Source organism: Hemicordylus capensis, chromosome 3 (assembly GCF_027244095.1).
Source record: "Hemicordylus capensis ecotype Gifberg chromosome 3, rHemCap1.1.pri, whole genome shotgun sequence".
In the NCBI taxonomy this organism is placed as follows: Eukaryota; Metazoa; Chordata; class Lepidosauria; order Squamata; family Cordylidae; genus Hemicordylus; species Hemicordylus capensis.
The window spans coordinates 319,695,257-319,975,175 of NC_069659.1; the positions used below are offsets into that span (position 1 = coordinate 319,695,257).

Genomic DNA, 279,919 nt, shown 5'->3' on the forward strand with positions numbered 1-279,919 from the left:
TTTCCTGCACGAGTGGTCGAGAGGTATCTGCTTTCCCATCTCCCTTCTTATCCAACAAGGTAGTGAAAGGAGTGGGGTGGGCCCGTTGTCTGAATAAAAAGGCTTTTCTTTCTCTCCCCCTGCTCAGTTTCCTGATTCTTGGAGAAGGGGGTGAAAGGTCTGAATCTACCATGCTGATCTCAGCAGCACTTATAAATCGATGTTCTCAGCACTTAGCTGGCATCCTTGTATACACCGCAGCTTTATCTTGGCACGAGTAAGGGGTCCTGTTTAAAACACTATTACCATGGCACCCACTTGGGACTTTCTAACACACCGACATATCTCTCTCCCCTTTCACACACTCCAGCAAAACCCAAGAAACGTTTAGGGCATATAAGGAGAAGGAGTGTTAAATGAGACCCAGTGTGATGAAGTGGACACAAGGTGAGGTTTCAGCCCAGGAGACCTGGGTTCAAATCCCTGCTCAGCTGTAAAGCTTATTGGATTCACTGAGGTCATTCACACAATCAAAAAATGTGTTCTATCTGGGTTTGAGAGCTGTGTGTGCTCCCAATTTTTGGTTGTGTGGAAAACCTGGGTAGAAGTGACTGTGTGGAAGCAAGATTTTCCTATCTTGCTTGCACACAACTGAGAATTGGGAGCACACACAGCTCTCAAACCCAGCTACCACACAGTTTTTGATTATGTGAATGACTGTCTCTTAGCCTAACCTGCCTTATGGGGTTATTGTGAGGACAGAACCTTGCATGCTACACAGAAGAATTGGGTTTTGGGACTTCTAGGGATGTGGATGTTTAAAGTCCACATCCCTAGAAGTCCCAAAACTCAATTCTTCTTTTGTTTTAAATACATTTGTATTTCACCCTCCATTCAAGGAGATCTTGGCCCCGAAGAGCTCCTTTAAAGAAGAGTGAGGTCAAAATGTATTTTTAAAAGAACTGGGTAGGGGGACTTCTAAGGATGTGAATGTTTAAACCTCCATGCCTGCATAGCAGCGATTTGAACTATTCTCGATGGTTATATTTCAGAAGTGACTCAGTGGTGAAAGGACACTGTATCTTGCAGGAATATGACACCTTGTATTTCATCAAGACAGAAGACTGGGTTTAGGCTTACAGGTTTGAGATTCTCAGACTATGAAAAGGTGATGGAAGCTGAAGATAGTACCCTGTACTTTTAAGATATAGTGCACAGACCCTTCCTTCTTCATTTATTCGTCTTTGAAATCTTCCCTACAGTCCTGTTTGTGGATGTTGATTGACATTACACTTCTATTTGGTGAGCAACTATTATCTTAAGTGGAGCAGCAGGGAAATGCTTGACGCAAGCAGAAGGTTGCTGGTTTTAATCCCCACTGGCACTTTATCGGGCAGCAGCAATATAGGAAGATGCTGAAAGGCATCATCTCATACTGTGCGGGAGGAGGCAATGGTAAATCCCTCCTGTATTCTCCCAAAGAAAACCAAAGGAGTCGAAATTGACTTGACATGGCACACTTTACCTTTACCTTTATTGTCGAGGCACTCTAGTTTCTCTATTCCTCCTCTTCCTCTATCCTTTCACACACTCCTAAGACTACTATTCCTACTTATGTACTGCTTTTCAACAAAACAAAACAAAATGAATAATTGCAGTGGTTGTTCCCTGTCCCAAAAGACATGCAAGATAGACACCAGCAACAGCCACTGCAGGGATGCTGTGCTGAGGTTGAATAGGGCTAGTTACTCTTGTCCTGCTTAATATTATAGACACCACTCTGAGTCTGAAAGGTGCCTCTTTGCCTACTTAACACAGGTGCATACTATGTCATATGGTCCTGGTCTGAGTTATGTTACTGAAAATGAGTGCCAGGACTGAGTCCTGGCACAGTAATGATCACTTTATTTTTTAAAAAACAAACCAATTTAAAAAAACAAACACCCTAATGTAAAAGTATTCAATGATTCCCAGTGTTTCAGAACCACTCTATCTAAATATATATATTTTGAAACACTGGGAATCATTGAATACTTTTACATTAGGGGTTTTTTGGTTTTTTTTTTAAATGTTTGTTTGTTTTTAATAAAATGAGATATTTATTATATCAAGATATATTTGTATCTTAAAGGTGCAGGGTGTGATCTTCCCTAACCCTAACCTTTTAATAGTCTGAGAATCTCAAGCCTGCAAACCTGAACCCAGTCTTTAGAAATGTAAGAAGATGAGTATAAACTTGAATCCTGGAACAATAAAGACAAGTATGGAATAAAAAGAAAGCTGACTCCCATAAGATATGTAGGTATTTGGGTGCAAAAGGTCTGGAATAAAATAAGTGAATATAACTATAGACAATTATGGCTGGAGATAAAGAAGGGTTTGAAACATTGGCAGATTCTTCATATTTCCATGATGGGTAGGATAGCAACAATAAAAATGAATATCCTTCCTAGGATATTATTTTTGTTTGCAAATACGCCCCCGGTGTGTGAACAGTCTATTTTCAGAAATTGGCAGAAATGATTATGGCCTATATCTGGATGAATAAACCACCTAGGGTAAGTAAAACAATACTACACAAACAAGTTATTAGCGGAGGAGCAGGTTTACCGAACACAGGAATATACTATAAAGCAGCCCAATTACCTAATATATCTGACTGGTATTTTAAAAAGAAATTAATTAAAGCAGAGCAGGAAGAGAACAAGATCAGTTAAGAAATGCTTTGGTATCACAATAAGAAAAGATCAAGGCAATAATTACAAGGAACATATTGGAAATTTGTTAGTCATTAAGAAATTAAGCCCAGGATTGTCTTCTCTAACTTCTTTCTTTTATAATCCAGAAGCCCCAGATTTGGAAATGTTAAGGAATATATCAACTTGGGATAATTTAGATTTAGTTGAAATAAAAGATTGTTTGGAGAATGGAACTCCTATCTCATATGAACAAATAAGGAAGAAAATGGCAGGAGTTAAACCTTGTAGGCTTCAATTTCTTCAGTTACATAGTATTGCAACAAAACTGATACAGTGCTTTAGGCCTTTAAGACATATTACATAGGCAGAATGTGTAATAAAATTCCCCTTGCCAAAAGGTCAAGTAGGGGAACGGTACAGGTTGTTACAAGAGCTGCAGAAGCCTGGCAATTATGTTAAAAAATGGGATTTAGCGCTTGAGAAAGAGTTGGCCCAAGACCAATGAGAATGGCTTTGGGAAAATAACAAGTTGAGGAGTATATCATTGAGGGAGAGCTTCTTAAAGGTTCAGTTCCGTTGGTATTTTACTCCAGTTAGGCTAAACCATATTTATAATTTGAATCAAAGTCAATGCTGGAAGTGTAAGTTAGAAGGAGCAGATATATACCACATGATGTGGAAATGCCTAGTAATAAATGGTTTTTGGAGTGAGGTCCAACAGAAAAACGTAAAAAATAACTGGATATGCATTCTCAAAAGATCCAAGAATATTATTATTTGGTTATATAGAGAAAGAAATAATTGCAGTGGATTTGGAACTGATACTGACTTTACTAGCACTGGCCATAGTGTGTACAGCTGCAAAATAGAGATCGCATGGGGCCCCATTCATCTATAACTGGTTTGAGGAGGTCTGGCATACTGCCTTGATAAAATTAACATATTATTAAAAAGCACTGTAAGTTAGGGGTGAGCAATTCGGATTTTCGGTGTTTAAATTCAGATCCGAATCAAAACACCCCCAATTCGTTTTTAGGTCTGAATCTGACCCATCCGAATCACCCCAGATTAAATTCAGATCTGAATTAATCTGAATCTGAATCAATTCTGATCAAGAAAATGGGTCCCAGGGCCACAAGAGTGGGTGGGGTGGTAGTGCCTAATGGGTGGAGGCTACCAACCAAATTGCAGAGGGATTGGGCAAAGAGCTGATTTTTGGTGATTTGTTGAAGTTTACGCGTCTTTAAGGTTTTTCCCCATAAGGTATAATGGAGATGTATCGCTTCAAGTTGGGGAGGAAAGGTGTGGCCTAGATCAGTGTGGGGTTGGTGGTAGTGCCCAAGTGGGGGCAAGGAAGCTACCAGAATTTTTTCAAAGGATTTGGGCAGAGGGCTGATTTTTGGTGATTTGCTGAAGTTCATGCATATTTAAGGTTTCCTCCCATAAGGCATAATGGAGGTTTCAGCAGCCACATAACTGCACTTGGGGGGTGCTGGGGTGGCCCAGAGTGAGTGGTGGTGTAGTGCACATAGGGTGCCAACCACCCCCATGGTTTTCTAACTCATGGGGTACAGGGTTCTGTTGTTTCTGAGGTGTTCTGAGTGTAGATTCTTTTGTAGCAAATGAGAGTGGATTCATGGTTTGTATTGAAGATCCTATTTGCTACCAAAGAATCTACACTCAGAACAAGATTGCTGTGCTACTCGGGCCTGGTTTCGCTTAAGAGATCACTGGAGGTTTATGGTGTTTTGGTAATATTTGGTTTATTTACAAGCTGAACATTAGATAGAAATGAAATTGTGGAACATTCCTATAAGTTAGCAGCAGTCTGCAACAATTCCTGTGAATAAACCCTGCACCCAAAGATACTTCTATTTTCCTGCAGTTTATGCATTCCAGCTTCTCCAAAAACCCTCTCTCTTTGCCAATGATCCTCTTTCACTGACCAGTCCCATCTGAGCTGGGGAAAGATGAGGAGTCTCTCTTAATCACATCTTCTCTTTCCAGGGAAATCTCCCATTAAAGGTTAGCTCTTTTGTCAAATCCCAGATCCAGACTCTGTGATAAAACATAAGGAATATTCATAATATTCATATGAATATTCATAATACTCAAACCTAAGTCTTGTAAGAAAATGGTTTGGAAATCTAAGCAAAGAAGAAGCCAAGAGATGATAAGGCTGGCTGGAGTTCCTCACTTACTAGATGTGTAGCAGCTGCTGCAGATTATGCAGGATTGTGTGTGTATGAATTTGCTAAGAGGTACAGAAGATGGCGAGTTGAGGCTAGAATAGAAGTCCATGTTGACAAATTTATTTTCATAATATTTGTATACTGCCCCAAACTTCCATCTCTGGGTGGTTTACATCAACATTATTTCAGAACGGACAGCAAAAACGGAAAAGGACCATCCTTTTCAGACAAGATGGTGGAAACTGCATATGAACCTCTCCGGATGATCTCAATGAGCGATGGGGCTCATAGTGAAGATGTTCTCTTAAATACCCAGGACCCAAGCTGTTTCGGGCTTTATAGGTTACTAGTTAATTTTGGCCCGTTGAACAATGGGCCCTAGTAATGGCTCTCCTGTCCCCACGCTGCCATTCCCCCTCCCTCCCTCCCAGCTGACCCCCCCCCCATTAAGGGCCAAATTGGCCCAGCCACTTGCCCCCGCAGCTTCCGCCGCCGCCGACCAACCGCCCGCCCACCCAGCTGCCGATACCTCCTTGCCCCCGGAACACGTCCTCCGCTTGATCCGCTGCTCAATTAACAGAAGGAGAGAGGTGCTCGCATGCAGAGCTCCACTCTCTTTAAAGTCTCTTCCCGAACTGGCGCTTTGCGTCCTTGCCGCCCAAACCGCCAGTTCGGGAAGAGACTTTAAAGAGAGTGGAGCTCTGCATGCGAGCACCTCTCTCCTTCTGTTAATTGAGCAGCGGATCAAGCAGAGGACATGTTCCGGGGGCAAGGAGGTATCGGCAGCTGGGTGGGCGGGCGGTTGGTCGGCGGCGGAAGCTGCGGGGGCAAGTGGCTGGGCCGATTTGGCCCTTAATGGGGGGGGGGTCAGCTGGGAGGGAGGGTCGTTGGCGTCGGCTGTGGGTGCTTTTTTAAATATTTAAGTGGCCTCCACTACGCCCCCGTCTCTTTTGGCCGAGGCACCGGCTCCGCCGCTGCCTCGTTCAGTTTACCCCGGCGCCGGTTTTCCGGCTTCTTCGGGGCGGCCGCTTCTGGCCGCCCAAGATGGCTGCCGGGTACCGGCGAGCGTGTCTCCCTTGCCCTGTTCTGGGCCTGCGCTTCGCGCAGGCGCAGAACAGGGCAGGGAGGCACGGACACACGCTTGGTGTCCGTCCACGGACGGACACCAAGCGTTTTATTAGAGAGGATAACCAGCACCTTGTATTCTGCTCAGAATGGTAGCTGGTGTAGTTCTTTTAATATAGGATTTGTATGGTCTCTTTGAGATGACCCAGAGACCAACCTGGCTGCCACATTCTGTACCAACTGCAGTTTCCAGACTATGTATAAAGGCAGCCCCACATAGAGAGCTCATTGCAGTAGAACAAGTGTTTGCTGATATTCTTCAAACAATGAACTGGTCTCCCCACTTGAGTGTTCATAGGGGTGGGGGTCTAAGCAGTAATTTTTAAAGCATTTTTCCTCCCCATCCCACTCTCTATACTATAGTGAATCTAAGACCTCTGTGCCTACCCAGATGAAAAGGTGGAAAATCCACTGATAATTTATGAACATGAGACCTTTCACTCATTTTAATATGCCATTAAAATAATTGGACATTGTGCAAGGACGTTGTGCAAGAACTATATTCATATTCCAGAAATACATTCAGTTCTTGTCAAGCTTAATCTACTTCAACCAATTTGTATTAAAATCAAAATTGAGAAAACCCTAAAGACTGTTCACAAGCGAGTTTTGGATTGGCTTGTGTTGAATATAAGTTTTGTTAAACTTGAGGCTTGGATGAGGAAGGCCAAGAAGGCAACTGGGGGAATGGAGGTAGAGTATATGAAGGTAAGTTTCTCACAACCATAACAGAGGTGGGGAAGGTAGGGTTGAACCTACCTCCACCCCAAGATGATCAAGGAGCTCCTTTTCGGTTTGCCATTATATGCCTGCACTGCTCGCAGCAGGATGGAGCGCTGGAGGCCAGGAAAACGAGTCCCAGCCTCCAGCAATCCCATAGTGCACTGCACGACAAGCACAGTGCATTGGCAGATTCCCCCATGAGTTGAGCACTCTAGCCGCCCAACTCTGTGTTGGGAACAGAGCCCAAGCACACACACAATCCCAAACCTGGGGCTGAGGGCGTACTTGTGCTCACTACCCCAGTTAAGAGCCGAGGTGAAAAGTCGGGCTAGTGGGGGCAGAAGTGCTGGCATCAGAAGCAATCCTGGCACTCCACACGAGCAGCTTAACCCAGGCTGGGCTGCCCAAGTGGAATGTTTGTGTGAATAGCCTCAATACCTTATTCTGTAGTCAGCTATTGTCCATCTAGGCCAATGCTGGATGCTGTGACCAGCGATGCATTTCTCAAGCAGGGGTCCCCTTCCCAGTCCCGCAACCCAAAACCCTTTCACTGATGCTGAGGATGAATCTGTATCTTTTTGCATACAAAGCACATGCTCCATTCACCAAGTTATGCCCTCCACAACAAATGAATATCACAGCATTATTTGAAACTAGCTAATTGAATCTTTGGCTGCTATGCTGTAACATACCATTACACAATGAATTTATTTAATGTTTGTATATCACCCCCTACTGAAGTCTCTAGGCAGTTTACAGCATAAAACAAACCAAGAATTTAACCGTTAAAACATATACAAATCAGATCCATATCCATAAAAACATGTAGTGTGCAAATGTAATGTAGAACAAATACATAACATATTTATTTTATCCCACTATTATGCAGACCAATTAAAAACAAATATACTTTTTTAAATATTTGTTGTCGTTATTGGCTCTGAAGACTAATTCATATAAGGTATTTTCTTCTACATGAGAGTAGCTGTATCCACTTTGGCACACACTTGTATGAATAATGCCATGCAATCATGAGTTAAACCAGCAATAATTCACACTACTGCAGAGACCCTCTTGTACATTCTGTCTTAATGTTACATTATTCATCGAGACCAATCCAAGTCAGTTCATGTGCAGAAAGAAACATCTTACAAATGTTATGGGCCCAGGATATTTAAGAGAGCGCCTTCTTTGTCATGAAACCTGCCACCTTTTACAATCTTCTGGAGAAGTCTGATAATAGCAAGCAATAGCAATAGCACTTACATTTATATACCGCTCTATAATGGAGAGGTCTGCAGGACCAAGCCTTCTCTATGGCTGCTCCGGGACTTTGGAATATGCTCCTTGTTGAAGTAAGAGCATCTTTTTTGTTTACTTTTAAGACAACCTTCAAGACACACCTATTTTTGCAAGCTTTTAACTTAATTTTAAACTGCTTAATTTGTTCTTATTTTAAACAAATATTTATTTTCATTGTTGTTACTCTGCTTTATATTTTGTTTTAAATTTTGTATACCACTTAGAGATGTATATATCAGGCAGTATACAAATATAATAAATAAATAAGAAGCTGCTGTTATTTCCTTATACACAAACACCAATTAGTCATGACATGAAGCTTCCTTCGGTATCACTGAGTAGCAGCCTGCTCAAAAATAATTCTGTCATTGCAAGAAATCCTCCTGAAGATCAAAGACAGCTAAAATATTACTGTATGATTGCTTCTTTATTCATACAAGTCAGAAAAAGATGAGGAATAATAAACAACAGAGCTGCCTATTATGCAAAAGGCAGCTCTACATAAAAGTTAGAAAACCACACATAATCAACTTTTATTTATATCTGGTTGAATTACAGGACAATTATTCTAACTTGCATCAGGCAGTATAATATGGTTAGCACCCAAACAAATTCAGCCTGTAAACACTGCCTCAAGACGTTGGCACAGAAAAGTGTTCCAACTAATCCAGATGCATCATCATTTTGAAAACACAGTTTTCCATTTTTCCATACATTTACCAAGAAGACAACACTATTTGATATTTCGCACAATTCGCCTACAATGATTTGTTTTCATTTCCCCTAAAGCTTGCTCCAGTTGTTGAATCAGATGGTATAACGTAGCAGGGTCAGTTTGTAATATTTTGGTAGTTTGAGTTTCATTCTGGTTAAGGTGCAGCTTTAGAGTTATAGCTGGCTTAATTTGTTGTCTCAGACATCTGCTAGCAAGCTATTGGGTTAATTAAAAAGAAAGGTGGGAGAAAAGTAGTTAGCCAATAAAGAGAATCCTGTTTACAATTCACACCATTCACAATGCCACAATGTATTTACAGAAAGATATACATAAATGTACCTGTTTTTCTATTTTTAATTTATACAGTGTATGCTATTTATGATATCCAACCAATGGCTCTGGTTTGGGCAACAACTGTGTGGTGGGCAGGGGGTACAACAGAACTCATGGTCCTCATTGTTAGTATTGCCCTTATATTGTCCTAATTTCCAGGTACCTAGTGGTGCTTTAGGGGGTTGACCCATTATCCACATTCAGTGCTCCCTTGTAGTCCTATTCTAGCATGGGAGGAGTAGGATGAAACGGATAAACAGGTCTATGCCATTGGCTGGCAATTGCTAGCTTGTGACTAAATTCAACTTAAGGAAGGCTGCAAGATCATTGACTAAAAATGGATGCTGCCTCACTTGTTCTGGCGCATCAGCTCACTGTATGGCCAGCCATAGCTGGCAGAACTTCATCACTGTCACCATGTGTGGGTATTCAGCCGATTACAAAAAGTCAAGGAAGGAGATGAGGGAAGAAAAGAAGAAAGATTTATGAGAAATCACATTCCCATTCCTAGGGAAATTAAGGTCTACTACTGGGCTGTGCATACTGTATTCCTCCCCCCACCCCAGCATGTATGTTTATGAGGGGGAGGGTGTGCATGCACACACATCTGCATGTGTACATGGACTAATCTTAGTTCTTGACTCAAAAATTGTTTGCCAATTTAGTTGCTGGTTTTTTATTAGAGACTAGCCTGTATATTCAACTTTATTATTATTATTATTTTACATTTATATCCCACTCTTCCTCCAAGGAGCTTAGAGCGGTATACTATATACTTGGGTTTCTCCTCACAACAACCCTGTGAAGTAGGTTAGGCTGAGAGAGACGTGACTGGCCCAGAGTCACCCAGCAAGTCTCATGGCTGAATGGGGATTTGAACTCGGGTCTCCCCAGTCCTAGTCCAGCACTCTAACCACTACTCCACACTGGCTCTCTTTATTATTTATCACTTTATTAGGGATGTGCACCGATTTGCTTTGGCAACACCCCAAGGGCAGCGAGGAGTTCCCTTAAGAGTAGGCAGGCAGGTCGTACTGGGAGAAGCATCCCATAGTCATGGCAGGGTGGTTTAAAGGAGACAGCAGCATGGGCTGCCACTTCCACGGGGATGCTTTTCTGAGAACAGCGCCACAATGGGGCAGCATAGGCTTCCAGGAGGGGCAGTTATGACCTGCCTGCCTACTTTTAAAGGAACCCCTCACCCCACACCAAAACATTTTGGCTACAGGCAGCCGAATCATTTTGGGGCCTCCCCAAAGAGGCACTGAAATGATTCGGGCACATCCCTGAACTTTATGTATTTACATTTATTTATTTGATAAATGTGTATACCGCCCACTACTGAAGTCTCTAGGTATTTTACAGCATAAAACAAACCAAGAACTTAACTGTTAATACATAAAAACAGATTAAAATATCCATAAAAACACAAACTTCAATTCATCTTGTTAAAGGCAAGCTTATGTATTAATGAACATTTAAAAATAGAATTAAGCAACATTTTCAGCTAATTAAAATGCTTTTAGAAGGCTGTATTTAAATTACTAGTTTTTAGCCACAAATTACTATTTCAGAATAAAAGCTGTAATTATTTAGCAGGGGAAAGAGCAACTGGCCCTATCCATCCCCAGCACAGCATCCCTCCAGCGGCTGTTGCTGGTGTCTATCTTACGTTTCTTTTTCAGAATGTGAGCCCTTTGGGGACAGGGAACCATTTTATTTATTTATATCTTTGTAAACTGCTTTGGGAACTTTTGCTGAAAAGTAGTATAAAAATATTCTTTGTATTCGTATTAGTAATAGTGTCAATGCCTTTGTATATAAGGAGTCAGACAGCTATAGAACTGCCTGAGGTAGTACGGTACTAAGACAGAGATAGGAAATTAACATAAAGGTTATAAAGAATTCTCTTATTATGAAGCCACAATTTTGAGTATAGGGAAGCCTGAATTAATTGGCTATACTGTATGGACAAATCATTTGACAACTAACTTGCACAGAACATTTTCTAGTGCCCTTGTGTGAGTAGACATATGCAAAAAACCCCATAATTTTATAAAGTACATAAATGGTAATAGTAATACTGTTACTGCAATCACTTTGAAACTGTGGACTTTAACTTCTTGATAACCTGTGCTATGTTGTGACAGAACAAACCAACACAAACCAGTGCATATCTACTCAAGAAGAGCACCCTTACCTGTACATCTAGTCTCCACTCCAGACTGTGGTAACTAGGGAGTTTTGGTGCCAGTTCATTCAGAATACTCCTGATCTCCTTTCTGTTATCAAGGTACAGCTGGAGTAATATGGCATTCAGTTCTTCAGAGAACCCCAGTACAAGCACAGAGTCTTGGAAATCTCTCTCAGATATCTAGAAATTATCAGCAGAATAATTCTATTGCTGTTTCCTACCATGAAACACACTTCAAAGTGAAACATTAGCCCTATTCAAATGTTATGTACAGCACTTGTACAATCAGTGTTGAGTGTACACACAGATCTGTACATAAATACAGTTATTCATGCGTTACATTGAATGCAGGTATAAGTATACTTCTGATTTGTACCCCTTCATTTGAGGGGCCTGTAACCAGGCTCATTTTTCAGATGAACACAGCCAGGCAAACAGCCATTCACACAAACACATGTACGAGTGTGCAGACAACTGTACATTTGTACAACACATTGTCCAAATAAAGCTTTTAAGTTAGAATTTAAATACAGGATATCAATATTAAAAAGGCAAAAGTAAGTTCATACAAATAGATGAACATATGTCTACAAAGAGTGGCTTTCTGCAGCCTTCTGGATACTTGACCCTATAGACATTTAAATTGCTTAAATACCTTACTGCCCAATCCTCAAGCTTCTGTACCAGTGATGCCCACTGTAATGAACTGAGCTCGAACGGGTGAAGCACCTTCAGGACTGGAGTTTTAGATACCGCCTTTTACCCTATTCCCTATCACAACTTCATGACTAATCAAAAGTATCTTCTTGATTATATCACCCATGTACCTAGTTCCTAGCATGCTGGCCATACAGTAATAATAATAGAAGCAGGGTTGCCAACTGACTAAGAAAAAAATTAGCCTGGTCTCCAAAAGGACCAAAAGCAGATGAAGCTTTTCACAACATGGAGATATCCATTAACACCTGAAAATTAAACTGCTGTTAAAGCCACAGAATATGGGCTTCTGTGGAAAACCCACATGGTGGGAAAAGGTGGAAAACCCACATGGTGGCTGAACAAAACAAAGTAATACACAGCTAATTTTTCTGAGCTTTCATCCACAGAGACTACATGCTACAGAAAACTTTTTTTTAAATCCCAGAAAAAGCCATCTTGTGTGTTTGCCTGTATCATTAAATATGTATTTAGTATACTTACTAGCCTAATTTTCCTCTGACAATGCTCCCACAGCAGCCTACAGAAACATGATTTTCAATGATCAAAGCACTCTGTTACCCTTACCATGAGTTTTGAGCTCTCAGTGAGAAGATATGTTAATCCCTCTATTCCGTGCTGAACTGTCTCACTGCTAACATTAAGTTTTCCTGAAAAATGATAAAAAGACACATATCAAAAGATACAACTCAGGTTTGCTACAGAAAGAACTGACCCATTATAATATACAGGATGAGAACTCTCTAATGCAGGCCTGCTCAACTTTGCCCCACTCTCAGCTGTTTTTGGCCTACAACTCCCATAATCCCCAGCCAGTGTAGCCAGGGATTATGGGAGTTGTAGGCCAACATCTGCTGGAGGACTGAAGTTGAGTAGGCCTGCTCTAATGAAAACACGCTTAGTTTACAAACCTAAGTCCAAATGGTTGACATACAGAGCAAGGATGCACCAGGGCAGCAAGAAAACAGCCTAAATGAACTTCCCACTTCACTGCACTGGTGCAGTGGAGAAGTGGCAATTGTTGACCCCCTCTCTTTCCCCCAGAAGCCCTCTGTGCCACCTGAAAATGTGTCACAGAGTTGTGCAGCACTTGGGAACATATTTTTGAGTGGCACAGAAGGCTTCCTGTGGAGGGGGGGGGCATCAAAAATTGCCACTTCCTGCTGCACCCATACAGTTAGGTAGGAGGTTCTGCTAGCTGCTCTTTTGCTGCATTGGTGTATCCTTGCTCTGTACATCAGCTCCTATACTTTGCATAGGATTGCACTGTTAGTATATATTTAACTGGAAAGCAGAGGCAAAATGGAGTCTGAAGACACTGAGATGATTTAGGCCTCCACTTAAATATTCCACTTAAGTGCATGGAAAAGCTATTGGAGGAGATTATGGCCTTAATAGAAATGTTTGTTTCTTAGATTACAGCAATGGCATGTTTTATACTAGAGTTGCCAACTCTTCCTAATCTTTTCTTTTCAAGACAGCATCTTAAACACTTGTGGGGCTAGAATAGCTAAGTGCAGGCTAAACTATATGCTTAGAAAAGAAAGTGGCACAGTCTTCCTAGGAAGTTGATTCAGAATATAGCTTGGCAACAGCATGACTGAATAATGCCCCATGCTTGTGGAAAACTAGCAAGTCAGGCTCTAGCCTAGACTAATTTTCTTCATGAGGAAGTGGTTTTTACATAGGAAACATGCAAATGCTTTTACACACACACACTATTTTCTGATGCTGTGCAGTGCTAAGAGGACTATACCATCTGGTGTTGTTGTTTTTTAATTGTAGATTTGATTCCATGAAGGCAATGTGCAAACTGCTGTTCAAAGAGCACCAATGAAAAACTCAGTTTATTTCAATTGAGCTTGTACAGTGGCAGCAATCCAGCGACAACTGAGCTGGTAGTCACTTCCACTTTTTTTGTCAGCAAAAGCGGGTAAGATCTCGAGACACTTAAGCAGACTTTCACCCCTTATTCTTTATAAACATATTTATGGATCAGAATTGAAATCCACAGTTTTGTTTTGCCTTTGTGAAGCCCCCTTTGCTCCCTTGGTCTTCATCCATACAGCAAGAAACGACAAATAATAAGAAGAGGGCTTTAAAAAAAATAAAAGTTAGGAGATATGGGGAAGTAGAGACAAGCATTAACAGACAAAAAATGCTATTAGCTTTCCAAACTGACTTCTGTCCTTTCAGCACGTTCCTATCTGAGCCAAAGAAATGTGAAAAGTTTGTTTTGATGTTGCAAAACATACAGAGCACACCAAGTCCACACCAACATATCAATTCAGCCACCATATTCACTGTTCCACAAGAACAGTTCCATGTTCCACACCATCCACAAGGTTCTAAGAGAGTATTCCTGTTCATCTTACTTGCTGCTCCTTCATAGATTTTCGGATTCGTGCCTTTTCTTAAGAACTCCAGAGCAATACGACCAAATTCACTGACAACTGGAAAGGAACAAGAGGAATCATTTACAGACCCTAGTTACTACAGGTCACAGAAAACAGACTGGACTGTTCTAGAACAGTTCCTGGGAAGCACCAGCTGAGAAGGGCTGATCCTTCCTGCCCTGTTTGTGGGTTTTCTGGAGGTAGCTGGCTGCCTACAGGGTAAAACTAGATGTTGGACCCTTGGTCTGACCCAGCAAGATTCTTCTCACTTCCTTAATGTGACCTGAATCGTGATTGGAGAAGGCGGGGTAGCGGGGTATCAATAACCCTGCTGGTGGCCATATCACAGTATTCCTGGAGATACTTAACCCAGGCTGGTCAATAGGCTTGTTCCCTCCACACACACATACACGCACACATCCCCGAGGGCGCCTATATCTCTGGCAGAAATACCTTTTGAATGGAGGGAGGGGGCAATTTGGGAGGGAGCAATTTGGGAGGGAAAGTAGCACCTGTCGATTTTCTGCCTGACTTCCAGATATTAAGACCACAGCAGCTCTCAAGAAAGAAAAGGCATAATAGTTTAGATAGGCTGGCGGGGTTCCTTCCGAGAGAAGACAGCGGCATAGGATTGTGCTGCAAGGGTCTGGCAAGCTGGCGACAGCGAGACGCAGCAGCGTTTCAGACCCTTCTACGAAGCCTGCCTAGCCGATCTCAGGATGCGGGGGCGGGGAGCGGCTCCCTGGGGGAGGTTCGGGCTGAGGGGATGCGAGTGAGCTCCGGGGTGCAGGCCAGACCAGCAAGCGAGCCGCTCCTACCTGAGCTCTCCACCTGGGGAAGGAAGCCCAGGTGCTCCTTGTGCTCCTCCGACAGCACCAGCAGCATCTTCCTCGCTTAGCGCCCCCCGCCGACCAAACGCGACGCCTTGCCTCTTCGGTGCGCAGCCGCAGGGCTCTCGGCTCGGCCACGCTGCGTCACAGCGACAGCTGCTCGGCGGAGAAGCCGCAGCCGCCGCGTCGAAGGTTCCTAGGCGAATTCGTTCTTCCTCGGAGGACTCCGCCTCCTCTTTTACCATCGGAAGTCGGCTCCCCTTCGCGGATCCCGAGTTGCTGTTGTAGTAGCTTGTAAAAGATCCACAAGATCAGCTAGTACCTCACAGTAGCTGCGCCTCAGGCAAAACGGCTAACCTTTAGTGAGAAAGCGCTGGGCTTCTCACTCAAGCGCCACAGACTCGCTGAGAGAGGCCTTGGTCAAGTCAGTTCCTCCTAATTACCCTGGCTCATGTACAACATGGAAATATCATTATTTATTTATTCGATTTCTATACCGCCCTTCCAAAAATGGCTCAGGGCAGTTTAGACAGAGAAATAACAAATAAATAAGATGGCTCCCTGTCCCCAAAGGGCTCACAATCTAAAAAGAAATATAAGATAGACACCAGCAACAGTCACTGGCGGTACTATGTTGGGGGGTGGATAGGGCCATTAATGAGTGTCTCCTTAGTTGTTTGTACAGAGATGCGGAAATCATATGTGCCACGAGTGTAGGGCATAGCACAAAATCACGTAGCAATGTTGTTGTTAACAATATGTGCAAAATATATCCAGATTCATATGGAGGCCGTTCTCACGTGCACCCTAACCCAGGTTAGGGAAGCCCAGCCCGGGTTAGGCTGTGCATGAGAACCTCTGGGATCAGGCCTGATCCCGGTGGAGCAATGCCACCTAGCCCAGCTTTTAAACCCAGCTCTTAGCTCTGGGATCCTGTGTTCCCTCTGGGGCTACGTTCAGCCTCAGCGCTGACACAGAGACAGGTGCCTAGAGCACTGCATATATCATATGTGTGCTGCATTGTGGGATATCTGGAGGCCATTATCCTGGCCTCCAGAGCTCTGCACTGTGCCACACAGCACGAATCGGTCCACGCTCCCAGCAGTATATCCCTGCTCATCTGAGCAGAAAGTGAGTTCAATCAGCCTTCTGGCCCACCACCCGCCTGCCCAGTCATGTGAACAACCTAATGTTGTTTTACATCGAAGCACCATTGTCCTCTATAAGCACTCAAGCTCCTTATCAAAATATTCCCTTTACTAGATTTACGGGTGTTTTTAAAAAATGATGTATGACCCTACCTGACTTCCCATTTCTGCTTAACAGATTATGAGTCCTGCAATAATACCTCATCTAAAGGTAAAGTGTGTTGTTGAGTTGGTGTCGACTCCTGGCGACCGCAGAGCCCTGTGGTTTTTCTTTGGTAGAATACAGGAGGGGTTTACCATTGCCATCTCTCGCGCAGTATGAGATGATGTCTTTCAGCATCTTCTTATAACGTGGCTGCCCAAAATAGGTGTTTCTCATAGTCTGGGAAACATACCAGCAGAGATTCAAACTGACAACCTCATGCTTGCTAGTCAAGTCATTTCCCCGCTGCACCATTAGCTGGCTTACCTCATCTAAACTGCTCTGCAATTTGATTGGGGCACTGCAATGAGAGGGCCAAGATATTTCGTGGTAGTGTCAGATGCAGGGCCTGCATGAGGTTTCAGGGGTCCTCAGCAAATTGTTCTCCAAGGCCGCTTTGCTAGCTGGGTGAGTCCAAGAAAGTTACTCTGCTGCCACCATCACACAATGTCTGTGAGCACAGAGGTGATCTCAGGGATCAGCAGTGGGCCCTTGGCCCAGCCATGCCAATCCCTGATGTTGGCCTTTTTAAAAGGAAGAATCACCACTTGATCCAGGTGGCCCACCTAACAGTCCAGGGACAAGCTGCAGAGTTCAGGTCAGCTTTTAGAGCAGGCAGACAGAATTCCAGCAGGCAGGTACATGCAGATTGTCAGGTTCCCCAAAGCAGTAGTTTGCGACCTTCTGCATGTGAGGTGTGCTCTTCCACTGAGCTGCAGCCTCATCCCTGTGGAACCAAGCCTGAAGCAAAAATTATACAGGGCCAGCCAGATCCCTATTAGTTTCCAGATCACCCAGCCTGACTGGGCTGATGAATGGCAATATCCTCCCTGGCCATCCTCTGGGTGCTGCTGCATTGCAACTAATAATAACAACAGCAACAACTAGCCAACCTGCACAGAGCATCTGTGCGCTCTTTTGGGCCAGCTGTCCCCCCCATCCCTCCTCTCTCTTGCCTCCCATCCCTCCTGCCCCTTCCCCCTCTCTTTCCCCCTCCCCTCCCCCCTGCTCTACTCGCTTCCCCTCTTCCCCACAGGCTGCCCCAGCCCCACTTGCTTCCTTGCCCTCTCGCCGGCTCTCCTCCTCTCCTCTAGCCTGACTGTCCAGTCGCTGCCTTCTGCTTCCGGTGGCCAGGCCAGGCCACTGCCACCTCCTCACCTGGGACGGACCAGGCCGTCCTGCCGCTGCCGCCGCCTCCCAACGGCCAGCCAAGGCCACCGATGCCTCCTTTCCCCGGACGGCCTGGCCCACAGGTGCCTTCCAGCGCCCAGCCGAGGCCGCTGCTACCTCCTTACTCGGGACGGCCCACCGCTGCCTCCCAGCAGCAAGGTGAAGCCGCCTCCTCACCCGGGATGGCCTGGCGAGGCCGTCCCACCGCCACCTCCCCTGGCCGTTTTGCGGCCTGCTGCTGCACTGCTGCTGCCTCCATTTTTTTCTCTCCAAGTCTCACCCAAGGTCGGAGCTCTCGCAACCTGTCGCGAGAGTTCTGCCGTCAAATCCAGGAGGACACACATGACGGCTAAGCGAATTAAATATATAGATGATATAATATGATACCATAATTTATTCAATTTCTATACCGCCCTTCCAAAAATGGCTCAGGGCGGTTTACACAGAGAAATAACAAACAAATAAGATGGAACCCTGTCCCCAAAGGGCTCAAAATCTAAAAAGAAACGTAAGGCAGACACCAGCAGCCGTCACTGGAAGTACTTTGCTGGGGCCAGTTACTCTCCCCCTGCTAAATAAAGAGAATCACCACGTTAAAAAAGTGCCTCTTTGCCAAGTTAGCCAATAACTCCTCCTTTCTGAGGACTGCCTGGGTGGCTGGTGGAGGCCCTGGCTTGAGAGAGAGACCCCCCTCCCCCCGCTTCTTGGTGCATTACAGGTTCTACTCCACATGGAGGGTTTCCTCTTCATATATAACTAGCAAAATAACCACCAAACTGTAGGAAAGTGTAGACAAATGTGGCCATAAAGACAGCTGAGTGGGCAGGCAAATGCAAGCCACAACTTCAGTTCTAAGCTGACATTGCCTCAGGGCTTCTTTCCCTTTTGCAAACCAGGGCCACCAAGGGGAGGGATGCAGAAGAAACGAGTACTGCATCCCAGAGCCAGCAGGGCCCTGGCATGGGCACGGGCAGCACAGGAGGTAAGGACTGCAGCTCTATGCGTACTGTACATACTTTGAGTAATCCTATTGAAATTAATTGGATTTAACTCTTTTGTATGCATACATAGGATCAGGATGTGTCTCAGCCTCTCACATCATTCCGTATGGTGACAGGAGGGGAAGGAGAAATAGCTGGCACAGAACAATTGTAAACTAAACTCTTGCCAAGCAGCAGCTCCTGCCAGCAGGTGGGGTTGGGGGGTTGGGTGGGGGGCTCTATCCACATAATATACTGGACCCAGATTGGATCCAGACCATAAGGTTTTAACATCAAGGAGAAAAATGATTCTGGTATGTCATGGGCAAGGATTATAGCATGTGGTATAGTCCTTTCACACAGATAGTCTGATATGTGCTGCTTCAGATTGTTGTGCAATACCATTGAGTCTGCCTTTCACATGCTCAGTAGTCCTAGCGGGTTGGGAACGCAGGCATTTCACCGAACAGGTTGTTGGCGGTAAACAGGATGTTTACACAAACGTAATAAAAATTATATTTTTCCCTGAATGCAGATTCTATTCAGTTGTTCAAAACTCATTTCAGTTGCTTGGTAAACAAATGCAACACTCTGCTGTGGGATGAGTTGCAGCAAAGTGGGTTGAACATGGGGTTTAAAATGAAGCTCAACCCCTCCTTCCAAAGTGCTTGGAGTTTTATTCACACACTTCAGACAAATGGACAAAATATTAAGTACAGCTAGATTGGAACAAACTGAACAAAATTTAATTAGCTCTAATATAAACCAGACTAAAGAAGCTATTTGAGTGAATTGTAAAAACATGAATATTCTAATAAACCAACATTTTTTATTTACCAAAATGTATAACCTGCCTTTCTCAAAAGATAGTCCAAGATGACCAACACTATAAAAACTACAATATAAAAATACAAGGTTACAAGACTTTTGTACAGCAGCATTAAAGTCAAACCTTCATCCAGCTAATTAAAACAATATATCCACGCACACCCCAGAGTTCTTATATGAAGTTCTATGAAGGTCATAAATTAAGAAGAAAAGAAAATCTTAAGTAGAATATCCAAATAAATATACAATTAATAGGGGGAAAATAATCCAGATTAATAGCAAACACTTTCACAGACACTACCAATTATATTTTATAATCCATGGAGGATTTATGTATGTATTTTTATTTGACAATATTTGTACATCACATTATTTTTTACATAACATTTTTATCCCATACTTCCTCCAAGGAGCTCAGTCTCCCTGCTTTTCTCCTCACAACAACCCTATGAAGTAGTTTGGACTGAGAGAGAGGTGTATTTTTTATTCTTATTGCCCTCACAATGATGACACTTCTGATGTTTATAGCATAGCATGTGTGAGACTTCACCTGAGAACCTCTGGCTAAAGAGAGATTTTTGAATATAACAACAAGAATAGTTTGTTTACGTATTTATTTAAGGTATTTATATCCCACTCCTCCAGCATACTGCTGCTGGGGACCACTTACAATAATCTACAAAACAATATTTACAAGAAAGCAATAAAAGACAATAAAATGTTTGAAAACACAATACAACAACGATGTTTTTAAAACAGCAAGATAAAATGGCAAATAGATCAGATAAAATGAGATAAAACAGCAGTCTGGATGAAGTGATTAAAACTAGAAACTCTATTATGGTCAGTATTTAAAAGTTTCTTTTAAAAGGAAGGTTTTTAAGTCTTTTTTAAAGCTAATCAAAGAGGGAGACTGATGAAGCCCCTCTGGGAGGGCATTCCCAAAGCAGGGGGCCACTACTGAAAAAGACCTATGTAATTGGATGTAAATTTATCTCAAATTGCTTTAGAGTCCAAAATATTCAGTCATACTTTGTATATTACTTTTTGAAAGTGAATAACATACCTTTGTTAACAGTCTCTGAACATTATTTCAGTGGTGGCGGATAGGACAAGAAAATAAAGCATGGAAATCTCAGTGAATGCATTGCAATATCTAAATACATCTTTTCTTTTCAAGATGGGTTGTTTCCTGGAAATGCTCATTACAAATGGTCAAGTCAGTTCACGGGTTTGCATATGCTCTTTTTGGCTAGGGTTCTTGCGATGCCCAGTTGTTGAAGCCAAGGTTTTTCTTTAAATGCACTGCAGGAAAAGATTCCAAAAGGAGTTTGTTACTTTTTGTTATGATAAATTAAGCAGAGATTAAGTCCCTTAGGCCTACTCTTTAAGAGATAACACATCAAAAATCTGCAATGATAAAAGAAACTCAACTATGTAGTAATGTTGTAGTAATGAGTAAAGATTGTTGCTTTCTTTCAGTAGACCCTATCTAGATCTAAATAATTGCTTCAATAAATATGCATATTTCTTGATGCTTGGGAAAGTAGCATGCCGTCTCTTTATTGGGCAAAATACTAATTCTGAGCTACAGAGGAAACAAATTTGGCTACAAATGCAGTTTTTGTTTTTGTTACAGCGGATAGACAGTGGCCAAATTTCACCATTCCCCGCCCTTTGAAACATGTACATGCAACAACTAGCTTTGCTCCATGAATGCTCTTCCTAGTTGCCACTTTAAAATACCTTTTGTCTTTGACATTTACCAGAATAAACTGATCAACTGCTGCAACTATGCAATTCTGTAATTACATTGGTTCCCAGGCCATAGAAATTGCAATTGTCAGTTCATATATATTCAAACTCTTTATGGTGCAATGAAATTCTCTCCTGTTACTTCTTTAGTTGAAGTCTTAATTAGTTCCTCAGAGTGACCTGGATGGCGCTTCATATGGCTGGAAAAGTTTCATGTTCTGGTGCCAAAGCATAAATTATTACTGACCTTCAAACGGCCAGTTGTTGTTAGGGTCATTAGCAATGCTTGCCATTTTGACAGCATGTCAAAATATATGGCAGCTGTCCAGTCATGCTTCCAAGCAGGCAGAGAATGATTATTTATGTATTTATTTATTTATCATTAGATTTTTATACTGCCTTTCATTAAAATAATCTCAAGGTGATTTACAAAACATTGATTGATTGATTGATTGATTGATTGATTGATTTTATATACTGCCTTTCATTAAAATAATCACAAGTCAGTTCACATAGAAAAAATTAAAACAAGACTATAAAAACTACACAATTAAAATATGCTAAAATATAAAAACAGATCTAATTAAAAACAATATAAAATAATAATATAATAATAACAATATTATAGAAGATATTTTTCCTGATTTCCAATGATTTCTCACCACAGCCACTTATGCCTCATCCCACTCCGCCCTCAGGTGTGGTTCTGGCAGGCTTCAATGGGGAGGAAATGGCAAGAAAGCTTTGTTCTGCCCATGTGAAACTGGATGCAAGTAATGTGAGTCTCAGAATAGACTTTTCAGGGAGTTCAGGACCTGCAGTGAGTAGGAGACTACCTGGAGATGCCGGGATTGAACCCAGGACCTTCTGCATGCTAAGCAGATGCTCTTTCACTCAGCTATGGCCCCATTATTTTATTTCATAGGAACATAGGAAGCTGCCATATACTGAATCAGACCATAGGTCCATCTAGCTCAGTATTGTCTGGCAGCAGCTTCTCCAAGGTTGCAGGCAGGAGTCTCTCTCAGCGCTATTTTGGAGATGCCAGGGAGGAAACTTGAAACCTTCTGCTCTTCCCAGAGAAGATCCATCCCCTACGGGGAACATCAATCTTACAGTGCTCACACATGTAGTCTCTCATCTTCTTTAGATTTAATTCTCTAAGACATACCCATGGCTAATCCCTTGTGTGGCAGCTCTTGCGAGAGTTCGGAGAGCTACCAGATAACTACAGGTATGGGCAGGAGCGGGGGGGGGAGGGGAAATGGTGGTGGCCGTCGGGCAAAGAAAACTGTGATGGGACAGATTGCTCATTTGAGAAGTCCGACAGCCAGCCCACATGGATGACCAGCCCACGCTGGTTTGAGGATACAGTAGAGAGTTCCCAATCTATTATGGGGGCAAAACTCTTAACATTTCAGAGATGAAAAAATGCTGCTGTTAATTTGGAAATCCAGTATGAGACCATTTCTTTTTGAAAATCAATGCTGAGGCTGGCAATTCATATTCGAGAGAGAGAGCAGTTTATGAGACTACTGTTTATTGTAAGTTCAGGTGCAATGAACAAAGACTGTTTATTTTGGGGTGCAGAATGTGCAGGCCCTTTGGAGAACAGGGTGCATGCAGTATTACACATTGCACTCTTACACCACTCTGCAGTACTTCAGGGGTGCAATATAAGAGGGAAAGAAAGCCAAGTCATTGTCCCAACTACTTTATGGAGCGCAGTTGGGCTCTTTCTCAAATATAGTAACTTTGGAATGTGTGCAGTCAAAATTCCTGAGATCTGCACTAAATACCCCAAGACCTCTTGCCAATGCTGCCATCCATTTGGAGACTGGCTTATTAGGGTGGAGGCCAATGTTTGGATTACTATACTTTGCTACTGGCTTAAACTAATCTATCATCCAGTTGGCCTGGCTCCCCTAATTTTTCAGGATGATTTTGGCTCCAGGTAGGTCCAGTCTATTGAGGCTAAAATAGCTACTCTGGGCCTCTCTGTTACAATCTTGTCCAAATTGGGTTTTGATCAGGCAAGGCTGCTGGTTAAACAACGAGTTTTTTATTCTGAACAGCAAAATGACCTTGGGGAGGTCTCTAAATTTTATATCTCGGAGGAAAGAAGATACTTAGTTTCCGCAATGAATTATTTTACTTGGCTGAATTATTTTACTAGGCTGGAATTTCCAAGGTATAGGAAAGCTTTTACCTTGGTTCATTGCCACTGCTTACCCTCAGCAGTCCTAGAAGGGTGTTACAGAGGGATTCCACTTGCTGATAGACTTTGCCTTTGTGGGCTAGATCAGGTCAAAACTATCGAACATATGTTTTATTATTCTGCCTGTTCAATAAGGATATTCGTGAATCTTTCATCACACCTTTGTTATGTAAATTCCCTGGTCGGCAGGAGCAATTTTATTGTTCCTTGTTGCTTTCGGACTCAGAGTTTGTAATTACATCTAATGTTGCTAAATTCTGTGCTGCCGCCATAAATATACATCACCGGATGGTTAATAAGGAAATTTTATTGTTTTAATTTTTATTATTACTGTGTTTCCAATATTTAATTAATATTCCAATATATTCCAATATTCCAATATTTAATTACTATGTTTCCAAATTTTAATTAATTTTAATTTTAACTGTTTTAATTGTATATACTCTATTTACTGCTGTATAATTGTAATCTTTTTCTTTTGTTTTGGCTTGTGGTCGTAACATTACAGATTCTGAATTCTGATTCTGAATACAAGAGGGAGGGAAAGAATAATTGGCACTGCTATATTGGGCACTGTTTATGCATCCATGTGAGAACTGGTGCCTTAAGTCTGCCTTGTGGACAAGCCCTGCCTCCAATTTCAAACTTATTATTATTATTTTTTAGCTGCCTACTCATCGTTATGCAAATGCAGTGTCATGCTCAAAGATTGAGCCAGCGTGGTGTAGTGGTTAGAGTGCTGGACTAGGACCGGGGAGACCCGAGTTCAAATTCGCATTCAGCCATGAGACTAGCTGGGTGACTCTGGGCCAGTCACTTCTCTCTCAGCCTAACCTACTTCACAGGGTTGTTGTGAAGAGAAACACAAGTATGTAGTACACCGCTCTGGGCTCCTTGGAGGAACAGCGGGATATAAATATTAAGATAAAATAAAATTAAATAAATAAAAAATAAATATGCATCCTTATATAACTATCACCTCATGGGGGCAGTAGGTACTCATCAGTGACGATCTTCACATCTTCCAGCACCCATTTATAAAATTCCTTCCAAATGCAAATTATAACAGGGAAGCCTACAACTAATTCAGAAGACTCAATGATTGTATCTTTAGTTCTCTCATTCTTACACACACAAACAAACAAAATCGTGAAGAAAACAAAGAGACACTAAGGCTGTTCTCATGACCAGCAAGCGCTGGGCTGCCCCAGGCAGGGTTAGGCTGGTTGTGAGAAGTGGTGGGATCCTCGTGGATCCTTCTGCTCCACGCCTGCCTAACCCCCTTAATGAACCCAGCTTTTAGCTGAGGTCAAAGGTGCTCTCGCACCCTTAAGCCAGCTGCTGGGTGTCCTGTGATCCCTCGGCCCAAGGAGTCACAGAGATGGGGGCCTAAAGCACCCATCTGAGGCGGGGGGGGATCCCTAATGCAATGCGCGTGCCACAGGTTGCATTGAGGGTTGCCTGGAGGCCGGAACAACAAGTTCCGTCCCCGGATCCCTCCGCCCTTCTTTGTGCTTCATGGAGCTGCACAGAGCAGGGCTGGCCGTGTGGGCGTGCAGGAGGCACGCCGAAGAGGATCTGCTTGGTCATCTGGGGGGGAAGGTAATATGGAAAGCAGCCTTTTCTCTGCCTGCCCAGGGCAATCATGTGCATCGGCTCTATTTCTCCTGCATTTGTCTCCTAAGCAGCATCAGCATCAAGACTCTGGCAGAAATTATACAGTCTGGAAGCCACACACACACCCTTCTGCACTTTTGTATACCGACCAGCTTTGCTAGAATCCTGAGAATTTTAAAAAATTTCTAGACCTCATGCTAGCAGAACTAATGCTATGCTAAAAGCTGCTAACTGGTTGTAGGATTGGATGCAAGTCATAAGAAGGCCAGATTAATTCTAATTGTTTGTTGTTATTGTTTGTGTGCATGCACACAGTTAAGTAGTCCCTCCCCTCCCCAAACAGCTCCTGCTGAAAAAATAACTCAACCTCTCCACTGTTCTTTTTTCACTCAGAAAAACCAGATCAGATATTCAATGGGGGAGCTGCTGAGTAGGAAACTAGTAAAGTCTCCAGATCTGATCCAGAATCTCTCTCTCTCTCTCTCTCTCTCTCTCTCTCTCTCTCTCTCTCTCTCTCTCTCTCCTGACATCCAGACTAGTGTTCCACTGGAACAAAGAGAGAAATGCACACTTGAGAAGTTTGTGGAAGTGCGCAAAGTTGTGGTGGTCTAGGATGCTGCACAGCTGGTAGCACCACCAGAGCGCTTGGACAACAAAGGTCATTAAACAGGATGTGTCACATTTTTGCACAAGTGCAATATGGAACAGAAGTTCCCATATTTGCAGAACTACCTTGCACTTGTACTCTTGTGCTAGCACAACACTAGTCTGGAGGTCGGCCAGGCAGCAGGGCTTTAAAGAAATATATTAGTTTTATTATGAATACTACTAAAGCCTACAGATGGCAAGTACAATCTTGAAAGAGGAACTCTCCCTTTTATCTCACACAGCAGTAAATGTCTCTCCTAAGAGGATGCCTACTACAGCAGAAAGACATTTCATGCATGCAGAAAGTATCCTTCTTGCGTCAAAACTATCAGATCAACATCCACACAAGGAGGCTGTTCTCACAAGCAGCCAAACCCAGGCTTAGGCAGCCAACCCTGGGCCTGCGAAAATCACCGGGATCCACATGGATCCCAGCAGTGCCTTGGAGCCAAACCCTGCGCTGACGTCCAGCTCTTAGCTGAGATTAAGTGTGCAAACATAAGAACAGCCCTGCTTGATCAGATCCGAGGCCTATCTAGTCCAGCATCCTGTTTCACACAGTGGCCCACCAGATACCTATGGGGAGCCCACAGACGTACTCTTAAGCCAGTTGCTGAGGATCATGTGTCAGTATGAGCTGCTTGCAGCTCACGCTGACAGAGAGGGGCACCTAGAGCGCTTGTCACCCCGGGGAATCCCCAAGTGCACGCTCTGCACACAGTGTACTGTGGGATTCCTCCAAGTGATCCGCTCTGCACCATGGGGCTGATCAATTGGGAGCACACTTCACACTCCCACCAACCAAAAAACAATCATCTGGGGGGGGGGGGAAGACAAGATTTGTGGACAGGGGTGTAGCCGCCATTGTGCAAACGGGTTCAAAGAACCGGTGCTGCCAATGAAAAGGGCCACCAAAATCCCGTGACTCGGGCTCCAGAGGAGCCTAGAGCGAACTCTCCTCTCCTGCACCTGGGTTGCCAAGAGCCCAGGCAAACTCTCTGTTTGTTATTTCAGGCAGCACTGTCTGCCTGATAGGATGTTCTCCAGAGAGGGAGAGAAAGGGCAGCTAGCACTGCCTGAAATGACAAGCTGAGAGCTCACTTGGGCACTCAGCAGCCCAGGCCACGCCCCCTTTGTGCATGACGTCACTGCACAAAGTGACGCCTATCGGGCAGCCAGCACTGCCTGAAATAGATTTAAATTTATTACGGTCCATGACCAAGAAAACACTGCCTGAAATAACAGAGTTTGCTCGGGCTCTTGGCAGCCCAGGCAGGAGGGGGGAGTTCACTCTGGGTTCCTCTGGAGCCCGAGTCACGCCCACGTGTGCGTGATATCACACGCACAGGCGTAACTGGAGGGGGCCGCCAAGCGGGGCCAGATCCAGGTCACCGTTCAGCTGGCTCCGAGGCTGTTTGCAGAGGCTTCCTCTCACCTGCCCAGTTGGTTGTGTGTATGGCCCTAAGGAGGTCATTCACACAATAAAAAATTGTGTTCTACCTGGGTTTGGGAGCTGTGTATGCTCCAATTTTTGGTTGTGTTGGAAGCAAGGTAAGAGGAAAACTTGGGTAGCTTTTCCCCCTACTTTGCTTCCACACAGCCAAAAACTGGGGAGCGCACGCAGCTCCAAACCCTGGGTAGAATACCGTTTTTGATTGTGTGTATGACCTCAAGGAATTGCTTCCATTCCATTTCCCTGCTGCAGCTCTCTGTGTCCCCTGAAAAGCCACTCCTCAGCGCTGGGGAACTGTCAGGAATGGTGTGGAATGTGGGATGGAGAGGTTGAAATGGGAGAGAGGATTTCCTGCAAATCAGGCCAAAGCAGCTTCCATGAGATTTTGGGATTTTTTAGGGGGCTACGGTGGAGGAGAGAGGGTGGGAAAACTCCCTTGCTCAAGCTTCACTCAGTTTTTGCTAGTCTGCATCCTAGTCATTATTTTAATCCATATGCAAATATAATTGACCAGTGAACTAATAATGCAGTCTTTGTACTGTTTGCTTAGAAGTAAGTCTTACTGGATTCAGTGGGGCTTACTCCCAGGTAAACATGCATAGGTTTATGCTGTGAAACTCATATGCTTAATTTACTACAATTTAACTGAGCCATAGCTCTCCTGATATTTTTAATGTTTTGTAGTCCAGGGAATCATAAAACACATACAAGCAACCCTTGAATATTGTGGGAGTAACATTCCAGGAAGGTTCTGCAAACATTGAAATAATGATATTCAAATACTAGACCTAACCTGGAAAATGGAGATTCTTCTCAGCTGGTGCAGGCTGAGGAGCATGCAGGCTGCTCGTTTGTGTGTGTGTGTGTAAGTTTAAATATCCACTCTTGTGCTGCTTCTAAACTGATGCATGGGTGAGAGTGGATATTTTAACTTTCCAAGCAGCCTGCTTGCCACAGCACAGCTGGTGCATGGGCTGCTCCATACAACAATTTAGTTAGGGTAGTTAAAGGGTCTTTCCTAAGTGGAAAACACACAAATGACCACAACTACCCCTATGAAAACTAAACTGGTATGCAAGAAAGTTGCTGGCGAATTGGTGAAACTGCAGGAAATGAACCTGCAAAAGCAAAGAGCCTCCTTCACCTGTTTTTATAACCTATTTTAATACCTAATATTTTTCTGAACCAAAATCAGCCCCCCCCCCTCAAAGGCAACAAATGTTTTTTGGTGGAGGGGAATAATGCAACACAATAGGTGAAATTATGTTGGCTAAGAACACATTTCTGAGTGAGTTTAAAATGCAGAGAAGTGAACCATACCTGGCAATAGCTAAGCAATAGATTGCATTCTCCCTCGGTGTTCTTCCACTATGTTCTGAAAAAGACTCCAAAGAAGGGCTTAGCAGAAACTTTGCTTTGGGTATGGAATAATAATAACTTGGCTTGAGGACAGAAATAGGAGGCAGAGGAATACTTGTTAAATACATATTTTGATCCATATCTTCTTCATTGCTAAGGCACACATTCTTCCTTCTGGACTTCTTCTTTTGCTGAAGTCTGTCTGCATCCACACTCTTGTTTGCATCTCCAACTGGAGGTAATTTGAGATTTGTCACTTTGGAGGACCTTTTTGAAATTGTCTGCTGAAATGCTCCCTGTCCATGTTGGAACTGATTATTTAATGTTGGCCATTTGTAGCCTCCTCTGCCTGCATCTTTCACTGGGGCTGCATAAAAGCCTTTGGAAGTCATCTTTGGCTTTGTAAAACCATCCACAAGAATGACATCCCCAATTCGTGTTCTGAAGACTGCAGTCTGCTTGCGCCGCTTTTTTTTATGGATGTTATGTTGAACCTTCAGAAGCCACAGTTTTAACTTAATGTAGATTTTCATGGGAAGGGAAAAATTAGGGCAAGAAATCACTGACCACATCTTGGTAACTAAATACAGTACACAATCCTTATGTTTGTGCTTGATACATAACTGCAATGCTGTCTGGCCTGCAGAATTTCTACATTCAAGGCATAGGACACTGTAATTCACAAAAGCTTTCAAGGTCATGAGTTGACCAGCTTCTGCAGCTGCATGAACTGGACATTTGGTGACATCTGGATGGTTGTTTTCTTGACACCATTCACGATAGGGGTGTACACCCACCGCGTCAGTGGGCCTTGTACCCTGTTTCAGGAGCCATGCTGAAAGCTGAAGGTGTCCCAAAAAGGCTGCTATATAAAGAGCTACCCTCTTTTGATATCTGAAAGAGGAAAGGAATATGAAAAATAAATCAGCTCTGAAAAGAAGAAAAGGGTCCCTGGGAAAATTATAGTTCAAAACCAGCATGGTGTAGTGGTTAGAGTCCTGGACTAGGACCGGGGAGACCCGAGTTCAAATCCCCATTCAGCCATGGTACTAGCTGGGTGACTCTGGGCCAGTCACGTCTCTCTCAGCCTAATCTGCTTCACAGGGTTGTTGTGAGGAGAAACCCAAGTATATAGTATACCGCTCTAAGCTCCTTGGAGGAAGAGCGGGATATAAATGTAAAATAATAATAATAATAAAGTTGAATATACAGGCTAGTCTCTAATAAAAAAACAGCAACTAAATTGGCAAACAATTTTTGAGTCAAGAACTAAGATTAGTCCATGTACACATGCAGATGTGTGTGCATGCACACCCTCCCCCTCATAAACATACATGCTGGGGTGGGGGGAGGAATACAGTATGCACAGCCCAGAAGACCTTAGTTTCCCTAGGAATGGGAATGTGATTTCTCATAAATCTTTCTTCTTTTCTTCCCTCATCTCCTTCCTTGACTTTTTGTAATCGGCTGAATACCCACACATGGTGACAGTGATGAAGTTCTGCCAGCTATGGCTGGCCATACAGTGAGCTGATGAGCCAGAACAAGTGAGGCAGCATCCATTTTTAGTCAATGATCTTGCAGCCTTCCTTAAGTTGAATTTAGTCACAAGCTAGCAATTGCCAGCTTCTCTCTCAGCCTAACCTACTTCACAGGGTTGTTGGAAGGAGAAACCTAAGTACCGTATGTAGTACACCGCTCTGGGCTCCTTGGAGGAACAGCGGGATATAAATGTAAAATAATAATAATAATGATGATGATGATGATGTTTGCACTATGGCATAGCTCCATTTATCCAAATGGGCCTTTAGGCCATCCAAAACATATGGATAAGTAGAAGATCACATAAAGGAAAGCTGTTTTTTGCAGGTATGTGATGACATAGATACATGAAAGACAGATAATAGTTTGATATTTGGTTAGCTCAAGTTGCTCGCTTAGTGTGTGTTTTGGGTTAACCAATTCCTTGATCCAGGCCAGCTTTTGAATGGGGCTTTAGTTACTTGTATAGCTGCCTAATGGCGCAGCAGGGACCTGACTTTATTAGCAAGCCAGAGGTTGCCGGTTCTAATCCCCACAGGTACCTATATTGGGTAGCAGCGATATGGGAAGATGTTGAAAGGCATCATCTCATACTGCGCGGGAGATGGCAATGGTAAACCCCTTCTGTATTCTGCCAAAGACAACCACAGGGCTCTGTGGTCTCCAGGAGTCGACACTGACTCGACGGCCCACTTTCCCTTTCCCTTTAGTTACTTGTATTCCAGTCCTAGAGAAGAGGCCAACAAACAGTCAGTAGCAAGAGCACGGAAAAGCAGTTTGCAGTTGCCTCTCTGTACATAATATGTATTTCATTAAACTATTAATATTCCTGATTCCATTTCACTGCCTTGTCCTTGCATACCACAACTCTTTCCCTTGGATTCTACACTTAGTACATTCTGCAGAATTGAGAACCCAGGTTTTGTGAGATCCGGGGGTTTCATCCACTGACTAAGTCATAAAAATGAAGGGAGCCATAAGGCTAGGATTTTGCACTCCTAGCCATTCTGCCTGAAATAAGAATGAATTTGGCAATACCACTGTGTGACTTGCCACCATCAAGGATGACTATGCACATGAAAATGGGAAGCATGGGGAAACAACTCTTTGCCAATGCACTGGTGATTAACACAGGGTAAAAGGTTATAAAACATTATAGGCTGCACACATTTTTCTGGGTGAATGCCATGAAGTAAAATGGTAGCAATGCTGCACAAACTTCAGATTCACTCATTATGGATATGTGGCACCAGAAAGCAGTGTTAAATGTGTGCTGTAACCAAAGGGAGAATAAACTCATATTAATATCCAGTGACTCTTCAGTGGGCATATTTGGTTGTGTAAGATAATCACTTCTGACTATAATACCCACCAATTACTACACTGTAGATCAAACTCCACTAAGAATATGATAGGAAGAGAAAGACCAAGACCAAGAGGGTGTGTATTTAAAATCCATTGAACTGGGATATTACATTTGCTTGAGAAGCACTTTGCATAAAGATGTCAAACCCTTTTTATAATGTACATCTTTTGTAAGAGACATCTTTGGGACAGAAATATTTAATCTAGAAAGGGGAAATATAGTTTGAAAAATTAGATCTTGAGGTAGCATACTTAAGTACTGGCTCTTCTTTGGAGAGATAATGTTGGACCTTGGGCTTATTTCCAAAGAGACATCCGGTCAGGAATTCTTTCCATCCATCCCAAACATCCAGATGAAGTGTTGTGCCTGCCAGCAAAAAGTTCTGATCATTCAGCTCTAACTTTGTTATGCATATTATTCACACACTTCTGAACATACATTATCACAGGCAGACTAAAGATCTCTAGCAGAAAACAAAAAATGGTGTGTTTATCAGCTCTTTACAGGAGGTCATTTAGAATGTGCTGGTAGAGTCTATTTTATCACACTGACAGTGATCTCTTTGTGGGAAAATGTTTTCTGGAGTATCTGTACCTGATCGTGGTACACAGGTTTACTTGGAAGAAAATCCCATTGTGCTTAGCCATAATCTATTATCTTATTTTTCTCTCTGAGACTATCATGGCAACAATAGCCTATGCTAAATATTTTTTCTGTTGTGTTGTATCCTTTTGTTGGGGGTAGGCATACTTCAAAAGATTCACAGGTATTTAGATATAGTTTGCCTTTTCTAGAGCGAGTTTCTTCTGCAATGCAAATTGCATCAGGCTAATCTTTGAACATTTGCTGGATAGTCTGGATACATCCTTCAAAAAGGTAAGCTTCACTGCCTTATTACCAGTTGCGTGTGTTTTAACATGTTAAAAGAGTCAGTTATTTGCAAATGGCGTTTCCAGTTATGTCGAAATATGCTGCTATCCAACACAAAAGCCATTTTGTATTTTGGAATGTTTCCCTAAGGAAAAGCAATAACCACTTCTTAAATTCAGATAGTTCTAGAAAGTGTTGAAGGTCAACGTTATCACTGAGGAGTAGATAAAATAGGTAAACAGTCATATACCTAAATCTAACTGATAATCACTCAAGGTATTGCAGTCATACATCTCCCTGCCCTCTGGAGTCCTGAGACAATAAATACTGTTTGGGAAGCCACACTTCAGGGTTACCAGGGTTTTCAGCTGAGAAACCTTTGATGCAAGAAGATAAATCCTTCCCATGATCGGCATTTTTTCATGGGTGACAGCATTGTAAACATAGAGAATTGGCTTTTCTTCTTCCTGGAAATAAAATCCAACAATAAAATATATACTCCAACAGTAATATGCTTGAAAATTTGTGCTGTTGAGCAATGCAGAATTCTGGCTTTACATATGTGGGCACCTATTGTTTGGTCCATTTATGCAGTGGGCAACATGCAGACGAAGAATTGCATCAGCAGAATATTTCCACTTCAATCCGCCCTTCTCACAGGCAGCCCCCTATGCCTAGAGAACCTATGTCCATGAGAGTTGAAGGACTCTCAGGGACATGTTTTCAGTGGGCATGGGTGCGGGGGCTACAGAGGGAAGGGGAAATGGCTGAAAATCACCCCCACCAGCAGAAATGTTCTGCTTGCGCAAATCTTAATCTGGATGCTACCCAATATTCGTATTGACAAAACCTAGCAACGCTCTTCTAGTTAGATTTGATTTTTTTTAAAAAAGCTGTTCAGGTACAAACTAATGCACCACCTACTTTCTGTGTGGCTGCCATCTTGGATTGGGGTGCATGACATCATCACAAACCATGCTGTTCAGGTGTCCCTACATGGCACAACATCTGTACCAAATTTGGTGCAAATCGGGTGAGGGCATTGTGAAGTTTTAGGGGGCAACACACACACACACAGATGGTCACATGAACAGCAATGCAATCTCATAAAGCTACTTTCCATGCAGAAAGTAGGCTAAAAATGAGGGAAAACATGAGTTTTTGTAACATTATTAACTTACAGACATTTTGTAACATTATTAAACTTACATTTAACATTATTAAACTTTATTAAACTGTAACATTATTAAACATTTTGTAACATTATTAAACTCCCCCCCCCTCCACCCGCCAGACCACTCATACTCTCCTAAAATACAACCCTTAATTAGATACGTGACTCGTTTGGGGGTTAAATCTTCTTTTGGGATTAAATCGTCCTCTTTTTATTAAAAAGAAAGGCTTATGCTTTACAGTTACATATAAAAAGATGAATCAGTATATTACAATGGAAAAACCTAACAAATTGAGTTGCTAGGTTTTTTATGCTTGCTTTTCAGTTGTGATTAAGAAACTTAAATTGCACATTTAAGTGACTTTGATGGTACACATGCTTCCATAACCTTCCACACCCCTTCCTATCAGGATCTTATTCTTAGACCTCATGCTGCTCAGAGACCTGGTGCTATTTTTACAGTTACATCTGCTGGCCAGTGCTTGCATTCCATTCCTTTTAAATATATATATATATATATATACACACACACACTTTGTGGCAGCTGCTGATTCTTCTCAGAATGCAAGAACTGGCCAACAGGTGGCGCTATGAAAATCGCACAGCATCTCTGATCAGCGTGAGGCTATAGGAGAGAACTGAATGTCAATGGCTTGCAAGTGAGCTTATCAAATATTTTCCAGTTCCAACACTATCTTCCCCACTCCAGTTCAGTTGGGGCTGATGTCAGTTGTGGTCCATCATCAGCTGGAGAGTCTTAGTTCGGCCACTCCCCTACTTATGCTATAATAGATCTGTTAGCCTTTATGATGGCACAAGACCCTACCAAGATGGACACTGAAAGAGGATGCAGCTGCTGTTCCTTCAGGTTGATTTTTCCACCCATCACATCACCACCCTTCTTCACCTCTGTCTGATATGGGGCAAAATTAGCAGACTGATAGCCACAGAAGGTGCTGAGGGGGGAGAGTGAGCAAGGCCGGAGACCAGGGAAGGAAGTGGAGCAGTCTTGTTCTCTGCCCTGAGCAGTAGCACCAATGCTGAGGAGCAGGGAGCAGTTGAGCCAAAGGGGCCAGCCCTGAACCCAATCCTAGCCACAAGCTCTGACACCAGGCTGGAGACTGAGCCTGTCCCCTGGAAAACCCTAGAGCCAGAAACTATGGAACTGGCACTGCTTGAACCCTAGCCCTCCCAAGGAACTGGCCTCTTCCACACCAAAGCACTCATGAGCAGGGGTGTAGCATCCATTGGACAAGGGGGGCTGAATGTCCCTTGGCCTGGCCTGGTCAGTGGGCCCACAAGGGCCCCCGCTGGTGCCTGCCCCAACCCCATTGCCTGCTGCCGCCCTCAGCACCTCCATGCCTGCTGCTGTCCTGCCGCAGTCTCACAGCTCATACTGCCCATAATCTTCACTGCCGGGGTGAACAGGCCACCACCACTCTGGGCGGCTGCAGCAGCAGAGGTAGGCGGGCTTCTCCCCCCGCCCCCCCCCCACACACTCCTAGCCAGCCTGTGGCCAGGAGGGCATATGTGCCTGCACACTCCAATTATGGATCATGTTGCATGTCATGACGAAACGTGACACTACCCATAATCGGAGTGTGCAGTCGTGCAGGCCCAAGAGAAGCCGCACGCTGGCCAGGAGTGGGGGGGAGAAGCCCACCCACCACCACCACCACAGGGGTGGCCTGCTCCCCCTTGGTGGTGAAGATTATGGGCAGCATGAGTGGCGGGGCTGCGGTGGGCAGCGGCGGCATGGAGGACAGAGGCAGGATGAGCTGGTCTTGTGGTAGCAAGTGTGACTTGTCCCCATAGCTAAGCAGGATCTGCCCTGGTTGCATCTGAATGGGAGACTTGATGTGTGAGCACTGCGAGATATTCCCCTCAGGGGATGAAGCAGCTCTGGGAAGAGCAGAAGGTTTCAAGTTCCCTCCCTGGCTTCTCCAAGATAGGGCTGAGAGAGACTCCTGCCTGCAACCTTGGAGAACCGCTGTCAGTCTGTGAAGACAATACTGAGCTACATGGACCAATGGTCTGACTCAGTATATGGCAGCTTCCTATGTTCCTATGAGTAACCCCCCAAAAATCAAGGGGGCCATAGAGGGTATGTGGATTGGGTGGTGGGGCATGCATGCAAAGTGTGCATGCTGGTGGCTTCCCTCAGGATCTTTGTCCCTGGGCTGCTTGGCAGCTTGCTATGTGCCTGCTCATGAGCCCCCAGCAAGCCTGCACACCAGCACCAGCAGCAGGGCAGGGACTTTGACCGAGAGGAGGAGCAACACTGACTCAGGCAAGAGGGCTGTTCCTTTAGAGCAGGGATTCTCAGCGTTGGGTCCCCAGATGTTATAGGACTTCAACTCCCATAACCCCCAACCAAAGACCCCTGGGGCTGGGGATTATGGGAGTTGAAGTCAAATAACATCTGGGGACCCAACATTGAGAATCCCTGCTTTGGAGCGCTTGGCTCTCCAAGCAAGGAGGCAGAGCAGGGCTGCCCAGAGGATTTATGGGGCCCATCTAAAAGGAGTCCTGCATGTGAGTCCAAAGTTGCATACATGTATGTATGTATTTGTTTATTCCGGCCCAAGGCCAGCATAGCAGGCCATACATGAGAATTCTTGCACGGATGGTCCACATGTGAGAATTCTTACATGTAACTCCTCCTTGCCCAGTCTATCATGGTTGGGTTGGGCTCTACAGTTTGCAGTTCAGTGTCATCTTATATTCTGATAAACCATTCCCACTTTTATTTTAAAACGGACACTTTAAACAAAATACCCACAATTCTGCTGAGCAATGTGGGAGGGCTGAGACAGAGAGTAATGGTACACATAGGAGCTGAGGCGGGGAGGCCTTACTTTGTGGGGTCCCCTGTTTTATAGCTGCTTCCCTCATACACACAAGGAAGTCTTATGAAGATTTAACTAGAGGTTTATTCAGCAACAACTCCATTTTTCTCCTCCTTTCCCTCTGTTTTCCTTTCTGACTCTTCCCCCACATTCTCTACAGGATCCCCATTGGGACAAATATCCAAACAAGCAAACTGCACAAGATTACTGTAGAGAATACAACAGGGCCCAAGGCAGATTGCTCCCATTGCCCTGCATCACTCGGGGCAAACCAGAGGCAGAGCCTGAGATGGGTAATAGGAGCCTGAAAGTATTTAAGACCTGATTTCAGCTCTGGCCTGTGTTGCAGCTAGCTGCCCACCCACTTTCCAGGGTCCATTTTCCCAGGTTCTGGACTCTGGGACAAGACTCAGGGTTCTGGACTCTGCAAGCATCCTTTCTCGGTACTTCAGCTGCTTGCATATACTCCAGGTACAGGTCTGGCAACCAAATAAATAAGCTTGCTACTTGGGTTTTACAAACCTTTAATTCCATAATCTTTTATTTTTACGTAGCTTTCATTCCACAAATTCTGTTATCCTTTAAAAGATATATTAAAAGATATTTGATCCTTTAAAAGATATAGTAGATCTTTAAAAAATCTTTAGAAGCCCCTTACAAATAAATATGAACTTAAGAATTCATCCACATTGCCTTGACACCTTCCTACGATCATTGTCTGAAGGCTACCATGTCTTATTCTGATGCTTTTGATGACTGCTGAGCATTTCTAGCACAGGAACTATAATGTAGAGAATTGAACAGCATGCACAGAGAATTTCTGGGCTAATTAGGCAGCATGGTGATTTCAGTCATACTGTACCTTAACAACACATTTAATTGTGGAAGAAACGGATATCCCTACATCAGCAAGAATCCAGCTGTCCTTTAACACCGCTCCTGCATAGGTCAACTCTAAGTATCTCCTACCTTGTTTGTCTTCAGAGAGAGGAACATGAAAATAATCCTAAAGGGGGGAAAAAGATTTTAGAAAAACAATAAAAGCAACATGGACTAACACTTTGTCGGCATCAAATCAGTAACTACTAACCAAACACTGGCCTGGTTCATACGTAACAGGAAACTGGAGGTCCCTTCACCTCTGGTTCCCAAACCTGAACATACGAACCCAGGCAATAAAAGTTAAATTAAAAAATGGACCTGTGGTTTCCCTCCCCAAACTGTGTTTGTCACCTTCGGTTCTCTTAAAGTTTCATTGTCCCAGCCTCTGGTTTGCCCGTGCCAGTATTACATATGAGTGCTGGCACACAGTTTCACTGCTCTGAAACCAGAGTTAAGGGAGGAAGCTCCTCCCTTGCTCCAACTCCTATTGGCTGCGTGGGCTGTCCTTCAGGAAAGAAGGAAGCCTGCACAGCTAGCTCCCCCACCTCTCTGCAGTCTCGCTGACTGAGGAGAGACTGCTCTTCTGAAAGTATGAACACAGATGGGAGAGTGGTGGGAGGGGCATGGGACCGCGGGTCCATTGGACTCGGGATTCTGTGTTACGCATGACCCAGGCCATTGTGTTCAGAATGAATGGTTTTGAGACTGAATTGTCCCCTTTGCTAAGAAGGGCCTGTCCTGATTTGCATTTGAATGGGTGACTACATTTGAGCCCTGTCTACTGGAAGATATTCCCTTTAGGGAATGGGACTGTGGCTCAGTAGTAGAGTATCTGCTTTGCATGCAAAAGGTCCCAGGTTCAATCGTTGGCACCTCCAGATATGGCTGAGAGAGACTCCTGCTTGCAGCCTTGGAGTGCTGCTGCCAGTCAGTGAAGATGATACCAAGCTAGATGAACCAACGGACTGGCTCAGTATAAGGCAGCTTACTCTGTTCCTAAAATCCAGTATAGAATTAGAAACTATTACGTGAAATATGCTGGAAAGTGGTCCTTTTCTGTCTCAGTCATAGGAATATAAGAACATAGGAAGCTGCTATATACTGAGTCAGACCATAGGTCCATCTAGCTCAGTATTATCTACACAGACTGTCAGTGGCTTCTCCAAGGTTGCAGGCAGGAATCTCTCAGCCCTATCTTGGAGATGCTGCCAGGGAGGGAATCTTGAACCTTCTGCTCTTCGCAGAGCAGCTCCATCCCTTGACGGAAATATCTTACAGTGTTCACACTTCATTAGTCTCCCATTCACATGCAACCAGGGCAGACTCTGCTTAGCTAAGGGGAAAAGTCATGCTCGCTACCACAAGACCAGCTCTCCTCTCCTAGACCAGCATTCCTCTCCTGTCCTCCTCATGTTGGTATGTTCCTTTTATAGCTGCGTCCCTTGTACTCACAAGGAAATCTTATGTGGATTTAACTAAAGGTTTATTCAGCAACAACTCCATGTTCTCCTTCTCCTTTCCCATCCTTTTCCTTTTTGACTCCTCCTCCACACTCTCTACACAGAAACTCTTTTGGGTCAAAAGTCTAAACAGACTGCAAAAATTAACTAGATTGGATGCAACAGTTCCGAACTTATCTGTGATGGCCCCAGTTTATCTGTGATGGCATCCAACCTGTGGATGATTTCCCTCAAAAGGTTTCCCTGGCACCAGCTTTGTTTTCTTTTTGGTACCAGATGAAAACCCTTTTCTTTGATCTAGCCTTTTCATTCCTCTATTTTAACTGTCTTTTATGGTATACTGTATTTATTCTACCCAGCCTATTTTTGATATATTGTTGTTTATTGTTTCTGATTGTTATGTTGCATTGAGAGGTTTTAATCTGGAGTAGGATGCAAATATACGAAATATAAAATAAAATAAAATAAAATAAAATAAAATAAAATAGCTCAGCATCCTGGGGTAGTTCCCAGTTCCTGTTTATCATAGATCTGCAGACTTGGGTCTTAGTTTGAAATGTTGCCCTGTTTACTCCAGAGCATTTAACACATGGCAGACAGACTGAAAACACCTCTTTCTGTGGCCCCAGTTTTCGCTTCCTGGAATGATTGCTTGAAGTTCATTGTCAACTAAGGGCAAGGGACAAGGGACACACACACAGAGAAAGAGTGTTCTTTTACAGGGTTACTTTGCTGCACTTATTTGAAAGAGCCTGGGGCCCTGGTCCGTGGCCTCCAAGGTCTGGGGGGCCTCCATATGGCGGGGGGTCCTCCTACAGCCACCCTGTGCCTGCCTGCTGCACACAAAAAGCTAAGCTACGTGCTTTGGGGGGGCGGGGAAGCTGCCACGCGGCTGAGGGGTGGCTGCAGGGGGGGGAGCTCAGTGGGGTAGCTGAGTAGATGACCTCCTCCCTGCCGGTGGCGGCAAAGGGGGGAGCAACTGCTGGGCATGTCCTCTCTGCCCAGCGGTTGCTGTGAACTGTTGGGCATGCGTGCGCAGTTCAGAAAAAGATCGTCACAAGCCTGCGATGTCACAAACCTGCAATGTGGTCACGCCCCGCATCGCCACCACTGGGTGGGGGGAGGAGGAGGTCGACTACTCAGCTTCCCCCCTCCGCGGCCACCCCTCAGCCGTGTAGCAACTTTGTTTTCAAACAAAACCAAACAAAACAAAAACAGCATGTAAGTTAGTAGCTAGGGATGTGCATGGAACCATGCAGGGGAGGTTAGAAGGTGGCAGGGGTGCTGCTTTAAGAGTGGGAGAGAGTTCACTTACCCCTCCCACCGCTTTCCCCCCACCAGCGTCCGTTTTAGTCCAATTCCATCGGCGCAGCAGTATAACTCCCTGCCGCCCCATTGCCCCCATTGTCTGGATATGACTGGAAGTATCCAACGTGCCTGTGCGCACTGGTGCAGGGATGTGCTGGACGCAATGTACACATGCCCGCACCAGCGCATGGAGGTGCGTCAGATACTTCCGGACATGGGGCGGCAGGGAGGTACACTGCCGCCCCGATGGGATTTGACTAAAATGGATGCCGGTGGGGGGGGGGAAGCAGTGGGAGGAGTAAGTGCACCTTCCCCCCTCTTAAAGTTGGATACCACCCGCCGTCGAACCGGCGGAACTGCTGGTTCCGCGCACATCATAAGTACATAAGAACATCCCTGCTGGATCAGGCCCAAGGCCCATCTAGTCCAGCATCCTGTTTCACACAGTGGCCCACCAGATGCCGCTGGAAGCCACAGGCAGGAGTTGAATGCATGCCCTCTCTCCTGCTGTTACTCCCCTGCAACTGGAACTCAGAGTACTCAGAGTACCAGCAACTTGTACATCCCTATTAGCCGCAGCAGGGGGGCAGCCACCTGGCTGGAGGGCCTCATGGAAGGGCTGGTCAGTACAGGCACCCAAATTATCTAGGTGCACCGCTGCTTATTTCAGTGGATTTTGCTATGCTGAGCCATCTTGCGAATGATCCAACATGTGTTCATAATGTGATTCATCATGACCTGGTTTTCAAAGCTTTTTCAGGATATGGTGAACTGTGATGTAGGTTGAAGGTCAGTTTTGCACACAATATCACTGAAACATAAGAACAAAAGAACAGCCCTGCTGGATCAGGCCCAAGGTCCTTCCAGCATCCTGTTTCCCACAGTGACCCACCAAATGCCTCTGGGAAGCCCCACAGGCAAGAGGTGAAAGCATACCCTCTCTCCTGCTGTTGCTCCCTTGTAGCTGGTATTTCAGAGGCATCCTGCCTCTGAGGCTGGAAGTGGCCTATAGCTCAGACTAGTAGCCATTGATAAACCTGTTCTGCATGAATTTGTCTAAGCCCAGCCACTCAAAATTGTAAGCAGATGTGCTGGTCCATAAGAAAAAACAACTAAAAGCTACAGTCTAGTATTACTCGAATGCAGCCTTTGAAATGATTAGGTTGTTGTGTTGATGACATCATTAAGGGATTTGTGTGACTCAACAACAACAAATATTTATATACCACTTTTCAACAAAAGTTCCCAAAGCAATTTACATGGAGACACAATAAATAAATAAGATGGCTCCCTGTCCCCAAAGGGCTCACAATCTAAAAAGAAACATAAGACAGACATGAGCAACAGTCACTGGAAGTACTGTGCTGGGGATGGATAGGGCCAGTTACTCTCCCCCTGCTAAATAAAGAGAATCACCACGGTAAAAGGTGCCTCTTTGCCCAATTAGCAGGGGAGAGCCCATACATTTTGCTCTATTATGCTAAAGATCAGCCTAACAAAATAGGATTGGTATCGTCATAAATAGGGCTGTATCTATGGGGATCTCGGCCACTTCAAGGGTATTCCAGGCCTCCTCTCTGAATGTTTTATTATTTTATTTTATTAATTTAACATATTTCTATACTGCCCAAAACTGCATCTCTGGGTGGTTTAAGATTTTAAAAAACGTTCAGCTTGTATAAACAATAAGAATGCAGCTAGCCCTTTAATGTACAGGGATATCGATGAAATATTCAGGCCATAAAAAGTAAATCTGATCTTGGTTTTCAGGTTTCAGGCTAATTAGTGCAAAGGCACTGGGATAAGCACTTGTACACCTGGCATTTGGCTGACATCCAGACCAATGCTGTGCTTCTGTTATGGAGGAAGCGTGCTTTTCACTGCTCTCCTCTTCTTACTGAAGTCCGTTGTACCTCCCCAGAAGATGTCCCTGAGGATCGTGCTACCCTCAGGCATATTTTTAGGAGGCACAGAGGGCTTCAGGGGTGGGACGAAAATTTCTCTTCCCCTGTAGTACCAGCACAGCATTAGTCTGGATGTCTGCCATTGTGTTTCAAAAGTGCTTTAAAATGTAATTGTATTAAATTTTATAACAACCGAAATCACTTGAAACATATTGGACTATTTATATATAGATTTTTGCTGTTTCACATTACTTATGATGTCCTATGGTGCACTTTGACCCCCTCACGCTAACATTTCTGGTTATGGGTTTGGTAAAAAGGTAAAGTTGTGCCGTCGAGTCGGTGTCGACTCCTGGCGACCACAGAGCCATGTGGTTTTATTGGTAGAACACAGGAGGGGTTTGTAGTAGTATAAACAACCCTAAACACATCCAAATTTTCACCGAAGATAGCTTAGCTTAGAAAAAAGACAATTATGGGCAGACACTGCAGAGATTTAGAAAATTACATATAGTGTGGAGAAAATGGATGGAGAAAAGTTTCTCTCTTTCTCCCATAACACTAGAAATTCATGGTTATCTAATGAAGCAGATTTAGGGCAGACAAAAGAAAGTATTTCCACAACAGGCAGGAGGGGCTTTTCAGTGGTGGCAGCCAAATTGTGGAACACCCTCCCAAAATATGCATGCCTAATGCCTTCATTGCTGGTCTCTTTGGTGCCAAGCATAGTCCATCCTGTTCTCTCTGGCATTTTGTGGTATTAATTTAAATGATTTTACTGGCTTGGGTAGTAGTCTTGTGTACTTGTTATGTCTGCTGTGTTTTTATTGATGCATTATTAGTATCTGATACAATTAAAAGTTAACTTTGGTAGCCACCTTTAGATTATTTTGGATGGAATATACATCTCAGTAATTAATAAATAAATGATTAATTTATGGGATTTGCTGCCATGGGATGTAGTGATTGATGGTCACTAGCTTAGATTGCTTTAAAAGGAGATTAATTCATGAGGGAGAGGTTTATCTCTGGGCTATTAGCCATGATGCTATATGGAACTTCTACATATATAGGCAGTATACCTCTAGATACCAGTTCTGGGGGAGGTAACTGGAGGGTTATTGTCTGCATACCCTACTTGTGAGATCCTGAGAGCATCTGGCTGGCTGCTGTGAGAAAGAAAATGCAGGAGGTTGACCTTATCCAGCAGGGATCTTCTTATATTCTTAAGTTTAAACTTTCTTTTTTGCACACTGCAACCAAAGGAGACTATCTGAAGCTCACAAACAAGAATCCTCAGGACTATATGCACAATTTCTCCCACTCAGACAAAATTAAGTAGCCCTCCCTCATTAAAATATATGCAGTTTAAAACTACCTATTAAAGTGGTGTGAAAAAGGAATAAGGAGGCCCAGATTGCAATTAGGGGAAAGAAACCTGATTAGTTGGATTAAACCAATCTGGGGGCAACTCTAGCTTGAGTTAAGCTGATTGTATAAACTTTTAAACAAGAAGCTTAAAATGAAACACAGTGACAATGGCTGAACTGAAAAAGTGCTTCTTATTTTACAGAGAATCCAAGCATAGGTGCAAGGAAGCTTTTCCTTAGTGATCCCCCTTCATTCTGAAAGTTAATATTACCCGATGCAAATTTTCACATACCCTGAAAATGAAGGTGTTGAGAGAACCAAGAAAATTTGGCTAAACGCTTACCTTTATCATCAGCTTTATATCTTTCACTGTATGCTCTGATGAAATGTCAAAAGATTCACATAGTCCTTCAAAAGCTACAAAAATCCTCATTGTGAAAAATGTGAAAAATTTATTGGGCGTCTTCCCACTCTGTCAAACCACATGGCATACAAATCCTATATCCATATCTGAGGTCAAGAAAAACTGATCCAGTGGAGATGGTAAATATCCAACTGCAATGTGTACATGTATTTTCTTCAAAGCAACCAGAAAGAGTCCAGCTCTAGAAGGCAGCAGAGAGTCTGCGAAACAATGAGCTGAATTTATTTCCCAAGCTGAGTTGAATAGCAAGAATGTTCCCCTCTCCAAACCACAAGGCTAATTAAACTAGCAAACCACGTATTGATCAAGGCAAGTGTGAACAAGCTTTCAGCATGAACATGCATGTTCCAACCTATCATGCTCAACAGGCACTTATCAAACTACTAAATAAATGAGTATGAGTGTTTATTTTATTGCTTATGGCAGTCTTACTTTCTGTAAATAAATCTCATCTCAGCGTTCATGTTACCATAACAACTTTCTCAGCCTGTTAACACTGCTAGCCGCGTCAGTTTGGACTGAATGCCAGCATGGGACATTGCTTGTCAAGCAGTGAGCACAGTCATTGTCGGGGAAGCGTCCTGGTTGTCCAGACCTATGTCTCGTAACTCAGATCATTGGGGAGATGATGGCTCTGGATGACCAGTCTTTCCAGATTATGGAGAATGCTGGCTTCTGCTGGCTACTCCAGGTGCTTGCCCCGATTACCAGATCCAATCAAGGACCACCTTCGGTTGGAGGGTGGTCTCCTTCCTGTACCAGACATGCAGGGAACTCATGTCGGGGCTTCTGGAGGGGCAGCAGGTCCTGACACCAGTGTGCATTTCACAACTGACCAGTGGGCCCGCAACAGTGGGATGCATGCTGTTTTCCTGTCCTTCACTGCTCACTGGTGGGGGCCGGAGAGAAAGGAGACATCTGGTGCTGCTGCCACCATAGACAGCCCCTTCCATGCACAGGGGGCCATGCTGCTTGTGGAGGTGATGGACACTGACTGAGCTGGTGGGACATCGGCCGCCACACTGAGGAATGGCTAACCAGGAGGTTTTTCACACGTGGCTTTATGCCTCGGGGTATCTGAGGAGTGAATCTACTTCGCCGCTGCTTCGAGGCAGTTTGATTTGGGGAATTAGATGGACAGTTCATATAGCCATCGGCTCCCCCCTTCACTCCCTGTGATCTTTCTCTGTGTGTTCTCACTGATTGCTCTGGGTTTTTTCTCCATTTGTCACATGACTGGGCTGGGGGTGGGTGGTGTTTGGAGAAGCCGGTGGTGCTCCTGGAGTCTCTCTGGCCAGGCAGGCGAGGCGGGGGTGTTGGTGGGGGGTGATGGCGTGGACGGGGAGGGGGTTGCCTGGCAGGGAGGGCATGCCTGGGACCCCCAGCAGCGAGGGAGGGTGGCTGCAGTAGCTTCTCTGCTTCAACTTGGCACTCCCCTGCTGCTACTGAGGATGCATCCCTGTGCTTCTTGCTCGGTGCGGGGAGTCGATCCCCAGCATCCTCCTGGTTGGTGTGCCCCAGCCGTGATTTTCATCGCTGCTGCTGTTGCTGCTTCACAGCCCGTGATCTGACACAGCAGGTGGCCAGAAAAACCAAACAGGCACACACTATGGGTGAGAGCGAGGGAGGGAAGGCAGGCAGGCAGGTGAACAGGATGCAGGGAGGTCTTTACATCCTCGAGGTGATTTGCTCCAAAGGCATCCCCCCCACAAGGGTGAGCAGGGAAAGGGGCCACATGGCAGTGGCAGGGCTGGCTCTGCTCCCCACAGCAGACCAGAGATGCGGGCAGGCAACTTGCTGACCCTCCAAGTCAGGGGGAGGCTGTGCGGAGTATCAGCAGATATTCCAATCACATCAGAGACAGGGGATGAGGTGAGAGAGTTTGACAGCTGTTTAGGGAAGAACAGAGTCTCACTAATCTGCCAAAACACCTCCCCACCACCACTTGCAATTGCAAATCACTCAGAGCAGACCATGATGCGAATTACTGCCAATGGCCTATCTACACATCCCGCAGCATTTAAGAAAGCTTGGGTTTTCAAAGAAAAGCTGCCGCAAATAGAGGATCTTTTTTAACCCGGACATAATTTGAGCCAAACTAGAATGCACAGTAATTTTTAACACTAATTTGGGGGAAAGCAGAGTCTGTTGTGTACTGGTCCCTGATAGCTTGCAGGGACTTTGGGGTTAATCCAGCTGATATGTGGACTCACAGCCTCTATTCAGGAGGGGATGGAGGCTAAACCCCATGTGTGAAAAACCTCCTGGAAGCCAAACCTCAGGCAGGGCTTCATCGTCACCGACAGTGGCTCCAAAATGACCAAGGCAGTCCAGTAACTGCAGTGGTTGTCCATACGCTGTATAGCCCACACTCTGTACCGAGTGGTGTTGGACCCCCTTGACTCAAGGAGGCCAAGGTATCCAGGGAGCGGGGCACCTAGTGGTCTTGTTGTAAGCATGGCCGAGCTTGTGGAGAAGTGCTGCAAGATTGCAGCCTATTTCTACAGGACTGAGAAGGGCAGATGCAGCTGCTCTATGAGCGGAAGCATGAGTGTGACCTCCCTCAACACCTCATCCCTGGGGATGTCAAGAACTGGTGAAACTCCACCCTTCTCTTGCTCCAGTACCTGCTGGAGCAAGGCCAGTGGAATGACATCCAACAGCTTTTCTATTCCAAAAACCTCTAGCAATTGCAAACATGCTATAGAAATTAATAAAAACTGACTAGTCCTGTTTCAAATCAGAACCCCAACTCCGCAGGACAATCATATCTGGGGCAGCAGTCTGGCAGCAGAATTCTTGGGGGGGGGAGTGTATGTGCATGCAGGTATTTCCACCTGGGCTTCATCTTGATTCTTGGGGTTCCTCTCCGCCTGAACCAGAGAGCTTAGACGTCGTTCTACCAAGGACAAAAGCAATGATTAAGACTCCAAAAGCGTTTCTCCCTGTGGTTCTGTTTTATTTAGCAGGCAGGGGGATCGCACATCTGCCGGCCAGGAAGGGTGTCCCTCCCCGTTGCTTAACACAGTTAGAAGCAGCCACCCAGCCTTGCAGAGTCATCTCCAAAGCAGGAAGCAGAGTCACCACTATGGAAAGTGCCACATTGCCGGGGTGGAGGGGAAGCACAAGCAGGACACAGGTTCTGTTGGAGGGTGTCATTTACCTGTGATGGGTTTTATTATTAATGAGCAGAGCACTAAAGAAGCTACTAGCCACTCCAGTTACAAAGCAGAATGCAGAGTTTAGTTGTTGCAGGTATTTAGAGAAAACACATAGAGATTCTTGTAGAATCGAGATATTAAGTAGATTTATAGGTGAAGTACACCTTGGGTAGGAAAGACCTAATCCTTTCTAAAGGCTACATAATGAATAGGTAGGGGGAGAGAGAGATGTTTCCATCTGCTCTCCAAGAGGAGAGGAAGAGATTCTGACTGAGGAGTCAAGGAAAATCATAGAGCAGAGGTAATGCAGGGACAGGTAAGGAGACCCTCACTAGCTACCTCTACTGCCAATGGCCATAGGCAGATTATGGGAGAGGCAGTGGAGGTGGCTGCCTATGGCGGCAAATATCCCCCCAGTGGCATTTTAAAAAAGAAATATATACATTTTTTATGCATAGGAACATAGGAAGCTGCCATATACTGAGTCAGACCATTGGTCTATCTAGCTCAGTATTGCCTTCACAGACTGGCAGCGGCTTCTCCAAGGTTGCAGGCAGGAATCTCTCTCAGCCCTATCTCCAAGGAGCCAGGGAGGGAACTTGAATCTTTCTGCTCTTAGCAGCTCCATCCCCTGAGGGGAATATCTTGCAGTGCTCACACTTCTAGTCTCCCTTTCATATGCAACCAGAGTGGAACCTGCTTAGCTAAGGGGACAAGTCATGCTCGCTACCACAAGACCAGCTCTCCTCTCCTGCATATGTGTGTGTGTTTTCACTTGATGGCACGGCAGCAGTTGCCTGCCGTGTGGAATGCAAAGGGGCAATGCGTGGCAGAGAGAGCAGGCAGGTAACAGGGCAGCGATAGCCAATGAGGTGGAGAGGGCGGTGATAGGTTCTGCCCCAAGCCCACCTACCTCCCAACTGAGAGTGATCGCCCTGTCTTGGGCCTTTCTGCGCACGCACGGGCATGGGACAGATAGGAAGTGTGCTTCTGTACCTGCGTTCAACATAATATGTGAATGTCTGTACCTATGTACAGATCTGTACCTGTGTACACTGTACACTTGTTGTACTAGCGTTGAACCTTACAAGTGAATGGGCCTATTGTGAAATTGTTAGGGGGAAACCCACACACGTGTTGGAGTTCCAGTGTATTGACCTTTTGCACCAACTATACTAATGACCACTAGGGGGGCATTGCGAGTAGAGATAGTGAGTAAGGGTCTCCCTAGCTGTTCTACCTGTCTCTACTCAATGACCCCTGATATGACTCTTCAGGTATTTCCTGTGAGATTCAGAATCCTTTCCTTTCCTCTTAGAGAGCAGATGGAAACAAATCTCTCTCTCCCTACCTATTCATTATGTAGTTCTTTAGATTAAGGATTAGGTCTTTCCTATCCATAGTGTACTTCACCAATAAATATTTATTATTTTATATTATTTTACACAGTCAGACAGGTGTTATTGACTGGTTTGTTTTATCATCATTATCATTATTATTATTATTACATTTCTATCCCGCTCTTCCTCCAAGGAGCCCAGAGCGGTGTACTACATACTTGAGTTTCTCTTTCACAACAACCCTGTGAAGTAGGTTAGGTTGAGAGAGAAGTGACTGGCCCAGCGTCACCCAGCTAGTTTTATAGCTGAATGGGGATTTGAACCGGGTCTCCCCGGTCCTAGTCAAGCACTCTAACCACTACACCACACTGGCTAATTTAGCATTTAGTCCTTCAAGAATCTCCATGTGTCTTCTCTAAATAGCTGCAACAACTAAGCTCTGCATTCTACTCTGTAACTGGAGTGGGTAGGTTCTTTAGTGCTCTGCTAATTAACTGGGGGGGGGATTACAACCCCCAACAACATGGACACACACAGCAAGGTGATTCCCTAAGACTACTTTCCACGAGGAAAGTAGGTTAAAAAAATCAAACAAATTGCTGATCATAATTATTGGGTGAAATATATTCATCAGAAATGTTATGGTTTTATATGGTGCACATTCACAAGTATCCAGGCATGTCGAGTTTTGCAAACCTTTTGCTACTTTTTGTTTTCTTTTTGATCAATTTCACTTAAAAACAAATATCAAACATCTGGAGTGGAAACATGAATTTTAAGGTGCCACCTGCCTTTTCCTTAGTGAACAAGAACAGACACATTCAGGGCCAGATTACCATTAAGGCACAAAGAAGATGTTTCAGATTAAAGGGCTGCATTACAGAATCCATGTCTAGAACCACACCAACCGCTTAACTTCAACTGCATAATTATTCATCTCCAGCGTCAAGAATGGAAACTGCAATATTCATCAGTCGGCCAGGGTAGAGAAATGTGGTGATGCCATTTGAAAAAGAAGCTGCTGTAACCGTCACAGAATGCCCATGATGGTGTGTTCATTAGGACATGACTTGTCCGCAGCAGCCAATCCTAGACAGGTGGACGCTCCATCATGGGCATTCTAGAACTGTCTCTGCAGAAGCTCCTGACCTGTGCCTTTCAAGTAGCATCGGAATAACTGAAGAAGGCAGAAGCTGGAAGGTTGTGCACGTTCTATTTCTGTTTGTTAATCAACAATATCTATGTATACAGTATCTAGATATGGATAGAACAGACAGACCCCAGAGAGACATAATAGTGGGTTGAAGAGGGACAGTTGCAAGGAAGCACAAAGCCCAGGCCCTGGTGAACTCTCTAGAGAAGTTTGGATTTTTGAAGCAAACAGGTGACCGTCGGGAGTGGTGGTGGGGGGACACAAATTTGCATTAGGGGGAATATTTTAAAACAAAAGAGAAAAAGTTCCTGAGTTAAGTGGTCAGGGATGAAGAAAGATATCCCTGCAGCAAGGTAAAGGTAAAGTGTGCCATCAAGTCAGTTTCGACTCCTGGCGCCCACAGAGCCCTGTGGTTTTCTTTGGTAGAATACAGGAGGGTTCACCATTGCCTCCTCCCATGCAGTATGAGATGATGCCTTTCAGTACCTTCCTATATCACTGCTGCCTGATATAGGTGCTTCCCATAGTCTGGGAAACTTACCAGCAGGGATTCGAACCGGCAACCTTCTGCTTGTTAGTCAAGTCATTTCCCCGCTGCGCCATTAGGTATCCATGCGGCAAACTCAGTGGTAAAGCAGGAAGCTGAAAAGGGAGCTTGCAGCATACTTGATCATCGCAAACATGCACATTTGGTGCCAATGTGGATGCATTTTTGGTCCGTCTACCCACCCCACATGCTAAAAACATGAGCACATGTTAGAATGGGCCAGTTTAGTTTTATCTCTCTCCTTGGGCCATTCAGCAATGGGGCTTGATGGGGCAGCTCATTCATGGTTCATTGAACACCTTTCCGCTCTGTGAATAGAAAAATTCCAAGCAAAATTTCAAAACCATAAAGATTTCTTACACATGCAGAGCATAGGAGCAAATCAAAAACATTGCTTGTAGAGAATTATAACAGGCTTTATAGCCTGTTAGAAGCTCTTAACACAGTCTAAGCAAGCATTTCTGCATGATTTGTTCCATGAGTCCCCATCATTAAGAAGGGGATTGAACATAAAACATCTAATATCATAATGCTCTTATACAAATCTATGGTGTGGCCACATTTAGAGTACTGTGTACAGTTCTGGTCACTATACATCAAAAAGGACATTAGAGAACTGGAGAGGTGCAGAAGAGGGCAACCAAGATTATCAGGGGCCTGTTACTCTTGCCTGTTTTGGGACTATGCTGGACTATGGAAGCTCATACTGAACAGGAACAATGGACCAGAAATGGAACCAAATGAAGACAAATAAAGGGAAGATCTAACATTTTGCTATATACAATGAAAGACTGTAGCAGAGAAGCCATACTCAGGTTACACTTGCTTGAAATAATAAAGAGCATCTGAGCAAGAGAGAGACATAACTTGGTATCATTTTGCCAAGGAGTGCTTGAAGACACTGAATCTAACAAATCTTGGGGTTATAGGTCTTGGAACGTATGTGAGAAGAAGACTGGAAGACCCATTCAACCTTTGCCTTGTCAAGTTGGTACCTTATTTTATTTGTTTGTTTATTTGTTTATTTATTTATCTATTTAACAGACTTCTATACCGCCCAAAACTCACGTCCCACTTATCAACAACAACAAATATAATAAATAAGATGGCTCCTTGTCCCCAAAGGGTTCACAATCTAAAATGAAACATAAGATAAACACCAGCAACAGTCACTAGAGGTACTGTGCTGGGGGTGGATTGGGCCAGTTACTCTCCCCCTGCTAAATAAGGAGAATCACCACATTAAAAAGGTGCCTCTTTGCCCAGTTAGCAGGGTTAGGGTTAGGGATGAAGAAGAATTACAAGGCCTGATGGTAGCAGTTAATTGGGGGAGTAAACAAGCCCTGTCAAAAGTGGGGGACTGGATTTTTGATGGGATCCAGGTTGCCATGGTCAACACAGATTATTAGACTTCTGACAACTATGGAAATGGGGAGCCCAAAGAGCCAATGAGAATCTTGGGCTAAACAGATGAAAACCAATCAAGGGCCTAGGAAGACAAGGGTGACAAGTTTGATTTTTTGTGCTATATAAAAGGACATGTCAGCAAGAAAAGAGGGGGATTTTCTCCCTTTGTTCCCTTATATTTTACCTTTCCCTTCTTGCACATTTCTCCTTTGTTTTCTCTCCTCTTGAACCTTCCCTCTCTCTATCCAAGATGCTTTATCTCTCAGAAATTATTTTATTTTGTTTCCCTTCTCTTCTTCATAACAATCCTTCATCTATGCAATTTATATTCTGATAAACCCACCTATCCACTGAGTAGCTAATTCTTTGTTTAGTTTGTTTTGATTTCTTTTGGAGAAGTCTGAAAACACCTCAAGCTGCAAGAAGGGTAAATATAATGTTTCTTAGGGGTATATGTTAAAAGTTTTAGATTCATTTAGTATAGAAACAGGTTAGGAAACATTGGGGTGGACTCTATTATTCACAACATAACTCTTAATACATCATTCATTATTTACATCATCACTCTTAAACCGCCCTGAGCCATTTTTGGAAGCGTGGCATATAAATCAAATAGATAGATAGATAGATAGATGTAGCTTCAAATGCCACACATTTTATGCTTATTAGAATGTTATAGTTTGTTCATGCTTATATTTGGATGTATCTTTTGCTAAACATTTACCATTCTATATGCCTCAAGTCTTTGAATAAAAAAGTCGCATCACGGCTGGATTACTGTAACGTGCTCTACGCGGGGCTGCCCTTGAAGAATATCTGGAAACTGCAGCTAGTGCAAAATGCGGCAGCTAGGGTTTTATCTGGAGCTGCCTGGTGGGAGCACATCACACTCATTTTGAAAGAGCTGCACTGGCTGCCATTTTTTTCCGGGTCCAATTCAAGGTGCTGATTTTGACCTTTAAAGCCCTTAATGGTTTGGGCCCGGGTTACCTGAGGGACCGCCTGCTCCCAAGGGTTGCTGCCCGCTCAACGTGGTCATCTGAGGGGGCTTTGCTCCAGGTGCCGACAATGAGAGAGGCTCGGTTGTTGTGCACGCAGGACAGGGCCTTCTCTGTTGCTGCCCCCAGACTCTGGAATGCTCTCCCGGTGGCTATTTGCTCCTTGGTCTCCATCACAGCTTTTAGAAAGCATGTTAAATCATGGCTTTTTACCCAGGCTTTTATTTGATTGTCTCTGATGCTGCTCTTTGTACTCTGTATTGCTTTTATGCTTTTTAAAATTTTTAATCAGATTTGTTTTATATTTTTAGCTTAGGATTTTAATTGTGTCTTCTTTACAATCTTGTTTTTAAATTTTGCTGTAAACCGCCTTGGGATTGTTTTCATGAAAGGCTGTATATAAATTTAACAATAAATAAAATAAAATAAAATAAATCAATAAAACACCTACGGAATCAAAAAAGGACCAAATGTGCAGGGCCTAGAGCATCTTCCTTACGTGCTAAGGCTTCAACACCTGGGGCTTTTCATTTAGAAAACATATGACTGAGGGGTTACATGACAGAGTCTAGTATAAAATTATGCATGGTATAGCGAGAGTGGATAGAGACAAATTTTTCTCCCTCTTGTATGAAACTAGAACCCCTGTCCCCAAAGCCTTGGCGGATTCAGGCAGAGGGGGCGTCTGCCTACAGCGGCAAAATTTGAGGAGTTGCAACAGCTCCTCAGATTTTGCCATACCTCTTGGGGCGGCGGTAGCTGCGGGGAGGGGGGGGTGCGAGGGGAAATCCCCCCTTTGTTTCCAAATATCGCTGCTACTGCAGAGGGATGGGGCGTGGTATCAGTGGCTGGCTGCAGGGAGAGGGGCCAGGAGGGAAGAATCCCCCCGCCCGCTTTAACGTTTTAAAGTGCCAGGCGTGGCCACTGGCCCCAGCGGCAGCCGTAACATCCCGCACAGTTTTGTTGCCACTCCTCAGCTTGTGCTGCTGTAGGCAGACGCCTCCTCTGCCTCTGCCTTAATCCACCATTGCCAGCCCCAGCTTGACTGGATGGATCAGAAACAGTGATGTAGTCTTGGTACTGTTGCTCTGCACGTGCCCAGCAGCTGGCAGATAGCAAGGCTTTGACCGACACCATTCCAATCCGAGGAGGAGGCTCTTCACAATGCAGAGCACTTGGGGAGGGTGCTGCAGCTCTATAGTCCTGGAGGTAGCGGGGAGAGGACACAGATAATAAGAACAGCCCTGCTGGATCTAGCCCAGGGCCTCTCTAGTCCGGCATCCTGTTTCGCAGAGTGGCCCACCAGATGTCCCTAGGAAGCCCACAGGTAAGAGGTGAGGGCATGCCCTCTCTCCTGCTGTTGCTCCCCTGCAATTGGTATTCAGAGGCATTTTCAGAGGCATCTTGCCTCTGAGGCTGGAGGTGGCCCTTAGCCATCAGACTTGTAGCCACTGATAGCCCTATCCTCCGTGAACTGAATCCATGATCTGAATATGAGGAGGTTTAACTCGCTTGTGCAGCAGTAATTAAGTCATGCGGACACGGTGAGATGGCCAGCAGCAGAGCCAGAGTATAGCGAGGAGGATGGTGGCAGTGGAGAAGATGGGTTTCTTAGGAAGGGGAGAAGTAGCTGGGGCCTTGTGGACTGTTTCTGCCAGCAGAGGGCGATAAAGCAGATGAGAACCTTTCCCCCCTCTCATTTCCTTCAATGGATCATGATAAATCAAATCTGCTTATCGGTTTATCTGTGCGACTGACACAGCTGGAGTGAAGGTGCTGAGTAGTACTGAGCGGAGCTGCTCCAGGAAGAATTCTTCTTGGAAAGATGAAATGGGAGAGGAGGGTCTTGGACACCTGAACTGAAATGGGTAGGACCGGCCAGTTCTGGCCAGTAATTAATTCTCTTTTTGAGTTCTGACCTGTCATTAATTTGGAGTCCAGATCAATGGTGGAGAGGGCAGCCTTTGTGCACCAGAGATGTCATCAGCACACCAGACCCTAGAGGCCTTGGAGCAGGTTGTGGTTCACAGAGGATGGTCAGGCTGATGTGAAGGTGGGCTGGGTTCCTCCTGGCCTTTCACGGCCAGACAGAATTTGTGGGACATGCAGCTTCATACAAAAGGGCCCTGTAGAATATCACTGTAATTTTTGTAATAAGACCATGCCTACTGCCTCTCACAGAATGAGGAAGAGAGCTGTTCTTGTGGTAGCAAGCACGACTTGTCCCCTTAGCTAAGCAGGGTCAGCCCTGGTTGCATATGAAAGGGAGACTAGAAGTGTGAGCACTGTAAGATATTCCCCTCAGGGGATGGAGACGCTCTGGGAAGAGCTTAAGGTTCCAAGTTCCCTCCCTGGCTTCTTCAAGATAGGGCTGAGAGAGATTCTTGCCTGCAACCTTGGAGAAGCCACTGCCAGTCTGTGTAGACAATACTGAGCTAGATAGACCAATGGCCTGACTCAGTATATAGCAGCTTCCTATGTTCCTGAAAGCTGCCTTCTCTCAGACCACACACACACACACACACACACACACGCAGCCTCTAGCTGTAGTGGGAGAAATATTCTTGTTAGTCTGGGTGACTTATTAAAATCCTCTTTGAAGGTCTGAAATGAATAAAGTATAATGAGAAGAAGTGTGTGAAATGGCACCTTCTTTGCTCATAAAACGAAGTGTGTACGATGCAGTCCCAGCACACAGAAATATTGCCACACACACACATCTGCGGTATGCTTGTTCACTGCCTTGGGTACCCTCTGTAAATTAGTCTGGGCATTTGGCAGATAGACTGGATAGAAATGTTCTATCCTAGTGTTTCCAAGTTTTTTTAAAAAAAAAAAATTCTGCCCCCACCCACTCACTCACCCCTTCCTGCTGATTTGACACATTATTGTGTCAGATGGACGTGTGAACATATCTGAAGACTTTGCAATGTTAGTTTCCCTTCCCCCCCAAAACCCTTCCCATCCTACAATTTTGTTTGTCTTCACAATTATTGCATTTGTTCTGTCATGTTTGTTTGTTTGTTACCTTTATATACCGTCCCATCCAAACTACTCTGGGCAGTGCATAGCAACACAGATAAAACCTGTGAATCAATCCTTTTAAAACAATAATTACAAACAGTTTTAAAAGAGTATAAAACCATTAACAATTAAAACATTTAAAACAGTTTAAAAACCCTGGAAGGCCAGGACAAACAGATAGGTTTTAAGGGCTCTCCTGAAGGCCATTAATGAACTCAAGCGACAGGTTTTTAATGCTAAATCAAAAAAGGAATCTACTTCATTTCCATTAGCCATTGAGCAAAGTAATCCCTTGATGGCTGTGGAATACTGACATTCAGCATCTCAAGAAGATTCCATCCAGAATATATTTCAGAACACATTTCAACATGTGCAGGTGATGTTGATTATTTGCATGCACTGCAGAAGAGGGGTTACTGATATTTCTGTACTAGAAATTGGAATTGTAGAAAAGTTTGGCATTGCAAGCTGAACCTGATGTGACATGTTCCAATAGGAACAGAGTAATGTTTGGGTTTTTTTAATCTTCATGTTTCATATCCAATCCTCATTCCACGCAGTGGCAGTGGCACTTATCTTGCAGAAATTCCCAGAGACTTATATTCAAAATGAAAACGGGTTTTCACCACAGGATGGCCACGTTTACTCAGAAATGTGAACAGTGTGTGTAGAAGTTATCATTTTAAGATGGCACCAAATGTAGCAAAATATCACGTCCTTCCCAAGTAACCAATCTGAATAACATTTTAATTTATACTGTATGTTTATATCACTTTCTGGGTACTAAAAGATTCCGATAATTTCAACCCCTTACCCAGCTTAGCTTTCCTGGGTTGATTCTGTGATTTTGCCTAAAGACAATTGTCGGTTAAATCAACTGTCTCCCAGTTTCCAGAGGCAAAAACAAATACCCCATGAGATTTTAAAAAAGGTTTCATCAAGGGACTCCCTGGCCTGGAAGCTACACTGCTTGAATCTTTCAGCACTTTACACCATCTTGAAAAGAAATCTATTGCTCAAAGGCTTATTCTCTCTGAAGGATAAATTAATTGCAATAGAAACTAAAAGTATTGCATATTTTAGTGAGCAAAGAGTTAATTGCAAGGCAAATATACTGTATATCACTTTCTATAAGGGGATTACTTTTACAAACAAGCAATGAATGAAGAAAGGTGTGAATGAAATGGTTACTAGGATGAGGCTAGAATACAAATTACTGTGGTTATCTGGCCACCCTGTGGCAAAACATTTTTCATTTTGGATACACAGTAATCTGCTGGGAATTTTTGCAAGATATGCATCATGGACATGAATGGGGATTGCACCTGATGCATGAGGATACAAATTCTGATGTGCGAAATGTTCAGATTTGATGCAACAGGGCAAAATGAGACTTTCAATCGCTGAATGCCCCCTAAAAATAATCACCACACTCAGCTCTTTCACACGTGCTTTATATTTGCTCACCACCCTTATCTCATATTCTGGTACCATTTTACTAGTAGTAGTCCTACTCCTACTCCTCCTGCTCCTCCATATGACCTAGTCCCTCATTATGTAACCAGTGTAGTGATGCATTGGTACCATATGCCTAATTAAATCTGGGTATGCAATGACTTCATTGAGGGCACAAACCACTCCCATTGCCCTTATTCTTAATGGAGGACAAGTGGGAATATGTCCTCTTTGCCAAGGTGGTTTCACTGCCTGTCAACACAGCACGGCAATACAGGGAGTGTCAGCCCAGTGCACACACATTAAGAACAAGAGGAATTAGAGGTCTTTGGTTTCTTTGTTTGTTTGTTCGATTTATAGACCACCCTTCCTAAAGTTGCTCAGGGCAGTTTACATAAAAATAAAAAACACATAATGAAACAATTAACATTTAAAAAAAACATTTGAACCAGATTAAAATTAAGATTAAAACTCTAGATATCATTAAAAACCAGGCTAAAAAGTTGAGTCCTTAAGGCTTTCCTGAAGGCCTTCAGAAGATAATCCTTTCATATCTATGGGGAGTGCATTCCACAACCTAGGGGTGACAACGGAGAAGGTCCGATTCCAGGTTGCCACCAGATGAACTGGTGGCACCCAAAGACAGACCCCCTCCTGATTATCTTAATGGGCGGTGGGGATCTTGTAGAGAAAGGTACTCTCTCAGATAACCTGAACCTAAGCCATTCAGGGCTTTAAAGGTAATAACCAGCACTTTGTCCAGAAACATATTGGTGGCCAGTGCAACTGTTTAAGAACTGTTTAAGATACCCCAGAGACCAATCTGCCTGCCCCATTTTGAACTAACTGAAGTTTATGAACTACATACAAAGGCAGTCCTACATAGAGCACACTGCAGTAGTCCAACCCGGAAGTTACCAGCTGGTATACCACTGTTTTCAGGTCATTCTCCTCTAGAAATAGGTGGAGTTGTTGAATCAATTGCAGCTGGTAAAAAGCATTCCTGGCCACAGCCTCAGCATGGCACCTGGGTGAGGCCTGGGCCCAAGAGCACTCCCAAGCTACAATCCTGTTCTATCTAGGGGAGTATAACCTTATCCAGAACAGGAAGTTCTATCCCATCTTGCAGATTGCCACCACCAGCAATTAGCATCTCCATCTTGCTAGGATTCAGCTTCAGTTTATTATCCCTCATCCAGCCCATTACTGCCTGTAGGCAGGCATTTAAAGGGTGAACACCATTTCCTGATATTAATGACAAGGAGAAATAGATTTGGGTGTTATCCGCATATTGATAACACTAAGCACCAAATCTCCTGATGACCTCACCCAGCCGTTTCATGTAAGGCATTGGTGACAGAATGGAGCCCTGAGGGACACCATATAGTAGCTCCCGTTTAGAAGAGCAACTGTCACCAAGCACCACCATCTTAAACCTACATAGAAGCAGAACCACTGTAAAACAGTGCCTCCTATCCCCAAATCCTTCAGGCAATCCAGAAGGATACCATGGTTGATGGTATCAAAAGCTGCTGAGAGATCCAAAAGAACAAGCAGAGTCACACTCCCTCTGTCAATTCCTTGGAGAAGGTCATCTGTCAAGACAACCAAGGCCATCTCAACTCCATAGCCCACCCTAAAGTCAGTTTGAATTGGGTCTACATAATCAGTTTCCTCCAAGACCACTTGGAGCTGGTCAGCCACCACCCTCCCAATCATCTTACCCAACCACGGGAAGTTGGAGATTGGCCTGTAATTATCTATCCCCAGGGGGTCCAGAGAGGTCCTTCTTAAGAAGGGGTCTAACCACTGCCTCCTTCAAACAAGGTGACATCCTGCCCTCCCTCACTAAGTGGTTACTCTGTCACCATGTTGTGAATTCTTATTGGCTGCACAAAGGCAAGCTAAGCCCTATCACTGCCTTCATTCTGAATAGGGGGGAGAGAGAATGTGAGGTTATTCAATTGCTAAGGCAATGGAGTGGTGTTGCCTTTCTTCCCATTTGCCCCCATGTCTCCTTTCATGTCCCCTACAATTTGGTTTAAAAAGCCACTTTTTGAGAAACACATATTCACAAAAAACAAACAAACACAGCCCAGTTAAAAAGGGTACTAAAAGTGTGTGTGTGTGTGGGGGGGTGATACTAAGTGCTAAAAGTCATCAGGTATATGTATTTTGAACTATCATTTGAGTTTGTACCCTTTTGGTTAAAAAAAGAAAGAAAGAATAAAAACCTGTTCACCTGAAACTTTAAATATAGAACATTTGTGAACATTTCTGTAATCAGTCCTCACCCTGACAGCAAAGATCTTCACACATAAAACAGAGCAGATGTTAGCCAACAAACTGAGATACATTTGTGAGAGGGAAATAAAATTGTAGTTTATCCCCACCAGAGAGCACTGATGCTCTATTTTAACATCCAGGTATTTTCAGTATGTAATAGGGGTGTGCATAGACCATTTCCCATTGTTTGGTCTGAATTCGAACCTAACCAGAATCAAATTTGAACCAACTTGAACTGGTTCGAAGTGGTTCGCCCATAGGGAATAATGGGCACCTTGCAATAATTATTGGAATAATTGCAGCAAGTTGAAGATGCAGAATCAATCAGATTGCAGAGCAGACCAGAGCAGTGAGTGAAGCACAAGGCCAGACGTGGAGCTCACGGAAGTCATCAAAAATATGAGAAAAAGGAGAGAGAGGTTTGAATCTCTCTCCTTTTTGCTCCCCCACTGTCAATGGGGACAGAGTTGCCCTGACAACACTTGATTTTGAATGATAACAAGCCAACCAAGAAGAAAGAAGATTGCAAGCCAATCAGAAGGCAGTGGCAGAAAAACAATCAGCAAGGGGAAAACTACAAGATAACAGCCCTCCAAAATAGCACCCAGGGCTGCTCGCTGTAGCCACTCAAATCATCAAACTAGTTCACTCTGAACCAAGTTTGATTTGGGTTGATCTTGAACCGGCCCGTTTTCCTGAAGGGCAGTCTGCTTCATGACTGAGCAGCTCAAACTGGCCCGGTTCACAGTGGACCAGTTCACAACTGAGCTGTTCTGCATATCCTCAGTGTATAAGATCTTAAAATGCATATATATTTCATGGGAAGAACATAACACTTCAAAATACTGGTTGATATTCAAACTAAATTACTCCTATTGAAATTAAGTAGTTCTTTAGAGTGAGTAGTACTATTGAGTAACTTAACTTGGATGTCAGCCACGGTTAATAATTCTTACTTTTTTATTTTTACATTTTATATCCCGCTTTTCCACCAAGGAGCCCAGAGCGGTGTACTACATACTTAAGTTTCTCCTCCCAAGAACCCTGTGAAGTAGGTTAGGATGAGAGAGAAATGACTGGCCCAGAGTCACCCAGCAAGTATCATGGCTGAATGGGGATTTGAACTCGGGTCTCCCCGGTCCTAGTCCACGCTGGCTCTCGTATAATGACATGCATCCACTCAGTAACTTGGTGTATGTATGTGTGTGCACACTGTTGCCAGTTAGCTTGATTCTGGGGTAGCACAGAGAGCACCCCTCTATATTATTCTGGACTGTACTATGCTGTCTGAGGCTACAGGTTCGTAGTCCCCATTATGAACTTTTCACCCTGCCTAGGGCTAGCAAAGGTTCACAGCTGGTTGCTCACTACAAGCTAGAATGGAGTATCGTGCCATTGGAGAAACAGACCCTGTTTCAAAAAAGATAAACCACTCCGGGAAGAAATCCTGCCGCCTTCTCTTTCTGCATGCTTAAATAAAAACAATTCCCCCCTCAGACTGGCAGGACTGCCACAGCTTTGCTGAGAGCCTGCAGGGCTGACAGACACGTGGTAGCGCCAGACCACTGACCCATCACTGGTGGTGGTGGTGTGTATGAGTGTGCGTGCCAGAACTAAAAGGAGCACCAACATCAACTTTTCAAAAAATTAACTATTTACAATACTTACCTCCTAGTATGTGTGCTCCACCACAACCCCCAATTGGGCAGGGGCACCAGTTCATCAGCATCACGAGTGTTGCCAGTGGGGTGCATGCATGCGTGTCTGCACTAGTGGCAGACGGTGATAGCTGCTTTGGCCAGGGTGAGAGTGGGGGTGAGCTCTGAAGAGGTGTTGCAGGAAGGTGAGGGTGGCCATGGGTCACTCACTTACGCTCCACTTCCAGCTTGGAGTAGCCCAGCAGGAGGAGGTTCCCCTTGAGGAACACCGGTTGCTCCACTAAGCCTGAATCCAGGAGTGAGTGATGGGATGCCACCACATCCTTAGCCATGGAGAACATCCTTTCACTCTGAACACTGGTCGGAAGGCACAAGAGGAGGTGCCCGGTAACTGCTGCCAAGTCTGGCCAGACTTGGTGGCATGCTGCCCAGAACTGGACATGATTCATCTCTGGGTTTTCCTCCATTGGGTCCTGTAGGTATGGCAAAATTCTCTGCTGCTCAAGTTTTCCTCCTCCCTTGCTTCCACACAACCGAAAATTGGGAGCACACACAGCTCACAAACCTGGGTAGAACACAGTTTTTGATTGTGTGAAAGACCTCAATGGGTTATCCACAGTTCCAAACAGGAACCCTTCCCAGGCCTGCCCGGTGATGCTGGGACTTGAACCTCAGCATGCCAAGTATGGGCTCAGCCCCTCCACTTTGGATATAAAGTGATATACAGTCCTCTCATTTATCATCCCAATGACCAAGTGAGGAAATGGCTACTTATATTTTTTACAGATGGAGAATTTAAGATCAGCGATTACTGCTTGCCCCTTGACAACCAAAGTATTTTGCCTTTTCTGGGATTAAGTTGTAGATCCTGTAAATCCAAGCACAATACTCTGTTCAGTGGAGCACAATAGATGCTCTTTTCTTAGTAAAAACAAAATTCTCTCCAATATAGACTTTGCCTCCCATAGCTGAATCAGAAAATTCAACAACCATAGAGACATGCCTCTATTTATTCACATCTGTGTAGCAACCAAGTAATAACAGGACAAGCTTTTCCTTGGTGTCAGAGGAAGTACCACCTCCATGGGGATAAAAATTTAATTCATTGTCTAGAACAGGTATTCTCAGTGTTGGGTCCCCAGAAGTTAGTGGACTTCAACTCCCATAATCCCAAGCCCCAGTGGCCTTTGGTTGGGGATTATGGGAGTTGAAGTTCAATAACATCTGGGGACCCAAAGTTGAGAATCCCTGGTCTAGAAGGGTCAGTTTTTGGATTCTTTTTGCAATACCTAATGATGCAAAAATGGGAACTTTCACTGTGCCGAAACATATAATTGGCGCCCTTTGATACTGAATTGGACTGGCTCACAAATGTCTGTTTTTCATTTGATGACTGCAACGTCAAGTGACAAATCAAATGTGCCAGGGTGGTATCATGGTTTGAATTGTTGCAGATTGCTTCTGGTTAGATGACCTCTCGCACCCTAGTATTTAGATTAGCCATATATCAGGAAATTTGTTGTTTAAGGCTTCAGTTTGGAAATTAAATCACATCATGGATTTGTGCTCATGAGGGTATTGTAATGGAAATAATTAAAGATAAGAACTCAAGAGAAAAAGCTTCTACAAAACTACTAGTTTACTTATAGCTTCTAGTACCCCATATATAGGCACAAACAGACAAAGCTCAAGACATCAGAAGATAGCATTGATTACACAGGGCATTTCACAAGAGGCAGTTTCAAGGAGCATAGTTTAAAGAGCATTGTAAAAGTAAAGTTGTGCCCTCGACCCAGAGTCAACTCCTGGCGACCACAGAGCCCCCCACGCAGTGTGAGATGATGCCTTTCAGCACCTTCCTATATTGCTGCCGCCTGATATAGGTGTTTCTCATATTCTGGAAAACATGCCAGCAGGATTTGAACCAGCAACCTCTTGCTTGCTAGGCAAGCATTTACTCACAAATAGTAAAGTAAACAAGAGTCAAGTGAGGAAGTCTCTGAAGGCAACATGAATGTGGATTCGGATCTTTATCTATCTATCTATCTATTTATTCAATTTATATACTGCCCTTCCAAAACGGCTCAGGGCAGTTTACAACAGAATAAAAACAAGTAAAACCAGTTAACAATTAAAATCAAAACTATAAAAACAGAATAAAACCAATTAAACATTCAAACAGCTCAAAACACTGGAGAACCAGGGCAAACATTAAAACAATTAAAACTAATTAAAAAACCTGAAAGGCCAGGCCAAACAGATGGATTTTAAGGGCTCTCTTGAAGGTCACTAAGGATTTAAGATTATGAATTTCTGCTGAGAGTGCATTCCATCGCCTGGGAGCAGCTACAGAGAAGGCCCGCCTCTGAGTCGCCACCAAACGAACCAGTGGAAACTGGAGACAGACCTCCTCAGATGACCTTAACGTGCGGTGGGGATCATGTAAAAGAAGGTGCTTTCTAAGATATCTCGGGCCCAAGCCGTTCAGGGCTTTAAAGGTAATAACCAGCACTTTGTATTTTGCCCAGAAACATATCTTCTCTTTTTAATCCTCAAATTTCTCGTGAGCAAGCAAAAAATGCTAAGAAAATGGTTAACATTCCAGCTTTCCTAACAGACAACTTGTGGTTACGTAAACATTTTCTATTGCTACTCCAATATATAATCAATCATTTTAACTTCCTTCTCTAATTCTTATATTTGAGAAGCAAGAGCAAACTTAGATTAGCTAAAATTGATTAATTAACTTACAAAATCTGCGAACGTCCTGAAATAGAAGCCCGAAGTTTCAGGTGAAGAGGTGATAGGTTCATCAGTTTTCTAGGCTAGCACTGAATCAAATGAAATACGGGGAAATTGGGTGATTTTATTGCAATAACCATGACAGAATGTTACCATGACTACTGCAATGTGCTTTATGTGGGGCTGCCTTTGTACATAGTCTGGAAATTGCAGTTGATACAGAATGCAGCCGTTAGGTTGGTTGCTGGGTCATCTTGGGGAAAGCATATTACTCCTATACTCAAAGAGCTACACTGGCTCCCAATATATTTCTGGGCAAAATACAAGGTGCTGGTTATAACCTAGAAACCCCAAACCGTGTACCCCAACCCAGGGTATTTAAGAGAACGTCTTCTTCTCCATGAACCCCACCCCCCATTGCTGTGGATCCCTGATCTGGAGATGACTGTAAAAGATGTTGCATGACTCCATGCGCTCATTGAGATCACCTGGAGAGGTCCATCTGCAGTTGCCACTGGCTCGTCTGATGGCTAAACAGGGATGGGGCTTCTCTGTTGCTGCTCCAGGACTCTGGAATGCGCTCCCTGTTGAAATAAGAGAGCCTCCCCATCACTGACAACTTTTAAGAAGTCTTTAAAGACTTATTTTTTCACCCAAGCTTTTTAACTGGACTGTGGTTTAAAATTATTTTAAGGTTCTCATTTATAATCTGTTTTATGTTGTTGTTATTCGCCCAGAGATGGAAGTTTGGGGTGGTCTACAGATTAAATAAACAAGCAAGCAAACAAAGAAATACATAAATATCAGGAATAGGAAGACTTGGGTTCAAATCTCCATAAAGTTCACTGGCTGACCTTGGTCCAATCACTCAGCCTAACCTACTTCTCAGGGTTGTTGTGAGAATCAATAAGAGGAAGAACCACCACGCATGCTGCTCTGAGCTCCTTAAAGGTGTTTTTTTTTTTTTTTTTTAAAGCGATTGCCTGAATTAATTGCTGGGCTATCACTGATGTAACAGCATAGACAAAACATTCCTCTCTTGCGATATAAAGTGCTGGTTCTCACCTTTAAAACCCTTCAGGGCTTAGCAACTGCTTACCTTCAGGACCACCTCTCCTGGCCAGTCCTGTCCAGTCCTGTGAGATTTTTTAATTTTATTTATTTAACACATTTATATACCACCCAAAATGCAAGTCTCTGGGCGGTTTACAACACAACAATAAAAACAACAGCTAAAAAGATTAAAACATTACAACAATTAAAATTTAACACATAAAAACTATTAAAAACACAATTAAAACAGTATCTAATTAAAAGCCTGGGTGAACAAATGTGTCTTGACTGCCTTTTTAAAAGTTGGAAGAGATGAGGAGGCTCTTATTTAAGCAGGAAGCGTGTTCCAAAGCCTTGGGGCAGCAGTGGAGAAGTCCTGTCCCCAAGTAGCCACCAGACGAGCCGGTGGCAACTGCAGACAAACCTCTCCTGATTATCTCAATGGGCAGTATGGTTCATAGAGAAGAAGACGTTCTCTTAAATACCCAGGGCCCAAGCTGTTTAGGGCTTTATACAACCAAAACCTTATATTTTGCCCAGAAACTTATCGGCAACCAGTGTAGATCTTTTAAGATAGGAGTGATATCTTTCCGAGATGACCCAGAGACTATCATCTTTCCGAGATGACCAGGAGACCAACCTGGCTGCCGCATTCTGTACCAATTGTAGTTTCCAGACTACACACAAGGGCAGCCCCACATAGAGCTAATTGCAGTAATCCAGTATAGAGGTTACCAGCATATGTACCACTGTTCTGAGGTCATTTATCTCAAGAAATGGACGCAGCTGGCGTATCGGCCAAAGCTGATAGAAGGCACTTCTGGCCACTGCCTCAACCTGGGACACCAGGGAGGCTTGGATCCAGAAGCACCCCCAGACTGCATACCTGTTCCTTCCGGGGAAGTGTGACCCGACCCAGAACATGCAGATCAAACTCATCTCCTGAGTTTTGACCCCACACAATGAGTACCTCCGTCTTATCTGGATTCAGTCTCAGTTTGTCATCCCTCATTCAGCCCATCACTGCTTCCAGGCAGGCATTTAGGGAGTTTATGCCCTCTCCCGATGATGTTGACATGGAGAAGTAGATTTGGGTGTCATCAGCATACTGATAGCACCCTGCACCAAATCTCATGATGCTCTCCCAGCAGTTTCATGTAGATGTTAAACAACATCGAAGACAATACGGAGCCCTGAGGGACACCATACTGAAGATCAGTTTTTGAAGAAAAACAGTCCTCGAGGCACACCATCTGGAATGCCCGGGACGTAGGAGCGGAACCACTGCAAAGCAGTACCTCCCATTCCCAACCCCCTAAGACGCTCCGGAAGGAGACTATGGTTGATAGTATCAAAAGCCGCTGAGAGGTCCAAAAGCACCAACAGATTCACACCTCCTCTGTCAATTCCCAATTGGAGATCATCCATCAGGCCGACAAAGGCAGTCTCCACCACATAGCCCACCCGAAAGCCAGTTTGAAATGGGTCTAGATAATCAGTTTCCTCCAAGACTGTCGATCTGGGAGGCCACCACCCTCTCAATTACCTTGCCCAGCCACGGAAGGTTGGGAAAAGGCCTGTAGTTGCTCAACTCTGAGGGATGCAAGGTAGGCTTCTTCAGAAGTGGTCTAATAATTGCCTCCTTAAGACAAAGAGGCATCTTGCCTTCCCTCAGAGAAGCATTTATAATGTCTACCAGGCCTTCTACAAGAACCCCCATGCCAGATAGTATAAGCCATGCCAGGCAAGGGTCAAGAGAACAGGTGGTAGGATGGACCATTCCAATCAACTCGTCCACACCCTCAGGAGTCACAAACTGGAACTGATCCAACTTAACCACACAAGAGGAGACGCTGGACACCTCCACACGAGACACTGATGAAACTGTCAAGACGGAGTTTAAGTCAGACCGAATACAAGATTTCCCCCCACAAAGAATGCATAAACATGTCACAGCAAGTAATTGATGGTTCCAGATTCTGATTCAAGGGAGGACGGTGTCATGGCTCAGACTTCTGACTCAGAAGAGTCAGAGCAGAAACGGGAGGATTTGCCTGCTAGTGAGGACTCAGAGGCACAGCAACAGGATTTGGCAGGGAGACCAGACTCGAGCTGAGGATTCAGAACAGCTGCCAGACATGAATCCTGATGAGGAGAGGGCTGGGATTTCACCTGTCTTGAGAAGAAGTCTCAAGAGAAAATCTCAGTGGGAGTCACGCAGGTGCAGGAGATCACAAGAGAGGAAGCAGAAGTGCTGACTCAAGGAAGCCTGATTGGCTGCTGGTTCTCTTGAGCCATATATATTTAGCAGTCTGTTAATTGCTCAGATGCTGTTAGCAACTTTCGCTGACTGCAGACCATGTGCTATTTTGAATTCCCAACTTTTCCGAGTTCCAGTTTGCCCTTGTTTGTGCTTCCCTGTTTTGTTCCATTAATTCCTTGTTCTGGTGTCCTTTGTTCTTTCATTCCTTGCTCTGTGTTTTCTTTTCATTTATTACTCAGTTATTGTTAGAGGGGGGTACCTAGTTCAGTTCAGGGGACTTGATTCATTTACTATTTTCTTGTGAGCCTTTTGTTTTCCTTCGTGCAGCTTTGCTGCTACTTTCTGTTAACTCACAGGGGGAGTGCTGAAGGGGGTTGTAAATCTTGTTGGGTTAGCCGAGCTAACAGATTTATGACAGAGGGGCACATACTAGCCTTCTCAAAACCCTGAACAACTCAGCTGGAGGTGAACTTACAGATGCAATATGGGCAGAAAAGAATAGCTTCTTTGCCACACATATCTCCTGAGTATACATCTTCAAACGCGCTCTATGTTGCAGTCTGTTGGATTTGAGTTGAGTCTTTCTCCACTTGCGCTCCAGTTGTCTACCTCGCACTTCAGCCCCCGTAGTTCTTCTATATACCAAGGGGCCAATTTTGAAGTGAGTTGGAGAGGATGCTTAGGAGCAATCATGTCTACTGCCCCAGTGAATTTGCTGTTCCAGTTCACCAGGGCATCAACAGGATCTCCAGCAGTGCCAACACTAAACCCCTCCAAGGCTTCATGAAATCCTATTGGATCCAATAACCTTCTTGGGTGGATCATCCCAATAGGTCTATCACCCCTGCAAAGGTGGGAAGTGATTGTGAGTCCAACCTTAACCAGATGGTGGTCCGTCCCTGACAATGAGAAAATCACAGGAGTCCCCACCCACAGAATACCACCCTGATCACTGTGAAAGACCAAATCAAGCATGTGACCAGCAACGTGCATTGATCCTGAGACCACTTGGGATAGGCCCATAGTTGTCATGGCCGCTATGAACTCCTGAGCTGCCCTGGACAAATTGATCCTGAAATAAACATTCAAGTACCCCACCACCATAAACCTGGTTGTTGAGTGTGTCTTTCTGAGGCTGGCAACTAGGGATAGATTGGGGATTCTGTTGGTGTACCATCCACCCTGCTGAACACTCCCTAACTGAGCTGATGGAGCTGGTCTCAGAGTTGGTGTTGGAGTCACCCAGATTTTTAGTGCTGGGGGACTTCAATATTCATTGTGAGGCTGACTTGTCTGGTGTGCTCAGGAGTTCATAGCGGCCATGACAACTATGGTCCTATCCCAACTAGTTTTAGGACCAACTTGTGTTGCCAGTCACACACTCGATTTGGTCTTTTGTTTGGTTCAGGGGTGTGTTCCGTGGGTGGGGGATCCTGTGGTTTCCCCATTGTCACGTATGGACCACTACCTGGTTAAGGTTGGCTTCACAGCCACAGCCCAGTCATGCAAGGGTGGAGGACCTTTTAAGATGGTCTGCCCAAGATGCCTGCTGGATCCAGTAGGATTCCAAAAGGCCGTAGAGGGTTTTAATGTTGGTCCTGCCAGTGATTCTGTCGATGCCCTGGTAGGAACCTGGAATAGGGAACTCACCAGGGCAGTAGACATGATCGCTCCTAAGCGTCCCTTCCAACCTGCTTTAAAAGTGGCCCCTTGGTATACAGAAGAGTTGCAGGGTTTGAAGCAGCAAGGAAGGCAACTGGAGCTCAAGTGGAGGAGAACTCAGCTTGAAATTGATAGGATGCAGCATAGAGCCCATTTGAAGGTTTATGCGGAAGCGGTGCATGTGGCAAAATTCCAATTCTGGTCTGAGCGCATTGCGTTTGCAGATTCACGTTCAGCAGAGCTGTCCCGGGTTGTGAGGAGTTTGATTTAGGCTCCTTCCATTTTAAATTAGTCCCTGGAGACTTTGTTCTGCTGTGATGCTTTTAATGGGTTCCTTGTGAACAAAATCCCCTGTATTCGGGCCAATATGGACGCCACTATTTCTGCAGTTATTAAGGTGGTGTCCAGCAATCCCTCTTGCAATATTAGGTTGGATCAGTTTCAATATGTGATGCCTGATGATGTGGATAAGCTGCTTGGGGCGGTGCGGCCTGACACTTTTTCTCTGGATCCTTGCTGTTGCGGTCCAGGCCTGATTTATATACTAAATATGCTCATTAGCTAGCATACAAAATTAGGCCTGTCTCATAGTGTCACCAGGTGACCAAGTTCTTTTATATAGTGACCATGTAGGATCTGGACACAAGGAAGAAAGGAGATCAAACCAATCCTAAATGATTCAATGGGCTTTATTGAGTATAAAAGAATAACAACATCAATCTAACTGAGCAGAAAGCAGAACATTCTATCAATATAACTAACAGTATTTCAACCCTAGCCAACACCAATATTCACCCAGTGTTCCTAACTAACATATGTGTGTGTTTTAAATCTTCCTAGAGCCTAATACAATTCAGATATAGACAGAAAAAGGGCGGGGGGAGGTAAGGAAGGCTGAGGGCTGGCATGGTTTGAGGGGATCAGGAATTAGTAGAGGGACGAGGGGAAAGGAGAAGAAGGGGAAAGGATGGAGGGATCCAAGGCTTGTAGAGGCAGCATATTACCAGGATCAGAGGCTTGAGAGCGGTGGATCTTTCAGCTGAAGGAGCGAGGCTTCTGGCTGGAGACAGGAGCTTTTGGATCAAGCATGCAGTTTGCTCAGAGCACGGCTGAGAGTCAGAGCACCATGGCTGGGGAAGTCTTGACTTCTCACTGCGCAGTGGAAGTCACAGACAGTTCCTATCTATGGACAGAGTTCCTGCCTCTAGCCCCGCGGCTTGGGCAGCAAACTCTTGGATGACTCATGAGCAAGTCTTGCTTGAAGGCACAAGATTGCGTGTAGGCACAAGACTGCTAGTTCTCTGTCCAGTAAGCCTCACTCTTTATAGTTGTATTTTCCTTTGATCTCTCGTAGAGTCTATTCAAATCTCCTCATCTTTTCCTGGGTCCCCAAAAGGGCGACAATGCTGTTACCTTCTGGATAATGTCTTTTAATTATTCAGGATATTGGCCATTCCAGAGAGATCTGAATCTCATCTTCTGTAAACTGTGCGCTTGGGGCGGGGGGACATTGCCCAAAGCAAATCTGCATCTGAGCTGCAAATGGGCATCTTCTCTTGTCCCAGATTTGCTAGCCTCATCCCAAAAAAGCGTTAAAGTGTTAGTAAAGTAAGAATTAAAGTCTATAGGTGTTTTCTTTGTATGCATCTACCTATGTTGAATTTCTATAGAGAGCAATTGAGTCAATCATTGACAAGGATTAACATGGACTTCTTGCAACAGGAGAGGGGAGATCAGCCTCTGGCCTCTTCCACAGACATTATCTGATAGTGAGTCACATTTTAGCATTTGGATTGTTCTGGCCTGGCTTTTGTGCTTCCTTGAGTAAACATTTCACAATACAATGCTGGATTGCCTCTTCCCTCACAGACCAGTTGAGATCTGGGGTGTCAATTCACCCTGAGCCCAGGCATTAATTGAACTCTTAATATAAAATGAAATCAGACACAGGCCTGAATTCCATATACTTCTGGGCTGGTACCTCTGGGTCTAATATGTTGGGGTGCCCCTAACATTGCCTGACTTGGCTGCTTCTATCTAGCAGGGAAATTGTTGGAGATGACCTAGTTAATATTATTAACTCATCACTGAGGAAGGGTAGGATGCCTACTTGTTTGAAAGAGGCAATGATTAGACCTTCCCTAGAAGATTAAGATCCACCTTAAGTGGCACAGCGAGGAAATGCTTGACTAACAAGCAGAAGGTTGCCGGTTCGAATCCCCACTAGTATGTTTCCCAGACCATGGGAAATACCTATATCAATATAGGAAGATGCTGAAAGGCATCGATATAGGAAGATGCTGAAAGGCATCAGCTCATACTGCGCGGGAAGAGGCAATGGTAAACCCCTCCTGTATTCTACCAAAGAAAACCACAAGGCTCTGTGGACACCAGGAGTCAAAATCAATTTGATGGCACACTTTTACTTTAGAAGATTAAGAAGCCTTCCCTAGATCCCTCAGTGATGGATAGTTATAGGCTAGTCTCAAGTCTCCCATGGTTGGGCAAGGTGATTGAGAGAGTGGTGGCTAACCAGCTCCTGACAGTTTTGGAGGAAACTGATTATCTATATCCATTTCAAACTGGCTTTAGAGCGGGCTATGGGGTTGCGTCCGCCTTGGTTGGCCTGATGGATGGCCTTTACCAGGGAATTGACAGAGGGGGTGTGACTCTGTTGGTTCTTTTGGATCTCTCGGTGGCATTCGATACCATCAACCATGGTATCCTTCTGGATCACCTGAGGGAATTGGAAACAGGAGGCACTGCTTTGCAGTGGTTCTGCTCCTATCTCTCAGGCAGATTCCAGATGGTGGAGCTTGGTGACGGTTCCTCTTCAAAATGAGAGCTATTATATGGAGTTCCTCAGGGCTCAATTCTGTCACCAATACTTTTTAACATTTACATGAAACTGCTGGGTGAGGTCATCGGGAGATTTGGTGTAGGGTGTTATCATTATGCTGGTGACTCCCAAATCTATTTCTCCTTATCATCATCATCATCATCATCATCATCATCATCATCATGAAATGGCATTCACTCCATAAATGCATGCCTACTGGCAGTAATGGGCTGAATGAGGGATAACAAATTGAAGCTGAATCCCAACAAGATGGAGGTGCTCATTGTGGGGGATCTGAATTTGAGGGATGAGTTAGATCTTCCTGTGCAGGATGGGGTTACACTCCCCCAGAAGGAACAGGTATGCAGCTTGGGAGTGCTCTTGGATCCAGACCTCACCTTGGTATCTCAGGTGGAGGCTATGGCCAGGTGAGCTTTCTATCAACTTTGGCTGATTCGACAGCTGCATCCATTCCCTGAAGAGAATGATCTCAGAACAGTGGTGCATGAGCTGGTAACCTCCAGGCGCAACTATTGCAATGTGCTCTACATGAGGCTGCCTTTGTATGTAGTTTGGAAACTTCAGTTAGTTCAAAATGTGGCAACCAGACTGGTCTTTGGGGTAAACTGGAGAGACCCTATTATGCCTGTTTTAAAACAGTTGCACTAGCTGCCGATATGTTTCCGGGCAAAATAAAAGTGTTGGTTATTACCTTTAAAGCTTTGAACCACTTGGGTCCGGGCTACCTTAGAGAGCACCTTTTTCTATATGTTCCCCATCACACACTGAAATCATCTGGAGAGGTCCATCTCCAGTTACCACCAGTACGTCTGGTGGTGACTTGGAACTGGGCCTTTTCTGTAGCTGCTCCTGGCCTATGGAATGCAGTCTCGGCAGATAGCCACAGTTTAGGCTTGCTGTCAGCCTTTAAGAGAGCCCTAAAAACTTACTTGTTTGTTTGGGCCTTCCAAGGTTTTTAAATTGTTTTTTAAAGCATTTAAATTGGTTTTACATGGTTTTGAATTGTTCTTATATTGTTTTGAGCACTGTGTTTTAAATGGCGTGAGTTTTTGTGTCTTTTAAACTTGTACACTGCCCAGAGCCTTCAGATGGGGCAGTTTATAAATGTGATAAATATATAATAAATAATAAACAATAAACAATAAACATAATAATAATAATAATGATCCCTGGATTAATCCTATTCTTTGGACAATTCTAACTACTTTAAGAAAGGTCAGTTAGTTTCTCAATAACCTTTGCTAGAAAGTCTTTGGAAAATCTCTGACAAGAAGATTTTGTACATTTGGTGTTCTTACAAGTGGTAACCAATGTTTTATCTAACATCAACACTGAATTAACAGTCTCATAAGATGCTACTGGGCATATGTCTTTACGGCGTCTCTCTTTCTCTATTTTTGGTAGAAGCATAGGATTCTCAAAGAGTTAACAGTAATCTGTTGTTTCCTGTGAATAACAAGTTACATTAAAGCATAGGGAAGTTATACTACTTCCTGAGTTTCTCAAGAGTTTATTTTTAAAATACAGTTTATTTCTGTTTATTGAAATAGCTGATTGAACCTTCTAACCTTGAAATAATCAAGGGGCTTGGATAAATGAGAGTTCTATTTATTATGTAGCGGTAGCATTTTTTATCAGATCTCCTTGAAATTAGACACATTTATAGATCTCATCAAGTAGATCATGCATGCCAAGGTTTAAGTTATTAACTCAGCAACTGCCATATTTATAAGCAATATCATTTTGAGGCTTATAATGGCAGAACCTCCCCCCCTCCACATACTTGCCTTACATAGAGGAACCCTCCTGTGCCCCTTTAATACAGAGTTCCACTGACAAGGTGCTACAGGGGTGGAAGATCAACACAGTAAGTTTGGATAACTAAGTTATTTGCGTTTGGATAACTAAGTTAGATAATATTTGGATAATAAGGTTCAACTATGAGAATAAATGTCCCAGTTAAATGCTATCCAATCATTTCCAAATTCAATGGTAGTAAAATGTCTTTACAAAATTGCTCTATATGTAAAAAGGATCATGGCTGATTTATTTTTGCAATATGTTACATCATTCTCGTCTCTTTCCTCCTGAATATTTGCTCTCCAGCTTCACTCTTAACTGAACAGGTTTCCTCTCATCAGTATCTCTTTGGCTCCCACATTCTCCATCCCCGATTCAGCACTTCTCTGCATCCCTTCTTCATACCGACCATCTTATTTCCTCTTATCCTCTCTGCCTTCTCTCTTTCTGTTCTCCCTTAAGTATTTCCTCTTCACCGCACGTCGACCCCAGATCTTGATCTCACTTCCTCAGAGCTTTATTTCTAGATGCTTATTTATTGCCTCTGGAAACAGTTTCTGGAAGGTGCTGCGCTTAAGCTTTAACCTCCCGCAAGCTGCCCTCCCCTTTCGACCTGAAAACTCAGTTTCCATCCTAACTCTGGCTATGCTGACAGGCGGAGTGATGGTTCTGGGCTCGAATCCTTGATAGCAGGAGAGAGAACTCAACACTCTGCACATGCTGATTAATTGTATCATGTAAATACAATAAGGCTAATAAAATAAGATAAAAACAAGAACAACCCAGAGTTAAATGTATGGCAACAAAAAGAGGTTCCGGGGCTAAAGCCAGGCTACTCTCCAGCTAGACACTTCACCACCTTCCTTCTTTAAGTCCATCCATCCACCCTCCAGCATCTCTGAAGCAGTTGCCCCCATCTGGATCCCCTCTCTCTACCTCCCAGCAGCGCATCACGTGCCGGCAGCCTGCGCAACCAGCGTCCCACTTGCGAGTGACAGGCGGCGCGCTCCAATCCACGCCGCGCGCCTCACCCTCTCGACCTATGCGCCGGCTCGCCCGGGCACGGCGGGGCGGGATTCTCCGCAGCAACTTGGCTGGGTGGCTGACGGGCGGAGAGCGCCCTTCATTATGGACTCCGCCTGAAACAGGCTTCGGCCTCTCTGCGTCGGTCTCGGTCTTCACTTCAGGTAAGAAGCGGCGAGCGCTTCGGAGCTGGAGACCGGTCACAAGCTTTCCGCACCTCGGGACAGGACCACCCCCCCCACCGGCGCTGGTGTGGCTTTGGCTGGGGCGTGCCTTGCCTTGCCTGTAGCCAGCCTGGGCAAGTCAGTCAGCCCACCCGGATCAATTGCCTTGAACGGCATGACCTTGTCGCCTCGCTTGGATCAGCCCCCTCCGCACTGACCCGACGGGGTTCCCTTCCCATTGCAGTGTCGGCTGTGCACGTATGCACAGGGCGGGGGGGGCGGCGTCGCGGGTCAGGGTTTCCCCCTCGCCTCTGCAGAAGTTGAGCTGGCAACTTTTGCTCCACTTTCTCCTTGTTTTCATCTTCCTCTTTCCTTTCTTCACTCCCCTATCCCTCCCTTCCCTTTTTTTTTTTGTGTGTGTGTACGCAAGAAACCTGCAGTCAATCACGAGTCTTATGAGGAGTTTCTCGGTGCTGCCTTCAGCGCAGCAGAGCGTCGACGCACCAACGCGTAAGCCATTTCTGAGCTGTCTTCATCCGTGCGCGGATGTGTTAGATTTTATTATTGGGTGTATTTTGGTTGGTGTGTGTGTGTGTGTTTTTGGAGGGGAGGTGAAGCTGACGCGGTGATGCTGGCCGTGTTTGTGATGTCGTGAATGCCTCTGATGACATGACTTCTGTCTTCAGGCCTCCGTGGGACCGGCAGGCGCAGGGTATAATGCTCGCCCGGAAGATCGTATTAGATAGTAGCAAATAGGATTCACCGCTGCACGCGCGATGCTTAGTCGTGTGCACCGTGCTCGTGTTTTGGTCATGCGGAATCATGAGCGCGGCTGCTTCCTCCCCATCCTCCCTAGCCAGTCACCTGTAAAGTTCTGCCGTTTTCAGCACCTTGGGCAGGTATCGGAGTTCTTCCTCCCCTATGGCCTGATATCTGGTGCCAGTGAGACTGAGGGATGGGCGTGACAGAGCTGGTGCTAAATGAGGCCCGAGAACCGTAGAAAGTGCTCTCTGTGAGGCTGCCCTTGTTGACTTCCACGAAACTTCAAGCTAGCGCAAAAGGCCTGCATCCTGATGAGGCTGGGTGAGATAACTCCATTGCCCTGTTTACAGTGGTGCCCTGTTAGGTGTGGATCAAAGTGCTGGTTTTGACCTGTAATTCCTAAAAAGCTTGGGGCCCACACATCTAAGGGCCTTGTTCTCTCGTGGGTTTTTTTTTTTTTTTTTTTTTAGAATAACTGGAAATGCTCTCATGACAGTATTATTTATGTACAATGCTTGTATAGCAAGGGTATACAGAGAAATACCTTTTAGGTGACTGCTCCCTGGGAATCTGATCAAGTCTGAGAGTCTGTATGTCTTCTGAGAGTATTGCAAGATTTTTCTATTCAGCTCACTGGCTGGGTGTTAAACCAATGAATGGAGGAATTAAAATCTGGTTTTTAAGTTGCTTAGTGGGCCCTTCCCTCGAGATTTTAATGGAATGATTTGTCTCCTAGGCTTGTCACTCGCCCTAAACCTTTGAGATGAGGTGGGCTCTAAACTAGTATTCTGTTATTATCTTGTAGCTAAAGATAATTATTAAAGATAATAATAAAGATTATCTTGCTGATAAAGTAAAGTGTGCCGTCGAGTCAGTGTCTCCTGGCGACCACAGAGCCCTGTGGTTGTCTTTGGTAGAATACAGGAGGGGTTTACCATTGCCATCTCCCGGGCAGTATGCGATGATGCCGTTCAGCGTCTTCCTATATTGCTGCTGCCCGATATAGGTGTTTCCCATAGTCTGGGAAACATACCAGCTGGGATTCGAACTGGCAACCTCTGGCTTGGTAGTCAAGTCATTTCCCTGCTGTGCCATTAGGTGGCTTTTAGAGACACATAAATTGAGTGCACTCTGTATCTAAACCATTCCTGTTCTTTGCACTGTTATACTGTTAGTAATGTGCTGCATTTACAACAAAACATTGTATGTTGTGTCAATATTTTGTTGTAGCACATATGCCCTATTACGTTTTAAGGAGAAGAGCTGTCTTGGGGTAGCAAGCACTTTGCTAAGCAGGAGTTGCCTTGGTTGGCATTTGAATGGGAGACTACATATGAATGCTGTAAGATATTCCCTTTAGGGAGTGGGCCCATAGCTCAGTGGAAGAGTATTCTGCATGCAGAAGGTCTCATGTTTCCTCCCTGGCATCTTCAGTTAGGGCTGGGAGAGGCTCCTACCTGTAACCTTGGAGAGCTGCTGCCGGTCTGTGAAGACAATACTGGGCTAGATGAACCAATGGTCAGACTTGGTATAAGGCAGCTTCCTATGTTCCTTTGTTGAATCTTTATTTCATTTATTTATTTTATGTATTTATTCAATTTATATACCGCCCTTCCTAAAGTGGCTTAGGGTGGTTTACATTAAAATCAAAAACACATTTAAACCAGATTAAAATTAAAATTAGATATCATTAAAAGCCAGGCTAAAAAGATGGGTCTTTAAGGCTTTCCTGAAGGCCTCCAAGGAAGATAATGCTCTTATATCCATGGGGATCATGTTCCACAACCTAAGGGTGACAACTGAGAAGGCCTGATTCCAGGTAGCCATTGGATAAACTGGTGGCACCCGAAGACCTATATGCATGCAGATCTCTGTATACCTGAATGTGTTTTCGTGTGAATGATTGTACATGCATTCATTGACAGGGGAATTTTGCATTTCCTTCAGTTAATTCAGCAGTATGTCGCCCCACCCCCAGCTTATTGGGCAAGTCTAATGGCTTTACTTGTGATGCTATGCTGGCATTCCATTGTCTTAAATACAGGAATCCTACCACCTGACCACTGAAAACCTAATCTACAGCTGGTTTTTGTTTCTGTACCTTAGCAAATATTGTCTGTACGTAAGTTCTTTACAGCTGGAATGTGCTTCAGATATGCTGATTTTATCTTCCCTAAATGCCTAAAGTTATCAGTTGCTTCAGCTTGTTTTGGAAGTGGACCTTTATACCACCCATTTAGAATTGTTCACATTCCAAATAGCAGTGGCTGTGACAAAAACTGCTTCAGAGACAGAGAAAGCATTGAACTGTGCCTAAGAAACCACCTACAGAATGGAGTTGACTGCCTTCCTGAGGAAGTGGACAAACTGCTTAGGACTGTACGCCCTGCAACCTGTTCTCTTGACCCTTGCCCAGCTTGTCTTTTCTCATCTAATAATCGTATTATTGGAGAGGGTCTGGTTAATATTATAAATGCTTCTCTGATGGAGGGCAGGGTGTCTCCTTGTCTTAAGGAAGCTATTAGACCACTTTTGAAGAAAGCTGCATTGGCTCCCTTGGTGTTGGCTAATTGTGGTCTCTCAGCTCCAGGCAGTTTTGGATGATGCAGATTATCTAGACCCATTTCAAACTGGCTTTCATGTGGGTTGAGACTGCCTTGGTCAGCCTGATGGATGATCTCCAACTGCCTATCAACAGAGGGAGTGTGACTGTGGATCCTTTTGGATCACTCTGTGGTTTTCAGTGCCATTGACCATGGTATCTTTCTGGACTGCCTGAGGGAAGTGGAATTGGGTGGCACTGAGTTACAGTGGTTCTGCTCCTACTTCTCTGGTAGATACCAGATGGTGTTGCATGGAGACTGTTGCTCTGCAAAGCGAGAGCTGAAGTATGGAGTTCCACAAGGCTCCATACTGTCTCCAATGCTTTTTAACATCTACATAAAACTGCTGGGTGAGGTCATCTGGAGGTTTGGTATAGGGTGTTATCAATATGCTGATGACACCCAGATCTACTTCTCCATGTCGACCTCATCAGGAAATGGCATATCTTCCCTAAATGCCTGCCTGGAGGCAGTAATGGGCTGGATGAGGGATAACAAACAGAAGTTGAATCCAAATAAGACAGAGGTACTGACTGGGCGGGGGCAGGACCTGAGAGATGGTTTAGATCTGCCTGTTCTGGATAGGGTTACACTCCCCCTGAAAGATCAGGTGTGTAGCTTGAGAGTGCTCGTAGACCCAAAGCTTTCCCTGGTTTCTCAGGTTGAGGTGTTGGCCAGGAACGCATTTTATCATCTTTGGCTGATACATCAGCTATGTCCATTTCTAGAGGTGAATGACCTTAAAACAGTGGTACATATGCTGGTAACCTCCAGGCTTGACTACTGCAATGCACTCCACATGGGGCTGCCTTTGTACGTAGTCCAGAAACTACAATTGGTACAAAATGTGGCAGCCAGATTGGTCTCTGGGACAACATGAAGGGACCACATAATAACACTTTTGAAAGAACTGCACTGGCTGCCAATATGTTTCCAGGTGAAATACGCAGTGCTGGTTCTTAGCTATATAGTCCCTAACGTCTTGGGTCCAGGCTATTTAAGAGAGTGCCTCCTTTGTCATGAACCCTTCTGCCTGTTACAATCTTCTGGAGAGATCTAGTTATGGTTGCCACCAGCTTCTTTGGTGCCAACCCAGGTCTGTGCTTTCTCTGTGGCTGCCTCGGGGTTTGGAATATGCTCCCTGCTGAAATAAGAGCATCTCCTTTTCTCTTCAGGAAAACCCTCAAGACTTTCTTTCTTGCAAGCTTTTAATTAGAATTTTAATAGTTTTAATAATTTGTTTAAATAACTGTTTTATACTTCTGTTTTTATTGTTCCTCATATATTTTAATCTGTGAATTTAAAATATATTAATTTTTATATACTGCATAGAGATGTACATATCAGGCAGTATAAAAACATGATAAATAAATGATAGACAATAGGAAAAGAGTCAAATCTGGTTTTGAATGCTTCTTTATGTTAGGGATGATGAGCAACATAAGCCAGATCATGTGACACTTTTAAATGTTGTCTTTCTGTTCTATAAAAATAATTGCTTCTTTCTACATTTAGCAGTCTGACTTAAGAAACCAAGGATGTGCCATCTGATGGTTTTAAAATGTCATGGATTGTATCTTGATTCTAACATGTTGGGCCAATGTTAGTGGTTTCTCAGCATCCTTTCTGCTCTGAATAACAAATGTATGTAGCCCTTCACAATTACCTGGCATCCCTGTGGCCACTACAGGAGGCACTTAAATGGGAAAATATTGTTAAGATATTTTATGTATTTATTTGCATGTCCTAACCTAATCTTGCAGTCTACATATTTGATCTGCTCTAATTTCAGAAAAGGCTGGTCTGTGGGTATCATAGAGCCATCCAGCCTCCTATACGGGGTGCAAGTTTCAGAGTAACTGTGTACTTTGCTATACCTAAAACCCAAGTGCTCTAATTTCTATAGATAGTCTACCAAGCACAACTGACAATTTTTGGCTCACAGACCACTTCTCTGATAGACTGATAAACTTTATTATGACATCTTAATCTCTCTATTCTCTTCTCTGAACGTTTTTCTTGATAAGGAGCAGTCAACACACTCACACATAGTTTGTATCCATAACTGTTGAGGAGTCCACAGACCTCCTTCATAGTACAAGTAAACTGTTCAGTATCACTTCTTTTGTGACCTAAATCCTAAGCCCATCAGAGCAAAGCTTCAGTACTGTTGATTTTAGAGGTTCCGAATACTCTCTTTTCACAATACCCGGCATTTTACTTGGTTTGCCAGATTTTAACTGACTTGATATATTATTCAAATGCTTTTGCACAATATAGTTCATCTGTCTTTGAAAACAAGGTAAGATGGAACAGTGTGATGGAATGATACCCTTGATGCATTGCTGGAGCATTGACTCACCAAGGGGAAAACCTTGCCCAACCAGGATTTGATTCTCGTCTTAGGGGCTCATAGGCTTGTATAATGGGTCAGCAGCTTAGGAGAATTATTTACTGCAGGCCGAGAGGGGAGTTTCCCTCTGGAAAAGTGTTCTGTGGCAGGCAGTGAAGGTTAAGAAGGTAGAATCTGAGGAACAGACTGAAGGTCAATGTTTACTTGTTATCCCACCAGATACACAGAAAGAAGGGAAGGACTCTCAGTCAGGCCCATCCATTACCTAAAGAAGGCAACAACGAAGCTCTTTTTCATGTTTTCATGACAAGATCCAGGGATGTTTATAGGTGGAAATGGCGTGCTACTTGAGCTTGTGGGGTACCTGACTTTCTGATTTGGCAGATATAGTCTCTGGCTGGATCAAGTATGTTTACTTTCCTCATTGGATTAGCTACCATTATGAAGCAGAGAACTGGGCCATGTTTCCCAGGACCAGGGCTCAGAACTGATGGGGCACCATAGGACACTATGCTCTTGCAAGCAATCCACTTCATTCATTGTTATGTTACTGGTCCACCAGGCAGCCTAGCCTAAACTAGGCAGGTGTGGTTCAAGAGCAGGGTGCCACTTACCTGTATATAAGCTAAGGAAGTGACCTTGAATAGCAAGTGGATGGGGACTGTGACCTTAAATCGCAAGTGGGTTTGGATTATTCCTATGCAGGAGTATGTGAAGTCTTGAGTGAGTCTCTTCAGAAATATTGGCAGTTCTTGGCTCCTGAGCTATGAATCTCTATTTGGGAATTCCCAGGAACCTTGTGGACTCCTATTTCTCTGCATTTCACTCTAATGACTTGTGTTAACAATACTATTTAGTCCTTATATAGAACTCTTTGAGTGCTGAAAGCACTTCAGTGCATTATCTGTCTTTTAAGGTAGGTAACTGTTTTAAGTCCCATCTTGAATATGCCTGTCTAGTGAGTTCATGCCTGACGCAAGACTAACTGGAGACTTGCTGGCAACTCGTACTCTTAGCTACTGTGGCAGATCTCAGAGGCCTGCCCGGTCTGGCAGCACCAAAGGAGTACAGACATCCTTTGCCAACCACGGTTTTCTATCCTAACTGTGGTTTTGAGTATATACGAATGGGAAATTGTGACAGGCCTTGCCAACCACAACCTGTATATCCTCATTTGGCAAGGTATTTTTTAGTGATTTGGGGGCTTCAGCGATTTTGGGCGGGTGGGGGCGGGTTCAGAGGTTTGATCTGCTCATTCCTCTTGGCGACCCTTGCTGAACTTGCTATCTTTTGCCAATTTAAAATGCCTTTGAGTGATGGGGGGGGGTTCCCCCCAAAATGTCCAAAGGTTCAGTCTGCTCAATTGGCAGTATTACAGGATTTTTATTTGTGTGTGTGTGATTTCTAGCATTTTTGGGGGTATTTTTTGTATTCCCCCTGCCCTTTATTTCTAGGTCTTTTTGCAGCCATGGTTCCCCTAATCCCCTCCTTCCCATAGACTTTCATGCCTTGCCAACCATGAATTTGCCAACGGTGAGGTTTTGCCAGATTGGAGACCCTAGCAGTTGGCGAGGGATGAGCTGTACAGAGTATAGATCAGGGCTTCACAGTACCCAGGCAACAGCTTGCCACAATACCTGGAAATTTAAGCATGGCATCTGAGCCAGGCAATGGATTGATGCAGTCAAGAGGTGGAATGAATGAGCAAGCTAGGTATGTGCACAAGCTGGTTTGGTGCCTCCTTTTGGGAGTGCCAAAGTGGCTTGAGCACCAAGCCAGCTCGATGTGTGGGTGGGGTGGGAGCAATTCCCTTGAAAAGCAGGTAAGGAGCTTCTTACCTGCTCACCCCAGCCTGCTGCTTTTCTGCTGCGGATTCCTGCATTCAGAATGCCCACACGGGGCTGCAGCGCTGCTCCCTGCAGCCTCTGTGTGGTGTTGGCACACCCATGGCCGGCGTGCACATGTGATGGCCATTTGTGTGGTCAGCATGGTGTTGCTGACCACACAAATGGTTGGCGCATGTGCACACTGGCCATGTGCGTGCCAGTGCCGTGCGGAGGCTTCAGGGAACAGTGCTGCAGCTCCGTGCAGGCGTTTGGACCGCAGGCGGCGGGATAGCGGTGGGGTGGAGGCGAGCAGGTAAGGAGCTCCTTACCTGCTTTTTAAGGGGACTGCTCCCTGTCCCGCTGTAGGGTGCATGAACGGCTCATGCACATCCCTAGAGCAAGCTAGGCAGGGGCAAGGGCATTCTTCCTGTATGTCTTGGCCCATTGGTTGAGTGAGCCAGATGGACATGACCAGGAAGAGGAGTAGGCAATATCTGTTCTATAGCTTAACAGGCAGTAGAACCTAAGCACTGCCCAGTGCTATACTGCTTTATATTCAGCTCTATCTCTGCTGTAAGGATTGTTTGCTGCCTCACTTGCTAGGGAGCCAGGCTGTGGCTTCCAGTCGATTGTACTGTATCCACTATACAGTCCATTGCAGCCAGTGGCAAACTCAAGTTTGCTAGTGTCTAATTCAGGGTTGCACATGGCCTTCCAGGCACAGTGGCCCGTGGTCAGGGATGATGGGAGTTGTAGTCCAACATCTACAGGAGGGCCAAAGTTGTGCAGCCCTGGTTTAATGTGTGAAAATTATCCCCTGCTAACTTGGTAAAGAGGCACCTTTTACCGTGGTGATTCTCTCTATTTAGCAGGGGGAGAGTAACTGGCCCTATCCACCCCCAGCACAGTACCTCCAGTGACTGTTGCTGGTGTGTTTGATTTTAGATTGTGAGCCCTTTGGGGACAGGGATCCATCTTATTTATTTATTATTTCTCTGTGTAAACCGCCCTGAGCCATTTTTGGAAGGGTGGTATAAAAATCTAATAATAATAATTGCTAATAAATTCAGACATCCCAGGTCCTTGGGAAGGACTCGATGTCTGGATAAAACAAACCCATCAATGACACCTGTCTGACTGTGTAAATAATAATAATAGTATTCCCCCTAGTCTGGTAAGCGAATGGCACTAAGATATGGGTGCAGTTCTTTTGCTTTCTGTTTGAGAACTGCGGTAGAAATATCTGCCCTTTCACAGATGCTCAGCAGAATTTTTCATGCTAAAATTATTAAGCTGTTCGTCTGGTTAAGGTATGCTGTAGCCTATTCTTCCTAGTGCCTTGAGCGTGTCCTAACCTAATTTGCAGCCTGCATGCTTTGTCTGCTCCAGTTTCCAGTAAGGCCTGCCTTCTGACTGGGCATCACAGAGCTGCCTGGCCTCCTGTTATGGGGTGCAAGTGCAGTGGCTGTGCCCTTTGCTGTGCTTTCGGGAGAGGTGTGTTGAGAAGCAAACGATGTGAGAGTGTGAGAGAAGCTATGACACCCCTATATTATCAGGTAGGCAGGCATAGTTCCCATAGTTTTACAGACATTGTGCAGTGTTCCTTCCAGTGGAATGTGCAAGATGTTTTACTGAGATGTGGGAAAGAAAGGACAACACAAGGCCACATGTTCTCTCAGATGGACTGCCTGGCAAAGCAGACAGTAACGTTTTGGGATACCTAGACTCAAATAGTGAGGTCATTCACACAATCAAAAACTGTGTTCTACCCAGGTTTGGGAGCTGTTTGCGCTCCCAGTTTTTGGTTTTGTGGAAACCAGGTAGGAGTTGATCCTAGGTAGCTTTTCCTCCTACCTTGCTTCCACACAATCACTTCTACACAGATTTTCCTCTAACCTTGCTTCCACACAACCAAAAATTGGGAGCGCACACAGCTCCCAAACTCGGGTAGAACACAGTTTTCACTTGTCTTAATGACTTCACTTATTTATTTATATATTTTTGTATGCTACTCAATTGACTGAGGTCCGCGGAGCGGTTTACAAAAAGAAACATAGAAATTAAAACCAAATCTAAATCAAGAACACAAATCAAAAGCCGGTAACTCTAAAACAGTGCAACAGCCAGTAAGCCAATACAGAGTCATAGCTGTATCATATCTCTGGTATGGGTTCAGTAAATCACACTCTCCCAACGTTCAGTGATATGTGTAGCCCAGGAAAGGCCTATGTTGATTGTGGCTGGCTCAGTTATCGGTGGTTGCCATTGTGTCTTGCGGGGCAGTGATATGGCCACCATGATGGGGGAAGAGCTATGGTCCTCCAGAGGGAGGGACAACATGTTTTCTGATGCTCCTCTCCTTCCCCCAGAAAAGTTGAGCTGGTCAGTGCAGAGTTGGAGGGGGAAAGAAATTAAATGGAGCAGACATATGGAAGAGGGTGGGCAGTGAGTCTTATCAGTCTTCTGCTCACCCTCTTCCTGGTGATCCGATCCATGCTCTGCTAATCAAGTTAATGGTGGTTTCCTAAGAAATAAAAAAGGCCTATTCTACTGAATTGTGAAGATGGGATTTGAAAAGGACTGATATCCTCTGAGAGGTTTGTGGTTTTATGGCTTTTGTTTTTGTTAGAACTACCTGTTATCAATTGATGCCAAGATGCTTTCCCCTGACCCCCAAAACTGAAATTCTTGCATTTGATTACTAACTACTTTGATGTTCCAGAAAGACACACATACACTTTAAATAAATACCAAAAAATTACCACCCACACACCCATACTTTTTTCCACCTCATCTAGAGGCAGTTAAGATGAAGGTGGTCGTCTTGAGTTTTTCAGGAGTGTGGAGGCAAAAGTGAGGCAAACTTATCGGCACTGCTCCCAGTGATACTTCCCTTGGTGAGTGCCATTTCTTCTACAGGCAAGTCCCTTCACTAGAACACTATGTGTTGTAGTAGTAGTAATGTGAGGGGGCTTTTGGGTAAAGAGAGAGAGAGAGAAGTGGCTTCCAGAAGCTGTGCTGCCACCACCATGAAACAGGTGGTGGCAATTAAAAAGTTGAACCAAAGGGGGATTTGGGGGCAACCTTTTACTCCACCCCCATTTGCCAAGATTTTGACCTAAAAGCACAAACACAAACTTCCTTTTTGTTGTGCCAACTTTGATGAAAAAGATGCTCTTTACTAGCAAACTTCTTGTGTTTGAAACTGAAATCACTATGACGTTGGCTCTGTTCTGTTGAAATTGATCAGGCCGTCTTTTTCGTCTGCATCTTTCATACTAAATATGGGATTTTAACTCTTTGGTCTGTACGTGTTACAGTAAAATTGTGCAAGAGAATATTCTGTATTTCAGCTTTCCAAACGACTGAAGGTACTAAAAAGTACTTCTAAAATGAGCAGTAATCTTCTGTTACACTCTAGGTTAGGTCTCACTAGATCAGGCCTGCTCAACTTAGGCCCCCCAGCTGTTTTTGGACTACAACTCCCATAATTCTCAGCCACAGCAGCCAATAGCCAGGGATTATGGGAATTGTAGGCCAACATCTGCAGGAGGGCCGAAGTTGAGCAGGCCTGTGCTAGATGGTTGTGTTAGACTTAAAAGTGTAATAGTTACATCAGTCTCATCATGAAGATCTGGCAGTATTATTATTTATTCGATTTCTATTCCACCCTTCCAAAAATGGCTCAGGGCAGTTTACAGAGAAATAATTGCATTTTCTTCTTGTTCTTTGGTATTTGCTCCTTCTCCCCCTGCCCCCTGCTTGTGTGAGGGCACACTGGGATGTGGGAGAACATACACCTCCCAATCCTTGTTTTGGCCTCCACTGTGCTGCTGCTCGTGTGGGCCCACAATGCAGCGGAGGCTAAGACGGCCACCGCTCATCTGCAGGGGAAGGCAGGTGAGCTCTTGCCTTCCCTCCAGCCCTCCCGAGCGGCGGCTTGAGGTTGTGAGAACGACCTCAAAGAATGCTGAGGAGAGTGTGTGGTCATTTATAGCAGCTATTAACTTTGACAGTCACTTGACAGTCACTTCATATAGACATGTGTGTTTTGTGATCCAAGTGTATGTGACTTCAGTGTTCCCTTCTGCTCACATGCTTCTGCAAACGGGTTTCCTGAACTTCTTAGCATTTAGATAAACTTCATGTATAAAGTGGACTCATTAAGCTACTGACTTGTTTTGTGTTCAGTATTGTATACATGTACAGGGCAGGGGAGGGGAGCATCAAGCAACAGCCTTTCATTTTAGCATCCCCATACTTGGGAAATGACTCCAATGGCCAGTTTGGACATAACACCCAGTTGCAGTTAAACATACCCAAGGTCGGTGTTTCTGACCATCCGAATGTAGAATTTCTTCCCCACTGCGGTTCTGTTAATGTCTCAGAATCTCAGTTTGAAGTTGGTTAGGTTGCTGAAACTACAGGCCCACTGGCCCCATCATGTTCAGTTTCAGCACCTGCTGTAACCTGAGGTTTGTGCTGAAGCTCCTCCCTTTGACCATAGAGAAGGAGGCTCAGAGCAGCTCAGTATAGCTTCAGCTGCATCTCTCGCTGGCTGTTTCTCAGAGCGAATGCTCCACCTTCTGCTGCCTAGCAACCCATCACCTAACCCCTCCTTTTGCTTCATGGCAACAGGCATCCCACATTCCTAGATTTTCCTTATTTAAAGACACAGAACCAGAAAGCACCTGCATTGCAATTGTTTTTTGCTTTTTTTTTTTTTTTAAAAAGATAATCTTGTTCACTTAAGTGTGTGTTGTGTGGTTCTTAAACTGTAAGTGGGGAATGAAAAGTGGAGCTTGTGTGCTGCCAGATTGGGGGAAACAAGGGATGTGGATTGTGTGATGGCAGGGTGGTGATCCTTGGTGGGCATAGACAAACTCTGGGTGTGTTGGGGGATGGTGGGCAAAGCCTGGGGGTGGAGTGGCTGCAGGACTGAGGGAGGGCTGGAAGTGGGCAGTCTCTTACCCGTGACTCACCGCTCTTGAGGCAGACAGCTCTCTGCACCAGGCCAGGCAGCCCAGCTAGCTGAGGCCAACCAAGGCATTGCGGCATAGTTATATTTAAGGGGGATTCTGATTTAGAGGTGTTCAGTCATCATCCCACAGTTGGAAGTGATGTGGTGTAGGACTGGATTTCCTCCACCCCTGGAACGAAGGCATATAAAGTCATGGTTCCCTGCCCCCCTCACTTTGTAAACCCCATTTTCGGTTTCCAGCTTTGTATGCAGGGGAAGCAGTTTCAACCTTGGATCTAAGCTGTGTGATGCTTGAAGCCGTGTGATGCTTGGGAGGAAAGACTTAATTTGTCCTTGCCCTGCTAAAGAAGCCGCTGGATGACAAGAAGCCATGAGCGTGTCCCCACTTGCGTCATAGCCAATGGTTGCTGGGCAAGTGATGCGCTGATGCCATATCCTCAGTCTAGCAATGCAAGCAGCTCTGTGAGTGGTGTGATTGAGCCTGGGCAGATTAGGAAGAACCAACTCTAGCAGCAAACGGAGGTAACGAAACTTCAGTTACTGGATCGTTTGTGGTGTGATTCTCTGCTTCGGTGGCTAACCTCAGGTACACCTACCTGCAGTTTGGTGCTATGTCCTAATTGGCCCTAAGGTCTAGAAAACTAACTTGAAGTAGAAGGGCAGGTAAGAGGGTTTGATGGTGTCTTTTTGTCGGATTAGAATATGCATTAGGTTTTGTCTCTGTTCCAGAGGAAACTGAGCTCTGAAAGTACTTTTGGCTTGACAGTTGTCTGTCAAAGTGAGAAAGAGTGTCCTGCTTCAAATGACTAAATGGCTATAGTACTGCATCCTCTGGATGTTAACAGCTGCCTCAGGGTGACAGGTAAAGTTTAAGGGAGGATGGAAAGCAACAAGGAAGGAGAATTTTAAGGTGGGCTAATCAGACTTAAGCCCAGCTCTGCCCAGTTCAAGGTTCCTCTTATGGTCATGATGGTAGTTGGATTGGTTGATTTGGTGTCCACTGACACCAAGGGATGTATAGTAGAACAAGAGATTATTCAGATCAGCAAGCACATGTGGATAGACATTGGATTAACACTGCTGTAGTTGCAACCAGAGCTAGTCTACACAGCCTCCTGCCTTGAGGTATTGTTGTTCTTACAGTGTGATCTATGGTTATTTAAGAAGAACCCCAAGTGGCAAATTCATCCTCTGAGATTATTATTATTATTATTATTATTATTAATAAAAAAAATATACCGCCCTTCCAAAAGGCTCAGGAGATGGAGAAGGCTTTCTACAAGAAGCATTGATGTACTGCTATAGCTAAAGATGATGACTTCAAACATGACTTCAGTGGTTCTTCTCCGCATCCACCCCCGCCCTTTGGGACTCTGCTGCCACATTTACCAATCTGGATCAGGACCGTGCCATGGAGAGGGGTGGGGGTTAACTCTCTCCCCTTTGCAACAAAGCTTTTAAAAGCCAAACAGTATGTTTAAAGGTTACTTCTGATTTGGCCCTCACTTTGGCTGACACATACTGGGAGGGAAGCTGGTCTTGTAGCAAGCAGGGTCTGCCCTAGTTTGCATTTGAATGGGGGACTACATGTGAGTACTGTAAGATATTTCCCTTAGGAGATGGGGCCACTCATGGAAGAGCACCTGCATGCAGAAGGTCCCAATTTCTCTCCCTGACATCTCCAAGATGTGGCTGAGATACTCTTGCTTGCAACCTTGGAGAAGCCGCTGCCAGCCTGTGTAGACTAGGCCTGCTCAACTTAGGCCCCCGAGCTGTGTTTGGACAACAGTTTCCATAATTATTGTATGGAAATTACAATGTTATTGTAAACTGCCCAGAGATGAAAGTTTGGGGCGGTATACAAATTTGATAGATAGATAGATAAAATTAATTCCCAGCCACAATGGCCAATAGCCAGGGATTATGGGAGTTGTAGGCCAACATTTGCAGGAGGGCCAAAGTTGAGCAGCCCTGGTGTAGACAATACTGAGACAATACTGAGCTAGATGGGCCAATGGTCTGACTCGGTATAAGGCAGCTTCCTATATTCCTATGTAGCATCACACAGACATTTTAACACAGAATTCATACAGTTGTGCAAGAACACTTTTGTGCAAATGCCTAAAAACACAGTCATACAATGGTATGGCCATTATTTGCAATGGCCATACTATTGCACAACTCTGTGTATGCAGTTCTAGGCATATGTGCAAGAATGCTCTTGCACAACTGCATGCATTCTGTGTTAAAATGCCTGTTGGGTGCTGCGCACTACATCAGCATGTAAGTACAAATTCTTGACAGGTTGGAAGAACAAATCCCTCACTTTCAAGACCGAGGGCTCTATCAATTTGGAGACACTGACCTTTTCAAAACTTGTTACTGGGGTGTGCGGAGGAGAGGCTGAAATGGACACGTTAAGGTGCTTGGAATGCTAGGAGTCTTGCTTTTGTGTAAATGTTTCTGCAGTTCTAACATACAACTTCTTTTATGGAAGAATGCCTCTTACTGTTTAAACATGTGTAAGAAATTATAGCTATTGATTGTACATTAAAATCCAGGATGGAGGCCCCTTAAACATCCCAGCTGTTCACAGTCCCCTAACCATGTGGATAGCTGGAGAGTAGTGATGAGGCATCTGCTACAATACATAAGAACAGCCTTGCTGGATAAGGCCCATCTAGTCCAGCGTCCTGTTGCACACAGTGGCCCACCAGTTGTACCTTATAAGCAAGATGCTCTAGTCCCCTGATCATCTTGGTTGTCCTCTTTTGTACCTTTTCCAGTTCTACAATATCCTTCTAGAGCAGGCCTGCTCAACTTAGGCCCCCCCATCTGTTTTTGGACTACAACTCCCATAAGCCCCAGCCACAGGGGCCAATAGCCAGGGATTATGGGAGTTGTAGGCCAACATCTGCAGGAGGGCCGAAGTTGAGCAGGCCTATTCTAGAGAGATGTTAACACGAACTGTATAGAGTTTTCCAAATGTGACCATAGATTTGTATAAAGGCATTATAATAATAGCAGCTGTATTTTCAATCCCCTGCCTAAAGATTCCTAGCATGGAATTTGCCTTTTTCACAGCTGTCATGCACTGTTGTCAGTTTCAACGAGCTGTGCACCATGACCCCAAGATCTCTTTCCTGGTCATTCACTGACAGCTCAGACCCCATTAGTGTATTAGTGAAGCTGAGGGTTTTTGCCACAATGTGCATCACTTCACATCCAGTGTTCCCTCTAACAGGGATTCCCAGATATTGTTGTCTACTTCCCATAATTTCCAAACAAAAACCATTGCAGCTGGGGATTCTGGGAGTTGTAGTCCACAACACCTGGGAAACCCTTTAAAAGGAAACACTGTTTACATCTACATCAAACTGCATTTGCCATGTTGTTGCCCACTCACCCAGTTTAGAGAGGATTCATGTAGCCACTTCAAAATCCACAAAAGGTGTGACTTAGCAGGACAGCTGATTTTCAGGGACTGCATGCTAGAAATAGGGGCAAGGGGGAGCAGGGCAACGTCCCACAGAAGGCCCATAGGGTCAGAAGGTCCTCCATGGAGGATTGTCTTGTTCCCTGCTTCCTGCTATTTCCAGCATGCAGTCCCTCAAAATCAGCCAACTTGGATAACTATACAAATCTTTTGGCTGAAATTAAAGTTCTTCCCTAATGATTTAGTATCTTTAATACTAGAAGACTCTTTCAAATCCAGCTGGCATCAACAAATAGAGTTTACTAGCCGACCCGCACAGAGCATCTGTGCACTCTTTGGGGCCAGCTGTTCCCCACTCCCTTCTGTCCCATTCTCCCTCCCTCTCCCCCCTCCCTCCCACCCCACTCTCTTGCCCCCCTCCCTCCCACTCCTCTCTCTTGCCCCCCTCCCCCTCCCTCCTACCCAATTCTCTCCTGCCCTCCCTTCCCTTCCCCCCTCCCCGCACTGAGTACCTTACTTCCGCTGCCACAGACCAGGCCCTCCTTACCGGGCGGCGGGTGGCCGAAAAGGCCCCCGCCGCCACAGTTCCTTCTCCTGGGTGGCAAACAGAGAAGTTCCACTGCCTGGTTCCCTCTTGCACTGGCCTCCCACAGGCGCCTTTGCTCCACGGGTGCCTCCGCCACAGCCTCGCCGCTGCCGCCTCGCCTCTGCAGCCAGGCCTGCAGGCCTGCCGCCGGGCCAAGTACCGGCTCCATGTCCCACCCCTTGCCTCCCAGTGCCATCCATTTCAAGTGGGCGGGCCCACCGCTGCCTCGCTTCCACAGCCGGGGCCAAGTGCCGGTTCTGCGGCCCACCGCTGGCCTCCCAGTGCCAGCCAGTCCCCAACCAGCAGGCCGGCCCACCGCCATTGGCCTGCGCCCCAGCCAATCAGATGGCTTGCTAGGACGCATTTTCCCTGGCACACTAGGAGAAATATATAGATGCCTCTTCCATATGGTTTCTCTCCCTAGGCCATGATCGGGCCAGGGAGGTGTTAAAACGATGTGTATAAGATATGGAACATCAAAGTGTGTTAAGTCTACTCCCTAAATCCATTAAATGGGAGAGATTAAATCGCTGTTTTAACCTGGCAGAATTTCTTTTTAATTTAATTTAAAGGTTTTTAGTCCTAGAAGGGCATTCACCTTGGCTAGATGCAACTCTCTGCCATCTGTGGTGCTATTTGGGAAAAATTTGAAAATGCCATGCGAAGAAAGAGTCTGCTTCTGTGGTTTTTATGAGATAGGGACAACTGAACATAAAATTTTATACTGTGGATTTTTTTCAAAGTATTCATAACATAACATATTTATTACACCTCTTTGTCCGCTTTACCAGGGCTAGCAGAAATGTTTAATGTGTCTTATTGGTTGGCACATCAGAAATCAGAGAACTTTTGCCATGGCCAAATTCTGTGCTGCAGTTTGTATAATAAGATATAATTTACTTAAGTAGTAGAAAGGGGGCTAGTTATGTTGTGTGTGGTGCTTATGTAGTGAATTGTTATGCTGGTTATGGACCAAATAAAATGGAAATTGAGTTGAATCAGCCATCCTGCTAAATCAGAGGACACAGGGTCAGAGGATCCCTCGTGGGTGATTGTCTTGCTCGCTGTCTTCCACTTCTGGAGCAAAAGTGTTATTTTCAGGTGGCTTGAGATTGAAAGGGGAAAGGGGTTTTTTCTTCTTAAATTTAAGCCCTGGTGAAAGGCAAGCAGACATTTTTTCAGCAAGGGCAGTGATAGGGGTGGTGGGAGGTCCACCAGGCATGTTGGAATTCCAACAGAGTTCTACAACAGGAAGGAATTTTGTCGGGGTTCCAACTGTTGTGGGTCCCTCCTGTCATTGCAGAATTCATTCTGACAATGTCTGACAGAGGGCATATCAGGTTTGACATTCCTGTTTGACCAGCGCAACTGCACAGGCCTATAATGTAAGCCTTTGGTCTTCACTTGTGTGTCCCACCCCATCAATTGATTTGCATGAAATTACCATTTCTTGGCCAGTATTTTGTGGAGAGAGAATGAATGAATTATTTGGGCAGGTTATGTTTTCCTTTTGCTATCTAACAAGTAGTCTTGTCATCACTTGCCTGCAATACCATGAAAGGTCCAGGAACCTTGTCCTGCTTTGCATTTGGTCACCAGAGAGAGAGAACGAACAAGACACATTAAAAGTAGGTTGTGGGTTGCCAGTTAGAGTTTAACCATTGTTGAAGATGGTTGGTCTAAGCTCTGTAGAAGTTCAATATTTGCTTGCCCTGCCGAAAACAGATGCTTTGTTTGCAGAGTCATCTGCAAGATCTCTGCCGTCCAACTGGACTTGGGAAATATCTGCTACTAATCACGATGCTTTGAATCATGTGCAAGTTCATCATCGCCTATCTGCTGTGTTTGGCCATGAAAGAAATTGATTCAACGGCAGACAGTAGGAATGGAAGTTTGTGTACTGAACTATACTTAAAGGCCAGAAGGTTGTTCATATTGTGTGTGAGGATGTGTAGCCTGAAAGAGATTTAATGAACAATGTTGTGAATAAGTCTTTGGGAACAATTGCAGCATCTATATGCAGTTTGGAGATGGGTGTTGTTGCTTTGGCAAGGGGTGTGCAGCAGTTCAAACTGCCTTTTGTGTTTTATTTATAATGTATTAAATATTAAGTGGAAGCTCCAACACTCTGGGGCTTCTTTGTCTCGGACAGAAGTTTACAACATGTTGTTGAAGCGTTTTTCATTGTATTGTGGTATACAAATGCTTATGATCTGCTGAAATTGATGAGCAATAGATGTAAGGCAAAAATACATCTTCACAGAATGTACTTAAGAAATACATTGCCACAAGATAATGTGGCCATTAGCATAAGTGCCTTCTACAACACAATCTTCTATGCTTGTATGGCCATTAGCATAAGTGCCTTCTACAGCTTGTTTACTTGGAGAGAAGTCTTATTGAGGTCATTCACACAATCAAAAACTGTGTGTTCTACCCAGATTTGGTAGCTGTGTGTGCTCCCAGTTTTTTGTTGTGTTGAAGCAAAATAGGATGAAAACCCGGGCAGTACACAGAGCTACCAAACCCAAGATGCTGAGGATTAGCCAGAGATATATTGCCATCTACTCCCTGAGAGCTGGTATCTGCCAGTAAACAGAATAGCAGTTGTTATTTAACTGAGTTGCTTCCATTTTGTATCTTCAGACGCTACTTTCCTCATTGGCTTCTCTGCCAAGAAACCCCTGTGCATTGGAGAGAATTCTGGGATGTGTTCTCGGTATACTTTGGCTCTCCATACTAGAAGCAGAGCAATAGGATTGCATGATCATTTTTATGGGGACAAAAGTCTGATAATGGTTTTGATAACTTTAGAATGGTGGAGACTAAATTGGGCAGGAGTGACCCAAAAACTTGAGGGAAACTGGTTGGACAAAAAATGCACGATGACTGCCACGAGACAGTTTTAGCACATGTTCCCTTATAGAAGTCTGCATGAGGTGTTTTGGGTGTCTTGATAGGTCGTTTTTGGGCCAAGGGATCTGTTCCTGTCAGTGTGAAATATCCATTGAGACTTCTAGCGCTTTAACATTTTGCACTTTATGTAGATATGTGTTCGTTAGTAAAGTTAATTACAAATGCAATTATTGCTGTACCATTTTATTCAGAATCTTTTTTATAATGTTAAAAAGTCACTTGAAGCAGAATGGACTTTCTGACCGGATGGTGTCAGAAAACACATATGTAACTGACTAAAATGGGGATTTTAACATCTCTTGACTTTATTAAGATTCAACAGATGCCTAATCAAATCAGGAGGTTTAATAACAGGCAGACTGTTGCACTGCTGAACTCCTCTTACAGTTAGGAAATATTTCAGCCATCAGTTAGCTTCATTACAGTTCAGCGGTGACCTGTGGTAACCTAGCACAGTATACAAATCTTAGATAGTGGACCAGACTGTTGGTGAGCACTGCAGGTTTCACAATGGTGGCCTCTAATTCTATTACCAGAAATATTTTAAATTAATAAACCACCATTGAGAAGATTGAAACCATTACTGCAAATGAAAGCAGGGAGGTAGAGGAGTGAACACAACTTGATTGTGGAAACATTACGTGGCATGATATTTGTGTGTGAAAAGCCAGCTTGCTCTGTATCAGGCCCCCCCAGCTGTTTTTGGACTACAACTCCCATAATCCCCAGCCACAGTGGCCAATAGCTAGGGATTATGGGAGTTGTAGGCCAACATCTGCAGGAGAGAGTTGAGCAGCCCTGCTGTATGCAGATAAGTGGCTTGCATGATTGTGGAGATCTGTTTGATCTTAAACCAAATTCTTGTAATTGTACCCCCCAAAATACAAGAATCTAAGCAAATTATTTTTGCGCACTGGCATAAAAACAAGACATTTCAACACATTCCTTAGGAAATTCTTTACTGATGGTCCTGTTTAGGTCCTAACAGTCCCTAACCAAGGGGGACAGGGCAGCGTTACTCTTCCTACAGTTTCTGTGATGTAGAAATGCCATATGAGAAACTACATTTCAGGACATGGGTGGAGTAAGAATGAGCAGGAAGTTGAAGGGAGCAGTAGCATAAAGTACAACTCTCTCGTTATCTGATGATAATGTCAGCACAAACTGATGTACCCTGACTTTGTAAATAAGTTTTTAGGCGGGGGGGGGGAGATTCTAGCAAGCAGCACTAGGATTGTTGTGCTCCACTTGTCTTTCATAGGATGTGGCTTTAATTAGGTAGCGCCGAGCCTCTTTATGCACCCTAGCAGCTGCCTATATCCATAGCCACATATATAGATCAGGGTATACATGCATATTCTAACTTTTCTCATTTTGTATCTTACAGGAATTGCATTAACATGCTGCTGTCAATAGGAATGTTAATGTTGTCTGCCACTCAGATTTACACCATTCTCACGGTTCAGCTGTTTGCTTTCTTAAACCTATTGCCTGTGGAAGCAGACATTTTAGCGGTAAGTATACATGTTTTACAACAACATGCTTACATGTTTTGTGAAGTAGAAATCTTTAAAAAAACACAAAAAAAACCCCTCCAGCCCTGCGAGTTTCTAGGGCCTTACAGAATATTGAGGGCATAGAGCTAAGAAAATACTAAGAATAACTCATTCCATGGTCTGATGAAGGGAAACTTCTGAGTTTGAGACGGAAGGACACATTGTTACCCACCCAGTCACAACAGTGCTAAACTCCTGAATGTCTCCATCGTTTTCTATGAACTGCTCTTGTTTCCACACTGGGGGTGGGGAAGCACCAAAGAAATTGCAAGTAGAGCAGTATGTGTGGATCTCTCTATTGTTGAGAGCCATTAGACATGGAATGTTAGGATGTCAGTTGGAAAAAAAGCACATGAAAACTGGAGGAGAGAAGGGAATTGGCCTGCGGAAGCCCCTAACAGCTTAAGGCAAGTATCCTGGAAGGAATGATTAGGGTTTGGGGAGGTATGTGTGCTGGGAACTTAAACTCTCCTCCTTGCACTAGGGATGTGCAGGACCGGTTTGATCGTGAAGTGGACTGCCACAAACTGGGCTGATTTGAATGGTTCCATCATGAACCGGTTTGAGCTGTTTTGTCAAACTGACCAGCCTAGCTGATTGGTTCGATGCAACCGGTTTGCATACCTGCAGTTCGGTTCGAATTTGGACCGAACAATGCCAAACAGTCCATGCACACCCCAAAAGACACCTTTTTCTTTTGCCACTTTCCAGAGCCATTCCTCCCTTTCCTCTTGCAGTATATAGTTTAGTGTGGCTGAGGATGATGGGAGTAGTAGTTCAACAGCTGCTGGAGAGCCAAGGTTGTCTGCCCCTACTCTAGCAGTATGTCACACAATAAGGGAAAGCCATGGGTAGGAGGGGAAGAAAGAAAACCATGTCTCTTTCCTCTCCCCACCCCCTCACTCAGATTCCACATGCACAGCCCACAAAGCCCGAACAATATAAGGCTTCTGTTCCAGGCTGGCATTCCTCTTTGCAGTTGGGGATGCACATCAGTATTTTTGTTGCAGGCCCTACTTGTTCCTTCTAATACTGAATTGGCATTTCTCTTTAAAATGTAAGGATTGCTCCCACCTCATTTACCAGCGGAACATGCAATCAGTTCTTCCCGTTTCCCTTTTCTAATAGCTTCTTGCAAAAGTGCTCCCCCCTCCCCACAGTGCAATTCCTTGCCCTTCCAGCAAGTTATCCATTCACTTTCTCCTATTGTTGCTTTGTGCTGAGGATTTAGCCTAGGTATCTGTTTTATAAAGAGTGAATCCCCCCCTCTCAGTGTTCTCTCTAATATTTTTTTCCATCTGTGTGTGGAATGAGTTTTGTTCTGGGTGGCAGTATCGAGGCAGTATGTGCACACGTGCATTCAGAGTGGGGCTTTCCTGATTCAGCCTGAGTGGGATCTAAAATTAACTGAGCGGACATTAAAAAAAACACCATGTGAGCACATGCACGCCTTACAGGGAATGCTCCCCCCTTTCTCCTTATTAAACAATAGTCCACCCACCCCATCTCATGCATTGTGTGCTCATGGTGAGGCTTCACTTCCTCAAGTGAATTAGATATTTAAGGTTCTTCTAAGTGGTCTCTGTCCATCACACAGATGGGCTTCTAAGCAGCGCCAGAAGCATCCAGAGCCTCACAAGCTAATCTTTCTTTCTTTTAGTATCTGCCTTATGATAGGTAGCTAGGCTCCATCCCTGTACACCTTGGTCACATGACCCTCACCCTCCTCCGTTCCTTTTTGTCCACCAAAAGAGAAACATCTTGAATTATCTCACAGGTTACTCTATTGGGGTTTATAATTTTTGGTTTATTCTTTCTGCCTTCTTAACATATTTCTCTCTTTATCATTTTGCGCTTTTCTTTTATTCGTGTTTAGTATTCCTTCTTAAATTCATCCCTCATTCTGAGGTGAATGCTGTGGTGATTTTATTCACTGCATGGCCTGCATCCTGGCCTTTAAACGTTGTTTGAAATGCAAATCTGCCTTTCCCTCTTCAGATGGGAATAGTTTGTGCTTATTCTGTCTGGGTGAAACCCACAATACTGTATCCTGCGCACACTGCCAGAAATTGTCAAGGCAGGCACGAAGAAACAGGCAGTCTCGGCTGCACCTTCTTTTATGGGAAAGAGCCTTATCAGCTGTTGTAATGGAGCTGTCAGGCAATGGTTCTACAGATGGCCAACCTGACCGGGCTGTGTTATCTGAGGTGGTTGCGCTGCCACTGGGAGGGCCTGGGACTCCTTTGGGGACTCCCTCTGCCTCCAATTTACCGGTGTCCTTAACAGTGCTACAGAAAGCCCCCACAGTGACTCCAGCGCCTAGTGCTGCCCCAACTACTTCCTCAACCCCGCAGGCTCCTCGATTGTTTCGGTGGGTCATAAAAAGCACAAGAAACAGAAGGATAAGACTGCAGCCAGCTCGGTACCGAGAACAAAGTTGAAACCAAGTGTTCAGAGTTGTGTGTCGGCGGCACCGGCAGCCATGCATGCGCAAGACGTGCCTGCCTCGAAACACTTGGAGCCATCCACGGAGCCTGCTAAACACAAGGCAAAGAAGAAACGCAGCAAACCCTGTCAGGACTGACAGGATTCGGAGCAGCGACAGCCCGCTGAGCCACTAAGAGTCTCTTCACACTCTGCGAACGGAGTAGTGACTGAAATGCAGATGGTGAAACCGATGACCCCTGGGCGGTCTAGAATGAGAGTTTCCTGCCGTGATGGCAATGCTCCTATAAGCGATGCAACTGCCTTCGAATCTGATCTGTCGGGGTCAGGGTGTTGGAAGTCTGCTTTCTCTGGTGAAGATAGTGGTCCTGATGGGTATGACCCAGCATTCTCCCCCCACATCACTCTATTAAATACTACCCAACATACAACTACGACTTGACAGATGAGAGTGATCCCAGAGGGTCTGAATACATGGGCCATTATTACTCCTCTTATAGAGTCTGGGATTATTGTAAGAGGGGCTATTGGGAGCGATCTATGACGCCCAGAAGGGATTATCGTTCAACCTCTGGTTCTCCCTATCGGCGTGGAGAGAGAGCGGCTGACCATTTCAGAAGGGGTCCCCCTCCTTACAAGAAACATCACTACCCCTCCGACGATGGCACGAATATAGTAGCCTCACGGGTTCACTTACACCCAAATCATCATAGCATGCCCACTGCTCGTTCTCAAGCAGCTCCGGCTACTCCCACTCAATGTAATGACACGTCTAGTATAGTACCAATCACAAGCAAAGGCACTGATCTCCCTTTACTTTCCACACAGCCTATAGGGAATGTTGTGAAGTCATCCTTGGATCTGGTCTGCCCGGTCCTACCCGAGGAGATTTTGGAATCATCAGACTCCTCTAGTGACTCTGAACCAGATTCTTCCACTTCCTCCTCAAGCGAGGATGCTCCTGACTTGAAGCATGCTCATCAGCAAGGAGCGACTGACCCTTCATCTCCTTCTGGAGACTACAAAGCATTTCCTTCTTATGTCTAAACTGGCGGGTGCCTTCGGTATCCAATCACAAGAAATACCTAAACCTTCAGCGAATCCATTGTTTGGCATTTTGGAGCCTGGTTTGTCTCAGTGTGTGGTGATTCCAATGAATCAGGCCCTCTTAGACATTGCTCAGAGTCATTGGGGAAAAACCGTCTTCTGTCCAGGCAGTTTCCAGAAAAGTAGAGAACTTGTATAAAATTTGAGCAGAATTTTCTTCTTTCTTGCTTAAACATTCTTCTTTCTTGCTTAAACATCCTGCATTGAACTCTATTATAGTAGAAGCAGCACAGACTAAGTCTAAAAATAAACTCCTCTCACCCCAGTGGATAGGGAAGGACGCAGGCTGGATGCTATGGGCAAGCGAGTGTATTCCAGTTCTGCGATGCAGTTGAAGATCGCAAACTACCAGGCCTGCATGTCCCGGTACAACCATCTGTTATGGGAAAAACTGTTGGGGCATCTAGAGTCCCTCCAACCACCACAGCGGGAGGCTGTCCTCTCCCTTCAGAAGGATGGTTACAAGCTGAGTAAGCAGCTCCTTCATACTTCCAAACATTTGACCGATTTGGCGGCCAGGTCTCTGACTACATCGATCTCCTTGCACCATCACACATGGCTTCGGTCCTCCGGCCTACATACTGAGGCAAGGACCAGAATTGAGGACCTTCCGTTTGATGGTTTGGCATTGTTTGGAACTCAAACGGATGAGATGATGGAACGTGTACAGAAGCTGCGAAAGACAGCAAGGTCCATGAGCTTCGTCCCTGCATCTTCGGCACCTAGAAATAATAGGTCCTTTCGTTCACGCTGCCCATACCAACACTGTCTGTCTACACCCAATACATATGATCAGTCCTTTCAGCAGCACCGTTACCCTCAGTACAGCCAGCAGTACAGAAAGCGACAGTACCAGACCATCAAGCCGAACCACCAGAAGTCCAAGCCTGTGCCCTTCCAGAAAAGGGCATGACTACCCCTTTCTCGGATCCCGACTGAAACTATTCCTGAACCGATGGGAAAGCGTAACTATGGATCCTTGGGTCCTCACCATCATCAGGCTGGGTTACGCAATAGAGTTCTTACAGCATCCTTCAGACTCAGGCATGGTGTCTACCCCTACAAACCCCATACTCGAAGAGGAGATATGTACCCTCCTTCGCAAGGGAGCAATCGAGCGTGTGTCAGTTCATCGGCTGGACGGCCACTTCTCCCGGTATTTTACTGTACCAAAGAAAGACGGAGGCCTAAGGCCTATTTTAGATCTTCGTCTTCTAAATACTTACATGCAGTACCATCGGTTCAGAATGCTTTCAATTTCAGACATTATGATTCTGTGTGAGCACTGCAAGATATTCCCCTCAGGGGATGAAGCCGCTCTGGGAAGAGCAGAAGGTTTCAAGTTCCCTCCCTGGCCTCTCCAAGATAGGGCTGAAAGAGATTCCTGCCTGCAACCTTGGAGAAGCCACTGCCAGTCTGTGAAGACAATACTGAGCTAGATAGACCAATGGTCTGACTCAGTATATGGCAATTTCCTATGTTCCTAAGGAATGTGGCTTGTGTCCATCGACCTCGAAGACGCCTACTGCCACATTTCCATCCTCCCGCAACACCAGAAATACCTTTGATTTCAAGTAGGAGAAGACATCTACCAATTCAAGGCCATGCCTTTTGGACTCTCCTCAGCACCAAGAGTGTATACAAAATGCATGGTGGTTGTCATAGGTTATCTGCAAGAAAGAAGGGTTCAGATATTTCCATACGTCGACGACTGGTTGCTGGAAGCCTGCTCGCCAGACCGCCTCTGCAAGGATCTCGATATGACTATACAGCTACTGACAGATCTGGGTCTATCAGTCAATTACAAGAAATCGCAACTACTCCCCACGCGATGCATCAGGTTCCTGGGGGTCATGTTAGACTCGGTGTCTGCGACAGCGTGTCTGCCGGAAGGCCGTATTCGGAATATTCAGCAGTTGGCATGCCACGTTTACAGTCAGGCTCTTCACCTGGCGAGGACACTGCAAAGAATGCTAGGTTTCATGGCCTCCATGACGGCTACTCTGCCGACAGCCAGGCTACATATGAGACCTCTGCAGCGATGGTTCCTCGATACCTTCATAGTGGCGAGAGACCACAATTCCAAATTGCTGCAGGTCCCGACTCAGATTCGCCATACTCTGAAATGGTGGATGACTGTACAGAATTTGAAACAATCAACTCCGTTCCACAAGCCATCTCCCCAAGCGCAAGTGACGACAGATGCTTCAGAAGACGGTTGGGGAGTGCATCTGAGAGACCTTCGCATAAATGGTCATTGGACCGAAGAAGAATCCAACCATCATATAAATTACTTAGAGCTCTTGGCCGTATACAAGGCCTTGAAAGGTTTTTTGCCAGAGGTACGAGGCTGTCATGTACAAGTCATAACAGACCATACAACAACCAAGGCCTACATTAACAGGCAAGGAGGGACGGGATCTCGTGCTCTTTTGACGCTAACGCTCGAACTCTGGCATTGGGCCCTAGAACACCACACGGTCCTTTCCTCCGTGCATGTCAAGGGACTGAACAATTCCTTGGCAGACTCTCTGAGCCATTTGAGTCACACATCTCACGAATGGCAATTGGATCCGGACGTGTTGCATACCATCTTCAGTCTCTGTGGCTCCCCAGTAGTTGACTTGTTCGCAAGCAAGGCCAATCACCACTGCCCTCTCTACCACTCCAGAGGAGGAAATGGGAAAGGTTCAAAGGGCGATGCATTTGCAACCAATTGGTCGGGGAAATTTCTATATCTGTTTCCTCCAATTCCCCTTCTGCCTCGGGTTCTCCAAAAGTTGTACCTGGACTTGGCAGACTGCATTCTGATAGCCCCTTGGTGGCTGCATCGACCGTGGTTCCCTTGTCTCCTGCACCTCTCGGGGAGCCGGTTCGTCCGACTGCCTCTCCAACCATCGCTTCTGTCAGTGCAGGATGGCCGGATTCTTCATCCCGACATTGAGATGTTACGTCTGACGGCGTGGAGAATCCAGCTGTCTGGTCATCTGAGTTGAAAGAGGTTTTGGCGGCCAGTAGAAAGCCATCTACAATGAGGTCTTATGCAGCAAAGTGGAGACGTTTTTCAGAGTCCGCGGCCTTGAGAAAGGTTTTCATGACCCAACCCACACAACACTTGCAGTAATTCTTGTGTATCTATTGGATTTAAAGAAGTCGGTGCTCTCTATGCCATCCGTCAGAGTACACTTGGCCACCATCTCAGCATTTCGGGAAGATGTTGTTCGTAAACCGTCCTTGTTCATATTAAAAGAGGTTAAACAGTTTTTAAAGGGTCTCGCCCAATTAACTGCTAACTGGGCAAAGAGGCACCTTTTACCGTGGTGATTCTCTTTATTTAGCAGGGGGAGAGTAACTGGCCCTATCCACCCCCAGCACAGTACTTCCAGTGACTGTTGCTGGTGTCTATCTTATGTTTCTTTTTAGAATGTGAGCCCTTTGGGGACAGGGTTCCATCTTATTTTTTTGTTATTTCTCTGTGTAAACTGCCCTGAGCCATTTTTGGAAGGGCGGTATAGAAATCGAATTAATAATAATAATAATTACACCCAGATATGCCCTCAATAGCTCCTCCCTGGGATTTACAAAGTGTGCTTACGGCACTTATTTGGTAAACAATTCGAACCATTAGCGACCTGTGATGTAAGGTTGCTGACTTTAAAAACTATTTTCCTTGTCGCAGTCACATCAGCCAGGAGGGTAGGAGAGCTGAGGGTCCTGCACTGTGACCCCCCCGTTCCTCTTGTTTCAAAGGGAGAAAGTGGTGTTTCGATTGGATGTTTCTTTTCTCCCTATTATCATCCTTTCATAGGTCCCAGCCTATCTTGTTGCCTGTATTTTTCCCCAGTCCCACCACTGCCTTAGAGCGTAAGTGGCACACACTAGATGTCAGGAGAGCTCTGGCCTTTTATATTGATAGAACTAAGGCTTTCAGGGCCTCCCTGTCCATGTTCGTAACTTATGGTGGGCCCCATAAGGGCCTTAGAGCTTCCTCACAGTCCATTTCCTCATGGATTGTGCAAACCATCAAGCTAGCGTACCAGGTAGTTGGACGGACTCCCCCAAGTTCGCTATGCGCTCATTCCACCAGAGCAGTAGCTACGTCCACAGCATTTGACAGGAGTCTCCCTTTGCAGTCGATCTGCCAGGCAGCTACGTGGGCATTGCCTTCAGCCTTCATAAAGCATTACGCCTTGGATGTTTAAGCTTGTAAGGATGCTTCTTTTGGGAAATCGGTTTTACAAGCTGTATTCAATTGACTGCTCCATTCCTTGTATTGCCAATGATTTCTGTATGGTTTCCCTGCTGCTTCTTTTGCTGTTAAGTTCAATAAAGTTGTGTTCTACGTTAGCCTTGTTTTCCTGGCTCTGTATGTTGTATTTGTGTAAAAAGCCTGGTGTCATGGGCTCTGCCCCTCCTCCATGGTTCTGGAGCTTGCTATGCGTCCATCTGTGTGATGGACAGAGACCACTTAGAAGAACTGCATGTTGCTTACCTGTAACTGTAATTCTTCTGGTGGTCATCTGTCCAGTCACACACCCACCCAACCTGCCCCTCGCAGAGCTGGATTTGGCGGACTCTGGAACTGAGGAGGAGGGTGAGGGTCATGTGACCAAGGTGTACAGGGGTGGAGCCTAGCTACCTATCATAAGGCAGACATTGAAAGAAAAGATTAGCTTGTAAGGTTCTGGATGCTTCTGGCGCTGCTTAGAAGCCCATCTGTGTGACTGGACAGATGACCTCCAGAAGAACTACAGTTATAGGTAAGCAACCTGCAGTTTAGATTGGCTCTCACTAACTTTCACAAATAGCTGGTAACTTCCTTCCCTGCAAAATGTTGAAAAGATGCATATATAACTTTAGTTTGGATTTTAAATTACTTTATTCATTCACTAAGGCCAGGGGCAGTGGAAAGACCAAAGATGAAAATCCTGTGTAGACTGCATAGTGCTAAGGGTTTCCTGCAATTCTAGTTTGTCAGCTCTGAACAGCAGTTTAAAAGAGCATTCTGCAATTACTGTTCTGATGTAAAATAAAAGTATACCAGCATCTCCAGGTAGGGCTGAGAAATAGGGATGTGCGGGACCCTGGGATTTACAAAGTGTGCTCACGGCACTTATGGGTAAACCATTCGAACCATTAGCGACCTGTGATGTAAGGTTGCTGACTTTAAAAACTATTTTCCTTGTCGCAATCACATCAGCCAGGAGGGTAGGAGAGCTGGTCCAAACTAGCTTGGCGCTGGCAGGGGTGAGGAGCGGCAAGCAGGGTCTTTACAAAGGCGGAGAGCAGGTCCTTACCTGCTCTCTGCTACCCCATGAAGCTTTCTGCTGGGGCAGCGTTCCTCCCAAGAGCCTGTGCACAGTGCCAGCATGCATGCACGGATGATGCCATGTGCATGCTAGCACCATGTGTGGGTTCTTGGGAGGAGCACTGCCCCAGCAGGAAGCTGCAGAGCAGGTAAGGACCTGCTCTCCACCTTTGTAAAGACCCTGCTTACCACTACCTCCCCCACCATGGCAGTCCCAAACAGGTTAGGACCTCTTCCAAACTGGTTGGACAATGAGCCTGTACAGGAACCTCAGTTCGTGCACATCTCTACTGAGAGAGACTTGTCTGACACCCTGGAGAGCTGCAGCCAGTTCGTACATCCCTAGTTATAGACAGTACTAAGCTAGATGGATTGTACTCAGTACGGTTGTCCCTTGCCTATTGCGGGTTTGCCAATCACAGATTTGAGTATCTGTGATTGGAAAATTGTCACCAACCGTGACCTGAGTATTTGTGGTTTGGCACCATTTTTTTGAATTTTGGGTGGTTTGGGGGGCCAATTTCTGCCATCGGGGTCATTTCTGGGGGGGGTTAGGGGGTCATTTCTGGAGGTCAGGGGATTTTTCACTTTTGTGGGGTATTCTGGGGCACTTTCCCTCTCTTGATTCCCCTAATCCCTTGTTTCCCATTAATGTCTATGTCTCGCCTACTGTGAATTCGCCAACCGTGAGGGTTTCCAGGAATGGAACCCTTGCGGTTGGCTAGGGACTCCTGTAGAAGGCAGCTATCTATATACTTATGAGCTTGGCCTTGGCCTTGCCTTTTTTAGGCTTTTGGGCAACATATGACACAATAGTTTCTCCTTCCTGAGGCCAGGGGAGAGTCTAGTGTAAGACTATGAAGCATGAATTTTGGGAATTCAAGAGTAAGTTTATTGATATTCTTTCCAGTTTTATGTGACTGGATTTATATGGTCTCTCTCCTTCTGTTTGGTACATAATATATGGCTTTGGATCTGACTCTTCCACATTCCTTTGGTGTTTAGTTTAATTTTGAAAATGCAACGCAGACATTTGATGACCTACCAGCGAGGTTCGGCTACCGACTGCCAGCAGAGGGCTTGAAGGTAAGAGCCTGTTGCAATTTGGAGCACTGAGTGAAAGACAAGAATGAATAAATATTTTAATTTGCAGGTTTGTGTACTTAATGTGCATCCTGGTCTTTGGTCCGTATTAGGATAGCCACTACTTCTCGGAGGCTCTGTGAATTTAACAGCTGAATGGCAGGCAATAATTCATCTGCAAGAAATGTATTCATTACTGTGCTTGAGAAACTATACATGTTGAGTTGCTGTTGAAGACATAGTGCTTGCATCAGAAAATTAAGCGGCATGCCTGGGAATAGCTTGCATGTAAAGGTAAAGTGTGCTGTGTCAAGTCAGTGTCGACTCCTGGCAATCACAGAGCCCTGTGGTTGTCTTTGGTAGAATACAGGAGGGGTTTACCATTGCCATCTCCCGTGCAGTATGAGATGATGCCTTTCAGCATCTTCCTATATCACTGCTGCCCGATATAGGTGTTTCCCCAAGTCTGGGAAACATACCAGCGGGGATTTGAACCAGCAACATCTGGCTTGCTAGTCAAGTCACTTCCCCACTGCTCCATTAGGTTGCTGACTGTGCTTTATTCCAAATATAGCATGTTCTTTTTGGGAGTAGGGAAGTAATTGAACCTAATGACCCGCACTTCATCCCCTCGTCTTCAGATTCAGTGGGCTGGAGAGGCGTGGTTTTTCCAGCTGCTGCTAAGACAGGTGGGAGGGTGTGATTTGCATCTGGCACCTTGCCACAGGCACCTGATGGTCTTGGACTGTCCCTGAGTAATTATGTTTATATTGGGGGGTTGTATAATAAGTCTTCTGGCAGCATCTAAAATTCGTTTTACTGTGACGCCTAGGGGCCCATTCACATGATCCGATTTCTGGAAATTCCATGCGTGTACTGGAGCGCAGGCCCATGTGTGTGACGCAGTGTTCTCATTGGTTATGTGCAGATATCAATATGTCAAATTCTCTGTCAAAAACAGAGTAGAAGGATTGTGGAAATTGGGCAGTATGTGCATATACCTGATGCAGTTGTTAGCCCTATTCAAATATTATGTTGTATGCACTTACTGAAGTCCATACACATGTGCATGTTTCTGAGTGAATGACTGTAATGTGTTCATTTAAAAAGTGAACCTTTGTACAGATATATACCTCAAATGCAGGATAAATATAGGAGGCGTTCTACCAGTGTCCCTCTAATCCCCCCCCCCCATCTCTGTGCAGAATGAGTTTTGTTCTGGGTGGCAGTATGAAGGCACTGTGTGCGCACATGCAGTCAGAGTGGGGCCTTCCTAATTCAGCCTGAGTGGGATCTAAAATTAACATCAGAAAACTTGTGAGCGTGTGCACGTGCCTTAGAGGGAACAGTGTGTACCGCTTTTGTGCTGAACATACTGTAGTGTGTGTTCTTCTTTTCTTTCTACTTCTGCAATCATGACACAACAGTTATAAATGTTGTTTGTTAGCAAATATATATATATAAATAGAGTTATAGGCTCAGAAATATGATTTGTTAGGTCCACAAATTATTGATCTCAATACGATCCATGAAGAATATGGATAAACATTGTCAGCTAATCTTTGTATCCCGGTGATCAGTAAACACAATCCAGCTTCTAATTCATTTGCATCTATATATTCATGTGTCAGTTTTGTTGTTAAGGCTAACCCCCAAACTTACTTGTGCCAGCCAAATGATGTTGGGATAGAAGAGGATTTCAAAAAAGGAGCAGTACAAAACCTAGCTGCAGTTAACCAAGTATGAGCGCCAAATCTCCCTCATCTTTCAAGTGACCAAACAATACCTCTTTTGGGGAATGAGTTAGGAAGGCTCTCCATATGAGCAGCGTGGAGAGCCTGCAGGGGTTTTGGGGGGGAGGGTGGGCTTAACCTGCTCTCCCCTCAAATGAGCAGGCAGCTCACGCTCCGCTCACCTCATTTGGGGGGGGAGCATTGCTGCTGGGAGCTTGGCTTGCTGCTGGGAGCCGCGCAGCTCCTATTGCAGCATACAACCCGCCAAAACTGGGCTGGGCTCCCTCAGCCCGGTTTTGGCGGGTTGTGAGAACAGCCGCAGGGTGTACCCTACTACTTACTTCAGTTCTTTGCAAAATGTCTACTCGAAATTTGATTATTAGGGAGCATATCCAGAAGATGAGAAAAATATCTGCTCTAATGCTGAGACATCTCTCCAACATTGACCAGTGCAAGACTTACCAAGAGTACAGGGGTTGGATTCCAACAGTGCTACAGCTTCAAATGACTTTGCTTGAGCGTCTCAGTCAAGTATATTTATCCCATAGCCATTTTTCCTGGGTTATTGGTTCACCGAATTCTCCCCCCCCCATCAGACCATAATCTGATCGCCCAGAGACGAAAGTTTGGGGCGGTGTAGAAATTTGATTAATGAATGAATGAATAACTTGATCTCTTTACCTCCAGATTTAATATCAGGTTTGGCACCACCAAACCATTAACTCTGTCTTGAAGGAGTCATATGATATTCTGTGAAAGTGTCATCTCAAGTAATCCTGTACTTAATATCCAGTAATTTCATTAAAGCATCTCTGATTTATAAGATCTATTCAGATATATTGGAGAGGTCCAGCTTGTCTGGTGGTGACTCAGGGCTTGGCCTCTTCCGTAACTGCCCTGAGACTCTGGAATAAACTCCCTGTTGAAAGAGCTTCCCCATCTCTGGTAGCTTTTAAAATAACTCTTAATGCATTTATTTAATCAAGCCTTTGACCAGCTGTAAGCTGGTCTTATTGTTGCTAGTGCTGTTTAAAATTATTTTAACTATTTTCATTACTTTTAACTGTGGTTTTATTGTTTATAAACCACCCAGAGACATCTGTTTTTGGCAGTATAAAAATGTAGTAAGTATTGGGGCAATTGTAATTTTAAGTGTGCCAATAGCCCTGATACCTCTGGTGACTTGATGGCGGAGGCAGAAACCCTGCAGGGTTTGTCATCTTCCTGAGTGTTCATGCTGTACAGTACTTTGCTCTGTATGTGCTACAGAAAGAGGAGTGGGTGGGGGACCTCTTTCTTAAGGGTTTCTCCTGTCTTTTTGAAAGCCTTCTTTAATGAATAACTTGGGTAACCTTCTTTGTTTGGTTCATGGCTGTGAGTCATTCTCTTAGATTTCTTTCAGCTGATGAGCAGCAGGTAAAACAAATGGAAGGAAACTTCCCTTTGCTCACTGCCTTCATTCTGCTAGACTCCAGATTCTTGGAAACGTGTTTTTGTTGGCCTTTGAGCAGAACGACGGTTTATAAAGCTGTCAGACTTTTTTCTTTTTTTTGCTATTTTTGTTTGTTTTTACTGGCTTGGATTCTGCTGAGGGAAAAGGCAACAGATTATACAAAGTACATCGTTTTGTCTTAACAATTTTGTGAAAGGTTTGGTGTGTTAAAAATATTAATAAACCAATTTTGCATATATGTTAATCTAAGAGGTCTTCCTCATACTTATAGGTACCTTTTTTTTGATAAATGACTCCCCCAGTTTCCCCAACACCCCAAGAAGTCATTGCTTCATCATTGTGAATGACCTCATGCCATCCTGTCTCTCATAGGACGCTCTTATGCTAAGATCTCTCACAGTTAAAGCTGTTAGGATTTCTTCTTCAGTATCAGTTTATGCTTTGCAGTCATATGTGGATCTGCTGCACTAGATTCCACATGTGGATCCAGCTCCTGTCCAGGGAGAAATCCAGCAGTGGGACGACACATGTTCTGTCTAGCTCCCGATGACGCAACTTGTTCTTAGCAGCTGTGAGTACAGCAGCATCTACACAGCCTTCTCCTGCCTTGTGGCTCTCTCAGTTCGGGTAGGAAATGGTGGGCAATGATGCAGGCTGTGATTCTGAACCCATTTTGTAGATCCTATTAAAGGCAGTACTACTTATTCTGTAAGTGTCTTGGACGGTGGCAAGCCGATCTGAAGTTCTGGTCCTCCATTAGCTGCTGGCAATGTCTACAGCTGGGTGGCCACTGGGATGAATGCAAAGATCGACTATCCAACCCTTCTCAAGTCCCAGTGCATAACAGTACTATTGGCATGGGCAGGCTGCAGTATGCTGTCCCTATATATCTGTAATGCCACATATTCTGAGAGAGTCTTGGCTTTGCTGGGCATTTGCCAAGATCTGCTTCCCCTGCCTGCTAATGTAATTGCAGCAAGCTGCAGCTGTCAGTGTCTCAAGGTTACATTTAATACATGATTCTCTCAAACACCAAACTGTGTAGCTATTAATGCAGTGAGGTGGATGCTAAACATTAGTCTTGGCAGAATTTTTAAACCTCCCTACTGAGGATCTTGTACAGAGTTTTTATAGCAATCTTTTGAAAAAGAAACGGTTACAAAATATAAGGTTTGTGGTAGAGAGCTTTAAAATGCAAGCCAGCTTGAGCTGCAAGATCTGATAAAAGCTGCATCCCATGACTTAACAGTCAGAGGAAATACAGTTTCAGTAATATTCTGTTTCTGTGTGCTTTTTTTTTTAAAAGCAACAAATATATTGGAATTGCAAGAAAACAATTGGGGGTAGTTTAGAGGGGAAAGGAGATTGTTGTGAGCTTCCCCAAGCAGTATTGCACTGAATATTAACTAGTTTAAATAATCAATAATAAGGGAGGAGATACCCCTGGGAAATACTCCAGCTTGACTTCAACAAGAGAGAGACAAACGGCTAAACTCATCAGAAGTGTGTGAAAAGTACAATTTCTTATTGCCAGTCTGTTCAGTATTGTAATTCAGGAAAGAAACAGATAGAAAAGTCTATTTGCATGCCGTGTGTAGACTGTTTTTGAAAAGAAATTGGGAATGGTAAGATGTTGGCCTTCTTGATAGTGTATTGGTTGGGTAGTACAATTTCATGTGCAATGGAGAAGTATGCATTGTTATAGGAATGTCTTTTCCCTTAGAGATATTGGGCAGATTTGGACATAACATGGAGCCCAGATTAAATCATGGCTGCATACAGAGTCCCAAGCCTTGGGAGCACACACCCCTTCCTGTGTGAGTCTGAAGAATGTTACTTCTGGCTCTCATTGGGAACAAACACGATTGCTCATTACGTCTGAACCAAGCAATCATGGTTTATTTTAGCTAGACTAGCCACCTAATGGTGCAGTGGGGAAGTAACTTGCCTAGTGACTAAGAAGTTGCCAGTTTGAATCCCTACTGGTGTCTATATCAGGCAGCAACGATATAGGAAGATACTGAAAGGCATAATCTTATACTGCGCGGGAAATGGCAATGGTAAATCCCTCCTGTATTCTACCAAAGAAAACCTTGAGACCGACTCAATGGCACAACTTTACTTTCTAGTATTTGAATTAGAGAGTGAATCTTGAGTTCAGATCATGGTTGATTTAGGAATCGGCTAGAATATGTGAGGATTACTCTGTTCAAACATTACAGTTGATCCTGGCTTGTTCCTAACCAGAATCTAAGGTAGAATTTTCTGACTCTTGTGTGGGCAGGGAAGAGGGGAGCATTTGCTTCCAAGGCCCAGGGATGTTGCACAAAACCAGGATTTAAACCTGGCTTTGCTTTGTGTCTAAACTAACCTGTTTTTATGTACCTGGGAGACCTCCCCCCCCCTTTCTTCAAATTTGGTTCTAGGTATCCATACAGCCTATGGTGAATACAAAATGCAGTGCTTGTATCCAAAGAAAACAAGGCATTACTAAATCCCATTGAAATCAGCAAAACAAGTTAGTCTATTAATCTCAGTGAGACTTCTCGTTACTGCCTTTTGATAAATACAAGCCAGTAATATAAAATAGTATATCTGTCACATCACAGTGCTTGCTTGTGGCACAAGTGCTCTGTCGCATACATGGAGCTCAGGATTTGCTTCAGTAGGGGAGATGGCTGTATGTCTGTCTATAGCCTTTCTGTGTCATACTTGCTATTTCCATTGAAGTGAATGGAGATGCTGAGCCATACAAGAGCGCCGTGTGTGAGTTAGAGTGCCCACAGGATTCTGGATTGTCCACAGGATTATGTAAGACTCTCTCTATCTTGCACACAATTTTTATAGATTTAGAGCAGGCCTGCACAACCTAAGGCCCAGGGGCTGGATCTGGCCTGCAGAGACTCTTTTGCTGGCCCGCAAGTAGGGACAGCAGCAGCCATGAAGAGCTCTTGATTTGTCCTGCCAATGCGTAGCAGCTCAGTGCAGTTGGGCGCTTGCGACCAGATGAGATGCATGTGGCACTGATGGCTCAATGAGTGAGTGAGGCAGTTGCTACTGCTTCAGCAGCAGCAGAAACAGTGAAGTACAGAGTGGACTGGAACAGTGCCAGCAGCAGCATCAGGTGGACACCAGGAGAGTGCACCCCGGAAAGGCAGAGGGCCATTCTTTTGGTCAGTTCCCTCTTCTCTGAAGGGTGCCATACTCTCTGGAAACTGCCTTACTCAGAAATGCATCTCATGGTTGACTCCCAAGGTAAGCATGCCTAGGATTGCAGCCTGATTTAGGGAGAGGAAAGGATTTGGCATTGGTTTGGGGTGGACATGCACTCCAGGTTGCCTACTGTCAGTGGGGCATCTAAGAGCGGGCAGACTCCCCCTGTCAGTAGGCAGAGATAGAACCTATTTCCTGGCCACTTTATTTAGTTAAAATTGTTGGTCTCTTGACGGGGGTGGGTGAAGGGAGCTCCACAAGTAAGCTTATAATTGCTTTCATCGCTATTGTTGCTAATTAATTTTAATGTAATAATACACTGAACATTGACCTTGGCCTCAGCACACCAAGTCATGGTTGGTTCCAAACCACCATCTGGGTATGTTTCAGAGCCAGACTTTATCACACTTTCAGAACTGTGAGACAATGTGATTAGTAAACAAGGCTAATTACATGTCAGGCTTCAGAGTGGTTCTGATTTGCTATTCCAGATGGACGGATCCGCAGTAGCAACCATCTTAATGCTTCCTTCCAAATTGCGACTCTAGGTTGAGTTCTTTAGTCTACACATGAACCTGTATAGAAGAGTGGAGCAAACACACCCTTTGTACTCTTTAAGTGCCCTGATAATATGGGCGGAAGCTTGATGACGTTTGTTTTGAGAAGTAGCTCATCCACATGCTCTTTTCTGGCATATTGCAACACACCTCAACAAATATCTGAACTGAACTGAGAATGCTTGAAAGGAGGAAGTCCCAAGGAATTAGGGGAACAAATGCGGGTTTAAAAAGTTTCCTTGGTTACAAAACACAAAATGGTTGAAAGACATGTTGTCCAGTACCTGTCATGCTTAAAAAGGGGATCCCTTTGAGGCCTGAAAAGCAAGGTAGACTATGTCTAAACAAAGTGAAGACTGCAGTAAGGGCCTCCGAGTTTGCCACAGACGAAAGCAGCGGAAAGCTTCATTAGTGCAATTCGGTCTTTAAAATACTGTGAAATTGGCAGGCTTCGTTCCAGCAAAGCACTTTAACATATGCTTCAACATTTAGCTCCAGCTTTTGTGAAGCTGTGGGTACATTTAAAATTAAAGGCACACTTAAGTGCTTTGCTGGGTTAATGCTCAGGTGAAATGGAGCTGGAAACATAACTCAGTTATGCTTGACAGGTTGTCATTACAAGTTACAATGGCTGACATCCAGAGCAGCCTGAGCCTACCAGTTGTGCGGCAGGATGATGGGGCCGCATGATGGAGAGCTTTCATAGCCGCATTCTGGCCACGCAGCCTCTGGCATGCTGGAGCAGGGCGGCGGAGGAAATTTCGACTGTCTGTTCTGCTTCCAGATGTGTCCTGGTGATGCAAAAATATGTCCTTGGCGGGGTCATGCAGCCCTCCGGGATGTGTTTTTGGGTGGCATAGGGCATATCTGGAGGCAGCACAGACGGCCAGAATGTACTCAAGGCTGCGTGGCCAGAGCAGCGTTACGGAAGTTCTCCACTGCATAGACACCTCTTCCTGCCACCCTATCTGCTGGTAAGCTCCTCTGGATGTCAGCCACTGTACTTGGGTGTCTGAAGGTTGTAGCTTGTGCTGAACTCAGGGGTGAGGGTGGCTTAGATCAGTGTTTCTCAACGTTTTTGGAGTCATGGACCAGTACATTCTTCATGTGCAGTTTCTCGGACCAGCAGTTAGTATAGGGTTCACCTCCCCCCTGCAACCCCAGGCCCCCCCAAACAATTTTGGGCCAGTAGGGGCCACCACCGGGAGCTCTCCGGAGCTCATTTCCAGGCAGCCCTCGTTGATGGATAGTGTTCATTTGAGGAAGCTAAATTAACGTTATCCAGCAACAAGGGCTGCCTGCCTAGAAATGAGCTCTGGAGGACTCGCCCAGGCTCCGTGGATCCCAGGCCCCGCCCCTCTACGTTTGAGGGACTGGTACCCAGCAGCTCATAGACCGGCACTGGTTCACAGACTGGTCATTGAGATACACTGGCTTAGATGACCTTTGGGTCTCTATTGCTAGGTGTTGTAAAGAGTGCTGGGTGCTGGAATATGTAGTCTTTTCTGATGCTGCAGCTGAAGGGGGGCAAGTTAGGGACCTTTTGGAACCAGTATGATCCCCAAAGTGAAGGAGCTTTGCTACTGTCAGCTTCATGAACATGGCTTTCAGTGGAGGACAATGGAAATACCAGAATCTCCTTGTACCACAAATATTCTCCTTCCTCCCCAAGGATACTGGAGAATCACCGTGAATTTTGCTAATACAACCATCCATAGCCATGTTACTGTTTCTTATTCCTGCTGTCCCCTCTTTAGGCAGGATTAGGCCAGTGAGGGATTATCCTCCTAGATAAGCAAAACGAACACCTATGGTTTACTGAGCCAAGGTCTTCCTCTTTTCAGCCTTGCACTAAGACAAGTATTGTCCACCAGAGGGCACTATAAGAACTGTTCTACAACACCGCTTGTAAATATTTTAGTAAAACAATAAGCTTTCAGAGGTGATGCATCATTACTGTGCTATATCTCACGTACAAGTGATGTTTAAAAGGATACCATAGGGCTTGTGACTCCTGTTTCCCCTTTCGCCCCCAGTCCCATCCATGATATGGGGAAACCATGGATTGCAACAGTGAATGCACATGTGCTTTCCCCTGCAAAGTGATTTACATTTTTGCCTTATGTTCAGGCCTCTGGGCCACCTTAAGTGGCGCAGTGGGGAAATGCTTGACTAACAAGCAGAAGGTTGTCGGTTCGAATCCCCGCTGGTACTGTATCCGGCAGCAGCGATATAGGAAGATGCTGAAAGGCATCATCTCATACTGTGTGGGAGGAGGCAATGGTGAACCCCTCCTGTATTCTACCAAAGAAAACTACAGGGCTCTGTGGGCTCCAGGAGTCAACATGAACTTGACGGCAAACTTTACTCATTTACTCAGGCCTCTAACTTGAACATTTTGTCTGGATACAGGTAAGTTAAAGATAAGTAGTGCTGTATCCTCAGAGCCCTGGCAGATTTGTGATGCAAGCATTCTGATCTGCTCATTATCTTAAACTGCCCTGCTTTCAACATGATCCAGAGATCTCCATGGTAGATAGTGCTTGTGATGGCAATTCATGTGATGAGTCTACAGTGGTGGCGCTAAATGTTCAAAAACAGTATTGCCACTCATCTTTTGAGAGATGCTGACTGCATTTATAACCCAGAAATAAGATGACAAATTCATGTGATGACTTTAAATCTGGAGCCACTACAATACAATATTAATCATATCAATGCAATGGTTGATATAATTGTATGGTGGGGGAAGGAAACATTTTTTGGAAGTGAGCTGCAATGCATTTGAAGAAGACTAAAGCACTGACATTTGAAACTAACTTTCTTCTCTATTGGGCTGAGGACTACTTAGTCTTGCCTAGGACTACTCTTTGTCTTGCCTAGACCCCTGCTAACTGGGCAAAGAGGCATCTTTTAATGTGGCGATTCTCTTTATTTAGTGGGGGGAGAGTAACTGGCCCTATCCACCCCCAGCACAGTACTTCCAGTGACTGTTGCTGGTGTCTATCTTATTTTTCTTTTAGACTGTGAGCCCTTTGGGGACAGGGTTCCATCTTATTTGTTTGTTATTTCTCTGTGTAAACCTCCCTGAGCCATTTTGGAAGGGCGGTCTAGAAATTGAATTAATAATAATAATAATGAAGAAGAAGAAATCTGTGTATTTTTTTTTTTTTTTTTAAAAAACCCTTCATGGTTCTTCAGCACAAGGCACTGGCTTAGTTTATTGGCCCAAGCATTTTTATTTTTTTTAAATGGCGTGAGCTGCTGACTAATCTGGAAGTCCTTCTGAGTAGGAGGGGAATTCTGTTGATAGCAGGGGATGGTTTTGTTTTTGTAATTAGGAATGTATTTAAGAATACAAACTTGTGAAATGGGAACATCTGAAGAAACTACTGTACATTTCTTAACAGCCATGTTAGTTTGCAGCAGCAGCACGGCGAAGAATACAATAGCACATTGGAAATTTACCAGTTTTCATGACACGAACTTTCATATATTTAGAAAAAGCACTAGAGAAAAAGATGCACGACTTTCCAATAACTAGATTAAAACCCAGTCTGCACATTCAGGGGAATTAGGTGACAGAATCTTGAGCTGGTAGTGTGGCTTATGCTACTTCAGATTGCAGGTATGGATGCCATTTCTCTGTTTCCTGACATAAGTTGCCTGCAAATTTAGCACATCAGGGAGGAGAAGTTCTAACCCAGCCTATTCCCAGCATGCTAGTTTTCTGCTTGAAGGGGGTGTGCGCATGCGTGCGTGTGCGCATACACACACACACACACACACACATATTTGTATAGGGACGTGTTCAATGCTGCATTTCCCCCACCTGCATTCTGATACAATACCATCTTTTCTACAACTGCACAACTCTGTCACCTCACTTCATCACATTCTGCTGGTTTTGTTGAACAGGCCTAAAGCAGGCCATATGTATACATTCATCTGTACTGTAAAGCAGGCCATATGTATATTGTTCATCTGTATCCCCAAAGCAGTTCAAAATATGCTAAGAAATATTTAAAATTCTCTCATGAGCTACAACCTACAAGAATGGTTACAGCTTGTTAGGGAATTTGAATACATGGGAATTGTAGCTTCTGCCATTTCTGCCATACTCTCTCTTGCTGATATTATGCCTCTGAAAATGTTTTCCAGGGTTATCTGATCAGTTCAAAACCCGAGAATGCCTGTGAGCCTATAACCCCTCCACCTCTGAAGGACAATTCATCCCATGAATTCATTGTATTGATCAGAAGACATGATTGCAACTTTGATACCAAGGTACGTAGCCTTTCATTTGTACAGGCTCCGAAATCTTCATGCTGCTGAAGTTTCAGAATTCTGTTCACATTTGTCTTAAAGAACTGTGCAAATCTGTTATATATCCACATTCTTTTTGAGAGTATCCATCCATTTCCACTATTTTGTTTATGGCAATTCATTTTGATATTCAACAGTCATATTGGTGGATTTCCCCACTCATTACTGTATATAAATATTCTTCAAGTTCTTTTTGGGTCCTAGATCATTTGCTTCTCCTCACTACTTGTGAACTTAGGCTCCCAAGAGTAACTTTAAACATATCTGAATTTCCTACCATATTTCCTGCTTTAAGATGATCTATTTGGATCTTCACTATGGTAAAGAATCCTCTCCAGTGGTTGTCAAAGATGACCTGGAGATACTTAACCTTCAGGAGAATCAGTCTTAGCACTATGACTGTCTGAACCTTGGTAGCTCCATTCTATGGAGAAGGGATGAAGTATTCAGGGAGGGGAATAATACAAATCAGTATTGGAATGGCTCATACTTCTTTGGAAGCTCATTTATATGGATATGCTAGGGATGTGATAGCACAAATAGGTCTGCACAGCAACTGCTAAAGCAGGCCCGCTCAACTTAGGCCCCCCAGATGTTTTTAGACTACAGTTCCCATAATCCTCAGCCACAGTGGCCAATAGCCAGGGATTATGGGAGTTGTAGGCCAACATCTGCAGGAGGGCCCAAGTTGAGCAGCCCTGTAAAGTGTTGCCTTCAAAATGGCAAACGAGGTACATACTATTGGTTCTACTCTGCTTGCTGTTGGTGTGTCCTGAATTTCCATTGTAGCTCCTTTTTACCACTTTCTTGCTCATTTCAGACATATGAAATAATTTCAGACTTATAAAATATAAAATAAAATAAAAAATAAAATGAAATGAATGAATGAATGCCATTGTTTCCAAACTTCCACTGCAGCTGGGATAGAGCGATGTGTGCAGTCATCATACAGGATCACCTCACTATCTGTGGACTAGCCATCCACAGTTTCATGTATCCATGGTCAAGGAGGCCAAGGAGTGTGTTCTTGAAGCTTAGACTTCTCGCAGAACCAAGATTGACTGTGTTTCTGCATGGCCATGCTTGTTCAGGGCTCTATACTAGACTTAAAGAGGAAGTTGCTGTTTAAGCTTGCAAGACCAACAAAGGCCATGTATTTAGCCTCCATAATTCCCAATGGCCGAGTTTTATTTTTAAAGTTACACTTCACTGTCTTCTTTCATCCCTTATTCTAGTCCTTTTACTGCTAGTTGTGAAGGATAATTGTAATACACATGCCCCTTTTTGAAGTGAAGTTGAGATATGCACTGTACTAAATCCTAAGCTTATGGGAAGTAGATTTAATAATAGGTTGTCAGAAGATTTGAAGGCTTAGTACAAACAATTTGAAATTCATAAACAATATTTTGGCAGTGGTGGCTGAAATCTCTAATTGCACAATGACTGAGTTTGAAATGGTGGTCCTGGTATTATCTATAGCTCCCCCCCCACCTTTTTTTAAAGCTTTCTTTTTATTTCCAGATAGATGGCAGGTTTCTTTTGTGCTATTTTTTCATTTAGTCTGTCTGTCTTTATTTATTTGATTGACTGATTTGTATACCGCCCTTCCAGAAAAGGCTCCAGTTTTTTTACTCCTCTTTATTTTTCTGTTCTGAGAAAATATTGAAACTTTTGGGGACTGTGCAGAAGTTTTCTAACTGCAGCCTTCCCTGAATAGATTTCTGTGCTTCTTTACAGTGAGGGCCAATGGAGAAATATTTTTGTCTTGGCTATTTTATAAAATATCTGTACTAGTCAGCTTTGCTCTAACTGTACTGATATGTGGTACCGTCGAGCAAATGCAGAATTACCTGGATTGTGAAATCAATTAACAGAAATTGTATTACACTCGTGCAAACACGTTGCATGAGTGCAGTGACAAGGTACAAGATAGTTCCGTGAGATTGTGTTCTGGGCTAGTGTTGCATCAGTGCAACACTTCACACTTCCTGTTTCACGATTTTCGTTCTGCAAGCTCTCTGGTGGTGGTACAAGTTGCTGAACATCCTACAGCTCTGTGTAACTGAGCTTGAGTGTTGCTGTTTTTTAAGCTGTCGAAGTTGAGTAGTTTTTGTTGCTGTTGAGGACTGTTAGGCTATGCAGAGGTATGCAACCTGGACTCTCCAGTTGTTGAACTACAACTCCCATCATCCCCACTCACAATCTATTGTGGCTGGGAATGATGGGAGTTCCCTTGGAGCCGGGAGGTGGTGTGGTCCCCCTCGGATATTTTTGTATAGGCTCAACAGCCCTAGGAAAAGGGGCCCGCAACTAGATGGTTTGGAATAAAGCCCTGTTAATGTTCAGAGAGAGAGCTAATTTTCCTTGCGAAACATCTAAATGTTCAACATCTCTGTTCTGAGCTGATGTCTGAAAGCTTATGTTATGACCAGAGTGTTAAGCCCTATTCACGTTATATTCATCACGTGTACAATCTGTCTATAGAGATATTCACAAATTTGATACAAATTCGTTAGGTGGTTCACCCTCAAATGTTCATACATCTGCCATCTTGGATCAGGGTGGATGACATCATTGCAAACCACGCCCTTGAGCCATCCCTATGTGTCGCTACACCTGTTCCAAATTTGTTTCAAATCAGTTAAAGGTAAAGTGTGCTGTCGAGTCAATGTCGGCGCCTGGTGACCACAGAGCCCTGTGGTTGTCTTTGGTAGAATACAGGAGGGGTTTGCCATTGCCATCTTCTGTGCAGTATGAGATGATGCCTTCCAGCATCTTCCTATATCGCTGCTGCCTGATATAGGTGTTTCCCATAGTCTAGGAAACATACCAGCGGGGCTTCAGCAACCTCTGGCTTGCAAATCAAGTCATTCTGTGCCGTTGGGTGTCCACAAATTAGTCCACTCGTGCTTCAAACATCCATGCATCCACCATCTTGAATTGAGGTGGATGGCATCACAGACTATGCTGTTGAGGTGTAGAGGGATTGGTGTTAGGAGCGCTCTCCACACTCTTACATGAGCAGCCCTATTCCATGGAGCACCGAGCAGGGCAGAAGGATCTGGGGCCAGAACCTTTTGTTCTGGCCTCCATGAATCCCACAATTCAATGTGCGACGCACACATTGTATTCGAGGATTTCCCCAAGAGATGGGCATGCTAGGTGCCCGTCTCTGTGTCTGCTGGGGCTAAACATAGCTCAGCAAACATACAATCAGTTAGTTCTGGGTAAGGGAGCACTCACTCCCTTAACCTTGGCTAACAGCCAGGGTAAACAGTGGGGCTAGGCATTGCTGCCCTACTGAGATCGGGCTAGCCCAGGTTAGTCTGCGTGTGAGAACAGCCTCATCTTCTAAATAATTCAACAGTGATGTTAAAACATTGAATTTCAGTATGCCATTTGATGAGTAGCTTGAACTTTGTGATCCTATTATGGTTAAAATTTAGGGCAACTCCACTGGACATGGTAAAAATCTTTTTGTTGAACAATAAACCTCCAACATATGTGTGTATACCTGATAGGTTTTATTTAATCCTTGGGGAATACAGTACCACCACCTCTGTAGTACCTTAAATTGAATTTCTTTTACTGTAGAAGAAATCCAGAACTGTTACACTAATCTCCTCCTAGTTCCAATTTGGAATATTGATCTCCATATCCCTGGCTTTTAAAGTCATCTTATTTGACAAAAAGTAGAATCTGGTATATTTTGGAGCAAAAACTTCTACATTAACGTTTATTAAAAGGTGTTTTCATGGTATCAATCTAGGATCAGTTATTTTTAATTCTCACGCATAAACCATCAAATTTGTAGAAGCTGGTACCAGGGAGGTCAACACACCATTGTGTGTTTGGTTTAATGTCTCCCCAGGGAAAAAGTCCTGCTGTCTGTATGGGTTGAGACTTAAAAATAATTCATTCTAAACCTTTAAAAAAATGGTATATTTCCCATTGTGAAAAATCGCCCACATTATTATCCATAATTGATTAGTATCACTAACAGAAACCTAATGGCAGAATGTCCGAGCTTATTCTTTTTGAACTCATGTTGCTTGTTTTGACCAGTTCATTTGTAGGTCCCGGTCAGATCTCATGTGTGGCTCCTTTAACATTTTATAGAGCTGTAGTCATATGTAGATGTTCTCTTTTAGAACACAATGCTTTACAATGGATATTTTAAAGACTTTTGACACCACATAATTCCCATGGCTGCATTATTCTGTTGGCTTTGTCTCACTGTAGTGAACATCATTATAAGAAGCAGTGGTGGGCAACTCATAACATTTTCCTGGATGTGTCCATTTAGACTTTGCTGATCAAATGATGAAAAGGCAATGTAATTATGGATGCAGAGTTGAAACTGCACAGTATTACAGAAATATTCTAAACAATTGAAATAAATGCTCTTTGGTGTTGAATATGTTATAGAATTCTTAATGTTAGAGTTGGAGCAGTCAATGGCCAGTCCTAATTTAGGAATAAAATGAGAGCTCCCGTTATACAGTTTTCCAGGAAACTGTATAATACAGTATTATTATTTTTTTAAACTTTGTATAGCATTGTCCTCTCTGCCTTCCACTGCAGAATGTCATTGATATCATGACCTGATATTCATTAGTCAGTAAGTTTCTGCCTCCCACACACTTTGTTTCCGCTTCAAAGCAGTTTACTTTTAAAAGTACTGATTCCATTGTAAGATTACAAGTATCTAAAGAAGGTAGAGCATATGGTTTTTAAGAGTTTGGGGCTGTTTTGATAGCTGAGGCAGAATTATTTATTCTGATAGAGCAAGGCTATTTTCTTGTCTTAAAGTGAGGGCAGAAAAGCAGAACATAGAATTGTAGCTGGCTCTGATGGGAGTCATACTTCAGCGATATCTGGAGGCCCCAGGTTGGGGACCACTGGTCTAGAGCTGACCTGCCCAGCTGACTGCAGACCACTAGCCAAGTATTTTGGCATGCCAGAGTCTTGATAAACCAGCCTTACCAATTGGGCCACAAAACAGTAATCATTCACAACATTTACTAGCCTGTCTGGATGGCTGCATACAGGTGACTTACCCTTACATCCCCAAACCAGCCTTCAGGGCCAAACTTTTAAACTGTTGGTGAAAGACACTGTTGTCCTGGGGCTAGAGGACTTCTTTAAGCAAAGGAAAACTAACGGTGGGGGGAATCTGGCCCTTCAATCTTGCCTTGTGAGAATTCCCAAAACAGCAAGTTTTCTCCAGATGGCCAAAGATGAAAAAAATCTTGTTGCCCAAACCAAAACCTGGCTCATGTGTTTGCAGTATGAGTGTTCACAGAAGTGTTTTTCTGCAGGAAGGATGAACACTTGCGCCCTGCTTTTTCTCCCCCCCCCCCCGCCCCAATGGGAGTTAATTTCAGCTCTGCTTACTGCTGTCTTAGCTGCAAAACCTGTTTTCCGTGTCAGGGCTGCATCGAAGAACTTGTGACACAGCATGTACAGCTCCAAAGTGAAGGGGTTCTAGGAAGAGGAGGGTTGAAGAGAATGGTCCACCAGACTGGGAGAGGCAGAGACGAAAGTTGCAAGGAGGCGCCTGAAGGGCAGGGTTGCCAACATGCCATTGCCAGAATAAGGGACACATCTGGGGGGCGCGGCAGATTCAGATAGCTGTCTGCGCAGTAAATTCAATCTTCAAATAAGTAATGCTAAGGATGGGGCGGTGTGGGAAGAGGACAGCCAGACAGACAGGAATTCAAGGAGGTGATGAGAGGCTGTGGAAGGTGGGGTAGGAAGAAAGGGGGCAACAAAGAGGAAGCTCATACGGTCATTAGAAGTGTGTGGCTCGGGAGGGAAGAAGGTCATCTGATTTGTTTAAGAGGGGGAACAGCCGATAGTTGTAGCTGCATTCCCCACTATTCTGAGCCTTGTGTCCTGCCTGCTAAGAAGGGTGGAAAGAGAAACGATGTATTGGGAAGGGGGCATGAACTCCATCAATAAGGGGGAACACGAAGAGTAAGGATTTACTCAATATACCAGGAGGGAGGATTTAACGAACCAATGTATGTCGGTTTGGGAAAGCAGGGTGAGTGGAGGGAGTGTGGGGCAGATAATGTGTCAAGCATTTTTGTTTTTGCTTTAACTTTACTTCTTCAGACTCCTTGTGAGGCACAACCTGCGCTAGATCCCTTCTCCATGCTCTGGCTCTCTTGCCTGGTCCTGGGTGGGTAAGCAGGAAAGGCTGCAGCCGTTCTTTCGTCCCAGCCCTCTGCTCGCAAATACCTCCCAGGATGCAGGAAGTCAGACTGGCCTCGTTCCCAGGCTGCCTTCTACACAGGCCTATCTAGGAATTTAAGCTCCCTCGCTCCAACTTTTCCCCTACCATTTCCCAGTAACCTATGAATCCTACTGGAAATGGCTCTTAGCAAGCGAGCAGGGCTGAGGGTGGGAGCAGGCTGGGTCCTCAGGAGGATGAGTGAAAAATGTGTCGTTTTCCTTTAAAACATGTTCCATCAGCACCCTGTCAGAAGAAGGCAGCATGTGCAGCGGAGCCAGGGAGTGTGATGGTAGGGGAGCCAAATATGGGGGAAATGGCATCCCGCACAGGACAACCACTCCTCCCCCTCGTAACTATGGGACGTCCCAGCTAATCCAGGACTCTTGGCAACCCTAGTGAAGGGAGTGATCACAGTTGCATCTGTTCATGGCTTCAGACCTCTGGGATCACTTCTACATGGCATGCACTGACTTCTTTGCTCCTAGTTCTTAAAATCCCTTGGTTTCTCTGAGGGATAGCTTGGTTATACATTCTATAAAGCTTTTCCTGGACTGAAGCCACTTGGGACTGAAGGCAGGGGGGCAGGTTGCATTTTTGAATGCTCCACCCACAAAACAGAGAACCTCCCAGCACAGAAAAAAATAGCATGCCGTGGAGAAGCCTAGTCTAAATTTATGTGCCTGACCTGATCGTGTTCTGTGTGGTTTGATTCCTTTTGCGTGCTAGTCTGCAGCTCCGAGTGGCAAATTCCACTACAAGTTGCATTGGTTTCATTCTATGGAATGTTTAAGCTGGTCCTAACAGATATCGGCATCCCTTTTGCCTTAAATTGTGCTTGAGCTTCTGTCCTGCAGTCTTATCCGTACATCAAGGTGCACACACACACTTTTCTGTTCTTCAGATATCGGTGTATGAGCCATCTTACTAACATCCTTGGCATATTCAACTTGTCCACAAAGAGACTAGTGGGAGATGTGCTTCATGACTTCTGCTACTGTTATATACCACTTTTCAACAAAAGTTTTCAAAGCAATTTACACAGAAAAGTAAGATTGTTTCTTGTCCCAAGAGGGCCCTCTGCCTTGTACCCTTCCCCTGTTCTTGCCTGTACTTGGCCAGTGACGTGGAGAAGAAATCTTGTGTACTAGTCTGGAAAGTACTAAATGCATTGTTAAGCGTAGCCCTTTAAAAAAAAAAATGTATCGGAGTGGCCATCCTGAGGCTGGAGCTGTAATAAATTGTGGCTGTGAATGATGGATGTTGTAGCCGAACAACTTGAGAGCCTCAGGTTGGCACCCCTGGTTTATATAGTGCAAGGTAGAACGATTTCTGATTATATATATTCCCCCCCCCTTAAAATCTTCCTCTTCTTCTGGATCCTTGGCTGTATTAGCACCCCCCTCCCCTCAAGAGGATGTCATCGTCTTCTTCTTCTTCTTTTTTTTGTCTACTGATAATGTGACATCTGCATAAGCGAGATCTCACCTAGACATTCCACTGTTGAATGCCGTAATGAGAGAAACTGACTATAGCTCATTCATGTAATCTCTTGCTGTCCTTACTGCAGTGGGAAAACGAACCATGGCAACAAAAATGACAGCTTTTTCCATGCAGAATTCAGAAGTATAACCGATGCATCTCCCAAAGGATTTGGATGCCTGTAGCAACAAGAACTGCAGGAACCAGCATGCCACTTTCCTTTAGGAGAGATAATTGCTGTGACCTGGGCAGGGTGGCAAAAATGCAGTTCAGTTAACCTACTGTAACAGAAGCGCCATTAGCGTGGGTCAGAGTCTGCTGCCAGATTCAGTAAGGCAGCACATGCCTAAAGAAATGCTGTTGACTCCAAAGATCACTGCTGGGTAGAGAGCTGGGTTATATGTGCCTAAGATTCAGGCACCTTGTCAATTATCCCATAATGGGTGAAGTAGCAGGCAGGTGGGGCTGTTGCAGTTCCTAGGCATGCACAGTGTCTGCTGTAGTCTGGTAAAACAATAGATGGGGAAATGATTGCTATCCCTTATGTTTTCTGAACTGGGAAGTCCGCATGCTTTAAAGCAATGCATGGTTCTGTACGGTATTGCTCTTGGATTGCTATGAATTCCTTCTTAGAAAATATTCAGAGAACAAATTGGAAATGTAATTTGGAGAAGTGCGTGTGCACATGATGCTGGCTCTCGATTTTTTTCTCTTAAGATGAGCTGAGGTTTTTAAAAAATCTTTCTACTGGATATTAAATGGATCTTTAGGAGTCACAATCTAAGCAATTCAATTTTGTGTTTAGATATGCTTTTCATTTGGCTGTCCCATAGATGGATAGGAAAAATCAAAGCATGGGTAATGATGTATGTGGAGTGGTTGCAAGCAGGACTGGCATCTGGAGTGCCCCACTGCGTGTGGAGTTTAGCTGTGCCAACTATTTTGCATGCATGATTCTGGCAGAGGGAAGTGAAAATGACCCTGGGGGTTCTGTGCTGGCTTCTCTTATGATCCTTTCCCATCATGTCCCCCAACCCAAAGCTGGCAGAACCTATTCCAGTGCAAACTGCCTTGCTGTACTTGGCCTAAGGTGGTATCTCCCCACGCCCCGCTTTCCTCCTCCTGGCACAATAGGATGTTGTTGCAGTCCTGGACAGGGTTAGAAGTGCACGATAAATTAAGTCACTTTCCATTTTCCCTTTCAAAATGATCACTTTCTTTTGTGGTACATGTTATAATCCATGCTATTTGGAAATATTTGTATGTGTTGTCTTGTTGATCAGAGCCCAATGACAAATATTTATATACTGCTTTTCAACAAACGTTTCCAAAGAGAGATAATAAACAAGATGGCTCCCTCTCCCCAAAGGGCTCACAATCTAAAAAGAAACATAAGATAGACACCAGCAGCAGGTTCTGGAGGGGTACTGTGCTGGGGGTGGACAGGGCCACTCATAACTCAATTATGAAATGTGTTGACGTATTCATAATAGGATTGTAATGAACAGAATTTATTAAATTTGGTCTTCCCATTAATGCGATTCTCCCCTTGCTAAGACTGAGAGATGATTTCATATATAAAGATTTCCCTGCAGGTTTCTTAGTCACAAGGCGCCTCTAACATACCAGCCTTTCCTGCCATGTATGGTATGGAATCTTGGGCAGAAAGGCCATTGCAATATAATGCAGTGGCACTGAGAGAGCTCCTTAGAACAGTGATGTGAACATAGCATTGTTTCTGTTGAAAAGCATAACTACTTGGTGAGGGAAGGCTCAGTTCCTAGCAGAGCAAATTTAGTCACTATAATTGTCAGTACTGATTGGTTTTTTTAATCATGCTACAATGCATAACAATTCTAATCCAGATCACACCATTAAGATAAAGCTCAGCCCCTTTTAATTATTATTGTTATTTATTATTATTTACATTTTATATCCTGCTCTTCCTCCAAGGGGCCCAGAGCGGTGTACTACATATTTGGTTTCTCCCCACAGCAACCCTGTGAAGTAGGTTAGGCTGAGAGAGAAGTGACTAGCCCATAGTCACCCAGCAAGTATCATGGCTGAATGGGGATTTGAACTTGGGTCTCCCCAGTCCTAGTCCAGCACTCTAACCACTATACCACACTGATATTATTGACCCTGGGATGTCCTTCTGGGATGTGACTCTGGGTTGGGACCAGGGTTCTCTCATTTTTTCCCCCATCTGTGTGTGGAATGAGATTTGTTCTGGGTGACAATATCAAGGCAGTGTGCGTGCACATGCATTCAGAGTGGGGCCTTCCTGATTCAACCTGAACGGGATCTAAAATTAACTGAGCGGACATCAACAAATGTGTGAGCGCGCGCACACACGCGCACTTTAGAGGGAACACTGGTTGGGATTTGGGGGCACAGTTATACGGTGGCTCCACTCCTGCCTGGAGGGTTGTACTCAGGTGGTGGTCCTGGGGGATGCCTGTTCCACCCATTGGCCTTTGGCTTATGGGGTACCACAGGGATGTATTCTGTAGATCCCTGTGGTATAACATCTACATGAAACCTCTGGGGAGGCCATCAGTATACTGATGACACCCACCTCCTACCTATCTTTTAAGTCAGCAGACACCAGGGAGGCAGTAGATGCTCTGAACTGGGGCTTGGAGACTGTTCTGGACTGGATGGGGGCAGCTGAAACTTAATCCAGAGAAGATGGAAGTGCTCTGGGTTGGTAGAACTGATCTACCAACCAAGTAATTAGGTAAATCTGGACTTGGACGGGGTCACACTCGCTCTGAAAGACACAAAGTCCACAGCTTGGGGATGCTTCCGGACCTGATACTGTCCCTGGAGGCACAGGTGGTGGTGGTGGTGTGCAGAAGTGCCTTTTACCAGCTACGGCTGGTACGCCAGCTACAAACTTACTTGGAGAAATCAGACCTGACCTCAGTCACTCATGCTTTGGTAACATCCAGATTGGACTACTGCAGTGCACTATATGTGGGGCTGCCCTTGAAGATGATTCAGAAGCTTCAGCTGGTTCACAATGCTGCTGCACGGATTCTTCATGAGTGTCACACCCATCCTGCAGCAGTTTCATTGGTTACCAGTCCACTTCTGGGCTAGATTCAAGGTGCTGGTCTTGAAACTTAAAGTTCTATACGGCTTGGGGCCGGGGTATCTGTCAAACTGCATTCACCCATATGAACCTGCCAGGGCCCTCCGCTAATCATCTAGGGTCCTGCTCATGGCCCAACCACTAATAGAGACCTGGTTGGCGGGGGCTAGAGACAGGGTCTTTTCAGTTGTGGCCCCTCAGCACTGGAACACCCTCCCTGAAGAGTTTCACCACCTTCCCTCCCTCAGTGTTTTCAAAAACAACTAAAACCACATTTTTTTAAAGAGGCTTTTTAACGTTTCATCTTTGGTTATATCTGGTAGGTTCTTTAGTTTTTAGTTTTTAATCATTCTTAATTTCTAGCTTTTTAAAATAACTTTTAATTTGAAACTTACTTCTGATTGTGAGGTTAGCCTGGACTTTTAACTTGTTTACTTAATTTGGTTAATGAGCCAGGAACCAGTCAGGTATAGTTTGGCCCCAGCATCCTATCTCACTATCTTGGAGGTGCCCCCACTAAGAAGAGTTTTTACCCTGGCAAGATGCAATGCCCTGCCTTCAGCCCCCTTAGAGGGTAGATATAGAGGGACTCCCTATGGGGAGAGGCTCTGCCCATGTTGGGAGGGTCAAGTGGAAACGGTTACCCATGTGCTGTTGGAATGTTTGTTCTATAGAGACCTGCGTCGAGATCTCATTTATCCTTTGATGACTAAATGCCCAGGTCTTGATTCTCCTCAGATGATTGGCAGGCTGTTGGAAGGAAGTAATTCCAGCCTCACCAGACAGCTAGCTAAATTTTGTAGTGCAGCCCTCCGTTTGCGTAAGAGCTTAATAACGGGGAAATAGGTGATGGATTTAAGGCCAGAGCAACTTTTGCAGCTACAGTGTGGCTAACTGCAGGTGGGCACGCAGGTATTGGGATCATTTGTATATCAGCAGTAAATCTAACAAAATTTTCCCAAGCTCCTGAATTGTTTAACCCCTCTCAGATTCAGGAGTCGGGAAGGCAAATTTTGATTTTTATGTAATAATCTCATAAGTCTGCTGTCTCCTTTTATTCTTAGTTATGTATTTTTAGTAGTACTTTCAGTACCTTGATCTATGTTCAGGAGGACTTTTTTAGTTTATTTGGTTTGATTGTTTGTAGTAGAAGTTTGACTATTTTCTCTTCTACATTTGTTTTAACCTTATGCTGGTCGCTGACCAAAATAAAGAGATTTGATTTGATTAATTTGGTTAATTGTATTAGTTTTATTTTACGTTGTACAGTGGTCCCTCTACTTACGAAATTAATCTGTTCCGAATGCACATTTGTAAGTCGAAAAATTCATAAGTCGAAAAGCGGTTTCCCATAGGAATGCATTGGGAACGGATTAATGCGTTCCGCAGCCTAGAAAAAAGACCCAGACCCCCAGTAAGGCTTGCAAACTGCACAGGAACATTTCTTTTCAAGAATAAACAGGCAGTAAACAGGCAGGCAAGTCAAGGAAACCACATGTAAAATTTGTAAGTCGAGGAAACCCCATCTAAAAATTTGTAAGTCGAGGAAACCCCATCTAAAAATTTGTAAGTCGAAAAAACCGCATCTAAAACCGGATCTAAAACTGCCGTTTGTAACTCGAAAAATACTTATGTCGAGTAGTTTGTAAGTTGAGGGACCACTGTATCTATTTTATTGTTGTGAGCCACCCCGAGCAGTAGTGTACTGGAGGGGTGGGGTGTAACTATTTTAAACAATAAAAATAAAGATAAAGATTTATGGTTGGATCATGAAAATGCTTCAGTACACAGTTTCAGAGACATGAACATCTTGTGTCTTACTCTCCAGTCATGGAGGATAGGTCTATCAACTGCTATAACTGAACACAAACCTCTTTGTTTTCAAGGTGGTGTTTCACTGAATACCAATAGTTGGGGGACAAACGAAGGTGGGCCACTGCCCCTATCCCAGTTTGGATGTTGTTTATTTATTTATTTACTTGATTTCTATACTGCCCTTCCAAAAATGGCTCAGGGCAGTTTACATTAAAACAAACTAAAATGAATTAACTATTAAAATCATAAACTGTAAAAACAATTAAAACAGTTTTAAAACCCTGGAAGGCCAGGCCAAACGGATAGGTCTTAAGGGCTCTCCTGAAGGCCAATAATGAACTCAGATTATGAATTTGTGCTGGGAGTGCATTCCACAGCCTAGGAGCAGCTACAGAGAAGGCCGGCCTCTGAGTTGCCACCAGACGTGTTGGTGATAACTGAAGATGGACCTCCTCAGATGGCTTTAACTTCTCTTCTCTCCTCCCCCAATCTCTAATCTGGCCTATGTGATTAAAAGGGGGACAGAACATACCTGTCATATTTTTTGCAGACATTGTGACACTCTCCCAACACGTTCCTTTTTTCCATATGGGTGTTGCGATCTGCCCCCACACACACACATACACAAAGGAGTACATGTAGAGGGTTGGTTCAGATGCTTGCTTGTGTGCTCTATATCTGCATACACACGTGCACATATGCTCCGAAAGTGCCCGGAGGGCATCAGAACGCACACAGCCCGCCCTTTAATTATGTGGTTCGAAAATGTATTGACCAAACTGACTTCAAGACTTGGCTACCCTCATGTTTCCTGCAGACTCCCTTCCTTGGCCAGGAGAGGCAGTACAGCATTCTGGAGCAATTGCTTTGGATAAATTATGTAGTGAATGGATGAAGGAAAGAAAAGCAGCTTGGTTCCTTGACCCTTTGGTTTACTCCAGATTGGCTCACCAGCCAATTTGTAGTTCTGTGCATTACTCAAGAAGTAGCTCCTCCTGTGTTCACTGAGGCTTATGCTCTAGTAACTGTTTGGTACTGCAGCCTCAGTTGCTGATCGCTGCAGGCAGCTTTCCAGATTAGACCCGGCAACGGGGGGGGGGGGTCACAACGTATCTCCGAAGTGTGCTTCTGCACTTCCTGTGTTGTGACACTGCCTACACTGACAGCAGGGTGCCGTTCACATTTCGGATTTAATCGCTGCGATTTATTGCTATAACGTATGTCCGGTGTAAAAAGGTTGCTGTATTTGCCCAGTTGTTAGTTTTCGCAAGACTGCTTCCCCTGCTGGGCAGTTTGCTATTTACGTTTTGAATGCAATTTGTCCAAACCGAAGCATTTTTGCCACTGTTGAGCCGGTAATCTAGAAAGCACCCTGGAGAACGCAACACAGAACATAACTGATGCCCCATTTTCCACTCCTTACACTGACATAGGAATGGTTGCTTCCAAAGCTTCTCTTGCGTTTGATGTTTTGATTTAGCTACTCTACTCAGGGCCTATCAGAACCAGGATGCGCTCACTTAGTTTGTGCCAATTACTATATATAAATCAAAGGTGTACTTCAAAATTTCAGCATATTGCCTTCTTCCAGCTTTGTGTGTTTGAAAAGCACTCCATCTTATGAGTTTCAAAACTGATGTAAAAAGAAGGGATTTTTGACAGACGTTTGCTAATGGGCACATGAGAATGCGACAGATCTACTGTTGGGTAGAAAGGGATTGCCTTTGGTTATTGCTGTAAGTGAGTTGGACAGTTAGCATGTTTCTTCCTTCTTTCTAAATAGACAGCTCAAATTAACACAGCTGTGTGATCAGTCCTGGGGTGTGTGTGTGTGTGTGCGCGCGCGTGCGCGTGCGCACATGTTCCCACTCCCTCTCCTTTCTTTCTGGCATGATTCTGCAAAAACAGCCTTTTGGTTTTGCATTAAAAATATAAATTAAAAGGGATTTTCTTTGTTCAGTGCAGTAGTACAAATGTAGGACACACAATGCTGCTATCGGTTTAGTGCAGCACCCAGGCCCTGTTCAGTCATTGTTCAAACTGGGTACACATCCAGATCCAAGGCAAATGGGAGCATGCCACCAGCCATGCCACCTGGTGTGGACAGTTGATAGCCTGCCAGGAGAAGCCACTGCCAATCTGTGTAGACAATACTGAGCTAGATGGACCTATGGTCTGACTCAGTCGCCATGTGTACACATGATACAAACATTCAACTGAGCATGCATAGATTAGCAGTGATGCCTGCTGTCCTAATCCTGCTTCCCCTTGGATGCATGTTCACTCACACATGTCTTGAGAGCAGGGAACTAGTCCTAATTATCTGGAAAAACTGGATATTTATTTGCTACACTGATCAGTAGTGCAATGAGAAATACTTGTCAGTTCTCTGCGTTGAAATGCCCTGTGTGATTATTCAATCCGAAGCACTCATCAAGGACCTTGTCATCAACTGCAAAGTGAATTGTCAGCAGTTTTACAGGAGTTGCATGTGCAATCTGGTATGCAGAAGATTCTGCTAGTGTCCTTTGCACTCTTTTGGGAAACTGAAGAGATTGACCAAATCTACTTTAGGTGTATTTGTTGCGCTGAGAAGTCCACAAACGTTAATTGTAGACTGCCAGCCCACCCATATATTTCTCATCTATTTGTATTCTGATTTGCACAGAATACAATCAAATGGTGATTTCTAAACCTGAGTATGAAAACTAATCACAAACTTTAGTCACCCATTTAGAAATCTGTCTTAACTCCTGTCTCTTTAAATATTAAAATAACCAAAACAAATGGATTAGGGATATTATCTGTAAGAAAGGTCAACTTAAAAAAAAAATCTGTTTCAGGATGTAATGTGAAGGTTCACTTAATCCAGCTAATGTGAGTCATTGCAAAATTTCACGAAAAGCAATGAGAAGTTGTGATTAACTTAAGTTACATACAAGCAATTGGACTTAATGACGGCTCATGTTAACTAGGTCCAAATGCCTGTGTATAGCTAGCTTGTCTCTGACAAGTTACTTAGTTACAGCTTTTTATTGTACTAAATTGTGTGTTTTTCATAACATACTTAGCTTGACTGGGGTTTTATTTTGAATTAATATTTTAAGATGCGCACTGTATTCTTGTTCTAAGCTAATGTAAAGAAATCTTGAGGCTGTTCTCAAGCGCAGACTAGGGAAGCCCAGCCTACATTAAGCTGCACATGAGAACCGCTGGGATTGGGCTTGGGGCAGCGCTGCTTAGTCCCATTTTTAAACCCGGCTCTTAGCCAGGGTTAAGGACTTGAGCCCTTACCGAGCTCTGGGATCATGTGTTCGCTGGGGCTGTGTCTGTGTGCGCATGCACACATGCACAGAGATAGGGAAGTACTTTACACCTCATTGTAAGCATGCACTCACACACAGAGATCTTTCTCTGTTCTGTAGAGAATTCCATATGGATACAAGTGATTTTCCCATACTGGGCCATCAGCACTAATTTGGACCCATTAAGAGTTGACCGCATTAATTCTGTATTGTTCCCTAACTGTTGTGTTTCCCCTTCTAGGAAGCTCTCTATATCAGCCTGTAACTCATGGAGACTATTCCCACGATCACTGGGCTAAGGGAGCCCAGCCTGGTTTTCAGTGATCGTCCAAACCACCGGCTCGCAGTCGGGTCCCATGGTTCCATGGCGGCTAGCCCACCAAAGCAGCCCTCCCTTAAAACAAGTTTAGTGGAGCAAGCACTCCGCTAACCCCGTTTTCCCGATCGTGAGGCGTTGCAGTGACTTGTGCGTAGACCCCTGACCGAGAGGCTACAACACGCGCACTCACACGGGGCATCTTGGGACTTGCGGGGGCTGAGTGGCCCCCAGTCTCCACAGCTCCTTGACAGGGCTGATAGTTGTGTGGGCAGCTGATCCGGCCACCAAGGGCGGGCTCGTCTGTGCCCACAGAACCCTCTAAGGCTCTCCACACTGCTCTTGTGTAGAGCCTCATGGAGTCCGCCCTCACTGTGTCTAGTCGAAACAGATCTAAAGGGTTTCAAGCCTAAGTCAGGGTGAAGATAAAATTTAATGGGAGGTGTAAGAGATACTACACCTCCCATGTAAGGTGTAAGAGATACTACACCATGAGGTGTAAGAGATACTAAGTAGCATGGGGATGGGGCCCCAGGTTCCCTAGTCTTGCTTCAGTTTCTTTTTAGATTCTGAGCCCTTTGGGGACAGGGATCAATTTTATTTATTTATTATTTCTCTATGCAAACCGCTTTGCAAGGGTTTGTTGAAAAGCGATCTATAAATATTTGTTGTTAATAACATGCATATTTACGTGTGGAAGCCTACTCCTCAAACATTGTACAAGTCTTGTACATTGTCTTGAAGGCCTAAACACTGAGCAGACAGGATATATTTATTTCTCAAATTTGTGGACTGCCCCAAATAGTTTACAACAGCATAAAACAAATTAAGACAAAAATGAAAATCTTAAAACAATTTAAAACCACAATCAAGTTAAAAAGCTGGGGGAGAATAAAAGGGTCTTTAAGGACTTTTAAAAAGTTATCCTAGATGGGGAGGCTCTTACTTCAGCAGGGAGCATAGCCCAGAGTCTCTGGGCAGCAACAGAGAAGGCCCGTCCCTTTGTAGCCACCAGTCGAGCTGCTGGCAAATGAAGACTAACCTATCCAGATGGTATCAGGAGTGTAGCTACGATTGAGCGGAGGGGTTAAAAGAACCCTACCCCCCTGCTCCTGAGGGCCCCCAGCTCTACCCCTCCCTATTTTCTTCATTATCTGAGGGGCCCACTCTGAGGGGCCACTGGGGAGAAGGGCAAACATGGGCCTTCTCTCTCCTAGCTACGTTCTTGGATGATATCAATGGGCCATGGGGCTCATGGCAAAGAAGATTACGTTCTCTTAAATATGCTAAGCTATTTAAGGCTTTATAGGCTAGAACCAGCATAGATATAAATCTGTTTAAATATTTTCATAAAATTCAACACAGTCTTCAGTGCATAAAATGGTGAATCGCAGCCAAATTAACCAGTGTGCAAGCAGACTACCTTGGGTTTTAAATAATCACGCAGTCTATCTTGCAAAAACCAGGGAGTAAATCATATGTTGACTCAGGAAGGCTCAAGGTTGACAGCCTTCCATCCTTCCGAGGTCGGTAAAATGAGTACCCAGAATGTTGGGGGCAATATGCTAAATCATTGTAAACCGCTTAGAGAGCTCCGGCTATAGAGCGGTATATAAATGTAAGTGCTATTGCTATTGCTATTGCTATATGTAGGTGCATGGGCAGGACATCAGGTTTCACACATTAATCCTGATGTTCGCTTCTCTCCCCACCCTACAAAATTTTTGTTCACTATCAGAAATATGTCCATGAAGACCACTTGACCCTCATGGACATATTTCAGACCGCGAACACGGCATTTTCAGGGAGGGGAGAGAAGTGAAAATCACTTTCTAACATCCCTGTCTGCAGTCTGTGATGCCCATCAAACCTGCAAGGGAAGGCTCTATGCCTCAACACAACTCTGACCCTGTCAGCTGATCACTGCCTGTCATGCTGGCCAATATTTATCTTTACTACTTGCTGAATATTCTGACAAGTGTGCACATCTTTTCTTAGTTATTGCAGTACTTTAAAAGTCTGGCGTATCCAAGCAGAGCTATCCTGAGGTGTTCATGTATGTAACTTCAAAAGCAACAGAGCTCTCCCAACTTTTTCCCTTAGAAGCCCTCCTTTAGTCTTGCATTGCATCACCTGTACAGTTATAACAAAAGCAATGCAAAACTGGCAGAGCCTGATCAAATTGTGTGTGAAGGTTGCTGCTTATAGGAAGCAGCCTATGCAGTCACATGAAAATGTATTTGGGAGGATCAAGGGAATTAAAACTAGTTTGACATAAGGGAAACTAATAATGGATGACGACGAAGAATATTTATATACTGCTCTTCAACCAAAGTTCTCAAAGCGGTTTACACAGAAAAAACAAATACATAAATAAGATGGCTCCCTGTCCCCAAAGGGCTCACAATCTAAAAAGAAACACAAGGCAGATACCAGCAACAGCCATTAGAGGGATGCTGTGCTGGGGTTGGATGAGGCCAGTTGCTCTCCCCCTGCTTAATATAAGAGAATCACCACTTTAAAAGGTGTCTCTTTGCTGAGTTAGAATGGGTACATGCAGGCGTGGCTCGTGAACTCTCCTCTATGGTGGGCGGGGAGTGGGCGGCTTCTTCTGGCAGGGGCTCGCCTCCGTGGGAGCCAGGTGAGTGGCGGAGGCAATTCCCCGCCGTGGGGGCTGCTGGGTGGCATGGAGCACCAGCTCTATTTACCTTAAAGAAGCCGCCCACCGCCCCCCACCAGAGGCGCGTTCACGAGCCACGCCTGGGTACATGCATGTGTAACCAAGACAAAAGGTTGAGTTTAAAGTATGTTACATATTAAGGTTGTTCACATGACCAGCTGCAGCAGGGTAGGAGTGGGAAAACCTGGGTAGTGAGGCTCATGTGGAGACTCAGGACCTGCTCCAGAGCAGGGTTCCCCTATTACTTAACCTAACCTTTTACCTAGGTTAGAGTCCCGTCTTACCTTGGCAGCCCTGATCATGTGTGCAATCAGGGCTGTGTACTGCAGTTTCCAGTAGCCCAGCTTCCTTAAAACTACAGAGTGCCATTGAAAGAGCAGCCGGGCAGCTGAGAACTGCAGCATTGCTGCCCATGCAATGCATTGTGGGATACTGGAGGGTTTCCTTCTGTAAGTTCTGTTGTGCTGACCATGTGGAGCGGTAGAGGCCATATGCTCGTGTTGGGAAAGGCAGGTATATTCCTGGCTTCCCTCTAGCCCTCCCTAGCCACCAGGGATTTTGGCCGTGAAAAGGACCTCACTCTTTATTCTAGATGCTAGTATAATATATGAAGTAGAGCTGAAACGAAACAAGAGGCAGCATCCAGATTAGCCTTGTATGTGTGGAGGTTAATTCTACTGGTGCAGGAGGGAAGGGAACAACTCTCATTAAACTCTCCTCTTCTCTTGGCTGCCTCAATGCCTCACTATAGATATGTCCCTGAGGGCTTGGGCTCCCTCCGGAGGTATTGCAGGCAGCAGGATGTGGGAGAATCAACCTCCCCTTGCATCAGCAGAATGTACTTTCACAAGTGGAAGTTTAACCATAGCAAGAAACGAAAATAACTGCTTCCCAGAAGAGCTCATATGCAGGGAAGTTGCACCTCTTGCATTTCTGCCTGGTTCCTCACCAGCCTAATATTAAGGCAAAGAGAGCCAGCGTGGTTCAGTGGTTAGACTGCTGGACTAGGACTGGGGAGACCCAAGTTCAAATCCCCATTCAGCCATGAAACTAGCTGGGTGACTCTGGGCCAGTCACTTCTCTCTCAGCCTAACCTACTTCACAGGGTTGTTGTGAAAGAGAAACTCAAGTATGTAGTACACCGCTCTGGGCTCCTTGGAGGAAGAGCGCGGTATAAATGTAAAATAATAATAATAATAAATAAAAGAGTGAGTGCATGGAGGGTAAAGCCAGCATTGTGTGTACAAGTCTTTATTGCTTGTGTGGAAGTTGAGATGAGCACCTTAACGTACAATTTCCATACTTTTTAGACCATGAGTGAAAATCGTAAGCACCTGAACCCGCACCTTAAACCATACTGTATTATATTTTAGTAAATTTAAAGCTGCTTTGACAAAAACAATAGACATTTTATTGCTTGACAAAATAAGGGAAAGATTTTCCAGGACGTGTTTTACAAATACCAGCTTTGGCTGCTGCTGTTGGTTAGAATCCTATTTGCAAGTGGAATGGAAATGCAACATGTGTATACTCTGCGGCCTCAATGCTGAGGAATGGAAGGATCTGATGACCTCTTCAGCCATGACCTGCCCCAGCTCTTGAGTGGGTGATCCGAGCCATGCCAAGTGGAGCTTCAGCCTATATCCCCTCATGCAGCCCTGCCCAAAGCAGAGAACAGCCGGGAGGTCAGCCAAGGATGCCTTCTTTGCACCAGTGGGCTAAAACAGCTCAAGTGATAGGCCCTGCTGCTTTAAAGCTTCCTGGTTTCTGCTTCCGTGTACTCCCTCTTTATCTGTGTCTTATGCTGCCCTTGCCTGCTCAGCAGCTGGGCCTGATATCAGCATTGTTCCTGTTTTCATTGTTGCTCAGTGGTGGATGTGTTAGTAAATTATTGTTTCACTATAAAGAAGTGAGGAGTAACCTGCTCTCCTCAGTGGGGAGAAGTGAACTCAGTTATTTGAAGGTGTAATCTCTCTGACCCTGAGAGATTAAGCCTTGTTGGCTTCACAGTGGTCTGATAGGCAGGCTTAACCGTTTAGGCATAGCCAGCATTTCTTAGTCTCCTATAAAGGTGGATTTGTACAATTCTTTTTTACACGTGAAAGTTGTCATGTGTTTATTAAACAACTTGCATGCCACATTTCTGCATAGGACTCGTGGCAAAATAAAAATACAGTTTTCAAAAATCAAATCCATAATAAAACAAGGCAATAACATTGGCTCTCCAGCTGCTGTTGAACTACTACTCCCATCATCTCCAGCTACAATTGTGGATGGGGATGATGGGAGTTGTAGTTCAGCAACATCTGGCAGCCCCCAGGTTGGGAACCACTGCACTAGGGGAATGCCAACTTTGAAAAGAAGTCTCTCTCTCAAGCTGTGCACCAGGCCCATGGGCGTAATGATAGGGGGGGCAGGGGGGGCACGTGCCCCCGGCGCCACTCTTGCTGGTCACGTGGGGGGCGCCAAAAAGTCCCCCCCTCTGATCTAAATTTAAAAAAAAAATTATTTAGCTTCAGGAGGCGCGTGGTGGCGCCCCCCCCCTAGCAGTCCCTGCCGCGGCCGTGCCCTCCCATTGCTTTGCTCAGAGTCAGGTGGTTGGCGGGCGGCGGCAGCCTGCCGGCGGGCACCGCACCAGACACCTATTTTGCCTTGCCTTGCTATAATGCTGCTTGCCTTTGGGAATCGGGACGCTGGCTTGCTTCGGCAGGCCCTCTAGGGGGCGGGCACACATGCATTCTTGATCAGTGTAAGCTGGTTGAGTCGCGCCGCTGCGCATGCGTGTGTCCTCCTCCCTCCCAGCGTCGGCATCCCCAGCACTTTCTGCACGTGGCGTCGGAGGCAGAGCCACAGCGAGAGCGGGTGGAGAACAACAGACCTCGAGTGTTTGGTGATCGTCGTCGACAAGGAGGAGGTGTGTGTGTTCTCTGTCTGCTCTTCTTGAAAATTTATTTTTTAAAAAATAGCGCGAGAGCTGGCGCTGGCTGGCAGCAGCTGCTGACCCCAAAGTTGTCTGGGGCGCAGGCAGCAGCGGGGCTGGTGGGAGGAGGAGCATTGGGAAGGAGAAAGCAGCCGCCACAGCCCTGCTGCACTCCGGGCAGGATCATTTCATGCTGTGGTGTTTTTTTGTGTGTGTCCAGAAAGAGAGAGTGCCTCTCTCCCCGTCCTTATAGCGCCTAAAGTCTCTGCTCAGCCTTCCTGCCCGGGGCTGATTGAATGGAGAAGGAGGAGGGCGGGGGCTCCTCCAGGCAGCTACAGTCGAGGGTCGGTGTGGCAAAACTCGGAGGCTGCGCGCGTGAGCCCAACAGGCACCACCACGAAAGGCGATCTTTGTCTGTCCCGCCCCTCCTCTCTGCGAAGTGCTTGCAAACCCATGGGACGCTGCTGAGTGAGACAAAAATGCAGATCCCCTTCAGGTGTCATGCGAGCCGCAGTGCCTAATTAGCTAATTAACCCCTTTGTCTCTAGAGCTTACTGAGTTTTGTGCCGGAGAAAATGCTGAGCAGAGACGCACCTTTTAAAGTGGTGATTTCATAGGGGGAGAGCTGCTACACCCACCCATAAGTACACTTTCCCCCTTCTGTGCTCCACCTCAGTTTTTTTTTTCTGGTGTCACAATAATATATGGAATAAGATGGTACTTTATTATTTCTTTTAGTGTCATCATTCTAGTTTTAAAATAAGTAGTTAAGTGCTTAACATTGTGGAAGACCTCCTGCCCTGCTCCCTCCCCAGTTCAGCTATTCCATTGCACATACAAAGGAATGATTGCTGAGAGAGAAAGGGAAGGACAATAGAGCTGAACCGTCATGGAGAGGCTAATATAAATTTGTGAAAGTTTTGAAGTACTTGGCTTTTGTCTTAGATTTTTTTCGAAGAGCTCTCTATTAAAGCAGATAATAACCAAGCACTTCTGATATGAGAGCTGCGTTGCACTAGAAAAGCTTTAAAGAAAAATTAATAATATGGTACTAAAATCAGTCCACGGATATAATTCATGACCTTTATTTAGTGTTTGATAGTCATTGATTGATGACTCTCTCCCTCACTTCCTATTATCTATCTATCTATCTATCTATCTATCTATCTATCTTTTTCCTTCCTTCCCCTTCCCTCCTTCCTTTCTCTTTCTCTCTCACTCACTCTCCCTCACTCCTTCTCTTTCTTTCTTTCTTTCTTTCTTTCTTTCTTTCTTTCTTTCTTTCTTTCTTTCTTTCTCTCTCTTTCCCTCACTTCCTATCATCTATCTATCTATCTATCTATCTATCTATTTCCTTCCTTCCCTCTTTCCTTCCTTCCTTCTCTCTCTCTCACTCGCTCTACCTTACTCCCTCACTTCTTGTCTATTTATCTGTCTATGTATCTATCTCTTTCCTTCCCCCTTCCTTCCTTCCTTCCTTCCTGGCTATATATGTTTGCTTTAAGTCAAATGCAATTTGATGTTTCTGTACCTGACTTGGCTGCTGGCTTGTTGGAACACTGAGAAGGGGGTACAGAGGCTTATTGGAAAGTTGGTAGCCCTGGTGTGGTTTGTTGTGCTATCAAGTTGGTTTTGACTCCTGGCAACCACAGAACCCTGTGGTTTTCTTTGATAGAATACAGGAGCGGTTTACCATTGCCTCCTTCCACATAGTATGAAATGTTGCCTTTCAGCATCTTCCTATATCACTGCTGCCCGATATAGGTGTTTCCATTCGAACCTGCAACCTTTTGCTCCCTAGGCAAGTTACTTCCCTGCTGTGCCATTAGGTGTGGCTTGTATTCCTTGTCAGTCTAGGAGTAGGCAGTTGTGGTGTGTGTGTAGGATCTTGATTATGGAAGTTGGCTGAGCGTCAGGATGGGACAGGTGTCTTGTGTGTGTGCTGCAGTAGTATTTAGGAACATAGGAAGCTGCCATATACTGAGTCAGACCATTGGTCTATCTAGCTCAGTATTGTCTACCCATTCTGGCAGCGGCTTCTTCAAGGTTGCAGGCAGAAGTCTCTTGCAGCCCTATCTTGGAGATGCTGCCATGGAGGGAACTTGGGACCTAGATGCTCTTCCCAGAGTGGCTCCATCTCCTGAGGGGAATATCTTCCAGTGCTCACACTTCTAGTCTCCCATTCAAATGCAAACCAGGGTGGACCCTGCTTAGCTAAGGGGACCAGTCATGCTTGCTACCACAAGACCAGCTCTCCTCCTCCACAACATAGGAGTATATACTGCATGTGGGCATCTGATGTAGGAATCTGCTTATGGTGGGCAAACATGTGTTATGTATGCACAGTATGTTGGTGGTGGGGGCGCAATTTCAGTGCTTGCCCCGGGCGCCGTTTTCCCTAGTTACGCCTCTGACCAGGCCTGATAGTAACAATTTAAAACAACCTCCCCCTTTAGTACATGAAGTTCTCAACTTCCTTTTGCCTATTAAGGCCACTATAAAAGAAGAAGCTGCCAAGTCACATGAAGCTTTTTTGCGGAAAGCATAAATATCCTCCATTGAATTAGGAAGGTGACCATCAAAGCAAATTCCTTCTCAGAACATCATGTAAAAGATCTGTACTGAAAAAGATTGGAATACATGCACAGACAAAGATAAATGATATATCTTTTCAGGTTTAATGTTTCTCATTTTTCTATGAGATCATATCAAAAGCACCTTATTTTTTTGTAGCTTTATCTCTCTGTCTCTCTCTAAAATTGAATGTCTGTTCCCTGTACATTTCCACATCCTTTGAGCTATCAGCACCAAACTTTGCTGTGACTTCCTAGGGCCCTATGAGTAACATAGGGTACCTGGAAACCCTGACAACCACCTTGTACACAGACAGACAGATATACAACGGGTATATCCACGAAACTGATATGGATGCAATAAAAAAGAGAAATTTGCACCATAAACCTGAGCAACGCCGGGTACTTAAAGATAGTTATTGCATAAAAACAGCCAAGAAAATGTCTAGAGCTGCATTCTGTGTACTGCCCTGCCTCTGAGCTGGAGTTGAAGGGATGTTCACTGTGGGAGATGGTGCTGAAAATGAAATCCCTACGGTGAGTTACATGTGTACACACACACACAAGCATGGAGATCCCATGTGATGGTCCACACCGTAAGATATTGTACATCTATACGTTGTAACTAATGGCGGCAGAGGAGGAGGAGTTAGAGAACTCTCCACATCTCGTTTTCTACAGCCAGAGTAATACGAGCTGTGGCTCTTGGAGGTCTCCAGTTGTTTGTATGGAACAGGAGTGCCTTATACCTTGCAGAGGTTGCAGGGGAGTTGCAGTTGCAGTTGCAGGGGAGTAACAGCAGGAGAAAGGGCATGCCCTGAACTCCTGCCTGTGGCTTCCAGCGGCATCTGGTGGGCCACTGTGTGAAACAGGATGCTGGACTAGATGGGCCTTGGGCCTGATCCAGCAGGGCTGTTCTTACATTCTTATCTCTTTCCCCCTCCCATCTATAAAGCCCAGCGTCAGTTCCAGCTTAGAGGGAACCTCAGCAGGAGGCCTCCAGTGGCCCACTCCAAAGTTGGTTCCCTCCTCTGATCTTTTTGGTGCATCATTTGCTGGAGCCAAAGTAGAAGCAATGCTGTTCTAGTGGGTGGGTTCATGGCAGCCGTCATCCACCCCACCCCACGTCTCTGCATAGTGCAGTGACATACTACATTGGCTGCGTGTCTGTATGTGGCGGAGAGAGGAGAATGTCACACAGCACTTGCCTGCTAAAACAACATTGCTGCCATGGCAAATGAAACAAACACCCGTCACCCGCTGCATCACCAAGATCAGAGGCGGGGCGGGCGCATTCAGCCACTAGCTGTGAGCAGTCCTCTCCAGGGACCAGGGCAAGCGGGCAGTTGTTTGAGGGTGCTCCTTTCTGACACTGAGTCTTACAAATCTACATGGTCTTTCATAAATAGTTGTGCCTATAATGGCCACACAGTGAGACACCTTAGTTTATAAAAAGGGGAGTCCACATAGAGGAGGGAGAGTTGCTGGACATATGATTATTAAGAACAGCCCTGCTGGATCAGACTCAAGGCCCATCTAGTCCAGCATCCTGTTTCCCACAGTAGCCCACCAGATGCCTCTGGGGAGCCCACAATCAGTAGATGAAAGCATGCCCCCCCCTTTGTGGTTCCCCTCTAGCTAGTATCCATAGGCCTCCTGCCTCTGAACATGGAGGTAGCCTATAGCCATCCAGACTAAATAATAATATGAAGGCCAGAGACCTTCAGGTTTACACAGGAACTTATCATTTCCTCAAATGGGATTCCTGACTTTTAATGTATAAATAAATATCAAAAATATCTTTTGAAACCTCACTGAATTTTGAAAAGCAGCTTGCTCTGCTGAGAGAGAGGGAGGCTGTTTTTGAGGTGGGTGGGAATTCAAAGAAAAACCCTGTTGGGTGTGCAGAGCTAATTACATAGGGCTCTGGTTGAAACGATAGTATTTTATTTTTATTTTTTTAAATGCCTTACAGTTTATGAACACCAGTGTAATTCTACAGATGGTTGTCTCAATTTGAACCTGAGACCCTGTCTATGCGTGTCTCAGTTTCTTTCCCATCTGCAAAATGGGAATTAATAACAAACTATGATTATATATCTACCCTACACTTCCATTAAGGGGTCATGGTGGTGTGCAGAGGTCTTCCTGCCCCTACCCCTTATCATTGCAGCAACCTGTGAGGTAGTTTAGGCTGAAGGTAAGTGACTGGCCCAAGGTAATCTTATGAGCTTCATGGCTGAATAGGGATTTGAACCTGGGTCTCCCCACTCCTGGTCCAGCACTTTAACCACTACACCAAACTGGCTCACAATAACAGGAAAATGTTATTAAAGATTCTGTAAAATTGTTTGCTTGTGTTTTTTGTCTGATTTCTATACTGCCTTTCATAAAACTTAACCTAAGGTGGTTTACAAAAGTTACTACAATAAAATCGCATTAAAATATTAAAATCAATTAAAACCATAAAAACACCAAAACGCAACAACAACGCAACCAAAACAGAGCAGCTGGAAGGAGAGACTGGCATCCCCTAAGCGGTAAAAGCCTGAAAAAAATAAAAGTGTCTTCAGTTGTTTTTTAAATGCTGCCACAGACACCAGAGAACAGAGACCCACCAGGAGACCCACAACTGAGGGCAACAACAGAGAAGGCCCTGTGCCATGTCCATGACAATTGATCCTCCCTCAGTGTCGGCACACAAAGCACAGCCATGTCGGACAAAAGCCAGTTTCCAAGGTTCAATCATGCTCAAGGGTAGTCGAGAAACAGATTCATAAAATGAATCTGCAGCTAGCCACAGGCTTGATTCTCAGCGGCGCCTCTTTAAATTCTCAAGGACAAAGCAGAAGGGCTATTTGAGTGGCAGCTGATGGGGCCAAACCTGCTTTTCCCCCAAGACGCAGAGGTTAACCAGAGTCAGGGAGTAACTTTAGCCACCACGTCAATTGTGTCACTGCATGCACTCTTTTTCTTCCTTCCTTATAAGCCAATGACAAGGGCTTTCATTCATGAGGGAGAAAGTAAAGCGCTACATTGGTGATCCCTCAGGGATTTCATTTCATTTACCCACTCATACAGATACACACACAGCAGCACCACCACCACCAGTAGTAATGGTGGGCATTTTGCATATAAGAATAATGCATAAATGAGAGGGGATTTACCTGCCAATGTTGAGAACATTTTTATGCACAAAGCATTCTCCATAAAAATGTGTTGTCATGGTTTTATGCAGTTATTTATTTACAGGCATTTTGTCTGGCTTGCAGGTTTTGAATGCACAAATAGCTGGCTATAAGGCAGCCATCGTTCACAATGTTGATTCCGATGACCTCATTAGCATGGGATCCAACGACAGTAAGTACAGGTATCACTTCTCTCCTGTTTGGACACCATTCTACCTTCTCTGTAGTGATGGAATAGCAACGTCAGAGTCTCTGAAAACTAACATTCTTCTGCTTTCAAGTCAACCAGTAATGTTTACTGTGTTTTGGGGTACAATCTGTCCCCTTATATACTGGGATTTGTCTCAGGATAGGCTTGTCTTTCCTGCATAAAGCAATTTCTTTATGTCTCCATATTCATTGGGTGTGTCATATCCTCTTCTGGTGAGCCACGATAGGTTAAATAGCTTTAAAATATGAGGATGGAGCATTGAAAAACATTGAACTGGCGGTACTAAAGGAGCAAGGATACAGCCTCAGGTGCCCACCCTTCTCTATGAGGGATGTGAAGAATGTTCCATGGTCAGATAATTCTGACTCGAAACAGGCCTACAAATGCTACAAGCTCAGAACAGAACACCCTTCAAATGAAGGGCCTGTTCCAAGCTCAGAACAGAATGGCCCGTTCCGAGTCGGAATGTTCCAAGCATTCCGAGCATTGTTTTGGAATCCAAATGTTTTACATTGTTTTGCAACTAACCACCTACGCAACACCACTAGGGTTGCCTTTCATGTGCGCAGCAGCCCTGTCAGGTCGCAAACATAAGTGTTGATTGCACAGCATGTTGGCCGTTGCACGTACCTTCACATATATGGAATATCCCTTTCTCTTCACTGTTCTCATCTTTGGAGAATTGTGTTTCTGGGAATAGCCCAGTGATACAGTGTTTCTTTTCTTTTGGACTTCTGAAGCTCAAAGAGCTTTGGATCTTATTTTTAGGCTTTCAGTTTTTAAATACTTCAATATGTTTTTGGCATGTGAATTCAATACATATGATACCCATAGTTTCTCTTTTTTCTGAAAAGTAGGGCCAAAGTAGATGAGACATTAAATCATTGTCTATTTAAAGGGATTGATTTTTAGTGAAAGATAGGAGCTGCACAAGGACACAGTCAGGATGCAGATCATAGCATGGAGTTGGGGTGAGTTAACTCTTTAGCTCCTTCCAGAAATCTCTCCCAATCTGCTATGGGCTCCTGAAAGCACAATTTGCTACAATGATATATTCAGGGATGAATAACAGCTTCAATGGCGGTGAATTTTCAGTGGGAAAACTGCATGGAGCAAAAGGGTTAAACCACCCCTCCGTCCATGCCACAGCCCCCATCTGGATCAGGCTCCCATGCAGCTGCTACTTTACGCTCTACCTCCTAATTGGATGATGATGAGTTTAAGATTGTTTCTTGTTTGACACTAAGAAAATTATGATGCTACAGTAAATCCAAAAGTATACAGTCTTGTCTTTGCTAATTTTTGTATTAAAAGGAAATCAAAATTTTACCCAGTGGACAACATCCTGCGTAGTTTAGGAGGGTGGAGCAGCAGCTGCACCCTGGCAGTGAGGGCTGCTCTGAGCTCAGCTGAAGGGTTGTCGAGCAGCAGAGCTCACACTCTGGGGGAGGGGGAGTGGTCTTTGTTGCTTTCTTCCCCCTCCAAAAGTGCAGGCAAATGCTCAACAAATTTTCAGCTGAGCTTGGAGCAGCCATTACTGCGAAGAGGCAGCTCCAGCTGTGCCTTCCTAATGCTGTGCTGGATGTCAGCCAGTGTCCTCGGTCCTGTCTTATCCCCTGCAGAAATGGCTGTGGGGGAAACGATGCAATTGGAGAAACACACAAAAAAGTTTGGTGGCACCTTAAAAACTAGAAAATTCATTATTCCAGATGCTGCCTCTCTGGAATTTGAATAAATACTGCATCACCCAGTAGAAACCCTTCACTGAACTGAGCAATTTCCTGTTCTGAAGATGTGACATTTTACATTGCTGGGGTATCGTGAAATCTCAAGGCACATTAATTTTGCTTAGTTTTAGATGTCATTAACATACAGCAGAGGCAGAAAAGACATGCCATTTTAAATAATTGTACAAGATCCATGAGCTGCTTGTCATTCATTGCCCATGAAAGACTGAGAGTTTTAAACTTAGCATGCTTGATTCACTGAAAAACTTGGGCATTCACATAATTAACTATAACTAGGGTTTCAAATCCGTGTGAGTTGAAAAGGAAGCAAGTGTTTCCAGAAATGGGGCACACTGATTCCCCAAGCCTGGTACCCATAAGCCTCACAGAGACTGCTAATCTTGGTGCAAAGTGCTGCTAGCCCAAGTAGAAGACAAAAGATCAGCAGGATCAGTGCAGATGGCAGAGCAGCCACTGTCTAAAACGTGCTAGATAACGTAGCCGTGGTACCTTTCCCACGCTTCCATTCTGGAAATAGAGTATACAGGCAGCCCTGAAGGAATCTGCTGTTGAGGCAAGCCTTAAGCCAAAGCCATTTTGTGTTTTGGCTTTCACATTCTGCTTTGCCTTTTAGAAGTGCTTGTGATTTAAACTTAGCTAGTAACATGGTAGAAAAAAGTGGGGTTTATTTATTGGAGTTTATTTGTTGGAGTGGGGTTTGTTTATTGGAGCCGGTAGTCGCCTCAGAATGTTGTTACAGAGGTTCAAAATAGTAATATAACTTATATGAAAAATGAGTTTTTCAATAGTGGAGCAAGTACGTTTATTATTAACCTCAATGTCTAATAAAATGGTTAAAAAGCCACTGGCTTCTAGAAGTGCAGTGATTACCGGGGAGTGCTTCAGTTCCCATCTGTTGCTTTTGTTGGTACTGCTCCAGTCCTGCTAGTTATTGGAGGATTAGGGGCTTGTAAACTTGTCAGGAATATAGTCCTGAAAAGAAATTGAAATCCATGAAAGGCAACTGAGAGATACCATTATATATTGTTCTGCTACAAATTGCTTTTGTAATGCTATGTCCTCTCAGGGTCACTTCCCACATCTCAGTTTCCCTCTTTGCATTCTTAAAAATGCATTTTTGGAGCTAATCTGTGAAAGTGACTGCCCAGGCAGAAGGAAAGCTGATGCGGGTGGCAGACTGGAATTTGCAGATTGAAGCCCTTTTTTGGGGGAAAGTGAAAGTTCTGTGGTGACAGAACTCCCTTGACAGGTCAGGAAACTTGAACCACTTATGTTTTTGTGTGTCTTGCCCCCAGCACCTTAATCATATCTGGAGCTGTGCTGAATCACGTCCAGCAATTTCTGTTCTTGTGTGTGCACCACTGAGCAGCCCTTTCCTGTGGTGACTCGCCACGCAGAAGGCGTTTCATATCAATGCCCCTTCCATCCTGCGGTGCCCAATTGAATGCAAAGTAGCACCAGCAATTCCCTAGTAACAGCAGTGTTGGCATGCATACTTCAAGCACTTGCGTGGGGGCAAGGAGCATTTACAGGTTACTATTTCCATGTGAAATGCCACCACAGGGAAGGGACTTTTGACGGCACACACAGTAATTTTTGAAAACTGTTCACAAAGCTGCTTGGACCTGATGTGGATTTGGGTGGAGCAGGAAGCATGAATGCCTCACACTTCCTGCTCTCCTATTTTTCCACAGCAGCTGTGATAGAGGTTTCACATCTCCCCTCCTAGGTTTCCAGTGAGGAGATGCAAGTCAACCAGCTGCTGCAAAAGAAGTGTCTAAATTAGCCCTTATACCAAAGGTGGAAATGGTGAAGTTGCTAGCTAGGCAGTTAAAAAAGGAGAGGAGAATGGAATTTTTTGGTAAGGGAGAGCAGAGAACACAGACTGGACTTCCATTCAGAAGTGTGGCACCGTCTTTAGATTTCCTTAATTATGCTCAATGGGCACAAGCTGAGAGAAAGGAAGGGGATTATTATTTTATTTATTACAAATGTTTATATCATGCCATTACATTTCAGTGAAACACTCAAGGTGGCCACCAACGTATAAAAATACATTGAAATGTAAAAGATGCAATAAAAATGATTGATGGAGCAATAAGAAATCAGTAGTAGCAAGTAAAAGAACAACATATCACTAACAGCATTAACATTGCAACAGTAGCCCGTAGACATAACTCCAGCAGCATTAAAACCACATTGGCAGTCAAACAGCCAATGCAGAGAAAGCCTGGTTGACTTCTTATAATAAGTTAAAGTTAACTTATTATAATGTTAACCTTAAGGAAGGTTAACATCGTAATAAAAATATGTTGTATTATCACATTATAACATCAAATAATGCCTTATGTTCTCTTAAATATTTTTGGAAGCGTCTGAATCTTTGTTTGCTCCTAGAAACTTCACTAATAGAAATGTTTTTCAGATAGGTGTTTTATCTGCTAAAAATGCACATCATCATACCTTCCTACATATATGAAGCCATTGTACCGTACTTCATATTGTACTGTGAATCATCTTCAGGGATCCATACATTTAGGCATAGCTTCAAGCTGGCCATTATTTGTAGTTGCCCCTCTTTCCTCAGATCGTTTTCTGGCACGCAGAGGACTTAGGAGGAAAGCAAATCTTCTATCATTTGCACTGGGATACGGAAATTGTAAGAAACCGCGGGATTCCTCACCTCACCTGCTGCTCAGGAGGGATTCCTGCTATTTCTCCCCTTTCAAAAATGGCAGTGGAAATGAAACCTCTGGGGTGAGGAGATCTGTGTGGTGCTGGATGTCCTGCTTACCAGACGGCTGGGGGCACTCACCACTGGTGACCTGGCTAGTAGATCTGTAGGTGCTGTAACACCTTCATTCTTTGTGTTGTGATTTCCTCATTTTCAACAATTCCAATACCCATAAATTAGTTCACTGAGTCAGTGTTCCTCATTGTAAGGCCGGGGGGCTATTGGCAGCCCCCATCAACTGTAAGTGCAGCTCCATGACTAGTTGTTTATTGGGCCTTTGTGAAGCTTCAACCAAAGCTGAATAGTCTTCACAGTCCGCCTGGCACAGGCCTGCTCAACCTAGGCCCCCCAGCTGTGTTTGGACTACAGTCCCATAATCCCCAGCCAAAGTGGCCAATAGCCAGGGATTATGGGAGTTGTAGGCCAACATCTGCAGACAGGCCGAAGTTGAGCAGCCCTGGCCTGGCACCATGGGCAGTGATTATTCTGTATAGGCCACCTCAGAGGCAAGATGCCTCTCAATACCAGTTTCAGGGGAGCAACAGCAGGAGAGAGGGCAAGCCCTCACCCCCTGCCTGTGAGCTTCTCGGAGGCATCTGGTGGGCCACTTTGTGAAACAGGATGCTGGACTAGATGGGCCTTGGGCCTGATCCAGCAGGGCTGTTCTTATTCTCACCATATTGTGCTGCATTTTGCCCAGCACTGGGTGAGGGGATTCTTCAAGATAAATTGAGTGCTCTTGTTCTCCTGAACCATCTTGGAAGGCATCCACAGAGGGCTGGAAAGTGTAGCCCTTCCTAGTGCTTCCCCACAGAGCTCTTTAAAAAGGGCTCTGTGTCTCTTAAAGGGCTCTACCATCACTAAGGAAAGCACACTGCTGTCTGGATGTCAGCACAGTGAGAAATGGCTCTCACATTGAAGATTTTTTGCCAAAGCAGCCTCAGCTTGAAAAATAGTGAAGATCACTGGTCTATGTTATTGCTAGCCTTTTCTTCTTTTCTTCTCTCTCTTTAAATAGTTGACATTTTAAAGAAGATTGACATTCCTTCTGTCTTTATTGGTGAATCATCAGCGAATGCCCTCAAAGAAGAATTCACCTTTGACAAGAGGTATGCATATGTTTACTTTTATTTTAGTTATTTGTGATATTCATTATCCCTCTAGTAGTTTGTCAGTCATTACAGCCTGTGATAGGTGGGAATTTTGCTATTTCAGATTTGAGAATTTCTGTAAAATTGCTGTTTAGCTAATGAAACATGCAGCACAGTTGCTATTTGGGAGATGTGGATATAGGATGTCCAGACATGGGAATGTTTTCTATTTCCTAACATGAATGTCATAAGACCTTTTGAGCCACATATTTAGAGGGGTATTTCTTTATGCAATAGATCTGGGCTCCATATAGGTGATATTTAAGTAAAGTTGTGCCATCGAGTCGGTGTCAACTCCTGGCGATCACAGAGCCATGTGTTTTTCTTTGGTAGAATACCGGAGGAGTTTACCATTGCCATCTCCCATGCAGTATGAGATGATGCCTTTCAGCATCTTGCTGTATCGCTGCTGCCCAATATAGGTGTTTCCCATAGTCTGGGAAACATACCAGTGGGGATTCAAACCAGCAACCTTCTGCTTGTTAGTCAAGCATTTATCTGCTGCACCACTTAAGGTAGTTATAGGTGATATTACAGCCCTGTAAAACTTCAAAGAAAATTTCCAGCTATGAAAAATCTTTGGGGGTATAAAACATCTCTTGGAACCTTTTAAACGTATTTGGTAGGAATGCAATTGCAAAGGTAGGACATTCCTGGTAGGAAATCCCCCACCCCCAGCCTGCCCCGGTCTTTTACAACTCTAGAACCAGGATTCATCCCATGAAACCAGGAAATTCAGGACTGGCAAAAAGAAGTAGTTTTTCACACTGCACATAATTGGTCTATGGAATTCTCTGCCACAGGATGTGTTGATGGCCACCAGCTTTGATGACTTTTAAAAAGGCTTAGACAAATTCATGGGGGACAGGTCTATCAGTAGCTACTAGTCTTGATAGCTATAGGCTACCTACAGGCTCAGTTAGAATACATGTGAACACCAGTTGCAGGAGAGCAGCTGCAAGAGAGAGGGCGTGACTTCATCTCCTGGTTATGGGCTTCCTGAAGACATCGAGAGGGCCACTGTGGGAAACAGGATGCTGAGCTAGGAAATGTTGGAGATTCTGTTTATATATAAAATAACATATGTTGAACATGTATGGGAAGGAAGAATTGCTACCAGAAATATGTTTTAAAAGACTTGGAAACCCCTTAGAATATTTTGGAACCTTTTGATGTCAACAGAAACTGCCCAACAGGATTTCCATGACTTAATTTCCTGTCTCTCAATTTTTTAATTTTGCTTCTCCCCCTTTTGCATGTACTCATATAACCAATAGATTGTATGCATGTTTTAATGTTTAGAGATATGACCAACATATATGTAAAATAGAATTATTTCTATGTATTTTAAGTGATTTTAGATCTATCCAGTAAAATATTAAAATAAATGAATGTAATAAATACTTGACATTAAGTTTTCAGTTTTAACTTTGAAATTGTTTCTCAACTATTTTGTACTTAAACTGCAGTCAAGGCTCATCAAAGTATTTCTGTTGCTTTTAGAGAATTCTGTATTTGTAATGCTTTTTAGACCAGAACTGTAAATAGGAGAGTTAGTAATGCATTGGCAGTTTCACTAGAAGGGCTTTGCAGCATTTTGAAAATGATTTTTTTATTTTTTATTATATGACGATGTGTTACTCTAAAAGCCAGCTATAAAAAGAACTTACTGATGGGAAATGGGAAGGAAGAGGCCAGTGGGAGAAAGTGGGCAAAGAAATCATGAGAATCGTGAGGGTTGCAAATGATTTCCCAGGAGCTGGTTGGCCACCCCCAACTCTCCCCCCATCACTGTCTCCTCTGCAAAGGCTTTGTCTCACCTTTTGAGCTTCAGAGCCCAGTAATTATGCACTGTGAAGGACAATGGAACCTGCCCTCTGCTCATCAACCTTGATCGAGCAGCAGAGTAATATACTATTGATTTGCTCATTTAAATCTTTATGTGAAAAATGAGCTTTCAGTCATTATCTTGTATTCTCAAGGGATATTGAGAATATCCCTTGATAGATCCCTCCAGTGGCTGTTGCTGGTGTCTATCTTATGTTTCTTTTTTAGATTGTGAGCCCTTTGGGGACAGGGAGCCCATTTATTCATATATACACACACACAAACTGCTTTGGGAACTTTTGTTGAAAAGGAGGATATGAATATTCATTGTATTTGTCATATTGTATGTTAGAAGTTACCTTAAGAGAAGCATCATGTAAATTTGATGTGCAAAATATGCACTCTCAGCTTTATGCTCCCAGATGTGCATTTCATGTCAAAATTGATGGAATTCGACAATTATATGCTGATTTAATGTCAGCCATATTGATTGATTTGCAGCAAAATAGTTAATTTACAAGTACCAATACCAAGCTTATTCTATTTATCTTATTTTTAACCTTGCCCTCTTAATTGTAGTTTGGTTTCTGCCTTAAGCAGTAATAGTGATGTTTAAGGCATATGAAAACACTAATGTTTATTCTTGAACTAAGAGATTAAAAATCTGATTATAGTCCATTTTATTGATGGATTGAAGCATCAAAAACCTGATTTGTTTTATGGATGTAAAATCAGCTTACTATGGTAACTGGTAAAGGACAAAACATAGTGATGGTTGCTCAATATCAAGAAACGCTTTTTGGGTCAAACAAATTTTCACAGCTCCTTTTGGTCAAGCAAGTCTGATATTCTAATGTTCGAGTTTCTGTTTTTGAAACATCTCCCACTTTTGTATGAGTAAGTAGCACACCCTGCTAATATAATGTCAGCTGTATGGGCTCAGACGAAGAGCTCTTGCTCTTCTGTTTTGGATAGCTAATAAATAATAATAAAGTTTATTTCTTAGCCACCCCATAACAAATTGTTCTCTGGGCAGCTCACAACAGAGTTTTAAAATATACAATAAAAACACATCACACATTAAATAACAGCAGACAAAAAAGAAGAAGAAAAATATAAAATACAATACAAAGCAGCTTCAAAGCCCATTTTAAAATTAGTTAAAAAGCAGATCAAATCTGGAAACCTGAAAAACTACTGAATCCTGTGCGCACTTCATAGGTTGCCAAATGCATGGAAGTCACTCCCGATATTGTGCAGTCTCTGTGGCTGACATTGTGAGTAGTGCTGCTCTTGTGTTAAGACATTGCACTGACACAAGTCTACTGCACCAGCTAGTTGCATTAAGTCTGGAGCTTGTGTTTCATACTAGTGTTGCACGAGCACAAACATGTTTGTGCTTGATCAGCAAGGTGCACCAAACTTGTGGCATGTTTGTTCAGTTGTGCAGTTCCAAAAATCCCCGTGACTTCAGTGCAGCTACACAGTCTGCTAGCACTAGCGCAACTTTGTTCATTGCACAAGTGCGGCATTAGTCGGGATGTCAGCCTGTGTTTATATGGTCACAAATGCTTATGCTGAAATAAATGTTAGCTTTAAGGTGCTATAAGACACTTTGTTGTGTTACTGCAGCAGACGAACACAATAACACAAACCCATCCGGAATTTGATTATCAGAATCATTGCTTTTGGAGTGACATAGACTGGATTTGACATAACTGTTTTTCAGGAGAAATGGTTTGTCAGTTGAGGCATGGGATGGCAATCAGCCCTTATTATAGTGAGGATAGATGTTAACTTCTTATCGTTATTATATTGTCATCATACTAGCTAGTGAACTAGCTGATTAAATAATTGTATTATATTATATTTTAGTAGTATAATGGAGATTGCTATTTGTCTTGTGAAGCCCAAGTTACTGAATTCATTCTTGATGTTGCGTCTCTGAAGTTTATTTTGTAAGGAAGATTTATTTGGTAGGGTTCAACCAAACCAATTTGTCTTCCTTTTCCCTCCTTCACAGAGGCCACATTGTGTTAATCCCAGAGTTCAGCCTTCCTTTGGAGTACTATTTAATCCCATTCCTAATTATTGTGGGGATCTGCCTCATCCTTATTGTTATTTTTATGGTAAGTATAACCATCTTGCATGTTCTTCCCTCCACAGGTAATATATATGTACAGCACTACTGAGTTTCTGAAATCAGTGGTCCATTGTGTGTATGTATGTTTCTAAAAAAGGAAAGAAATAAAGGTTTGGCAGGATTATCTAAATGGTATATCAGAGTGCTTGTCATGATCTCAGAAAATGGCCACAGCACAACTCCCAGCATACTATCATCTCAATCCAGATCCTTGAGGGACTGGTTTGGAAGATACTTCACCCAAGTGGCCTGGTCCCTGTGATTTTTGAGATGAGCACTCCGGGAATGCACACGTCTCTTCCCCAGTGTGCCATTCCTTAATCGCACATGGAGTGGTTTATCTGAACTGCCCCTCTACACATGCTACAATTCCTACTTTGAAGTAATATGTGGAGCATGTGTTGAGGAGCAGTCTAGACAAACTGTACCAATACAAGATTAAGGAATGATGTGGAGGCAGGGAGAGGTGTGCACCCTCACCTCTTAATCACACAGTTGGACCTCTCATGTACGGGATCTTTACAGGAATTGTGGTGAAACAATGTGATAGTTTTGCCTCTGTGCATCATCTGCAGTTTTAAAGTTTCAGATATCTCTATGGCTCTGTGCAGTGCAGGCACAACCTTCTAACTGAGCAAGGAGGCACCTTTTAAAGTGGTGATTCTCTTTATTTAGCAAGGCCCTATCCATCCCCAGCTCTTCATCCCTCCATTGGCTGATGCTGGAGTCTATCTTATGTTTCTTTTTAAGATTGTGAGCCCTTTGGGACAGGGATACTAGTGTGTGTGTGTATATATATATTACCGCCCTTCCAAAATGGCTCATATATATATACCGCTTTGGGAACTTTTGTTGAAAAGAAGTATATAAATATTCATCATATTCGTGACACTTAACCATGGTGAAGGAGTGGCCAGAAACCAAGAGGTGCAATTATGGTTTGAAGTGGGATGGGGAAACTTGGCTTGTGTTAACCATGGTTAACTTTGGAACTGCATCAAGTAAATCATAGTTAAGACTGTTTCTTACCTTTATTACTTGCAAAGTGATAAGTAGGTCTCACTTGTGCCTCCCTATGAGCCGGGGGGCAGGGCTTAGCTTGTTCAGCTAAAGACTTCATTGTATGTTTGAGATCTTAACTGGGGTTAAGACAGCAAACCATAGTTTACACTAAGCATGATGATATCTGCACTGGACTAGTGACCCAACTGGGCGTGTTTCCTATTTCCTTCATGGGTTCACAAAAAGTGAAGTTGCTTTTTATTGCAAAACTATTTCTTCATGCAGCTGCCCCATGGGAAACAACTGCCTCCATTCTATTCTACAACCCCATGCCTTTTGGTGGGAAATTCCTTTTTCGGTGCAATGAACTTCTTTATAGGGACTGATATGTGCAAGTTAATTCAGAAAAGTACCCTTCTGATCTGATTGCTGAGACAGTCTCACCGGAGGGCCAGCTGGAATTGCACCTATTATCCTAAAAGTGAAATTGATAGTTTTCTGCATCACAGCTGACATTAGCATATTCCTTGAATGCCATGCTGGATTGGTATGTTTCATAGATGAGATAGCTGTAGAACCTCCAGAGACAAAACTGACAAATTAGACATTTACTCTTTTTTCATCCTGTCTTTTCTAATGAACACTTTAGAGAAAGATGCACAATTTTCAGGCCATGCCCAGTGAATTTCTCTCTGAGTTGTATTTGTGTGATGAAGAAAACAGCTGATTTAATTAAAAACCAAATTGAATGCCCCTTGAATTGATCTGACAAGTGCTGAGAAATTGCAGCACATTTAGGACAAGGAAGCAACTATTGGGGATAGGTTTATGTGAGTTTTTCTACATAACCACCCTTGCAGTGGGGGAAAATGCACTTATGGTAGCCTCTAATGGAAAGGAATCTTTATTTTGGTCATAGACTAGACAAAAATTCAGCACAATAGATAAGTAGTAACCTCCAACAATCATGATTCTGCCAGTACTTTCTTACAAAACACCTTTTACAATATAGCAATATATAGTACAGTCAACACTCATGATTTTACCAATTGCTTTCTTATACAGCTTGCAATGTGGCAAAATTTTGCCACTTTGGTGGAAACATTAATATCACTGTCAGACAAAAGGAGAGACACATAAGAGGCCGATGGCCTACCTGGGAATCTAGACAAAATAGGTGACAAAAGTACTAGCCGTATATATCTATAAAATAAACAGTGAAGCAATATATGATCAATTGATTGTCTCAACCGCTCCTGACTGACACGGATAGCCTCTAATGAAAAACCAGGCCACTGGTATTTGGTTGCTTGTGTCTTTAAATATTCTCCATGTATACATTGGAAAAAGAGGTTCCTATCGCTTTCAGAATATTGGTCTCCTAATTTCCCCAGTCAATAGTTCCTCAAAAGGTCCTTCAAAAGATAGGTGCATGTAGTCTTGGAAGCACTTCTGTGGAACTTGTAGCTCTTGTTAGCTACTTGTGAATCATTGCTCTGGGATTTTTAGTTGCAGAGTTAGGCTAGAATTGAGATGCCAAAATAATGGTTAGATACTAGAACTAAGTGAATTGGTAAATACAAACACACACTAAAATCCAGGCTCCACCATGTCCCTGTCAAGAGAAATTTAACTCTGATGTGCACCTGCAGATGTTCTTTCATTTCACTGAAGAATGTTGATCTGCACATATAAAGGACCTAATTTGGAGGGCAGGCCTCGTTTTGAAGTCTAACTTGTAAAATGTGACTATTTTTTCAGATGTATTTTGTTTATGGCAAGATGGAAGTGTATTTTCAGAGTTAAGCAGCCATCCTTGGAATGGTTTGGGCTCATTAAGTTGTTTTAGCCACCTGAAGTTTCTTTTCCTCAGAAATCCACTTCTTCATTTTGTGTCATTCTCCTACATAAGTAGTAAAAAATTATGCTGACCTCAAAGGGTAAAGCTACAGGATGATGCTCCCAAAGACAGATTGTCAAACACAACAGAATTTAAACTTCCCCGGAGGAAGCCTTGCCTGTTATTTAAAAACACTGATCTCCCTGGGGATGCTGCCTGAATAAGCTTACTCTATGTACAGTCAAAGGAGAACATTGAATTGCACATCTCTGGAGAATTTCCCTGTGCAGTGCATGGCTATGAGCTTGTCTTGAGACTGCCTGGTTTCACCAGAATGCTTGCCAGTCCTTTACATCACTGAAAAGAGACAATTTCCCAGTCTCTGCTTTGGCACCTTCCTACAAAGGATGGCTGCAGATAACAATTTTCAGCATAGCAGCCACTTAAAAACTCACCACATAGCACCTGGGAAGGCAAGGAAGGAGGCCCTCAGGGAAGAAAGCATAATATGTCCCTGCCAGGTTTGCAAGTACTGCTATGTATTATTATTAATTCAATTTATATCCCACCGTTGCGTTCAATCAAAAGATCCTCAAGGCACCTTAGGAACATAGAAAGCAGTCTTCTACCGATTCAGTCCATTGGCCCATCTAGTTTAGTATTGTCTGCACCGAATGGTAGTAGCTTCTTCAAGGTTTCAAGCAGGAGTCTTGCCCAGCCCTACCTGGAAATGTCAGAGATTGATCCTGGGACCTTCTGCATGCAATACCAATGCTTTGCCTCTGAGCTGTGGCTTCGTCCCCAAGGGTGGCATACATGGGTTTCTCATCTATGCACTGGCCATTCCGTACAACAACATCAGTAACAACAAGAAGAAGACATAATGATTATTGTTATTGTTATTGTTGGTGGGACCATAAAATTTAAAAAGTTGTAGAAAATGAAGATGCAAAAATATTATGGGACTTCCGACTACAAACAGACAAACATCTGCCACACAATACACCAGATATAACTGTAGTCGAGAAGAAAGAAAAACAAGTCAAAATAATCGACATAGCAATACCAGGGGATAGCAGAATAGAAGAAAAAGAAATAGAAACAATAACAAAATACAAAGATCTACGAATTGAAATTGAAAGGCTGTGGCAGAAGAAGACCAAAATCATCCCAGTAGTAATTGGCGCCCTAGGTGCTATTCCAAAACACCTTGAAGAGCACGTCAACACCATAGGGGCCACAGAAATCACCATCAGCCAATTACAAAAAGCAACTTTACTGGGAACAGCCTATATTTTGCAATGATATCTATAATAATAACAACGATATTGATAATAAAATTCAGCCATCCCAGGTCCTTGGGAAGGACTCAATGTCTGGGTAAAACAAACCAGTCAATAACACCTGTCTGACTGTTTTAATTATTATAATAATAATTATTATTAATAATATATTACACTTTATTATTAAATAAATGGCAATAATTTACCATCTTATTACCAATAGATGGTAATAATGTAAAACATGCACATACACCTAACTCAGCAAATACCATTAATACAACACAGTAGTAGATGTCAAAAGTGGCTCTTGTCCAGTAGCCGGTGCTTCCTTCCATAATAACTGTTTCTATCCAGTTTCATATTTGGTACCCACTGGGCTTTTTCTTTTTTAAAGTGCTGAACGTGTTTGAATTGTTTAAAGAAACAAAATGTTGTGTTTTAATACAGCCTTGCTTGAATGCTTCTAGGGTTGACAAGAGTGCATAGTTTATTCATTGGCTGTCCTAGAGCAGCTTCAATTTTGCTTTTAGTTGCTTTGTGTAGTGGGCACTACAACGATGTCAGAGAGGATGAAGCATTGTAGCCTTTTGGAAGTGTTGGTCTTGGTTATGAATGTGTATAAAGATTTCTCATTTTCACTCTTAGACTGTTACGCTTACTGTGTTTTCTGTCTTCAGAACACAAGCAAATACTCTGTGCCTTAAAAAAAAAAAAAAAGTCTTGAATTTCCACATTTAATTTCTGTCTGTGTTTTTCAAGATCACAAAATTTGTCCAGGACAGACACAGAGCAAGAAGAAATCGGCTTCAAAAAGATCAGCTTAAGAAGCTTCCTGTACATAAGTTCAAGAAAGGTAAGAGTGGCCTTTTAGAAATTGATTAAACAGTCCCTGCCCGCTGATCTTGGATGCCATCTAAAAGCCAGAGGATAATGTTTCCAGAACACTGGGGTGGGGGGAGGGGGTGGGTGAGGGGGACTGCAGAGATTCCAAATCTGGGCAGCTGAGATGTAGCATGTGTGATTTGTACGCATGCTCAGTCTCCAGCCTCTCCAGTTAAGGCAGCTCATGGTAACAGAACTGGAAAAGGTCTCTGTGTCGTTGAGTTAGAAATCTGTTCTTGATGTGGATTGTTAGTACTGAGCCAGATGAATCAGTTCATATGTTATTGGAGCTGGCTGGCTGTCTTCAATAGCTACTCATGCAAGTGATCTACTCATATGAATAGCGTGATGTCAGCACAGTGAGACTTCTGTGTGCCTCTTGATTCGTCATAACTCTACAAATCGTGGCAGAAGAGCCAGGATCTTTTGTGAGCCCCTCCTCCCCATTTCACTGTTTGGGCATGTCACTTGTTTGTTTGCTAGTGAGCCAGCTGCAGAAATGTATTTAATGTTTTATCTGCCGCTTATATCTGGTAGGTTTTTTAGTTTTTGTTCTCAGTTTTTAGCTTTCTATTACTAACTTTTAATTAGAAACTTTTAAAATTTGTAATTTTAAATGTGGTTTTAGTCTGGTCTTTTAACTTGTTTAACTTTATTAATGTTTTATTTTACATTGTATGTGTTTTGTTGAGTCTACTGGAAGGACAGGATGTAAATAACTTTAATAATAATAATATTTAATATATATGAAATGGCTTCTTTGTATTTCATGTATTTAATGTATGCTCCTCCTTTCTGTATTAAAATAAAATCAAGACTACTTTCAGCATTTAAAAACATCAGATGATAATCTAAACACAAAAACAGAATAATAAACTAAAAGAACTTAAAAGCAACAGTCTAACTAGAACACAGTAGTAAAACAGGCACAGTTAAAAAGAACCAGTTCTTTTAAAAGCCCACTGGCATATTATTTATTAGAATTGTCCTGTTTTTTAGGGTCCACCTAAAGGCAGGGAATAGATCTCTTGGGAGGCCATTCTAGGTACCAAAAATGGAAAATGATGAAGGCTAATGAACTGAACATTTCAGGACATCAGCATCGTGATGGTTGCCTTAAAAGGGGGAAAGCATTTTGGCTGCTTACTTCATATGACTTTTATTATTTATTTATTTGTCTGTTTAGTTTTTTATCTTGCTCTTCTATAACAACATGCAAATTAAAAAATGTAAATCACTTGATAAAATCACAAAGGATCAGTAAAGTAAGGCAACAAACTAAAATGATAGCACATTTTAAATTATAGGTTTTTAAAGGCTTACTGAAACAAGAGTCTTTAAAAATGGCCCCCAACACTCAAAGATGGAGCCAGGCTAATCTCTCATTCTATAGTCCTGGCACTACCACTGACAAGGCCCTTTCTTCTGTCACACAAGGTCAGTCTGATACTGCACAAGGGTCAGGGGCTGAGCCACCATTGGGCGAATGGGTTCAAAGAACCCAGGCTGTTCCCAATCAGGCCACGTGTCCCCATTTGGAAGGGAGATCATGCCCCTGTGCCTAACATCAGACACGGGGGGTGGGGCCAGGGGGCTGCGGTGGCAGCCGCACATGGGCCGCCGCCAGCCTGGCTCCGCTCCTGACAAGGCTGGGATGGAGAGCAGAGCCTCTGACACTAAGCATCAGGCAAGTTCATCTAAGAGCTGGCAGTTCCTGAAATATCCTAAGCTTTCTTGGCCTTTATAAGTTCAAACTGGTACTAAACTCAATCTGGAAACAATCAGGCAGCCAGTGGAGATGATACTAGACCAGGGTTGTATGGACCAATCTTTGAGCCCCAGACCAAACTCTGGCAACATTAGTCTGAGCCACTTGAAGTTTCTGGACTCTAAAGGTGGCCCCACACCGAGAACCTGGGAATGACTAGTGCATGGGTAATTGTAGTCAGACTCCCAGGGGACAAGGTGGGCTCCTGGCCCTTCTTGAATCCCAGAATGACTGGGTTAGCACAGAAAAGGTCAGCCTCAGGAACAGACAGGGGAGGAGGTTAGTTGGTCACCTGAGTCCTCCTCCTGGCTTGCTGCATTCAGCTAGTTCCCTCTCCTGGATAACTCCTGGCTCCCATACTCAGAAGCAGCCCCTCATCATCAGCTGCCTTGTCTTTAAATACCCCAATGCAGAGCCGACAGGGCTTCAAGCCTACTTCCAGCCCCGCCCCCTTCCTGACCTTGCTTCCTGTTTCCTGCCACACCCAACCTAGCTGTCTCCCTGGAGCTGTTTCCTGCAGCTCTCCCTGCGTTGCCCTCTCAACCCCACCAGGATCTGACCGCCCTGGACCCTTCTCATCCTCACTGCCCCCTGAAGATAACAAAAGCCCCACAGGAGGAATGCCACACCCTTCTCCAGACTCCACAGGGCCACACAGGCCACCAGGTAACATGGCATCCCGACAATCTGCTTTCTCCAAGAAACACTGCAGCTGGTAAAAAGCACTCCTTGCCATCCTTGCCACTTAGTTATACAGAGAAAGCACCAAATCCAGGACCAACCCCAAGATGTATACCTCCTCCTTGAAAGGGAGTGTAATTCCATCTAGAACAGGCTGTACAACTGCTCCCATTCACAGGAACTCCTGGCCAATACCCCTGCCGCATCTGAAAGTTTCAGCTTGTTTATTCCTACCTACTCCCAGACACACACTAAATGCTGGTTAATCCCCTCCATTGTTACCACAGGATGAGATGCTGGCAGGAAAAGGGTGTGTCATCAGTATACTCTTGTGTTTTAGAAATCGATGGTTAGACAAGAATGGATATAGAGACTTGCCTTTGGCCTATGCATAATTTGATCATAAGAACCTAGGAAGCTGCCTTATACTGAGTCAGACCATTGGTCCATCTAGCTCAGTATTGCCTACATGGGCTGGCAGGGGCTCATCAGTGTTTCAGGCAGGAGTCTCTGCCAGCCCTACCTGGAGATGCCAGGGAGTGAAGCTAGAGCCTTCTGCTTGCAAACCACTGAGCTATGGCTATCTTACAGCTGACAGAGCTCACATGTAGTCACCCATCCAAATGTAAAACAGGATGGACCTGCTTAGCAAAGGGGACAGTTCATGCTCGCTGCTGAAAGACCAGCTCTCCTCCCCATCAGTCTCTTGGTTCCATTGCATTTATGGAAATGCAAAATAAACGAGGCTTGAAAATCAGCTTGGATTGTGGGGCACCCTATGTGTCATCTGCCCTTGATAACTTCTGCATTATTGATGATATTGCTAGTAGTACTACCTACAAAGCAGATGTTCAGCTGAAAATTTGCACACAGTGTCGTATGCAAAGTTAGTTTCCCATTTAAAAAAAAAAATTAATGAGGCATTACCTCTGCAAGGCTGACTGAACTTTGCTAAAAAAAATTGTTTCTCTGGGGCATGAATTTACAATAAAGGCATGTTTCTGCATCCAGGAGACCAAGGTTAATTTCTCTCGCTGTTGAGGATTTCAGATGGAAGCTAATTAAGAGGAGAAATAAAAAGAGTGTTATTTGGTTCTTTTTGTATTTCAAGACATAATTTCATGTTTCTTTAGGCATGTTATTTCACTAGGTTTGTAGATATTCCTTATTTATAGAGTGTGAGTGAGATGTTGTATAAATAACAAAGGTACCCACATATCTACTTAGACTAATAATGTTTTTTTCTTGCTTAGTAGAATCATAATATTGGAAGAGACCCAGTGGGTCATGTCATTAAGCCATTGCTTTTAAGACTGGATATTCTATTCCCAGACTTTTTTCAAGAGGGAGGATATTCTATAACTTAAGAGCCAGCTTGCATGGGGAGGGATTTTGAAAGCAGTGGCCAATGTGCTGCATAGTCTTCTTTGGGTATTGCCGATCAGTCCGCACCGCTGTGAGCATTAAAAGACGGTCTTGTGCAAGAGCATACTTGTGCAGATACCTAAAGTTGCACAACCGGCATTTTGAGAGTGCAACTTCCATTGTTTCCAAATGAAGTTGTATACCTGAAGTGTGTGTGCTTCCTTTAATGCCCACAGCAGCACAGGCCAATCAGAAATGCTGACAGAAAACTGTGTAACAATGTTGGCCATTCTGTATAGTAGCACTCAGTGTGTGCAGAAGCTCACTGTCCAATCAGGACAATTTTCTTTATACAGGCAAACCTCATTAATTGCGGGGGCTCCATTCCTTGCCTATGAGCCCCTGGTGGCGCAGTGGTAAAACTGCCGCCCTGTAACCAGAAGGTTACAAGTTCGATCCTGACCAGGGGCTCAAGGTTGACTCAGCCTTCCATCCTTCCGAGGTCGGTAAAATGAGTACCCAGAATGTTGGGGGGCAATATGCTAAAAATCATTGTAAACCGCTTAGAGAGCTCCGGCTATAGAGCGGTATATAAATGTAAGTGCTATTGCTATTGCTATTGCTACTACAGCAAAATTGTGAGTAACGAGGCATTATGCCTATGGGAAAAGGGGGTTTAGGTTCCAGAATGGACCAAAAAGGTGAAAAAAACTTGAGAAAACAGCAAAAACAAAACAAAAAAGGCAAAAATAATTGAAACTGTTTACTGTACCATGTTCCCATGTGCCTCCCCACAATCTGCAAAATGCCCCACAAACCGTGAAATATTGCAGGAGGGAATGTTTTTTTAAAAAATAACTGAGCCACAAAATGGCTCCTCCTATCTCCTGGGCTCCTGCAGAGAAAATGGTGGCCAGAAGTGACGTCTGCGGTAACTTCAGGCCCTCTAGGAACTGTGGATATGTGGGTTTTAACCCTTTCGTATCCATGGATAATGAAACTGGGTGTCAATTAGACACCCATGGATATGTGAAACTGCAGATATTGAGTCCACGTATAACGAGGTTTGCCTGTACCTGCACAAATGGTTGAAAAGAAGGTTTGCACTGGCATAAATAAAATAGTCCCAGAGATTTGATGAGGCTCTCTATGTGACGGCAGCTAAGCTAACAATCAGCTTTCACGTGGCAGCTGTGACATGTGTAAATCAAGTCTTGCTTTGATGCTGTAACTTTTTCTTTTACTTAGGAAATGAAGGCTGAAAAACTATTCATATTTACCTGGGGAGTAAACTCCATTAAATGTAGTAGGATATGGAGTTTCTTTTGGATGAAAGGCAGGGTATGCATTTTAAAAATAAAATGTACTTCCAAGTAAATATGGATGGGCTTGCACTGTAAAGCCAGTCCTGAGCACACTTATTTGGGCACTCATTGCATTGAGATTGGTAGGATTTGCCTCTTAGCAAATACATTCAGGAGCAGACTGTTTATGTTTTGGCAGTTTAAATCAGTTCTTAGGGTTTAATCTTAGGGTTCTGCCCTAATCATATTTCTCCCTTTGTCCCTCTGGCGAAATCAGTCTTCCATGTGGCCCCGCGGAGACTATGCTGGAAGGGCTACTGAATTTTTTGTTTATTGAATGTTTTGTTTTCACAAACTCCGTGGCCTAGTAACATGGGCGACAGCCTGCGGCTGGATTTTTGGGGGGCTCCCACTTCTGCTGCCGGCCTCCGCAGCCACTCATCTCCCTCCCTCATCAGTGCTGGCAGAGAACTGACATGCATGGGGCCAGGGCTGGGGAAACTGCCCACATGCCCTTGTTGGCACCAGCAAAGAGCCGGCATGTGGGCTAGTGAGGCAACTGCCCAGCAATACACCTCAGGGGTGATGTCATTCGTCCTTGTCGGCCGGCGCTGATGAGGGTGGGCAGAGGGCAGAGGGTGGGCAGCTGCCCTGGCCTGGCCCTGGCCCCATGATTGCTGGCTCTTTGCTGATGAGGGAGGAAGGCGGGCAGTTGAGGAGGCTGGCGGCGCATGGTCCCGGCCCTAATGGGCAGCCCATGTTCACTCAGTATGGTTGCCCAATGGTAGTTCCACCACAGCCCAAATCCTCTTTTACTCATTATTATCCCTGCCTTCAGTGAACACAGGGAGAGGGAGAGTGGGAGCACCCTTGCTAACCACGCCCTCCATGCTGATGTAATCTCTAACCATGTTCCCCCAACAGCCTTACATTCAGTGCTTGTCGGCAGAGATTCTGCAGAGACTGGGGAGAATTTCACCTGAAACCTGGTTAGGGTTCAAAATTTCAGGGAAAAACTCTTCTCACATTCGGCATATGTCTCAGCATATGCTTCCCAGAGGGTGTGGCAAGGAAGCGTGTTGGTCTAGCTAACCGTCATGCTCCCATTTCTCCCCTCTCGTGCCCTGGCTGAAGTTCTAACCACTTCTGGAGAAGTAAATTGATCGAGGTTGAGTCACCTACCGTGTTTCCCCGAAAATAAGACAGTGTCTTATATTATTTTTAGCCCCCAAAAATGCACTAGGGCAATTAGCGGTACATCAGAAATTACTGCTAGGTCTTACTTTCAGGGTAGGTCTTACTTTCGGGGAAACAGGGTATATGTCAGTCCCTGTTTGGACTTTCTCTACTCCTCCTGTCTGTCACCCAATATAAACTGAATGAACTTTCAATTTATCCGCTTTCCCTTCCCATTTGAGAAGCAGGAATGTTGAATGTCTTCATCCTTTTGCCTCCCCTATCTGACTGGGAAGGAATACTTAATACAGATTCCTCTTCATTCTAAGGGCACAACTAGACAGGATGTTTTGAGAAAGCAACATTAGGATTCTTCTTTGTTTTTTGAAGACGTTAACACCAACCATTAGATGGGTGAATCCAGTCAGGAGCATAGCACTGTGGGATTAGGACCCTTCCTCCACACTGTTTTCTGGTGAAAATCTCCTCTCCACCCCCACCCACCCCCTCCAAAAGTTGCTACTTACCCTTTGGCAAGCTTGGCAGGCAGGGTTTTCATCAGGAATATGCCCTGGGGGGAAGGGTTAACTTCTCCCAGCACCAGGAGCGTTCCCAGATGGGGCTTGTAGCTTGCTTCTTCACTGGAACGGAGGGTGTGTGTGTTTGCACATGACTGGCTGTATTTGCAGCCGAAGTCCTTGTGAGATATTGGGGAGCACTTCACACATGATCCGGCTTCTTCTCTGCGCATTGCCCGTTTTATGTCCAGGATTTTAAAAAAATCCACTATTTGTGTCCGGTTTTTTGAGCAAATTCAGACTCGCAGTAAAGCCTTGCTGTCTGGGAAAGCTCCAGGAGCCTAATCAGGGTTTCTCCCTCCTGCCTCTGGTTGCTGCTGAACTTTTCCCAAAGTGTCCTGGATCTCCCAATGTCACCTCTTGTTTGATTCTAATCAGCCAGTGCTACTATGAGATTTGAGAATGCACCTCTTCTTTGCCTAATGATTGGCAAGAGCACTATCTTCTCTCCTCCTGGTAGGTCTGCCACCATTTCATGCCCTGGATTCCAGGCAGTTCTTGGCTATGCACTGTTACCTTCCAGGCACATATAAGCTGCTGTATTAGCTGTTCCTATGATCACAGCTACAGGCTTACTCTTTTTATAAACTGTGTGTCTGAAAGGGCAAGGGCACAGGCTATTTTTACTTTATTTTTAAAGAAAATTTGTAGTCCCCTTGTATTTTTCCAAGCCAAATGATCTTAAACCACGATATAGTAATATTAGCAAAATATATTAATACTAGAGTAAAACAGCTAATATACTGTGTTCATACATTTTTCTGCTTTGAAAACAACCACCAGAAAAGCTTTCAAGCCTCTCTGTTTTCCCTTCTCCTTTTCCTGGAGACTTGTAAACAGCTATACTTTGTGATGTGTTTATTGTAAAGACTATTACTTATTACTATTACTAATTAATTACATTGAGCATTCGTATGTGTGACATTTAAATGCCAGTCAATTTGTACTCAAAAACACTGCCAAGTTGTGTCTAAATGTACAAACCGCTGGAAAAATGATAAATATTTGATCAAGGAGCCCTTTGTGGGGTGGGGGGCGGGGACCGAATGGGTGCTCTGGCAAATCCATTATTGATGGAAACTATAGGACAGAGCTCTTCATTCCAAAAATGCATTACAGGCAGAATTAGAACTAGAAGCACCCATCAGTCTTGAAGAGATTTGGAGTCCTAAGTGGCTGCTCCCTGGTCATTCCCATTCCAGAAACCGCAGGAGAAATCACAAAGATCTTCCCTTTTGCAGTATCAACTGGCTGCGAAATGAACGGAATAAAAATGGAGCATGAGAAGAACAGACCCTGCTTAGACCCTGTTCTGATGTTTCTGTTCCTGCCTCATGTTGGCAACCTGAGCCTGACTGCTTCAGTTGCGAAGAGTCTGGTCATTCAACACTGTTATCTGTTTTGTTGGTTTATACCAGGGCTGCACAATTTCGGTCCCCCAGAAGTTGAGGGGGAGTGGGGTTGGGAATCCAGTAGTCAGGGATGATGGGAGTTATAGTCCAACATCTACAAGAGGGCCAAAGTTGTGCAGCCCTGGTTTATACATGTGAATCCTATCCTTCCTCCTAAAATGTCAAAGGGACATCTTCTCACACCAGCCCTATGACTCAAGTTGAGAATTGCCTAGGATCACCCAGTGAGCTTTGAGATAAGAATTGCAGAACTGACCCTTATTTATTTGTTGTTTATTTATTCAATTTATATACCACCCTTCCTAAAGTGGCTCAGGGTGGCTTACATTAAAATAAAAAAAACACATAATAAAACAATGTCAAAAAACATTTGAACCAGATTAAAATTAAAACGAGATATCATTAAAAGAGAGGCTAACGAGATGGGTCTTTAAGGCTCTCCTGAAGGCCTCCAAGGAAGATAATGCTCTTATATCCTAGGAGCGTGTTCCACAACCCAGGGGCGACAACTGAGAAGGCCCGATCTGGTATCTGATACCCCAGAGACCAATCTAGCCGCCGCATTTTGACCTAACTGAAATTTCCAAACTATGTACAAAGGCAGCCCTGCATAAAACACATTGTAATAGTCCAACCTAGAGGTTACCAGTAATGGGCTACATTACTTAACCTTAGGGTTCAGTAATGGATTATGTCTGCATCCATCTAAATCATCATTCCAGCTTTATGCTTTGTAGCAAGCCAGTTTTTCATCTATAAAATGGAAATAATAATGTACTTTACAGGGCCAAAAAGGACGGTGTGTGGGGGATTCTAAGGTGTTTTCTGCATTAAAAATGCCAAATACATGTGATAAACAGTAGTATTTTACAGTGGGCACAAACAATAGCCAAAGTTATTGTAACGGCTAAGCACCTTTGCTACTACTGAGATATAGTGGAAAGAGTGTCAGAGCTGGGGTTTGAATCCCCTGGTTCAAGTCCCCACTCCACCATGAAGCTGACTAAGTGACCTTGGGCAAGTCACTACCTCTCAGCCTAACCTCTCTCTCTCATGGGTCTTATGAGAATAAGATGGACTCCACCTTGAGCTCTTCTAAGGCAGGGCAAGTTAGAAAGAAAATAAATTTCAATATTTGTTTTTGTATCACAGTGATGTTAAAGTTACTGACTGCCACTGAACATCTGTGCTGTTTCAAAAGCGAAATCTAAAATTTTCCAGCTCTCCTACAGCTAGTTACAAGCACATGGTGCTCACTGCTTGTCAGGTAATAGTTGGATACTTTATATTTCTCCAGTGTGCCCAATTTAGAGGGAGAGCATTGTTCACCTACTTTATGAAGTGCGAGAAAGGCTTGCATGTGCCCTGTGGAAATTTTCCTTGTCATTATTTTTCTCCTCTGATCCCCTTATGCCATATTATGAATGCCTTTTGAAACTCTAGTCAGTTTCAAAAGCAGTCTGCCATCTGGCACAGGAGGATGTTGTTGAAGAAACACAAGCCCACTTGGCTGTATAGAAGTAGTAGCTGGTCACATTTGTGAAATAAAGAAATGGCATGTCCCTTCCCCCCACTTTAAGGTCCTTTGATGCAGTTGAGGGTTCAAGGGGCCTAAGAGGATTGGGCTGTTGGCATGAAAGAGATAGTGAGGCTCTTCACACGATCAGTGTGAAGAGCCATAAGGGGGGTTGCAGGGAGAGCGGGCATAGCCCACTCTCCCCACAGATGATCAAACGTCGAGCCCTGGGTGGCCAAATCGGCCACCCACACGACTGCTGGCTCCATCATGGAGACAGCAAGGGCTGTGGGGATTGGGGGCCATGTGGCCCCTGGAAGTTCCAGGATGCCCCGTGGGAACGCACATGATATCCTGGAGTCTACTTGTGTGTCGCCTCGCGCCCCGGTGACACATGATCAAAAAGATGAGGTTAACAGAGTGCTCGCTCCGTTAACCTCGTCTAAGGGGAAGGGTACTTTGGGAGGTTTGCTGCCGGGAGCCGTGGGGCTCCCGTTGCAGCACACGATCGCCCCAAAGCGGGCTAGGCTCCCTTACCCTGCCTTTGGCCGATCGTGAGAATAGCCTCAGTGCCTCTGCTGAGATTTGTGGGCCATTTTGTTTTCTACGTTTCAATAAGAAAGATGTTCTTAGTGCTTGCCGCTGGACATGCTAGCTTGGTGCTTATTCAGTGTTTTTGGGATTTCTGCTGCTTATTTTCAGAAACAATACTTTAATTCCATCAACTTACTTTAGCTCAAAAGCATCAAGGCAGAAATTAATATTCCCTTGGTAATCTAGCTGAGTTGTTCATGCTAGGTTGCATGTGATAACGTCCCAGAGGAAGATCCTGAAAAAGAGACCCTTAAATCTGGAAGGGGAAATAGGGCATAGTAAGATTTCACTATTCTTCAGATTCTTCTGAAGAAATTCTTCAGATTCTTCAAAGCGCCTTTTAAACAAAGTGATTGCCATGAGTATGAAGACGTCTAGACAGAACAAGCTATCTCTGGTGTTGCCTCTGTGGGGCAACTTGCACCATGGATGAATCTAGCCCAGAATTAGCTCTTTGTCAGATCTGGCAGAAGAGGAATCCAAAATGGCTTGATTGATGGCCCTTGTTGGAAGATAAGATTTCCCAGGGCACTAATGCAAAATCCATTAGCGCCAATAACAACAGCTTCAGCACTGTTGATACTAAAGGATTAACCTTTTGGGGCTTTCCCGTACTTATTTGGATGGGAAACAGAGCAGCAGCTCTAGAGGATTGTAATCTTGGTATTAGGGACTGCTAGTTTTTCTTTCAACTGCAGCCCACTGATTGCCTAAAAGCTTTGTGTAATTCTTTGCATTCAGAGACTAATTAGTCAAACTTTATGAATCGGAGTGGAATCCTGCCATCCCCAAACTGATTTCCCCCCCTTTAAAACTGAGCCAACAGGTTCTTGGCTGTATTTGATAACATGGAGATGGCTTGCATTTGGCACAAGGAGTAACTGTACTGAACAAATGGCCTTACGTTTGGGTCACGTTAGCATGAGAGGAGAATCAGGCATTTCTTTTCTTGACAGGAGGTGCATATCTTAGTGTGTAAGATGAGAAATAATACAAAGCCATGAAAAGCCATCCACTGCCTGTTGAAACCTGTTAATATAAAGCAGTATTCTCATCTTGACAAAGTGTATGGGTCTTTGTATGGACTTTATGGGCAATCCAGTGCAGGCTATTACTTTATCGGTGTTAGTAGACTAACATTCTGCTTCTGTGCAGACACCACAGCTTCACATTTGAGGATAACTTCAACAGAGAGACATTTGCTCCAGTGCAGAGATTAATGGGCACAAACAGATTTCTCATTCACACACCATCTTCCTTTACATGGAGAGAAATGATCTGCATAAATAAAGAAATGTGTATCTATTATTTTATTTATTGAAATAGATAGGCAGGCCATTCTGGATTGGGTTCATGGTTTCAGTCCTACTACACCTGATAAGGTGGGGAAAAGGCATGTTTGAAGGTGTCCATAATGTTCTGCATTCGACTGATAAAGAACTGGTTATTGTTACACTAAGTGATCCTTACTCAGGTTATATGATGGGGAGTGTACCATATATTCATCTATTAAAATTCAGAACACATCACAACCTGGTAACATTAGTTATACTAGAAGAAATATTGAATGAAGTTTACTCTGCCTTATGGCAATCATATTAAAGATGCTGACAAGGAAAAAAACCCCAGTGATTTGTGTACCACTTGCAGTATTATAAAATAATGCAAGTACAATCCTGCTGTTTCGGCAGTTCTACTTGGGAGGGAGCCTAGTTCAGTGGAAGAGCACATGCTTTTGCATGTAGAAGATCCTTGGTTCAATCCCTGGCATTTCTTGGTAGGACTAGGAAAGACCTATCTGAAATCCTGACGAGCCACTACCAGTCAACGTCAACAGTACTGAACTAGATGGGCCAATGGTCTGATTCAGTATAAGGCAGTTTCCTATGTTCATATTTACTAGGTACTTATAAATTGATATATTCCTCCAAATGAGATTGTCCCTGATCTAATTACTATTCATTACTAGCCCATCTGCCTGGCTGCACAGTGCAGTATAACAAGTCATATGGTTCACCAAAGTCTTGTTAATTTTATTTCAGCAGCTTCTGTTAGTTTGTACCTAAAACAATTCAGTTGTGCAAAGAGTTAACAATGAATGGATTTTAATCCACCATTAGTGTTAATTGTCAGAATAACCCTGCTTGCTAACCAAGGGATTAGTGTAGAACCAGATCAAATTAGTTTCAGTAAAACATTTTATTCACACGTTATTTTCTACAATCACTTTGCAGTCTAACACATTTGCTGTTGTGGTGCCCGATGTCACCTTCTAGATGCAGAATTGGGGACAGCAGCAAATAAAATTGTGGAATCCTCCTGAGCTCATAGGATCAGGCTACGTGAAATGTTTCAACAAAGCAGAGCACTTCTAATAAGAAGATGAAACAGTAGAAACTGACACAACATTTCCTTTTAAAAGAAGGCATACAGATGTTAGTGCTAGAATAAACTTCTCAGAAAAAGAGAATGCGGCAGTCATAAGTCAGGTCTAGACAAATTGCCTTTGCATCTAAGAGCCAGCTCAAAAACGTTGCAACTAGGCAGTGGACACTTGACAAAATTACCAGACTCAGTGGCAGACATTGTGGAGGGGTGGTGGTGGTAAATGGGCTCCTCTTTATCCCCTTTAGAACAGAAACAGGCTGACTGGGGAAAGGATTTTATTAAATAATAACTGTACCTCTCCATATCTTAGTCTATGTGCCACAATTAAACTTCTAGGCATCATGGCTCCCTGGCGCCTAGCATTTGTCAAGCTGGTTATAAGTCACCAGAACAGAGGAGAAATTGCAGCCTGGTCCTAAATGCATTAGTTGGAAGTAAATTTCATTGATGTGACTGTACTTGGGGCTGCTTTACACATCACATTTGTAAGGTATACACCAAAAACATGGTCTGTGTGCAAACATGATTAGGATTGCCTATATTATTGCCGCACACAGCAAGATGACAAGGTTGCCCTCAACTCTGCCGTATGTATGTATGGTAAAAATCAGTTTGCTAATATATAGCAAAAGCAGCCCTCGCTTTCAAGAAATGTGTCTAGGGCTGGGATGCAAGCCTATATTTTTAACTGAAATAAAATATATTTCACTGAAAACTGAAACCTCTTTTTCATTCTGAGGTGAACAGAGGGAGGCATGTAAATAGTGCTGAACTTCTGCTTCAGACTTTTCATCAGTAAAAATACATCTTCAGACATTCTTGTTCTTTGTGTTACAGGACTTACTCAGTATACATTTTACTTCCCCTCCCCCCAGTTTGTTTACTGCTAGGGCATTTCCTTTTCAATGAATGCCAAAGGACATTGAATTATGTTTACAATTTATTCTGTTTTGTTGGGTTGTTTTCTTTTTTGTTATTCTTCTTGATTGCAGTGAGGCAGCCTGTAATCTAAAGAAACACAATCAAGACAGGGTTGTTTATGATCCCTTGCAAATTCTGTCCTCTTAAGACTTTATTTTATTGACAGTGGCCAACATAACAAAGCGCCAGCATTCCGTGAGGAGCACTGATACATCTGCACTGCAAACTAGTCGTGCTCTGCTGCTTGCGCCAGGTGGGAGGGAGATTTCCGCTCTCCCCTCTGCCTCCGGAAGCACTCTCTGTGACCTGGAAGTGTGTCCCTGAGAGCTGTGTGACCCTCAGGGACCCATTTCCATGTTGCAGGGAGCACTTCTCGAGGTGTGGAGGGATCTGCAAAAATTGCCCCCCGCCAATCCGAGCACATGCGCAGCCATAGTCAAGAAGGTGGTGGTGGTGGTGGCAGTGGCAGCAGCATGTGCAAAGCACTGACTCTGTGTTAGGATGTCTGCCAAATTTATTGACTGTGTTAATATATTAAATGATCCATGGCTCAAACAGTTAATAGATAGATTGATAAACAATTCAAAAATAGCAACCAGGAACACTAAGGGTGCAATGGTGGGAGAGATCTGATCTTTTTCTTTTCTAAGTCAGGAGTGTTTTTTAAATGGCAAACGCATTCACAGAGAGAGATTCAGATTGAGGCCTTGGCATTTGGCAAAGGGAATATACCTGCTACTGAATTGGTCCATCTGGCTCAGTATTATCAACAAGTTATTGGCAGTGCCTCTCATTTCAGACCCCTGAAATTCTTCTTCCCCAGCTCTGCCTGAGCCCTTTTGAATGCAAGCTGGTGCTCTACCATCAAGCTACGGTCCTTCCCCCAATCCTTTCCCCCTGCACTGCTCTGTAAGATTTCCAATTTTCTGTAAGATTCTATGTTAACTCCACTATTAGTGTGGCTTCCCTCTCAGGTGAAGTGATATTCCTTTTGCAACAGCAAACAGAAATAGCTTTGGTATTATTGCAAATAGTCTCAATAGAACTGCTCCTCGTGAAGCAGGTCTGCCTTTATGTCTGGAGAAGTGCAGCAAGCTTTCTACAGGTTATAAAACCCTCTTTCTGGGTTCTGACCCCTTTTCTCTGCTTTGGGTCAATAGTTGCCCTTTTCTCTTGCCCTAATTGAGTAGAAAGCAGTGCTGAAAGTTCATGGAAGTGTTCTACAAAAGGAGCCTGCATTTAGCACCACTTTAAAAGCTTTTAAAGGAATAGAATTGGGGGGGGGTCCCCTTTGTAACAAAGTTTGAGGAAACACCAGTGAACAACTTTAAGTAGAGGAGGAGCAGATGAGCCACAGTACAAGGAGAAAAACAGAGAGATATTCAAAATAGACAACATTGCTTCAGATTAATTGCATTGGATTTCCAAACAACAGCCCTGGGGCTTTGAGGAAACTACCTGTGGAACCTTTGCTCTGTCTCATACGTCAACTCCCAGTTTTTCTAATGCAACTTTTTATTCAAAAACCTCTGCTACAGGAGACGAGTATGATGTTTGTGCCATTTGTCTGGATGAATATGAGGATGGAGACAAGCTCAGAATCCTTCCATGCTCTCATGGTAAGTAACTGCATTGGGACTTGGTGTTAACTTGCAAGCGGCATGGGTTCAAAAACTGCATTTTTTAATGCAGAAAGCAAACTATGTGAAACAGAAATACATCACTGAGACTTCTGAACAGCAGCAAATTAAACTGAAAAACTCACCACCCATTCTAGTTTCCACACAGGTATGAACAATCTTCATCTGTTTAAGACCAAATGCATATGTTCTAATGTTAAATACTAAGAGTAGCGTTCTGTTAACTTCAGCTTCCACAGTGAGGTTGTGTAGGTGTCTATGTGATACGTTTTTGACTATTCTTCCTGTCAAAAACTCCTACATGTAAGGGAGGCTTATTCTTGGAGAACATGCACATCAACAGCTATCAGATTGTGTAGCCAAAATAGAACTTCCATATACAGAAGCCGCAAACCTTTAACTATCAGACATTGGGCACAAACAACAGGAAAGCCAGTGAACTGTGAGTTCACTGTGAGAGATTCCTAGGTTTTTAAAAAATGCATTTGTATGGGGTGTTACATACGGGAATACTCAAATACATTATTTCCTACCAGCATTTGGAAATATTCTATCTTTCTTGGAATTATGGAATTATGCAGTGGCCAGGGTCCTTACTATGGTGCCTTGGTGAGCACATGTGACATCTTTGCTCGTTCAGCTGCACTGATTGCTGGTTGAGTCCCGGGTTAAGTTTAAGGTATTAACCTTAACATTTAAAGCCCTACACGGTATGGGCCCTCCATACCTCCAAGACCGCCTGGCTTTATATTTTATTTATTTATTTATTTATATCCCGCTTTTCCTCCAAGGAGCCCAGAGTGGTGTACTACATACTTGAGTTTCTCCTTACAACAACCCTGTGAAGTAGGTTAGGCTGAGAGAGAAGTGACTGGCCCAGAGTCACCCAGCTAGTATCATGGCTGAATGGGGATTTGAACTCGGGTCTCCCCGGTCCTAGTCCAGCACTCTAACCGCGACACCATCCCTCACCGGGTCCTGAGATCAGCCACAAGTAATGCCTTGGTGATCCCGGGCCCTAGCTATATTAAATTGCAATCAACGAGAGCCAGAGCCTTCTCAGTGGTGGCCTCGACTCTATGGAATGGTCTCCCGGATAATATCAGAGCTCTCCATGATCTGTTGGCCTTTCGTAAGGCATGTAAGACTGAAATGTTCCGCTGGGTGTTCGGTCGCTGAGATAGCTGGTCGTAGAGTGATCTTTAATCCTCGGTTATTATGACATGTGGAATGAGTATTGTATGGGATTGAGGTTTATGAGGCTATGTAAGCTATATGTTTATGAAATTGTATTGTTGTGTTTGTTTGTAAGCCTCCATGAGTCCTATTGGAGTAGGGTGACATAGAAATCTAACTAACTAAATAAATAAATAAATAAATATTATATCATGTGCTTTGTTAGGACATGTTGTAGACCAGCTCTAAGCCATCATTCCTTTCATTGCATCTAGAATTATTCTTGGTGCACAATAGTTTGCGACATGTGGGTTGAGTCTACCTGAGAGACAGACAGTTTGCTTGCCATCTGTAAGTGCAGGGTATCATTTCTCAGATATAGCCCTTCTGCTTTATTTAATTCATCTTCTCACCATTGTATGCAGAGTATCCTGTAGACCAAGGCAATGTTGCTTTTTATCTTTTGTGGTTTTAGGGACTAAATAATAATGCAGTAAAGTTATTCTTGATCCCCACTGTCTGTTGAAAATACAGGAACAAGCAAGGGCCCCAGAATGTACCTATGTTTTACACCAGAAATGAGGCACGAATGAACATTCCACTGCCTGCTATTCAGGCATTATCCTCAAAAGAAACCAGCTGTTGGGGATTTAATGCTTCACACTGCAAGTAGCACTAGTGTACCAGCTGCTGTAGATATACAGCTACTCTGTCGAAGGAATTGGCAGGGTTCTCTGGGCAGAGTATCTAGTTTTATCATAAAAGATCACAATAAATAAACCCCCCACCCCCAATTCTGTAACTGGAAGGGGAGATCTAAAACTAAATGTTTTCCTTTTCCTAACAGCATATCACTGCAAGTGTGTGGATCCTTGGCTGACTAAAACCAAGAAAACATGCCCTGTGTGTAAACAGAAAGTGGTCCCTTCCCAGGGGGATTCAGACTCCGACACCGACAGTAGTCAGGAAGAGAACGAAGTCTCGGAGAACACCCCGTTGCTTAGGCCACTTGCTTCAGTTAGCACTCAGTCCTTTGGGGCGGTGTCAGAGTCTTACTCCCATCCAAACATGACAGAGTCTTCAGACTACGAGGACAACGATGATGAAGAGGAGAATGAAGATATCGACAGTAGTGATGTGGAGAACGGAGTGACTGAAGAGAGTGTAGTGGTCCAACTACAGCCCAATGAGGAACAGGATTATAGAGTTGCAAATACTGTCTGAACTTCAGAACTGCAAAACGATTTGGTGTTATATGAACTCCTCTGTCCAGAGAGCTCAATTTTATGTATGCATACATAGGGGAAGCACATTGTGACCCACCAGTTGCTTCGGTAGAAGCAGCTGTTCATATAGTGTTCTGTATAGTTTACTCTCATTACAGGTTTCCTTTTGTTGTTTGTTCATTCATATTTGTCTTTTGAAGACAAGCATTTTAACTGGACTTCACAATGGTAATGAGTCACAAGGGGCACTCCCTTCTAGAGATACTGCACACAACAAAAGGGATGCTGTTTCAGATGTCAGCATCTTGTTAAAATGGGGTCTAGCCAAGACAGTATATACTTTTTCCTGCTTATGGTATGTAGGTAAGCAGAAGTTATATTGACAGTTATTTATTACATGTAAGGAAAGTGCTACCCCACAGACCCAACCAAAAAGTATACTGGTGTGTCTGAGGGCTTTCCCCAGAACAGTCAATACCACTAAAAGGAAAAGGTAGGCCTGTTTAGTATTCATCTATCAAATGCATCTCCAGCAGAAAGGGGGACAGGGGAGGCTTTGATCTCTATAGTTTGGCTGTCTTTCCAGTAATCCTATTGTGCTTGCCAGAGCAGCTAAAAGTGGTGAAGGAAATTTCAGCATCATTTAGGCTTAAACATCTCCTGAGGAAAATAATCAGGATAACTATGTATTTGTTGGCACACTCCGCTAATAGCAGCTCATCTATCTCTTAAGACGGGTGGAGGAACCAAAGCAGAAACGCAATACCAAGCCACACCACACCACGCCACATCTAGAAATACTGAATTGTAGTACGCGTACTATGGTTTCCCAAGTCACATACCTCTTAATACAGAGCATATGATAGTCTGCTAAAACTATGCACATAGAGAAACCAGACGTTTCAAGTATTGGATTGAAAATGAGTGCTTATAAATAACTTAACAGGATTCTACTTAACAGTGTATCATGAAAAAGCTAAATTATAAAATACTTGTAACTATGTAGAAAGTAACCACACTCCTGTATAATCAAACTGCAGAGGGTTTTTTATATATATATATATGGCCTTGTATAGGGAAGTTTGAAAGAATGTTAATAAACATGTTTTCCACTTTAAGAGCCATTTCATTAGTACTTGTGAAAGAACTACATAATTGAGACATTATTAAAGGAAACACAAACCAGGATTGAAACATGTTAACACCCTTCCCCCACAAAATGCATCTCCGCTTTTCAGCAGTATTTTGTGAGGGTGAGTGAAGGGGGCCAAAGAGTTGAGGAAGAGGGTGCAGCTGTACTCCTTGTGCTTGCTGCTTTCTTTGGTGCCTTTTTGAAACTAATTAATCCTATCTATCTATCTATCTATCTATCTTATACTGCCTGATATATACATCTCTAGGCAGCGTACAAAATTTAAAAACAATAGCATAAAACAGTTATTAAAACAAATTAATTCTAATTAAAAGCCTGTGAGAACAGGTGAGTCTTGAGGGTCTTCCTGCAAACAAACAGAGAAGATGTTCTTATTTCAACGGGGAGCATATTCCAAAGCCTCGGAGCTGCCACAAAGCCCAGTCCCAGGTCAATGACATTGTTATGTGGCAATATGACTTGCTATGAAGGGCCATTTTCAAACATTTATTTTTTAAAAATCCCAGTTGCATACATTTCAGCTGATCAGGGCTATGATCAGCATGAAAAAGGTAAATATTTGGCATCTTGTGAAAAAGATTTTGGTCCTCGGGTTTTGTACCAAAAATTGTTATTAGGTTTGCTCTTCTAGAAACTTGAATGTGTTAAGCTGCTTATTCACATTACAGTAATAGGGCAGGCATTGTACAGAAAACTTTAATTCTAAAAAATAATAATGTGGCTTTTCAAACCATAAGTATCCCAACAATATACCCAGTCTACCAAAAAGTGGCCGTTTTGGGATGCCATAAATGATTTTTATTCTTATTTTTATTTTTTGGTAATGCACATAGCTGGACTGATTCATTTAAAACATATGTCAAATAAAAGATGGATGTAGATATAGTCAGCAGCTGCCACTTGAACGGTTTGTGCTAGATAGAAATATGCAGAGGTGATGAGGAAGCAGTCCCACAATGTTTTCTACATTTAATGTAGAAATGTAGAGGTGTTTTTAATGATAGTTTTAAATTTGGAAATACTGGCTGATATTCAGTGCAGTGCTGTGTCCATAATGCACTGTGGGGCCGCTGTGCCCTTGACATTCAGCACAGAATGGGCAGTTGTGGAAGCTTGGCTTGCCCAGATTTCCACATTCGAGACAATGTGGAAACGTGCAGAAGTGCCGCTTGCACAACTGCCCGTTTCGTGGAACCCCAATGCTGACTTTCAAGGATGCAGCAGCCCCACAGCTCAGCATTATGAACATGTAACCCTATGCTGAATGTCATTCAGTATTTCAAGTTTTAGTGCAGATGTCAGCTACTGTGTTGTACTTTGAAAACACAAACATGGTAAGAGTGGAACCATAGATTTCAACCATGTTGTGCTGTTTCTCAGTGACATCGTTGACAGCTTGGTCAATGCTGGAGTTGATGCAGTCAACTGTAATATTTGCACTGTGCAGATGAGAATTCCAGGTAGATTTCAAGCAGAGCAAAGACTGCTTTCACAATCTTACGTTGCAAGTGGAACTAATGCCCTCAAGGAGAGATGCAGCTGCTGCTGAAAATTCAGTAGAAGTTGCCCATCACCTATTTTTCAACTCCTGTTTACAGGCAAACTCGATGCTTTGCTATTCTAAACCTGAACTTAGTGAGTGTAACATGAAGAGGATGCTCTTTTATGGCCACTTTTTCACAGAAACACTTGTAGTGAAGACCATCAACAAGCACTTATAGTAGGGGCTTGCACCCATATATAGCCCCTCCTGCACTGGTAAAGCTTTGCATCACAGATGTAGAATTGAATACTTCAGGATGCTGGAGGATTTATAACTCTTCCATGAAAACTTCATCAGCTCCTTTGCAAATGTCAGAAAGTGGGAAGTAACTTTACAGTCCAGAAGGGCATGGATGAAAAGCAAGTTGATACACAGGTGAAAATCCAATGTTGACTTCATGGAAAGTATATTTCAGGTTTGGCTGCTTTGTGTGTAGCCGGGGGGGGGGGAGGGGTGTATGTGCCCTGGCTGGACCGATCTACTCTGCAAATGCACATGATGTAGAGATTGTCTGATGGCTGTGGGCCATCTCCAGCCTCAGAGGCATGATACCTCTCAATACCAGCTGCAGGGGAGCAACAACAGGAGAGAGGGCATGCACATACCTCTTGCCTGTAGGCTCCCCAGAGGCATCTGGTGGGCCACTGTGAAACAGGATACTGGACTAGATGGGCCTTGGGCCTGATCCAGTAGGGCTGTTATGTTGTAGTTGCTGATGACACATTCTGGAACTACTCTAGTCCTAGGAGATCAGTGTCATCAGCAACTACCAATTTTTTTGTGAATCTGTGTGACATCTGTAGCTGTCTGTGCAATGAGCAGGGACTGTCACCGAGTGGGAGGGCACATTCCCAAACTGCCAAATGGTCATAGTTCAATCCCCAGCATCTCCAGATAAGGTTGGGAAAGACCCCAGGCTAAGACCTTGAAGAGCTGCTGCCAGTCAATATACCTAGGAGTAGGCAACCTTGGCTCTTCAGTTATTGAACTACAGCCCATCATCTGTAGCCACATATTATGCTTGCTAAAGTCTGGCACTGAGCACGTGTGTTAACACCGCTAAACATTCATCCACCTTTGTGGCCAGCATGTTTGGATTATATGTAATGATTGGTGTACTTGAATCTGCATTCTTCATGTTAGCTGCATTCTTTACCAAGAGACCATCTGCACATTCAACACAATCCAAGGATTTCCTGTATTGGCACAGAAGACATTTGATGTTGCTGCTGGAGATTTCAAGCATGATAAGCCAAGAAATCAGGGTGGGTCAGTGGAACAGGACATCTCTATTTAACTCAAAAACTAGCTTTGCAGTTGCAATGTTCCACATCTACTGCCATTAATATCTGCCAGGACTGCTAATCTTGGAACGGGAGCGGTGCTAAACAGCAAGGCTGCTGAGTTGCATAGCTCATTCTTAAAGTTCATGCATTAGGAAGAGTTTTGGTCTTGCGGTAGCAAGCATGAATTATCCCCTTTGCTAAGTATTTGACTACGTGTGAGCACAGTCTGCTGCAAGATACTCCTCTCAGGAGATGAGGCTGTGGCTCAATGGAATCTAGCAACTGCGTGCAGGTCCTAGATTCCTTCCTCAGCATTTCCAGGTAGGCTTGGGAGAGACTCCTACCTGAAATCTTGGGAGAGCCACTGCTTATCAGGGTAGACAATACTGAGCTAGATGGACCAGTGGTCTAACTCTCCAAGGCACCTTGGAGAAGCCGCTGCCAGTCTGCGAAGACAATACTGAGCTAGATGGACCAATGGTCTGACTCTGTAGAAGGTAGCTTCCTATGTTCTTGTGTCAACTTGGAACTTCAGTATTGTTTTCAGGAAGCAAGAGAGCCCCTCATTTGCTTCGCTATCAAGTTTGTGTTGGTCATTTGTGCAATACATGCCACTAGTAAGTTCCTGCATGAATAGGATGCATTTCAACAGAAGTTCCCAAAGCAGTTTACATAGATTATAACAGTCTAAAAAGAAACTAGCAACAGCCACTGGAGGGATGCTGTGCTGGGGGTGAATTGGGCCAGTTGCTCTGCCCATGCTAAATAAGAGAGAATTACCACTTTAAAAAGATACCTCTTTGCTCAGTTAGTGGGGGACAGTTTACTTGTGTACACAGAACGAGAGACTGAACTCAGACTGTACTTCTGCCCTTCTTCCCCTACTCAGTCCATCTGTTGATTCGATAATCCTCATTAACAGGGGTAAGCAACCTTGGCTCTCCAGCTGCTGTTGAACTACAAGTCCCATCATTCCCAGCCACAATAAATTCTGGCTGGGGATGATGGGAGCTGTAGTTCAACAATAGCTGGAGAACCAAGGTTGCTCATTAGTATTAATTCAGTGATAAGATCTGCTAAGACATCGGCCCATAAACAACTACTATGGCCTTGTTAGCAACCCCTGCTAACTTGGCAAAGAGGCACCTTTTAACATGGTGATTCTCTTTATTTAGCAGGGGGAGAGTAACTGGCCCTATCTACCCCAGCACAGTACTTCCAGTGACTGTTGCTGGTGTTTATCTTCTGTTTCTTTTAGATTGTGAGCCCTTTGGGGACAGGGATCCATCTTTTTTATTATTTCTCTGTGTAAACCGCCTTGAGCCATTTTTGGAAGGGCGGTATAGAAATCGAATAAATAAATAAAATATGGACATGAGGGATTACTAGTTGACCTTTTCTTGCAGGTGTATGTGTATTAAAGACATTTCTGTCATGTAAAGCAGAAATAGAAAGCATATAAATGTGATATATATAGATTAAATGCCGTCAAGTCAGTGTCGACTCTTAGTGACCACACAGATAACCACTGCCTTCTCCTGCGCAGTATGAAGTGATGCCTTTGTCACTGTCACTAAAGTGACCATCATTCCTATATTGCTGCTCAGTATAGGTGCCTGCTTGCTTCTGCTGGGATGACCTTCACACCTTGGGTGACCCTACTGGGAGTATACCTCTTGGCGTACTTCGCTCATCCCTCTCAGGAACATCCTCCCAACATGAGGTGGCAGCATAGCAGGACTTGGGAGATAGATATAAATAAAAGTCCCTTATTTTCTTAACTCCAGGATACATTGGGGAAAGTGGTTCCAATTGTCATGTACTGAATTCACAGAAAGCTAGTCCTACTTGCTTTTTTTTTTTTTAACTGCTCTGAATTGCTGTTTGATTCCAGTAAGGTGTATCCTGCTTTTAGCATCCTGCTTTTAGCAGATAAATATTTATTATACAATTGTTTTCTGATTCACATGCAAGTCAACTGCCCCGTCAAGTACTATCAAATATTCAATGAAGAACTGGCTTGCTGCTTACTTAGTACAACTGTCTTTAAAACTGTTTGTGTTATGTTGCTGTTCTGCTTCATTCGTTTTAGTTTCACTTTTGTTGTAACTATGGACAAACCCCTTTGTGCTCAAGGACAAAAGCTAAAGAGAAGAGTTGTTCATATTCACAAATATCTTACCCACTGTTCAGTTGCAGGAACAGCCTGGCATATCTTTCCTAGAATGAAAGGCCAAAGCACTAAGGCTTTTTGGTCTAGAAAAAATGCACAGGAGTAGAGGAACAGGCACCTAAATGGTGCAGCGGGGAAGTAACTTGCCTAGGGATCAAGAGGTTGCTGGTATCTTTCCCAGACTAAGGGAAACACCTATAACAAGTAGTGATATAGGAAGATGCTCATACTGCACAGATGGCAATGGTAAACCGCTCCAAAGAAAACCATATGGCTCTCTGGTCACCAGGAGTCAACACTGACTCCATGGCACAACTTTAGTAGAGGAGCACGTTGGGGTTTACAAAGCAATTCGTGGTGTGAAGGAAGTGAACAGAGGGCAGTATTTCTCCCTAACACTCAAACCCAGGGTCATCCTATGGAAATGATTGGCAGGACCAAATGATTTGGTCTTCCTTTCAAGACTAAAGGAAGCACTTTGTTCTTCACTCAAGGCACAATTAGCTTATGGAATTCACTGCACAAGCTGTGGCAATAAGCAGTGTTCTAGCAGCTTTTAAGAGGGATTAGGCAAATTCAGAGAGGAAGAGACTGTCAGTAGCTCTCTGGACTAGCAGCCATATGCTATCTCAAGGTTCAGAAATCTGTAGTATGTCTCCACATCCATTACTGGAAAGCAGGAGAGGGGACTGTTTCTCTCCATGGCCCACTTCTGGGCCTCCCAGAAGCATGAGGGTGGCCATGTATGGAGTTCCAGATGTTTGGTCGTTTCCCACAAGGGCCCTTAAAGTGAATGGTTATAGGGGACACTTTTGAGAACACTTAGAAAATGAAATGTTTTTAATTAACAAGCAATTATAATTTGTTGCTGTTTTAGAACACAGTATGCTTTAAAAATACATGCCAGTTGACTAGCCAGATGCCTAACATCAGCAGTGACCAGGCTATTGAGGTAAATGAAAAACACATCATTGAAATGCAATAGGCAGTTCTGCTATTCCAGTACATGGAAATTTATCTTCAGATATAAGCCACAGGCTCTCATGTAGATCTGTTTTATTTAAATCAACTCTACTTCTACAGGACCAATAGAATCAGAGGTAGTGAAAGGAAATTCAACTTCTGCTAATACAGCTTTTTGCTATCCACAATGGACTTAGTCCATAAAGCAAGTTGGAAGCCACTGTGTGACCATTTCTGCAGAACATGTGTATTTGACTATACTAATCAAGATAGCACCTTGGGAGGTACAGTCAAAGTTCACCAGAGCAGGCTAGCAGTAGCACAGCAAGAAGACCCACTCGTGGGGGGAAGGTTCCAACTACCACTGCAGCTGCACGGGGCAGGGGAGAACTAATTTTGATGGACTGCACTGCCTCTGGCTGTGTACTTGTGTCACCCAAAAATACATCCTCGGGGGTTACACAGCCCTCAAGGACATGTTTCAGGGGAACATAGGGTACTTCCAGAGAAAGCGCAAGACATCAATTCCCCCTGCTGCATGGTCAAGACTATGTGACCATAGAGCACCTAGAAAGCTTTCTGGATTGGATGTCAGCCATACATTTTAAGTAAACTGGACCATAAGTCAAGCTATGTGCATTTTTCCAAGTTACATGTTGCTGTGAGTGTAAGTCAACTATAGCATCTCAAAATGATTTTATTTTTGTAGACCAGATACCTTTCAGAGTCTAAAGAGTCACATTTTTTACTTCCAAGTAACTGCAGAAACTATGATCAATTGGCCAGTCATTTTACTCCACAGTATCCCTATTAGGAGGTCAATGCTTGAAGATAACTGTGAATTATAATGCCCAACTTCTTTAGGACTCAGCACAACTTATTGGATGGTTATCTCACCCTGCACATTATTCTAACAGTAACTCACTTATCATAGGTATGATTAGAAGCAATTTTAAAGATCTTTTCTTAATTTTTTTGCAAGTTTTGAAGTGTATACTCCTGAAGTTTTAAAAAATCCCCCAAATGTAGGGCTTTTCCTTCACTGAAAATGTGATAGCTGGATATGCTTCATTTTAACTACTTTCAGGTACAAAGAGATAGACAAGGAAATTCATAGGAAGATGCAAAGCAAAAACTACCCCACCACTAAAGTTAAAACTGGCTCTAGATGCCTAGCTTGGAATGTTGCTGGATGCTTTTGTTAAGAGGATTATCAGACATTTATGCTGCCCTAATTTGGATTTAAAAAACACCTAACTAGGAAGAGAGAATACCACCATCATGAAGAATACCACCATCATTGCACTGGAAGACAGCTTCTTCTGCCTGGGAAGCAAGACCCTCACTACCTAAGTGCCTGGAGGCTAGACTCCCTCCCATAACAGCACTCCCTTCTCCCACAGCAGCTTAGCTAGGGAGGGTGTCTGGCCTACTAGGTTAGATTTGATTAGTAGCTACTCACACACCTAACAGATGCTTTCCCTGAGGGAAACCAGATCACCCAAGAGTCAATCAGTGTATCCGACAAAAAAGTTTGCATCCAAGAGTATTTTCATCCGCTTTAGCACTGAAGATTCATTCTCTGAAGAATGTTATGAGACAGGGACTAACAATTCTTCAGTAGTCATTTATGTACTGGCTATTTTCACCAGAGGATCTCCTGTTGCTACTAGCACCAAGTAATTTGTACAAGTTTCCACAGATCACATTAGCCGATAACACAGAAGGGACCAGAAATTCAGGAGGTTTTAGCAGGTCTATCCAATGTGGACCTTTAAAGTCCAAGTTTAATACAAAGCAGCTTACCTGCAAGTGGTCAATGCACTGTGCAGCATATCCCATGGGTGTTGTGGGCACTGTAGGAACTGTTGCATGCTGGTAAAACTACGTTCACACAGTTCTGCAAGAGTGTGCACAGATGCGTGAAATTGTGCAAATGCAGTTACACTATGGCCACCCATCTAGCAACTCCACTTGTGCATTCACAAAGGAGCAGTCTTGCCCAAATGCTTGAACAGTTTTACAAGCATGCAGCAGTTTCTGCAGTGCCCACAAATGCATACTATGTCAGCCAGTGTTCTGACTGAAAGAGGTAACACGGTAGAAATCCACAGACATTTGTGGGGCAAGGGAGCAGCAATCCTTGAGATACACCTGGTACAGTTATGTCTGAAAATGGTCTCTATATTTGTGTGGTACAAATTTAGAAGTCTCGTGTAAAACAGCATTGTCAAAAAGGGCATGGAACAACAAGATTGTGAGATGGAGGGTAGCACAAAGTGATGGTTGGTGAACAAAGTGAGACTGCAAAAAGGAAGAGAGACTGGGAGAAGGGGGTATGGTGGAGATAGAAACAAGCAGCTGCCAGTATTTTAAGGGTAAAAGCAGCAAAGGGCTCAGGAATCTCAGAACTGTCTCACTGACTCAGAACAAAAGGTTGACCCGCACAGGCATTTTGCTTTCAGCAGCAACCACTCCTGGAATCTCACCAGCACAGAGGCAATAGCATCTACTCTTTGCTGCTCCCATCACCTGCTATTCAGGGTATGTGACCTCTGAACACTGAGGCTCCACATAGCCATCATAGCTAGTAGCCAAAAAGATGTATCCAGCAAAATCTGTCCAATGTTTTAAAGTCATCAAGAGTTTGAAGATAAGAGCCAAATATTTTATTCTTTAACACCCTAAAAGACAGCGATGATATTGTACATGCACAAATCCTTTAGCAAGAGGGAAGAGAACTATTTTGCAAGATGATGAATGCATATGGAAATCAGAGATACCAAACAGGATTGAAACAAGTTGCAAAATGTCAAGATGCTAGAGCAAGACTTTTGAGGGAAAGGACAAACACATATATAACATCCCATAAAGTACCATAGTTGACAAGGTTTAATTAAGTAGCTGCAGTGCAATTAAGACAGGTCAATTAAACATCCTAAGCAATGGCAAAAGTTGCAGAGACCAGCAAAACTAGAATGGCAAGACAAAAACATCTATTTTCAGCATGTTTGATTAGAAACTGCCCAGCATAGAAAATACCAGACAAGAAAAACAGCAGGTTTAATAAGCAGAGCAAATCAAACTCGTAAGATACTTCAAACCTACATTCAGAATTGTGGCTGCTGTTTATCAGGCTGAAGGCCTAACTAATCCAGCATCCTGTTACACAGTGGCCCACCAGATGCCTCTGAAAAGCCCACAGGCTAGAGTGGAGAGAATACCCTCTCTCTTGCTGTCGCTCCCCTGCAACTGGTATTCAGAGGCATCTTGCCTCTGAGGCTGGAGGCAGCCTTTAGCCCTCAGATTCATAGCCCTTGATAGACCGGTCATCCATGAATTTGTCTCTCTTTTTAAAGCTATCCAAGCTAGTGACCATCACCACATCCTGTGGCAGAGAATTCCATTAATCATAGATTAATTATATGTTGTATTAAAAAGAACTTCCTTTTGTCAGTCCTAAATTTCCCAGCCTTCAGTTTTATGGGATGACCCCTGGTTCTAGTGTTGTGAGGGAGAAAAATGTATCTGTCAACTCTCTCTACTCCATGAATAATTTTATACACCTCTATCATGTCTCCTTATAGTCACCTCTTTTTCAAACTAAAAAAGCCCAGATGCTATAGCCTTGTCTCATAAGGAAGGTGCTCTGGGCCCCCCGATCATAGGAAGCTGTCATATACTGAGTTAGACCATTGCTCTATCTAGTACAGTATTGTCTTCACGGAGTGGCAGCGGCTTCTCCAAGGTTGCAGGCAGGAATCTCTCTCAGCCCTATCTTGGAGAAGCCAGGGAGGGAACTTGGAACCTTCTGCTCTTCCCAGAGCAGCTCTATCCCTTGAGGGGAATATCTTACAGTGCTCACACTTCTAGTCTCCCATTCATCTTGGTTGCCCTCTTCCGCACCTTTTCCAGTTATGCAGTGTTCTTCTTAAGATAGTGACCAGAACTTCACACAGAACTCCAAATGTAGCCGCACCATAGATTTGTATAAGAGCATAATAATTAGTGTTTTTATTTTCAACCCCTAATGATTCCTAGCTTAGAATCAACTTCCTAATGATTCCTAGCTAAGAAATTAGCTTTCTTTACATCTGTAAAATAATATTTCAGCTGTTCATGCTTACTGATGATCTCCTCCACAAAATTTCCGCTTATCGCTTGCAATTCTGATCCTTCTGATTAAGCAAGAGTCATAAAGCCACCTGGAATTTGCTAATATACCTCCAGTCAAAAACAAGATTTTAAATCCAAGGCTGTAATGTGTATAATTTGATCGATTTGTAAGATCTTTTTGAAAATGCTGTATTCAGGTCTTTTTTTTTTTTTAAATGAGAAGTTAAAGAACTGCAGACAGGAAGCAACATCTTGAGAAGCATTCTTCTTTTCTCACAGGAGGGAATGTCTTCAAGGTGATGCTTGCTAACACACACCCATACATCTAAAAAGCAAAGCTACTTTTTTGCTTCAAACTTTTAATCTTATGCAAGATTAATCCATTCATTAACATTGACCAACAATTTTGACTGAGTGACAGCCAAATTTAAAACAAGGCAAGCGACTAATTCAGAAGGCCACTTCAACATTCATGCTGTTGCAATTTTTTGACATGTTATGAAGCAGTTCCCATTTTCCTCAACCACTAGAAGGCTGGGATCAGAGCATGTAGTGAGTGTCTCAGCACATTCATGTATTCAGTCCAAGGTTATCAATCCGCCGTGATCTAACACAGGCCTCAGGAATAGGGGTGGAGGCTAGAAGTGAAAACAGAGGTAGGGATGTGCACGGAAATGGTGAGGGGTGGTTCAACAGGGGATGTGTGGCTTTAAGGGAGGGTGCACTTACTCCGCCACGTTTCCCCTGCCAGCGCGCAAGTATGTAAGAGCCCGCCGGGGCTGCAGCATACCTCCCTGCTGCCCCGTGCCACCGTTTACTGGATGTCACCGGAAGTAGCAATGCCGGCTTCATGCACCAGCAGTGGGGGGAGTGCTCCCCCCACCCTTAAAGCCACCCCCCCAAAACTTCAAACCAGCCCCGTGTTTGAACATGTTCAGAGGCCCATAGAAGAGCCTCCAAACAGGTTTGTGCACATTCCTAAACAGAGGCAGTACCGGATAGCCTTGTGATATGCATTTATGACTGCCTCCAAATTATGAGCCATGACCACCACCACCCCACTGCCCCATACCAGACTGAACTATGACAAACTCATTGTCCCTTCCAACTTAAGAGCTACTGGCTCTTAGGCAAAACCGGAATAAGAGCTCCATCTGCAGCTTTTATTTTGAATAGAATGAGAAAGAGTGGTTTAAGTATAGTCTACTGCTGCACACAGATACAGACTTCCAGGACAGCATCACAGCTCCAGGATAGTATCACAGCAGTTATGGGAGGAAGAGGGAAAACCCAAGGTTGTCCTTTTGGGGCGGGGGGGGGGTGACTTTTTTTTTTAATTGAAGGTAAATATAAATTGCACCACATGCCTATGCCAAAGGGAAAGAGAAACATGTAGTCCTGGAGAAAATCTCCAGTCACAGGTTAAGAATAGACTGTCTATGGTGTTCTCTATAGAAGCACAAACAGGATTTTCAGCAGAGGCAACAAGATGAATTCTGTTCAGTCTCAAGACAATTCTCTAGATAAGAGGCACTACAAAAACCAGCCTACTAGTCTCAGGACTAGTGTCCAAGTATTACTCTGCAAAGTTTTTATTTTGCCTCTCATACAACCCAGAAAAGAACCTTTAGTTGAGCAAGTGCTTAACTATTTGTTTTATACATGCATTCACTGCATGCCTCAATTTTTACAACTAAGGGCAAAAGAAACTAGTAAAATTTGGTTCAGATCATTACAACAGAACAGCCTGCATCTAAGGCATTTTTTGTTTGGTATGGTAGCAGAGATATCCCCAACCCCCAATATGCCTTGGAGCACTCTCACCACTTATGCAGAACTGGCATAGGAATTTCAAGTTATTACTGAAAGCTAGCAAAACACTTTCAAAGGATCAAGGGCAAAGGGTAACACTTCAAGTAGTTCAAATTTTCGGAAGTAACACAATACAGCACAGCATTAAGACCTTCCTTGCATTCAACCCAACCACTGTTAACACATGTCTTCTTAAACAGGAGTGTTTTGTTTGTTTGTTTGTTTTGGGGGGGGGGGTGACCCAGAACCACATAACACACTAACTCGTATTTCATTTGGTTGGAATAAATTTATTTCATCTGTCTGTAAACAAGGTGTTTAATAGTTATGGCATTTTTTGAAATGCATATTAAATCAGATGAGTTAGACTGTATCCCAGATGTAACAAAGTGCAGGGAAAGAAATGGACAAATCAGCAACAAGAATTTGTTTTTAAGTCTGTACATTATCCACAAGGCCCAAACAATAGAAGCAAATACTAGAGTGTCCCTAAAGTAGTGCCATTCAGAAGAAACCGTTCTTGTCTGTTAAAATCCATCTCACAATAGCAACAGTTCCATTTTTTTTAAACATTAGTATGGCACAGAATACATATTAAAAATTCATCACAAGACAGCCAACTCAGTTATTCCAACCAAGACCATCTCTCATTTTCTCTTTTGTATACAGAGTTCTGCAGTTCTCTTTTAAATGGACATACAAGTTAGTACCGTGCTCAGACTGACAATTTGGTTACACATGGTTCAGATGACTAGTGCACAAGGCAGTTTACTCCACAATTTCTGCCGCAAGGGCATGACAGGCCAAATGAAGATTAGATTTGAAATGGTATCCGTTTGGACCGTTTTATCTTACAACTACCAACCCTCAAAACACACATTGGTATCAGAGCAGCAAGTCTTATTTACCAGTTAATGAGCTGACAGTCTGAGGTCAGTCTAGGCTACCAGTATATAGCTGATGGTAGTTTTGTCTACAATGACACTGCAGTTTCATATAAAAAACCCCCAAGCTGCAAATCAAAATTGGTCCTATGAAAAACTGAAACCAGACACACTCCAGATGGTTACACTGGGATATCTAAAAGTCCATGATGGCAGCCTTTTTTTTTTTTTTTAACAGTTCAACTACAGAACAGAGCTGGCAAAAAAAAGTTACGTGCCTGAGCTATTGCGGTGATGGAATGTCCCTGGGGATTCATTCAAGATGGTGATGGTGGCGGTGAGGGGAGAAGTGCATCGGCACCTTTTCATAGTTTTGCAGTTACCCTTGTAAAAGCAGGATGTGCTTCAGACACCATGAAGAGTTTGCAAGTCTACACAGAAGAGCAACAACAAAACTAGAGCAACACTTGTAACAGCTTTCAAGCGGCAAATTGGTTAAACAAACCAGGCACTGTATTTTAAAAAAAGTATATATATATTTATATATAGATAGATGGAAGCAAACAAAAGAGTGGATGAAAGATGAGGACAAGGGGGAAGGAAAGTAGAGATATGCATGCACTTTTTCCCTCCCAACCATGCTCTACAAAAGGAAGACTAATGAGCTGTGTAAATGCTCAAAGTGCTGAAGAGGCATTGATCAATCTGGATTGTACAATCGGCACCTTATTTAGTTTAGGTTGGTTTAGTTCTCAGTGTCACACTAATTGCTAAGACAAAGCAAAGCCTGGACTTGGCATGATTTCTCTCCCAAGGCTTCAACGTATCATGCATATCATCTTTGTGTTGCAATAAAATGGTGCCAAGATACGGAGCATGGGCACAACAGTGATTAACATACAAACAAAGAGGGTAACTGGAGCCATGACAGTAGGAAAATATGTGTAAATAAACCACCATCTACAGTCTGGTAGTACTGTGAACACAACAGGGTGGCAATGAAGACAGTTGCTATGTGGATGGGGAGAGGCTGCATAGATATCAGACCTCTTCAGGTATAAAGCCAGTTCATAAGCTTTCTTGTTGAGTGTCCCTCCATGGACACCTTTCCTTTCCCATGACCATAACCAATGCTGGAGTACACAAGGAAACAAGGATGAACAGAATTAAAGAAAGAATAACACCTTTCCCCACCAACAGAGGGATACAAAGGAGACACAGGTTCATACCCCATCACCCTGCATTGCTAATAAAGTTTCCACAGTGTAGCTTGCTGCCAGGAAAGTTTAATAGCAATTTTCCCTAATACTTAAACAGTCTGCCTAGCAACTAGAACCCAGAGTCTCTCAAGTATTTTGCCATTGAGTATGCCTTCTTATTCAATCCGCCTCCATGGACCCCTTCTTTGCCCATTACAAAGACCAAGACTGAAAGAGAAAAGAACAGTTTTAAAAGGAGTGCATTAGACAAGGAACTATTCCAGGTTTTAAAAAATCCGTGCAATAAGTGTATTAAAATGCTACAGATTAGAACTTCTCTACACTGCACTATTGTTGTCTTTTGAACAATCTTCATTTAAACAGAACCTTTTATACTGGCAAACAACAGAGCTGCAAGTTTAATAAAATCAACTTTTTAAACAAGATTCATGGGGCATATTACTGGCCAGGAAACTCTGGCTACATCTTGTAATGTAAATAAAGCAAAAATGGTGAGCGATAGCAGCAAATGTTCTGGAACAGAGTTTAAAGCTAGGGTAACTGGAATGTACCCATTACATCAGCTTTACTTGGTCCAAAAGTTTAATGTCAGTCAAGAGTTGTTCATAGTACAAAAATAATCCAAATGTATTTTTTGCCAGGACAGCAGGGTCCTGAATATTTGTAACAATACATTCATCTGCATTACTGTTATATGCCAGTAGGTGGCACTGACATGTATACTAGTTTGGTGTTGAAAGCAGCCTTTTCATATTCTCACTGTGTATTTATTAGTATTTTTATTGATACATCTTCTATACAAGTTGAACCCTTAAAACAGCTTTGCTTCAAGACAGTCTGTAGTTCAAGTTAAAGGTTTGTCTTTGGGACTGGGTTATTTACAAGGGGAAAAAGTAAAAATCTCAACAGGGACCAGAATGTGTTCCTTTTGTGTCTTAATTACAAGAATGTGTTTTATGCATCATTTAAGATCATCTGAAGGAGATAATGCATTCCATAAGCTACACAATTTCCCTTCACAGGATATTACAACTGTGGAAGGGTGATCATGAATTAGTTAATTCTCCTTGGAATTAATGTCTATTGAAGACAACAGGGTATTCTGTTAGAATACTATTTAGGATCAAGTTATTAGAAAAGCTTCCTTTGAAGCACTGTGCAGCACATATTTCTGATCTGTAGTAGAAATGGTCAATAAGTTAGGCTTCTCATGTAAAGTTCTATCTTGAAGTCTTGGACTGAAAGAGACAGCCATTCAGAATTTAGAAGTGGATCTAAGATGTATTAGAATAACCTACTACTACTATTTATATACTGCTTTTCAATTAAAGTTTCCAAAGCGGTTTACACAGAAAAATAATTAAGATGGTTCCCTGTCCGCAAAGGGCTCACAGTCTAAAAAGAAACACAAGGTAGACACCAAAAGAAGCCACAGTAAGGATGTGATGCTGGGGTTGGACAGGGTCAGTTGCTCTCCTCCTGCTAAATATAAGAATCACCACTTTAAGAGGTGCTCTTTGCTCAGTTAGCAAGGGTACTTTTGAACTAGGCAGTCTTCTCTGATCTATGCCAAGCAGTCAGGTGCTTCAGTGTACATATGCCCTCTAATACTATATACTTTTGCAGTACAATAGCTAGATTGAAGTCTGAAGACATAGCTTGCATTTTACTTTACTTGAGACAGTTTCCAAATTATTCACATCCTGGGTTTCTAGCTAATCTAGCCTTCAGGAATGTGGCCTTGCTCGCCACAAAGCTGTTCTGACAGCCAGATAATCTTATGGACGGAAAGATCTTGTTGGGCAGATTAATAGAAGTCAGAGCAATTGGGGTCATTAAAGTCTCCATACTTTTGAGTATTTAAAAAGTGATGATAGTTCAGGCTTACCTCGACCAGCTCTGCCTACAGCAACATTATATGTCGGTTCGCCACCTTGGCTCTTTGTCCTGATGTCCATTGTACAGTCACCATCCACATAGAGGCTATCTCTGATCACAGAGCACTTCTTCGCACCAAGAGTTAGACCGTTGGTGAAGAAACCCTCGCGGTCTTTTCCTACAATCATATCTATTTCTACAGGCTGTCAAGAAAGAAGTCCACAGAGTTTTAGAACAAACTTTTGTATCAGGATTCTGACTGCCGCCCTGCCCCCCGCCAAATAGTAGAAAATTGTACTTTCCTTGTTGCTAACAAAAAGAATATATTTTAGAACAGCTTGCCTAGTGATCTACAAAAATTTATGAAACTTTGAGTGACAGTTAAAGTTATATCCCAACATTGTCCATGTGTTTTGATCAATATAAAAGCAGGCACCACCTCAAGTTTGAGTACACATTTGAGGGAGAGAAGATTGACCAAAACAAAATTACATTCAGGCTTCATGCTCTCTACAAGACCACTTCTTGTTAGGTGCCAAGTAACTACAGCTTTAAGTATGAGGCAAAGGCACAGTGGATCAGATTTTCAAATTCAGCAGAAACAAAACAAAATGCAGAATAACCTCAATGCGGATGCATACAGTGTTATCTGACTGCTTCTTTGATGCTACTAAGCCATGTATCTAAAATATAAGAGTATCATTCATTGTATTGTGAATTTCTGCTCTTTACAAGAGAGTTTATGTAGAATAAAGCCTAGATTTCAATAACTCCAAATTAACATGCTTTACAGAACTCCACAACTGGGGTGGGACGCACAATACTGCACAAACATGAGAAAAATGAAGTAAATCAGCATGTAGCAATGAGAGAGAGGATGCATAAAACAGAATGCTGGCTATGCATTCGCCCCTTTTCTCTGGACTGGGGATGGATTTGTTCACACAGCACAGGATTTGGAAACAGAAAAGAGGCAGTTGCCGTGCTGGGCTAAAAGAAAATGTGGTCCCTAGCAGAGTAGGGTGGAGGAGGCATCACCTTCCAGTAGAACTGCAGAGTCATAGCAGGCCCCAGCCATTCCCAAGCACAAGCCAGGAGTCTACCCATCAACATCACAGCACTAGTGAGAGAGACTGGCTCAGCAGCTACCAAGGGCACCACTCTTTTAACCCATTCCTGTACTTGCTGCAGGTAGGACAACGATAACACATGTTTTAACACAGCTGGTACCTCACCCCCAATAATCCTCAAGAAAGTGTTGGTGAGGGGGAGCAGAATTTTTTTTTTAGTTTAAAAGGGCAGCATTTGCTTTTCAAAACGAAATTTCCCTGCATATGCAGGCAGGAAGCCCAGCCAAAAATGCAGATTGGAGGGGAAGGGGCAGAGCATGCTGGTCAACACTCCAATTGTAATGCAAGATCAAATTGCACATCTGATGGATTGGTAAGGGAAGGAGCACACCCTATAAAAAGTTATATAATCCTAACATATATTTCAGCTCTCCCACCTACAGAAACCATAGTAATGTAAAGCAAAGGAACACTCATGATAGTCTTCTTACAGAGATTTTAAGACTTTTCCTCGTTGGACCCCAACATTTTATGACAAGCCCGAGCACGGGGCGAGGAAGGGTGGAAGGGAGAAAAAGAGAAAAAAGACTGCAGTGCAGGAACAGGGATGATTAATATCTCGGGAGAGATGAGAGAAAAGGAGGGGTTAAAAAAAATCAGCGGCAGTGCGCCATCTTGGAGGAGAAAAAACATGGAGCCAGTGGCGAGGAATGGATTCAGAAAAGCCTCCTACGCTAAATTCGTAAATCCCTCCCCAGCAGCGAGGACCTGAGCAGCGGGAATCCTACGCAGAGCCTCTCCAAGAATCATTTTCCCCACCCCCACCCTTCCCCGTGCCCGGCCCTTTCTCTCCTCCTCCCGCCGTATTGCCGGCTACTGCTTAGCCCAAATGTAAGAATCAACCAGTCCCACAACCAGACATGCAAAACGATCCCTCCGAGAAGCCTCGAGCTGCGGGATACTCCTTCCCCAGCCTATCCCATGTATCCGAAGCTGGGGAGAACAAGGAGCCCAAAGGTAGCCCTGCAGCAGGGACCCGAAGCTTCCCCGCACCTCGCAGATAAAGGGCCTTTGCTCCCCCTCCCCTCGCTATAGCGCTGCTGGAGAGTACAAGAGCCTTGGAGATGCCCAGCCAGCCACCACCAGGCCCGCCCTTTTCTTAACATCCAGCCCGATGAGGAGTTCTAGAGAGCTCGGAAGCGCAAGACTGTGTGATTTTGGATGGTCTTCGGCAAGGCATTAAGCAGGGGGCAGAAAGGGAGAGAACCCAGAAGAGTGCCCAGGCCTAACTAGCGCAGGCTGCCTCCTTCCCAGCCTTCCCATTAAAGGAGCTTTTGCGGCCGTCTTAAGCGTTAGTGGCGGCCGTAAGGAGAGAAACGCGCTGCCACTGACACCCACCCTCCCGGCCCTTCGCCCAGTTCGCTGGGCCTCTCCTCCCGCCACCGTTTCCCCGCTTTGGGGCCGACGAGAAGCCAGCCAGGGGCTGCGGCTAACGAGCGTGCCGTGGTGGCCGGCAGAAGGGAGCCGCCACAGCAGTTACAACCACGCTCCCCACCCCCTTAAGGCAAGATAGAAAAATCTCGGGGCCTGCTGCTAAGGCGGGCGGGGGGCGTGATTGACTCCCCGCCCACCTCGGCTCTAGGAGGTGGGGGGAGCCCCTCCAGGCAGCCGCCCTTGGAAATAATTGGGACTTTTCTTCTGCTGCTCGGTGTGCAGGAACAGCAGAGCCACCCCCCTGCCCACCTTTGCCAGGGCAGGGCAGCAGGGAGAGCGCGCCACACAGAGCGGGCTATTTAGATTACCAAGAAGAGCGGGGCGGTGGGGGGGGCTGCACTGCAACCTCGTGGGATTAGCGCCCTCTCCCCCAACGCAGGCTTGATTGCCTCCTCTCTCCCGCCCCACAAATCCAATCCTGGCTCCCCCCTTCCCATATTTTCTCCTGGGGAGGGGGCACAACGCGGCCCCCTCCAAAGCCCACCTAGGCAACTGCCCGCCGCGCTCCTTCAAGGCAGCGGCAGGTCCTCCCCCCGGCACCCGAGAGGCAGCTTCTTTGCTCGCCGCCGCCGCTCTCTCCACACACAACACACACACACACACCCGGTTCCTTGGGCCCCCCGCTTCCCGGCCCTTACCGTAATGCTCTGAAAGATGCCCCCGGCCGTCGCTGCCCAGACGTACTTGGCGTCACAGTAGCCGACAATGGCGGCCTCCTGGCAGCAGCCATCGCACATCAGGTTATCCACGTAGCTCTGCCAGCCTGCCATCTTCGGCTTGCGCCTGGCGGAGGAGCGAGGGGGAAGGGGGGGAAGAGCCGGGACTCGACAGGCAGGGCGGGCGAGGGGAGGAAGAAAGGGGGTGAGCAGCCGGCGGCGAGCAGCCCCGCGGCGGACAGGCTCTGCCCGGAGGACGGACCGGCGGAAGGGGGTGGGCCCACCTGAGGAGACTGCCGCGATGGCCGCCCGCCCGCTTTTTAATGGCAGCGCCCCACAGGAAGGCGAAGCCGACTCGGCCACTGGGCAGCGCCCCACCGACCCGCAGCGAGCACCGGGCGGTGTGTGAGGAAGCTTTAAAAAAAAAAAAAAAAAAAGGGCCACCACCGCCGCGGGGAAAGAGGGCAGCAGCGAAAGAGTGCGGGCGGGCGCCCTGGCTTGGCTTGCTGGCTGCTGCGGCCGCCGCGACTTCTCCGGAGAGAATCCCTCCGCTGCCGGCTGAGGCTGCCGATGCTGCTACTGGCGTTGTGGCTGGGCGGAGGGATATGTTGCGCGCTGCGTAGCGCCAGTGACAGGCGCGAGAGGGAGGGGGGAGGAGGAGAGGAGAGGAGGGGGACGCGCCGGTGCTGGCAGTCGGAACTGCTGGACACCAGCTGGCGCCTGCTGCGACGCCCTGGCTGCTCTTGTGGGCTCCGGCGGGTGAGGAGTCGTGGCAGCTGCCTGCAGAGTATGTGCGCGGGGATGAGGAGCTTGGGAGAGGAATGTCCCTTTCCTCTCCCTCCCTGGATGATCTCTGCCTGGCCCAGCTCGCCTTCCTGGATGGCTCCCTCCTTGCACTGCTGCCACTTCAGGTTGCCACTTTGTTGTCTGGAAGGGCTTCAGCGACCTTTGACGACACCTGCCTCACCATGACAAGACGAAATGCAACGCTTTCAGCTTTCCTCAGAGTAGCGGGATAGTGAAGCTTCACCTGTTGGTTTTTCTGCCTGTCGTGCACCTGTTAAAGCACGGGACCCCTGTCGGGACTCGGGGGGACGGGGGCGGGAGAGACGGGTTAATTCTACCTCTGCGGCTGTTTACCATTTGTCTAGTATTCAGGCTTGAATCCTGCGGCCATTTACTGGCGAGTAAACCCTTTTGAACTCCGTGACACTTACTGAGGGTCGGGCTGCTTAGGATCCGGCCAAAAGATGGTCGCTCCCAGGTTTGTTGCCGTGTGTTTGGGAACAGAGACTTGTATTGGCTAGTTGCTTGTTCTGTATGTTGATCCAGCACACTTAACTGGAAGTAACTGGTTTTAGTGGCAAGTAAGCTTCAGGTTAGAATCTCTGCCATTCACTGCCAAACCTAAACTAAGAAGCAAGTTGGATTTATTAAACAAACTTACTTCTAAGCAAGAGTATTTATAGTGTTTACGGTTGCTGCCTAGGGCTCTCTTCCACTCAGTCTGAAGTAATATTTGAGAAGCTTCAAGGAGGCTGTTCCAAAAGTAAATAGTTTATAAATGGCAGCCTTGGTCATCTTCTTGGCTGGGATCAACAGATGGTTATCTGAGTGTATTACTGTAATTTTCTAGCTAGAGTGGGAAAGGTGCTACACTTCATGACTACTGAGTTTTGTTTGCTAATGGGACTTCCCATTATATTAATATCTGAAGGGCTGTCACTCACACAGAAGGGGGAGCACATTTGTTCTCTGTTGCAACTTGCTCCTGAGGATAGGACAAGCACCAATGGTTTGAAATTACAAGGGAGCAGATTTAGGGTAGACAATTAGGTAAATAGTATTAATTGGAAGGGTTATTTGGCAGTGGAACTGTCTGCTTCCTGCAATGGTAGGGTCTCCTTCGCTGAAGGTTTTCAAATGGGCTGGTCAGCCATCTGTCAGGGATGCTGTAGCAGTTTCTGGTTGGACGAGAAGACCTCCAAGGTCCCTTCCAGCTCTAACATTCTCTGATTCTGTTCCCTTCGGAAGTGAATGGAAGATCTCTTGAACAGAAGCTTGAGTTGGGAACTTGGGACATGTGGTGTGTCAAACAGTGTTGCTGCAGATTAAATTATTCAGTCTAAGTAAGGGCCAACCCAGAACCGTGGATAGTTGTAATACACACACACACACACACACCCCAATATGCAGATTAAGTTAGTCATGACTAGGTTCCATTGAAATTAATGGGACTTGAGTGAGTCCCAACTAACTTGTCTCATTAGAGCTTAGTTATGACTAATTTAGTTTGGATGCTTCCCAGGGATTTGGTGCTTGTTGTGCACATTTGAAGAAGAGAAACCAGTGAATTGTCCCAGAGTAATATGTAACTTTCTGTCCTCTTTTTTTAAAAGTCAGAAAATAAATTTTATCTATCAATGAGAGTTGTATCCCCATTCTTCCTCAGAGCAGTCCCACAAATACTTATTCTAAAGTAATCCCAAAGACTTCAGTGTAACCTTAGCCAACTACTTGGTTGCAGTTCTAATCCTGTGTACTTTTCACAAGAAGTTCCATTGAAATTAACAGGGATTCAGGTCTTTGCTAAAGTAATACATATGATGTGATCTACAAATCACTTAAATGAGCATAAAGGTTCCATTTGGTGCATTGTTGGGTTGCTCTGTTCAAAATCTTACAACAGGGATTCTTTTGGCCATTTCAACGTTTTATAACTCTTGCCTTAGAGGACTGCATCTTGGATTTCTTCAGGTTGAACTTTTCACATTAGAATGCTGGAATGACCACAGAAGCCAATATAGTTGGATTTTGAACATATGAAGCTTCCTTATACTGAGCCTGACACTTAGATCATTTATATGAGTGAGTACTCCCAATTTTCAGATGTGTGGAAGCAAGGTTAGAGGAAAACCTGGGTAGAAGTGATTGTGTGGAAGCAAGGTAGGAGGAAAACCTGGGTAGCTTTTATTCTTACCTTGCTTCTACACAACCAAAAATTGGGAACACACATGGGTCCCAAACCTAGGTAGAACACAGTTTTTTGACTGTGTGAATGACCTCACTGACTAGTAGCACCTCTCCAGGGTTTCAGACAGTGGGCTTTCTCAGTCCTTCCTGGAGATACTAGGGATTGAATGTGGGACCTTCTGCATGCAACACAGGTCCTCTCAGACAAGACTCAACCTGCCAACACTAGTTCACAACGAGGCTTACAGTATATTAGTATCTGCTTTTCTGCTCTTTCCATACCTTCCATACTGGAAGTGTGTCCTTAGATACTGAGCTGTTCTGAGATTGTATACAATGTGTTATTTGTTTATATCTCACCTTTCCTCCATAACAGAACTCAAGGCAATGTAAATAGGGTACCCAATGGGCCGGGGCAGTCGGAATCTCTCAGAATCTGCAACATGTGTTACTCTCCCCCCACCCAGTGCTATACAGAGGTGGGTGCTCTAAGCATGACTAGCACCAGGGAGTAGTTGCTGCTTCTGGTGTGGTATGGAGGGGCACCTTTGTACCGTAACTGGTAGCTGCATGGTGGAGGATGTGAAAGTATTGGCTGGGGTGGGGGGAAGCCGGGAGGATGCACACAGGATTCTGGGAGGAACTCCTGGGGACTGTAGTTCTTCCCCACAGGGAATGCGCTGGGAGGAACTACAGTCTCTCCCTAGGTCTCCTTTGCGTGTCCTCCAGGCCTCCCCCCACGGGTGTAGCTATAATTGAGCAGATGGTTTCAAAGAACCCGGGCCCCGCCAGCTCCTGAGGGCCCTCCAGCTCTGCTCCTCCCTATTTTCTTCATGATCTCCCTCACTCCGAGGGGCCACCAGGGAGATGGGTGAACACAGGCCCCCTCTTCCCTAGCTACACCCCCGCCTCCCCCACACACATTCCTGGCCTCCCAGTGCAACTACTAATTCTGGTATAAAGGTGTGCCCCTCCCCCCCCACTAGAAACAGCAACTACTGCCTGCCACTGGTTGCACCAGGAGCATTCACCGCTGGGGTGTGCACACCTTGGGGTGTGCTGGGGGCAGCATGTGGTGAAGATTATGACAGATTCCAACTTCATAGACCTAGCACCCAGCCAGTCCCCTATCTAGGCACTGATACCAGAGCTTATCTTCAGCAAAATCACTGCATCATACGTCTTCAGATGATGTTCTGGTCTTGGGTTGCCTCTATTCCCACCCCGCAAGTCGCTTTCAAGAATTTTGCAATTATGCATGTAGCAAGTGCAAACAGCTTATAAATGTGAGCGTTAGAATTTTCAGTGCTGTTTTTTATCCTGTGGCAGATCTGAGCTTAAATCAGAGGCTTTATGAAGGATTCCCCACTCTCTCAATTGCTACTAGCAGACAAGGAAGTGGAAGAAGGCACAAAGGAGACAGCAGCCTCGATATGCTCTACCTAAAGACGTTCATTAGACTGCCCTGTTTCCATCCACACGGGTGGTAAAAGGCCACACTTACAGAGCAACCTGCCTCTCTTCAGACTGATACAGTTTGTAGCATGGTGCACCTACCATGTTGCAGATGACACAGACAAAAAAGGACATACATTTATTTATTTATTCGATTTTTATTTATATCAGACTGGCATTCACTCATGGAGAGAAAATGCAGATGTATCCAAAATTAGTACAACTGAAATCGCTAGGATTATGCCAATAGGTCCAAATATGCTAATCTCCATGATTTTTTTCATTAATGAAGTGTCTTGGCTCTTTGGCATTGGAGTCTGCTGCAGCAAAACAAGAAGTGATGCTCAAGCTGCTCATGTGGTTCTTTGGCACATTTACATGTTTCCCTTTGGCCACCCTGTCTTTAAATTTATAGTGCATACTAGAAACATCTTAAGGGAGACCTGCTTCCTGTGAAAATACATTGGTCAACATCCAGACATTTAACAGCCTTCTCCATTTTGTACTGCATGCTTCTGGTGTGTGTGCAGGGATGCTCCTTTATGGGAAGCAGAGCCCTGTGTGCCTCCTACAATAGATGGGGAAGCATGAGGGGAAGTGTGTGTAGGGAGTACTGGCAGGTGTAGTCTTTTCCTCATAGAGCTCTTAAAAAGACTACATATCTCATCATTTCCTGCATGCCTTCCTAGTTGCGGGGACAATATGAGATTCTGCTTCCTGTATAAGCCAACCCCCACCCCCCGGAAGTGTGCAGTATATGGCAACAGCTGTGCTGGGAGTAGCCGCCTCCACATGGTTCTGAAAGGGTACTGTGCACTACTTGGCTTTGGACATTCCAAAGCACAGCCCTAATGACTCCCTGACGGAGTCCCAATTTTAGTGGGACTTAGTCGCGATAATCCAGTCTGGATGTTTTCTGTTAAGTTTGAGTTTCCATAGCTAGGTTGCTTCAGTAGAATCAGGCCGGCCAATTTGGGCTGATAAATTTCCACTTGCCAGTTCATTAACTAATAACCATAATATTATTATCTTGGGGCCATATAGACGCTCAGTGGTAGAGCATCTGCTTTGCATGCAGAAAGTCCCTGGTTCAATCTCTGGCATCTCCCGGTAGGGCTGGGAAAGACTCTTGTCTGAAATCTTGCAGAAGCGTCTGCCAGTCATTGTAGGCAATACTGAGCTCAATGGGTGAATGGTTTGACTCAGTATAAGGTAGCTTCCTATGTCCCTATTTATATGGTGCACTTCACTCGATCAGAGTGTTTCACATACAGTATGTTCTCAGTCAACATTAAAATAGCCCTGTGAGGCAGACCAGTATTATCACCATGTTGAAGATGGGGGAGTGGGCTAAGGTTGAAAGCATACGAACTTGCCTAAGAGCCAGAATACACATTACATTCATCATTTCATTGGCCCTTCCATGCTTGGCTTTTGTTTCCTAAACAAACTAAATAGCAGCTGTGGAGGGGGCATCAGGACTGCAGAGTGGCAGGAATTGGGCAAACAGCAGCTGGGGGAGGTAATCTCAGTTGGGGCTATGCAAGTGGCAAAGGGTTAAATCCCCTCTCCCCACATGCTCCAAAAAGTATTCATAATAGCAAACGCTTAAATCCATGAAATCTTACTGCTTATCACAGGGGTTTCTGACTTTGTGTCCCCAGATGTTGGACTACAACTCCCATCTTCCTATGGTCATTGTGATGGGATGATGGCTGTTGTAGTCCAGCCACATCTGGGGAGGGATTCTCTAGTTTACTAGATTTAAGATGTGACTCTTGTCATGGAATAAATGATAAACCGCAGCTCTGAAATATTGACAGTTCTTTGGAATTGAACGGATCCCTGATCATGAATCGGCTCACTCATCACAATAGCAGATAGTCAGTTACTTACTTTGGCTACAATTGCCTTTTGCCTGCCAGTTTTTCTGAAGGCTCTGAAGGCCAAATATTTACCACTGATTATTTAAAAATAAGTCATCTTCTGTCAGTGCAAAATTGTTCTATTCCTAATCTGAGGCTATTTCTAATATTCCTATTCCTAAAATGAGGCTATTTCTAATCTGAGGCACAATCACAGCAATCCTGGTTAAAACGTTAACCAGGATTGCTGAACCCAGAATTTCTGGTCAATCTTGGTCAACTTCTGTAGTTAACCCACATTTAATCCTGTTTAGGATGAGGTTGAATCACAGAGGTTTGACCAGGATTGTCCGGAAATTCTGGGTTCAGCAATCCTGGCTGAACTCTTTAACAAGGATCGATGTGATTGTGTGAACACAGCCTTCATTGACCCTGTGAAAGGTCTGGGAGAAGCTAATTATGTAGCATTGTTAAATTTAAGCCCATATAAACCTGGAAGTCCCACTGGAAGACTCTGTAAAATTCTCTAAATGTTCTGAAGGAAGAGTGGGATGTAGAAGAACAATGCTCATTCAGAGTTGTAATATAGTAGTCTATACTAGAGAAGAGTATGAACTGGGAAACTCTGCCACTACCAGGCAGATCCCTATCCCAGGGTCTTAGGACAAAGTGGGGGTGGGGTGGGGTATAGAAATGTAAATAAATAAAATACTGGCCAACTTTACAGTGTTGTAAAATCAATGAGATCGTAAGTGTGCAAAGTGCTTTTAAAATGTTATATAAATATAGTATATGTTGATAGCTGTCATTTAATTAATGGCCAAACAAATAAGGCCAATATATCATTTATTATTTATTTGCTTGCATGAATGTGCGCACAGGAAGCATAAAGGGGCATTACAGGAAATGGGAGGTCCGTGTGCCCTCCTATATTCCCTCCAGCCCTCCATCCATTTATCATGCAAGTTACTCCATTGTTCTGTGGAATGAATAACTTGGGGGATGGGGCTGTAGCTCAGTGATGGAGCATCTGCTTTGCATGCAGAAAATTCCAGATTCAATTCCCAGCATCTCCAGGTAGTTAGGGGAAAATTTCTGTCTGAAACCCTAGAGAGACACCGCCAGTTGGAGTAGACGATACTAAGCTAGATGGATCCAGTGGTCTGACCCAGTGGGAGTGTGTGAAGTGCGTTACAGGTGTTATATAAATGGAAAGTATATGTTGATAGCTCCACCTGTTTGGGGTGGAGAGCTGGTCTTGTAGTAACAAGCATTATTTGTCCCCTTTGCTAAGCAGGGGTTGCATTGGTTTGTATTTGGATGGGTGGCTTCATGTAAGATATTCCCCTTAGGGGATGGGACTGTAATTCAGGGGTCGAGCATCGGCTTGCATGCAGAAAATCTCAGGTTCACTCCCTGGCATCTCTGGGTAGGGCTGAGAGAGACTCCTGCCTGAAACCTTGGAGAGCCGCTGCCAATCAGTGTAGTAGACAATACTGAGCTAGATAGACCAATGGACTGACTTGGTATAAGGCAGCTTTCCTATGTTCCTAAATTACACAGAGGTCTGGACAGCAAAGCAATCTGAGAAGTGGGCATGAACCTTCCATTTCTTGCAGTGCCCCTTTGTGCTTCTGTGCTCACAGTGCTGGAAAATGGGGAAACGGGGATCTATTGAGCCCTGTGAGATTCTGAGCACTGCTCCTGAACACAACTGGATTGAGCCTTATATATTTTTATTTTGCCCTTTTCAAGAAAAAGACTCAAGGTGGTTTAAAAATATATATAAAATACAGTTGGGTGAAATACAGCTGGGCCAATTCAACTGGGTGAAAGCAGACCATTACAAGGGGCCCTCCCTCTCCTGCAGAGTTGATGGTGTAACACTAACTTCTCTGTCTGCCTCCCTCCTCCCTTCCTGAAAAAGGGTGACAGACAGAGACAGGAGCTGTAGCAACAGCTCTGTGCCCTGCAGCAGAAGTAGCAGGAGATCTGCCTAGAAGCAGAACTGGAGGAGACCCAGAATTTCATGCACATAGCTGGTTTAATAAACACGCTGGTTTATTTATTTCTTGAGTCCTCACAGTGCCTTTTTTGTCTTCTCGCGCTCTCTTTTTTAAAGCATGCTTTTGCAAGTATGCTGTTCAAGTAACCTAATTCAAGGAGAAAGCAAGCATGGCCTGGAAGAGAGTGCATGAAAGCAGCAGAGAGACACTTTCCCTAGAGCAGTTTTGAGAATGATACCCAGACCATTGTATGAGGCAAGAGGTATAATCGCGAAAGTACAATAGAGTGCAATGGGCTATGTACAAAATGCCAGTGACATTCAAAAGCAGACCAGAATCAAGGCAATATACCTTTTTGCTTTCCTTTTTGCTTTATGCTGTGTAGACACAGTTCTAAATTGCATTGTGTTTGTTTCAAGTTGTTCTCAAAGTTCTTCAACACCACCCCAGCCATAAGTTTAAAAGAGAACCACAAGTTCCAATACTTGATGGAGAGACACTAACACAAAGGAATGCAGGAAATTCCACTCTTGTAGAGTTGTTTTGGTTCCTGCTTTTCATTTAATGATATGATGCCTTTAAGCCAGGGACGGGGAAACTAGTTTACACAGCGGAACCACATCTCCAATTTTAAACTGGCCAGTGAGGTGAACAAAAAAGGACTGGGGGAAATGCTCAGTTTCACACTTGTATATGCTTTACACATTCACATGTACATGTGTAAAGCATACAAACATATGCAAGAATGCTGACAACACATCTGAATGCTTCCCTTGGGACATAGAGTATAGTCTAAGGCAGGCCTGCACAACAGGAGGGCTGAGAGCTGGATCTGGCCCGTGGGATTTTTTTGCTGGCCCCCAGGTAGGAATATCTTTCAGCAACCATGACGAGCTCTTGGCTTGTCCAGCTGAAGAGCAACAGCAGTTCAGTGGATTTGGATGCATGAGACCAGGTGAGATGCATGTGGCAGCAATGGAATGATGATCAAGAGAGCCAGTGGCTGCTTGAGCAGCAGCAGCAGGGACAAAGGATGGAGTGGGCTGAAACTGGCAGTGGCAGCATCAGGCACAGACAGAACACACTCCAGAAAGGCACAGCGTCACTCTTTCGGTCAGTTCCCTCTTCTCCAAGTGGGGGGTGGGGGCACTCATCCTCTGCAGGAACTGTTTCACAACACCATTCGTTTATACAGAAATCCATACCACAGTGTTCCCAGTAAGGTTCCCTCCCAAGTAAGCATGCATAGAGTTGCAGCCTGAAAGCAACAGCGATTTAGGCAGAGGAAAGGACTTGACATTTGTTTGGGGCCAGCATGAGCTCCAGGTGCCCAACTAATTGAGGAACAGGCCCTATTTTTCTGGCCGCCATCCTTGGTTAATATGGTGGGTCCCTTGACGGAGGGAAAAGGATCCACAAGTGGCTAATTGCATTCATTAATATTTTTAGTTAGTTTTAAAGTAATAATGCACTGAAAATTGACCTTGTCCCCCCCACACACAAAGTCATGGCTGGTTCTGGCCCACTGGGACATTTGAGTTATGCACCCTTGGTTTAAAGGCACATGATACAGCCATCTTGCTGAAGCTAAACAGACCTTGGTGTGGTTAGTGCTTGGATAGGAGGCCCAATGGGAGGAGAACTGGTCTTGTGGTAGCAAGCATGAACTGTCCCCACAGTAGGCTCATAGTAGCAAAGCAAAGGATACTTTTATTCCCTTCCCCCAGATAGGCCCAAAGCAGGAGCTGCTTCTACCCTAGTTTCTTTCTAGCATGAGCCCAGCTTGAAAATGCCCTTGAATCAGTTTGCAAAATGTCTTTGTTGTGGCTCTTGCAACAGTACACATGGTTTGTGCTTCTGATTCATCTTTTCTGAGGCAATATAATCTCAGAAGTGGAACTCTTACAGATTCAGGCAAAATACACAAGATTCCCTGCTTGAGAGTATGCAGCAGAAGTGGGGATAAGCTACAGCACAAGTGAGTCGTGCTTCTACAAACCCTAGAAGGAATGAACAAGTCAGTTGGTCCCTGGTAGCCGACTAATACTGGGGAGTCTAATGGAATTCATTGTAGCAAGAGGGCACATCCTGCAGTTTTAGGGTTTCCCAGCAACATTTGGTTCTGCTGCTTTAGTCAGCCTAACAGGAATGATAGTTCAATGCAGCCACACGGTCGGTTGTGCTGTCGAGTCGGTGTCGTCTCCTGGTGCCCACAGAGCCCTGTGGTTTTCTTGATGGAACACAGGAGTGGTTTGCCATTGCTTTCCCCAGCATAGTATGAGATTATACTTTTCAGCACCTTCCTGTATTGCGCTGCTGCCCGATATAGGAGTTTCCCATATTCTGGGAAACATACCAGCAGGGATTTGAACCAACAGCCTTCTGCTCTCATACCTAAAATCCTTCATGTGCCTTGAATCTGTACTGGAACTAAGTCCCTAAACACAGAAACTGCTAACCTGTTAAAAATAAGCGATTCAGGCAGGGGTGTAGCAAGTCTGGAATGGGCCCACAGAAGAGATATTAAAATGCCCCCCACTCAAAGTCCAGGGCCTCTGCACACCCCAGGCCTCCAAGGATTTAAGTCTGATATTTCAAAATAAGTATGCTGCCTGGAAATACATTTCACTGAATACACACATGCACACTTCACAATATATAGTGATATACACTGAATACTATATAGTTGTGCTACTTTTAATGCCTAGAACACATAGAAACACTAATTATTAAAATGGGCCCCTCGCTGCAGATTAGCAAAGGAGACTTTCAACTATGCAGTGTGAGCCTATGTTTGTTTTCTCAGAATTCTAAATAAATTCAGTAAAGTTTGATTCCAGGAGGTTTTTCACACGGGGCTTTTAAAGCCCTTTAACACACATCTCCTCTGGAATGGAGGTGCTGCATTCACATGTTGGCCAGATTTACCCTGATGTCCCTGCGAGTTATTGGGAAGCACACACAATTCAGTTTTTTCACTGCTCATTAGAGTGTAGCCTGATTTATATCCGGAGTTTTTAAAAATAAACTATTTTGCGTTGGTTCTTTGGGACAACTTCAATTTTGCAGTAAAGCCTCCCAGTAAACTTGCAGTAAAGCCTGCTGTGTGTAAAAGTCCCAGCTATGTGTGTGGAGAATTGCAGCCTCAGGAAGTAAATCTAACCACATTTAGCTAGAAGTACATTTCATTGAAACATAAAGGACTTACTAGCAAGGAAAGCATGTCTACTTAAAAATAAACTCCATTGCATTCAACTGTCTGAGATCCTTCCCTGGTAAGTGCATATAGGATTACACATGCTCAGGGATGTAAAGCAAACCAAACTAATTTGTGCTCCCTGCATATTTTGCTCCCTATAGGAGACCAGTAAGTCCCACTGAAGCAAGGAAGATAGGTGGGGAGAAATAGAGAAAAGAGCAAGAATTAGCATCATTCCTCTGGAGAAAAATGTGGGGGGGGGGGAGAGAATGAGGAATCTGCCTCTTCTTGGTAAAATTTTAAGATAGATGAGACATGCTCAGGACATGCTCCTGAGCTTATGCCCTAGTCTGTCTTAAAAGTCATTCTCCCTGCTCCCCAATGTGAAAGTAGGGCTAGTTGTGGTCTCTCACTGTACTGAGATAAAAACCACTCTCTGACGGTGCTCAGAAGCAGGATCATCCCTCATTGGGTATGGGGCTGGGGGGCAAATCAGCATGTGCAGGGCCTCCTTAACATTTCATATCATTACAAAATCATACTGACTGATGACATACAGTGTAAATAGTGTGAGTGAGGGTTTTGGACATGTCCAAACAGCTTGACATTTCTACAGAAATATAAAATAAAATAAAAGCACAAAACATGTTTCACAGTTCTCACTCAGACCTTCTGGGTTGAAAAACAACTTGAACACAAGTGCATTTATTTATAAATAAATAAATAAATAAAATATTGTTTGTTCCAGAAGTTTTTGAAATTTTCTGCCATGAAACAAGCCATTTAAAAGACTTTTTAGATAGCTCTTTTTAAAAGCCAGCAAATTTTCCAATCTGTTTAAAATTAAATATTTAGAGACTTCTCAGTCTCCCCCCGCCCCCATATAAAGCCCTGTGGCAAGCAGATCCCTATAAGCAAGCAGGAGAGAGAGCAAACAGGGCAAGTGGCTGAGGGGCCTTGGGGCTGGGTAGGCGGGCAATGGGGAATCATATGACATGTCTCTGGGGGTCACTTTGAGGCAGGGGCCCCCAAGACAACTGTCTCCCCTTGCCTAATCGTAGTTACGCCCATGGATTCAGTGACTCAGAAGGAATCCTAGGATGATCCTGTGACAGTGCTGAAAAGAGTTATTTCCCAGGAAACTGCTGGAAAAGAATCCTTATTCTTTTCCAGCAGGTTAGAGTTAGAGACTGGAAGTTCTCCTTCATTTGCCCCAACCTCAGGGACAAATTACTTCACTCAAGTACAGACAAAGAAAAAGCTAAGCTAAACTAAAATATGGACTAATTTGGAGCTTCTGAAGACTTGGAGCTTAACTACACAATGAATTCCTCCTTTGAAAAGTAGCTGATCTTTGGGAATTCTGAATGTCCCTTGGAGACAGAGAAGGCTGGAGGGCATCATGGGCAAATAACCGAGGCGGCACATGCTCCTGAGTCTCTACTGCATCCCTCAGGTATTTCTCTTTGGTTATCACATCTCTTGTCCCATGAATTGTCCTGAGGGCTTGAGAGAGGGAAGAACAGGGCAGACAGCTTGCCTTTGTGTTTGCTTATGATCCCTTCCAACATTCTCTGCCTGTCTCCCAGACAAGCTTCAGGATTCTCAACCATCAGATCATGGCTTAGGTATTACTAATTTTGCATATGCTGAATGCAACATGTAGCCAGGCAATCAGAACTGTGAAAGACTGGTTTTTGCATCAGAAATGTTAAGTTAGTTGAAATTATGTCCTTGGGCTATTCCTAAACCTGGCTATACAAGTCTGGCTACACATGTGAACTCTGCCTGTTGAGAATTCTGAACACTTCTTCTCCAACAGGCAGAAATAGCTGGAGTGGATAGAAATCTTCTGGCTTTTCTCTGCCCCATTATCTCTCTTCTTAGAGGCTAACTTTCCTGGCTCCTTCCCCTCCCAACTCCTGGGGGAAATTTGCTACTTAGAAAAGATGTAAAAAGGTAAAGTGTGCCGTCAAGTCGATTTCGACTCCGGGTGCCCACAGAGCCCTGTGGTTTTCTCTGGTAGAGGAGAGAATAAACAAGGGCAGACATGCCATGCAACGAAAGCAAGCCTGAGCATTTCTGACCCACCAGGGCTGCTGCACACATGAAAGCCAGGCTTGGCAGTGATACGCAAGAGCACATTTACAGTATGCAACTGTTTAAAACAGTACATGGGCACTTGCGTTATGTTACTCCCATTTTGGAAACATCTATTATATATTTTGAAGAGTTTGTGGGTGTATTTGTGCCGCAGAAGGTCATACGTGATTGATTGAATTATTTATTGATTTATTACATTTATATCTTGCTTTTCCTCCATGGAGCCCCGATTACCTACAGATACCAAATTTTGCATACACAGTCCTGCTACTGAAATTAGCTAAATAAACTATTTTCAAACTGGAATATGCAGGGAGAAAGGTTTAAACTTTTTTAAAAGAAGCAATTCTGAATATAATCATCATATTTTAACTGTTATTCTGAACAGGTTTTTAACACTCAATAATCAGTCACTAATTCAAAAATGACATCATGCCAAGAGTATTTCCAGACTGTAGGCTTTATAAGAACATAAGAACAGCCCTGCTGGATCAGGCCCAAGGCCCATCTAGTCCAGCATCCTGTTTCACACAGTGGCCCACCAGATGCCACTGGAAGCCACAGGCAGGAGTTGAGGGCATGCCCTCTCTCCTGCTGTTACTCCCCTGTAACTGGTACTCAGAGGCATCCTGCATTTGAGGCTGGAGTTGGCCTGTAGCCCTCCGACTAGTAGCCGTTGATAGACCTCTCCTCCATGAAGTTATCCAAACCCCTCTTAAAGCCATCCAGGTTGTTGGCTGTCACCACATCTTGTGGAAGAGAATTCCACAAGTTGATTATGCGTTGTTTGAATAAATACTTCCATTTGCTGGTCCTAAATTTCCCAGAAATCAATTTCATGGGATGACCCCTGGTTCTAGTGTTATGTGAGAGGGAGAAGAATTTCTCTCTATCGACTTCCTCCACTGCATGCATGATTTTATAGACCCCCATCATGTCTCCCCGCAGTCATATTTTTTCTAAACTAGCCCCAGGTGTTGTAGCCTTGCCTCATAAGAAAGGTGCTTTAGGCCCCTGATCATCTTGGTTGCCCTCTTCTGCACCTTTTCCATGTCTACAATGTCCTTTTTTAGATGTGGTGACCAGAAATGGACGCAGTACTCCAAGTGTGGCCACACCATAGGTTTGTATAAGGGCATTATAATATTAGCTCTTCCTAATGATCCCTAGCATGGAATTGGCCTTTTTCACAGCTGCCGCATATTGAGTCGACACTTTCAACAAGCTGCCCACAATGACCCCAAGATCCCTCTCCTGGTCTGTCACCGACAGCTCAGATCCCATCAGCGTATATTCGAAGTTGGGGTTTGTCGTCCCAATGTGCACCACTTTACACGTGCCAACACTGAACCGTATTTGCCATTTTGTCGCCCACTCACCCAGTCTGGAGAGATCATTTTGGAGCTCCTCACAATCCGTTTTGGATTTCACTACCTGAAAGAGTTTGGTATCATCTGCAAATCTGGCCACCTCGCTGCTTACCCCTACTTCTAGATCATTTATGAATAAATTAAAAAGCACCGGTCCCAGTACAGATCCCTGGGGGACCCCACTTCTTACTTCCCTCCATTGTGAAAACTCTCCATTTATCCCTGCCCTCTGTCTTCTGTCCTTCAACCTGTTAGCAATCCACATATGTACTTGTCCCCTTATCCCATAACTGCCAAGTTTTCTCAGGAGTCTTTGATGAGGAACTTTGTTGAAAGCTTTTTGGAAGTCTAGGTATCCTATGTCAACTGGATCACCTTGATCTACATACTTGTTGACACTCTCAAAGAACTCCTGAAGGTTCATGAGGCAAGATTTAGCTTTGCAGAAGCCATGCTGGTTCTCTCCCAGCAGAGCCTATTGTTCTATGTGCTTTACAGTTTTATCCTTGAGGATGCTTTCCATCAATTTACTGTGGGTTTACTGCAAGACTTTATTGCAAGTTCGAATTTGCCCCCAAAAACTGATACAAAAAGAAGATTTTTTTACCCTGGACATAAATCGGGCTACACTCTAAATGTGCAATGAAATCATGTCTGGAGTGCTCCCCAATAGCTCGCAGGGACTTTGGAGTAAATCTGGCCGATATATGGATGCACACCCTCCATTCCAGAGGAGAAGCGAGCTAAAAGCCCCATCTGAAAATGCTCCAAGAGAAGCAAAATATCTTTATCAGATTCAAATCTACTGTGATTCAAATTTACCATATATGGTCAAGTTCACACCCTATACATTTCTGTTCTTTTACTTCCTTTTTGGAAGCACATTAATAAAACATTCTCTTACATATATAAAAATTGTGTCTATTATATATTTTGAAGTCTTTGTGGATCTGTTTGTGCAGAATAAAATCACAATGTACCTACAGATACCATATTTTGCAGAAACAATCCTGCCACTTAAAGTGGCACTATTGAATGCACCACGTTCACCATTTTTATTCTTCCTCAGCTCACAAAGGTCGGTCAGAAGCCAACTAATAACATCAAATTAGGAACATAGGAAGCTGCCTTATACCAAGTCAGACCATTGGTCCATCTAGCTCAATTTTGCCTAAACTGACTGGCTCTCAAAGGCAAGAGTCTTTCCCAGCCCTACCTGCAGGTGCCAGGGATTGAATCTGGGACTTTCTGCATGCAATGCAGATGCCCTATCACTGACAGACAACCCCATCCCAAATTAATTGGGACCACATTGCATTTACAAGGAGCTGGGGGGCAAGGAGAAGATCTCATAGTCCTGAGTTTTCTGAGCTCTGCCTTCCCGCCAACATACTTTCAAATTTGCTTCATTATTTCCTAAATTAGCCTGAGGTATTGCTCTTGATACGACTTTCTAGACCACATTGTGTTTCCTGTTTCCTGTCTGTTCTTCACCACAAGTGGTTTTAGAAATGTGAAGGGTGAAACGGATTTAAGTAAGCCCATGAGCCTGTACTTTTGGTCTGAGTGAATAAAATCTAAAGCATGAGTTAATGATGGCACTCCTGTTAAAAAAAATAAATCAGGATTCTCTACTGCTGATTTTATAATTAATGGCTATGTGTTAGGACTGGAAGCAACAGTTGTCAGAGGAACCCTTCTGACTTAGACCAAACCTTATAAAATGTAGACAAAAAAGGTTGTTAAGGAAGCTATAAACATTACTAGTAAATCACAGTGCTCAAGAGATCTTGCTTCCAAAACCTCAGGACAGTGTATTTTGAGCTTTTCCATCCCTCCCCCAATAAACCATGCAGGACTGAAGCTGAAGTTTGAACTTTAAAGAATTAAGTTATAAATAGACCTATGGAAAGATTTGGCTTCAAAGCGGAATGATTTGCACCCCAGCCTAGTTTATAAACACATGCCACATTTGATTTGCTTCCTCAGTGCTCAAGCAATATTTTGCTTTATAGCAGTGATCTTCACTCTTTTTCAAGTGGGGGCCACTTTGGCAAAAGACCTTCAGTGTGAGAGCCATTTCCCACTGTGCTGACTGCACTGCACTTTTCTCAGGGCTGGGAGGGCCCTTTAAGAGAGACAGAGCCCACACTTAGGGGGACAGCGTTGAGAAGGGCTTAACTGCCCAGCACTGTGTACATCTTCAAGTCGGTGTAGTAGGGCCTCGAAATGATGCTGTTTCCCTTCAAAGGAAACACTGGGCAAGCCACAGTCCTGCATGGTGAGAATGGTTGCTTCTGCAAGATGCCAGGGGGACCATACAAAGCAGGGGCGTAACTATAATAGGGCAAGGGGAGACAGTTGTCTGGGGGCCCACTGCCTTGGGAGGGGGGCCCAGAGGCAAGTAACATGTCTGGCTCCCCCAGCCACGCACCCGCCTGGGCTTCCTTCAGTTTTATTCATCCTCCGAAACTGATGTGAGTGTTAAGACCCGGAGCTCCCAGAACAGCATGTCTTTCTCTAGTACCATTCAATGACTTGCACCGTCCACAATTTACAAAACCTTTTAAAAAGTAATTTAGGATGATGTTCTATTGTGGCACATAGATTATCTATCTATCTATCTATCTATCTATCTATCTATCTATCTATCTATCTATCTACTATGCTTTTTGTTACCACTATTCAGCCTCATTTAAGATTTCTTTCCCTCATGAACTGAGCTTCAGTGTGAGGGGCACCATTTTCAAACCCTGTCTCTGGGCCCACTCCATCCTTGCTATGCCCCTGATACAAAGTATTCAGATTCAGCCCAAGCTTCACCTGGATGCAATAAACAATTAGGGAACTGCACTTAGGACTGATTGACTTGGGCATTTGCTGGGCACCACTGGCCCTTGGGCCTTATAAACACACTGCTTTATAGTGGGGATGTTCTCACGACCGTGCGGAACCTGGCAAAGGGAGGCCAGCCCGGTTCCATGCAGTCATGTGCTGCAATGCAGCTCCCATGCAGCTCCTGGAAGCAAACTTTCAAAAATACCCTTCCCCTTAAACCAGGTTAACAGAGCAAGGGCTCTGTTAACCTGGTTTTTCTGACCGTGGGACGCTGCGGAGCGGCTCCACACCATGGCGACTCATGAGGAGACCCCTGACCGGGAGGCTCCAACAAGCCTCCCGGGCTCAGGGGTCTCCCCAGAATGCCCCGCGCACTCGCACAGGGCATCCTGGGACTTCCAGTGGCTAGGTGGCCCCCGATCCCTGCTGCCCCTACCAGCTCCATCTGAAGGTCTTTTGCCAAAGTGACTCCCACTTGGAAATCCAACATTGGGTGATTTCCCTGCTGCTGGGCCAGTGCCCGGCCGCCATGGAGGCCCCACTCACCCCACCCCCCACATCTGACATCAGGCGCGGGGGCTAGCCATGCCCCTGCATCAGATGTCAGACACGGGGTGTGTGGTCTGGCTCCCAAATGGGGCTGTGCAGTCCCGTTCGGGAGTTAGAGCCGGGCCGGGGCTGCGTTCGCAGCGTGGGCAGGAGCAGCTCTTCCCTGCCTTAAAGGGCTCTTCCCTGCCCCCACAGCCCCACTCAGGAGATAAACCAGCACCCCCATGCAGGGGCGTAGCAAGGTTGGAGTGGGCCCAGAGACAAGATTTGAAAATGGGCCGCCCCCCTCACTGAAGCTCAGCTCATGAAGTAAAGAAATCTGAAATGAGGCTGAATAGTGGTAACAAAAAGCATAGTAATACATATACTTATGTGCCACAATAGAACATCATCCTAAATTATTTTTAAAAGGTTCTGTACGACGATGCAAGTCATTGAATGGTACTAGAGAAAGACATGCTGTTCTGGTAGCTCCAGGTCTTAACACTCACATCAATTCTGCAGATGAATACAACTGAAGGAAGCCCGGACGGGTGCATGGCTGGGGGAGTCAGCCATGTGACTTACCTCTGGGGAGGGCCCCCTAGGCAGCGGACCCCCAGACAACTGTCTCCCCTTTCCCTATTATAGTTACACCCCTGCCCCCATGTCTGACATCAGATGCGGGGGGGGTGTCGGGGCCGCGAGACGCGGCCCCTGAGGGACAGTGGCCCGGGTTCTTTGAACCCGTTCGCCCAATTGCGGTTCCGCCCCTGTGCTGGTCACTCTTGCTGCCTGGCTCTATGAACACTCTGGCTGCAGGTAGCCCGAGTGTTCATACAACCTTATACCTCACTATAAGGTTAAAAACCTGGGCTACCCCAGCGAAGGGTGCCAGGACTGGGCCCAATCCTGGTGTTCCACACAAGCAGCTCTACCTGGATAGGGCAGTGCAAGCCCAGGCAGCCTATATTATTATTATTATTATTATTATTATTACATTTATATCCCGCTCTTCCTCCAGGGGGCCCAGAGCGGTGTACTGCATACTTGAGTTTCTCCTCACAACAACCCTGTGAAGTAGGTTAGGCCGAGAGAGAAGTGACTGCCCAGAGTCACCCAGCTAGTATCATGGCTGAATGGGGATTTGAACTCGGGTCTCCCCGGTCCTAGTCCAGCACTCTAGCCACTACACCACGCTGGCTCCATCAAGACTGGCAGTCACTGATAGACCTGTCCTCCATGAATTTGTCTGAGCTCCTTTTAAAGCCACCCAAGCTGGTGGCCATCACCACATCCTATTGCTGATAATTCCATACATTAATTTTCTGCCTGTTGCTCTCCTAACCCATTTATAGGGCTGAAAGATACCTGAGTGTAAGGCACGATGCTTGTTACAAGTTCTATATAAACATGGATGTTTAATTCTGGTTGTAAAGCAAGTTAATGCCCACATTAATCTGATTCATCGTAGCACTTCCTTAAATGCTGCATTACAAAACCAGCCCTGTATTGCTAGGTGATCACATTGCCAGACACCTGGCTTTTGATGCCCATCGGCAAGATCCACCCCACCCTTTAGTATAAACAGTTATCTATTGTTAGCATGTATAGTGTAATTAGAGTGCATTCAACTTATGAAACTCTTATTACAATGGTTACTGAGAAGGCACTGAGCAGAGTGCATTAGCTAATAGATTAGCAACAGTTTGGCAAGAACATGCATGGTAAAACATTTCATGAGGTAAGATCCTGATCCTTTTATAGAAATAAAATAGCCATTTTAATTAAGAGATGGTTCACGAAATGAGGCTGTTCTCCTTCCCAGACTTCCACCCTTGGCAGGTTTTCCCCCACCCCTCCAAACGGCCATGTGAATACCCTTATGGTCTTCTGCTAAGAAGGGAGAAAACATGAACATCAAGTTATCTTTCTCAAGCGTTTGATGGCTTGTTATTTTCAATGGCAGGCGTTTGAACAGGATGGTCTACATACTGGGTAGAGATTTTTTTTTCTCAGGGTCAAATTCTGTTGTCGTTTCTCTCCCAGCAACCTTTGCTGAAGTCAACAGAGGTGCAAAAGGAGCGCGGACTCTTGTCAATATTCATTTCACTACCCCACTGAATGGCCTTATGGCTAGAAGAATTTTCCTGATTCCTGGAGAAGAGTAGCTGAGCAATCTTTTTGGTAGGGACCAAGATGGTTCAGAACACCCTTTTACACAGACAGGGCCATGTCCTCCAGCCTCTTTTTTTGCCACTGTCACTTCACTGCGGGCTCTTGCCAGAGCTCAACATTCTCAGCTTGCGTTTAGATTTTTTTCTTTTTAAGACCTCCCTTTGTTGAGGCAACGCTGAAAAACATATTGGCAGGAGGCCCGAAAGGCTCAGAAATAAAGTTAATGAAATAACTTCTGATTCCCCCGCCCCATCCTCATTATTTTGAGAGGCTGATTTGTACATAGGAACATAGGAAGCTGCCATATACTGAGTCAGACCATTGGTCTATCTAGCTCAGTATTGTCTACACAGACTGGAAGCAGCTCTCCAAGGTTTCAGGCAGGAATCTCTCTCAGCCCTATCTTGGAGAAGCCAGGTATTGAACCTGGGACCTTCTGCATGCAAGCAGATGCTCTGCTGCTGAGCTAGGGCATCTTACAGCAGGCAGTGCTCTCATGTAGTCACCCATCCAAATACAAACCAGAGTAGACCCTGCTTAGCAAAGGGGAAAATTCATGCTCACAGTCACAGGACCAGCTCTCCTTGAGCACTTCTTAATAAGTCAACCAGTCAGTCAGTACACAACACAACACGGGCTTCCTGGCCTAAGGACACCATTCTCAGTTTGGCTATGAGAGGTCCCAGATTCAAATCTCAGGCAAGCTCCATAGACATTGATCAAAGAGAGCAATATCGTTGCAGGCTGATGGAGTAGTTGACAGGGTAGAGTGCTAAAGTGGCCTGGCATGCAGCTTGAATCCCAATTAAACCATGAAGCTCATTGGGTAACTCTAGGCAAGGGAGAGGGGTTATTCACACATTCAAAAACTGAGGCTCTACACACGATCCATGTGTAGAGCCTTACTGGGTTCTGTGGGGAGAGTGGGCTTCCTGCTCTCCCTGAAGATGACCCCCAGGCTAGCCCTGGGTGGCCGGATTGGCTGCCCACACAATTGGGGGCTGCCCAGCCCGTGGAAGTCCCAGGATGCTCCGTGCAAGTACGCGGGGCTTTCTGGGGAGACCCCCGAGGATAGGAGACTGCTTGTAGCCTCCTGGTCAGGGGTCTGCTTGTGTGTCACCATGGCACCAAGCCGCACCAGCACACAACTAGACGGAGTCAGCGGCACACTTGCTCTACTGACCTCGTTTAAAGGGGGATTGCTTGCTGGGCTTGGCTGCCAGGAGCCATGCGGCGCCCATGGCAGCCCATGACCTTGGGAAAGCGGGCTCAGCTCCCTTAGCCAGCTTTTCTGCAGTCATGAGAATCGCCTCACTGTGTTCTACCCGGAATTGGGAGCTGTGTGTGCTCCCAGTTTTTGTGTGGAAGCAAGGTACCCAGGTTTTCCACCTACCTTGCTTCCACACAGCTGAAAATTGGGAGTGCACACAGCTTCCAAACCCGGGTAGAACACAGTTTTTGATTGGGTGAATGACCTCTTTGTCTCTTAACCTAACCTACCTCACAGGATTGTTGTGTGAACAAACAGCTTGGGATCTGGCTCCTTAAAAGATGGTCTCCTCCATTATATGGGAGGAGGCAATCCATTAAGGACTAAGTCCATTCACTTAGGTCAGTGAGGGAGGCCTCTTGTGTATCTTGCCTTTGTCTGAGGCACCCAGACTATGGAACTCTCTGCCTCAGTAAAAATCTGCCTGGCCCCTTCTGTGCTGGTGTTTCAATGCCAGCTGAACCTTTAGGTTCTAGCAGGCCTGATTGGTCCTTGAACGTGTTATTTCTGGTTATTTCGGCTATTGTTACTTTTATCTGTATTTCCTGTCTATATTTTTAATGGTGATTGTTAATTTTCATTTTCATTATATCTACTACTATAAATATTTACATACCACTTTTTCAACAAAGGTTCTCAAAGTGGTTTACATAGAAAAATATAAATAAAGAAATAAGATGGTTCCCTGTCCTCAAAGGGCTCACAATCTAAAAAGAAACATAAGGTAATTAGCAAGAGCCACTGTAGGGATGCTGTGCTGAGGTTGGATAGGGTCAGTTGCTCTCCCCCTGCTAAATATAAAGAGAATCGCCACTTTAAAAGGTGCCTCTTTACTCAGCTAATGAGGCTCTCTAATTGTTGTTATACTACAACTTCCATCATCACCTTAAGTATTACAGTTGAAGCAGAAAGTAAGAGTCTCCATTTAAAAAATAAAATGGAGAACCAGTTCCAGTGGGAGATCAAGGCGCCGTTTGGCTCCCGTGGCTTCCCACAGGCAGCCACGCTTGGGCTTAGCTGCTCTAGCCCAGTCTTGGCTGCTTGTGAGAACAGCCTCTTTGTCAGCAATCAGTAGGCCTGTTCACACAACCTCAAGCCGGGTAGGAGAGCCCAGCCTGTAGAGGAGAGACGAGCATGCTCTTGGTTTCCTATCATGTGTTTGCCAACATTCAGGTAGGAGGTGGAGAGAATGATTGTGTGTGAGGCAGCAGCTGGGTAGGGCAGCTTTTCCTTCTACCTCCCTAAAATGCTGGGGACACCATCTGGGTCAGGCACACTCGTCCTGCCCAGATGCTGCCTTGCATACGATCATGTTCCCCGCCTCCTACCTTGATGTTTGCAAGTACATGACCGAGAATCAGGAGCACGCCCAGCTCTCCTACCTAGGCTGGATGCTCCTCCTTCCCTGCTGGCGATCGTGAGAACAAGCCTTATGTTAGATGCTGGGCAAGGTATATCTCAAGCCACCTAATGGCTCAGCGGGGAAGTAACCTGCCTAGAGAGCAGGAGGCTGTTGGTTCTAATCTCCGCTGGTGTGTTCCCCAGAATATGGGAAACTCCTATATTGGGCAGCAGCAATACAGGAAGGTGCTGAAAGGCATCATCTCATTCTGCGCGGGAGTAGGCAATGGTAAACCACTCCTGTATTCTATCAAGGAAACCACATGGCTCCGTCGACAGCAACTCAACAGCACGACCTTTAAGGTGTATCTCAAGAGCCAGTGAATGGGGCCAAGATAAGATCATATCCCACGGGATGACATGTTAGTCATGTTGAAGCAGGAAGGAAATGACCCTTTGTTTCCCTGTACCATGTGACTCCCAACATTTGTTCTGGTGGGGCCTCATGAACGAAGAGGAAGTTTTTGGCGCTCACTGCAGCTCAGAGTTGCTTGAAGTGCATTACATTTTTGCACTTTTTAGCATTATTCAGGGTGAATAAACGGGAGCTTGAATCTTGCTTTTGTTTAAACAACTGTCCAGCTTTTGCCAAAAAATGGTGTATCTGTGAAATGAAGACACTTCAGGGTCCTCTGTTTATACAGTAGGCTGGTTCATAATCACACTTTGCTGCATTCTTCTCACTGCATCCTCCCAGGCATGAGACACATTTGCTGTATATATTACATGAACTGAAAGCACGCGCTCTTCCTTGGATAGGTAATTAAGCTTTATTGAACAAAGATAATGTCAGATTCCAATCAGAATTTCTGCTTGCAGTTCAGAGGAAGGGGGTGGAGGCTGCTTTACAGATCATTACGCTTATCTACCATGGCTAATGCCGTTTTGCTCACTCTTGCTGAGACCAGCAATTCATCTCTAATCACTCAGCCAACATTCCCCAAGCACATTAGCTTGAAAAACAACGGCAATGATAAATATGTTTTTGTGGCGATTCCAGTGTCTAATACTTTCCCATCACCATCCCCTCAGCTTGACTTCTACAGCAGAGGGGCAAAGAGGCTAGGAAAGTGGGCCGAGATGTTCTGTTGCTTATCATTTCAAGCAGTGAAAAGCTAACCTAGCTGTAGTTCGAGTCCATGGGGTGCTGAATATCTCACCTACTGCTGTACCGCTAGGGTTCTGTTCTGGCAAAACCTCGCCGTTGGCAAATTGGTGGTTGGCGAGGCATTAAAGTCTAAGGGAAACGGGGAATCATGACTACAAAAAGACCTAAAAATAAAGGAAAACATAGCAAACAAAATGCTAAAATATTGCAAAAAAAATAAAAAAATTCCTGTAATATCACCAAGAGTCACCAAGAAGAATGAGCAGATCAAACCTCTGAACCCTCCAAAATTGCTGACCCCCACCCCAAATCACTAACACCCCCCCCCCCAAAAAAAATTACTCAAAAGCATTTTAAATTGGCAAAGGTCAGCAAGGTCAGCAAGGGTCACCAAGAGGAATGAGGAGACTGAACCTCTGAACTCCCCCAGATTGCTGACCCCGCCATCACTAAAATATCCTCGCCAACTGTGGATACTCAGGTCGCGGTTGGCTAGACCTGTCACCATTTCCTATTTGCATATACTTCAAACTGCAGTTGGTACAACCATGGATGGCAAGTGATGACTGTATTGTGTTTCTTCCTTGTTTCTCTGTTGTATTCAGTGGTTAAACCTAGCCTGCAAGGAAATCCGTTCTTGGAATAAACCACAAGGCGTATTCTCCTGCGGCCAGAATGAAACGAGGCTTAATAATAAAGACCACATGTTACGTCTCCACGGTCTTTTCTGCAGTGAGAGTCTGAGCCAGCAATATATTGAACGCTTCAAATTCCTATTGAATTAATTAGTGATCAGGGCAAAATTCATTCCTCTAAGCTGCTGTTCAGAGTTTCAGGCGGTCGCTGTGCATGTTTACTTGGAAGCAATTCCCCCTGAGTTAAATGGGATATTCTTGCAAGAAAAGTGGTATTGGTTTGTTTGGAGCTTAAGTCCTGGGGGCGGGGGTGTCCCCCTTAAAGGAAGAAAACACTTGAGTTTTTCAAGCATAACTCAGAATAAACAGCTGTAGGAGGCGAGCACTCTGCCAAGGAAAAGAACCCAAGGAAGCAAGATGTTTATACAGAAGGGATTTCCCCATTTGTCACTTGCGGCAGCCTTCAAGAAGGGAGGCCCCTGCACAGCGCTGAGTGGGAAGGTGTCAGGAGCATGCTTCTATACTTCCCCTCCTGGCCCGTGTGTAACTCAGACCTAAAGAATGCAGACCCTTCTCTGTCATCGGTTAGGGAGGTGTGGCTCCCACTCTGACCATTTTATTCCTGCCTCCTTCCTGTGTGGTTCTTTGAAGAATCTTCTGGGTAGATCTGTTCTCACAGCCAAGAACCCTCTCCATTTTTATAATCCCAGACAAAGATACTTACCATGGCATCAGAGGTTGGGGCAAACAGATCACTTGAAAGTGGCCAGGAAATACTCTGTGATTAAGGTCCCCAGCCCTCGAGGATTCGGCCTCAGTTTCCAAGTACTATCAAAAGCGATCCTGAGGATTTTAATCGTTTGATATTTGGGGGTGGGGATCTCAAGGAACAGCTTCAGCTGCAGTCGGCAATCCTATCCAACTTTGCTGCATAATGGGTAGAAGGTGGTGTTCGTGGGAAGGCTGTGGCAATCACCTCAAGCAGTCAAGCATTTGTTTTACATGTGAGAGGTAACAAGACTGATGCCTGTATGAGACTATACCTTAGTGGTAGAGCACATGCTTTGCATGGGGAAAGTCCCAGGTGCAATCACTGGCAACTTTCGGATAGACTGCTATCTGAAGTCTTGGAGAGAGTATATAAATGATATTGAGCTAGATGGCTCAAGAGTGCAACTCAATATTATATAAGGCAGCTTTCGTTTTAGGGGAAGGACCACAGCTGAGCGGAAGAGCATCTGCTTTGCATGCAGAATTTCCCAGGTTCAGTCCCTGGCATCTGCAGGTAGGGCTGGGAGGGACTCTGGCCTGAAACCATGGACAGCCACTGCCCTTCAGTGTAGATCAGGGCTGCTCAACTTTGTCCCTCATGCAGATGTTGGCCTACAATTCCCATAATCCCTGGCTATTGGCCACTGTGGCTGGGGATTATCGGAGTTGTCATTCAAAAACAGCTGGGGAGCTTGAGTTGAGCAGGCCTGGTGTAGACAATTCTCAGCTAGATGGACCAATGGTCTGATCTGGTAGAAAGCAGTTTATAGAAGGGCCACCACAATAGAGTCTTGTTTCACAAGCACAGTTTCTCTTTTCTAGGCCGTGCACATTCTGCTCCTCAGGGAAGCCAGTAGGTCATAACTGGTCTGCCCTTAATGACCCATCTTGAAGACAAAGATTGTATTCACACGGTCATTAAGAAAACAGAGGCGCTTCACACGAGCAAAGTGAAGCACCTCGGGGTGGTGGAGAGCGGGCTTAGCCTGCTCTCCCTGCACATGAGCAGGGAAGGGAGCTGTCCGTGAGCGACTGGATCAGCTGCCCATACGATTATCAGCACCATCACAAAGCCAGTAGGGGCGGCAGGGATCGGGGGCCACCTGGCATCTGGAAGTTCCAGGATGCCCCTGGGGATACCCCTTAGGCCGAGAGGCTTGTTGTCGCCTCCCTGTCACAGGTCTGCTCATGTGTCGCCGTGGCATGAAGCCAACATGATCAACTAGACGGGGTTAGCAGAGTGCTCATCTCGTTTAAAGGAGGGTACTTACCGAGGTTTGCTGCTGGGAGCTGCATGGCTCCTGTGGCAGCCCACGACCACGGGAAAGCGGGCTCGGCTCCCTTCGCTCGCTCTCCCGCGGTCATGAGAATCGCCTCAGTGTTACATAATTCTGTGGGAGATATTCCGGAGTGTGCACCTGGCTTATGTTTTATTTCACATGTTATAAGTACAGGAAAACCTATCCTTATTTTTTTTTTTCCCCAAGGAGGATCACATTCTGTGAAGTGTAATAAGGACATTGCAGAGGTGTTTGGTGTTAACATGGCTTCTTATAGTACTAGTAGCCACGTGCTCTCTGAGGCCCTCGGAGAAGGAGAGCATCAGATGCCACTTTTGTAAAATCCACATGAATAGATTATGTGGCAGGCAGTAGTCCTTGGAAAAAAAGATACTTCAGATTTTTTCTTTCTATACTCTGCTTTTGCACGTCACACCCCAAAACATAGCTATTCTAAAGTAATACCATGTAGGGAGTTACATAAGTCCCATCTTTCTACATGCTGGGAAGCTGCAGGCCAATCACTATCCACAGTTACTTCTAGGATTTGCATGGGCTTCAAAGGAACCACCTCATATTTAGTTCTGCGTTTAAAATGAAGGGCCAGTTAGTTTGTGTTGAAAGGCAAGAAGCAAGACAGAAATGTGCCGAGTTGGAAATCTGCAAAAGGAGGAGCAACTCCAGATATTTAAAGACGTGGTAGTGGGAAAAGAACAAGAAGTGCAAGTGATTCCCACTTTCTGGTCTCTGCATTTTACTTTAACACTGAAGTTACACACACGCACCCCACCCTGTGATGTGAAGGCTAATAATATGGGGACAGTTTGTGCATCTCAGTGCAGGAACTGATAGAAGAATTACACTGCGTATGCTGCAGAGAAGCACAGAAAACTGGAAGTACAAAGCATAAGGACCTTCTTCTCCAAATGGCCAAAGTCTATCAGACATATCTGTGTATTGTGGTTAATGTCAAACAGATCTGATGTTGACAGTTCAATAAATCAGTTCAATACAGTCCATAAAATACAATATAGTTGATCTTTGTCTTGTCTGATGACATGAAGTTTCATATTCCCTTTGCTGTGGATAATAAGCATCAATTGGAAACTGTGCTTGATACATATTTTATATTAAATTATTGTAAAGATTTTCAGTTTTTGCAAGCTAGCAATTCCATATATATATATATATATATATATATATATATATATATATACACTAAGGAATATGATAGAAAGGGGTATGTAGACCTTCAGTGAGTTGGAGACTATTTCTGGATTCTGCATTTTGTAAAAATTAGAATACATTGTATTTTTAATACGGAGTTCATTATGTTATGTTTGTACAGTATTGCATTTGTTTGATTGTCAACAGCTATTGGCAATTAAACAAGTGCAGTGCAAGCATAACACAATGTACTCTATATAAAAAATACAATGTGCTAAAATTTGTACAAAATGTAGAATCCAGAAATCTATCACGATGTCTGTAATTATAGATGATATTTCTATGAATCCATTTTTCATCCTTTTGTGAGCTTCTTTAGATATGTGTCATAGTTCAGGATCCAGTTTTTCCTCCCTTTAAAAGTCTCTCTTTAATCTGTACAGAAATCTGGGAGGAGGTTTAGTATTTTGGAATACACAGGATTCCAAGGAAATCAGCGTTTCATCTTATTTTAAAAATATTACTACAAGTAGTTAAGTAGTAATAAATCACAGCTTATACAGCCAGACCTTCTCCTTGCTTGTCTACACCCAAAATGCCCTCTGACAAATACTGTCTTGTGACAAACTTGCTGAAAATGTTAAGCTCCTTTGATAAATGAAAAGAAAGAAAAAGAACTGAACACCTTACTTTTCTTCTCATTTGTTTCTTCTTTTTATATTATTTTTTTCAAATTCTCCTTTTATGGGGAACGTAGCAGAGGAAGAAACGATTCTCCAATTTCAAGGAGGCCTTGTCAATGCAAGCACACTTTTAACAAGTCAAAAAATGACCTCTGTATGCATTTGAAGTTTGTGTGCATTTTTCTATCTAACTGTATAAGCATATTTGGAAATAGTTTTGTAAGAAATCTGCTGGTTTATAAATAAAGTTTTAATCGAATTCAGCTCAAGTGTGGCTTGATTTGCTTATGTTGCATACAATAAAATTTCAGTGAATTCTTTCCTTGGATAACAAAGAGAATATTAAAGTTCAAGGATAACTAAAGAATGAGGCTGTTCTCATGAGCAACCAAGACAGGCTGAAGGCAGCCAAACCTGGACTTGGCTGCCCCTCGGAACCACTGAGAGTCGCACAGCTCATGGCAGTGCCTCGGCAGCAGAAGCCTGGCTATGAAGACCGGCTGATAAACAAGGTTGAGTGAGTGAGTTATCCATTAACCCTGTTTAACTGATCGTGTGTCAGTGCTGGTTGCTTTCAGACACTGAAGGGAACCTGCCTGTCACTGGGGAGATCCCCACAATGCACGGCGCACTTGCCGTGGGATTGCCGTGTGCATGGCGCACTTGCATTGTGGGATTTCTGGGGGCTAGGATGACGGATCTTGTCCCTTGTAGCTCAGCATCTGGGTGCATGGTCCGCACACCCAGCAACTGGGGCCCAGTCGTCTGCAAGGGAGGTACACTTCTGTAGCTTTCATCCCTGCGCACCCTCCCGCCCAGGTCACTGATCGTGAGAAAGGGCCCTGTGACTTGTACATCAGTACCAATTTGCATCTGTGTGTTGAGCAGTTGTATGGAGCAACCAAGAAGGCATGGGGTCCAGTGTGAAGGCAGTGTGACCAAGGAACCTGGGCGCTGTGATGTACAGTTCTGACCACATGCATGCTCCCGTTGGAAAGTAGGCATTAAAATGCATGCAGAGCACATTATTTCAGATTACTAAAACAGATGAGCCAAGCCCATACCTTCCAAGATTTCACAGATGAAAACAGGCATACATAAGCCAAGCCCATCCATCAACTATTGCATATTGCTGAAGACTGGATTCCACCTGCTCTACGGTGTGCACTGCATAATGCTTTAGGGTTGGGTACACATACATTTACATAATGGAAATTTAAAAAGGGAGGGGGGAGAGACTCCCAAAGATGCTGGTAGATTCCAATGGATTTATTTAATATATCTACTGTATTTACTGATGCATTTAATATGGATATAAGTTCAATATTGCCTAACGTGTTTCGAGATGAAATGCTCTTCTTCAGAGGTAATTCTTACGCAAATAAAGTTGATCAAAACAGGTTGTCTTTGTTTCTCTTTGTTTTTCAGAGGAACAAACACAACCTATTGTGATCAACTTTATTTACTTAAGAATTGCCTCTGAAGAAGAGCATGTCAGCTCAAAACGCATATTGAATATTGCAATATTGAACTTATCCATAGCAAACAAATCAGTAAAAAGATTAATTAAATAAATGCATTGAAATCTACCAGCACCTTTGGGAGTCTTCTCCCACCTTTTCATTTCTGATTGCTGGTGCTGCACCATTTTCCTCCCCCTTCCCTCTTTGTTCTTGTACACATTTACATGCATGTGGCAGTGGTGAAGCCATCATGGTACAATGGGGGACAAAATGTCCCTGGGCTGCCCTCACCTACCTCCAAGCACCCAGACAGCGAACGAACTGCTCACCAGCTGGGAGAGGGTGAAGGGTGGCACAGCCATGGTCCAATGCCGACTGCACTTCCAGCATCGATGTGCTTCTGCTGCAGGCACAAGGGGGCATGGTTGGCATGAGAACATGAAAGAGCTGCCCATCACTCTCTCCCAGAGGTAGGCAGCAACGGGGGGGGGGGGGTGTCCGCAAAGCCAGTGAGGATCCATTGCCAACCTTCCTACACCCCTGGCAGGTGTACTAAAGGCACAATGGATCCACCCACCCACTTGGAGATTGACTTTCCAGGTGCCCACAGAGCCCTGTGGTTTTCTTTGGTAGAATACAGGAGGGGTTTACCATTGCCTCCTCCCACACAGTATGAGATGATGCCTTTCAGCATCTTCCTATATCACTGCTGCCCAATATAGCACCAGCGGGGATTCGAACCAGCAACCTTCGCTTTTTAGTCAAACATTTCCCCACCACACCCCTTAAGGCGACTTACAAGTTAGCAAAGCTGTATTGTACTGGAGGGGTGGGATATAGGTCTTTTAAATAAATAAATATAAACAAATGCCTTCCCCATGAAAATTACCCAAAGATTCTAATTTTATGCTCAGCACTAGCTTAATAAAGCACCATATAAAATGAACACAAAGCCACTTCCATAAAAATAAATAAATAAAGCACAGTAATGATGTTGGTGCCCCGTGAAATAAGTCATTGGCCAGTCAATAAGATCTTGGCTGCAGACTCCAGGACGCTGAATGTTTTTGCTTGTGTCAGATTCTCTCCAAGTCTAAATGCAATCTAGACTCTGCTCAAGATTGCAAGAAATGAGCAGATAAAGATGCAACAGTTAGCAGCACAATGCAGAGTGTGGTTGCAGGGGAGAGAGAGAGAGAGAGAGAGAGCTAGTAGAACATTTCACGTTGTTGGATTTGGCCTTCCTCTGCTAGGGAAGCGGATCAAATCACTCAGATTGAAACACTCTCCTTGAAATTAATGACAGTACTTTTGCCGTGAATAATTTGAAGCCTAAGGCCTGAGGCAAAAGTGTTTTGTTCTAAAGAGTCCAATCCAATATCATAAAATGAGTCACCAGAAACACCGGAGGACCAAATCTAGGTCAGGGTGGTCAACCTGAGGTCTACAGCTGTTGTTGGACTCTGATTCCCATCTCCCCCAGTTGCAATTTATTACATGTATCCCGAAAGACAAACAAATAATTGGTTTAAAAAAATTAGTCTTAAATGTGCTGTTTCACTGTATTACTTTTGTGTTGTTGGTTGTAAGCTGCTTCTGAATGTTATAAGTAGCATATATGTGAATCATTAATGAATCAGAGATTCCCATGGTCAGTTGAATGCCTTGATATTTATCTGCAGTTTTGCCAAATGGCAAATCTGAGGTAATTTATCCATTGGACAAAAGGACTACTGCAGTGATATGCAGGCAAAAACACGCAAACCACATGAACAACTTCTGGTGCACATGTTAGGGCAGATGTGCACATAATCCTTTCCCACCTCCACCTTTATCAAATAAAGCAGCTTCAGGAAGCTTCAGATTGAGAGGCAGATGCAGAAGAAAGGGGCCATTTAAGCCTTTCCTTTGCAGCTGTTTGCTCACAATCACACACGTACACACACATTGCTTTTCTCTGCAAGTAAGAAAAGATACACAGATCTGTATGTTGTACCTCTGTAGAAGAGTAGCAGGGAGCAGTTTTGAGCAGACAAACCATTAGAAATAAAAGGATTACATAATCCCTTCTTTTCCTCTGTCAGACCTGCTCAGTTTAGGCCCCCATCTATTTTTGAACTACAACTCCCATAATTGCCAGGCACAGTGGCCAATAGCCAGGGATTATGGAAGTTGTAGGCCAACATCTGCAGGAGGACTGGAGTTGAGCAGCCCTGCTCTAAGTCCTCGAGTCTGCACAATCTGAAACCACCCATAGCTACTTTATTTGATGGAGAGAGAGAGAGCCTGTGGTAGGGGAGAACTATACAGGTAGTTCCACGGTAGTGATGGGAAGGAATATAGGAAGCTACCATATACTGAGTCAGACCATTGGTCTATCTAGCTCAGTATTGTCTTCACAGACTGGCAGCGGCTTCTCCAAGGTTGCAGGCAGGAACCTCTCTCAGCTCTATCTTGGAGAAGCCAGGGAGGGAACTTTGAACCTAGATGCTCTTCCCAGAGCAGCTCCATCCCCTAAGGGGAATATCTTACACTGCTCACACATTAAGTCTCCCATTCAAATGCCCAACCAGGGCAGACCCTGCTTGGCTAAATGAGGGATAAATGCTGTCCCTATAGGGACCAACGTTTCATCCCTGAAATTAGGGACACCTCGTAATGAGGGACAGTTGGCAACCCTAGTGCAACTCTTCATTTCAGGTCTGCCTTAGTCACATGCCTTTGGAGGCCTAGGACTGCTTAGCCCTTTTTGGAAGGGTTTTGCCACTTTAGGCCATCTTAGCTTGTTGCACCAGCTAGGAACACAGAAGCAGTGTTATTTATATACCAATTAGAATCCTCTACTTTTCCCATTTAATACCCTCCCCTCTTAATGCAAATAATATCGATGGTGATTCTCTTGTGAACAGATATTTTCTTTTCTTCCTCCACCTTAAGTCAATTGTAAATATTTGTGCAATTCATGCTGAGGTTTGGGAACTGCTTAAGACATAAGCCTAGCTCACTGTTCCTGGGCCCGCTTGATTACTAAAATGGACCACATACAGTATTTACATGGAAAGCCTCTGGAATATTTTCAGTGAGTCTAATGGTCACATGATGTGGAATTTCACTGTAATGGAAATTGGTAGCATGAGCAGAATGAGATGCAAATCTGGGGGTGGGGCAGAGGGAGAAAACACACAAACAGAACCCAATATGCCTTGTGAAAACATTTAAGTAGTTGAGTTAGCCAAGGCGCATACCCCGGGATGTTCCCGATAGCTTGTAAACCCACAGCCGGATCCACTCCTCTGATGTGGAAATACTTCAGACATACAAATATGCCTGTAGAGTTGGCAGAGAGATTTATCACTGGAGAAATCTGAACAGTCTTTTATAGCCCGAAGCCTAAACACAATTACATCAAAACAACTCCAAGTGATTTCATTAGGACTTGCTTTCAGGTAAGTGTGGCTATTAAGAGGTACTCACTTAGCTGCAATTGGTCTGGACCGGAGGGGCACAGCTTCGTCTTTCCTGCAGATGTTGGACTACAACGCCCATCAGTGGGCAAATGCGAGTTCAAATCCTCATTCAGCCGTGTAACTGACTGGGTGACTCTGAACCAGTCACTTAACTCTCAACCTAACCTACCTCACAGAGTTGTGAGGAGAAACATAACCATGTACACTGCTCTGGGCTCCTTGGAAGAAAAGCAGGATATAAGTGTAGCTTGCAAGCAAGCAAACACATTTCATCCCTGACTAATGGCAACAATGGCTGAGGACTATGGGAGTTAATCAACAACAGCAGCCAGAGTGCCAAAGTTGTGCAGCCCTGGTCTGAACAAAAGTTTCATATCATTCTTCAAAAGCTTAAGCCTGTATATTTCAGGATTCAGGAGCCCAAATGCTTTGTTAACTTGTCTCAAGACTTGCTCTATTCCAATATTTCTCTATTCTATTCTTTTTCCCTATATGCTGCATCACACTTAATGGGATTTATGAATAGGGATGTGCAGAACTGGTTTGATCGTGAACCAGTCTTCCACAAACTTGGCCAGTTTGATCGCGAACCAGTTCGAGCTGGTTTTTTGAACTGACCAGTCTAGCCATTCAGTTTGACTGAATTTGCTCACAGACCCATGGTTCGGTCCGAATTTGACTGAACCACAGCAAACTGTCTCTGTACACCCCTATTTATGAACCCATTTGAATCAATTCCACATGTAAGGCGGTCAGTGTTTTAACTGGCTGCTGCTGCTCTCTTTTTAACAGCAGTTTAATCTACAACAATTCAGGCTAAGAAACATTTCACATGCTGAAGGCATAGGACCAGGTCAGACTGTTTTTGTTTTTTTTTAAAATGGATTGTTGGCAGCGCTATCAGCATCTGTTATGGAAGAGAAGAAAAAAATCTTAAATGGTGAACCTGCAGTTCCAGGATGTGGGCATGTACATGAATGGAAAATGCAGGTTATGGACATGTATATGTATGGAAATGATTATTTCAGGATAGTTTTATAGCTGATTCCCTCGTAAATACAAAGCAATCTTATGTTTGTTTAACTAAAATTTCATTCCAGAAACAATTCCGTTTCCCCCCCTCTCCTTTCCCTCCCTTTTCTTTCTAACCCCCACCCACACTTTCTACAGGATCCCCACTGGGACAAACTTCTGATCGACGAAACATAAAGGACTGCTAAATGGAATACAACACATCCTGCAAGAGGGATTGCTGGGCACCTCCTTCATAGACCCTGCAAAAGTAGTGGAGTCCAAGTCAGCCTGAATACAGGAAATTTTGTCCACCAAAAAACCATTAAAAGTGTCACAGCAGAATGTTTCCAGGGACTTGTTTAAAGCAGAAGGAGCAGAAATCAAACTCCTCACAACCCGGGATAGTCCTGCTGAACATGAACATGTGGCTGTAATGCGTGCAGACCAAAATATCTTTTTTGTCTCATGCACCACTACCGCATAAGCCTTCAAATGGGTCCTATGCTGCGTCCTGTCAGATTCAAGCCAAGCTCTCCTCCACTTGAATTTCAGTCGCCTACCCAGCTGCTTCAGCCCCTGCAGCTCCTCAGTATACCAAAGGGCCATTATAAGAGCAGGTCGGAAAGGACGCTTAGGAGCAATCATGTCTACTGCCCTGGTGAGTTCCCTATTCTAGGTTCGCACCAGGGCATTGACAAAATGATCGGCCACACCAATTTCGAAACCCTCCAAGTCTTTGTGGAATTCTATTGAGTCCAGCAGCCTTTTTGGATGGACCAAAAAGACTTGCAGAGCAGCTTCATTTTGTTTGGCATTCCCTTCCAAGTTGGTCAGGAATGGCAAATGAGTATATGTTATTTTGCCTTCAGGGCCTAGGCAGTGAAGCAATATAGCCTTCTGCTTTGCTGAAGCAGAATCAGGGATCTGTACAGTGAGGAGATTATTGCAGAAATAGGACCTCCATTATTTCCAAGGAAGAGCAGGTTCTCCTGAGGTGGACAAGAAAAACGGTGGTGGTGGGATCTGAGCCACGCTGCAGTGGGCATCCAGTGAACATCCAGAGTCTAGGATTGATAAGGGAAGAAGTACCCTCAGGGGTTGCACAGGTCAGGAAGCTGGAGAAACTATCAGCAGCAGCAATAGTAGAATGCAGCAGTTCAGGAATGTAGGTGCAGTGCTGCAAGGAAATGAAGATTCAGGAACCTTCACAAGCTTTGCCAGCTCACACGCATATCTGGTTCAAAATCTCATTGCCAAATGTTTTATAGCTGTTTCCCTCATAAATACAAAGCATGTTTGTTTAACTAAGACTTTATCCTTCTCCTTTCCCTCTCGTTCCCTTTCTGACTCCGCCCCCCTCCACACATACACTTTCTACAGGATCTCCACGGGGACAAACTTCTGATCAATCAAACATAAAGGACTGCTAAACGGAATACAAACATATAGTTAAAGATAAAACTGTAATAGGTCGGGAGTGTCCATGACCTTCGAGCATCATGGGAAATCTGAGGCATACTCACCTCAAGACCCCCCCTGACGTCTGAACAGTCAGAGCCACAGTTCGGGGACCCAACCGTGGCTCAGATTCCCACCCCCAGCCTCCGATTGAACCCTTGGTTGTAAGTAAGGTTCATTTATCAAACCGAGGATCTGGAGGCTGGATCGTGTCATCTAGTTTGGGCAACTTGCCCAGAATTGGCGTTAAGGGAGGAAGTTCCTTCTGTTGTTCAAAGTCCATTGGTTGGTGCAGCTTTCCTTCCTGGGTCCTTGAAAGCCTGCACAGCCAATTTCCGCACCCTTGCAGGCTTTGAGACTGCAGCTCCAGCTCATCTGGGAGCATGTCGGGGGACGGGCAAGAGAACCTCAGGTTCACTGAACCCATGGTTCTTAACAACGTCCGAAGGCGGCCTTTGTTTAGACACACCTTAGAATACAATAAAACTTACGGCAACTATGGTAACATAAATCCAAAGTAAGAAACTTCTGGTTCTTAGTTTGTCTCTTTACATATAATTATTTGGTTTTCTTTCAACTTAAGCTATTATTAACTGGTAAAGGGCAGGGTGGAAAGTTAAAAGACTTTTGATCTATACTTAAGTATTACATAGATTTTTGGGTTTGTATTTTTTTAAAAAAAGGCAAACCTAGTGCACTTGGAACAAGGAGAACATCAGGAAAAATATGCATTTATGGAAAGCAGACGGTCATTTAATCCTGTGCCGTTCCACTTCAATAGTGTATTTGGACAGATTTTGAGGGACAAAAGAAAATAAAAGGCACAGGAGCAGACTTATTTATTTCCAACTCACCTAATCCGCCCCCCTAATCATATGAGCAAGATCTTTTGGGATGCTTCCGCCATGTGAGTTCTGCAGTCTGTACTGAACCCTACAATTCCCTTTGTCTTTCAAACTGAATATTGGGATTAGCAAATGTACTATGTCATCTGTAAGTCTCTAGCTGTGTCATCTAACTGGGTGCTTTTGACAGATATTAAAACAAACGTATTGCCTTTAGTGTGTAGCAATATTGTAGACATCTTGAATATAAAGTTCTCTCTCAGCCTACCAGGCTTACATCAGGTCAAAAGGTTAACATAAAGAACAGCCCTGCTGAATCAGGCCCAAGGTCCATCTAGTCCAGCATCCTGTTTCACACAGTGGCCCACGAGATACTTCTGGAAGCCAACAGGCAGGAGTTGAGGACTGCCTGCTGTTACTCCTGTCTCTCCTGCTGTTACTCCCCTGCAACTGGTACTCAAGGGGATACTGCCTTTGAGGCTGGAGGTGGCCTCTAGCCCTCTGACTAGTAGCCGTTGATAGACCTCTCCTTCATGAAGTTATCCAAACCCCTCTTAAAGCCTTCCAGGTTGTTGGATGTCACCACATCTTGTGGCAGAGAATTCCATCAGAGCATCAGGAAGCATCAGAGGTTATCATTCTATATTAAGCTTCTTTGTATTTAATATATGAATGTCTGTTTATGGATCTTTGAATAATTGTGTTAAGTAGATTTCCACAGCTTCTTTTTCTCCTCCTGGTCTTTCAGCAGCATATTAATTGGCCTATTGTTAACTGTAAAGACTTAACAGTTGTTTCTTACTGGTTTTGTCCTACATCAGATGACATAGCTTTGTATCCAATAATTTTGTCCTTAGAAAAAGTATAAGGTATTTTAAGAGGCCTAGTTCACCTTCCCTGAGGGAGTGGAACTACACTTTCTGCCTGAAGGACTGTGACATTTGGGTCTGATTCTGCTGTGTGTGTTGAATTTATTTCCAGATGTTTTTCACCTTTATGGTTACCTAGGCTTGTTCACTTCACCTATATCTCTGCTGCCACCATTTATTTGTTATGAAGCCTCTGTAACCCTTAGGGTTTCTTATCCTGGTAACATGACTTTGCAGATATGGGGAACGTTGTTGACAGGAATCACTCAGAAATGTTTCAAACAAAAACAAGAATAAATTTTTATTAAAGATGTTTTCTGAGGTTTATGTACACTACTATTAAAGAGGGCTCTTAACTTGCTTGGTTACAGTACTGATGATTCTTTTTACAGAGCTTGATTGTGTTTCACTCAGTACTTAAAACTTTATCCCAGTTGCTTCCTAGAACTGTCCTCTGTTACCCAGTCCTTCTCACAGAATGTCATTCACCCAGTCTTCGTCACAGACTGTTTTTAATCCTTTGAGTCCAGCATCATACCAGAAGTGGCTGGTGCAGACGCTGACCTAGGTGGCAAGAAGGTGTGCTTCCGTCCTGCACCAGTGATTTTGGCGACAGCACCGGCAACAGTGCCAGTGGGGGAAACGCGGCGGGGGGTAAGGGCACCCACCCTGTTCCTTAAAGGTAACCCACCACCACCACTGAACCAGCCCGAACGCCAGTTCATGCAGATCCCTATTAGTAGTGAAGGAGCGGATTTTGGGGTGTGGTGAGAAGAAGCAGTCTCAAAAGGAGATGCTTTGGACTCAAAAGGACCGCCGAACCGGTTCGTGCACATCCCTAACTACCAACTCCCTACTGTCACACTCTAATTGCCACTCATGATTGACAGTTTCACTGTGTTCCAAGCTAATTTACATAAAAGATAGTTCTGCTCCATGCATCAGTGTATCATTTCCTCACAAGGACTGAGACAGGACTTGTTCTCTGAAAAGCCTTTTAATAATAATAACAATAATAAAGAATGTATCCAGTGCTGGCTATCTAAACTGGATCAATATGCTATTCAAAATTTTATGTATTTATTTAAAATATTTCTATATCACCCAAAACCTCTGGGTGGTTTACAATTAAAATCATTTAAAACATTAAATCGATGAACATCGCCTGAGCCCGCTGGTTCTCACGATGGGGAAAGACCGCCCAGTTTCCCCCCATCGTGAGAATAGCCTCTCCTATTCCTTCACCACAGCCTTCGTCATTCGTGGTTCTGCTCTGGCCCCTATTGAGTAATGAAAGATTAAGCCCATTAGGGCTCATAACACTTTAAACGTCATGTGTAGTTTGGCTCTTGAAATTATAAACAGAAGAACAATTTCACTCTGGGCAGCATTTCCCCTCATTACAGTGGCCCTATGGGGAAATCTGCATCTGGCCAAATCATCCGATCTGTAAAACTCTTAAAAGGACAGGAACCAGGCCAAGCAACTGTGTGGTTCTTTTAAGAGTTGTAACACCGGACACGCAATGGCCTCAGAGCATGCCAAGAACTTTCTGCAAATGTATTGTGAAGGTTGAGAATTGCTCCTGAGTGTTCAGAGCCAGGGCTAATTGGGTAGATTAACCATTTAGAAAACTTACATTTGACTCCAATGGTCCCCTGATTAATAGGAACATAGGAAGCCGCCTTACTGAGTTGGTCCGTCTAGCGCAGTATTGTCCATACCGGGTTTCCCAACCTGTGGTACTTCAGATGTTTCTGAACCACAATTCCCCTAATCCCCAAATTGGGATGCTGGGAGTTGTAGTTCAGCAACATATGGAGAACCACAGGTGGGGGAACCCCTGGTTTATATTGGCTGGCAGGAGCTCTCCAAGTTTTCAGGCAGGAGTCTTTCCCAACCCTACCTGGAGAAGCCAGGGATCGAACCTGAGACCTTCTGCATGCAAAAGCAAATGCTCTACCACTGAGCTATAGCCCCATCCCCATAATCAGGTAGCAGATTTCAACATTTTTGTGGCTGACATGATGTGTAGCATTTATTACAGAGCTATAACACTACGCCTCAGGGCTGCTGCAGACTCCTAATGGGTAATGCATTTAGGGACACAGGAAGCTGTCATATACCGTGTAAGACCACTGCTCAATCTAGCTCAGTATTGTCTACACAAACTGGCAGAGGCTTCTCCAAGGTTGCAGGCAGGAACCTCTCTCAGCCCTCTCTTTGCATAATCCAAACAGAAAGAAATTGTTTATTGTTCCATTTCTATACTGCTTTTCATTAAAATAATCCCAAAGTGGTTTACAATATAATTAAAACAATGCACAGTTAAAACACACAAGCACAAATATTAAACATGAAAATAATATATCTCTATTTAAAAGTTTTAAAACCCATATATAACACTACCACACAAAACAGCAGCAGCAGTAAAAAATGTGCTCCCATATAAAAGCCTGGGTGAAAAGCCACATTTTAACTTGTTTTCTAAAAAATGTGACGGTGGTGAGGAGTGCATCTTACTTCTTTGGAGAGGTGCCAGGTGGAGATCAGAGTAATTATGCTTTTTGTCTTTAGAACAATTCATTTCTCTCCTATGGAAATACCTGCAAATTGAACTGATGAATTAATCGACTAAAACGTATATGATTGCTTGACAGGAGATTCTTTAACCAGGTTGTAGCCCATTCAAAATCTCTCACTATATCAGTGGGTTTCCTTCCTTCCCTATGATTCCCAAAGTGGGAGCTAAGCCTCATGAAAGAAGCTGAGGTAATTCAGGAAAGGTCATGCTCTTTCCTGTCCCTCCTGGCCTGGTTTCAGTTTGTTCCTCCCTGCCCTTTCATAAGCCATGCTTTCCCTGTTCTCAGTGGTGGAGAGAGAGAGAGAGAGAGAGAGAGAACAAGAGGTGTGTGGTTGTTTATATACTAAGACTGGATGGCCAGGAGGGAATGTCAAATTTCCTAGGAACCCTGGAGCGATGAAGCCCAGGAAAGGCGGTGGGGTGGGGGGTGGGGAGATAGCAAAACAACAGCAACAACCAGGAGGTTTTTCACACATGGCTCTATGCTTCGGGGTATCTGAAGAGCGAATCTGCTTTGCAGCAGATTCGAGGCATTTTAATTCAAGGGATTAGATGGGCCCTTCGCATCGCCATCAGCACCTCCACCAACACCTTCGGAGAAAGCAGAAGACCCTGAGTTTTCCCCCCAAAGCTGCTGGAAATAGAGGATTTTTTTTTTTTTTTACCCCAGACATAATTCAGGCTAAGCCAGAATCTGCAGCCTCCCTTCGGAGAACAACAAAGCCCTGTCTGTACTGGTCCCTAATAGCCCGCAGGGAGGTTGGGTAAAATCCAGCAAATATGTGGATGGCACACTCCAATCAGGAGTGGATTTGGGGGGGGGGGAATGCCCTGTCTGTAAAACCTCCAGGGGAAGGCCAGATCAGTTCCCCTAAACACTACCTGTAAAATAAGTGGGTGGGCTTATCGGGGGCATAGCAAGGAAGGCTGGAGTGGGTCCTGGAACAAAAAGTGAAGAGGCTACTGCCCTCCTGCTGCCACCTTCAGAGAGAGGTGCAAGGTGGCAATCAAAGGACCAGCTGTCACCCAGCTGGTGCTCCCCCACCTTAGGGGCCCAGGGGCATTTGTGCCCCCCATATCCAATTGTGGCTACACAGCTGGACCTTATGTTCTGTTTTAAACGTTTATAACCCAGCTGACTTGCAAATGAACCAAGGCAGCTTACAACAACACAATGAGGGCACACAAACAAAACAGCTAAGTAGAAGAATATTGCAGCAACATAAACACACACACACACACACACACACACACACAAACCCCAACTAGCACCCAATAAAGCAAACTAGAGTTCCATACTCCCCATTTCCCCAAGCAGTGAGAGGTTGGAGTGCAGAACAAAAAGCTTTGGCTTATTTTGGAGATCACGGGAGACTTTGGGTGTCTTTGTAAAATTTGTTTTATTTACAAATATACCAGCTGAGTATTCGGCCAGGGGCGTAACTACCATTAGGCAAGGGGAGGCAGTCGTCTTGGGGCCCCACTGCCTCGAGGGCCCGCCCAGAGGCACATCACATGACTCCCCACCTGCCCATGTTGCACCCCCTATGAATTATGTTGAGTCTCTTGGAGATCGGCAGGAGCAGAGAGAAAAAAACCTAGATTCAATGTGTACTAGATTTTCACCGTATTCATAATGGGGATGTGAGTGTGAGTGCACTATATATTGTGAAGTGTGTTTGTGTGTATATATCAGCGAGGGGCCCATTTTAAAATCTTGTCTCTGGACCCCCTCCAACCTTGCTACGCCCCTGTATTCGGCAGAGGCCTGCACACGGCATGCACTCCTTTGGGGCAGTAAGTCTGTTACCACCCTTCCTATTCCTAGAGAGATTGCCTTCAAAAGGTGCTTCAAGCTCTTTCTCCCCATCTCATTCAGCCTGACTCTCTGGATCTGCCTCCCTCCCATCACTGCAAACAGAAGTCTCTTTACATGCAGCATCTCCCCTCAGCCAGGGTGCCCCTTCTGGGCTCTGATAGCTTTCCGCCTTCAGGAGAAAATTTCCATGAAGGAAGCATCCCATGCCAAACCCTAGACTGCAGCCAGGCATTGCCTTAGGGCAGGGGTTCCCAACCTGTGGTACTCCAGAAGTTGCTGAACTACAGATCCCATCATCCCTAGCCCCAATAAATTGTAGCTGGGATGATGGAAGCTGTAGTTCAGCAGCATCGGGAGGACCCCAGGTTGGGAACCCCTGCCTTAGGGCAAGACTGTGATGACAGGCCCATTTGACAGGGCCTGTCAAATTCACAAACATGGATTTTAACATCAGCCACCTTCAAAAGCAAGATGGAAAAAGCATGTTTTAACTGGATCGGAAAGCATATCAAGTGGAGGCCAGGGCTGTTCCAAGAAATTTTGCTGCCTGAGGGCAAAGGCAATATGGTCATCCTCCACACAACTGCTGCAAATGGATATACCTGCGATGGCAAGAGTGGTGGTGTTTGCCAGCCCCTACACCCCTCCTCACCCCTAACTCAGAGGCAACTGCCTCATACTGCCTCATGGAAGGTACACCCCTGGTGGGGACCAAACAGGTTTCTAGTGGAATGGCATTAGTCACCTTTTTATGCTAAACTTGTATGTTCATAACAGCTTGATGACAGGCAGACATTCAACAGGTTAAAGCAGCACCCATAGTTGCCTCTCCATGGAAGAAAAGCCGCACCTGCTGAATATGTGCTCATTAGAACAGAGTTTGAAACACCTAAATCAGACACCAAAGCAGAATAAATGTACTTCTGGTGTCTGTATTTCTATGTTCTAAATGTTCTATGCAAAGGATCATGTAAAGTTTGGTCTAAAATGGCCTCCATCCAGACTTTTTGTTCTTTAGCAAAAGGGCATGTCACAAAGAGTAGATCTTGGCTATTTTATTTAATAGGTGGATGTTTTCCTTTGTCCAATGACCATCCAATGAAATATTCAGTAATCCCCAAACCTTCAGTTTAAGATAAGAGTTAAGATGCTTTACATTTTCATTTGCACTCTAAAAAGAATAGAAATTTGTGCTTCATTTGTGCCCTAAAAAGAATAGAAATAGAAGTTAAGGTGCCAATCTTAACTTCCGCAACATATATGCTGTAAAGACTGTACAGTCTGGTATATGATGGGGCTTTAGAGGCCCCATGCACCCAGACTTGGCCTTGATTTTTCAATTGGGTATTGGGCTGGGGAGGGATGCATCCAGGCAGATATTTAACAGGTGCATTTAACAGGTGCATAACCCAGTCACTTCCTAGAGATGCCCTTGGTGAATTTTTGCCTGATACATCCCCGGTCAAGGCAAAGTGTAGGTGCATTGAGCCACATTTCTAAAGTCTGATTTCTAAAGAAAACATCATTGCCTAGGAACTCTGCTGGTCCTGATACCTATATGAATTTACTCAGAAGTAAGCTCTAGTGGAATCAATGGACTTACTTCGTAGTAATTTATTCCAAGCTTTCCTGAGACACTTTGCTTTTTCCTTTAGTGGGGGTGAGAGAAAAGGGGCAGGGGGAGAAAACAAATTCCCCTAAGAGGAAATGGAGGGGAGGAATATTTAACTATAAAAGTGCCAGTGCTCATAGACTTTCCTTATCAGGCAACTCTATTCAAAAAACAAGTCACTCATTACAAATTGCCAGAACTTGCCCCTCACAACTTTGGCTTCAGAATTCTCAGTGAGCAGAATCAGTTATGTTCTTAGATAACTGTCCCTTAGTTATTTTTCCCTGTTATGGGGATTTCAAATAATAATTACTCAAAAATCTCTAATTGAGGTTCTTCAAACCAGCAAAAGGCACCAGTCCAGTACGGACCTGAATTTTCGTGCTGTCAAGTCGTTAAGTGCTGTCAAGTCGGTGTTGACTCTTAGCAACCATATAGATAGATTCTCTCCAGGATGATTTGTCTTCAATTTGGCCTTTAAGGCCTCTCAGTGGTGCATTCATTGCTGTAGTAATCGAGTCCATCCACCTTGCTGCTGGTCATCCTCTTCTTCTCTTTCCTTCCACTTTCCCCAGCATTATAGACTTCTCAAGGGATCTGGGTTTCCATATAATGTGTCCAAAGTATGATAGTTTGAGCCTGGTCATTTGTGCCTCAAGTGAAAATTCTGGATTGATTTGTTCTAGGATCCATTGGTTTGTTTTCCTGGCTGTCCATGGTATCCTCAAAAGTCTTCTCCAGCACCAAAGTTCAAAAGCATCAATGCTTTTTCTATCGTGCTTATTCAGAGTCCAACTTTCACATCCATAGAGTGTCACGGACGTCACTATAGAGAGTAATCCATAGAGTGTCATTGTCTGAACGATTCCAATCTTTGTAGATGTAGACACGTCACGGCATTTAAATATCCCTTCCAAGGACTTCATTGCAGCCCTATCAGATACTAGTCTGCGGTGTATTTCTTGACTGCTGGATCCTTTACTGTTGACAGTCTATCCTAAAAGGCAGAAGTTATCCACCGCTTCAATGTCTTCATTGTCAATTCTGAGGCTGGTTGCTTTACACATTGTCATTAATTTAATCTTCTTTACATTTAATTGTAGTCCCATTTTTAACTGTGCTCCTTGACTTTAATTACTAGAGCTTACAGATCATCCGCATTCTCAGCTATCAGAGTGGTGACATCAGTGTAACACAGGTTATGGATGTTTCTTCCTCCAACTTAAAAAATTTAAGTTTTAAAAAACATATACATTGGGGCTATTCTCAAGATCAACAAAAATCGGGCTAGGAGAGCCTAGCCCGATTTTTGCTGATCGTGTAAACCACCGGGCTTGCAGGCGAGCCCAGTGGCTTACAAGCTGCTAGCCCACTTTTGTAGCCCTCCCCTTAGCCCGGGTTTGTGGAGCAAGTGCTCCGCAAACCTGGGCTTCCCGATTGTTAGTAGCCATGGCGCAGCTCTGCGCCGTGGCTACTCATGAGGAGACCCCCAGAGGGGAGGCGAAAAGCCACCTCCCGGCTCTGGGGGTCTTGCCAGCTTGCCCTGCGCACTTGTGCAGGGCATGCTGGAGCTTCCGGGAGCCGATCGGCCCCCGATACCCCCAGCCCCCACTGGCTTCATCACGGAGCTGGCAATCATGTGGGCGGCCAATCTGGCCACCCAGGGCTCCTTCCCTGCTTGTGTGCGGGGAAAGCGGGCTTAGCCTGCTCTCTCCATGTACTCACAAAAACCGGGTCTCACTGATTGTGAGACCCGGCTCATTATCTGTGGTGAAAAAAGGTCACCAACTCTTTGAAACCACTTTTTAGGAGTTAAAAACATAAACTGCTGTATCAGACATTTTGCAATGGATTTGCACCCAGTTTGGAGGGTTCTTGTCCCCTAGCTGATGAGTGCATGATTTCAGAGGGATTGGTTGAATACCTTTGATTTTATAGGCAATAGAATGTTCAGGGCTTACAATGGCAGAATGTTGAAAACACTCCTCATCTTAACTATACTGGCACAACTGTGCCAGAACAAATTCTAGGCCCCTTGTTATTTAAATCAACTCATTACTACATCAGAAGCAGTTTCTCTTTGAGGGGGGATTTCTTTTCCTTTTAGCACTCTCCCTTCTTTTTTGTCCTGTTTGAAAACTGCTTACTTCATTCCCTTGCCAACCGTACATGGGGGCTGGTTTTTCTACCCACTCCAGTGCAAGTCAAGGGGAACCCTGGTGAGGATAAATGAGCGAAACTCATCTAAACCTGGAATGAAAGAATTACTGAGAGCTTTGCTTGTGCTAAACTAAGAGCAACCCTTTCACTGTTACTTCTTGAATTGTGACACATAAATTACAGGCTATGGGTTACTGGGGAAAACAAAAATTGAGGAATCGTAGATGCTATTCCTGACCTTGGAGAGGGTGTGTGCTCTAGGCAGAGCTGGAAATTCCAGTTTTGGAAAGGGCAGTTCATGCAGTGGTCTGAGAACTAGCCCCGGCTGTATCTCTCAGGACCAAACTGGATAGGATGTGGAGGAAGTAATTTGCTTTGGTTGAAGGGAGCAGAGAATGGGAGGAGAGCTGGTCTTGTGGTAGTAAGCATGAATTGTCCCCTTTGCTAAGCAGGGTATGCCCTGGTCTGCATTTGAATGGGGGACATGTGTGAGCACTGTAAGATATTCCCCTCAGGGATGGGGCTGCTCTAGGAAGAGCACCTTGCATGCAGAAGGTTCCAAGTTCCCTCCCTGGCATCTCCAAGATAGGAGACTCCTGCCTGCAACCTTGGAGAAGCCGCTATCAGTCTCGCTCCACACCATGCATAATTTTATAGACCTCTATCATGTTTCCCTTTAGTTGCCTTTTTTTCTAAACTAAAAAGTCCCAGATATTGCAGCCCTACCTCATAATGAAGGTTCTCTAGGCCCCTGATCATCTTGGTTGCCCTCTTCTCTACTTCTTCCAGTTCTACAATGTCCCTTTTGAGATATGGTGTCCAGAACTGTACACAGTACTCCAGATGTGGCCACACCATAGATTGTATACGGGCATTATGATATTAGCAGCTTTATTTGCAATTCCAAGCATAGTATTTGTCTTTTTCACAGCTGCCGCACACTGAGTTGACACTATCAATAACCTATCTACCACAATCCCAAGATCCCTCTCAATGACAGCTCAGACTTCATGAATGTGTTTGTGAAGTTTGGGGTTTTTTTTGCCACAATGTGCATCACATTATACTTTATATATATTGACCCGCATATGCCATTTAGTTCCCCACTAACCCCATTTGGAGAGATCCTTTTGGAGCTACTCACAATCTATTTTGGATTTCACTACCCTAAATAGTTTAGTGTCATTTGCAAATTTGGCCAGTTCACTGCTTACCTTAACTTCTAGATAATTTATGAATACATTTAAAATCTCTGGTCCCAGTGCAGATCCCTGGGGGACCCCACTTCTTATTTCCCTCCATTGTGAAAACTGTCAATTTATTCTTACTTTCTGTTTCCTGTCCTTCACCAGTTACCAATCCACACATGAACCTGTCCCCTTATCCCATGATTGCTAAGTTTACTCAAGAACCTTTAGTGATGAACCTTTTGGAAGTCCAGGTATACTATGTCAATGGATCACCTTTATCCACATGCCTGTTGACAACCTCAAAGAACTCCAAAATGTTGGTGAGGCAAGATTTACCTTTGCTGAAGCCATTCTGGTTCTTCTTCTGCAAGGTGTGTTCTTCTATATGTTTAACAATTTTATCCTTCACTATGCTTTCCATAAATTTACCCAGAACAGACATTAAGCTAACTGGCCTGTAATTTCCTGAATCCTTCCTGGCTCCCTTAAAAAATAAATAAATTGGTATTGCATTTGCTACTTTCCAGCCATACTTTCCAGTCCAATCAGTACAGAGCATGATTGTAGGGATAAGTTATATATTTTTGTTAGGCAATCAGCAATTTCACATTTGAATTCTTTAAGAACTCTCAGGTGGATGCCATCTGGCCCTAGCAATTTGTTAGTTTTAAAGACAGTTCAGAACATCATCTCTTGTCACCTCAGTTTGACTAAGTTCTTCAGCCTCCATTCCGGAGAAGCTTAGTTCCGGTGCAGGTAAATGCTTGGTATCCTCTGCTGTGAAGACAGATGCAAAGAACTCATTCAGCTTCACTGCAGTGTCTATATCCTCCCTAATAGTCCCTTCTACTCTCTCATCATCGAACAGTCCATCATCTAATGCCACCCTGGCAGGTTTCCTGTTTCTGATGTATTTAAATAAGTTTGTATTATTCCCCTGGAATAATAAATTTAACTTTTAGCTAAATGTTCCTCAAACTCTTTTTGCATCTCCCTCTCCCCTCCCCCTCCTCTGGGCACGGTTTCTATTTTCTGGAGGTAGTCATTTTCCTTTTCATAACTTCCTTGACTTTACTTGTTAGCCACACTAGCTTTCTCCTGCACTTGGTGGTACCTTTCCTTCTTTTGGGAAAACATTGTTATTATATAACAACAAATAATAATTTGTCATATTTATGCCTGATATGTGTATTTCTAGGTGGTGTACACAATTTAAAACAACAAATATAAAACAGAGTAAAGACAGTTAAAACTATTTCACAGAATAAAAAAGTTAAAACAATTCCACAGGATTAAAACAATTAAACTGAAAATTAATTTCAGTTAAAAGCCTGAGAAAACAGGTGCATATTGAGGGTCTAACTAAAAGCAATCAGAGATGGAGAAGCTCTTATTTTGACAAAGAACATATTCCAAATCCCTGGGGCAGCCACAGAGAAGGCATGGTCCCGAGTCGCAGCTGTAACTGGACCACTCTAGATTATCTTAATAGGTGGCAAGAGGTGCTCTCTTAAGCAAGGAGGCGCTCTCTTAAGTACCTTGAACCCAAGCCATTCAGGGCTTTGTATGTAATAATAACCAGTACTTTGTATTTCGCTTGGAAATATATTGGCAGCCAGTGCAATTCTTTTAAAAGCTATGTTATATGGTTCCTTCCAGTTATCCCAGAGACCAACCTGGCTTCTACATTCTGTACCAAATATAGTTTCCGGACTACGTACAAGAGCAGACACATGTAGAGTGCATTACAGTAGTCAGGTCTAGAGGTTATCAGTATATGCACCTCTGTTTTAAGGTCATTTGCCTCCAGAAATGAGCAGAGCTGAAGCTGATAAAAAGCGCTCCTGGTCACTTACTCAACCTGTGAAACCAGAGAGAGTTTGGGATCCAGGAACACTCCCAAGAAACATAACTGATCTTTCACATGGAGTGTAACTCCATCCAAACAGACAGATCTAAACTAGCTCTCGGGTCCCAACCCCCCACAATCAGTATTTCCATCTTTCCATTTCCCATTACCAACTCTAGGCAGGCATTTAGGGAAGTTATGCCATTTCCTGATGAGGTTGATATGGAGAAATAGATTTGGGTTTCATCAGCATATTGATAACCAAACTCCAGATAACTTTTCTCAGTGGTTTCATGTAGATGTTAAAGAGGACAGAATGGAGCCTTGTGGAACTCCATTTTTTAGTCCCTGCTTTGTGGAACAGCAGTTTCCAAGCAACACCATCTGGGATCTGGTAGGTAAGGAACCAGTGTAAAACAGTGCCACTCAATCCCTCCCTCCCTCCCTCCATAGTACCCCTGTCAATGGTATCGAAAGCTGCCAAGAGATCCAAAAGGATCAGCAGAGTCATACTCCCTCTGTCATTAGCCAATTAGTGATCATCTTGGCTGACCAAGGCAGTCTCATTTACATGGGCTTCTATTATTGTGATTTTAAATAAACTCCATGCATTCTGGAGCGAATTGACCCTCCTGATTTTCCCTTTCAGCTTTCTTTTCACCAAACCCCTCCTTTTAGAGAAGCTTCTTCTTCTGAAGTCCAAAGTGTCCATGTTAGACTTCCTTGGAAATTCTCTTTTCACATATATGCTGAATTTGCTTGTATTACAAACTGGTTTTCATTTAGGTTTTGGATCAGATTTTTAAAAAACCCTCCCTTTGGGTCAGGAACTGACAAGTAGGGATGTGCACGAATTGATATTTTTCAGTTCAGTCTGAGGTCAAATTGAATCAGCCAGATTCAATTTGAACTCAAATCTGCAAACTGAAATCTGATCAGAGTCGATTCGAGTTGGATTCAATTCGATTTGGAATAGGATCAATTCGGCCCACTTCTAAGGGCCCTAGGGGCACCAGATATGGGAGTTGGGTAGGTCCCCCATCGGTGCCACCTACCACCCAAATTTGAAGGCAGTGGGACACTTGGTAGATTATTAAATGATTTTATTTAGATTTTAATGATTTTCTATATTTCTGCCATAGGAAATAACAGGGATTCAACGTTGCCCTATACTTAACCCGTTTCCCTATACCTAAAGATCCCCTTCTTTAATCTTTTTTTAAGCTAAGCTCTAGCCCTTGTAGAAGTGGAGTTATGGAGCAAAATGTGCGGTCACTATTTTTCAAGTGTTTGGATTCTTTGGACTATAATAAACCGTTTCTCATAATGAATCCTTATGATTATTCATTGCACACCTTTACTTCTTCTGTTCATTTTGACTGTCATTGGACAGTGCCAAGTGCCATGTGTCCCACCCGCCCCCACCCCACCCACCCACATACACACAGGGGTACTCAGTTTATTTTTTAGGAATTTTTGAAGTGTTTAGATTTTTTGTTGTCTTCATTACATACCTCAATTTCTTCCATTCATTTTGACCCCACTGCTTTGTGAGTGGGTGTGTGGAATTAGTGGCATCCCATGTGCCAACTACCCCCCAACCTGCAAGCCACTGGGGTACTCACTTTATATTTTCGGAATTTTTGAGGTTCTTTATTATGAGGGAAGGATATTAGACACCAAAGAGTCTAAACACTTGAAAAAAATTCCTAGAACATAAACTGAGTAGAACCCCACTGCCTTCCGGGTGGGAGGGGGATGTAGTTGGCACATGGCAGTTGACAGTTGGCACTGTCCAAAGACAGTCAAAATGAATAGAAGAAATGAAGGTGTGTAATGAATCCTCATAGGGATTCATTGTGGAAAAGTTATTTTACACCAAAGAATCCAGGCACTTGAAAAATAGATCTATTCAAATCAAATTTGGCGATTCGATTCAAGCTCAAATTTGGCCAGGAGTGTCTGGGCAGATTCATTTTGAGCTCAAATCACCTGAATCGACCGGATTTGGGTCAAATTGATTTGAATCTGAATCGATTCACACATCCCTACTGACAAGCCCATGTTCTAGTCAAGTTAATGGGCTAAAATAACTTGCTGTAAACCAGAAAGGACATACTTGGGGCATGAACTAGCAAGGAGAGGGGAAAGACCTTCCCTTTTTTTTTTTTTTTTTTTTTTGTGGTCAGGATGGATGCAAATAGTACCTCTCAATTATAGCTTAGGCTTTCCAAACACTTCACTCAGCTGACATGCACACACACACCCTGCTAAGTCAGCCTAAAAGCCTGACTCATCAGTTCAGTAGCCGCTGCAACATTCAGACCCCAAGGATTCTGAAGTCTCTTTATTCATTTTAAATTGGTTGTAATAAATGTTTGAAGTTCCAAGAGGGGGAGATATTTCCTCTTTTAAAAAGAAAAATCCTTAGGCATATCGAACTGAGAGGATTAACAATGGAGCTAACAAGTCCTGATCTGCATGCTTATTTTGCAGTAAGTGCACTGGGCTGGCACAATCTTAGCAACTGAGCCACAAATAACTTATTGATTGATTGATTGATTGATTGTTAAATGTATATACCATCTTTCATTAAGAATCCCAAGGCGGTTTACAGGCCCAAACTGTTAAGGGCTTTAAAGGCCAAAACCAGCACCTTGAATTGGACAAGGAAACGAACTGGTAGCCAGTGCAGCTCTTTCAAAATGAGTGTGATGTGCTCCCACTAGGCAGCTCCAGATAAAACCCTAGCTGCCGCATTTTCCACTAGCTGCAGTTTCTGGATATTCTTCAAGGGCAGCCCCACGTAGAGCGCGTTAGAGTAATTCAGCCGTGACGTGACTAAGGCATGGGTAACCATGGCCAGATCTGCCTTCTCGAGAAAGGGACGCTGCTGGCGCACTAGCCGAAGCCTTGCAAAGGCACCCCTGACCACCGCCTCCACCTGAGCTTCCAAAAGCAGACCCGGGTCCAGTAATACCCGAAAGCTGCGTACTTGCTCCTTCAAGGGGAGTGCAACCCCATCCAGAACCGGTAAAATCTCCTTATCTCGATTGGCTCTCCTACTGACCAACATTACCTCCGTCTTGTCCGGATTCAATTTCAGTTTCTTAGCCCACATCCAACCCATCAAGGCTTCCAGCCCCCGATTCAGGACATCCACCACCTCCCTAGGATTAGGTGACAAGGAGAGATAGAGCTGAGTGTCATCCGCATATTGCTGACAACTCAGTCCAAGTCCCCAGATGACCTCTCCCAGTGGTTTCATGTAGATGTTAAACAGCATGGGGGACAAGACCGAACCCTGAGGGACCCCACAGGCCAACGGCCACGGAGCTGAGCAGTATCCCCCCAGCACCACCTTCTGGACCCTCCCCCCAAGAAAGGACTGGAACCACTGCAACGCAGTACCTCCGATTCCCATACTCAAGAGGCAGCCCAGAAGGATACCATTGTCGATGGTATCGAACGCCACCGAGAGGTCCAGCAGAACCAACAGGGATGCACTCCCCCTGTCTAGTTCTCGGCATAGGTCATCCACTAGAGCGACCAGTCCCATATCTGGGGCGGAAGCCAGATCGAAAAGCGTCCTCTGCAGCTGGGACGCCACCACACGCTCTATCACCTTGCCCCAAAAGGACAGGTTATATAGTTGTCCGGGTTGGAGGAATCAAGGGAGGGCTTTTTAAATAATGGTCTTACCATCGCCTCCTTGAGGCACGATGGCATCCTGCCCTCCCTTAATGAGGCACTAATAATCACCTCCAACCGTCTACCTGTCCCCTCCTTGGCAGCTTTTATTAGCCATGAAGGACAAGAGTCAAGAGCACATAATGTCACCCGCACACTGCCCAGGATCTTGTCCACATCCTCAGGCTGCACCAACTGAAAAAAATCCAACACAATAGGACCAGATGGTACCAGAGGAAAGTCTGCCGGAACTGCCAAAACTCTGGAGTCCAAATTGGCACGGATGCGAGCATGACACGCAAACTGATCACAGCAGGCTGTGGATGGTTCCTCCCCCATTACCTGGGGGGATGTGTGCAGCAATGTCTTAGCTACACGAAACAGCTCTGCTGGTCTGCACTCAGCAGATACAATGGAGGTGGAGAAAAAGTGTTTCTTCACCGCCCCCACCGCCACGGAGTAGTCCCTAAAATGGGCAGATTTGTCATGACTCAAATAATTCCTAATCGATGGCCCCTGCCATTTCTCACAAGCTTTTTGGTAACTTTTCTCCAGATACTGCTAAACCTTGCTAACTTGGCAAAGAGGCACCTTTTAACGTGGTGATTCTCTTTATTTAGCAGGGGGAGAGTAACTGACCCTATCCACCCGCAGCACAGTACTTCCAGAGACTGTTGCTGGTGTATATCTTATGTTTATTTTTAGATTGTGAGCTCTTTGAGGACAGGGATCCATCTTATTTATTTATTATTTCTCTGTGTAAGCTGTCTTGAGCAATTTTTGGGAGGGCGGTACAGAAATCAAATCAAATCAAATCAAATCAAACCTAAACAAACAAACAAACAAACAAATAAATAAATATTACCAGTGAGAATGCCCTTTTCTTCTGTTTGTGCTAAGGACTCCCAGTGTAGCTGGGAAGCTTGCATAATCTTGCCATTCCAATGAGAATCATCAGCAGAGTTGGCATCAGGGGCTGACATTGTTGGGCACCTGCCAAGGCCGTATTTCAGTAGGGGGCTCCTTGCTGAACCCCAGCGTGACAGTAGCCCTGCTGCTACTCCTTACTGTTGCTGCTGCTTTACCTCTCCTCTCCAAGCGTGCAGTCAGTGACAAGAGAGGAAGCAGCAGCAGAAGTTTGCTTATTCTCTCCCTCTGGACAGCAGTGCAGAGGACCATCAAATGGGCAGTGGTGACAGTGATGAGGAGGTAGTGGGCCCAGTGCCCACTCTGAAAAGGGGGGCCCACTGAGGGCATTATCGAACTGGAAATGGAGCAGAAGAAAGCAACCAAAATGGCCAGGAATCTACTGCACCTTCCTTAGGAAGCAAGGATACAACTTTTGGGGCCCTTTAGTTTAGAAAAAAGGTGACTAAAGGGAGACATGATAGGGGCCTATAAAATTATGCCTGGGAGTTATTCACACCTGGTTTCATACTGCGGGGTAAATGTTGAGCGAATCCACTTTGAATTACACTCGTGGCATTGAGGGAAGCAGCCCCTCCCCTCTGCTCTCGGGTTTTGTTTTTGCAAGTTCTCATGGCATGCCTCTGTGTTTTCCTTATAGCTAATCGGGGTGGGGCGGGGGGAGATTACTAAAGAGCTAGAGTGCTGGACTAGGACCGGGGAGACCCGAGTTCAAATCCCCTTTCAGCCATGAAAACTAGCTGGGTGACTCTGGGCCAGTCACGTCTCTCTCAGCCTAACCTACTTCACAGGGTTGTTGTGAAAGGGAAACTCAAGTATGTAGTACACCGCTCTGGGCTCCTTGGAGGAAGAGCGGGATATAAATGTAATAATAATAATCATGCTAATGATTCTACATAAGTTAGAATTTGCAAGACAAAGCCCAATTTGTGTGTGGAGTGGGTCCAAGGATATCGAAGGGACTTCGGGGTAAGTTTGGCTGGTGTGTGGACGCACACACTCTCTTCTGAAGGAGATTCGGGGTAGAAGCCCTGTCTGTAAAGCTTCCTGGTGTGGAAAGAGTGGAGAGAGAGAAGTTTTTCTTCCTTCCTCAGGTACACTAGAATCAGGTGTTATCCCATGAAACTGATTGTCAGGAAATGTAGGACTGACAAAAAGATGTATGTTTTCACATAGCAGATAATTAACCCATTAATTATCTTAGGATTCTCTGCTATGGGATGTGGTGATGATACCACCAATTTGGGTGGCTTTAAAACGGGCTTAGACAAATTCATGGACTAATGAATTTGGCTAGGCTACCTCCAGGTTCAGAGACAGGATGCCTCTGAATAGCATTTGGAGGGGAGTAATGGCAGGAAAGGAGGTATGCTTCCATCTCTTGCTTGTAGGCTTCCCAGAGGCATCTGTTGGACCACAAAGTGAAACAGGATGCTAGACTAGGTAGGTCTTGGGCCTGACCCAGCAGGACTCTTCTTATGCTCAAAGGGCTCCCCAAAACCTGGAACTTGCATTGGTGACCACTGTCACTATTTTGGATAAAAGTCTGGGTTTTGTTTTGTTACAGATGTCTAGGTATCCTGTTATTACCATGCATATTCTGCAAGTCTATCATCCTTTATTATCAAACCATTAAACCACATCCTGGAGTATATCATAACTACTCGTTGATGTGCACTGAGTTGGAAAGCATTTTGTAACTTTGCCTAAAACAGCTTCACCTTTCTGTAGCCAGGGGAAAGAATATGACTCATTCCGTGGTTCCAGGAATAAAGCATGCAATATCTTTGTATTCCAAATATGCTTAGCTAGCCTTTCTGTCATAGTGGGATTGTTTAAATTCTCACCATTGAAATGAGCCTTTGGTGATAACCCTTTAAACATTACATTAAACAAACTAGAAATATTCTTTCTGTCAACAGTGACACCTTCTGATTTTACTACTTTTAGCTTTAGGCTGATATTGATGCGGCACCAACAATGACTCACATCCCTTCAACTTGATCAGCTGCCTCCCTATTAAGGTTTGCGTTTTTAAAGAACAAAACTAACTCATCCTCATGTCATACTCATCAGCGGGCTATGAGAATCAATGTTTCCACTTCGATCTCTTCACCCCGCCCTCCTTGCTTTTAAGGCTTCAGCAAAAGTCTTGTATAATGAAAGGGTAGGATGGAGATGTTGTCCTTTTTACAAAGTGGCACCATCAACTGTTCAAAGGGAATATTAAGTTACATTTTTTCCTTTCCCCACCCCAGGAAAAAGGTCAGAGCAAATGCTGAGATGAAAATTCTCTTTGAAGAATTTTCAGCATAGAATTTGAGGTGGTGATGAACATAAGTACAGCCCTGCTGGATCAGGCCCACAGCCTACCTCGTCCAGCATCCTGTTTCACACAGTGGACCATCAGATGCCTCTTGGAAGCCCACAGGCAAGAGATGAAGGCATACCCTTCTCCTGCTATTGCTCCCCTGCAACTGTATTCAGAGGCATCCTGCCTTTGAACCTAGTGTTAGCTTATAGCCATGAAGTCTAGTAGCCATTGATAGCCTTCATGAATTTGTCTAAGCCCCTTTAAAAGCCATCCAAGCTGGTGGCCATCCCCACATCTCATGGCAGAGAAATGGGGTAGGCAACATGGGGTGAGGGGGCCAGAAGAGATTTTGAAGAAGGCCCCTAGAAATTCTGAGAAAGTGTTGGGGGCAGCTTATCACCAATTGGTGGCAAGCAACTGTCCTTTCCTCCTTTTGTTTTTCTTGCTGTTTGCTTAGTAGCAGTAACAGCAGCAGTAGTATAATACGGACAGCTGGCTCTTGCTGGTTGCCATGCCCCCCCCCCCTCCATAATGCCCATGAATGAGGTTGCATCCTGACACAGAGCCCTTTCTCATGTGCATTGAGAATGGGCTACCTGTTTCTGTGGGGAGGAAGCCTGAAAGTGCTTCCCTCCCTGCAGAAAAGATGATTTGGAAAACAACAGATGATTCGGTAAACGGGTAGAGAATGCTCCCTTAACCTTGTTTTCATAGGAGGTTCCATATGCAGGTTTGCCACTGTGGTGCCGCCACCGAGATTGGGCATGATCCTGGCAGTTCACACGCATGTGCAAAACTGGGCTGGGCTCCCTTAGCCCCATTTGCACATGTGTGTGAGAATTGCCTCATAGTGTCATTCCAAGTGAGTTTCTGTGGGAGAAAATGGCAGCCACCAGAAAGCTGAGGATTTTCACAGTATTACTCAGCCCTCCACCAAAAAACAACATTTTCATTACCTGAGAATGTGGGGGAGAAAATGGGGGTGGTGTGGTGTGGTGACAACAGGCCATTCTTGCATGCAGCAGAACTCAGAGAAAACAAGTCCAGTGAGGGTGATTGTTGTGGAGGTGTTTTGTGCTTAGAAAAACTCAAAAGGCCACATCTCTGTGGGTCCAAGTTTGGGTTCCTGGGACTCCTCATCGCCCAGTTAATTTATACTACCAGGGCTTGGGCCTGTGCCTCAGCATTGGTGTTGGGGATGAGGATTTATCTGGCTCTTCCCCTTCTGAGTCCTGGCTGTTGCTGAAGGTTAGGGCCATGATACTGGTGATATTATTTGCATAGGCGAGATGGGGGGTGGTGGTGCTTGCGGAGAATGTTTTGTTTTTCACCATGAAGTTCTTCTGTAGCGAAGATACACAGAGGAGGGAGAAGACGGCAGCAGGGGAGTCCTGGGGCCCATCTTTACTTTTTGTCCCAGGGCCCAGATCAACCTTGCTACATCCCTGGCATGTGCATGTAAGTGGCTGAGAAGTTTAAAGAGGAGTAAGAACATAAGAAAAACTGCATGAAAAGATCAGTCTCCAACATCTTGTTTCCACAGTGGCCAGCCAGGTGCCTCTGGGAAGTCCACAAGCAGGGCAAAAGGCAACCACACTCTCCCACGGCTGATCCCCAGCAAATATTATTTGGTGGTTTACTGTCCTTGAACTATTCTATTTAATTCTATTAAATATTCTATAAGATTCTATTTAACCAGCATGATGGGTTGATAGACCCATCCTCTTAGAATTTATCTAGTCCCATCTAAACTAGTTGCTGCTGCCACATCTTGTAGCAGTGAGTTCCACACTTTAATCTTGCATTGTGTGAAAAGCATTTTCTTTTGTCTGCCCTGAATCTTTTGACAGTCCATTACACTGGATGAGCCTAAGCTCTAGCATTATGAGAGGAGAATAACTTTTCACTTTCTCCACACTATGGACAATGGCATGCAGAATGCTAGGTACAGCAGGGGTCTTATTTTCCTGTTGCACTTTGGAGTCCACTTTTACCTTTTAACCTTAGACTAAAAAACAACTCCATCTCAGTGCTGTACCTGATGAAGTTTTGCCTGTCACACAAAAGCTTCAAAATTTGCCTGTGAACTGCAAAGGGAGCTTGCCAGAGAACTACTTTAAAGATGCTGTTATTAATTTATTGGGGTTTTTAAGAACCCGAGTGCTCCCTCGCAGGAGTGCTCATGTAGCTCTGGAGAGCTTCCAAACTCAGCTATTTCTGGTCTCACTTGTTTCATACTTTCTCACAGTAATAAGAATTACAGAAGACATTGATTTGTCAAGTATGTATACAGCGTGTTCCAGACTGAGAAAGAGTGCTGAAAGTTAGACTGTCTAATAAGGCATCTTTTTAAAATGAGAGTAGTGCTTGGGCAGAATAGAAATGGGGATTTATCCTTCTGGCTTTTCAGATAACACTGGTATAAATCTTTCTTTCACCCAGTGTCCAAGATCCTGGAGAGGTGCTTTCTAAACTTCAAATATAAAAGCTTTCTAATTTCGGTGATGCCAAATTCTATATTTGGCAGGCTGAGATGCAGGAAGAAATACCTAGAAAATGAGATCACTGGATCCTAAATGATATATACAGTTGTATGAACAGTGTCAGTATTTAATTTAATGAAAGCTTCTGCCTGTAATGGATTGTTCTCCGCATTTCAGGCTGCCAAGTTCCTAGCTTGCTGCAGATTCTCTAGCATTGGTGGCTTTGAGAAAATCAGATTTTATATTTCAGGATTTCTACAAGGTGATGGGAAAGTGTTGAGAGTCCCAGAGCATGGTCTAATGGAACACGATACAGCCACCTTGTTGAAGCTAAGCAGCTCTTGATGTGGGCAGTGCCTGTTGGGAGACCCATGTATGCCACATTTGGGAATGGGGCCATATTTCAGTGGTAGAACATTTGCTTTGCGTGCAGAAGGCCCCAAGTTCAATCCCTGGCATCTCCAGGTTGGGCTGTGAATCACTCCTGCCCGAAACTTTGGAGAAGCTGCTACCAGCTACTGGCAAACAACACTGAACAAGATGGACCAATGGTCTGACTCAGTATAAGACAGCTTCTTATGTTCCTAGAATTGGCTGACAGCCAGACTAAATTACTCTTGAGTAGTCCTATTGAAATTCTGAATAGTACTTCTGAGTAGTACTATTGAGTAACTTAATGTGAATATCAGCCATTATTTCTACAGGGTGCTTTCCAGATTAAACCCTATGACAGGGGTAAAATGCTTCCGTTTGGCAGGATTGTACTGAAAATGACCCCCAGAATCTCAAACTCCTACAATGGGGAAATACAGCTACTTTTTTGTGACGCACATGCAATATTGTAGCACTATATTGCAAAGATAAAATCTGAAAGAAAGGCATTAGAAATGTGAACGGCACCTTGCTATCAGTGCAGGGACTGTGGTGTCACAACTCAGGAAGTACGGAAGCACACTTAGCAGATCCGTAGTGACATTGTTGTAGAGTTTAATCTGGAAAGCGCCCAGGTTTGAAAGCTGGTGGGTGGGGGGAGAAATGGAATAGGAAGGTATCAGAAGATACCTTCGTTATGAACCCCACCGCCCATTGAGATCATCAGGAGAAGTGCATTTGCCACTGGCTCGTCTGGTGGCCACTCAGGGACGGGCCTTCTCCATTGCTGCCCCGAGGCTTTGGAATGCGCTCCCTGGTGAAATAAGAACCTCCCCATCTCTGACAATTTTTAAAAAGCCTTTAAAGATGCATCTGTTCACCCAGGCTTTTAACTGATACTGTTTTGATTGCTTTTAATGTTGTTTTAGAATACTGTTTTAAATTTTTTAAAATTGTTGTGTTTTAAATTTCTTGTGTTTGTTTTTAACTAATGTTTTAATGTTATTTTTATTTTGTTGTAAACCCACCCAGAGATGTAAGTTTTGGGCAGTATAAAAATATGTTACATAAACAAACAAACAAACAAACAAATAAATAAATAAGATGGCGCGCGCGTGTGTGTGATTAAACTTGGTGGAGTAGGAATTGTGCCAAGGTTGACATTTTTGCAGCCCAGTCCTATGTATCTGTACTCAGAAGGATGCCTCACTGTGTCCAATGGACCATACTCCCCAGTGAGCAAACATTGGATCACAGCCCTAATCTGCAGGCCAGATGCTCCTGGATATCTCACAGGCAGGGAATGATGACCTGCTACTTGCACCCAAGACCAGCAGTCTGAACTATCAAAGCTCTAGTAACAGCAGCTCCATTTGGCTTGGCATAGCTAATGTCTATTGATAGACATTCATCTCCCATGAATTTGCCCAGTTCTTTTAACAGGATTTTAAAGCCATCTGATAGTAGTAATTACAATCCTACGGGAGGGGATTCCATTAAGTCTACCAAGCACCATGTGGATGTTTTTAGTTCTGCCAGCTGATAGCAGACCTTTGAATATATGAAGCTACATTACAATGAGTCAGACTTATCTAGTCCAAAAGTGTCCACCTGGACCAACAGTGGCTCTCCAGGATCTCAGGCAGAGGGGACTTTCTTATCATTTGCTCCATGATCCTTTAAACTGAAAATGATGGAAACTGAATCTTGAGCTGCCTGCAGACACTTTGCCACCCAGCTCTAGCCCATGAATTCAGGGTGTGTCAAAATGGGGTGTGACGAAATGGGGTTAAGTCTTATTTGTCTTTATTTGTTTGTGATATGGTATAAAGTTATATTGGAGGTTTTGTATGGGAGGTAATGGAGGCAGCAGAAGCACTATGATGACTGGGCATTCTGTATAGTATGGAGAAGAGGAGAGAGGGTCTGTGACAGTTAAGGTCAGTTTAGGTCAGTTTGAGTGCAACTGTTACTGGATGGGAAGATGTGTTTTCTGGAAGCTCTGCAACAAACCCCCATTTCATTACACAGAGGTTCTCAGACTTGGGACCCAGATGTTGGACTACAATTCCCATCATCCCCAGTGTTCCTACAGCCTTTAGCCAGTGTGGCTGGGGATGATGGGAATTGTATTCTAGCACTATCTATGGGACCCTAGTTGGAGAGCCCCTGAATTAAAGGCCAGTGCTGAATGGCAAAGTGCAAGCTGATGGCTCAAAGTTCCACTTCCCAAATTTTCAGTTTAAAGAACCCAAGTCTGAGAACCCCGTTTCTCTTGATTAATCACATGGCCTTCATATTGAAATACCTTTGGATAGTGCCAAAAATCTCAACACAGAGATATGAAAACTGAAAGCCGACATACAGTTTAATAAACCAAAGCTACCACTCATTGTTTGAAGAAAAGGCAATTCTCTGCATAGCTTGGAGACTGACCACCACATCACCTTCTATTTTTGTGGCAAAATGAAGTGAAGAGAAGCTTTTATAAAAGCCCCTTCCAGATGTGAGTCAGGGAAGAGCTGTGGAGTGCACACTCAATGAATTTGTTATATTAATTAGCACTGTTATGCTTCCCAATTGTGTCGTGCTAGTGAAGCACTTAATTTGATGAGAATTGATCCTTAATGAATTAGATAGGCATCGTCTCTAGTGTTAAATTGGTTTCTCCCCCCCCCACCCCAATTACTGCTGCCCTGTTCTCACCCACACACTTAGTTGTAGATAGCCAGAGTCATGCTAATTTACCTAAGCAATTAGAAATGGCAGACCCATGCAGTAACGCTGATTAAAGGCCTAGCTAGGGACACTGTCAAGTTCCTAGTTTATATACTTCTGTTGTATCGTCTTTCATTCCTCTACAGTTTCTGTGTAGCTGCAATCGGTTTGCCAGAAGAACATATAGCGCCAACTCTTCTATTGAGGAAATCTCCATTTCTAGCAGTTTGAGTCGCATAAGAAATTTCCTTGCGAAAACAAACTCTTCTGGGCCTCAGTCTGAAATGGTGCCTAGGAATCTATGTCGCTGGGATTGTACTATAAATAATGACATCTCTTTTCTTCCCATCATCCCAAATCAGGAAGTGGAGGTATTAAAATGTTGGGCTCGGTTCAGGTTCATCAGTATTCAGTTCATGGTTCATACACTTCCGTTGGGTCGCCTTCCATTCCTCCATGGTTTTTATGTAATAGCAGCAGTTTGCCAGAAGAAAATGTAGCACCAACTCTTGTATTTAGCAAGTCACAATTTCAAGCAGTTTGAGCTGCGTCTCTGGTTCTCTTCCAGTTCAGACACTGGCAGGTTCAGACGCAGCATGATACTCAGATAGAGCCAAACAGCTAGAGTTGCCATGCCCCCTGAAATTCCAGGTTTCACCCAGATTTTAAGCATCTCACACAGATTGCTTAGCCCACCCAGATTCGCCCAGATTTCGGCTTTCACTTAAAAAAAGAAAGCGAAGCTCTAGCCCCTGTAGAAGCGGAGTTATGGAGCAAAACGTTCAGTCACTATTCTGCTCAAAAATTATTTTCAAACCCATTTACATAATTTGCAAATTAGGCACCTGGCTTTGGAAAGCCAGAATATGGCAACCCTACAAGCAACATCCTTCAGCCACAGGAGTGCATGCCATGTGAGCTTCTATTTCCCTTCCAGGTTAGGATATGCCGAGACTGGCTGTGCCAATCCCATCGATTTTGGCATATCCTAGGCAAGTCATCTCCACTATTTTTCAAGCGGGGTCAACTTTGCCAAAACGTCTTCAATGTGAGAGCAATTTCTCACTGTGCTGACCTCTGCATAGTACTGCACTTTTCTCAGTGCTGGGAGGATCCATTAAAAGAGATGAAACCCTCCCTTAAGAGCTCTCTGGGCAAGGCCCTGGGAAGGGTTACACTTCCAGCACTCTATGAAGGCCTTCCATGATGGTGCAGGAACCAAGAGGGCTCAGTATATAATTGCACTTGATACAGAACAGTCGCACTGTCGTGCAATCCAGTTTGTGCAATTTTTGTCTTCATGCCAATGTGCTCTTGTGCAGTTACACCAATGCTACATTCCACCATGTGCGTAACATGGTGCAGTGTGTCATCCAGAGGGAGGGGGGCTCAGATGCACATTCAGACCCCATACCTTTCAGAATATTCAAAAGGCCCTGTTGTTGGCAGATGCTCTGCCAAGTGCAGAAAAGATAAATATGGAAAAGCTCCATGCTGTGTTTTATTAATTAAAAAAACCTTTGGGGAAACTACTAAGAGACTATTGGCTCCCCTTAACTGTAGTGATCTGCTTGGCCAGTAGTGACTTGGTTTACTATTGCCCTCTGCTGGTTAGAATGCCAGGCTGGCTCAACAGTGTTGCTTCCATGTTAGAACCAAAATATCTAAGACGTACAGCTATCAGCTCCACCACTCTGGTCTTTCAAGCCAGCTTAGCTGTTTGGACCGTCCTTGACTCAGTGATCTGGGCTTGGATGTTGTAACTGACTGGTGTGATACCCAACACATGGTAGGGATTTATGTCTTCTTAAATTTTCATCCTTATCCTGCCCAACCTCCAAGGAACTCAGATTCAGAGTAGCATACAACGTTGTTTCCTCCATTTCCTCCTCACAACCCTATGAAGTAGGCTAAGCTGAGAGAGAGGTTAGGTCGTTTAGGCTGAGGAGGGCTCAAGGTCATCCAGTGAGCTTCATGGCTGAGAAAGGATTTAAACCTAGGTCTTCCCAGTCCTAGTCCAATGTTGCCTTTACCACAATGAGCACAGATGGATATCTTCTGTGATTTTGTTCCAACCCTGGTGAATGAGTTCATCACCCCACATCATTGCACTTGGCCGGCAATCGCTGTCATGGCAGTAGCTGTGCTGTTTGTTACTCTATTTCCAGTTCACACAATCATGGGGAGGGCAGGAGGGCTCCTTCTGAGAAGGGGTGCAAGGCAAAACAGATGATCACCATCCCTGCTGGAGCCCTCTGGTGCTCCACACACAAAAATACTTCACCAGTCCAGGCGGCAGCTTAGTGTAGCTACCACCAGCCCCGACCCTGCCTGCCCAATCATCCTGTAGGGGCAGAATGGCAGTTCAGTAGCAACGCAAAACCAGTTTGGTGAGAAAGCAGCAAAGCAAGAGGTCTAGAGACAGTTCTTTACATCTGAAGAACAACAAGGATCTATTTTGAAGTTACAAAAGGATAGGAAAGCTGAGCTTAAGGCTGAAAGGGGAGAGAGATCAAAACAAACAGCCATCTCTGGAGAGACAAATTGGAGACTAACCCTGGAAGAACAACGAGGAGTCCAGCACTTTTATCCATGACCCTAACCACCACCCCCCCCCCCCCCCGCAGTGGTCACTATGAGATACTGCAGCTGAGAACTGATGCTGCCAGGGTCCTAGCTCCAACACATCCAAGAGTCCAGATCCCTTCCCAGATGCTCCTACCCTGCTTTCAGTTGGGCATGGCCTCATGGCAACACCAGCCCCAATCCCATTGGTCCCCATGGCGGCCACAGCAAGGCGGCCACAGCACATCTGAGCACTCTTGTATGCCCATGAGACCTTCCAGATTGTTTCAGAACTGTTCAGCCCACCCAGGGGCAGGATGGACAAGGGTGCTGCCTGGGAGGGAAGGGCATGGAAGGACACCATTCCAGCTACCAGCCACTGTTACTGAAACAGTTGGCCAGAGGCAAGCAGAGGGTGTTGGATACATCACTCTCTGACTGGCTTAGCAGGGAACATAGAACATAGGAAGCTGCCTTCTACTGAGTCAGTCTGTTGGTCCATCTAGCTCAGTATTGTCTACACAGACTGGCAGTGGCTTCTTCATGGTTACAGGCAGGAGTCTCTCTCAGGAGATGCCAGGGAGGGAACTTGGAACCAGGGAGAGAACTTGTAACCTTCTGCATGCAAGCATGCAGATGCTCTTCTGGCCCTGTTCCCTAAAATGGACATCTTACAGTGCTCACACATGTAGTCTCCCTTGACATGCAAACCAGGGTGTACCCTGCTTAGCAAAGGGAACAATTCATGCTTGCTACCACAAGACCAGCTCTCCTATGCACACCTATCAATCTTCGCCTCCCCATCAAGCTGGCATCTCCTCCCTGCGGCTGCACAGACTAATTGTCCTTCACTTGATTCGCTCCATCCCCGGTGCCTTACAAGGGGAGTGCAGTTTTTTGAGTGGGGCTTTGCCCCCTGATTCACTAGTGTAAGGCTAGAAATCAACAATCCCTGGGAACCCCCTGCACCTGACTCAAGGGCATTCTTGGAGGAGGGGGACCAGGAGCCACCTATCCAATGCATGCCATCTCTTTCCCTCCGAGTCAGCTGCATGTTGACCAATCACGCACACACATAGACATATCCCCCTGCCCCCCCCCACGTGGTCACACAGCATCCCATGTCACTAGTCCCACAGACAGTAAAGCTATCTAATGTTGCATGGGTGACCAGGTCTCCCTGCTGACACATTTGTTGGTGGAGTGTGGGACAGCCTGGTATGGCATGCTGTGCTGTAGCTTGAAGGGGTGTGAGTATGAGTAGTGAGACTGGTGCAGGTAGTCCTTGCAGATGAGAGTGATGTGGTGTGTTGCCTGGCAGAGTGTAGCTGGGTTCACATGATCCCACCAATGTGGGTAACCCGCATTCAACGACAATTCCTGCAATTATGTGAACCCGCCCATTGATTAGCAATGATTTGTCACGATTACAGTTTTGTTCCTGCTGCGGTTATATTGCTTTAAATCACAATGAGCCCATAGGCTAGGCCAGGGTTTCTTAACCTTGGGCCCCCAGATGTTGGACTACAACTCCCAGAATCCTCAGCTGCAATGGCTTTTGCTTGGGGATTCTGGGAGTTGTAGTCCAACAACATCTGGGGGCCCAAAGTTAAGAAACCCTGGGCTAGGCAGTTTATATAAATATCACAAATGAACAAACCTCTCTGAATGTCAGTGGTTCATGATACATCGAACTGGCTAGGTATGAAGGATATGCAAAACCTGTCTGTTCCAAAGCAAACATTTGATTTAACAATCAAATTATAGTTCATTCTGGAGGCTGTAATCATGCAAAAAGGTGTGAGGAGAGAGAGGATATCGGTGTAAGGCTTGCTGATGTCGACAGTCTTGCTATGATGTTATCTTTTGTTGTTCCCATAAGGAAGAAACATTTAGGGAGATTTCTCACAATTAGATGGTGATTCTCCCAGTTTCCCAATGGTATGTCTTCTGTCCAGGCAAATATAAATGGTGTATAAAAAGCTAGAGGGGCCAAAATAAACAAAAAGGGTAGAGTAGCCTAATTGACAGAGGACTGAATTTGGACTCAGGAGGCTCAGAGGGATTTTCAGCAGAAAAATGGCACATGGGGGGGTAGCCCCTCCCTCCCCCCATACTTAATTGGATCCTCACAAAGCTTTTTTTTAAAAGGGGGTGCTTCCCATTAGAAGCATGTATTTTAACAACACATTCCTGAGGATGTCTGGTTTGGCTCTGTTTGAACTGCAGTTTGGGAAATGTTCACTGCTCATAGAGCATGGTTCCTGAGAGCTATACTGCCTGTGAATTTATTGATATTGCAGAGTTGGACGTTAACCCCCCCCCCCCCGGGATTGAACAGAGATACCTGCTAGATCAAAGAGTTAAGGAGAGAAGAAGAGGGTGATGGCTTATGTTAAAAGAGAGAATGTTGAGAAATTCCAGGGAATCTAAGGTGACTATTTGGACATCTTGCAGGGTTAATTGCTGTTTCCCTGGCCTGCCTTTAGAAATAACACCTGGCGTTTCTTAGTGTATTCTGTAAGGTTCTTTTACTTTTGAGGGGGGTGGGAGCGGGTGGGAAAGAGGTTGGGAGAGAGGGAATCATTGGGGATATTTTGCCCTAAGGTTGCTATCAGAAACAGGGAATGGATGGAGGGAAGGGGAATATTTTGATAGAAAACAATGGTTGAAAACATTTGCTATATTCTACAATATTTATTTTTGGAAAACAATAGCAATTGTTATTAACAAAAATGTCTAGTATAAATGGACAACATTCTTAAAACAACATTTACTGTAAAAACCTCTCATTAGTTATTATTACTGACTGACCATCCAGACTAATGCTGCACTAGTACTACCATAGAGTGGCCAATTTTTGCAGATCTTCCCTTCTCACTGAAGCTCACTGTGGCTCCTGAAAATATTTCCCTGAGGGTCATCTGACTCTGAGACATATTTTCAGGAGGCACAGTGGGCTTCAGAAGGAAGGGGAGATGGGCAAAAATCACCACTCCCCTGTACTGCCAACACAGCATTAGTCTGAATATTAGCCATTATTGTTGTTGTTGTTGTTGTTGCTGCTGCTGGTATTGCATCTAAAATGTTTTATATACTGTACACGCATTAAAAAAACAACAGCACAGGCTTTGGTCACAGGCTTATGAAAAGGAAAAGGGATGGGGAGAGAAGATGAAAACAAGCAAATTTAGGTACCAGTTTTTAGATCAGTGAGCCACCTAATGGCACAGTAGGAAAATGAACTGACTAGCAAGCCAGAGGTTGCCAGTTCGAATCCCCACTGGTATGTTTCCCAGACTATGGGAAATGCCTGTATCGGGCAGCAGCGATATAGGAAGATGACCTCATACTGCACGGAAGAAGGCAATGGTAAACCTCTCCTGTATTCTACCAAAGACAACCACAGGGCTCTGTGGTCACCAGGAGTCGACATCGACTCGACGGCACAATTTTACCTTTACCTTCTTAGATCAGTGGTTCCCAACCTGGGTTCCTCCAGATGTTGCTGAACTACAACTCCCATCATTCCCAGCTACAATTTATTGTGGCTGGGGGTGATGGGAGTTGTAGTTTAGCAACATCTTATGCCATTGTCCTATAAAAACATTCTAAATGACCATCTTACCCTCATGGTTCTGTAGAGATGATGTCATCATTCTTGCAAGGAACTCAAACTACTTCATAGGTATTGCATTCTTGAACAGAATGCTTTTGTAGTTCAGCGACATCTCAATGATGTCTTAGATAATCGTTGTTATAATGACCAGGTAGAATGGCTACACCCACATAGAGCAGTGGTGTAGTGAGGACATAGGCAGCTTGTGATTTCATGGGCAGCCCTCCCACGTTAGCCTACCCCAGCAATGGCAGCAGCATGTCCCAACTCTCCATGTACCACGCTCCAACTGGCTCTGACCCTTAAGGTGTCTGGGAATGAAAACCGTCCATGCACCCTGATGACACAAGGCACCCCCCCCTTCATTTCCAGCCACCTCGAGGTCAGAACCCCAAGTGGCGGAGCAGTGGTGGCAGGCTGCAGGCGTGCGGCATACCTCTGTGGATGTACCTCTGGTGTGCTGCAGGGAGAAGGAGTGCGGCAGAGCGCAGCAGTGGCAGAAGTGGTTGGGGGAGGGGAGGATGGGGAAGGCAAGCAAGGCGACCATAGAGGCAGGGCGGCGTGTATTCTTGGAATGCGGCTGCCCAATTATAGCTCCACCCATGTGATAAGAGACAACATTGGAAAATTCAAATGGCAGCTAGCTCCAATCAAACTGATGGAGTGGGCTGTGCTAATGTGATGTTTTCTCTGGAACACAGGAAGCTGCCTCATACTGAGACAGGCCATTGTTCTATTTGGCTCATTATTGTCTACACTGACTGACAGCAGCTTCTCCCAGGTTTCAGGCAGGAGCCTTTCCTCGCCCAATCTGGAGATGCCAGGGATTGAATCTGGGGCCTTCTGCATGCAAAACAACCCACTTCCAAAGGTGGCTGAATGGGTATCCCATGCAGACACTGACCACACCGAGACTTGCTTAGCTTCAGTAAGGTGTCTGTATTGTGTGACCTTAGAAGATCATGCTCTGGGACCATGCTCTGCTGCAGCCCAACAGAAGGCTGTTAACAGAAGCCCTTTTTAGACATAATGTTGTACATTAGTATAGGTGTCAGTACCTATGCACATGTTATGTGAATGACTGTACATGTATTTGTTTTAGAAGTGAACCTGGGTACAGGTCCCCCTCAAATCCAGAGTGCAGATAGGAAGTGTACTGCTGTATGTGTGGAGTGTGTGAATAACTGGACGTGCATACGCATCTGTACATGCATCTACTGTCCTCAGATAGTACGCATGTTGAACATAACATGGGAACAGGGCAGCAGAGAGTCCTTGGGGAGAAGGATCTGAATGGCATCTCTTTCCAACCAAGCCGATTGAGTGGGCTTTGCTACCTCACCTCATATATCCTCCATGTTCTCAGTACCTTAAAGGTAAAGTTGTGCCGTCGAGTCGGTGTCGACTCCTGGCTACCACAGAGCCACGTGGTTTTCTTTGTACCTTACCTTGCTGCTAAAGCACTGCAGTTGCTGTGGTGAATTTCCTCTGTCCAACTCCAATGCCTGTCCACTTGCAACCATACAATCAATGGGCATACTTCTGAATCCCCAAACTTTGGATATTTATCCTTAATTCCTGTGAGCTATAAATTCAGTTTGAGGAGATACTGCCCTATATATAAAGCTTCCTTCCTGTCTGTGTCTTTTGGCTTGCAATATTCACTCAGTTTTCAGCTGGATCTAGAAGAAGGAGGGCAGCTATTTGATAGTTCCCATAGACACCTGTCATTCTGGACATGGATGGTTTCCTTTTATACACAAGCTCTGTGTACCCTACAAATGTCAAGCTGAGTACAGCCTTAAAGCAAACACAGTTCTTTGAAACCTAGGCAACAGCCATTTAAAAAAAAAAGAAAGAGGGGGAGCTTTCCCACTACATCTGTCTTACCAGGTGATTAAAGCCTTGCTCAACAGATGAGCATTGATACATTCTGTAATCTGTAGCTCTCACTCTGATTTGAAGATGTGCTGGTGAATAGCATCATGAGGGTGAGTGGCAAGTGCTTCGATATTGTTATCTGGTGTGTCTGCAGCGCTGTGATTCACCTCTCTAGTCAGTGACATGTACTGCCCTAGATCTATGCACGTTTATATGCACGTCAGCCAGCTGCAAGCTGCATCTCGTTGAATTCCCTTGCGTCAGGTCCAACCTGGAATTAAAAAATGAGAAAGATGTCTATGTCGAAGGAGAAAAGTAATATGGCAAAGCAAACTAACCAGAGTGCATCCACAAAGTCTTTGCTGGCTTTTCTTATGCCGGTGCTAAACATTATGCTGAGCAACTTCAGAGAAAAGGGAGGCAGCATAATGGTAAAATGACATAATATGGCTGGCTACATTAGATCTAACACTGCTCCTGGGAAAGCAATTTAATTAATAGCGATGATGTCACCTGGCTGAATGCTATACCAAGAATAATAATGGCTTTCTTGGCAAACAGATTCACCAAGTATAGATTGTTTGAATATAAAAGGTGAAAAGGAAAAGCATATTAATTTGTGTCAGGAAGTGACAAATCTATGTCAAGGGGATGTGTAGGGGAATGATTAAGCATTGTGAAATTTGGGTTCCACCCCTCCTCCCTCAAATCTGCTACTTTTAAACCCTGTTACTTCAAGTAAGGTGGCTTTAAAAGATCCCTTGCAAATGAATGGGGGAAATATTTGAATGAATCAACTGCAAAAAGTGCCATAAAGAAGGAACATCCTGGATACATTTGCCGTCATCTGGGAAAAATTCCTAGATCTCTTAACCATAAGGTTTTGCAAGCTAATGGCTAAAACTGGCTTTGGACCCATGGTCTTATGCCTCAACTTTCCCTTCATTATCAACCTTTCTCTCATCTCTTCTTTTATGCTCATACCAGGGGCATAACAATGATCCCACTCCCTAGGCCAATGAGGGAGCACATGGACCCACCAGCTGGGTGGTAGCTCGCTCTTCACTGTTGGTTTGTGATATTTATTTATTGTCTGATATCTATTTTATTTATTTATTTATTTTTATTATTTGTTTATTTTACATATTTTTATACCGCCCAAAACTTACGTCTCTAGATGGTGTACTCAATCCAAATCACAACATAAAAATAAAAAGAAACAAAACACTTGCAATTAGGAACATAGGAACATAGGAAGCTGCCATATACTGAGTCAGATCATTGGTCTATCTAGCTCAGTATTGTTTACACAGACTAGCAGCGGCTTCTCCAAGGTTGCAGGCAGGAATCTCACTCAGACCTATCTTGGAGAAGCCAGAGAGGGAACTTGAAACCTACTACTCTTCCCAGAGCGGCTCCATCGGGAATATCTTACAATGCTCACACTTCTAGTCTCCCTTTCATATGCAACCAGGGCAGACCCTGCTTAGCTAAGGGGACAAGTCACGCTTGCTACCACAAGACCATTCACAGAGTAAAACAAAATAATTTAACAGGATAAAAACAATTAAACAATTTAAAATTATTCTTAACTAAAAGCCTGAGAAAACAGGTGTGTCCTGAGGGCTTTTTCAAAAGCAATCAGAGATGGAGAAGCTCTGATATTGACAGGGAAATTTGTCCTACACTCTTGTTTGAGGAGTGGGATCATTGTTATTCCAAAGCCCTGGGGCAGCCACAGAGAAGACCTGACCCCAAGTCGCTGGCAGATGAGCTGTAACCGGACTTTCCCGGATAATCCTAATAGGTGGCAGAGTTCATGGCAAAGAAGGCAGTCTCTTAAGTACCCTGGACCTAAGCTTTATAGGTAATGACTAGCACTTTGTATTTCTCTTGTGATGTTGTATGGGATATATGACGTGATTGTGGTAGGAATGTGTTTTTTAAAATGTTTCTGAGCCAAGGAATTCACACACACAAGTGTGCATGTGTGTGAAAGTGCATGGGGAGTGTATGATATTACCGTATTTTATGGACTATAAGACTCACTTTTTTCCTAGAAAAATATCCACCAAAATTCAGGAGCGTCTTATATGTTTTAACAGTTTAATATGTTAAAACTCTGAAAAATTGGATTAAAATTAAGGTGCGTCTTATAGTCCATAGCGTCTTATAGTCCATAAAATACGGGTATTTGAATATGGGCAACAGAAAGGTCATGCTGAGAATGAGCCCCAGTGTGTAAGTAAGACAGGGTTGTGCACCCACCCTGATGTCACTGAAGGACGTCCCAATTTGCTATGGGATGTCCTTTAATTTCATGAGTGGGATGCTCATCCAAATCACCTCTCTATATGTGCTCCAGGATTTTGAAGCACACATAGAGTGCTTCATATGAATGGGTAATGCATCAATGAATATCCTTCTTATGTGATTAAAGGATATTCCAACAGTGGTTGGGAACCTCTGTCTTAGACTAGTTCACATGATCAGAAATTGCGTGATTTCTGAGCACTCACAGCTCATGTTCAGGAGCTGGGCGTGGTCTCATTTTGAGATAGTGTGCGAGTGGAAAACAGGGTAGGAAGCAGGGGCAGTGATCATCTGCTAAGAATCAGCTGGGTAGGAGGGCTTTTCCTCCTGCCTCATTAAAGAGATGGGTAGGACAGGGCCTTCCTGCCCAGCTGACGCTTAGCCGATGATCATTGCCCGCACCTCTTACCTTGTTTTTTCCTCACACACAATCTCAAAATGGGAGTGTGCATAGCTCTTTAATTTGGATAGGATGCTTGTCCTACCAAATTCCTGATCATCTGAATCAGTCTGAACTAGTCTCTTATTTATATTGGCCCCCAAAGTTAATAGGAATTAGAAATATACATTTTAAAATAATTACTCATTTGCACTGTGAACTTTCAGTTGTATGTGCTCTTCCAGTCCACCCATGGCAGTTGCTGTCTCTCTTTCTGTATTTTATGAATGTAGTTAATCCAAGGTCAGGGAAATCAGCAGGGCAAGCTCTTGGGGAATATTTATCTATTCCTGAGATTTCTAGCATTTGTTGCCCAGACATGAACAAGGAAGCCTGTTTTCTGTGATGGAACACAAGCATCTGGTCTTGCAGAAATGAATTACATTTGTTGCAAAGGGAAGTTTCTGAGTTTTTCTTTTGACAAGAAAGAAAATTGAGGTTTTCTGATGGCATTCCGCAAAGGCAATATGAATGGTGACCTTTTGAGACTCAAGGTCAGCTGCCTTTGTTTTTGAAGCAAGATTTGAAGCAGCATGTTTTATGGCAGAAATGAGGTCACTGTGCCTTTTTTTTTTTTAAGCTGCTCTCTCAGTCTGCCTGCCTTCTCTGTTCAGTTCCTTTTGGGTATATGTCATCTTGAATCAGTGAGCGCTGAAGGTAATTCAACATGATGGTGCCCTCTGTTTCCTACTCATCTATTCACCTTTCCCTTCCATCCTATCCTTCTCTTCTTTTAAAAAAACACAACTTTCTAACAACATTCTTTGTGTCTGTATTTTCCTCCCAGCGTCATTTTATATTCACCTCAACCACACATGAGGAGGCCATGAATGCATGACTAAGAAACACTTAAGTGAATGAAGTCAGTTGGAGTGTTGGATATATGTAAAAGAGTCCTGGGTTCAAATCTCTCCTCAGCCTCAAAACGTATGGAATGACCTTGGCCAGTCATCGACTCCCACCATGAGTTTAAAAGGGGGTGGTCTATGGAGGTTGTCCTGAGATTGTTGAGGGGACATAAACGCAATAAATAAATAATAGTAACTAGCTGGGCTGGGCACAGAGCATCTGTGCCTCCGGCCGGCCCACCCACTGCCGCTGCCTCCCCCCTCTGCCAGCCTGCTGGGCTTTCTTGCCAGCCTGCTGGCCCGTTTCTCCCCCCTGCCTGCTTCTCCCGCGCCCACTTTCTGGCTGGCCAACCAGCCACCTAATATCTGAATAGGGCTGGATTATAGAGTGCTGAATGTAATGTGTGAATAGGGCTGTTGTTACCCTCTCATCTGAGAAGAAGATAGATACCACCTCCTTGCACTAGGGGAAACCTAGCTCAGCAGTCCTCGGCTTGCCCTTACCAGGGTGGGAAACAAGTACGTCACCTTTTCATTCTCCAAAGAGCACACCTATTCAGCCTGAGCAGCAGGAAGTTTGGGCGATGCAACAATCCACTGTGAATTAACCACACCATTATCCCCCTTCGCAGTCATAATAAGAGACTTGGCCAGCATAGTGCCTCCAAATGGAAACAAGCTGGCTTTCATTAATGCCAGCAAATCATGAACATTGGTATGTTGGGGGCAGGGTTAATGGAAGGAAGTGCACATTCAGGGATCCGGCTATGGTTTCCGAAACATATGCTGCTTCTAGAAATGGGAGGTAAGCTTTCCAAGGCTGCTAAATACCTGGTGTGTTTTGTCAGCAACGAAGACATTTAAAGAGAAATGAAGCAACCTCTTATTGATTGTCTAGCAGCAGTCATCTTTCTAGATCTCTGCAGTTGTCTTGTCTGTGCTGAATATACTATTTTTAGGTGATGACAGAGCAGGCCTGGATTCTCCGCATGCAATATTTAAGGACAGACATTTGCCCTGTTTGCAACCATGACTTAAGGTGGGATTTCAGCAATTTAACTCCCTGACTCCCAGTTTAACTCTACAGTGGGCTCATGGTACATGCCGTTATTATTATTACTATTTTTAAAAGGGCTTTGCTTGTTTATAATCCTGTGCTATGTATAAGTGTCTACCCTGCAAGTGCAATTTGTATTCATTTAATTTTATTGATTGATTTATTGTATTTCTACACCCCCCCAATCCAACGGCTCTGGGTGGTTTACAAACTAAAAACAAAATATAATCATTCAAAAATCAAACGTAGAAACATAATATCTGAACAGTTAAAACAGTTTAAAATAGTTAAAACAACCTAAACAATTTAAAACACTTTAAAAATCCTGGGAAGTCCAGACCAAACAAACAAGTCTTCAGGGATCTCTTAAAGGCCAATAATGTATTTAAACCACGAATTCTATATGCTTTTTATTATTATTATTTTATTATTATTATTTGTACATTTATATTTTATATTTATATTTTATATTTTAGTCCAATGCATGCTCCGTGCTGTACTGTGAGGCAGGCTTGCCAGTCTTTCAAAACTGGCCTGGAGTTTTCAGGAATTGGCACCAATCTCCAGGTGACTGTTGAAAGCAATTCTGGTGGTTTTAACGGCTTGCTATTGTGGGAGCGGGGGCGGGGGCGGGGGCGGCAGAGGAGAATCTCCAGGAACTCTTGTCAGACTTGGCAACCACTGCAGGGATGGATCTTCTGGTAAATCTCTTGGTGATTTGCAGTAGATTGGCAAAGCTTTGCAACTCTCAATGGCTTATAGCAGCAATAAGTTCTCTCTCTCTCCCTCTCCCTCTCTCATTCTCTCTCTAAATGAGGCCCCTGGAATGAAACCTAGGGGGACAACCAGGTGTACATTTATGGCTGCCTTCGGACATCAAACAGAACCTGAGGTAAAACCACCTCAGGTTGTCTCTGCGTGATGTGCGAATTATCAGAACCACAGTTCCAGGACCCAACTATGGTTCCATTTCTTCCCTCCAACCTCTGGATGAACCCTTGGTATCAAGTAAGGTACACTTACCAAGGCCACCTAATGGTGCAGTGGGGAAATGACTTGACTAGCAAGCCAGAGGTTGCCAGTTCAAATCCCTGCTGGTATGTTTCTCAGACTAGGGGAAACACCTGTATCGGGCAGCAGCAATATAGGAAGATGCTGAAAGGCATCATCTCATACTGCACAGGAGATGGCGATGGCAATTCCCTCCTGTATTCTACCAAAGACAACCACAGGGCTCTGTAGTCACCAGGAGTTGACACCGACTCGACGGCACACTTTACCTTTTTTTACACGTACCAAACCAAGAATCCAGAGGCTGCAGTGTATCATCTGGTTTGTTCAGCTCTCCCAAACTGGAGTTAAGGGAGGCAGAGGTGCTCTTACCCCCGGATCTTGGGGCCCCGGCCTGTGGCCTCTGAGGCCCAGTGGGGCCTCCAAAGGCCCGGGAGGCCTCCTCCTGCTGCAAGCCCTCCTGGCTGCTGCCTCCACAAAGCCGAATCACTGATATTCAAGCCTCCATGTACGTGACTGGGGGTGGGGGAGGGTGAGGTGAGCAGACCTCCCCCCGTGGCAGCAGCAGTGGGCGGAGTGGCTGCTGAGCCTGACTGTCCAGCTTAGCGGCCTCTGAGAACTGTGAGGCATTCCAGTGCGCCTGCGCAGTTAGAATAGACGCAGGCCTGCTCAACTTAGGCCCCCCAGCTGTTTTTGGACTACAACTCCCATAATTCTCAGCCACAGCATCCAATAGCCAGGAATTATGGGAATTGTAGGGCAACATCTGCAGGAGGGCCGAAGTTGAGCAGGCCTGGTAGAGTGTTGCAAACCCATGACGTCACAGGCTTGCGACACTCTATTCTAACTGCACAGGTGCACTGGAGTGCCTTGCAGTTCTCAGAGGCCGCTGAGCTGGACAGTAGCTTCTCCCGCTCCACCTGCTGCCACTGCCACCATGGAGGGGAGGCCTACTTGCCTCACCCCGCCCTCACCAACACATATGGAAGCTAGAATATGTGTGAAAAAGTACTTCCGTTTGCTGGTCCTAGAATTCCTGGCAATCAATTTCATGGGATGACCCCTGGTTCTAGTGTTATGGGAGAGGGAGAAGAATTCCTCTCTATCCACTTTCTCCACACCACGCAGGATTGATCACCGTGCAGGATTGATGACATGTGATCACTCTCGGAATATGCCACCAAACCAGACAATGGTAGAAGGAGTGTTCCTAGCTCAAGTCTGGGGGGTGGGGGGGAGGTGTGCCCCAGTGGGACAAGGAGGAGGAAATGAACAGTGTGCTCCATTGGCTGGTTTCTCTCTGATGCATTCTGAACCCACCCTTTGCATCTGTTCTCCAATGACCAGGCAAAATGTGAGACTTCATCAAGCAGCAACAAAGACATAGATGGAAGATGCCATTTGGAACTCACGTGGGACGTTTGGCATACCCAAGAGATGGGAATTCTAAGTGCCTTGCTGTTTTGAAGATGCAGAATGCTATACAATGTTCAAAATGCGATCCACTGCATCAACCTTTTGCTTTCCTTCAACCTCTTTCCGCATTTCAGCTTTCACCTTCCTTTTTGTCCATTCTTTGGGCATTTTTACTAGCCTCCTGCCATGTTCTGTCTCCCTTCAGTTCAGAAAATGCCACTTTAATTTGACTTGCCTCCTAACTTCCTTCTCATCGATAAAGGTTTCATCTTCTCTGCCATGTCTCACTGCAGCAGGAAATGGATGGGCTTGCTGAGAGAACTGTTTTGCATTAGCTACCCACTACAGCAATGTTGAAAGATAAAACAGTTATGGCAAATATACCATTGCATAAATAATGCTATACATACAGGGTTGCAGATCCCCCTCACACAAGCATTTGAGGAGTTCTCCTCATAAGATTTTTTTAGATTATGAGCCCTTTGGGGACAGGGATCTGTCTTATTTATTTATTATTTCTCTGTGTAAACCGCCCTGAGCCATTTTTGGAAGGGCAGTATAAAAATTGAATGGAGGAGGAGGAGGAGGAGGAGGAGGAGAAGAAGAAAGAGCCCTGCTGGATCAGGCCCAAGGCCCATCTAGTCCAACACCCTGTTTCACACAGTGGCCCACCAGATGCTGCTGGAAGCCTACAGGCAGGAGTTGAGGGCATGCCCTCTCTCCTGCTGCTACTCCCCTGCAACTGGTACTCAGAGGCATCCTGCCTTTGAGGCTGGAGGTGACCTATAGCCCTCCAACTAGTAGCCGTTGATAGTCCTCTCCTCCATGAAGTTATCCAAACTCCTCTTAAAGCCATCCCAGATTGTTGGCTGTGACCACATCTTGTGGCAGAAAATTCCACAAGTTGATTATGTGCTGTGTGAAAAAGTACTTCTGTTTGTTGGTCCTAAATTTCCTGGCAACCAATTTAATGGGATGACCCCTGGTTCAAGTGTTATGTGAGAAGGAGAAAAATTTATCTCTAGCCACTTTCTCCACACAATGCATGATTTTATAGACCTGAGCATCCACATGGAGATGCAGAATGTGTGTGCATCATATTGCCCTTTGCCTCAGACAGCAATATGTGTATTTAACTGCCCCAGATGCATGGATAAACATGAAAACTACATATGTGCATGTGACAAATGTGGGGTTTCTACCATATGGCATGTCAAGGGAACAAGGCCAGACTGGGGGCACTGAGAGGGTGGTGGGATGTATCTGGGGAGGGCACCGGGTTTTGAGCAGAATGGGTGCTTAAGGGTGGGAGTATTCACTGCTGCCTAGTGTGGTGGGGCACAGGGGTGCCCTGCGGGTGGGGAGCTCTGGGAATATGCCCTGTTGCCCTGTGGGCCAATCTGAGCCTGCAATGGAACAAGTTTACATGCTGCTCCCCACACCGTCACTGCACACCTAATATGCAAAGGGCCCGAGGAGTTCACTACCTCTTGAATGGAATTTGAAACTGCTGACCTCTTTCGGGCATGACAAATTCCAAAATACTTTCCGGAAGAATAAAGACTGCTAAATCTGAATGTCTTGACCAGATGTCTCCAGCATTCCTAAAATTCCTTGCAATTACCAGACAAGCTGCTCCTCCTTTGCAATGCTAAAGTGCTAGAAACTGAGCTAGATGCTGTTCGACAGCTTAATAAAAATGATCTTGGCATATGGCTTGCAAAAATGCCTAGGAACTCTCTGTAAGGAAGAGAGAATGATAAGATCATGAAGTTTCCACAGTATTCACTTTTATGCAATAAATGGGCATTTGTCCAGTCTTCCCATGAGGTTGACTTTCTACTGTGGGGCTTCTCTGAAAAACTTTTTAAAACTTCAGCTGGCTCAGAATATAGTAGCCAGACCAGCATTCTGAACATAGATTGCCAACTGTTAAAAATCTCCCCTGCTATTTCTGGTTATTATTCAAAATGCTGGTTTTGACCTATCATCAGCATCATAGGCTCTGCGTCACTGAATAAAGTATGGCAGATGTCTCCTAGGTACAGGGTCTTTTCAGTTGTGGTGCCAACTTTGTGGAATGTCCTTCCCAGAGAGATTAGTCAGGCCCAGCCAGTATGAAACTTCAGGTGTGGACTAAAACCTGGTTCATTTCAGAAAGCTTTTGGGTGAAATTGACAGTGGTTGTTTGGCTCTGTCTCTGCTTTTCTAGCTGTCTGTATTTTTATTTATTCATTATGGATTCCTGCTGCCTTTTAGTGTTTATTATTATTTCTGGCTGCTGACTGTTGCTTTTTTAACTTAATGTTCTGGTTTTGTTAGTTTTAATGACTGTCATGATGTTAACTGCTCTTTGGTTATATGGGTCAGTTTGGTTTTCTAGCTGTCTGTTTTATTTATTTATTTATTTATTTATTTATTTATTCATTATGGATTCCTGCTGCTTTTTGGGGTTTATTGTTATTTTTGGCTGCTTTACTGTTTTTTAGTTTAATATGTGTGGTTGGTTTAATATGTTATGTGGCTGGCTGTTTGAGTTGTCTTTTGACAAGATAAAGCAGGATATACATTTTTCAAATTAAATGCCAAAATAAATGGCCTGAGACAAAAACATCTGAACAACTGGCTCCCCCCATCTTAACCTATTCCATTAATGAGATCTTCATTGAAGGCCTGGCTCTGGGTGCTTCCAACATGGGGGATTGGGGGTGGGGTAGATTATCAGGAGGAATGCCTTTCCTGCCATGGCACCCAAATTATGAAAGTGAACAGACATATTCACTTTATTATTGTACTTTGGCTTCCAAGTAAAAGCTGCTTAGTTTTCTTACGGCTGTAATGGGTTACAACTGCAGATTACTGCATTATATTCAGTGTTTCCCCCAAGAACTAAATTGGGGAGGAGGTTCAAATTTTCAGGGAGATTAAAACTGAGGGGCAAGACCCTAAAGGTGAAAATGGCTGTATGGTACTATAGAATACATGAAAAATGTCCCATGACCATTTTGTTAGATTTAACGGCCAACAAGATAATGAGGGAAATTACTCAAGTAATCCCACTGAAATTAAAGGGACAAGTTAGGTATTTGCCTAACTTGTCCTTTTAATTTCAAGAGAACTACTTTGAGTGATTTTCCTTTTCATCATGTCAGCCACTATCTTTTAATATCTTTGCAGAAATTATCATCACATACATTAAAGCTAAGTCAGTCCTTCTATGAAGCACTATATCTACATTCTTCTTGGGTTTTTGTTGTAATTTTGCACAGCTCTGTTAATGGCCTTCTTGAATGTAGTACATTCATCTCCAGTAGCTTCTCCTGGGTCTGGCACTTTTGGTCCATCAGTTGATATGGTCATTAGTCAATCCACATGATCAGGCAGAAGACAACTTCTGAAAGAATATGACATTCAATTCAATGATGAAAAAAAGAATACCTAACTGTAGCGGCTATATACTGTATTTACTTGAATCAAAGTCGACACTGAATGTAAGATGATCCCCTTTAAAAATAGAGCTTAAATACAGGTTATACCTGCATTTACTTGAAAGGAACAGGACTCTGAATTTAAGATGACCTCCTGATTTCTAATATCCATAAACATAATATCCAGTAAGGGCAAGAGATTGATTCCTGCTTCATTCATTCCCACTGACACTGTGCCAAAGTCATGTCAAGCCACTACTGACCTTAAAACAATAAGTTGCCACATCTTTACTCATTCATTGAATTATCTTCTGCTCTACTCTCCATTCAGATTCTGTCCTCATCACATGCCAGTCCCATTGCTGGTAGTAGCTCACTCCACTCTACTGCTGGTGTCTTCTTTTTAGGCATCTGTAAAAACCTACAAAGAGATTGTGTAGAATCCCGAAGATGTTCTCATCATAAATACATAAGAATTATGTCTGTGTACCTCTTTGGCTGTTTTAACACTTACCTTCAGTGTAAAGGCTGTCATCAATCAATTTTGTGACTGTAGTTTTGGTTGTGCCAGTACTTTTTCAATGGACCTCTCTCTGATTGTTTCAAGGATAGCTTCTAAGGCTGTACAAAGATTGACTATTGCTATGGCAGATACCTGGAGAGCATTGTATAATGGCCTAAGTGGCTAAACAGTAGGTTTAGAAGCGAGATAATGGTGATTAGCTTTTCTGACTGTAATAGTAAAAGCAGTACCACCAGCCTCAATTTCTAGCTCCATGTCATCTTGGCAGATACTTTCCAAAGCCATACTTTCCAATGGTTGTAGTAACTTTAAGACAATAGTCAAAGAAAACTCATTAGGAAGTTAGCAGTTTCCCTTAGCCAGTCTAATTTCAACTTCAGTCTCAGAGCACTATTCTTTTAAAGACAGTAATCTCATGTGGGACTGAAGACTACTGAGAAGAGGGACAGGGTCCCTGAGGTTAACAGCTGAGGGGAAATGAAGCCCTCTGAGTCTCTCAGATGATCAGACTTGAAATGGTTTTGACAGTGGCCTTAGCTTTTCAGATTCTCAGCCTTTTTGTCCATGGTTTTGTTAGTGATTGTAGAGCTGGTCTTGCAGGTTCTTTGAAGGTCACAGCTTTCATCTTTACTCTATGAAACTGAGCTTTCATCCTCACTTCAGATTTCCTCGCAGAAATCTCAGTCTCCTACTTCACTTCTTCTCACAGCTCCTACAGCTCCTTCTCAGTTACAATAAGCATTTTCCTGCAGGGATTCACTGGGGGGGACATACTGCTAAGGTGACAATATAGTGAGGCTGTTCAGACAACCAAAAACCAGGTAGGTCAGTGCCCTACCCAGGACTGGGAGCTGTGTGCACTCCCAGTTTTCAGTAGTGTAGGAGCAAAGAACTAGTAGAAGGAGGAAGAAGTGATCATGTGGGAAGCAGGAGCTGGGTAGGGGCAGCACCATCCTACCCAGCTTTCATACCCAGTATTTGACCAAGGTAGGAGGAAAAGCTGCCCTACCCACCTCCTATTGTGTGAACAGCCTCAGTAAAATTAATAGCTGCGATTCATTCAAGGTAGCTACTAGGCAAAGCCACTATCTGAGCTGGGAGCAGAGAGACAATGGCCCTCAGGCTCTCAGATATGTGATTAATGCAGGCTCCTTGAGTCCTATCAGTCTCTAGTTTATTAGTCCTTCCTTGCTGGCTTGCTGTTGAGCTGTATTTCATTCTCCCTCCTCACAGTCCCTCCCTGGATGGCTTTTAAAAAAAATATATAGGGAGCTTGTGCTTCAGAAGATTTAAATTCTATGTCATACTGCATTCTCACAGTCACAATGAACCTAGTTAAAGAGTTAACCAGGGTCTCCAAGCCCCCAAGCCAGGATCGGCAACCTAGCACTGCAGGCAGAGGGAGGAGGAAGAAAGCAGCACATAGAGAGGAGGGGAGACATACACAGAGAGAGAACAGGGAGCCCAAGGCCGATCTCTTTCCCCTCCCAAATCACGGTCTCCTGTGGGAGTAGTGGTTGCTGGCTAATATGACTGTGAATTCTCTTTGTGTCCCTCAGTTCCTAGGAAATTCCTTTTGTCTCCTCCTCTCTGCTTTCTGCCTCAGATCTTCACTTAAGAATTTTCTTCTTTAGTCTCCTCAGAGGAGGAGAGCTGGATACTTCAGAAAACATGTGATTTGCCAAGATCCAATGAGTAGCAATACACAAGGGCAGTTCACATGATCAGTACTTGGGTAGGAGACATGTCCTACCCATATTTGGAAGCTGCATGCACTCTTGTGTTGTGATTGTTTGTGAGTCAGAGGTGGGGAACTTGATTGTTTGTTAAGCCCCAGCAAGCCCTACCCAGATTCCATTCCCAGCTTACGAATGAGATAGGAGGGGAAACCACCCTATCTGGAGCTCAGCAAACAATCACGCTCCCCACCTCCTCTTGGAGATGTGACTTCATAGGCATCAACTCTCACCACCAATAACTCCTATTGACCATTAGCAGTAGATAGTACAGGAGTGTAGGAGAGAACCCTTGTTCTCTCTTATTCTACCCCTGCTAACTGAGCAAGGAGACACCTTCTAAAGTGGTGATTCTCTTGTATTTAGCAGGGGGAGAGCAACTGGCCCTATCCAGCCCTGGCACAGCATCCCTCCAGTG

At 44.3% G+C, this 279,919-nt stretch overlaps 4 protein-coding genes and 2 long non-coding RNA genes across 11 annotated transcripts; 2 read left to right on the forward strand and 4 right to left on the reverse strand.

The window, feature by feature from the left end:
- Positions 1-7,384: 7,384 nt before the first annotated feature.
- Positions 7,385-15,353, reverse strand: COMMD2 (COMM domain containing 2). The gene is made up of 5 exons (XM_053310765.1): positions 15,194-15,353; positions 14,355-14,432; positions 12,547-12,629; positions 11,269-11,442; positions 7,385-8,951 (listed from the first exon to the last, which is right to left on the reverse strand). Exons 1-5 carry the CDS (start codon positions 15,258-15,260, stop codon positions 8,754-8,756), a joined length of 600 nt encoding a protein of 199 aa, XP_053166740.1. The 5' UTR covers positions 15,261-15,353; the 3' UTR covers positions 7,385-8,753.
- Positions 15,354-15,410: 57 nt separating this feature from the next.
- On the forward strand, positions 15,411-44,186 carry LOC128351313 (uncharacterized). Its single transcript, XR_008319701.1, has 3 exons — positions 15,411-15,629; positions 32,286-32,367; positions 43,512-44,186. It is a non-coding gene; the product is annotated as an uncharacterized LOC128351313 (long non-coding RNA).
- On the reverse strand, positions 19,369-63,576 carry ANKUB1 (ankyrin repeat and ubiquitin domain containing 1). Of its 3 annotated transcripts, none has more exons than XM_053310764.1 (7): positions 63,514-63,576; positions 43,653-43,933; positions 37,247-37,390; positions 32,612-32,828; positions 31,743-31,857; positions 28,545-29,477; positions 19,369-20,838 (listed from the first exon to the last, which is right to left on the reverse strand). In XM_053310764.1, exons 2-7 carry the CDS (start codon positions 43,740-43,742, stop codon positions 20,754-20,756), a joined length of 1,584 nt encoding a protein of 527 aa, XP_053166739.1. In that variant the 5' UTR covers positions 43,743-43,933; positions 63,514-63,576; the 3' UTR covers positions 19,369-20,753. The 3 variants fall into 3 exon arrangements, with proteins under 3 accessions (XP_053166739.1, XP_053166736.1, XP_053166737.1); XM_053310761.1 differs by lacking the exon at positions 63,514-63,576 and adding an exon at positions 49,143-49,269; XM_053310762.1 differs by lacking the exon at positions 63,514-63,576 and having other exon boundaries at positions 43,653-44,221.
- A 10,599-nt stretch (positions 63,577-74,175) lies between these two features.
- RNF13 (ring finger protein 13) lies at positions 74,176-177,871 on the forward strand. Of its 3 annotated transcripts, XM_053308202.1 has the most exons (11): positions 74,218-74,329; positions 74,760-74,839; positions 95,180-95,306; positions 105,214-105,294; positions 116,409-116,534; positions 144,272-144,359; positions 149,899-149,989; positions 153,882-153,987; positions 158,886-158,979; positions 174,250-174,330; positions 176,375-177,871. In XM_053308202.1, exons 3-11 carry the CDS (start codon positions 95,193-95,195, stop codon positions 176,749-176,751), a joined length of 1,158 nt encoding a protein of 385 aa, XP_053164177.1. In that variant the 5' UTR covers positions 74,218-74,329; positions 74,760-74,839; positions 95,180-95,192; the 3' UTR covers positions 176,752-177,871. The 3 variants fall into 3 exon arrangements, with proteins under 3 accessions (XP_053164176.1, XP_053164177.1, XP_053164178.1); XM_053308201.1 differs by lacking the exon at positions 74,760-74,839 and having other exon boundaries at positions 74,176-74,329; XM_053308203.1 differs by lacking the exons at positions 74,218-74,329; positions 74,760-74,839; positions 95,180-95,306; positions 105,214-105,294 and having other exon boundaries at positions 144,272-144,369.
- On the reverse strand, positions 155,892-166,374 carry LOC128350241 (uncharacterized). Its single transcript, XR_008319208.1, has 2 exons — positions 165,830-166,374; positions 155,892-162,514 (listed from the first exon to the last, which is right to left on the reverse strand). It is a non-coding gene; the product is annotated as an uncharacterized LOC128350241 (long non-coding RNA).
- A 12,197-nt stretch (positions 177,872-190,068) lies between the features above and the next one.
- Positions 190,069-197,607, reverse strand: PFN2 (profilin 2). 2 transcript variants are annotated; one of them, XM_053308521.1, is made up of 3 exons: positions 196,984-197,607; positions 193,792-193,984; positions 190,069-191,114 (listed from the first exon to the last, which is right to left on the reverse strand). In XM_053308521.1, exons 1-3 carry the CDS (start codon positions 197,113-197,115, stop codon positions 191,089-191,091), a joined length of 351 nt encoding a protein of 116 aa, XP_053164496.1. In that variant the 5' UTR covers positions 197,116-197,607; the 3' UTR covers positions 190,069-191,088. The 2 variants fall into 2 exon arrangements, with proteins under 2 accessions (XP_053164496.1, XP_053164495.1); XM_053308520.1 differs by having other exon boundaries at positions 190,069-192,110; positions 196,984-197,603.
- Between the last annotated feature and the right edge of the window lie 82,312 nt (positions 197,608-279,919).

What these genes read in the sequence shown, in the direction of transcription:
- RNF13 (XM_053308201.1), top strand. Translation starts at nt 95,193, where the DNA reads ATGCTGCTGTCAATAGGAATGTTAATGTTGTCTGCCACTCAGATTTAC. An exon ending in TGGAAGCAGACATTTTAGCG is followed by an intron (nt 95,307 to 105,213) that starts GTAAGTATACAT and finishes TTTGGTGTTTAG; the next exon opens with TTTAATTTTGAAAATGCAAC. An exon ending in GAATTCACCTTTGACAAGAG is followed by an intron (nt 149,990 to 153,881) that starts GTATGCATATGT and finishes CCTCCTTCACAG; the next exon opens with AGGCCACATTGTGTTAATCC.
- COMMD2 (XM_053310765.1), bottom strand. Translation starts at nt 15,260, where the DNA reads ATGCTGCTGGTGCTGTCGGAGGAGCACAAGGAGCACCTGGGCTTCCTT. An exon ending in TCCCCAGGTGGAGAGCTCAG is followed by an intron (nt 14,433 to 15,193) that starts GTAGGAGCGGCT and finishes GTTCCTTTCCAG; the next exon opens with TTGTCAGTGAATTTGGTCGT. An exon ending in AATCTATGAAGGAGCAGCAA is followed by an intron (nt 12,630 to 14,354) that starts GTAAGATGAACA and finishes ATCATTTTTCAG; the next exon opens with GAAAACTTAATGTTAGCAGT.
- PFN2 (XM_053308520.1), bottom strand. Translation starts at nt 197,115, where the DNA reads ATGGCAGGCTGGCAGAGCTACGTGGATAACCTGATGTGCGATGGCTGC. An exon ending in GCATCTTTCAGAGCATTACG is followed by an intron (nt 193,985 to 196,983) that starts GTAAGGGCCGGG and finishes CTTTCTTGACAG; the next exon opens with CCTGTAGAAATAGATATGAT. An exon ending in TGTAGGCAGAGCTGGTCGAG is followed by an intron (nt 192,111 to 193,791) that starts GTAAGCCTGAAC and finishes TTTCTCTTTCAG; the next exon opens with TCTTGGTCTTTGTAATGGGC.
- ANKUB1 (XM_053310764.1), bottom strand. Translation starts at nt 43,742, where the DNA reads ATGAGGATTTTTGTAGCTTTTGAAGGACTATGTGAATCTTTTGACATT. An exon ending in CAATTAAATGTGTTGTTAAG is followed by an intron (nt 32,829 to 37,246) that starts GTACAGTATGAC and finishes TTTTATTTCCAG; the next exon opens with GAAGAAGAAAAGCCAATTCT. An exon ending in AAAGAAGAGCCAGTACTTAA is followed by an intron (nt 29,478 to 31,742) that starts GTATGCTACCTC and finishes TTCCTCTTTCAG; the next exon opens with ATATCAAAAGAGGGTAGCTC.